The sequence below is a fragment of the Armigeres subalbatus genome, chromosome 2 (genome assembly GCF_024139115.2).
Source record: "Armigeres subalbatus isolate Guangzhou_Male chromosome 2, GZ_Asu_2, whole genome shotgun sequence".
Lineage (NCBI taxonomy): Eukaryota > Metazoa > Arthropoda > Insecta > Diptera > Culicidae > Armigeres > Armigeres subalbatus.
In genome coordinates this window covers 266,510,048-266,732,055 of record NC_085140.1, presented here as the reverse complement: position 1 = coordinate 266,732,055, position 222,008 = coordinate 266,510,048, and the positions used below count along the sequence as shown (strand labels likewise).

Sequence of the window (222,008 nt, the reverse complement as noted above, 5' to 3'; positions counted from 1 at the left end):
GCGGAAACGAAATCTGTAAACAAGCATTAGACTGGAACCCAGCGGGACATCGCAGCAGAGGCAGACCCACAGGCTCATGGCGGCGAAGGCTCAAAAAAGAAATAAAAGAAGTCTACCGAAATCTAACCTGGCAACAGGTTAAAGCGATAGCCGGGCAACGCTCAGGATGGAGATCTTTCAAGTCGGCCCTTTGCACCACCGGAGTTGTACAGGATCCATAAGTAAGTAAGTAAGTTGCCATTGTGTGCATAGGTAAGTATCTGATGTGTCAAAAACAATGGTAGCATTTTTCATCGGACAAGATCCTACACTGGGTCGAAAATCGAATTCGTAATCAATTCCACTGATAATGATTGTTGTGACAAATTAACCACAATGTAGAGATCGGCCATAAGAAATCACCGCATCTGCCAAATGTGTAGCTGTGCCAGTTTTAAGTATAAGAGGTCTGAGGGCCGCGGGTTTGTTTTTAACGCTGCGTGGACGAGGCGTGTAAAATACGCAGATGTGCGTAAAAAAGCGTTACGCAGTGTAAACGCCTCGATGCGCTGCGTTGAAAAGTCGCTACGTGTTAACGTGTCGGGCTTAATTGTCACCCACTTCTATAAGGATTTGTCCCGTCTGATAAAATTTCGCTTCTTTATTTCAACAAATAAGTTACTTTCAATGCATCCTCGTTATGCCCTCATAACTAGAAAGTAAATACTTGAATAAAAGTGACCTTCACGGATGTGTATTTTACAGAAACTCGTATTAAATGGACCGCAATTCCGTGACTGTCCGGTAACGGAATATTTAATGACCACCAGTCTCAATCAAAGGTATTTTACGCATCGTCCAGAACTTGGCAGTTATTTACATCCAGATCCAATGGAACCAGTTTACCAAGATAACCGTCATTTGGTCCGACCAGCATCTTAGCAGCCGGCGATGTCCACAAACGTTCCAAAATATATTCGATGACCTTAGCGGTCAATCGGACGGGTTTTTTTTTCGGACACGGCCGGAGATGAAAATTTTCCCATCGAATCAACTCTTCAGCGCTCATTACTTCTACTTATGCCGCACATATTGCACCGGAATCTCCCCATCCTCTCGAAAAAGCCATCAAACATCCGAAAATAAGAAGTCGCCAAACTGGATTCTGTGCCTGCATGCATCATCACCATCACACATCATCCCGCTCGCGCTGGTAATGCTTTCGTTGCTGCTGGGCCCACCGCTCGCTCGTACACGCATCTTCCCAGTCCGAGAAGCGACAGGAGACTTTCCCAAGGAGCACCGCGCGGATGATGTCCAGTTGTCGTGTGATAGAGTTACAATAGTGCCGAAAATTGTCTGCTTTGTGCGTTCTCACCCCTAAAATGTGGACGAATGTGCTTTCCGCTCACGAAGAGGACGACATAGCGAGCGTCTTCCGATAGGGGATAACAATGTTTGTATGATGCGAGTGACCGACCGGTAGAACGGTGCGGGTAATGGTAGTTGCTAATGATATTTACCCTTTCCCTAGAATAGTGAATATGCGATTGATGACCATCGGTGGAAAACGGATGCAGTGTGATTTTGGCTCATTTTGATTCAAAAACATATTTTTGAACTTTTCTGTCATTGATAAAGGTAAACAGTCTATTACTATTTTGATCAGCAATTCAAAATCACGTTACATCTTCTCAAAAGTAAGTGACTGTGCATATTCTTTCTCTATTAAAGGATATTTTTCTCTAGGACAAATGATTAAATATTGTGTGTGGTAATGGATAGAAGAGCGGGTACACGGCTAAAAGTATGATCATGAAATAGTAGTTTGTGCAGCTAGTTGCAAAAAGATGATTTTTCCGGCACGAGTTGTACGTAAACATTTCCCGTCTCAGTAATCGAAGATATAATAAATCAAATAGAGGAATAAGTACGTATAAACACACTGGGGTCGCTTTTTCCACATTTCGTTTTTGCTCGTTGCTGCCCTTTGGATTTAATGGAACATTGAGTTGACCAATTCGAAAAAATCCGAGAAAACTCAGGTTTTATTTTTAAAAAATTGTGGAAATTGAGGTGACACGATAATTTGATTAAATCCCTCCTTCCTAGTATATTGTGTGTTGTTAAGGCTTTGAGCACAAATTACGTAAGGCAAAAAATCGGCATTAAGAAACCCATCCCCCTCATGTAATAACAAGTAACGCGTGACCAGACTCCCCCTTTAATTACGTAACGCTCACTGAGACAACGTCCCTCCCTATTGCCCAATTATTATAAAAACATCACAAAGAACCGTTATTGTTGTTGTTGCGTGCAGCAGGCAGATCGTGATTTTATAAACGTTTATTTTACCGAAGTTGAAGTGATAAAGGTTATAAATTTCTGAATAACATAATATTGTTTACATGACGGATGCTTTTGGATTTTGGGTTACGCTCACTTTGAATGATCTTTACTATTCCTTCTTGACCCGAAAATGTATCCTAAGCAATCGGGTAGGGGTATTCGAGGGAGCGAGCAACCTTGACCATGTAGAAATATATTAAATAATAATGCAGAACAAATTACAAATGTTAGGTGTTCATCTCACCCTATTATTAGAACGTGGCATGGAATATACTGTGCGAGTTCACTTTTTATTTTTTTTTATTTTTTTTTTATTTATTTATTTTTTTTTTAACTAATTTTATTTGCTAATTATCTAATACATGCATTCATCTCTTAAACTAGGTGTTCCGTGTTTTCTTAACACTATCATCCTTATTTGCTATGTTACTTTTTAGTTATTATTAATACATTTCAATCGCCTCTGGCAGTTAGGATTTTTCCTCTGGTTTGATTGAACCATGTAGGAATTACAATGTTTTTAACTTAAACTAATCCTAACCTAATTTATTCTAAGGGTACAAGGAGCTAATCGTAGCAATAGAAGATTGCAACGATTTTTGTCTAAAATTGGAAATTATTTTGTTAGACATTTGTTGCAATGTCTCAATATTAGAAATTCTATGAAGTTCATTGGTACTATACCACGGAGGCAACTTCAGAATCATTTTCAAAATTTTATTTTGAATCCTCTGAAGTTCCTTCTTTCTGGTATTGCAGCAACTAGTCCATATTGGCACAGCATACAACATGGCAGGTCTAAAAATTTGTTTGTAAATCAAAAGTTTGTTCTTAAGACAAAGTTTTGATTTTCTGTTTATAAGTGGATATAGACACTTAATATATTTGTTACATTTGGCTTGAAGGCCTTCAATGTGATTTTTAAAAGTTAATTTTTGATCTAGCAGAAGTCCTAAATATTTAGCTTCGCTAGACCAATTAATTGGAACCCCATTCATAGTGACAATATGTCTGCTAGAAGGTTTCAAATAAGAAGCTCTCGGCTTATGTGGAAAAATTATAAGCTGAGTTTTGGAAGCATTCGGGGTGCGAATTCACTTTAATTTTCCTGTTAGGCTGGACCTATGTATAGTTAGAACAATTAGCATTTAAGAACAAATTCATTGAAGCATTAGCTACCTTCTAGAAATAATCAAATAATTCACTTGTTTAGTTTAAATCTATGCGGCTGTTAAGGTTTTAGAAATTTCATACGTTTTCTTATAGTGAAAGCGATATTTACGTTTCAGTTCCACGTCAAATACATCTAACGAAGACTCCGCAATCCCCCTATCGTGCGACAGGTGTGGCTGACCATGGTTTGATTGTTGAAGTTGTCGATTTTGGAGTGTGAATCTAGCTGATCGACGTTGCGCTATTAACAGTTGTTTTTGTTGTAGGGGAAATGACGGCTTCGGTAGGTTTTGCTCTATTATTGTCAGGGGGTTTTCTATGACTAATTATGTTAAAATTTGGCCTCAACATTCTTTGCATATCAAAGAATATTGTGGCCAAATTTCATTAAATTTTGTCAAGAAAAAACCCCCTGACAATAATAGATCAAAACCTGCCGAAGTCGTCATTTCCCCTATGTGTTATCCTCATTTTTTGTAAAGCAGGACATTGTATGAATGGAAATTGAGATCAGATTTGAAGGAAACTTAGAGTTCAAATCACTGTATCTTTCAAAATTCTTTCATTTACGTGGTCTACTATATCGAAAAAAAATCGAGATCACTGTTTTTTACTATATTTCAGCTATTTTTCAAATGATCTTGAACTGGTTTTATTCATAAATGTGTTCATATAACCATTATACAAATATCCATGAAGAGATAGATTGCTTAATACAAACAATATTCCTACAGATGTTCCAGGTTCTTTAAATCGTTCTGGAGTTGAGATCATATGGTCTACCAGGTCAACTACGCTCTGTACTATATCAACGCCAACCCATCAAGCCCACACATGTCCACATAGCATTTGGGTATATCTTCCAAATCATTCATTTTTAAACCAGGTGTTCTAAGTTTTCCACAGGGGTCCTCCTTACCCGTGCGGTAAGACGTGGAAGTGCTTGAAGAACACTAAGCTGCGAGGCGGCTCTGTCCCAGTGTGGGGATGTGATGCCAATAAGAAGAAGAAGTTTTCCACACTATTCTGGAGTTCAGATCAATTGGTCTACCAGGTCCACAACGTTCTGTACCTCACTGACGTCAACCTTCAAGCTCACACATGTCAATAGAGCCTGTGGGAATAACTTGCAATTCAATATTTCCTAAAACCTAAGTTCTCCAAATTGTTCTGAATCAATTGGTCTACCAGGTCAACTATGCTTTGTACCACAACGACATCAAACCATCAACCCCACACATGTCCATAGAGCCTTTGGGTATAACTTGTAACTCATGCAGTCCTAAACCAGATGTTCTAAATTCTTCAAACTGTTCCTGAGGTCAGACCAATTGAGCTAACAGGTCAACTACGCTCTGTACTTTTGTGTAGAGCTTCTTCTTCTTGCTTGAGTGAGCCATCAATTGACAGCTCGGTTATAGGACCAGTGACTTTAGACTATATGAGTCTTATGATGGTACAACCACGCTGAAAAATATGTGCCGTCACTGCAAACGCGTCAGCATCTTGAGGCAGTGTTGCTGGAAGAGGGCGAGCTCAATGGGATCGTTGAGGACGAAACGATTGATTCCACGAAGAGTGCAGATAGATTCCGGCGGAGTAGAACGCAGCGTTTTAGGGCAGCAGGGACTATGTCCAAGGGCTTGACGATCCCTCCCCAGGCCATCTGCGAGTTGTGGGGCTTGCCTAGGATGTGGTGGGTTTGACAGTGGACCCTGTTAAACCTCTATAAAAAGCTGCATGTATCCGCAAGTAGGCCCCACCAAAGCGACTGTGTGCCGCTCAAAGCGCACAAGCTCAAGTCCTGGTATTAAGTGGGATGCTAAACAGCCCTGACACGACGGCCCTCCGACGAGACAGGAGGTTTGCGCAGGCCCAATAAGCCGCCTGGAAAACCAATCATTACGAACAATATAAGAGATAATGCGACTCGATATAATCGGCAAAGACCTAGGCGACGAATATAGGATCACGATTGGAAGCTTGGAACATAGAACTGCAAGTCGCTAGGTTTCGCAGGTTGCGACAGGATGAGCTACGATGAATTACATCCTCGCAACTTCTACGTCGTGGCGCTGCAGGAGATTTGCTGGACAGGACAGAAAGTGTGGAAAAGCGGGCATCGGGCAGCTACCTTCTACCAAAGCTGTGGCATCACCAACGAGCTGGGAACCGGCTTCATAGTGCTGGGTAAGATGCGCCAACGCGTGATTGGGTAGCAGCCAATCAACGCAAGGATGTGCAAGTTGAGGATTGAAGGCCGTTTCTTCAACTATAGCATCATCAACGTGCACTGCCCACACGAAGGGAGACCCGACGACGAGAAAGAAGCGTTCTACGCACAGCTGGAGCAGACATACGATGGATGCCCACTGCGGGACGTCAAAATCGTCATCATGAACGGTGACATGAACGCACAGGTAGGAAGGGAGGAAATGTATAGACCGGTCATCGGACCGGATAGTCTGCACACCGTATCGAATGACAACGGCCAACGATGCATAAACTTCGCAGCCTCCCGCGGAATGGTAGTCCGAAGCACCTTCTTTCCCCGCAAAAATATTCACAAGGCCACATGGAGATCACCTAACCAAGAAACGGAAAACCAAATCGACCAGGTTCTAATCGACGGTAAATTCTTCTCCGACATCACGATCGTCCGCACTTACCGCAGTGCGAATATTGAATCCGACCACTACCTCGTTGCAGTATGCCTACGCTCAAAACTCTCGACGGTGTTTTTTTTTTTTTTTTTTACAAGGGAGAATGCATTTACACACTAACCCAGTACACGTGCATTGTAGTGGCCAAACTACCACACGGAAGTGTACTGGAGTGTCGGACTCGACCATACCGGTAATACCGACTAAACTCCCTTGGGCTCCACCATCGTTTCCCCCAGGAACTACCTCGCAGTACTTCTTCTGGGGGGATGGCAGTACTAAGCGTACTCGCTCATTATCGCTCACACAGGCACTCGTCCCACGCGAGACTGACTTGGGTGCTCGCACACCATTCACTCCATTTGAGTCTTACTTGGATGCTCTCCCGGGCGCTCCGCTGCCATGCCTCGAGGTGTCAATAGCGATAACTGCCTGGGCCTACAGATATTACGCTACGACACTCCTGCCTCAGCACGAGCAGATCAATCACACCACTGCCGAAGCAGACCACACGCTACCCTGCCGAAGCAGGGACACTCCCCATGCACCACATGTGCACAACTGTAGGTGTGTGGGTACAACCCACTGCTACCCTGCCGCCGAAGCAGCTTCTCCAAAGACCATTCGCTCCAAGTGACCCTTTTTCGGGTGCTCACTCTAACACTCCACTGCCATGCCTCGAGGTGTCGATAGGTACCTCGACTCCTACCTCAGCATGTGCAGTCCATACTCAGACTTCTGCTGCGCTTCGAGGTGTCAATAGCGGTAACTGCCTGGGCCTACAGCTATTACGCTACGACACTCCTGCCTCAGCACGAGCAGATCAATCACACCACTGCCGAAGCAGACCACACGCTACCCTGCCGAAGCAGGGACACTCCCCATGCACCACATGTGCACAACTGTAGGTGTGTGGGTACAACCCACTGCTACCCTGCCGCCGAAGCAGCTTCTCCAAAGACAATTCGCTCCATGTGACCCTTTTTCGGGTGCTCACTCTAACACTCCACTGCAATGCCTCGAGGTGTCGATGGGTACCTCGACTCCTACCTCAGCATGTGCAGTCCATACTCAGACTTCTGCTGCGCTTCGAGGTGACAATAGCGGCGACACGCTATGACACTCCTGCCTCAGCACAACCAGATCACTCACTCCCTGCCGAAGCAGCTCACGCGCTACCCTACCGAAGTAGGGACACTCCCCAACTCACTCTAACACTCCACTGCCATGCCTCGAGGTGTCGATAGCGGTATGTAGGGACCAATCAACGATACTACGCTACGACACTCTTACCTTAGCATGTGCAGTCCATACTCAGACTTCTGCTACGCTTCGAGGTGACAATAGCGGTGACGCGCTATGACACTCCTGCCTCAGCACAAACAGATCACTCACTCCCTGCCGAAGCAGCTCACGCGCTACCCTACCGAAGTAGGGACACTCCACATGCCAATTGGCACTCCCTGGGCTTGTGCTTTTGAAGCGGCACACAGTCGCTTTGATAGAGTCCGCTTACGGGCACTTGTGGTTTTTTGGGAGGGATTTTAGCAGAGCCCACTGCTAAATCCCACCACGCCCTAGGCAGTTCTCCCTGACTCGCAGACAGCTGGGGAGGGGTCGTCAAGCCCTTGGACATGGTCCATGCTGTCCCTGCTGTCCCTGCTGCCCCCACAACTCTCGACGGTGTATAACTACAAGACGGTAGACTAGCCCAAGAATACGCGCAGCAGCTGGAAGTGGCACTCCCAACGGAAGAGCAGCTAGGCGCAGCGTCTCTTGAAGATGGCTGGCGAGATATTCGATCCGCCATTGGTAGCACCGCAACCGCTGGACTTGGCACGGTGCCCCCGGATCAGAGAAACGACTGGTATGACGGCGAATGTGAGCAGTTAGTAGAAGAGAAGAATGCAGCATGGGCGAGATTGCTGCAACACCGCACGAGGGCGAACGAGGCACGATTTAAACGGGCGCGGAACAGACAAAACTTGATTTTCTGGAGGAAAAAGCGTCAGCAGGAAGATCGAGACCGTGAAGAGACGGAGCAACTGTACCGCGCTAATAACACACGAAAGTTCTATGAGAAGTTGAACCGTTCACGTAAGGGCCACGTACCACAGCCTGATATGTGTAAGGACATAAACGGGAACCTTCTTACGAACTAGCGTGAGGTGATCCAAAGGTGGCGGCAGCACTACGAAGAGCACCTGAATGGCGATATGGCAGACGAAGATGGCGGTATGGTGATGGACCTTGGAGAACGCGCGCAGGACATAATTCTACCGGCTCCGGATCTCCAGGAAATCCAGGAGGAGATTGGGCGGCTGAAAAACAACAAAGCCCCTGGGGTTGACCAACTACTAGGAGAGCTATTGAAACACGGTGGTGAGGCACTGGCTAGAGCGTTGCACTGGGTCATTACCAAGATTTGGGAGGGGGAAGTTTTGCCGCAGGAGTGGATGGAAGGTGTCGTGTGTCCCATCTACAAAAAGGGCGATAAGCTGGATTGTAGCAAGTACCGCGCAATCACATTGCTGAATGCCGCCTACAAGGTACTCTCCCTAATTTTATGCCGTCGACTAGCACCAATTGCAAGGGAGTTCGTGGGGCAGTACCAGGCGGGTTTTATGGGCGAACGCCACACCACAGACCAGGTGTTCGCCATTCGCCAAGTACTGCAGAAATGTCGCGAATACAACGTGCCCACACATCATCTATTCATCGACTTCAAAGCCGCATAAGATACAATCGATCGAGACCAGCTATGGCAGCTAATGCACGAACACGGATTTCCGGATAAACTGACACGGTTGATCAAAGCGACGATGGATCGGGTGATGTGCGTAGTTCGAGTTTCAGGGGCATTCTCGAGTCCCTTCGAAACGCGCAGAGGGTTACGGCAAGGTGATAGTCTTTCGTGTCTGCCATTCAACATCGTTTTGGAAGGGGTAATATGGAGAGCAGGGATTAACACGAGTGGTACAATTTACAATAAGTCCGTCCAGCTATTTGGCTTCACTGACGACATAGATATTATGGCACGTAACTTTGAGAAGATGGAGGAAACCTACATCAGACTGAAGAGGGAAGCCAAGCGGATCGGACTAGTCATCAACACGTCGAAGACAAAGTACATGATAGGAAGAGGTTCAAGAGAAGACAATGCGAGCCACCCACCGCGAGTTTGCATCGGTGGTGACGAAATCGAGGTAGTAAAAGAATTTGTGTACTTGGGCTCACTGGTGACTGCCGAAAATGATACCAGCAGAGAAATTCGGAGACGCATAGTGACTGGAAATCGTACGTACTTTGGACTCCGCAAGACGCTCCGATCGAATAAAGTTCGCCGCCGTACCAAACTGACAATCCACAAAACGCTTATTAGACCGGTAGCTCTCTACGGACACGAGACCTGGACGATGCTCGTGGAGGACCAACGCACACTGGGAGTTTTTGAAAGGAAAGTGTTGCGTACCATCTATGGTGGGGTGCAGATGGCGGACGATACGTGGAGGAGGCGAATGAACCACGAGTTGCATCAGCTGTTGGGAGAACCATCGTTCACACCGCGAAAATCGGACGACCGCGATGGGCCGGGCACGTAGCCAGAATGTCAGATAGTAACCCGGTGAAAATGGTTCTCGACAACGATCCGACGGGCACAAGAAGGCGAGGTGCGCAGCTGGCAAGGTGGATCGATCAGGTGGAAGATGACTTGCGGACCCTCCGTAGACTGCGTGGCACAATGGGATCATCCTGAAAATAGACGATCGAAAATGTTTTGACCCCCTAAAAGCCATTTTTTCTCCACGGTGTCTTCCTAAGGTAGTCTCATATTTTTTCCCTGCATCAGCAGGAATATAAATTTCAAGGGTAAATTTAGTTGAATACCCGAGCAAAAAATAAATTTTATGAGAAAATTTTTAGAGGCTTGATGTCTTCATCAAAGTTGTAGAGTATGTTATTTTGAAATTCTTTGCTGAATAAACCTTATACTTTGGACTAACATTTGAAGGAGAAATAGGTTCAATTTGGTAAACTAACCTCAAAATCTTGTTTTTAGGTTTTCCATGTTTTAGTTTCAATTAATCAACTCAGTGTGTTCTGTGAACTTGTATATCTAAGTAAAATATAGCAATTTAAGGAGACTCCAGCAATATACAATGAGAATATGTGATGATATAATGATTATTAGGTCAAATAGGTGCCATTTTATTAAATTTTTATTTTTTCAATTGGCACTTCTTGGCATCTAAATTTTTAATAATTTGTTAGCCCATCATGTCTAGAATGAGGTAGGGGATAAATAATTATCGGGTCTCATAAGGCACATTTCATCCAATTGGTATTTTTAAATGTCTCAAAAATCAAAGAAATCAAACTGTTTCGTGAAGTAGTCAAGCAAAATCGAATAAATTGTAAGATCTCGTATTTTTTCTTCAAAGTAGAATTCTTAAGCTTTCATTTCTTAATAATAGATTGAAAATCGGTTCAGTAGTTCAAACGTTATGGATTCTTTACAAAAGTAAATATTCGAAAATATCGTTTTTATAGAGATGGTATATCGTAATGCAGGTATACGTACAGCAATATCAGGTGCAACCGATTTACGACCTTCCAGAGTTTTGCGAAATTTAGTTGAATTGTTGAATTACTCTTCTTCGAAAATTAATAGATCCGTTGTTTGATTGTTTGGCCATTAGGGTGAATAATTTTGAAAAAGTATTACCATTATCAAACATTTACTTTTGTCAAAAATCCATAACATTTAAACTACTGGACCGATTTTCAATCTATTATTATGAAAAGAAAGCTCAAGAGTGCTTCTTTCAAGAAAAAATATGACATCTTACGATTTCCTTGATCTTGCTTGGATAGTTCACGAAACAGTTTGTTCTCCATAATTTTGGAGACATTCAAAAATACCTATTGGATGAAATGTGCCTTATGAGACCCGATAATTATTTATCCCCTACCTCATTCTAGACATAATGGGCTAACAAACTTTTAAAAATTTAGGTGCCAAGAAGTGCCAATTCAAAAAATAAACATTGAATAAAATAGTACCTATTTGACCTAATAATCATTATATCTTCACATATCCTCATTGTATATTGCTGGAGTCTCCTTAAATTGCTATATTTTACTTATATATACAAGTTCACAGAACATACTGAGTTGATTAATTGAAACTAAAACATGGAAAACCTGAAAACCCGATTTTGAGCTTAGTTTACCAAATTGAAGCGATTTCTCTTACAAATGTTAGTCCAAAGTATAAGGTTTATTCAGCAAAGAAGTTCAAAATAACATACTCTAAAACTTTGCTGAAGACATCAACCCTCTAAAAAATTTTCCCAGAAAATTTATTTTTTGCTCGGGTATTCAAGTAAATTTACCATTGAAATTTATATTCCTGATGATGCAGGGGAAAAGTATAAGACTACTCTAGGAAGACACTGTGGCGAAAACATGCCTTTTGGGGGTCAAAACATTTTCGATCGTCTATTTTCAGGATGATCCCATTGTGCGTGGTTGGCGACGTGTAACCATGGACCGAGCCGAATGGAGAAGACTCTTATATACCGCACAGGCCACTTCAGTCTTAGTCTGAATAAATAAATAATAAAGTTGCGCTGGTGAATGCTTTGAAGGCAATGTACATGCTAGTGGGCGGAGCTGAGCGCAACAAGGCCCGCCTGGGAAACAGCGTTACGAAAGACGAGGACGCCTTTAAGGTGATTGATGAATTCTCTACCTTGAGTTTGCATTAATGTTTCCAGTCCACAAAAGGGAGACAAACGCGATGTTAACAACTATAGAGGGATTACGTCATTGTGTGCCGTCTCGTATCTGTTCGAACTCGTCATTATGGAACCACTGCTTTCACACTGTAGGCAACTTCAATTTACTGTACCAATTTACTATACCTCACGTCCTACGTCACAAACAGTCTAACAGAACATACCAAACGGATGTGAGCGAGTGAGCCATGTGAAGGACCTCGGCGTGATCCTAGACTCCCAACTAGTATTCAAGCAATACATCTCATTCGTCGTCGACATAGCATTCAGAACTATGGGATTCATCTATGGGAACTATGGGAGTTGCAAAGAATTTCACCGACATATACTGCCGTGAATCGCATATCTGTCCCATCTTTGCTGGCTTTCCTATTCATACGGGACAAATATGCGATTCACGGTAGTATACTGTTTAAAAGTTTTCTATTGCTCTCTGGTGCGCTCGACTCTAGAGTACTGTTCTGTCGTATGGAGTCCGTCTTACAACAACGGTGCTGAGAGAATCGAATCTGTTCAACGCCGTTTCCTTCGATTCGCGCTTCGTAGGCTACCTTGGCAGCATCCGTTTCGCCTTACGGAAGCCGATGTCAGCTGATCAACTTGGAGTTGTTTCACTCAAGGATAGATATCGACAAAGCCATTATGATCGCTGGTACCCTGCAGGGACGTATCGACTGTGGTGTTATGTTGGAACAACTAGACTTGAATGTCCAGCCACGCACGCTCCGTAACAGCCATATGTTGAGGCTGCCCTTTGGTCGTACAAATTATGGCATGCATGGAGCTGTTTGTGGCCTACAGCGTGTCTTCAACAGAGTCGCATCCCTCTTCGATTTCCACGTCAAACGGAGCATGATACGCCGAAGATTTTTATCGTTATTCGAAGACATAAACAGACGAAGGTAATGACGGGTTAGGGACAAAAGGTCGAAAGACAAAAAGTCGAATAGACAAAAAGTCGAAAGACAAAACGTCGAAAGACAAAAGGTCGAAGAGACAAATGGTCGAAAAGGACAAAAGGTCGAAAGGGACAAAAGGTCGAAAGACAAAAGGTCGAACGGGACAAAAGGTCGAAAGGGACAAAAGGTCGAAATCAACAAAAGATCAATAAGATCAATTACAGAATTTTCAACAATTAATTAAAATTCAGTCAATGAGTACAACTAATAGATGGATATCTGGGTTTTCTAAATGCCTCATCGATTTGTCAAAACGGAACACGCCACACATCAAATACATCAATGCGCGCGCCTGCGTGGCTGCAGCGTGCACCATTTTGACAGATCGAATTGACATTTAGAAAACCTTTATATCCATCTATTATTTGCACTCATTAAAGCATCAAATTTTGATTCAATTGTTAAAAATAGTGAAAAATAAAAGGGCATTGTTTTGCCAATTCTATCTCGCGCAATACAAGTTTTATTCATTTCCAATATCATCAATCTGTTTTATCTCTAGCAGAGCTATCTAGATATTCATATTATTGTTTCATAGTAATTTCTCCTTCTTTGAAAATGGCTCATTCTTGAACTTTGATTGATGAGATGAGTGTGTTATTATTTCTGCTTGAAGTTAAATGCATAGCACAAATTCCTTTGGAATACACCCAACTTGTTATCAACTTGTTCTTGATCGAAAATTTGTCCCTTTCGACGTTTTGTCCTTTTCGACCTTTTGTCCCTTTTGACCTTTTGTCTTTTTCGACCTTTTGTCTTTTTCGACCTTTTGTCCCTTTCGACCTTCTGTACCTTTCGACCTTTTGTCCTTCGACCTTCTGTCCATTTCGAAGTTTTGTCTTTTCGACCTTTTGTCCTTTCGACCTTTTGTCTTTTCGACATTTTGTCTTTCGACCTTTTGTCCTTTCGACTTTATGTCTTTCGACCTTTTGTCATAGATTCGGTAATGACAATGCTTGTTTAAATGTTTTAAACCTACTTTGTACAGGTGGGTGTCATCCATATCTCGTACAATGGGCTTGTTTTGCAGCCCACATTGCGCGAATGGTCCCCACTGACATTTCTGGATCCCAATGAGAATCAAATCAGATGTTTGTTAACAAAACAGATACTACCATAAGTATTACTTTGAGATGTTGGCTGCATAAACATGGCGTCGTGCCAGGTGGCTGACTTTGTATTATTTCTTGACAACATCTTTTATGTACACCAATAAAGAATAAAGAATAAATAATACGATTGAGCTTCGTTTGTAGAAGTTGTGTCTACAACGGGCTACAGAAAGAAACTGCGGTCAAGTAAAATTCATACCCAGGGGGTCCCGTAGCGTAGTTGGCTACAAGTTCGCCTTATAAGCGAACGGTCATGGGTTCGATTCCCAGCCCCTCCACCAAACCCTTGTCAGTCGCCGGAGGTGCAGCCCAAAACGGTGGCGTTTTGGGATGCGCATCTTACCGACACGGCTGCCCGATGACGACTGACAAATTGTTCTTCTCGGAGGCATTCCTCCAACGCACCCGGATAAACGGCAACCGAACAATGCAACGAGCAAATGGATTCACGATATGGAAAATGGACACAATGGACTAACGATGAAATGGACCCCAGCAATGATAAGAATAATGAATGTCTAAAAATTGATTGAATGTCAAACTGTCTGGGCTTTGAGATGCAAGTTGTCCGTGCTATGCAGCGTACACACCAGTCAAGCAGTTTGACGAACATTGACACCGCCCCCAAGAAAACGTCTTGGTTGCTGCTTTGTTTGAACGTATGTCAAGTTGCTCGAACAACCATTTGACGCGATATTAATTTTCAGAGATCCGCGAAAGTTTTTCTCCGCTTTCCGACGATAATTCTCCGCAAACTGCCAGAGATCTGAACCGATGCATTTTTTTTTTCAAGTTGCGACGAAATTGTTCGATTTCTGAGAAGAATTTCCTCTGCGCTCCGTTTAAAATCTAATTCTCCGCATTTCGAGAAACCTGTGTGCAAAGTAATTGTTCGAGTTTCTATAAGCAATATGTCCGAGTTTTGAAATGTAAATTGTTCGTTTGATTTATGCGTCAGTCTAAGAAGAAAAAATATGTCCTGTCCACTTAGCCAACGCAAAAGCTAAAGGAGCAATCCAATACCGAGCTTTTGAATGCAGGCCCGGAGACTCATAGGTTAAATAACAATAGACTCAGCTCGAAAGAAGTAATGTCTGTAGATTATGAATGAACGTTTAAGAAGAGCTCGATAATATGACTTATCTTTGAGAATATTATTCATAACGCTTGAGAGAATAAGAATCCTTTTCTTGATAGAAGGGAGAAACATTGTGCATTGGTCAAGTTCTCTTGAATATTCTTTCATGGGAAAGGACACTAACCACCAATGTAAAATTATTTCAATTTCAATGATTCATCTCGTTCCTATGCGTGTTAATATTTGAAATGTTTCTGTTCTAAAAACAATCGTACAATCATAAGTCAAATTATCACGGAATTAACAAGGGAAGCGGAAATTCGTTATTAGGACTATTTTGGTACCATTTTGAGAAATGAAGAAAGCAGTGGAAATATATTGTGCAAACTGTTTGAAATAGTTTGAAGGGAGTTTTGTATGAGACTAGAGGTCAGTTGCAACGACATGTCCCATGATGTCCCATGAAATAGTTTGAGTAACAAATTGACTATCTACAAAACGCTTATTAGACCGGTAGTTCTCTACGGACACGAGACCTGGACGATGCTCGTGGAGGACTAACGCGCACTGAGAGTTTTCGAAAGGAAAGTGCTGCGTACCATCTATGGTGGGGTGCAGATGTCGGACGGTACATGGAGGTGGCGAATGAACCACGAGTTACATCAGCTGTTGGGAGAACCATCCATCGTTCACACCGCGAAAATCTGAAGACTGCGGTGGACCGGGCACGTAACCAGAATGTTGGACCGTAATCCGGTGAAAATTGTTCTCGACAACGATCCGACGGGAACAAGAAGGCGAGGTGCACATCGGGCAAGGTGAATCGATCTGATGGAGGACGATTTGCGGACCCTCCGCAGACTGCGTGGTTGGCGATGTGCAGCCATGGACCGAGCTGAATGAAGAAGACTTCTATGTATTGCACAGGCCACTCCGGCCTTAGTCTGATTAAATAAATAATAATTCTGAGCGAACCAGCCTGGGAATTGATAACCTTTAAAAAGTGTTAGAATTGATTCAATAAGAGCCCAAGGTTCGGGTTGCAATTCTGCTGCTTCGATAGTAGTTGTTACCTGGATGGTGCGGATAGAATCTATTGTGTCGGAGCCAAACATTGAAGATAGGAGTTATGTTCGTTTCAGATCTCATATTGAGAAATATTGTTATTCCTTGGAAACAAAATAAAAATAAATCAAATTGGAGCTTTGTTTGTATGTTTTTTATCTATTAATTACGCAACGCAAAAATTGGTCATTTTCAACCCGTCTCCCTATGTCACACTTTTTGTATGATGCGTCTGAAAATTTTGAATGGAATGTCACACTTCAGGCAACCCCTTCTCTGAGTGTTACGTAATTTATGGATGTTCCCGTGCGTTCCCGGATGTGATATGCGTAACGAAGAACGAGTTCTGGTCAAGAATAATTGTAAACTGTTACAGCTGACATCATTTACTTAGCAAAAAAGCATCTTTTAAGTTTGCAAAAAAAGCGTCACAAATAGAGCAGTATTTCTTTGTTTCGTGATGAGATGAATATATATTTAATGAGATGGAAAACGGAACAGTTTTCTTATTTTAAGTCTATTTTCTCTTACTCGGCCTCGATTTAAAATTTAAAAAACCATAGTCGAATTGATTTGGTTGAGAAAAAATGTACTGTTTCTTCTTAAAGCAATCGTTACAAGATGAAATTTTTTAAATAAACTGATGCATTGCATTAAAAATTACAATTTACTTCGTCTTTAATTTTTCGAAAAAAAAATCTACAAATAAGTCACCGCGAAATTTTAGGTTTCTAGAATAGGCCGACTACCCCCCATTATCACGTATATATTGTCAGTATGATAAAAACAACATAAATGAATCACTCGAAAAATATTATTCATCAATCACACAGCGCGAGTAAGTGCAATACACTGAAGTCGACCTTACAAAAACTTAGGTTAATCGATCATTTTCAATTTTATTTTATGCATTCATAAGTATCCAATGTTAGTTCGAACAATTTGACGATTGTACTTTGGTGGTGTGCACCGGACCGGTTATTCCCAGCACCAAGGATATTTAAAATCTCCTGAATGCAAACGAAGTTGCGTCCAAATTCAACCGTGTCAGGATTCAACCGTACATGGTACTACAGCAAGAAGCCAGGACGATGAAAAATTGGATGCTGCTACCGTCAGCACGCTTAGATAACCAGTTGGACCAGTTCCTTGGCTGTTGGTCATCTTTCGGTGAGCAACGGTTCAGATGAGGGATTTTTTTCGGAACCAAATTAGCGTGACTGGTTTTGGCCGCCAAAATTTCCAGACAGGACAGCTGATTTCGTCCCGCGACGGACTTGTTTTAAAGTGTTCAATTATTTGAATAGCATAACTTTATTCGGGTTCTTATTGGAAACTCGAAATGGAGGAGAACTGTTCCTTCAGTTGATGGGACGGCCCATTTTTTGAGCATCGACAAATAAGGAACTTTAAATTTCCTCTCTTCCTCGGCTTACCACCGAGGGTTTAGTTCCTATTCTGGTCGTTATTCTGGCGTCTTAATGCCTATCAAAACATCCCCTTTGTATTTTGAAGGAATTTAGGTAGTAAAGGTGGACTCGATGAATCTGACTTCCTTGTGAGGAATAGAAAATAAAAAAAATGCAAATTAGTTTCCCCTTCTATGAAATCGTATCAGCAGCACTCGCCAACGGAAGGACGAACAAATGTTGTTGTGAGATTTCCACCTTTCGTAAACATTGCCCACGTGCTTGGTTTATTTGTCGGTGAGACGGTATTATGTATGTTACCTATATTGTCCGCTGTTTTGTTCTTTTATGTTTTCAGCGACGTGTATGATTCGCGGGTGTGATATTTGATAGCTGAAAAGCAAATAGTTTTCTAAATAATTATTCCATTCAGATGGAATTCGATTTTTTCTTCATGCTACAATTGATTCGGCTTCTTTGAAACAGTGTTTTCATGCTATGTGACTTCTACAGTGGAGATCTTAATCAGCCACAGCTTTGTCATTGCGACCCTTTCAAGGGGATCGAATATCGTGTTTATGTAATTCATCTTGAAGCAGCATATTCTTTTTAAAATTATGAATAATGTTGATCTGAAGTTTAAATTATGCTATTACCTTCCAGATTATCTAGAGCATGTGTATTTCATAGTTAAGGTGAATTGCTTCATAACCTTAAGTTTGTGCAATGCATTAACATTTGATGTCAAGCGCGTTGATCGACTTTTGACAGGAGTTTGCGTCATGAAAAAACGAGATACTAGCCTTTATCTTTTTCTTATTACGTCACCTTTTACAAATTCTAACATGCTTGAATTTAATAAATAGGTACTGAGTTCTTCGGTTAAATGAGTAAGTAAATTTTTATTATTTATCATGAATTTTAAAGAAGAAGCAATAAACAATTATTGTTTGAATTCGATTTTTACGATGATGTAAAATTCCCAATTTCATGAATCGTTTCATCGTGGTCAATGAATTTGTACAAAAACATTGCAGCCTGTGTGTGCGTGCGCGCGAAGCGTAGGAAAAACTCGAACAACCCTTCGCACCACATAGGTACGACGGCGATGCACGTCCTTTCACTTTTCCTTCCAACACCACGGCAGATATGTTGGAGGGGAAATTCCCATACATAGAAACCGCACAGTTTCGGGAGGTTGCTGAAAAGAATAAATCGAGGGAAGATTTTGAGACTTTTCAAATTTGTGTTCCGGACCAGTTTTTTTTTCGGCATGATTCATTTCTTGATTTGACCAAATCAAGTTTCCGGTTTTCTTATTTGAGTCTCCCGGTGGTGGGTCATTTTCTTATGTTAATGGATCTTCTCTGAACGCTGATGATCTCAGTTTGCGATACGAGTCTTGAGAGGCTAGAACGGTTGATTTAAGTTTTGTTCGTTCGTTGTGTTTTGTAGTTATGTTTTCGGTTTTCAAAAATTTTAATTTTTAATGTTGTGGGAGTTTGATGTTGTGATTGTTTTTATTCGGAACAATGACCGGTCGAATAAGTAGCTTCGATATGTTCGGTAGTCGATTTACATCGGGAGACGAAATACGCGATAATAGAACGGATGCTCACGCTAATTTGAATGTTTTTGGCGCAAATCGTACTGAATCGACGTTGCGAAAAATGCTGTCGTCAGAAACATACACCAATACGGAAAACGCACAAATAAATTCATCGACGTCTACCTCGTCGGCAATGTACGAGGAAAATGTGTTGGAAAATTTTACTTCACAGCCAAACCATCTCCGACGGCACCAAGCTCTCCAGGAGCAGCATAATCGTAATAAACGAAAGCGCAAAGAATCGTCATTTTCCTCCTGCTCATCGTCCTCGTCGTTGTTGTCCTTGGCGTCTAACTCGGAACGAACACCTACGAGCACAGTGGTGGGCGGTGGTGGTGGTGGTGTTGGTGGTATTGCTAGGGAAAATCTTTTCATTGTGGGTGGTCGTGACGCCACACGAAAAGAACAGTGTGCACAACAGAAGAGTGAAAAGTCGTTGAGCTCGTCGTTCCGATCAGCTGATTTGAATGAATGCTCGCCGCATGCCAGCCGAGGGACACGGGACGGCGGCAACAACAGGTCGATGAGACAGCAGGATGTGCTGGATAGCGGAGGCGGTGATGACGAACATGATTCGCCCCGGCGGAAACGACCAAAATACGACTACACACGTGATCAGATGTTCGAAGTAAATAGACTTTTATTATTCAGTTCAAGTGCTTTCGCTGTTTTGCTTTCGCTTGTTTCATTTTATCATTACTGCTAGTTGTAGAAGCTTTTGCAGTTGCGTGTTACGATTGTGTATGGAAAAGCATCGAAACGGTGTTGTGACGAGTTGTACTTGATTGTTTATTTTTATTTTTTTTCTCGTGGTGTATCGTCGCAGATTTTTCAACCGTGGGTGATACGAACGTACGGTGATCGAGCGAAAACAAAAACCATCACCCTCAAAAAGCAAGCCAGAATTATAAAAGCACTCAAGGGCCAGGAAATGAATAACCCGGATAGTTCAAAATTTAGGTTCTGGGTTAAAACAAAAGGTAATTAGTTTTTAAGCTTCTTGAGTTATATTTTAAGGCGTATATTTGCAATTTGCATGAGTAATCTTGTATGGCAAGCAAAAATTTGAGCATTTTTTTTAATGGAAAATAATGTACTGCCAAAAGACCACCTAACTACCAATAGTAGAGATCGTTAATGAGCTTTTTTGTCTGATTTCCTATTTAGGGCAGATATCGACAAAATTCTATGTCAACATATTGATATTGACATTTTCCCGCTTGCAGATTAGAATTTCAATTGTTGAAGAAGCATTGACATTTTTTAATCTTTGCAGTCAGTGAAAGGCAAATGTGGGTTTAGTCGTTGCCAGTAATCGATTTTTTTTTCCAATGACGAACAATAAATTGATTAGACCCATGTCAAGTTATAAAAGCGTTCGATAGAGCTTCGTATTTTTTGTTAACCCGTTTTGGTCTGAGCGAGAATATGGAATTAAAAATAAAGGTTACAGTTAATTTGTTGTCCGATATCCATGAGTTTTTCAAAGAAGAAGTATCAGTTTATCTATTTTCGGTATTTTGGCTAGAGGGCCCTGGGTCAGACGCGGACAATAACGGGTTGCTTTATTATTAATTTTTTTGGAAGCTATCGAGCTAAAGTAAAAAGCCCAAAATGTTGATGTAAATGTGCTCAATCATTTACCTAAAAAAGGCCAAAAAATGTTGCTCAATCCATTAATGACTGTTGTCAGAAATCTGCTTTGGTGTAATTGAATAACCAGAATCTGGAGCCTTGTTCCCTAGAGCAGCGGTTCTCAACCTTTTTCTTGAGAGGTACCCCCTCGAACTTTTGCATTAATTGAGGTACCCCCTATGATTTATTTGCTGTAAATGAAAATAATCGTAACTCTTCAAGTATATGAAAAATGGACCTGAAAACTAACGGAATATATGGCTCTCCATAAACTTTTCTGAAATTTTCATTTTTTTAAACTTCCCAATTAAAATTAAGTTCTTTCATCGAGGGACTGTAGGGACTGTTTTGACTATTGAAGGCTTCCAAGCATGTTGAAAGGAGGCTTCCGAGCCTTTTCTAAGTAGGATTCCGCGCCTCTTCCGAGAGAACCTTCCAAGCCTCTTAAAGATAGGCTTCCGAGTCTCCTGAAAGGCGGCTTTTGAGCCACTTAAAAGGAGGCGTCCGAGCATATTGAAAGGAAGCTTCTGAGCTGCTTGAAAAAAGAATTACGAGCCCCTTGAAGAGAGGGTTCCGAGCCTCTCGAAAAAAGGGTTTTAAACCCCATCAAGGGAGGCTTCCGAGCGTCTTGAAAGTAGGCTTCCGAGTCTTTTGAAATGAGGCTTTCGAGTCTCTTGAAAGGAGGCTTTCGAGATTCTTGAAAGGAGGCTTTCGAGCCTTTTAAAAAGAGGCTTCCGAACCTCTTGAAAGGAGGCTTTCGAGCCTCTTGAAAGGAGGTTTCCGAGCCTCTTGAAAAAAGGCTGTCAAGCCTCTTGAAAGGTGGCTTCCGCGCCTCTTAAAAGGAGGTTTCCGCGCCTCTTGAAAGAAGGCTTCAGAGTCTGATGAATGGAGGCTTCCGAGCCTCTTGAAAGGAGGCTTCCGAGCCACTTGAAAGGAGGCTTCCGAGCCACTTGAAAGGAGGCTTCCTAGCCTCTTGAAAGGAGGCTTCCTAGCCTCTTGAAAGGAGGCTTCCTAGTCTCTTGAAAGGAGGCTTCCTAGCCTCTTGAAAGGAGGCTTCCGAGCCTTTTGAAAAAAGGCTTCCGAGCCTCTTGAAAGGTAGCTTCCGCACCTCTTGACAGGAGGCTTCCGCACCTCTTGAAAAAGGCTTCCGAGCCTCTTAAAAGAAGGCTTCCGAGCCTCTCGAGAGGAGGCTTCCGAGCTTCTTGAAAGACCTTACGAGCCATTTTATGGAAGGCTTCCGAGTCACTCGAAAGAAGGGTTCTGAGTATCTTGGAAGGACGTATCTGAGCCTCTTGAAAATACGCATCCAAGCTTCCTAAAAAAAGAATTCCGAGCATCTTGATGGGACGTTTTCGAGTTCTTGAAAGGAGGCTTCCAAGCCTCTTGGAAAGAGTCTTCCGAGCGTATTGAATGGCGGCTTTTGAGCCCCTTGAAAGGAGGCTTCGGAGTATTTTTAATAAACACTTTTGAGCCTTTCGAGCCTCTTGAATGGTGGCTTTTTAGCCACTTAAAATGAGGCATTGGAGTATCTTGAGTGGAAGCTTCCAAGCTTCTTGAAGGAAAAAATCCGAACCTCCTAGATGGAGGCTTGCGAATCACTCAAAAGGAAGCTTCTGAGCCTTTTGAAAGGAGCCTTCCGAGCCTTTTCAAAAGAGTCGTCCGAGCCTTTTAAAATTAAGGCTTTCAAGGCTGTTGAAAGGAGGCTTTTAAGCCTCTTGAAAGGAGACTTTCGGGCCTTGGCTTCCGGGTCTCTTAAAAGTAAGTTTTCGAACCTCTTAAAATGAGGCTTCCGGGACACTTGAAAGGAGGCTTCCGAGACGCGTAGAAGGATGCTTCCAATTCTCTTGCATCGAAGCAACAATGTCTGTCAAATAGAGGCTTTCAAATCTGTGGACTCTAGATTTCATTCTGTTTTGGTCTGGTAGATTGCATAGAAATTTTTCAAAATTTGTTCATTCGAGGTTTCGCCCTTTTGATGTTTTGTCTCACAGGCCTTCATCCATTGTACTGGTTGTAGAGGTCAGGATTCAATAGGCCATGACTTACTGATCACCATGCATATTATGTACAAGACAAAGTTAAGAAATAAAAAAATACAAAATTGTCAAAACTTCATCAATAAGTTGTAATTCATCCGCCATTGAGCATTTCGTTCGAGGTACCCCCTGGGTTCGGCAAAGGTACCCCCAGGGGTACATGTACCCCAGGTTGAGAACCGCTGCCCTAGAGCAATGGACAGTAAGGGAGTTCATATTCCAAAAATGTTTGAACAGTTCATCTCTCATGTGTCCATCAGCTTCTATTTTATAATTTTGGAGTTCTGGCATGATTTCAGGCAATTTGGTGGTGATTTGGGGGTGGCATAAGGCAATTTATAATCTATATTGATTTTCCTATGGAAAGATTTTTTTGTGGAATGAAATATTTATTTTCTGCAAAGTTTTGTAATAGATTATTGCTAATATTGATTTATTTATTTATATTTTGTAATTTTTCATGCAAAACTTTGGTATTTTTATGGAATATTCTTCTTTTAAAATTACAATTTCTACTTTTAAAAGTGCTAAATAATAACCTTTAGTTTCTTCGTAAATGTTTATTGTTAAATAACGGCTGCGGAACGTGCATAATCGATTTCAATATTGTTGATTCAAACCATCAAAAGTAAGTTACACCTTACTTCAACACCTCAACATTTTGGTAATTTTTTCAACTTTAAATTTTGAAAAAGCTCACAATATTAGGATCTGATATTTCATACAGATAAAAGACTTTTGAATAGCTTTCTTTCGCACTAAATAAAACTGTGAAGGGACCTCTGCAAGCGTCGTTTTGGGAAGTGCCCGGCAATGTTCATAATGATACATTTTTCGCATCTGTTGAACAAATTTTATCTTGCTTACTTCCAGAAGTAAAAGTGCACATTTGTGACTTCAATTCAAATAATTTCAGTCCAGACATGAATAATGGCAACATTTTACTGCCAATTGTAGGAGAAAATGAAGAGTAACAGTGTTTGTTAGATAAAATTTCTAGCTAAGGACTCAATAATTAATCATGTAAAAAATCAAATACCTGTATTTTCTTCTCAAAAATACTTTGGAAGGCTTTTATTTTAGTTAATCAATGGACTCTTTATGGAAAAATGAAGCTGGTTTACACTGCTAATAAATATTCACTGTTTATACATAGTACAAAATCACCTTCGGAATACAAATTTCATGAAATATTTGATTACCCTATAGCAAATAATATCAATGTCAAATCAGAACTAAGCTGGCAAATTTTATTTAGGAATGAAACGAACATAGAAAGCGCCTATGAAATAGGGAGTGAGTGCTAGTAATGGACCCCTTAACGACGGAAACTTACTTCAATCGCTTCGCTAGAGTACGACTCATGACAAATTGCCATTCTGCAGCACTAGATGACAAGCAACAGGTATCAGCATAGCGTTTCGTACATAACACATGGTAAAACATTTATTTTTACTACTAAAATATGTATTTTAAAATTATGTAGCCAGGTTGCCTATTATGGCCACCCCCGGGTCCATAATACGCAACATCGAGTTTGTTTACATACGTATTATGGTCCCCCCATTTGATTTACATGTTCCATTTCCATATGTTCCTGTTGCCTATTATGGACCCTCCCTTCTGTGCTGCTAATGGACCCTTTAGCGCGTTTACATTCATAAATTAGTTAATATCACTAAAGTTCAGTCTCCCAGTGCAAAACAATTGTATGGAACTACTACCCTGATAAGTGAAGTAACTTTATCCTATGGAAGTTTGCAGGAAATTGTAGATTCAAGCGTGAACTCTTGGTTTTTGTTCAGGGGGTCCATTATACGCACGGGGTCCATTAATAGCATTCACTCCCTAATATAAATATAAAAACAATAATAGAAGAAATGTCATTTAAAAATCGTAGATGCCAATATGGTTTGAATAATCCGGTTCGTTTTTGAAAAAAAAAAAAATAGAAAACGAAAAACAGAAAGCCTATAAAGAGACAAGAAACTTAATAATCAAGAAAATATGGACATATATCTAAATAATTGAGATCAAGTTAGTTTATCTATAAAAAGGGCTTTTGATGAATGCAACTCTAAAAATGAGAATGAAATAAAATCTTATCCTAGACACTTTTTCAACTATGTAAACTCCAAATTGAAATCTAGGAATTTCCCATCCTGTATGTATTATAAGGGGAAGCGTCGTTTGGCCGAAACCCATTCGACCGAATGCTACTAGGCCGAAGCCCATCTGGCCGAAAGGGTCATTTGGCCGAAAGGATCATTTGGCCGAAAGGGTCATTTGGCCGAAAGGGACGTCTCATTACTCACTTGTCACTTCTCACTTTTTACGGTGCGCAGTGTGAAATGAGAAGTGAGTGGTGAGACGTCTCACTTCTCACTCCTCATTTCTCACTTTTTAAATGACATGATCGGTCAAATGACCTATTCGACTAAATGTCATATTCGGCCAAATGTTCTATTCGGCCAAATGTCCCTTGAGCCTTGACCCTTTCGGCCAAATTACCCTTTCGACCAAATGGCTTTCAGCCTAATGATCTGTTCGGTCAAATGGTATATTCGGCCAAACAACTTTCGGCCTAGTGTCCTTCGGCCGAACGGTATTCGTCCAAACGGCCCTTCCCTGTATTATAATGATAACACAGGCAATGACTCGCAAAGCATATGCGATCTGTTTACTGATTTTTATTTTAAAGGATGTTTAGATGCGTCCAAAGTGTATTCATCTTGGGCAGGACTTTTCTTCCTACGTTGTGTTCAATTAGATATGAAAGACGAATAAAATACATTGCCATGTTGCTATGGCGAAAGCTGAGTCTGAACTAATTTATTTTCTTAACATTTATAAAAACAAGTACAGTACGAACATCTAGGTGTGACATTTTATATTACTTTTGCACAAACAATATGAATTCAAGAACCTTGATTATAACTTCCATGATCCATATATAATACAAACCTGATTAATCCACCTAGCGGTGATGGTAATTTTCTCGTGCATATAAAAAATAGTATATTGACCATAGCTTCCAAGCCCATAGTCCGATCCGGACAAAATTCTGCGTAGAATGCATTTTATTAGGATCGAATCGGTTAAACTGTTAAAAAAAGTGAAACTTTCATGTGTGATTTTTCTGTAAAAAATAGTGTTTTGGCCATTACTTCCGAGCCCATAATCTGCTCCGGCCAATTTTTGATAGAAGAATATAAGATTGGATTATGCGTTGAATGCAACTTGTTGGGAGCAAATTGGTTAAGGATAAGTTTCAAAAACTGAGTGACATTTTTTCACGTGATTTTTCTTTAAAAATAGTATTTTGATAGAAACTTCCGCGACCATCGTCCGATCTTGCCAAATCTTAATAGGAATGAATAAGACATCGCCCATCGTCCGATCTGGCCAAATCTTAATAGGAACGAATAAGATAGGTTTATGCATCGAATGCAACTTGTTGTGAGCAATACGATAAAGGATAGGTTTCAAAAATATGAATAACACTTTTCTACAGGATTTTATTTTTTTTACAAAATTGCATTTTGATTACAACTTCCGAGCCCATAGTTTGATCTGGCCAATTTTCAATAGGCAGCAATAGGCATTTCATTTTTGGATTTTTCCCAGGGGGGACCCTGGGCAAAAAACAATGTTTTTCAATAACTTTGGAACGCAATGACCGATAGGGCCAATTATCAATAGGAAACAACTTCGTCGAGCTGAGTCGATTGGTATATAACACTATGGGTCTCCGAGCCTTCTATCAAAAGTTCGGTTTTGGAGTGATCCTATAGCCTTTACGTATACTTTGTATACGAGAAAGGCAAAAAAAAATGAATGACACTTTTTCACGCGATTTTCTGTAAAAAATAGGAAACAAAGGGACTGGATTCTTACAAGTAAATCGGTTGAGTGACATTTTATGGGTTTCTTGCTATACTTTATCCACTCCCTTGAGTCTAAGAGCGCCTCACAGATTTTCGTGGTTCAGACGATCTAAAGCTTTTTCGTAGTCAATGAATACCAGAGGGACTTTTGGAATTCATTGACTTGCTTCAGGATGATACGGATCGTGACAATATGGTCCACACATGATCTTCCTTTTTTTTCGATTTAGGAAAACTATGCACAAAATTTTAAGATCAATGCTCAGTAACATGATGCCATGCCAATTGTCGCATACAGTCAGATCCCCTTTCTATGGGATCTTCACTAAGACGCCCTGCGCCCAGTCGGCTGGAAAAGTCGTGGTTTCTCAGATATTGCAAAATACTTTATGCAACATTTGCGCAGACAGCAGGTGGTCAGCTTTGAGCATCTCTGCTGAAAGGCGATCGACGCCAGGAGCCTTGTTGGTTTTTATGCTTCGGAAGGCTGCTTCAATCTCCTACAACGATGGAGCTTCGGAGTTGACGCGGGTAATGCGTCACACTCTTGGCGACTTATGCCGAGATATTGATAGTTGGTCAGGCTTCGAAACTTGAAGAAGTTGTTCGAAGTGCTCGAATCAACGTTTCAGCTGATCAGTTGGATCGACGAGTTACTGACCTGTTTCATTTTTCACCTGTATTCTCGGATTCATCCTTGCTTCGTTCAGGTGCCGTGGGATGTCGTAGAGTTGTTACAGCTTTCTCCCCTTCGTCAGCTAGGGAGTCCACCCATGCTCACTGGTCCCGTCTGTAGCAACGTTTAACTTCCTTCTTTAGAGCCAAATACCATTGAAGGGACTCGTAGTTGGCTGCTCTGGTTCTAGCCCGCTCTATCTCGGTCTTTGCTTCTCTACGTTCCTCAATTTTCCTGCCAGGTTGCGTCTGTAATCCACTTCTTCCGATGAGTGTGCAGCTCACTCAGGTTGTTTTCGCTTGTTTCGATAAGGGTTTTCTTAATGTCGGCCCACTGCTCTCCTACGCCGCCACAATCTGGAGCATCCGCTGCCCGAGTTCCAAGTTATTTAATGAACGTTCTTTTCATAGCTGGATCGGCGTGTGTTGATTCGCCGTCCGAGTCTCTTCTATCGCCGCTGAATCCGAGCAATGCGTAATCGGATCTCGCCAATTAGATGGTGGTGGTCAGACGCGATGTCAGCGCTGCGTTTATTGCGTACATTAAGAAATCTCTATTTCCCGGTGTCTTTGTCCTAAGAGGCTTATTTTCAAAAAATCAATTATCTCTAAAACATCCACTACACGAAAATATAGTGGTGCATTTTGAAAATGTCTTATCGGGTGTCATTTTTTCATACATTTTTGGGGGGTTGAATCGGCTATCATTTGAGATTTCTAGTTTGCACCAAAAATAGTGAAAAATATAAAATTTGTTCTAGATTCCCCGATGGAACATTTTAGTTTACCCACTATATGAAAGAGGAGGGCATATACTTTTGCGTGGTGGGTATTTCAGAGATACTGATTTTTGAAAAATAATATTTCCTCATAGAGACACCGTTTTCGGCTGATGCATACGTGGTAGATTTGGTTTTCAGTTTGTCTATCACGAGTGACTTTGTACACTGGTAGATGGGGAAGAGCGATTCTCCAATCACCATGTTGTTATTGCCACAAAATTCGGTGACATTTCATGACACGCTAATAGTCGGTGATGTCGGATCCGATCTTTGCATTGAAGTCGCCTATGTGGATCTTGATGTCACCTTTCAGAACACTATCCACGGCGGCATTCAGTTCACTGTACACATTTTCCTTGTCCTGTAACTCGGCAACATAGGTCGGCGCATAACATTGTATTAGGTTGAGGTTCCTTATCTGTGTTATGATTCTGGCAATAATTATTCTCTCATTAATTGGTTCCCACTTGATGAACGCCGCCTGTGCCTGAGCGCTTGGCAGGAAACCAACTCCTCGGTGCCAGGGAGCGTTGTTCCCTTGAATACTTACCAGAATATAACAATACTTGTCCCGACGGTAGTTTGTGTTCTCAAAGGTTGGCAAACAGACTTTACTCAGTCCAAGGATTCCGAGTTTTTGTTTTTTTTTAATTACTCTGATTTCTTTATATTTAGATTTTATTGTTCTTACCACTCCAACAGGTTTCACTACGTCTAAGCCAGCAGGATTTCAAGATATTTTTGCATTCCATGATCAAGAAGAGAATGATGGCTGTCTTCTGTTTGCCCCGAGCACTGCGGTATGCGTGTTGACATACAAGTTAAATGTAGATAAATAATCATGATAATCATAATTTTTTTACAGGAGGCCGACTCTCAGCCCTTCAAAAAGGTCGCAGTTGTTGAAAACTTCTTCAATATCATATATGGCGTTCACGTTTCTTTGGGCAGTCGGTCAAGCCGACACGCTGGGCAAAAACGAACCTACAGAACGGTAATTTGTTAACTAGGAAATTTACATTCCAGCTCATTCCCCTCCTATCTCTTTCTTCAGATTACAGAAACGTATGCATTTCTTCCGAGGGAAGCGGTGACAAAGTTTCTTTCACTGTGCAGTCAATGCTCCAAGGCATTGCGACCCCAAACGCCAATCAAAATGGAGCTGGCCGAAAGCCCTCTCACCACGAAGACTGATGAATCTTTCGACAGGGAACCGAAGGAATTTTCGCAACCCCGAAGAGTTTCCACTCCGCAATCTTTGTTGCCGAATAGTTGTAGCGATGCTAGTTCAAGTTTCGATAGATTAAGCAGTGATGAGGTTTATTCAAAGTTGATAGACTACTACAAAGTGCAAAACGGAGAACGGGACGGTACGGTGTACTATCAGTTGCTGAAAACATTTTACGATAATGCATCGAAGAAGAATGTTGTTTCTAAGGAAGCGGAAAACTCGGCTGAAGAGAAGAGCGAGCCGGTGGTGGATCTAACCGGCACACCAGAGTCCGATAAGCAGTCCGAGATAAATTTACCCAATGTGAGTGAAACTGCTTCGAGTGGAAAGTGTGCCTTAGCAGAAAGTGGAAAACAAATCGTTGTAGAGGGTTGTGTGGGCGCGGGTGGTGATAGGGAACATTCGTTCAATGATGGGGACCAATCGTCAAGAGATTTGTTAGTGTGTGAAGCCAGTGATGTAAGTGAAAAAATAGGACTGGGCAATAATGACGAAGATGGTTACGATGACAGTGCCAGTGATAGTGACAACGATCGGAATGATTCGAAGCCAATTACTTCAACTTACTTAGATATGACCAGGAGTATGGGTGTTACGGACGACGACGCATTAAATATGGTGAGTACTGCCCAATGAATAATAATTTTTGCTTCTACTAATTGTGGCGATAATATGAATACGTTGGTATCAGGTTGGGTAAGTATATCTGATGGTACCGCATACGAAGCATAATGGTCTTGGAGATTAGTTTGTACGGTTGCCAATAATCCTATATTTGCTTAAAGTTCTGCAAATATTTGTGTTTCATTATAACAGAATGTTCGCGATCAAATCAAACTAGCTTGCGATTGTACAGGAAGCCATCGCATTTGAGATTTTCATGCAAGAATCGCACCGTTTCGCCCATTTTCAAAAAAAAAAAAAAAAAATATTTCGCTCAAAATAATCGCAACGCAACTCAATGTTTGCACAGTGCACAGCATTTAAGGTCAAAAATAATACATTCAATTTTCTAGGCGGTTTGAAATCGTCTCTGAACAGTTTTTTCATAGATTTATAGAACTGAGACGAGACATGGTAAAGACGATTCTTCATGTTTCAAGGTTTGATATTATTCTTCTTCTCATCTCACTTTCCATTCGTTTTTCAACAGATTAACACATGTCTTCACATTACATTATGATGTGCAGATCCAATTCGATTTTGGGAAATACTCTGGAAACATTAATGTTGTAATTGAAATTTTCCAAAATCGAACTATTCTTACTTTTACATGATGCTTCACATTATTTCACTTTTTTGATAATATCCATAAAGGCGAACAATTTTGTTAAAATCTTTTTCCAGTTCAGATTTTTCAGATTTTTTTCTTTTTGCTACGATCTTCAATCAAGTATCAACTTATAACGATTCGATTGGGGTAATATTTTGGCTATTGGATTTATGTAATTAAAACTTGAATTCATTGAATATTATTTATACTATGGAAACTTATAACAAACTAAGCTTCAGTCCACGTCGGACACAAATGATCTTCGATTGTAACAACGGGAAAAGTATCGGTGCCTTCAACGTGTTCAGCTAACTTTAGATTCATATCTGAATCTTCATCAGTCCATGCCGGGTCGTTGTTTTCTATTACTTGTACCTCCATTCCGCGTTACGTAATCGCTCTCTTGGTTTATCGACGAATGACATGCACTCCGGTATTGTGCAGCTTTAATATTCCTTCAGCATGATTTGTGATACAAAATAAACGGAGCACGTTTTACAAATTTTTGTTTTCAATAATGCCTGTTGCGATGAACAGTAAATATCGTACGAGAGGATGCAAGAACAGTAAATATCTATGAACTATTGAGAAATCGACTGTATATTTTTATTTCGATTTTAAGGACGGCTACGCAGTCTTGAATTATTGAAACAAGATGTTTATTTATCCGACGTTTCGACACGGGGATAGTGTCTTCATCAGGGGAAAAATACGGTATTTGTTCCAGACAGTTAATGTTAGATCTAACATTAACTAGGTCTGGTACCGTATTTTTCCCCTGATGAAGACACCATCCCCGTGTCGAAACGTCGGATAAATAAACATCTTGTTTCAATAATTCAAGACTGCGTAGCCGTCCTTAAAATCGAAGTAAATATCTATGTATGCAAGAATTGATTTGGGAAGAATTTTCGCCAAATCAATTGAAATGCGAACAAACAGTGATGAAAACATAATGTTTGTATCCGTCGGGATTGGTGCTTTCGAACCGTGCTTTCGAGGATTCTTGTCTTGTCCGCCGTCCGCAGACACGCACTCTAAGGAAATCAAGTCCATGGGAGAATGCAGTTGAAGAGCAGTGTTCTCCGGACCGAATTGCAACGTACGTTGGTCCACTGTACCCAACAGCCTTACCACATCCAAGCTTCTCTGGTTTGATCATGCATTCTGCGATAACTGACGGAATCAGTTTATGTTTGGGCGCAACGACGAAATCATGATCAGGAAGGGTTACGCGGTACTCGAGATGCATTACAATTGTCGGTTGCTTATTGGCTGCGGTAAAACCCATGGCGACACGAGCCTGACACGAGCCTTATCATCTTGGCTTAGAAAAGCCACCTCATTTGGTTCCAGTAATGAAGCCAGCTCCTAGAGCATGTTTATGGTAGAAGCTCAAAACTTACCATCTTGGTGCGCCTTATGTCCGTCATTCCTTGCCCTCAAAAGTTTTACAGGTACAGTGTGCACATGCCGTTTTCCTTCGGTACTGCTCGATCGATACGCATACGGCATTGACCGCAGCTACGTCCCAGTCTTGCTAATGTTGAACCGTTTGAGTAGCAGCGCATCAGTTAACTCCGGCAAGGGTTTTGACGCTTGATAATCGCTCATCTCGGCGTTTATCTGCTGCTGATCCGCGGATGGCGATGTCTATGAGGGAGTATCCATAAATTACGTAACGCTTAGAGGGGGGAGGGGTACCCGAATGTGACAATCCATACAAAAACTCAAAGGTGCAGCCCAATCGGGTTGTACGCAAAGGTGACGTAAGACTACGTAGCTATTCCAAATTGATGGCTTATGCCATGATTTTTTGTGTCGTTTTTATTAACATTGAGTAAATGGGTGTAAATATAATGTGAACTCATAACGATTAATGAAGGGGCGGGGCTAATGCAATTACTTAATTAGATATAAGAAAGCTGCATTCCGGCGGGTGCAAGCCATTTTGATTGGGATTCCGCAGACAACGGACCATACGGAGAATGACAAATTCTAAGAATCGTATGAATTTTTCTCGCAAGATTCTGAATTTGGTTATGAGCTGTTGTTTGCGTATTGTTGTGAAGAATAACAACAGAAATTTAACTCAAGTCGAAGTTTCTTCATACAACAAAACATTATTTCTTGGCATCTGTCTGTCCGAGCGACCTTCGCCGATGTGTGGTTGCTGCAGATAGTTTCCACTGAGGTGGCGTCTTCATCAATTTTATACAAAAGTCACCCTTTTATAGAAAAGAAGGTGGATCCGACTATCCGAAATGAACTTTCTTCAAAGTGCAAAACTCATTCGTAACTTGCGAATTTTATACAAAACAAGGTTGATCCGACTATCTGAAATAAACTTTCTTCAAAGTGCAAAACTCAATCGAAAATAGCGAATTTGATAGCGCGTCGGAGGGAGATGATGCAGTTAATTAGAATGGATGGAATCACTAACAGCAACCAAGCTACCACGCCAAACCCGATGCCACTGAAACAGTCCGTTTTCGCAATTAACTCTTTCTTTCCATAAAATGTTGGTCCTGAGAAGAACAAATTTTCTTTTCCCGATGCGCCTTTCTAATAACTAACTGCATCCAAACGTTTGTCGGCACCTTGCGCTTGCGTTGAAACTGTCCGACCACCACTCGATGAGTTTTCGCTAAGCCTCCAAAAATGGGGATTGCCACTGCTACTCACGCCTTCGTGCTGCTGTGTCCGATCCGCTGCATCAAATGTCTAACCGCTCTTTGTGGGATCCCGATCAAAATGGCTCGCGCACCATAAATTAAGCCCGTTAGCCCCGCCCCTTTGTGATCTGATATGGGTGTAAATATAATGTGCACTCATATCTATTAATGAAGGGGCGGGGCTTATGGAAGTACTTTATTAGATATAAGAAAGCTGCTATTTTGATCGGGATTCCGCAGACAATGGACCGTTCGGAGAATGACAAATTCTAAGTATCCTATGAAATTTTCTCGCAAGATTTTGAATTTTGTTATGAGATGTTGGTTATCTAAGATGCTTATTTTTGCGAAGATTAACAGAAATTTAACTCAAGACGAAGTTTCTTCATATTACCAAACATTATTTTTTTGTATCTGTCTGTCCGAGCGACATTCTCCTAAGGGTGGACGCTGTAAATAGTTTCCACTCAAGTGGCATAAGTGAAAAGTGCAAAACTCAATTGTTGCGTCGGAGGGAGATGATGCAGTAAATTTGAATGGATAGAATCACAGAAACAGAACCCAAGACAGAACACCAAGCTTGCACGCCAATGCCACCAAAACAGTCCATTTTCGCAATTAAACCTTCTTTTTCAGAAAATGCTGGTCCTGGGAAGAACCCATTTTCTTTCCCCAATGCGCCTTTCCAACGAACTGACACCACAATTTGCAATAAATTTTCAGCATCGCCACTGGCGGTGCGGGATCGCCACAGTACTATTTTTATAGTCAACCCTTTCTTCATATGAAATGCTGGTTCGTTGATGTTGAATGATCTGCAGCAACACACCGAGCACCAAATCCAATGCGATAGATTTCCGTTGAAAATGATACCAGCGCCTCCGTGATGCTGTCTCCGCTCCGCTACGATCGCTACGATCGCTTCGATGCGTCCGCTCTGCGTGAAATCTAGTTCAAACTGAGGATTTGATCCAAACCCGCAAGTGATTGATTTTTTATGTCTGTGCTAGTGATGCATGTACGTGATTGAATGGTTTACCTGTTTCTAAACTGTTTATCAATTATCGATAATAAATAGTTAAAAATCAGTATTTTCATATGAATACAAAGAAGCGATGACTCATCCTTGATCGAATGATCCAAAAAAATTGAAAATCCATCGAGTAACGGCTGACATATTAAAGTTTAAAGTCTATCATATTTTCGTGACGGTCCCCGATTTTTGCAATCGTAAAGTGTACCCCAATATAGAAAAGACGGACGTAGTCCTACGTCAAAATTGTTGATGCTTCATACAAAAAGTGTGACATAGGGGGGAGGGGGGTTTAAAATTGCCATTTTTTTTGCGTTACGTGGTTAATGGATCTTCTCTGATTGCTTTAAGCAAATCTGGCTGGCGTTTTTCCAGTGGGGGCCGTCCTGCTGAGCTGTGTGGTCGTAAATGTTGTTTAGCCTAAGGAATTTTTTTTTTACTCATTTCATTTATTTTACAGGCTCAGATGTTTACAATAAAACTCTACGGAGCCAAAAGCTCATAAACAATTCAATTTTATTGCCTCAGGAATTTGCATGTTCAAGTTTTCCATTGTCTTCTTCTTCTCATCCCGAAATCGCTGCCTTTTTGCCTTTCTCGTTCAACAAAGTTGTACCGAAAAGCTATCATTTCACTCCAAAATCGAACTTTTTATAGAAGTCTTGGATACCCATGATGTTATATACCAATCGACTCAGCTCGTCGAGCTGAACGAATGTCTGTCTGTCCGTGTGTATGCGTGTGTGTGTGCACACGAAAACCGAAAAACATAAGTTACTTTTTCATATAGTAATTCTTATCCGATTTTCTCGCAACAAGTTGCATTCGACAGGGGACAAAACCTTGTTGATCACTATTGAATTTTATAACGATCTACCAAAGCAATGCTTTTAAAAGTTATTAAGAAAATGGAATCCAACTATATCCAACTAGGCAGTATCACCACTCGGTGAATTGAGTTATTTTTTTGCCTTTCTCGTACAAAAAAGTTTTACCGAAAGGCTATCATTTCACTCCAAGAACGAACTTTTTATAGAAGACTCGGATACCCATAGTGTTATACACCAATCGACTAAGCTAAACGAACTGAGTACATGTCTGTCTGTCCGTGAGTATGTGTGTGTGTTTTTTTTTCTTCCTAAGCAATGGAGGGGAAATCTGCTCAACAGACATCCTGGGTTGTCCAGGAAGTGCGGGGTTAGGGACCACCTCCAACAGCAAACGAGGGAGGCAGGACTACATCCCCGACCCGCTAAACCGTTTCCATTGCCGCCAAGCCCATAGTCCCTTCGGTACAACCAGAAAGTAATGCTTCAAAGGGGGGCCAGTGCAAAACGCACCCTCGAGGTTAGATGCATGTCCTTGCAGCATCGAACATCGTGACTCGCTTCTTTAGAAGAACACCATGGTATCGTGCCAGCGCATTGCCGACTTTTCAGGTGGCCTTACCACGCCCTTTGTCCTCGGAAGGTGGGAAGGGCCGACTTCGCGCCTGCTTCCCTCTGCACGACTGGTGTCAAGAATTATGATGCCGCATGCACCCCAAATTGATCAGAGGGACTTGCCGACGCGGTGCCTACGCCTGCCCCAGCCTTGACGAGGACCCCTTTCCGTCCTCGGGCTCGGAACCCGCCCGGTTGATCGACGCCGCGAAAGCGACAATACCATGTTGTTCTTCGCGCGGCAACTTGTTAGATAAAAGAATCGAGTTCGACCACAGAGCACCAGTATGACTCATAAAGCCGACTCCGAACCCTTCGACCACCTCTTATTTGCGCCTGAACCCTGTGTGAGTATGTGTATTGTGTATGTGTGTGTACAAAAGCTAAGAAAAAAATTAGACAACTTTTCATTTAGTAACCTTTAACTGTTTTTCTCGCAACAAGTTTTATTCGACAGAGGGTAAAACCTAGTTGATCACTATTGATAACGATCGACCTTTGCGTTCTGGAAGTTATAAAGAAAATGGTACATCGAACCGAGTCATATAAGCCCCACATAAGGTTGGTGTCTTGACTTAATGCGAGAAAGGCAGCATCACTACTCTGTAAATTAAGTTGGGTTTTTTTTTAATTGGAAAGGGTTAAAAAAAATTTTTTTTTCTAAAAATTGTGTCTTTGGGGTGGGGGTCTTATGATGACCTGACCGTCAACTTTGAGAACATGGTTTCGAGATAATTGCGGTAGTAATTGGAACCAGTACTGAAACTGTAAATTTCATTGAGAGAAGTCACGCGACATTTACCTTTATTTAACTCTCTCCCGCTCTCATAGAAAACATAAACTATGAAAGGAAATTTTATTTCATGAAAGCGTATTGTAAACAAGCTGTTTCTGCTTCAATGTTATTACTTCCAACTCCAAAATCAGGAAAAATGTAATCTTTTTATTGACTAGTCATCGTTATTTGCACAGATCTATTAAAATTATTTAAAAAATTAGATTTCCAAGCAAAGCAACTTTCCCATCATTAGTGCTTGTAATGTGAAAGCTGACCGGGAGCTCGCTTCGTTTCATTTGGTCGCTTGAAAATAAAAATGTCATTGCTTTCTCTTTCACATTGTGATCACGAAAACTACAAGTAGGTAGGGTAACGGTACCAATAGTGGAGGTATTAGTAGATCCACAAAAGAAAATATTTTTTAAAAATGGGTAATTACTGATTATGGGAAATTTGCTACTTTAATATCTTAGTAAATAGATAAACTAATAAATTTGCTAACAACAATGAGATAGATGTCATTTAACATCAACAATTACCGAATATTGCTTGCACCACTATGGGTACACTGTTCCTTTAGTGGCGGTAAAAAATAATGTTGGTTCCTATAGTGGTGCTATCCATTGGTTTCTTATGAGACTCGTTACTATTGGTACAGTTGCACCACTATAGATGCAAGGGAGTCAATTTTGTTAAGGAAAATCATTGTTTTCGATAGTTTTGCAAGCGAAATCTTAAGATAAGTTGCATTTAACAGGACATTTAAAGCACGACGCATCAACTAAAACCATCTTAAACTGTTTAAATATGATAAATCTCATTAAAACCCCACTACCTCCACTATTGGTGCTACCTCCACTAAGGGTACGGTTACCCTACAGACTGGAACTAAACAGATCGTTCGTTCTGTCGATAATGCAACGTACACACCAGTCAAGCAGTTCGACGAACATTGACTCCACCCCCAAGAAAACGCTTCGGTTGCTGCTTTGTTTGAACGTGTGTGAAGTTGTTCGAAGAACAATTTGACAGTTGGCGGCTCGGTTGGAAAAAATTAAAAGGTTTGATTTTGGTTTGAGTTGTCGGGGTGGAGTCAAGGTTCGCCGAACATGTTTGAGCGTTTGTAGTGAAGCCGCACAATCCCCCATATATTTGGCGCTACGGTCGTTCGTGTGTGATATTGTTGGTCAAATAAATTGATTGTTCGTGTCGCTGTTGATAAAACTTGATGGATGTTTGAATAAACGAGAGGTGGAGTCAATGTTGGTCAAACTGCTTGACCGTGTGTATGTTCCATAACGGTCGAGCTTTCCGGGCGGGTACCATAGCGGTGCGACACTGCTTAGCTTTTTTTCGCTAACTTTGGAGCGAAGTGTCTTATATACATTGGGTAAATACCTATAATCATGAAATAGACACTCCAAAGATTTTTTATAAGAAAGGAAAAAATCATGTTTTCAAATGGGGAGTGTACTAACTCCACGGGACTGACACTTGTATACCTCCACCCCAGTTTGTTTCGTAGTCAACATTGAAAATTCCGCACTGACAGCCATAAGGATAATCACGGGAAAAAAAGAGATAGGTGCGATCCACACTGACAGTTCCATAAACGAAAAGCAGAAGAAAAGAGACTGCATCTGTACTACGAAAACACAACCAAAACATCAGACCCCCGACTAACTCATGTTCAATATATACAGTTCATGTTTGTTTGCCGATATGCCGATTGCCGTACTATGGAGATAACAGCTGTTTGCATGGGGATACAGTTTGGATTGCAGGACTAATCATGCCTGTCAGGTGCGCATCTTTAAATATCCTGGAAAGTATGTCCTTCATTGCCGTTAAAGATTACACCATGTTCATTTTGATAAAATATCAAACATTAAATCAATCTTAAGTCACGGTCAGAAACAGATACGAATAGTACGTAAAAAAAGTCTAGGTTGCAATTTGAAAGCCCTTGCCAACAGTCAGATGCCAAAAGACAAAAATGATGGCTACCTATAGGCTACTATAGGCTACTATAGGCTACTATAGTATGTATTAGAAAGGCGGGCGCAGGCAGGCGGTAGTACGAGTAGTTTGATTTAAATTGGGCCTAATAGAGTAAGGACTCTCGCACTATCTGATATGTGCGTTCCAGTTTATTTAATCTGACTCAGCAAGTATCTTTGTACTGATATTTTGTGCGTTGTGTTTAATTATTAACAAATTTAGCTCATTTAGCATTGAAACAGTGGATTTTGATTTTTTGTCTTTATTTGGGTGAAAATGCGCCACCAACAAAATTATATATTTCTCCTTTCTCTATAGAATCATCTCATTAGCTCAGCTGTCTGGTTACAATAACAAAGGTTCTAATGAAATCAGGTTTTGATCGATTCTGCAATTCGCGCATTATGCACACCAGAATCCTTTATTGGGGTAGAACATGTGTGTGGCTTCCGCTAAACACACATTAATTCAACGTAGGACGAAACAAGCAGTGCAGTTTGGCTCAGAAGCTCAGATAAGTGAACTGGATGGCATCGCCAACGAGCTAATAATGGTGAAAATGATTTAATGACAAAGAGTGGTTCGACGTCAAGCCTATCAGCACGATTATGGTTGTCCTTACGGCCACGGGCGGCGATGTGCGAGAAGAAGGTTCGCCGACAAGGAGTGTGCGAGTGAACTTCAAAGTCTAAGGTGCGCTAAGGCTAAAAGTATCGTCCTAAAGCGGGACTAATGGAATTAGTTTGTTCCCGCTCTGGCAGTGGTAGAGGGTTGGGAGCGAACCCCTTGTCGCCGGTATGGTGGTGGCTTGTCAGAATAAAGGATGGGGTTGGACTACGGTACCGCGCGCAAGGGATGGGACAAATTGACGAAGTTGAAATGTGCGGTCGGTGGCAGCGCAAAAACGGAATGGCAGGTAGGATGGCTCACCATTAGTCCAAAGGGTGCGCCGTTTTGACACGTGCCCATGTACCTCTGTCGAGGCGTGAGTGTGCTCTGTTCCGGTGTCTTCGTGAACGATGGGAAGTAATTATCATTGACGTGGAAGGGGAAAACTTCAAGCGTTTTTTAATTCGATCGAAATGTGGCTTGCTCTGAATTGCGCTTGAACTAGCAAAACAAACATTCTAAGCACCACTACGATTTGCTTTTAGCTTCAAGCCCATTCAACTTTACAACACTAATGTCCACTCTACTCTAATGCTTAGGGTATAAGCTTTGGTATTTAAGAGCATGGAAACAAGAAATTATAAAAATATACAGAAAATACGAATAAGAACCAAATAATATCCTGTTTTTATTATTTATTGTTTGACGAATCTTTAAGAATTTCTCGAAAAATTAGGAGAATGGGTAATTATGGTAAATCAATGTCAGTTAAATCTAATATCATCCAAACAGTCAACGACAAATCATCAACAGTATCTAAATATATAACACAACCAGCAGAACAGTATTTTGTCTAAGTCTGTTAATGTAAAATAGCATTATTATTATTATGTGCTGCAGCTATAAAACAATACACTCAGCTAAAAGCAACATGAAGCAATTCTAATGCATTCTCATAGATTTTCTTGTACCTACTGCAAGGATCTAATACCTTATGGTTTGTTCAATTTGATTCCAATTTTGGGTGAAGATAGCACTCATGCCTAGGATGGGAAGGCTGATGTTATTCTTCGTTATATAGCTGCCACCCCTTTTCGAGACTCCCTGCGTTGTGCTCGTTCGGGGTGCAGTAGCCATTCAATTTTCCCACTCCACGACCGATGTTGCCAAGGCTTGGGCGGCTTGTCAAAAGTGGGTGGTGATGGTGGTGGCTCTTCTTATGATGTTCGCCGCAGAGTCAAGCGTAAGCACAAGAAACCTTGCCTCCCAAGAAGGAATACCCCTATATATACATCGGGCATAGGCAACGGTGTATCTTCATGGAATGAGAAGACTGCTCTCGGAGTCGAGATACAGAACGTCTACTGTAGAATGTGCGCTCCTCTCGACCAGAATACTTCATCTGAAAGGAGCGAGTCAGGAAATGAACCGAACCCTGTTTGGGTGCCGGTAGAGTGGGCAGCTCATTTGGAGTGGAGCCCCCTCTAGCTCAAGAAACCACCCGGCATTAGGTTCCTATATTTAATAAGTATATACAGCGACAGCTTCAGTAGCAACCCATCTTGGGTTTCTTCCCAATCTCGATTCCTTTAATACATAGCAGGGCAAAACTCTTCATGCCGGTTTAGGTCTGGCTGGATGCTTGGTTTGCCTGGCGGACTACCATCCGGCAGAAGCATCTCCTTCTTATACACTTCTTAACAGTATGTGCGCTCTAAGACGTTACCCAACCCATCAGCACCAAAGACGCTCGTCGGCAATGTCGTCCCCCTTTCGGTTGGCGTTCCTTTGGGTCGTCGGTAGGGACAGCACTGACGATGGTTAGTCTTTCCGCCTCCGCTCTTGAGCGGTGCCTCAATCAACTTTTGGTATCCAACAGCCATCAGCAAACCGAGCGGCATCGTCGCCTGCCCCTGTTCCGCCTTCGGTCGTCGCACGGCACGAGGGATGGTATTCCTTGGAGAAATTTATACCGAAAAAATACGAAATTGTAATTTCAAGGAAAGGCATTTTTCTGCCTTTTTTCTTTTGACACCGACTGAGCCGAATTTTCGTACGGATGGAGTAAACAGTTTTTAGAGACTTCGTGTTAATATATGTGATGTTTTAGAAAACTCAACACAAAGGATTTTTAGCGCTCGAGTTTCAATAAAATCTGCTCTTATTCTATCTGATTGTTAATCATTGAATCGATTTAAAAACCTATATCATGTCATATCATTGGAGTAAATTGACCAAGTAGTGTTTAGGTAACAAGGTTAGGCTGAAGCACAGCATCGAATATTGCATGTTTGAGTTTTACCAAATATCATTTGCATGATTTATAGTGTAAGGTGTACCATTTTATTAAAAGATAACTTGGGAGCATGTTACTTGCATCTCTAATTAAGATAGACCCAGCAAAGTCACATTCGACGTTGCATTCGACGCAGAATCCTGTTCCATTGTTTCCTATTTGAAATTGGTCAGATCGGACTATGGGATCAGAAGTTAGGGCCAAAATACAAATTCATACGAAAAAATCGCGTAAAAAATGTCACTCATTTTCTGGGCACTTATCCTCAATCGATTTCCTCACAACAAGTTACATTCGACGTAGAATCCTGTCCCATTGTTTCGTATTTGAAATTGGCCAGATCGGACTATGGGATCAAAAGTTATGGCCAAAATACAAATTCATACGAAAAAATCTCGTAAAAAATGTTACTCATTTTTCGGGCACTTAACCTCAACCGATTTGCTCGCAACAAGTTGCATTCGACGCAGAATCCTGTCCCATTATTTCCTATTTGAAATTGGTCAGATCGGACTATGGGATCAGAAGTTATGGCCAAAATACAAATTCATACGAAAAAATCGCGTAAAAAATGTCACTCATTTTTCGGGCACTTATCCTCAACCGATTTGCTTGCAACAAGTTGCATTCGACGCAGAATCCTGTTCCATTATTTTCTATTTGAAATTGGTCAGATCGGACTATGGGATCAGAAGTTATGGCCAAAATACAAATTCATACGAAAAAATCGCGTAAAAAATGTCACTCATTTTTCGGGCACTAATCCTCAACCGATTTGCTTGCAACAAATTGCATTCGACGAAGAATCCTGTCCCATTATTTCCTCTTTGAAATTGGCCAGATCGGACTATGGGATCGAAAGTTATGGCCAAAATAAAAAATCATACAAAAAAATCGTGTAAAATATGTCACTCATTTTTCGGGCACTTATCCTCAACCGATTTGCTCGCAACAAGTTGCATTCGACGCAGAATCCTGTCCAATTGTTTCCTATTTGAAATTGGCCAGATCAGACTATGGGATCGAAAATTATACCATTTTTTTAATGGAAAAATCGCTGAAAAACTCACTCATTTTTCAGGCACTTTTCCACAACCGATTTGCTCGCATTAAATTGCATTCGACGCAGAATGTCTCATATTTTCTTATTGAAAATTGGCCAGATCGGACTATGGGTTTAGATGTTATGGTCAAATTACTATTTATTGTGAAAAAGAGTTCAAAAAAGTCTAGCTCACTTTTTAGCACTTAGACTTCATCTATTCCCCAAGCAACACAAGTTCAACAAATCTGGTTGCAGTAACCATATTGTGAATGAATCCGGTCATATATAAGTTACTGTATACATTCGACGCAGAATCTTGTCCCATTGTTTCCTATAGAAACTTGGCCGGATCGTAAAATTGGGTCAAAAGTTATGGCGAAAATACTAATTTTAAAACTACAAAATAAAATGCCATTTTTTGCTCTTATGCTCATCCGATTTGTTTGCAACAAATTGCGTTTGGAGAGAATTTTTTAATGCATATAAACAAATATGAAAAATAAGACCAATCCACATATTGGTGTTATTTGAGATTTTTCCAAACCTTTTGAACGAACGAGAAAGGCACCATCACCGATACACAATGGTCGGATTCGTCAAATTTCACGACATAAATCGATAACTCGAAAACCATATGTGCTAGAGCTTTGACATCTTCGGAAGAAATGATTTACAAGAAGAGATCTATTTTTGGTGTAGGTTGTCATTAGGGTGGCCCTTCGGTGATTTTTTTTGGAAATGTATTTTTTGCCCTTTTGAGTTAGGAGTTAATATAGCTCTTCAAAGTTGTAGAAAATTTAATTCTGAGCATTTTTGCTTAATAAACATTTATTTTATCTCATATAGGTGATGTTTTATGACAAAATTACTAAATTTAGATAGGGTGGTCCCGAAAAAAATAGTTTTTAGCTTCCACTTTCATCAATTCAGAATATTTTCAAAAACTGTCTTAGCATCGCTTCACGGTCTTTGGATGGCGCATCTTTTGGTTACATAAGATGGTTGATAGCTTCATTTTCAAGCATATTATAAGCGTTTTTTCATGAAAAAGTGATATTTTTCTGAGCATTCTACTGCAGCTAGTAGCAAATATTAGCAAAATTTCAATCGTAATCTGAAAGTATACATGTAGGCCCATCAAATCCATGGTATTTCATTTGTCCATCTTTGTCCACTTTTGTTTGATAATCATATTAGTTTTTGTATGAAAAATCAGCTATTCGATGGGAAACACATATACCATATCTCTGATTTTCGCAATATTTGGTAGAATCATTCTTTTTCGAAAATAAATAAACTCACTTTTTAATTTTGTCCAGGGTGGTCGAAAAAATCAACATTTTTGAAAAAATATTTTTTTCAAAACATAATTTTTGAACTACTGGACCAAATATCAATGTTCATGGAATCTCATGTAGTCATTTGCGACCCTCACTAAGAAACTGTGAAAATGAAATTATTCTGCGAATTAGCCATGAAAAACCAACTTGAATTTTATGTTTTTGTATTTCGCTCCAAAAGTAGCACTCTTGAGCATTTATTTCATGAGAACACCTTGAAAATCGTTCCAGTAGTTAAAATGTCGAAATGATTTTTTCGACTTCTTTTTTACACGAGTTGATTTAAATGTTTTAGATAAAGAACGATTCTTTGTGGGCTTTGTGGCCGTGCAGTTACCGCCGTCAATAGTCTAGAGGCATGGACTATGGAGCGTGGGCTCGATTTCCGCCTCGGTAAGAAGGAAACTTTTCGTGATCGAAAAATTCTCCACCGGTCCACTGGGTATTATGTGTCCTGTCAGTTGTCTAGGTGTTAAGTGTTCAGTCTGTACGACCCCTGGTCGAAGACGATGTTCTTGTCTTTTATTCTACTTATTCTCTGTCTTTTATTCACCCTAATTTTTCGTACAAAAATAATACTACCTTCAAACAAAACTGGACAAAGATGGACAAATGAAATACCATGGATTTGATGGGCCTGCATGTATACTTTTAGATTACGATTGAAATTTTTGCTAATATTTGCTACTAGCTGCAGTAGAATACACAGAAAAATATCACTTTTTCATGAAAAAACGCTTATAATATGCTTGACAATGAAGCTATCAACCATCTTATGTAACCAAAAGATGCGCCATCCAAAAACCGTGAAGCGATACTAAGACAGTTTTTGAAAATATTCTGAATTGATGAAAGTGGAAGCTAAAAACTATTTTTTTTCGGGACCACCCCATCTAAATTTAGTAATTTTGTCATAAAACATCACCTATATGAGATAAAATAAATGTTTATTAAGCAAAAATGCTCAGAATTAAATTTTCTACAACTTTGTAGAATTATATGAACTCCTAACTCCAAAGGGTAAAAAACTACAGATTCCATAAAATTTCACCGAAGGGCCCGTCTAATGATAACGTACACCATGATCAGATCTCTTCTCGTAGATCATTTCTTCTGAAGACGTCAAAACTCTAGCACTGATGGTTTTCGAGTTATCGATTTATGTCGTGAAATTTGACGAATCCGACCATTGTGCGATAGGTGGATTAAACTGGGTTTTTTTTAGTGATAATCAAGTAGTGAACAAGTTTCCTGTCCCATTATTTGCTATTGAAAATTGACCAGATCAGACTATGGGATCAGAAGTTATGGCTAAAATACTATTTTTATGCCCAAAACACGCTAAATATATTTATTTATTTTTTTGGTATTTTTTGCACGGGAAAAGAACCAACTCCTCTAGGTGGAATACTCAGGTTTCTGGAAATTTTCAAAAATCTTTTAAATTTTATTGGAAAAATGCAATGAACTTTCCCAAGAATTTCTTTCAATTTTTCCCAAAATTAAAAAAAAAATCGGAATTTTCAAAGAAAAATGTTTGCTGCTTCCAAAGATTTTTTTTTAGAATTTGCAAGTGAAAGCAATTGGAATTTAGAAGGAGAACCATTTTGGCCAAATTACCTATTCGGTCAAACGACTTTTTCGGCCAAACAACATTTTCGATCGCATCTTCTTCTTCTATGCTTCTACATCCCAACTGGCAATAGGACTGCTTTTTAATTTAGTATTCTATTAGCATTTCTTCAGTTATTATTTGAAAGCTTTTTTATGCCCGCCATTACATGAGTATGTATTTCAATCCTATCCTAGGCAATCCTACGTTTTTTCTCGCAAGGCTTACTGGAGACTCAGGAGATTTTCGGTCGTATGGAGTACGCAATAAAGCGAGTTTTGTATTGGATGCAGAATTTACGCGAAATTCGGGTGATAAGATTTGTTACATGTGATGGGAAAGTAAACCAATAAGTCCGCGATCTAACGAGTTTCGTATCGTACGCAGAACTTTCGTGTGATCCGGTTGATTATTATTATTTTGTGCAATCGGATAGTAAATCAATCAGTGCGTGATCAAACGTTTTTCGGATGGACGCAGAACTTTCGCGGAATCCGGTTGATTAGTTCTGTTTTGTGCAATCGGATCAATCAGTGATTGCGCAAAATTATCGCACGAACGCAGAATGATCGCACGATTATGAGTAAGTCATTAAAGTAGAAAGTAGAAAGTATAAGCTTCAGTGCGCATTTGCTCGTGTTTTCTATTGGATGTAGAACGATCGCGCCATCATCGAAACAATTGGTTCTCCTTTATGCGGATCAATAAATTATTTTGAGAAAACTTCGAATAAAATTATTATTTAGTCGTTTACCAAGGCGACTTCCTATCGAATACCTTCTCATCTAATCAACTATCCCTTTCTCGTGGTGCTCACGGAGATGCAGAGGATTCCTCGATCTCTTGTTACAAACGGCCCTTCCCGCCGAAAGTCAGTCGGTGAAAAGTTATTTGTTCGAGAGTCACTTTGCTAAATAACACGATTAGCCATCTAGCTAAATTGACGACGGTATTTTTCGGCTCTTTCAGTCTTTATGATAAGCTAAAACAGGTTTTGCGTCAACTATCCGACGTTTCGGTGTTTATTACACCTTTTTCAGGGATTTAGAGGCTGTGTTTTGTTGTACAGTCATGTCCAATATGTCTAAGGGCCAATTTCTTCACCTTCGCTTAACTCTTAAGCGGTGCTTACCCATACGTTTAAACCTGGTTTAAGGCCTAAGCGGAGGTGAAGAAATCGGCCCTAAGAGTTTTAGTAGACTTAGACAGCAATATGTCGGACGTGACACACATTCATTTATTTATTTATTATCAGACTAAGGCCGGAGTGGCCTGTGCTGCACATAAAAGTCTTCTCCATTCAGCTCGGTCCGGCGGAGGGTCCGCAAATCGTCCTCCGCCTGATCGATCCATCTTGCACACTGTGCACCTCGCCTTTTTGTTCCCGTCGGATCGTTGTCGAGACATTTTCACCGGATTACTGTCCGACATTTTGGCTACGTGCCCGGCCCACCGCAGTCTTCCGATTTTTGCGGTGTGAACGATGGATGGTTCTCCCAACACCTGATGCAACTCGTGGTTCATTCGCCTCCTCCACGTACCGTCCGTCATCTGCACCCCACCATAGATGGTATGCAACACTTTCCTTTCAAAAACTCCCAGTGCGCGTTGGTCCTCCACGAGCATCGTCCAGGTCTCGTGTCAGTAGAGAACTACCGGTCTTATAAGCCTTTTGTAGATAGTCAGTTTGGTACGGCGGCGAACTGTATTCGATCGGAGCGTCTTACGGAGTCCAAAGTACGTACGATTTCCAGCCACTATACGGCTCCGAATTTCTCTGCTGGTATCGTTATCGGCGGTCACCAGTGAGCCCAAGTACACAAATTCTTCAACCACCTCGATTTCGTCACCACCGATAGAAACTCGTGGTGGGTGGCTTACATTGACCTCTCTTGAGCCTCTTCCTATCATGTACATCGTCTTCGACGTGTTGATGACTAGTCCAATCCGTTTAGCTTCGCTTTTCAGTGTGATGTAGGCTTCCTCCATCCTCTCAAAGTTACGTGCCATGATATCAATGTCGTCGGCGAAACCAAATAACTGGACGGACTTCGTGAAAATCGTACCACTCGTGTCAATCCCTGCCCTTCGTATTACTCCCTCCAAAGCGATGTTGAATAGCAGACACGAAAGATCATCACCTTGCCGTAACCCTCTACGCGTTTCGAAGGGACTCGAGAATGCCCCCGAAACTCGAACTACGCACATCACCCGATCCATCGTCGCCTTGATCAACCGTGTCAGTTTATCCGGAAATCCGTTTTCGTGCATTAGCTGCCATAGCTGGTCCCGATCGATTGTATCATATGCGGCTTTGAAGTCGATAAATAGATGATGTGTGGGCACGTTGTATTCGCGGCATTTCTGCAATACCTGACGTATGGCGAACACCTGGTCCGTGGTAGAGCGTTCACCCATAAACCCCGCCTGGTACTGCCCCACGAACTCTCTTGCAATTGGTGTTAGTCGGCGGCATAAAATTTGGGAGAGTACCTTGTAGGCGGCGTTCAGCAATGTGATTGCGCGGTAGTGAGCTGAGCTGTGAGCTGCTACAATCCAGCTTATCGCCCTTTCTGTAGATGGGACACACGACACCTTCCATCTTCTGCGGCAGAACCTCATCCTCCCAAACCTTGGTAATCACCCAGTGGAGCCCTCTAGCCAGGGCCTCACCTCCGTGTTTAAACAGCTCTCCTGGTAGTTGGTTAACTCCAGGGGCTTTGTTGTTTTTCAGCGGGCCGATCTCCTCCTGGATTTCCTGGAGATTCGGAGCCGGAAGTCGCATGTCCTGCGCGCGTGCTCCTAGGTTCATTACCAAACCGCCACCGTTGTCTGCCATATCGCCATTCAGGTGCTCTTCGTAGCGCTGCCGCCACCTTTGGATCACCTCACGCTCGTTTGTAAGAAGATTCCCGTTTATGTCCCTACACATATCGGGCTGTGGCACGTGGCCCTTACGTGAACGGTTTAACTTCTCATTGAACTTTCGTGCGTTATTAGCGCGGTACAGTTCCTCCGTCTCTTCACGGTCTCGATCTTCCTCCAGGCTCTTTTTCCTCCGGAAAATCGAGTTTTGTCTGTTCCGCGCCCGTTTGTATCGTGCCTCGTTCGCCCTCGTGCGGTGTTGCAGCAATCTCGCCGATGCTGCATTCTTCTCCTCAACTAACTGCTCACATTCGCCGTCATACCAGTCGTTTCTCTGATCCGGAGCCACCGTGCCTAGTGCAGCGGTTGCGGTGCTTCCAATGGCGGATCGAATATCTCTCCAGCCATCTTCAAGAGATGCTGCGCCTAGCTGCTCTTCCGTTGGGAGTGCCACTTCCAGCTGCTGCGCGTAGTCTTGGGCTAGTCTACCGTCTTGTAGCCGCCGTTTATCCGCGGCGGACGACTCGAGGCGTGTTGATCACCGTCGAGAGTTTTGAGCGCAGACATTTTGCAACGAGGTAGTGGTCGGATTCAATATTCGCACTGCGGTAAGTGCGTACGTCCGTGATGTCGGAGAAGAATGTGCCGTCGATTAGAAGGTGGTCGATTTGGTTTTCCGTTACTTGATTAGGTGATTTCCATGTGGCCTTGTGGATATTCTTGCGGGGGAAGAAAGTGCTTCGGACTACCATTCCGCGGGAGGCTGCAAAATTGATGCATCGTTGGCCGTTGTCGTTCGATACGGTATGCAGACTATCCGGTCCGATGACCGGTCTATACATTTCCTCCCTTCGTACCTGAGCGTTCATTTCACCGATGACGATTTTGACGTCCCGCAGTGGGCATCCATCGTATGTCTGCTCCAGCTGCGCATAGAACACTTCTTTCTCGTCGTCGGATCTCCCTTCGTGTGGGCAGTGCATGTTGATGATGCTATAGTTGAAGAAACGGCCTTTTATCCTCAGCTTGCACATCCTTGCGTTGATTGGCTGCCACCCAATCACGCGTTGGCGCATCTTTCCCAGCACTATGAAGCCGGTTCTCAGCTCGTTGGTGGTGCCACAGCTTTGGTAGAAGATAGCCGCTCGATGCCCGCTTTACCACACTTTCTGTCCTGTCCAGCAGATTTCCTGCAGCGCTACGACATCGAAGTTGCGGGAATGTAATTCATCCTATGAAAACTCATATGTGGATATGTACGTTATGTGGAAGATATTGATTTGGAAAATGTATTGGAGGTAACCTCTTTCCCTTCGATGGGACTCGAACCAATGACCCTACAGTACGCTAGACTGGTGCTTTAACCAACTAAGCTACGAAGGACCTCCGTCGGCCTGCACAACCTAGCGGCTACTGAACGAGCTCGAGATTCCCAAATTGGACGCATAGTCAAATCACTCGCAATCCATTTCTCAAGCCATCACTTCCACATGTTCATAACATTGTAAATTAACGTCCAAGTCGGGTGGTCGGGCGACTTGCAGTTCCATGTTCCAAGCTTCCAATCGTGATCCTTTATTCGTCGCCTAGGTCGTTGCCGATTGTACCGAGTCGTATTATCTTCTATGTCGTTCGTAATAGTTGTTTTTAAAGGCGGCTTATTGGGCCTGCGCAAATCTCCTGTCTCGTCGGAGGGCCGTCGTGTCAGGGCTGTTTAGCGTCCCACCTAACACCAGGATTTAGGCTTGTGCGCTTTGAGCGGCACACGGTCACTTTGGCGGAGTCTACTTGCGGATTCATGCAGCTTTTTATAGAAGTTTAACAGGGCCCACTGTTAAACCCCACCACATCCTAGACAGGCGCCACAACTCGCAGATGGCCTGGGGAGGGATCGTCAAGCCCTTGGACATAGTCCCTGCCAAGATTTTTTTATGTACAGGTTATCCGACTTGTCAATATCCCCAACTCAGCCATCTTGGATTTTGGTATGGAATTTATGCTCGTTTGTTTACGTTTTGCACTGAAAATGTATGTCCCCCCCCCCTCCCGCGCTGGTTATTCCCATCTACTGACGAAGTCGGATAACCTGTACATAAAAAAAACTTGGTCCCTGCTGCCCCCAACGTGACACACATAAGTACAACAAAACGCAGCCTCTTAATCCCTGGAGAAGGTGTAATAAACACCGAAACTACGGATAGTTGACGCAAATCCCGTTTAAGCTTATCATAAAGACTGAAAGAGCGAAAAATACCGTCGTCAATAATCAATCACAGTCGAAAGCAACAATCAACATCTAGCTAAATTCCATTTGGCCGGAATGATAATTAGGTCAAACATGGTTTGGCCGAAAATATCGTTTGGATCAAAAATGTCAGTGGCAACGTGATGCTAAAAAACTATCGGCGATTGAGTCTGTAAGTTTGTAATGGCGAGCCAATGAAAAGTTTATGCAGAATCAATTTTTAAAACTCACTGAATAAATATTTCATCACTTACGTTTTTTTTTTACTGAAAAATCAATTTGTTCAGTGTTTTCTGATTGAATAACGAATAAATCTATAAACTTCCCAGGGGAGACTATACGAATTTTCATGTTACATGCAGGATGATATGGATTCAATCCCAGTATCGTTGCTTTCATATTTTGTAACTAAATTTTCTAACAATTCTGTATAATAACCTACCAAAACCTGTATAAGAACTGAGCATATGCGTATATGATTGGATTCTTATACAAATATTGTATGAGACCTTACAATTTTGCAAGCTTTTCTAACAATAATTGTTTGTGATCTTACATTTTTTGTATAAGAATCTAACAATTTTGCATATGCCCAGTACTTATACAGAATTGTTGCAAAATCTAACAGACGCTAGTTTGGTGTAAAAATGGACTTGAACAAAAAAAAAAAGAAAATAAAAAATTGAGTAGAAGCAATATTCAAAAATAAAATTTCCCTGAAAAATGCAAAATTTTCATAAGCCAAACTAAGCCGAAAACCAAGAAGATTTTAGCAATGAGTTAACTGGGTAAGGGTACGAGCCCTCCTTAGCTTAGCGGTAAGATGCGCGGCTATAATACAAGATCATGCTGAGGGTGGTTGGGTTCGATTCAATGGCTCTACATTTCAACTGGAACTTGCTTTTCAACTTAGTATTGTATAAGCATTTCCTCAGTTATTATTTGAAAGCTTTTCTATGCCAGCCATTGCATGAGTATGTATCTTGTGTGGCAAGTACAATGGATACATTATGCCCAGGGTGTCGAGAAAGCTTCCAACCCGAAAACATCCTAGGACCGAGAATCGAACTCGCCATCTCCGGATTGGCAATCCTGCGCCTTTACTCGCAAGGCTACTGAAAACGTTTATTGTTCATAAAAAAAATTGCTAAATGTTATTGATATCTCCTTTTTTTTTCAAAATTTCTTTATTTTATTTCTTTTTATTGATCTTTTGTGGATCATTTTGTAATTGTATTTAATGAAAAATTCTTTTTGTTTTGACTCTCTCGCACATTAAGTGTACCGATGTGACGGGCTCAAAAGCTATGACCAAAATACTATTTTCTTGATTGTATGGTAAAAGCACCGTTGCCTCTAGGAGGATTTAAAATTTTTAAGTTTAAAATTGCTTACATATTTTTTTTCTTTTTGGAAAGCTCTCTTGTGTTTATGAAAATTATGCATTATTTGGCAAATTTTATTTTTTTAATATCTTTATTGGAAATTCCCTACTCTTTTATAAAAAAAAATTTCATCGTGAAAGTTTTATTGTTTTGTTTACATATAATAATGTAAGCTTGCATTACTTTTGAAATTATGCGAATCGCTCAATGCCAAAATCTAAAAATTGTCAAAGTTGCTTGTTTGTTTTACTTTACTTTGATTTAATTTATTTACTATTTTAATTTACTTTGATTAAAATCTTGATTTTTTTCCGCGTTCACCATTCCGTACTACAGTAGCTTATGGATAACTAGCTTCTAATTTATTTACAAACTTTTATCGTAATGATTAAATTTGATCAATCTTTTATTTGCCAGTACCTTCTCGGATTCGATGGTCTTGGAAAAACATTATCCATGATTAGTGTTCTTGGCATCTTTGGTGTCAAGCAAAAAAAAACTTAGAAGGTAGTTGCGATCAGGTAAAGTTTTTATCCCATCAGAAGGAAGCTCCAAAGTGTTTTCAAAAGCCTCTCGAATGATGAGGGTTCTTCCGGAATGACCAAGGCTCACCCGGTGCGGTGTAAAAAAAAAGGGAAAATCGTCGCAATCTTCCGTCATTTTCTTGCTAACGTCGAACCGGGTGGGACTTTGGGCTGCGTTACGATGCTCCTGTCCGTATTGATTGGGGGCCGGCTGCCAGCTCTGTTGGCATCGGGTTGGAGGATGAAAGTATAAAAAATATATTAACATCAATTCCAATAACGGTTCCCTTATTCGGTGCTAGGGAGGAGGCGGAATTGAACGCAGGAGAAGAAAAAAAAACTCCATTTCTAATGGCTGTGGGTGGCAATGGGTGGTCCACAGGAATTATTTTTTCCGGAGCTGCTTTAATCCTTGCGACTCGACTCGTTCGGTGCTTGGTCCTTGACAGAATATGAACATAATGTGTATATACTTCAAATTCATTCAGTGTTTAAGTCGAGACATGGGTGGCAGCTCTTGTAGACGGGGAACATTGCAAAAGTTATCCCAACGGTGGAATATCTTTTGCGATGATTTTGGCCGATAGGAATAACTTGTAGTTTGTTTGGAGCTATTTCAATTATTTCTAACTGTTTTGGCCCCTAAGGGCGTACAGCGAGTATACTTTGCGTCCATCGTTTCTTGCTGACTGTAGGGGATGAGAGAAGACTCAACTACCGCATTCCGTTCGACTGCTGTATCAAACTACAAGTATTCTTCAGTTTCTTAGTTTTTCAGGTTTTGGTTTATTGTGCTTACACCTAATACGTAGATCTTCCTACTCTTTACAACGAGAAGCAGCGATTCTCAATCTATTTATTGTGGTACATAATAGTCAGTCGTTCATGTTAAATAAATTCCGATAATTAAGCGATGTTGAATGTAGATCATTGAGTACACACTTAATGCAGGCCATCATATCGACATTCTCTTAGTTTTTTCTGAGCTACTGCTGATTTTGACTGGCGCCGTGAAAGGATCTTCTCCTCTATTTCAGCTAGCGAAGCAATGATAGCTGCGTTTGCGGAGGCGGTGACTGCAGTAGGGACTTCAGGATCTGTCGATTGAAGGAAATGAAGTGAACGAACACTGGACACAGTGGAGTTTTTGAACAAACTAAGAACCGAACGTGTTCTTTTCTTTTGGTCGTTTTTCTGATCCACCGTTTCGTCGACGTGCGACTGCTTTGGCACGGACTACGCGTATCTTTTTAATTCCAATTTGGAGTAGTAGCAACAATCATCGAGGCCCAATGCGCGAGTTAACTCGCTTCCGATTCTGCAGGAACAGCATCGTGCTTAAGTTTTTCACGCAGAATCGCATTGTTTCGCTTATTCGTCGAAAAAGGATTTCTCTCCAAAATGCGTCAAATGTTTACATATGGATTTATTAAAAATTGTTTTTAGCGATGAAATCTAATTCTATGCAATTAGCATTAGCATTATCGTAGGCTATTGCATGAGAGTAGCATCATTTCCATCCGTTAGCAAAGCTATTGATTTAGGACTAATCCCTATCTCTTAGATGGAAGAAATGCACTTTCCAGTAGAACGAATGCAGAGAACTCTACAATCTCTCATAGGTGCCACGGGAGCTTTTGAAATTGTTAGTGTGGAAAGTTATAACAGTTATAATCGTTTCGGTAGAAGGGGAAACACAGAAAGAACTGAGGTAGAAATACAAAGTAGGAAATGGACGTGCCTGGAACTGAACCCATGACTTGCTGTTTATAAGGCAGATGCGGTAGCCACTAGACCACCGAGCACCGAGCTATGCAATAAGCAAAAAAGAACACGCGAAAATCATGCAATGGTGCTAACTGCGAGTCGAAGCATGAACGATTCTCTTGGTCATGAGTCTGATGAAATTTGAGAATTTGAGTTTTTCCCAATACTGTTCACAACTACATATTCAATGCCAGATCATATTTTTTTCAGGGGAATATCGTGTCCAGTTTCCTAAAGGTCACCGATGTCATCGTATTGGGGGGGGTATTATACTTCTTTGGACGGTTATTCGGTCTCCTCGGCCTGCTTTTGAGTTCCACCACTACTGAAGGCCGTACTCTGGAGAACTTTCGGGAGCATTCTTATAAACCAGGAACAAATATCAACCAGTCTTTCCCAGCAACAGAGCGGACATAATGAGATGGAGTATCCGAGGATGAAGTACCCACCACTTTCATCTAAAGCCACATTATAAATTGACCTAGAATGATGGGCCCAAACATTATTTCCAGAGGGTCGACGAAAAAGTGTAGTTATTCTGAGTCCAAACCGCGAAGTCCCAGTATTGAAGGTTCTGAACCGTCCTGTCTTCGGATCATTTCGTTAATATCCTGTTCCTCAATGGTCGTGGTCGTGGTGAACCGTCAGCTACGCGAGTAGCTAGAGAAGCATGGAAAACTGTGGTATCGACAACATGCCCTTCGACCGAGCTATGAAACCAGCTTATACTTCGCTAGCTTTTGAGAAAGGGAAGCACACAAACCTTGTCTATATGGACATCTTGATGGCGTTCAACCGTACATCCTAGTGCTGAACCAGCTGGCCGAATGATGGTTCACTTGAAATGTTTTTGCCTTTTTCCGGAATTCCCCTTTCGGCATCCGGCTGCTCCATCCGATTATTAATAGGGAACTTTTCTTCCGGATCCTTCCGCGAGGAATCTGTGGTACCCCAAGGGTCTTCTCTGTCAATCTCTTTTGATTGCCATGCATGGGTTCTTGCGGGACCTCCACCAAAAAATCTATAATTCACCTATGCCGATGATCTTCACACTGTCATTGTTGGAGATACCGCTATCAACTCCCTTCTCAGTTAGGTAACTTCGGGTGGATTCACCATGTCTGAGGTGGTACGCACCAATTGTCACGCCTCAGATTTAAGCTAGAATTACAACTCAGTCCATCCATCATTATAAAAGTTCAGAGAGTATACTCAGCTCTACGTATCCAGGTATAGGGCAAACTAGCATTGACAGTACGTTACTCTGTGGACTGGAGCGTACCTGCTTAGCTCATTCTATTCAGCTTTTCTACGTCTACAGCGTCGATCTACCCTCAGTGGCTAGAGTCCACTGGCATGTAACGAGGAGCTGGCACTCCTCCACAAATAACTCCATAGCTCAACGTTTTTGCAGGGGTTACAACTCAGAATCGCTCAGAAGGTCGGTAGTAGAATTTTTACATGACGAGTATACTGCCGCGATTCGCATAAGAGTCCCATGTTTTGATTTTCATTCAGAAATAAGCTTAAAATGAACTCATCTTTAAGAACATAAAATATAGATAAAATAGTTGGCTTTGTTCCAAAAAGTTGGAAATCGAAACCCACTTGTGTTGTCCCATCTTGCTATTTATTCGCATAACAGTCACATTCCAGGTTTTGATACACTTTTGCACAAAAATAAATATAATTATGGTCCATTAGTTCCATAGCAATGTATTATACAGTTAAAGAATATCATGCCGAATTTTCAGAAAAATTGCAGATTTTATCGATTTATTAGATTTTTTTGTATTTCTCCATATAAAACGAGTTTAAAAAATTCAATATTTCTCAAGATGAAGAAAACTGACATGGGACACTTATGCGAAGAGGGGCAATATAGCAATCACGAGCATAGGTTTACGGATGGATCAATCCATAAAGTAGGGAACGGGGGCTATCGACTATAACTTAATGATCTCGGACAGTTAGCTGAATCAGTGCAATGCCTTTTCTTTCTAAAGCTGGCGAAATTGTTATTGCCACTACAAACCCGTCGAAGAAGCTGATTCTGGTTCTCACTGACTCAGGCATCTCCCTGCTGTAGTGCGAGAGGCTTATCACCCTTTAATCCAGAGCATTCTTGCTAATAACCACCAGAATACGATGACACGACTATCAAGGCTGGCGTTTTGCAATGTCAGTTCCCTTTTCGAAAATTAAGGCTTGGATTTGGAAATCTGTCTTGGTCACTGGGACCACAACTGGTGACCATTTATCACCGCTGAACTACTAGTAGATAATTTCCCTTATGCGAACTGGACACACCCAGCTCTAACTAAACTTTGATAGGAGCGAATGTTTTTCTTGCAAAAACCCCAAATGCTTAATCCATATGGAAGCATACGGAATCCCTACTAGCGTCAGAGAAGCTCTCGCGGACGATTCTGTCACCTTTGCAGCTCACTTTTACTTTTTTTTAAGATTGGGGCCTGTACCACCTAATTTAATAATCAACTGTCTTGTGCGGTTTCTTGAATTGCATCCCCCGAGCTATAAGTCACAAATTTGGATGCACACGGATCTTCCCTGGTTTATCTAGGGTTGTAAGATCCTTTTCAAAATGGTCGGTCAACCCGGAATATAAGTCCCGTTTTCAGATCCTCAATCGGTGAATTTTTGACAAAGTCAAGTTTCGAGGGGAGGTTTCGCCCTCAATTCTTTAAATCCTCTCCTTTCTTTCACGTTTTACTGGTCACTTTCCTGTAGTCTAAACAGGAATGCACGAAAGCTGTTTTCAGAACACTTTACACGTTCTGTTTGACAACCAACATTACATCTCCACACTGGGACAGAGCCGCCTCGCAGCTTAGTGTTCCTTAAGCACTTCCACAGTTATTAACTGCGAGGTTTCTAAGCCAAGTTACCATTTTTGCATTCATATTATTATTATTTATTCAGACTAAGGCTGAAGTGGCCTGTGCGGTATATAAGAGTCTTCTCCATTCGGCTCGGTCCATGGCTACACGTCGCCAACCACGCAGTCTACGGAGGGTCCGCAAGTCATCTACCTGATCGATCCACCTTGCCCGCTGCGCAACTCGCCTTCTTGTGCCCGTCGGATCGTTGTCGAGAACCATTTTCACCGGGTTATTGTCCGACATTCTGGCTACGTGCCCGGCCCACCGCAGTCGTCCGATTTTCGCGGTGTGAACGATGGATGGTTTTCCCAACAGCTGATGCAACTCATGGTTCATTCGCCTCCTCCACGTACCGTCCGCCATCTGCACCCCACCATAGATGGTACGCAGCACTTTCCTTTCGAAAACTCCAAGTGCGCGTTGGTCCTCCACGAGCATCGTCCAGGTCTCGTGTCCGTAGAGGACTACCGGTCTAATGAGCGTTTTGTAGATTGTCAGTTTGGTACGGCGGCGTACTCTATTCGATCGGAGCGTCCTGCGGAGTCCAAAGTACGTACGAATTCCAGCCACTATGCGTCTCCGAATTTCTCTGCTGGTGTCATTTTCGGCAGTCACCAGTGAGCCCAAGTACACAAATTCTTCTACCACCTCGATTTCGTCACCACCGATGCAAACTCGCGGTGGGTGGCTCACATTGTCGTCTCTTGAACCTCTTCCTATCATGTATTTTGTCTTCGACGTGTTGATGACTAGTCCGATCCGCTTAGCTTCCCTCTTCAGTCTGATGTAGGCTTCCTCCATCTTCTCAAAGTTACGTGCCATGATATCTATGTCGTCGGCGAAGCCAAATAGCTGGACGGACTTATTGAAAATTGTATCACTCGTGTTAATCCCTGCTCTTCGTATTACCCCTTCCAAAGCGATGTTGAATAGCAGACACGAAAGACCATCACCTTGCCATAACCCTCTCGAGAATGCCCCTGAAACTCGAACTACGCACATCACCCGATCCATCGTCACTTTGATCAACCGTGTCAGTTTATCCAGAAAACCATGTTGGTGCATTAGCTGCCATAGCTGGTCCCGATCGATTGCATCATATGCGGCTTTGAAGTCGATGAATAGATGATGTGTGGGCCGTTGTATTCGCGGCATTTCTGCAGTACTTGGCGAATGGCGAACACCTGGTCCGTGGTGGAGCGTTCACCCATAAAACCCGCCTGGTACTGCCCCACCAACTCCCTTGGAGTTGGTGCTAGTCGACGGCATACAATTTGGGAGAGTACCTTGTAGGCGGCGTTCAGCAATGTGATTGCGCGGTAGTTGCTACAATCTAGCTTATTGCCCTTTTTGTAGATGGGACACACGACACCTTCTATCCACTCCTGCGGCAAAACTTCCTCCTCCCAAATCTTGGTAATGACCCAGTGCAGTGCTCTAGCCAGTGCCTCACTACCGTGTTTAAATAGCTCTCCTGGTAGTTGGTCAACCCCAGGGGCTTTGTTGTTCTTCAGCCGGCCAATCTCCTCCTGGATTTCCTGGAGATCCGGAGCCGGTAAAATTATGTCCTGCGCGCGTTCTCCCAGGTCCATCACCATACCGCCATCTTCGTCTGCCACATCGCCATTCAGGTGTTCTTCGTAGTGCTGCTGCCACCTTTGGATCACCTCACGCTCGTTCGTAAGAAGGTTCCCGTTTATGTCTGATCCGGGGGCACCGTGCCAAGTGCAGCGGTTGCGGTGCTACCAATGGCGGATCGAATATCTCTCCAGCCATCTTCAAGAGACGCTGCGCCTAGCTGCTCTTCCGTTGGGAGTGCCACTTCCAGCTGCTGCACGTATTCTTGGGCTAGTCTACCGTCTTGTAGCCGCCCAATGTTGAGCCGCGGCGTCCGACTTCGACGCGTGTTGTACACCGTCGAGAGTTTTGAGCGCAGGCATACTGCAACGAGGTAGTGGTCGGATTTAATATTCGCACTGCGGTAAGTGCGGACGTTCGTGATGTCGGAGAAGAATTTACCGTCGGTTAGAACGTGGTCGATTTGGTTTTCCGTTTCTTGGTTAGGTGATCTCCATGTGGCCTTGTGGATATTTTTGCGGGGAAAGAAGGTGCTTCGGACTACCATTCCGCGGGAGGCTGCAAAGTTTATGCATCGTTGGCCGTTGTCGTTCGATACAGTATGCAGACTATCCGGTCCGATGACTGGTCTATACATTTCCTCCCTTCCTACCTGAGCGTTCATGTCACCGATGATGATTTTGCATTCATATATCATGAGGCTAACACCTTACTTTTATGCCCAGGGAAGTCGAGATAATTTCCAATACGAAAATTGTCTAGACCGACACCGGGAATCGAACACAGCCACCCTCAGCAAGGTCTTGCTTTGTAGCCGCGCGTCTTACCGCATTATCTTATCACCAAATCAGCTTACGGATCAGTACAAAGCTTATCCGCTCTGAATCCTTCATTCGGCTAGTTAAAAGTTTGTGTCATTTCTGGAGTATCAAAACCGTTGAACGATTTCGGACGGAAATCTCGTCATCGACGACGAACTCAGCAAGGGCCTCGGAGAGATCCCATCCAGCAAAACGGTCGCACTGGACGACCAGAGGGGTCTCCAGCGGAGGCAGCAACCTTGTGAGTGGCGCAGCGAGCTTTTGGCAGAATGCGTGGGTGGTGCGGCGATAGTCGTCCGTCCGCGACAAGGATCGGTACGGTAGGGGGACGCCCCATGTAGCCGCTTCCGAATGCGAACAAGGGCACCGTGAGTACGGAGAAGAAACCGTGAGTAAGAAAACTGATGTGTTTTGTAAAGTAGGAAGACAGAGAAAGAGGAGTGAAAAGGAAAGAGGATAAGATGACTAGGAGGTAGGAAGTAACAGAGGAAAATGGGTGCATTACCCTAAATACATGTATTAAATTGAGATTTGTGGTTATTTGATTTGTGTTGGTGCTTTGGCCCTCCAGTATAATTGCTTCTTTTGTCCGCTTTGGTAGTTCTGCTCTACCCGCTACCGGAAACAAGCAATACTGGCTAATAGACGGGTTAAGGGTGTGTATTTTGCCTTGGACATTATCAACAATATTTCAAGAGAACAGTGTATTTTCACCATAATCCCGAAGCATCCATTATGGTATCTGTTGTCTATCTTGACGGTCACCCCAATTACAACCCTTGTTCATCGTCCTTTAGTTTGTATCGTGTAAATATCAAATTTTGCCTATGGAAAGTCCACAGGTTGGACCTGTTTTAATACCCCACCCATATGTGAAGAAATGATAAAAATCAGTATGGGCAGAAATAAAGATTTAAAATTCAGAAATGATTTGAAGTGCATAATATTCTTACTTCTTACTATTACTTCTTACTTACTACTTATTACTATAGAATGAGCTGATGAAATTTGCATAAATAATAGTAATATAGTTAAAGTCCTATAAAAAATCGGTTTCAGCACAGCGTATGAAGAGGCATATACTTGAGAATAAATTGGGCCTAAGGATCCTCATTTTATATAAGACAGGGAAATACTACTTACTTGATACTTGATTGGCTACAGCTCTTCGATGAACCTACGCCGAATGGAGTATCTTTCTCCACTGGACTCGATCCTGGGCCAATTCTATCAACCTCCTTTAACGGCCATGCTTCATGGCCGTATAAAGCTACCGAAAGAATCAGAGTAGTATACAGCGCGAAATTTGTTTTCGTTCGCAGACTACGGGACTTAAGCTGGTTACGAAGTCCGTAATAAGCCCTATTTGCAGCTGCAATACGCCTTTTCGCCTCGCGGGTAAATCATTAGAGACAAATGAGACAAATCAGGGTAAACATTTGATCCGTCGTTGATCGGCCGTAACGAAAACCTGCTTGCTATTCGCTGACGAAGGACTCTTCAAGTGGTCTCAATATGTCAGCCCTCCCTAGAAAAATTAGCCTCCCCCTAGGGTTCGAAAACATAGAATTAACTTTAAACTCAATTAACTTTTCGAACCCTAGGGGGGCTGATTTTTTTAGGAAGGGGTTGCCCCCCTTATTTACGCCAATGATTTTTAGAATAATATTTCCCGATTTCTAAATTTTCAATTTTGGATGGATTTTAGGATTCTTTCTTTAATTTTAAGATGTTTGGATTAAACAAACTTTAAAGCTTTTAGTTATTTAAACTTTAGAATGTTTAGACTTAAAAAGTTTGAATGTAGATTTTCAGTATTGCAGATTTTTATATTTATACCTAATTTTACCTAATTGTTTAGAAATTTATGTATAAATATTTTTAAGTTTTGATATTTTTAGATTTTAGGATTTTTAAATTTGTGTAATAGTTTGTTAGATTTTATAAATCTTAAATATAAAAACTTTCAAATTTTGATAATTTTAAAGAGTTTATTCGAGAAGGAATTTACCAAGGTATTCAATGAGTACTATTTCATGAGCGGGACACATATATCACGGGTTTCATATTTTTAACTTTATTGTATTATACTGAAATTGTAGGTTCTTATGCAGAATTGTTAGAAAATCTAACAGTCGCTGCTGGTTGGGCGTAAATTTCATAATTTTTAGGAGTGATACGCATACGGCTATCTAGTCCTACGTCACCTTTGCGTACAACGTTACTATAGGTTTCCACGTTTGATTTTTTTTTAAATCGTTGATTTAAATGATTTTTTCGCTTACAAATGCATAAAGTTAAAAATGTTAGATAAAACCAACAATACATAATAAATAAATGCCTCAACCGCACGACTACGTAGTTGTCACATCCATAACAGTTTGAGAACCATTGTACCAGCTCCACATCGAATAATAATCATATTTCTTCTTGCCAACGTCGAAATTCTTTTATTGGTCTCCGTTTTGGGACAAAGCGGGAAATAAAAGAAGCTGAAAAAAGTTCAACTATTTCTTCTGAGTCATGGTGTTTCTTCTTCGGCTAAGACGTCCATCTCCCCCCTACCTGCGGTGGGTTTGGGTGAACATGAAAGGATCGGATCTCCTCCCCCAAGGGACGAAAATGGACCAGGTCTTCGTCTTGCATTGACCCTCGTTCCGTACGTTCGCTCGGGCCACAACCTAGCGTCACTCCTTCCGTCGCTGGGAGCTATTCATTCTACACGGCTAAGATGCCTTTCCTTCTCCATTTCCGGACACCGCACATTTTCCGGTATCAAGCCCACCTACAGTATGCTGCTGCCAGCCCGGCCGGACGGCGGTGTTCCTTGGCTTGGTATTCGCCGAAGTTTGGCTTCTAAGAAAACTCATCTATATAATAGGATGTTTGATGATGGAGGAACCGGGATCAGGCTGGAGCAGGGAGCCAGTGTCAGAGTGGTTAGGATTTCAAAGGGAAAAGGGGGCATGAAAGATAGAAGGGCTCCAAGGAGATGACGAAGGAAAATTGGTCCTGGGCCCAAATCGACTTTGGTTAGCCATAGAGTGTGTCTCGAGCCGGGAGCTACCGGCACCACACTACAGTTCTGCCTAAGACACGGGATACATTCGACCACCCTCTCTAGAGCAGAGGGACGTACACACATAATTCCGTACACAGTATAGCGAGAGACAGAAGCAGCATACACCAAACATTTGATAAGAAAAGACTGTGGGTGGTGCGAGGCCAAAGCGCCCAGCTCCACAGCCCACGAGAGGGTACACTCTGCTATTCCAATCCAGTGAGTGACGGTGGGATGAGTTTTCTGCAAACGGATCACATACATGTGTGTTTCAAAAGGGGCATCTTGGTCGAGGGCGCTCTAAGTAGGGTGGTGCAAGATTAAGGACTGCGAACGGCAATCACCACCCGTTCTAATGTGATCCTCAGGCTGCCAAAGGTAAGAAGCTTTGCCGATTCCTATCGCTGGCTATCGTCGCCTTGTGCCATCTCTATAATGCTGTTTCATGTTCAAATTCCGTGTCTCTTGTCCAAACGCCGGAGCTGGGTCTTGGGTGTTGGAAGGAAAATCGATTCTAGTGTATGAGGTAGGAACCATACAACATCTTCTAGTGTGGGCTTAAGATTAAGACAGATTGTGGATTTGGTTCAATACAAACTGTTGGAATCAAACATGATGATTTCAATTGAATACGAAGGAAACCCAACCACAATTATAAAGTTTTATACGGATACCTGGGCATCAACCTTGGCATCATCACTCGAATAGCAAACAATGACTGATTCTTATCTTCGGCATATTTTTTTTTGGTTTTATAAGAAAGCTTGGTAATAATTAATGATTGCTCATATTTTTAAAAGAAGAAACTATATAACAAAGTTATGGCATTCAACTGATCTACAATCACATTTCTTGATAAAAATTACCCAATAAAAATTTAACCATAAAAAAACAATAACCTAGAAACTACTATTTGAACCTTCCCGATCTCGCTCGGGTTGTTTTTTGACCCTTCCTTCGGAAGTGTCTATAATTTCACTTTGTATGCGTTATGCAGGCGTGTTACGTATTATTCTAACAATAAATCTCTATAATTATGAAATAAAATGCATTGTATTTGAAACAAATTCACTTCAGTATTGAAAATATATTTATAACAAATGGTTTGATATGAAAATATGCTTATTATTTTGAATTGTTTCAAAGAAACAATCGATTTTAATTGAGGAACAGATAAAGCATGTACCAAAGAATCTTCTCAGAAAAGCAAAAACGTAAAAATTTAAAGGAATTTCAAAAATTTCTTTAGTGGAAGCTAGATAGCAAATGTGAGCATGTTTTGAGACACTAATAGACCACTTTTATGCATGTATGTGCGCGTATGTGTGAAAATTATGAAATTTACTACTATATAAATCTCATTCATTTTTAAGGTATTAAACAAGATTAGTTTTACAGAATTAGGCATCCATAAGGCAGAATACATGTTTTTCTTGAACGCTATTGAGTTCCGTTCCGATCAATGACTGATTTAATTAGTTCTGGATTAATTAATATCGAGGTCTCTGGAAATTACGAGTAGAATATATGCTACCAGCGTTACGACAGTTACTAATCATGTCACAATAGCTATTCAATCCGACGAGCGCCTGATAGATATGCAGCAGGACGTACTGCGCGTTATTAATTCGTTTTGTAGTCACTCAACCCATAGCATCCGCCTTTGGGTAGGCAATTATTTTGTCACTTAACACGATCAATCGCAGTGGGAATCTGAGCAGTTTTATCTCGTTTTAAATACTGGATTCTGGAAATATTTCCTAATATCTAAGGAAGGGTCAAAATCTCACTGTAGGTGGATTAATCTGAGTTTTTCATCTAAATTTTTAATCCTGAATTCGATTGCAACTTTCCCGATGTTTTTTTTCTTTTATTGATGATTAGAAATTTTTTTCCAAATCGGTCCATCCGATTCTGAAGTTGACTCCCGAGTGTAGTACCAATGAACTTCATAGTAAATCTAATATTGAGACACTGCTAGAAATGTCCAATAAAATAATTCACAAGTTTAGACAAAAATCGTTGCAATCTTCTATTGCTACGATTAGCTACTTGTACCTTTTGCATTAATTAGGTTACACCCAACCAGCGGATGACAAATTTTAATACAGTTCTGCATAAGAACCTTACAGAAACTGTATAATAATTGGGCATATACAATTTTTGGAAGATTTTAATACAATCGTTGTATTGTTATTATACAGATTTGTATTATTTTAATACAATTTCTGTATAAAAACCTTACAGATTTGTATATGCCACGTTTTTATACAATAATTGTAAGATCTGTTTTTTGGGTGTAGGTTTAGTTTAATTTAAAAACATTGTAATCGCCACAAGATTCAATTCAACCAGTGGAAAAATGTTAACTGTCAGAGGCAATTCAAATGCAATAATATATAAGAAATAAGGACTGTTCAGTTTATAAAGAGGACACATTGTATTGTCGATGTTTTTAAAACCATCAATCTTTTTAAAAATCTGTTTTGTTTCGTTGAATATATTATCTGACCTTCAAGACATGAAATCCAATTATCAACGAAACAATTCTAACTCAGAAATTTGGGATATTTATAACAATCTCACTTTATTGGATTTTCAATAGTTAAAACCAGAGCCTAAAATATTCATCTTCATGAAGCTACTTCGGTCCGAATTTTGACAAACATCGCATGAATATTCAAAACATCGAATGACATAGTCAGACGACTACACCACCAACTCATTCATTCGACTCCCGGATAAAAAATATCATTGAAATATCATAAATTTTATTGTTACAACACCATTTAAAACATAATTTTTACCATTGAATATAATGGAATTTTGACAATAAAATCACATGAGAAATAATGGTTTTCCACGATAAAATGAATGGTAAATGGGACTTTTACAATTAAAAAGGGGGTTGTTATGTATCTTTACAATAAAAAAATCGAAAATTTTCCATACAAAATTCGGAGCAAAACAATTGATTTTACGGTACTTCAATGGGATGATTTCGAGCGACAAAACAATAGAAAACATTGTGTTTTAAATGTTTTCAATTACTTTTTCTATTGTTTTACAATAGAAATACAACAGGATTTAGAATACATTATATTCCAATATTACAACAAAAATACAATACAATTAATTGTTTTACAAATTATTTTATTTTCCTTCGGTTGTTTAGCATATCTTTAGAAGAATCCAGCGCACTACTTCCAAAGTTAAGTGGGTTGCCTGTATCTGGAGAAAAATCCAACATCGGTTAAAAAAGCGTACTAACTTTGTTCCGAATAGACAATACATATAGATATAAACCTGTGAAAAATGTAAATTATAAAAGAATGTCAGTTTTATTAGAAAAAACACGTTGAGAAGAAAAGAAAAAAATACCTGCATCAGTTCTTATTATATCCCGTTGATGAGATTGGCCAATGGTAGCCACTGAACGATCTTGAATCAGTGACCAGCAAGCAGCAGTATTTTATTTATCATAAGCTTCATTTCTGTAAAGGAACAAGGATACATGTTACCAGGCATGTCATCAGGTATTATGATGATAAAATTTTCATTTATTTTTTGTTCGGGATGAACCACTGCGTTCATTATGTATTTACATTGAACTTTTGTAGTACATATAAGATTACGATTACCGGTGGTGAGTATAAACCGTTTGTCAGCGCAGTATCATTACTTGACACTTTACCGGTCGCTACTAAACGCGCTGCTAAAACAGTAGCGCAGCTGACAGGTGACCAAATTGACCAAATAACAGCGCTACTATTTGATGAACTATCAAACGTCGAACGACACCGATACGGAATGCAGCCACCAAAATGATAACCGAAAATAGTGACCGATGCGAAAAAGAGTGATTAATCTAAAATGACAGTACAGTGAGGGTGATCAAAATACTCGCGCCGAGTAATAATGCTCTAAAGACTCCGTCAGACGTTGCAAGCAAATCACTCGTGCGAGCGAATGATTTCTGAGAGCACTCGCAATTGCAGTCACACGTAGCAGTTTTTTACTTTAAGCAAATCCCGCATAATAAAAAACAACATGTTATATGGTCAGAATCATTATTACGATGTAAGATATAGCTTCACAGTTCACGTTGCGGTTATCGAATACTTTTCGATCGATTCAACCATAACTGCTCGACATCATCACTAAATGTCAACATATAACATGCTGTCTCTAAAATGTTCTTTATTTTCTGCGTTATATGTCAACATTTTATTATACTGTTGAGCGAAAATTTTGCACGCGAAAACAGACGATTTTTTATGGTGACATAACTTAACAACCCATTCAACATATTGTGTGCTGTCAATACGATACACCGCGCGGCTGTTGTAATGTTTCCAAAAGCGCATTTGCACAAGATTCCACGCGGCGTTTCACATTCGAAAGGAACAACCGCACTCTAGGAAACGCCGCAATGTTATCTCCCCATAAGAGTCGAGTATACGAGCAGCAAAAAGCGCGGTGCGTCGTTTCCTGTGGGGAGCACCGCGTGTACTTTTGGGCAAATGCGTTAATATTGTTATTTGTCAAATAACCGTACCACAAACTGTTAAAACTTTATATGAGATTGTTCATTTACAGTTGTCAACAGTAAAGTATACTGTTGTCGACCGCACGGGAAAATATCCATGTACAGTTTGTAATTATGCGGGATGACAGGTTTACTCTCATGCAAATATAAACAAAAACGAAAAACTTGTTTTTCGGCCACAAAATCTAATTTCATTCCTATTTTTGCAGTGCAACATTGCTACCTGAAAACGTTTTCACTTTTGCGAGCGAAAAATTTGCAAGTGCTGCACTAGCAAGCGCAATTTCATTTCTGCGAGTTGAAAAATTTTAACGCTAAGCAGTCACACATTGCAAGCGAGCGTTTGCTTACGAGTTATCATTTCTCGGGTACTTTTTCAAAACGGCGTATGTCGCAAATTGTAAACAAACCCGTTTTCAACAGCATATGGTATAAAATTCATCTAAAATGTGTATATCTCCAAAGCTACATGAAAATGTGTTATTAAAAATGTAAATCAATTTTTTGAAAAACGGTGTAACATCATTGTTGAAAATATTGCACATACACCGCTAAGCAGAAAATGTACTTTAAAAAGTTTTTTCAAACAACTAAATAGTTTAAAACGTGCGTCTGCTTGTACTTTTCAATCACTGATTTCAAAATTAAGCATGTTGCTTAAATATTCTGATTTTCGTTAAGAAAAACATTTTACGCTGTTTTTCTGCAGCAAATGTTGTTACGTCGTGTTGTAAGTGTTGCAATTTTTTTGTCGCATGTGCGTGAAACGTTTCGACTTGACGCAACATTTCGACGTATCAACAATGCAGCGTACGGAGCAGCGTAACATTTCGACGAAAGTAGCATGACCTCGGTCATGCTGACGTATCAAAACGACGTATGTGATTTATCTGCTGCAGAACGTTGTAACATATATTTTTATCAAAATAACAGGAATGTTCACACGCATTGCTGATTTCAGAGTCAGTGACGATGAACCTTTTCATAATGTATTGTTGAGGTGTATTCAATTGCAATAAAAATGATTAGTTTCTAAATAGGAATAAAAATGAAATCTGAAAACTTCCAAGCTCATTTTCTCAGCTTGATCAAAATGTTACATACGCCGATTTGAAAAAGTTCCCGAGATTTGTTTGCATGCAAACACTTTCAGTGTAGTCAGACAGGCAAATTTTTGACAGTTGTCATTATTTTCATCTCTTCACTAATTATAAAAGATATTTTAGTTATACACTGAAAATATTATACACGCTCATACTACTGGTTCCACACGTGAATCTTCACTAGTTGAGTTTCATACTAAATTAACGTGTAATTCCAGTTGCAAATGTCAAAATTCAAAACGATTGATTCATTTGAACTACTAGAAGAATACACATGAAAAACACGTTAAATCATTATGGACTGCTTTTGGGGGGGGAGACGTCAAAAATGGGTACCGTGCCTTATTTCATCCACTTATAAATGCAAACAATCTGCAAACATTAATTAAACGCATTTTAGAATTTACTTTTTAAAATAATTTATTATTGCATCGATAACTAAACATCCGAGTAGTGTGCATGGCACAAAATAATCCAATGGTGCCACTTATATGGCCTGCTGCCAAAAATCTGTTCCATGCAGCTGGAATATACGAACAGCTGTCGGTCGCTTGTAACTGTAAATTCAATTATTTAGTATTAAGTATTAAGAAAAGACTAGGCCTTGAACTTACCTTTTGTAAAATTTATCTCCGTTGCCGTTCTTACCGTTTGAACCACGCTGAACTGTGTTGTAAATATGAAATCACAAAGTTTTTCTCACCATGCTTAACAAGGGGTTCAGTATAATGAACCTAAAGAAATCGATGTTTAAAACACGTTAAAATGAACAGGATTGGCAAGTGGTATCGATTCTATACTATTTCCGATGAATTTAACGTGGATTGTTAGTCAAAATGAAAAATAATGAAACACGTTAGATGCACATGGGAAGAAGCATTCAAACTAACGTGGTTCACTAGTGAAACTAGTGTGTAATAAAACACGTTAGATCTACGTGTAAAAGAACATTGGATGAGCGTGTTGATTATTTTCAGTGTAGATAAAGATTGTCGCTGTCGTCGCTGTCCGGAACATCTTTTGCTGGCGAGGATAGGGGAGCTAAATGTCAAAGAAGGAAAATCCATACGAGTTGACAGGTATGTACCACACATGTTTCGGACAGCAGAACAAAGGGAACCGAAGCGACAATCTTTATCTAGTAACTAAAATATCTTTTCTAATTATAAACAAAACTGTACACGCTCAAATGAATCCAGCCATTCTCCGAGTAAAATGATAAGCAAAAGTTTTCGTTCCCTTTCATTTTTTTTTAAATCAAATTTGTATTGCATAACATTTCTAGACCTGCAATATGAAAATATATACTTGAGAATCGGTATAACATTTTTAGTTATTTAACAAACAAAGCTATTGTAATTTTATTGTTTTCAAATGCAAGCGTTTCGAGCCTTTCGAGCAAGGGAGAATTAAATATACTCAATCCAGAAACTATAGATAGTGAAATATATAGATGAGCGAAGATAAATCCTCTGTCTCCAAACGAGCTGTCAAACGTGTCTCAAAACGAGCATGACGTCACGATTTCAATGGAAACGTTAAGGGCTGTGACGTCATATGCGCGTGTGCACGGGCAAAAAAATCGACTAAGCCATCCCAAGTAACCACCAAGCATTAATTAATGCATGTAATCAATCGCAGATCAGCATATAAAATGCTAATTGCATTAGATCAGTTTTACCGATGTAAAGATGCATTTATTCATCGCCTGTCAAGCAACGATACACTAGTTCAGCGTTACGAATGCAGCGATGCATTACATATGTTTTATTTCAACATGTCAAAGTAATAAGGCATTATTTCGGTTGTAAAAGGGCCTTTTTCCACTTTAAGTCAACTTTAATGGCTGTATTATTTGCAAGCATATATAGCTTCATGGTTACTTGGGATACTTTCGCTCATCTATAGATTCTACTATCTATAGTTGAAACCATTAAAAAAATAAATTCAATAACATTAGACGGATTTCCAGATCATTCAAACCGAATACTTTTAAAATTTGTTTAGTTTTTGGATGAGCAATACTAAACATAAGCGAACAATAAAAATATAATAGAATATCGGAAACATTTAAATATATTGTTATTTCAATGTACGTACAATAAAGATCTTTTACAACCGTGAACATTTTACAATAAGCATACAATAGTTTGTATTGTTTGCCACACAATCTATTGTATTTCAATGGGTTATGTCATACAAGTTACTGTAAATTTTTATCCGGGCTGTCACTGAGTGTGCCTACTATGTGCAGAAAAAAAAACATAATTAGCATTGTTTATGTTGATGTTTACCGGTGAAAGTGCCTCGAGAATCGGATTCAGTTCTATCTGACAAATTACTTTACTCATTCGAAACGTGTTCAGATTTCAGATAATTTATCAATTTGTAAAATGTGCATAAATATTCAATGACTAATATTCAACCGAATATTGACAGTCCAGAGCCGACTATGAATGTGTCTGGAAGTGAGCTGACAAGTGAAGAAAGGTGGTATTCACCAAAAATTTTCGATTATTTTACACTCTGGTTAAAACCGTTTCCGTTTTCGGGCTGCCACAGGCTCTAATGTTTCTGGATATCGACAAATCAATGACAGTGTGTTTCTTTCGGAACTTCTTTATGATTTTGTTGACATCCCAATTTACATTTTTTAATAAAACTGTCAATTTTGCTTATAAAAAAATGTGTTGGTAAACTTATGTTTACGCGAAATTCAATATACTTTGACAATAGGCGCCATTTCGTTGGATTTAAACAGTTTTATCTCTTTTCAAAAAGTACAGTTGATTGACAGTGTATAATATACGATAAAGCAAACTCTATCAAAATTGACCAATCTTTCTGTTTTATATCGTCATGAGAAAGTGCCCTCTCAATAAACTGAACAGCCCTTATATAGATATTTGCACATAAGGATAATATTGTTGATCAAACATGGAACATCCACATATGTAAGCGAGCGGAGGACAATATTTTATAGAGGTTAAATAGCACTTTAGGAAGCTATCTTTCCCTCTATTTCGTAAAATTCTTATTTATTTGCTTTCATTGCAACCATCTCGTCAAATTCAAATATAATATTTGCTTTCGATTTCGATTTTTTTCCATAAATGTTTTCGAATAACTCTTAACTTTAGTAACTAATTGCAAGTAAAACCGCACAAAATCGATATAAACTCCGAACTCGAACTTTTGATAGAAGCTTCGGAGACCCATAGTGTTATATACCATTCGACTCAGCTCGACGAGCTGAACAAATGTCTGTCTGTCCGTTTGTATGTGTGTGTGTATATGTGTGCACAAAAGCTAAGAAAAACATTAGACATCTTTGCATATAGTAATCCTTAACCGATTTCCTTGCAACAAGTTTTATTCGACAAGGGACAAAGGTTAGTTGATCACTATTGAATTTTAGAAAATGGATAAGGTATATAAGGTTGGTGTCTTGGCTAAATACGAGAAAGGCAATATCACTACTCGGTGAGTTAAGTTGGGTTTTTTCAACTATTTAGTCGATATTTTTCCAAAACAAACTTCAAGCTCGTTGAGTAATGGGAATTTATTGGACTTGTTTAAATCTTTTTGCCTTTCTCGTACAACAAAGTTGTACCGAAAGGCTATCATTTCACTCCGAATACGAACTTTTTATATATGTCTCGGAGACCCATAGTGTTGAATACCAATCGACTCAGCTCGACGAACTGAGCACATGTCTGTCTGTCCGTGTGTATGTGTGTGCATATGTGTGTGTTTATGTGTGTGTGTGTATGTGTGTGCACAAAATCTAAGAAAAACATTAGACAATTTTTCATATAGTAATCTTTAACCGATTTTCTCGCAACAAGTTGCATTTGACAGAGGGCATATCCTAGTTGATCACTATTGAATATGATAAGAATCGATCGTTGCATTTAGAAGTTATTAAGAAAATGGTGCATCGAACAATATTTGCTCCATATAAGGTTGGTATCTTGGCTAAATGCGAGAAAGGCAGTATCACTACTCGGTGAATTAAGTTGGGTTTTTTTTTATCCTAAAGACGATGATTTTTGTTTTCATTTTTTATTTTATTCAAGTATTTTTTTAAATTTAATTTTAGGTTTTGTTAGTATGCATTGTTGAACAAGGTTTACAATGAATTCAGTAATTAATTTAAACCCAATTAACTTCAATTAAGCAAATCGTGCTGGGTAAAATCTATTTAAGAACAATTTTATGTAGAACTTAGATCCGTACCGTTTAAACATGATAGTCAGAATAAAATAAGACAAATCAATAAAATGTTTAGTTTATGAGCAAAAACTGACAAGCTCACAGTGCTTGTCATTGGCTTGTATACGTCTCTAAAGAAAAGCTTTCTTGCTATGAGGAAAAAGGAGTTCCGTACCAGGACTGGGGAGACACATAATGCACACAACTGCCTACAAAATATATTACTCGAATCAGGAACTATTCGTTAGAGATGGAAAATCTTAAGAAATACAGAAGCTTTCTTAGAACATGTATCAAGAAAATCAGCACTGTCTCGGAAATGAAGTGAAGCATCACCAATATTGATAGCATGTTTTACATAATGTTCATTGAGTTGTCAATTTTATAATCGTTTCTAATCATAAGTTAATTTTTATTGCCATTAAATTTTTGGTTCAGGAAACAAATTCCATCCCTCGTACGAACACAGTGTCTGAACAAAGCCTGAATTCCTCATTCCACTTCTTATGGCGGTCGAATGTTATACATGAATGTGTAATGAGCAAATCGTATGCCACACGGAACTCTATACCGATGGGATGATGGCTTGAACATAAGCGGAAGAAAGGCAACACTTGATTCCTACGACGGCAAGCCAGCTAAGATTGGGGTGCTTGTCTGTAGAAGGGACGACTATGATAGAAGAGGACAATTTAAACAAATATTAAACAGCATCTCGGTTGTGAATCTCCTCCAGACGGGACACACCGTTTGATAACCTCTCTCAGAATTGACAGAGCCCGCAAAATTGTTAATAGATTTTTAAATACATTGCGCTTGCCATTAACATGGATCAACATGGTAGTAAACCTTGACGGTGATGTCACTCGTGGACCACAACCAATCTCGGCCGAATTGCGGTAGGTTGCGATTGATAAATTCAATTCGGACTGGATTCCATACGTTCACGGTCAACTTTAGGGTGGAGGGGTTGGATGTAACAAAGCAATAGCGTATCTATTGACCTGCATGGGATTTGATTATTGTATTTGGATAGTATAGTGCTTTTTTAGTGTGCAATAAACATGATGATTGCATCTAACATTTTTACACTAATCTTGCCTAATGAAGGCTGCGTGTTAGGAAGGTATTTTGAACTATGTTTGTCGCCACTGAAAGTGTTGGATCAATTATTTAAATGAAGGATTTAAATGTGGTGTAGATGGTTGAAACGTGAGCGATAGATATAAAAGACTTGAACATAATGATTGGATGGTATAATACTGCTTTTAAATGTAATTGAAACATACATATATTAGAACAATGAGTTGGCAATTGTTGATTACATACTTCCAACTTTTGTTTAGTATTATGTTCATCCATAGTTTGTTAAATATAATAAATAAATTGTGAAGATCTTACCAGTCAATAAAAGACAGATCACTCTCCAGGAAGTTTACGCGTGCGTGTAAAGCATGTCACGCTCCTCTAATGTGAACGTGTACTATACACATGTGGAAGTGTTGGCTTGACAAATGGATTGCGAGTGATTTGACTATGCGTCCAATTTTGGAATCTTGAGTTCATTCAGTAGCCGCTAGGTTGCGAAGGCTGACGGAGATCCTTCGTAGCTTAGTTGGTTAAAGCACCAGTTCAGCGTACTGAGTGTCGTGGGTTCGAGTGCCATCGGAGGGAAAGTGGTTACCTCCAATACATTTTTCAAATCAATATCTTCCACATAATATACATATTCACATATGAGTTTTCACTATACCATAGAAAGGTTTTTTCGGTCGCGAGTGTTTTGATTGTGTGATGAGTGTTGTTTTGATGAAAAATAATGACACTGCCTAATTGAGTACTTTGATGTAAGGAACAAGTTGTCATTTTCTGTACTGTGCACGTGCGGGTTTGTGTGTTCATGTGTTGTGAGTTTTGCATCTCTAATGTTCAATAGACCCCTTTGGAAAAGCGGGCTTGGTAGTCATATGGCTACTGCTTCTGCCTCATACGCAGGAGGTCGTGGGTTCAATCCCAGGTCCGTTCCATTCTCCTACTTTGTATCTTTCTCTTTATCTCTCATGTTCTAGCAATCGCTAGAACTGGAAATGGACTTCCATACCGTTTCCATTACTATTCCTATACCTTCAACTTGAGTATTCTATCAGTAATCTGCTAGAATTGGAAATGCACTATAGAGCTCGTTTCCTACATCCAATTAGAAATTCCATCAGTTACCTTCTCCTATCTATCACATTGGCAGCTCGTTAACCAAGACGGACCTCTGCCTCTCCAACCTAACCCAAAAATTCCAACAAATTCCGCATGAACTCGTGGCAAGTGCAGAGGTATATTCGGCTTGCAGTGGGCGAGTGATTGCATCATCATTTCCTCCCTCTTCCCTAAATTGACTTGCATTCTGACGCGCCAGTATGACCTAACAAATGAGATCACCAGTACTTGTACATTGAAGATGTGTGCTAGTCCCAAGCAAACATCTGTTGGTTCCCTGTGCAAGAACAGCTGATCTGGTCATAATGGAGTAGCAACTACGAGCAGTCAATCAAGCTCAAGCTCAAGCTCAAGCTGTAATGTTCAATAGACCCCTTTGGTGCCCCCGGGAAACCTGTGAAAGGGGACATTTCCGTTTTTATGACCAAAACGTATAATGCGACTGTTCCTTTATGGTTTTCCACGAAACAAGTTTTAATGAGTCTGTACGTTAGACCTCATTTGCCATTCCCAAAAGCTTAAGGGATACCCTGGGCTGGAGGAACCTATAGGAGTGTAGGAGTATATATTTTCGGTTTTTAGATCAAAGCTTGTCAGGCGGCAACTCCTCACATATATATTTATTATAGGTCTACAGAATGCAATAGACCTTATCAACCATTCCTGGATGCCTCGGGGAAACCTGTAGTAAAGAACATTTTCATTTTCAGCCTAAAACATGTTAAAACAGTGTCGATGGGCCAAATTGGCCCCTTCTAGAAGCTCACCGGGTGATGCAGGCTAACCTGTAAAAGGGGGCATTACCGTTTTCAGGCCAAAGTGCGATATCTCTTTTTTCGTGTTTTCTCACCAATAATCTTCTGTTGGGTCTAAATGATGGTTGATCTCATTGATCCCTCCCGAAACCTCAGAGGATGCCCAAGAACCTGTAGGAGAGAACATTTCCGTTTTCAGATCAAATCATTCGACAGCTCTTTCTTCTTGGGGGCTATCCATATACCACGTGGACAGTTTAGGAGGAGAGGGGGTATGGCAAAATCTGATCAAAATCTGTCCACATGGTATATGGACAGCCCCTTTTGATTCTCATTGACAACTCCTAGAATATCATAGGATGCCCAAAAGAATTCTGTTGGAGAGAACATTCCCGTTGCAGCCCTAAAATGTGTCATGCGACAGTTCTTTCGTGCTAATAATTTATCAGAATTGAGATGTGAGAAAAAAGAGAGATTTTTTTTGCGAAACTTTTTTTTAAAATTGGTCAAATGACAGGACCTAATGCAACGTACACACGGTCAAGCAGTTTGACCAACATTGACTCCACCTCTCGCTTATTCAAACATCTACCAAGTTTTACCAACAGCAGCACAAACAATCACTTTATTCGATCAACAATATCACCATCAAAAATATATGGGGGTTTGTGCAACTTCACTAGAAATGCTTAAACATGTTCGGCGAACCTTGACCGTTTTAATTTTCTCCAATCAAGCCGCCAACTATCAAGTGGTTGTTCAAACAACTTCATACACAGTCAAACAAAGCAGTAACCGACATTTTATTGGGGGCGGAGTCAGTGTTGGTCCAACGTATTTGAGCGTGTGTACGCTACATAACACAATGACCTAACACTAATATTTACTTTCCATTCATCAAACAACGCGCTACTCGAAATTTTTATGTTCTTGACTTTTTGATGGCAAAACACGAAAATACTATAAAGGATCAATATCGAAGAAGTTTCCGTTTTGTTCGTGTTACAATTTCCGTTTTGTTTTTAATTTTTTGTTCCCTGTTTTACTTTTTACCGTCGTACAACACTGATTTAACGTTTCTGGATAGTCAGAGCGTAGTGCACAAGTTTCCATTTACACACCATTTTCATTTATTTAGTCTACATCTAAACAGATAACACTGAATCAACAATTTGACGCCACAATACACGGTTCGAGGCCGAATCTCTCCATCCTCGGATACGCCTCACGCTCGCCAAGTCGTTTTGCACCTGGTCTGCCCATCTCGCTCGCTGCGCTCCACGCCGTCTCGTACCTGCCGGATCGGAAGTGAACACCATCTTTGCAGGGTTGCGTTCCGGCATTCTTGCAACATGCCCTGCCCATCATATCTTTCCGGCTTTAGCTACCTTTTGGATACCGGGTTCGCCATAGAGTTGGGCGAGCTAGTGATTCATTCTTCGCCGCCACACACCGTCTTCTTGCACACCGCCAAAGATGGTCCTAATCCTCGAATACTTCGAGTGCTTGCAAGTCCTCCTCGAGCATTGTCCATGTTTTATGTCCGTAGAGGACAATCGGTCTTATTAGCGTCTTGTACATGACACATTTGGAGCGTTGGTGAATCTTTTTTGACCGCAGTTTTTTTCTGGAGCCCGTAGTAGGCCCGACTTCCACAGATGATGCGCCTTCGTATTTCACGACTAACATTGTTATCAGCCATTAGCAAGGATACAAGGTAGAAGAATTCCTCGATCACCTCGAAGGTATCCCCGTCTATCGTAACACTGCTTCCCAGGTGGGCCCTGTCGCGCTCGGTTCCGCCCACAAGCATGTACTTTGTTTTTGATGCATTCACCAGCAGTCCAACTTTTGTTGCTTCACATTTGTTGCTTCCGCGAAACAAATAAATTGACTAGATCTGTTGAAAATCGTACCCCGGCTGTAACACCCGGCTCTCTGCATGACACCTTCTAGCGCAATGTAGAACAACATGCACGAAAGTCCATCACCTTGCCTTAGTCCCCAGCGCGATTCGAACGAACTGTAGTGTTCGCCCGAAATCTTCTCACAGTTTTGCACACCATCCAGCTGTTCTCGTCCATAATTTTCCATAGCTTTACGCGGTCTATACTGTCGTATGCCGCCTTGAAATCAACGAACAGATGGTGCGTTGGGACTTGGTGTTCACGAACGCAAAAAAAAGCGTTCATGAATTCGTGAACTAACCAGTCCACGGTTTTTTTTTTTCGTGAACAACAGTCACGGATTCAGAAATACAGTCACGTTTTCTGGAACGTTCTTGATAACGTGACTGGTGTTCCCGAATCCAAGAATTAAATCACGGTGTATTTTTGCTGGTTCACGAATTCGGGAACGCTTTTTTTTTGCGTGCGGCATTTTTGAAAGATTTGCCGTAAAGTAAAGATCTGGTCCGTTGTCAAGCGTCCGTCAACGAAGCTGGCTTGATAACTTCCCACGAACTCATTCACTAATGGCGACAGACGTCGGAAGATGATCTGGGATATCACTTTGTAGGCGGCATTAAGGATGGTGATCGCTCGAAAGTTCTCACACTTTAGCTTGTTCCCTTTTTTGTAGATGGGGCATATAACCCTTTCCTTTCAGTCCTCCGGTAGCTGTTAAGTTTCTCATATTCTGACTATCAGTTTGTGCAGGCAAGTGGCCAGCTTTTCCGGGCCCATCTTGATGAGCTCAGTTCCGATAACATCTTTACCAGCTGCTTTATTGGCCTTTAGCTGTTAGATGGCATGCTCAACTTCCCTCAAGGGGGAGGGGGCTGGTTGGCTTCCATCGGCCGCTGAACTGACGTAGTCATCTCCTCCGCTGTCTTGACTACTACTGACTGTACTCTCAGTGCCATTCAAATGTTCCTCGTAGTGCAGCTTCCACCTTTCAATCACCACACGTTCGTCCGTCAAGATGCTCCCATCCTTATCCCTGCACATTTCGGCTCGCGGCACAAAGCCTTTGCGGAATGCGTTGAGCTTCTGATAGTATTTGCGTGTTTCTTAAGAACGGCACAGCTGTTTCATCTCCTCGCACTCCGCTTCTTCAAGGCGTCGTTTCTTCTCCTGAAAAAAGCGGGTCGGCTGTCTCCGCTTCCGTCTATAACGTTCCACGTTCTGCTGGGTACCTTGATGCAGCGTGACCGCCCGCGATGCGTCTTTCTCCTCCAGAATCTGTCTGCACTCTTCGTCGAACCAACCGTTCCGTCGACTTCTTGTGATTCTGTCTACAGTGGTGATCTCCAGGTGTACCGATACGGAAGGCAGTGTTGGAAGTAGGTGCTGCGAATGGCCATATTCTTGGAGGCGGTGAAATCAACTAGACGTAGGCCGTTTTCGTTCGTCAGCCAGTGAGCGATGAACATCCCAATAATCGGTCTAAACTCCTCCTCTTGGCCAACCTGAGCGTTTAAATCTCCTATGATGATTTTGACGTCGTGGCTTGGGCAGCTGTCGTACTCACGTTCCAGTTGCGCGTAGAATGCGTCCTTATCATCATCAGTGCTTCCGGAGTGTGGGCTATGGACGTTGATTATGCTGAAGTTGAAGAACCGGCCTTTGACCCTCAACCTGCACATTCTCTCATTGATCGATCACCACCCGATCACGCGCCTTTGCATATCGCCCATCACTATGAAAGCTGTTCCCAGCTCGTGTGTGTTGCCGCAGCTCTGGTAGATGGTATGATTAACTCTAAACGTTCGCACCATTGATCCCTTCCAACAAACCTCCTGCAGCGCTACGATGCACGGTCCTTGAGCACACCGGCGAGTATGCGTGTGCTCCCGATGAAGTTGAGAGATTTGCAGTTCCACGAACCGAGTTTCCAATCGCTAGTCTTTTTTCGTCGCAGTGGCCTTCGCCGATGGTTCCGGTCCGTACTCTCTTGTTGATTGTTCGTGGCTTATGTTTTTTAAAGGCTGGCTTGCAGGGTCTGACACCAAACCCCCTAAATTTCCGGAGGACTATTCCTCCTTATTGCCGGTGGACCATAGTGCACAGTTTCACTTAGAGTTCCTCGCTGGTACTCGGACGATGATCAAATCTTCCACAGGATCTCCGGAATCGGCTCCTGGTGTCCCTAGATGTTTCCTATTAATCCAAAGTGTTAAAATAGACAGTATGTGTCCCAAATGGCCACCTGACAGACCCCACTGGGATTCCGTATATATCCGGAACGGTTGAACAGACATGTCTAATCGTTCGACCCTTTATGATAATTTATAATTTTAAATTATTATTAATTTGTAATTCAATATTTTTTTTTTATTAATATTTATTACTAGCAGAACGATCGTATTGGGTTTCCTTACTACTCGCCACTACTCTTTGGGATCTCAAAGTTTTATTTTTCACATTATGGAAATGTTAGAAAAATTGATACAATTTTTCAATAATTAAAATGTATACGCACAGGCAAACTGAGGCAATGGGTTGTCTTGAATTCAATTGTTTGCGAATGTCATATCCAGAGATGCCATCGTGTACCATTTGTGATTGACATTTTACACTAGCGCTTTCTGTTGACATTGTCGTGTAATGCTTTAATTCGTAACTAAGCCATGGATCTTGACTCGAGTCGAGTCAAGTACGAGACACTGAAGGCGACCACACAGTTGTGGTCGAAATACGTATCTGCAAAGATACCAAAATAATTAGTTGGAATTAAATGGAGAGTACTAAACTCGTCTTAGACGGTTGATAGAAATTTGGTTTATTTACTCTAGAAAGCTCTATGTCGACTTTTCAATTCAAGAATAACATTTGAATTTCATAGAATAGGCCTTCCAGAATGCATGTGGATTGTTGGATTTTGTTTATCACGTTCATTGATTATGAAAAACGGAATTAATTTCACAAAAGTACGTATTTTCATAGAAACTTGGTTTCTCTGTTCGTCAATGCTGAATTTCGGCTTTTCACTTTGGGATTAAAGATTATATTTCATAAAAATGGCCTTGCAGAAGGAATGTGGGTTATTATATTTTATTTTGCAAAAGTTTTGTGATATTCAAACTTTGTTCATACAGTCGGATGCTGACATTCAGCTTTGCAGAGCAGAGAAACCAAATATATATGAAAATACGCACTTTTGTGAATTTAATTCTGTTTTTCACTACAAATTTAAGTTTCAAATAAAATCCAACAACCCATATGCCTTTTAAAAGGCCCATTCTATGAAAAGCAAACTTCATTTTCAAAGTGAGAAGACCAAATTCAGTTTTGCAGAGGCGAGAAATCGAATTTCTATGAAAATACGTACTTTTGTTAATCAAATTCCGTTTTTCACAACAAATGAACGTGTCAAATAAAATCATTCAATCCACAAGTTTTACAATCATTCAAGTTTTATTCTCTAAGTGAGGAGCCGAAACTCAGCTTTGCAGAGAAGAAAACCCAAATTTCCGTTTATCTCGTGTTACAGAAAATCTGAATATGTATCTGAATTCAGCGTAGAAAAAATCTATGGTTGAAGGGAGCGAAAAAAGGCTCAATTTTGTTGGATAGTGTTATTTTTTTCATCGTCAATCAAGGTGCTATTTTCCTGCTGAAACTTAGTCTATTTTCAAACTTAGCATTTCCACAGTTATTAATTTGTAGCAAGCAAAATGGATGCACTAGGAAAGCCGAGATTTTTTTTGTCTTTATTAGCTATACTTTCAGCCCTAGGCTGGCTCGTCTTGTAAAGCCGAGAATCATTCCCATCCGAGTTTTTTTCATCCACCTTTGGTAGCAAAGTTAACTGGAGTTCCCCACACTCAGTATCATTTAATGCAAAGAGAGGTTTTATTCTGATTTGAATTGGAATGCAGCGCTAAATTGCATTTTTGTGCCCTTTCGCAAACGTCCAACCACGGCTAGGACGACTTCGAGTGCACCAGACAGTGGCACTGATCAACCGAATCCAAATAGAGTGTGGGGAGAGAAGTTAGCAAATGTTGCGCATTTGGGAATAAAAAACTGCAAACGCTTTATCCTCCTCTTTGGGAATCAGGGGGATGCTTTCCCGCACGATTGCATTCGCTTCGCGTGCATTACCCGAGCGAGACACACGGAAGAAGAATTTACGATTATTGAGGGAGATGCTGTTCTGCGACCACGTGTGTTGGGGGTAGTTCTGATGAAGGGAGTTCGTAATACAGACAGCACCCATGCTTATACGTCCACCCTTCCGGAGGATGGGACCGCACTGTATTCTGTTATGGGGCGATGACGTTGGCAAATGCACCCCAGAATGCAACGGATTCGCTGGAATGGGTTAACATAAAATTTCATTTACCACACGTTTTGTTTATAGTGCCTACAGTGCTGGCCGCACGCAGAAGGGTTGATATTTAGTGAGTGTGCAAGCACCGAGCTTGTCGAGACCGGGTTTGGTCGTGTTTAGTGAATGGGTGGCAGGGAGTTTCCAGGGGGTGGTTGCTTGGTTGGGCGCATTGATGCTGAGGGTGGTAATGTTCCTCTCGGGTGGCATATGAGATGCTCCTCCATAGGCAGGAGACTGAGATATAAAGTCTTATTAAACAACTTCCCCCTCAAGAAATATGTACCTATATGTAGGCACATAATCGAGAGAAACTGTGAGAGCCCAGGCGGAGGAGATTGGTTTTCTTGAAGAAACATTTTCTTAATAATAAATCATAGGCACATAAGGTTGTTAAACAATCTTCGGGAAGTTATGTTTGAATTTTGTCTTACCGTTAGGAGAAGTGCTCCCCAGTGGGTCTGGGAGTCAGTCATGGAGCGGTTTAGAACAAGGGTTTCGATCTTTTTACGAGACGTTCTTGCATTGCATCATTTCAATTAAAAATTATGGTCCAGTCCTATTCATGCTTGCCAGCCACCTTCGTTCCTAACTCCCATCTGAAACCGAACAACTTTTATTCCGTTAAAAGGAATAGACCGTGAAATATAAAGGTAGCTGGAGCCCGTTGGAGAACCCTTTTAGACAATTATTTAAATTAAAATAAAAGGATGCACAGAATCCTTCCATTGCGTCGCCCTTCCACCCGCTTGGGAAGAAACCTCAGTGAGCCACAAAAAAGTGAAATTCTAGCGAGTTTTTTTTTATGTCTACTGCTTGTGTGTGAAGTGCGATGCTTCTCAGGAGGGTAGATAGGAATGGGTAGTTTGACCAATACCAATTGCTGCACAAAGAGCAAACAAAAAAATCTATTTCACTATTTTTTTTGTCTGAGATCTTGACACAAATTGGTAATAGCATTTCACCTTCATTTATATATTTTTCAAATTCTATTCAAGTGAATTTAACTTACTTGCGCTACAGTCAATGACTTACCGCCTGACTGCTGTTGGAAAATTTCCTTCTTGGTCATTGCACTGTACGTATATTGCGGGCACTGACTGGCGCAGTTCTGTGTCGCACGCCATTGACAGTTGCGGAGTACCTTCACATATCGTTTTGATCGATGATCTACCATGATTCATCTATCACCTCCTTCTCGTGGAGTGCTAGTTTTTGTCGCTTCTATCTATCAGGAAAGCTCCCGGAGTACGCAATGTACATTTGTTAAAGGCTTCTTTGATTGCTCTATTGATTATGAGATTTAGTATTCCATCTGGAACCGGTACCGTGTCCACCTTCAGCTTTTGTGTTACTTCGAGATCGAAATCTTCACATCTGTTACCCTTGCTGTTCCATTGTAGTGCTTTGATGTTTTGAATATCCTTTTTTACGAGTGAGCCCATTTATTCCACTACTTACTACGGCCGTGCCATTGAAGGGCCACCCGTAGTGCCCAATTCATTCGCTGATTTCCGGGTCTTCATTCGACTAGCCTTGAGCCGCAAAACTCGTGTAGCTACACGGTTTAATTTATATTTTATTATACACAGACATATTTCCACATTTTTAGGAGACAACAGCGTTTAAACCGCATCGTTGCAACTCGTCATCCTTTTCGGAGTCCCTTCTACCACCCATCTGTCCCGTTTGGAAAAAGGTTTCCACCACTGTTTTTTCTACGTCTCATCCTAGCGGGGCAAATCCAAGCATACTTCACCACTCCACCTACTCGTTATCACGGCCCTTCAAGGGCGGTAGACAGAAAAAAGCAGTTTCCTTCCATTCTGGCCGTATACATTTTCGCTAAATTATTTTATTAATAATTATATCTACTAGCACAGCTACACCACTCCGCTGGTGGTGATCAGTGTCGGAAAATTGGGATTCAGTGAGGAGTCTGTGTTTCTACGGTTAAAAGCCGGCATTCCTGCACTGTTGGCTCCCTCGTGATTTCGAAATTGGACGATGAAAAAATCACTTGCAACGTAGGTAGTGCTTGCGCTGAGCTGTATGCAGATGTCTTGTAGTACTGCCCAGTGAAACTACGACCGAAACAATGGTAGGAGACGGTGGTGGTTTAACCGCATCACCATCGTACACTGCGCTACTGGTTGTAGAATGTAGCAGTCGTGAGATGGGGAAACAATTCCCGAAAAATTAGGACGAAAAAAAAAACGCTTTCTGCTGTACCTACCTCCATTGTGGACAGGTTCCCTAAAGCTGCGTTCGGTGAAGTTCGAGTTGGCTAGGCAACGAGCTTCAAAAAATGTTTGCCGCCTATAGTAAGGCTACATTCAGTTCAGGGACTAGCATCTGGAAGCCCATTTGTGGGGGGTGCAAATGGCACTGTGGGTGTGCATCACGATTGCTTCGTTATTTTTTTATTTTGCATGATACTATTAAATTGGTCTGCTAAATAACGGTCAGTGCTGATATTTTAAGTCATGTGTCAGGGTTTCAGACAATTTTTGATAGAAATAATTTGAAACAGTGGATCTCAACTTTTGTGTTGAGTGGTACCCCTTAAGGCATTGGCATTGGTGCCCTTCGGTATTTTTATTGGGAGTTCATTTATTTGTTGAAATACGCCATATATTGACATACCATCAAACCTGTACTAGTGTGTGCGTAATATGAAGAAAACAAGCCTCGAAAGAGTACTAGCCACTGGCACTAATTTGTTAGTTCTAATCTCTAAAATTAGCAAGGAGTAATGGTATGAATATTTGCCACCAAAAATGTTGCTGTAAAATTATCGTACGAAAACAATTATTGTGGAGCTAGCATGTGGTGGAGTTCAACAATGGGTTCAGTTTAAACTTCTATAAATAACTGCAAGTACCTATTCGCAACCGCGTACTGCTAAAAGCTCACCAGTCCTGGTGTTTGGTGTTACACCGGATTCACAGTACTGGGCAAGATGCGTTAACGCATGAACGGGTGATAGCCAATTAGCGCAAGGATGTGCATTAGGGTGGTTCAAAAAATCGATTTTGCTCCACAACGCTACTTTGATTCTGTATCATGTTCTGTGTATCCTCCGATTAAAACAGATTTACCACAAGCCATTTCAAGTTTGCATGCAAATTAGTATGGGTAATTTTTTTTTTCATTATACTGATTATGACGCTTCCCCATTAAGCGCAGGTTAAAAGAAAACCTACATATTTAAAAGGAATACTCAAGAGCTTTTACCCAACGAAAACCGCCCCCCCCCCCTAGTAATTAATAATCGAATGCGAATCTTTAGTCATGATCGTTAAACTTCTTTGAAGGCATCACTGAAACGTGCAGTGCAACATAGTAGCCTGAATTCGAAAAAAAGAGAATAACTTCATCGGTTCCGGTTGCATCTTGGTCAACACGAGGTTCAACAACATCGACTCTATGAATATAATTTTAGGAATCCATTTAATATTATTAGCAAGACATAATAAAGCTTATCGATGGTCATAAATAAGTTATATGTTTCGTCACTTATACATTTTCTATAAGGTGCACATATAAAATGCATTAGAATGAAGCAATTGCAAAAACCTATATCGCTCACACCTAAATTTGATATGGATTTTTTGCTCAGTGTACAGCATCATCAACGAACACTTCCGACACGACCTCGTTCTAATCGACGGTAAATTCTTCTCCGACATCACGAACGTCCGCACTTACTGCAGTTCTGATCGCTCTGATTGATGGACGTTCTCCGACATTATCGACGTCGGGACATGTCGTGGCGTGGACATCGACTCTACAGATGGTGGTTCCGACCTGGAGTGACTGAAGCAACACGATGTCGCCACTGCATACGTGCAGCATCTTGAGGTAGCGTTACCGGAAGAGAGTGAACTCGATGGGGGCCCTCTTGAGGACTGCTGGAATACAGTTAAAGCAGCCATTAACGACGCAGCGTAGAGCAACCTTGGATTTGTGGGACGAAGTCGACGGAACGATTGGTTCGACGAAGAGTGCAGCAGATTCTGGAGAAGCATGACGGAGTGCGGTGCGCTGCAACAAGAGACCTGGCAGAATGGCAACGAATGCAGCAGTCCCGCCTATTTCAGGCGAAGAAGTGCCGCCGGTGCCGTTCTAAAAAAACGCAAGTTCTACCAGAATCTCAAGGCATCCCGCAAAGGCTTCATGCCGCGAGCTGAAATGTGCAGAGAAAAGGAGCATCTTGACGAACGATTGTGAGGTAATCGAAAGGTGGAAGAAGCTCCACGAAAGATGGAAAGAGCACTTAAATGGCGTTGAGAGTACAGGCAGTGGTAGTCAAGGCAGCGGAGGAGACAGGGATTGAACTTATCATTTCATTATCATTTAGTATTCAGCCAATAACTCATTCCAGAGGCGGAATTCCGGAAAGTGTTGTATGGCGGACTTCTAGCGCTGATTCCCCTCTACAACTTTGTCGAAGGGTACATTGCTCTATGTCTAATCCCAAGTAACAATCGCAATTCTTCGAAGATTTATGCTAGTTTTATAGGGGTTTTATTACGGCATGTAGAAATGCTTAAAGTTTTATTTTGGTTTTATACAGTTGTCATTTAATCAGATCCGCAAGAGTACTTGAGAACTACGTTTTGAAACCTACGGCTCTTTAGGTTTTATAATGCTCCTGTGTTCCTCCTCAGAGCTAAAAAATGGAACTGACATAAAGCCAGCAGTTAAGTTTTATGTTGGTTTTGATCAAGACTTATAAAAACTGTCAAGCTTCGTAAAGTCCTGTATAAAACCCATATATAACCTTTAATCCTGAAGAAGACCTGCATAGGAGCACGAAGCTTGAAATTACTACAATGGATAGAAACCAAATTTCACCAGAAACCAAATTGTTTGACCCACGGAAGTCTTTTCATTTCGAAACCCCAAATGCAGTATTTTCTACGTCATTAATTATGTAAAGGAACTGTTCCGATCTCCATCTCACAGAACATGTTCATCTCATCGGAAGGCAAAGAAATGCGCCACCAATTTCGTCGCTTCTTTTTGTCAACATGCGTGCACAAATCACAAATCAAATACCTTTCCATTGCTCTGCTTTTGATGGGATGAACATCGGAGCCATGAGATGAAATCCAGGAGCAGTTCCCTTATATATTTAAGTCGTCGAAAAAACTTTTTAAAACAGCATTTGCCGATGAGAGAAATGAAAATATGTATTTCATCCATACATGCTTTACCACTTTAACACGATTAAAACACTTTCATGGTTCAAAATGTACCATTTAACAATTGTCACTATAATATGCTATTCAATTGTAATACTTATTTTTAGAATTACTTGGATGTGATGCCGAGGGCAAACAAAGTTTGTTTATGTTTTTATATCTATCTACGTTGTCATGTTGTCATTAAAAATAAAACTACCAAGCTTTTAGTTTGACCAAGATAAAACTTGCTAGTCGTAACATGGTCTTGAGAAAGGCCAAGTTAAAACCTCTAGTTGTTTGAAATGCCAAGATATGGCCAGTTCAGGAGTAGTGGTTATATACAGGCATATTTTATGCAATCAAAGTTTTATTCGAAAAAATGTCGCCGATATGAAAAAATAATGAATTTCTTAATCGAAATATTATGCACATTTATGTTTCACCTTATAAGCGGTAAAATTAGTCATTTTTATAAGTTTTAAGAATAATGCTTCGATTATTTGATCCAACAAAGTGAATTTTTATTGAAATTATTCCGAAAGTAATTAAATAAGGCAATTAATTAAACGTGAAAAATTCGAAATAATAACAAATTAACGAAGCGCATTGTAAAAATACTGATTATTTATCATGGTTTCACCATGAAAAATCCCTGGCATGCCTTCAAACATGCATAGACCACTAAAAGCCAGATATGAACTTTTATTTAACATGGCTGATAATAATTCTTATATTTTTGTTGCTGACATGTAATCCATGTATTGCAAGAAGAAAAACATTTTCCTATTCGAGTACAAACCATAAACAAATAATCATCCTGAGAGTTGACAACTGTCTGTGGCTCATTTGTTATATCATAGTCATGAAGTGGTTATATCATTGTCATGTAGTGGTTCTCAAAACCACCAAGTCTGGAGGAGGTTTTGTGTTGCATGTTTTATGTGAGACTTGAAGTATATTATAAAACTGTTGGTTCTGAACTGGAATGCATATCAGGTTTTAATGATTGCAATAAAACTGGGCCAACTGGCTGTAACATGCCCAGCCAACAATTCTGTTCATATAACTCATTTGCAATCCAGTTAAGTGGATACTTATTCGGTAAAAAAGATCATATAAAATGCATAGATTCCACCTATACGTACAAATTTGGAGGCCATATACGTACATGCGTAATAAATTTTCTTGTTTATATGATTTCAGGTGAAGTAAAATGATCCTTTATACAACTTCGTTTATAACTATATTTATCGTCTTTTATGACTTCGTATGCATCAATTTATAACTCAACATTGTAACATTAACAACTTAAAAGTACCTATACCTAAAAAATCTTTTTGCAATATGCTTTTTTCAGCAATATAAGGTAAATTAAACGACTGTGGCAAAAAAACCACTGATCCATTATGAATTTATAATGTTTTTTAAAGTACTCTTCTATTATTCTGCATTTACAAATTTCGAAATAACGGACATGTCCAGATTCGATTCAAAGATCTTCGAGATGCCAGTCTTGCAACAATCCTCAAAGCCACATGAACAGATACATTGAGAACAAAAAAATGACATGACAATTTCTTTTCAACGGAAAACATATCGATCGTAGAATACACCATTCTACTTGATATGTTTGAAGTTAATTATATGATTTAAAATGATTCGGAATAACCTCATTTATAACTTAATTTATGAAAGAAGTTAAATAACTTCATCTTGACTTCCAATAAACTCATATATAATTTCGTCATGAAGATCATAATAAAATCACAAATTTGTATCTTATACAATTTTAATTAACTTTATATTGAATTCTATATGATTCTAACTCCATCTGGATATTTATATAATTTCAATTTGACATCCTTATACGACTGCTGGTTTGCTGGGTGGTTATATAGAAATCTACAGGAGGTTGTGGAAACTGCGAGGACTGCATGAGAGGTTTTGAGATTAGGGTTTGAAGAACGCTATAAAACTCTGATACAACCTCAATTGTTACTTGGGATATTAACAGCGTGAAACGCTAGGAACACTCAATATACTAAATGATAATAAGTGTTATTATCATTTAGTATATAAAATGATACTAGCGTTTCCCGCGGTGAATATTAGACATAGAGCAATGTACCCTTAGACAAAGTTGTAAAGGGGAATCAGCGCTAGAAGTCCGCCATACAACACTTTTCGGAATTCCGCCTCTGGAATGAGTTATTGGCTGAATACTGAATGATAATAAAATGATAAGTTCAATCCCTGGGAGGAGATGACTGACGTCAGCGGACGATGGCAGACAGACAGCTCCCACCTTGAGGGAAGTTACGTATGCCATCCAACAGCTCAAAACCAATCAAGCAGCTGGTAAGGATGGTATATGAACTGAGCCAAGAAAGCTGGCCACTTGTCTACACAAACCGATAGTCAGAATCTGGCAAACAATACAACTACCGGAGGAGTGGAAGGAATGGGTCATATACCACATCCTCATGAAAGACGACAACCTGGAGTGTGAGAACTTTTCCAGCGATCTTTAATCCTCAAGAAAAACGACAAGCTGGTGCGTATCCTGGGGTCGTCCAGGAGCACATGCTGTGTCAGAAGTGCGGGAATCGTTGGATACAACGAAAGATATAATTGAAATCGCCAAGTGGTGATGAAGTAGAACCTGACCAACGTAGAGAAAACATAAAGAAACTAGAGGAGGTTGCCAGATCGATTCAGGAGGCAATGACAAGCCCACGTGCCAATCAGTGGCGAGCTCAATTTGTGGATTTTCGGTCTAGTTCAGAATCTGCTTCAGGTTCACGCCCGAAAATGAAGTATGCCCGTAGAACAAATTATTATTAGTAAAATTGAATTGTTAAAATTTTAATTTATCTGATTATCAGCTGCGTAGAGTTTTTAATTGAACAAATGAGCCTTATGAATAAACACATGAAAAAACAGACTGGTTGTCTTCTATGAACATGAAACTTAGACCATGCTCGAGGAGCGCCTGCAGGCACTTTAAGTGTTTGAGAGACGGGTGCTGAGTACCATCTTTGGCAGTGTGCAAGAAGACGAAGTGTGGCGGCGAAGGGTGAACCACGAGCTCGTCCAGCTCGTTTTTGGCAAGAACCGAGGGGGGAGAGATGTGGCCTCGAACTGTGTAGCAGTATGCCTGCGCTTAAAACTCTCGTCGATGTGTCCAACACGCGTTGAAATCAAACGTCGCCGCTACATGACTAGTCCCAAAACTACTTGCAGGAGTTGTAAGCGGCACTTCCAACGGAAAAGCAGCTAGGCGTAGCTTCTCTTGAAGAAACGACGGGTTTGGCGGCGAATGTGAGCAGTTAGTGAAAAATAAGGGCGCAAGGAGCACGAGGGCGAACGAGGCACGATACAAATGGGCGCGAAACATCCTGAGAAAAAAGCGCCAGCAGGAAGATCAAATGTGCTCAAGGACCGTGGATTCGGCATCGTAGCGCTGCAGGAGGTTTGTTGGAAGGGATCAATGGTGCGAACGTTTAGAGGTAATCATACCACATCTACCAGAGCTGCGGCAACACACACGAGCTGGGAACAGCTTTCATAGTGATGGGGGATATGCAAAGGCGCGTGATCGGGTGGTGGCCGATCAATGAAAGAATGTGCAGGTCGAGGATCAAAGGCCGGTTTTTCAACGTCAGCATAATCAACGTCCATAGCCCACACTCCGGAAGCACTGATGATGATAAGGACGCATTCTACGTGCAGCTGGAACGTGAGTACGACAGCTGCCCAAGCCACGACGTCAAAATCATCATAGGAGATTTGAACGCTCAAGTTGGCCAAGAGGAGGAGTTTAGACCGACTATTGGAAAGTTCAGCGCTCACCGGCTGACGAACGAAAACGGCCTACGACTAATTGATTTCGCCGCCTCCAAGAATATGGCCATTCGCAGCACCTACTTCCAACACAGCCTCCCGTATCGGTACACCTGGAGATCACCACTGCAGACAGAATCACAAAACGACCACGTTCTGATTGATGGACGGCACTTCTCCGACATTATCGACGTCAGGACATATCGTGGCGCTAACATCGACTCTGACCACTATCTGGTGATGGTTAAACTGCGCCCAAAACTATCCGTCATCAACAATGTTCGGTACCGACGACCGTCGCGGTACGACCTAGAGCGACTGAAGCAACCTGATGTCGCCACTGCATACGCGCAGTATCTCGAGGCAGCGTTGCCGGAAGAGGGTGAGCTTGATGGGGCCCCTCTTGAGGACTGCTGGAATACAGTCAAATCAGCCATTAACAACGCAGCGGAGAATAACGTCGGGTATATGGGTCGAAGTCGACGGAACGATTGGTTCGACGAAGAGTGCAGACAGATTCTGGAGGAGAAGGACGCAGCGCGGGCGGTCGCGCTGCAGCAAGGTACCCGGCAGAACGTGGAACGTTATAGACGGAAGCGGAGACAGCAGACCCGCCTTTTGACGTAGGACTTACGTCTCTCTTTACTATACCGGGTGTCATTTCAAAATATTCAAATCGACCGCGTTACGCTGTGTTGAAAGATTTTAAACGTTAATAGCGTTCGTCTCAGTGGACGAATTTCTGCGGTAAGCCCCTCAATCGACAGATTTCAAGTATGCCTTCCTTGTCCATGCTTGATAAGACCCGAAAAACTTGTTTCAATAGGCATGAAACTGTTTTCAATAAAAAACATTGAGATCAAGAGAACCTATAAATATGGGTACCGCATAATTCTTGCATTATTCCATTACCACGTTCTGATTGGTGCAGACACCAACGAATGAGCAGCCGCTGGGTCTGCCGAGAAGCCATAAAATAGCGCAACGCGATTTTTTCCTTTCATTCTGACCGGGACAAGCGAAGCCACCGCATCATTGCATTCTGAACCACCTTTGAGTTCGGACGCGCTTTTTTAGCGCTCGTGTATATAATTTTATTATTTTGACTTTTTTTTATAAATATTATTAACTGACCGCGCGCGACCCCCGCGTTCGTTTTTTTTTCTCTCGTAAGTAAGTACCCGCGTGTGACAATGAAGTGTGGAATGGTGAACTGTGCACAAAACGATAATCGTTTTCTTTGGCGATGTCACGGCAGTTGCAGACGTACATTTCACGCAGCATGCGTAGGAGTACAGCGCAATCACGAGGAAGTATTGCGGACTTTCATGCTCCCACTATGTCAAGACTGTCAGGAAAAGTTCACCTTTGAACAAAACCTGCAACATTTAGCAGAATCCTTCTTTAATATCAAAGAAGACATTGAGCGCACTTTGTCTGCAAACCTTAAACTGCTTTCTAACTACGAAAGCTTAGCTGCCACTCATGACGAAACGCTTGAACGCGTAGAAAAAATGTTTGGTACTATTAACCAAAACATTTCAAACGTCGCCAACAGCAGCAAAAATAGTGCTACGGAAATAAAAAATAAATTATCAGCCCTACTTGACACACCTTCAGCATTCACCTGTACGACTGTGGAAAAGACCGCCAATTCGGCAGCAGCTGCAACAACAACAGCAACAACAACAACAACGGAAGCAGAACACTCAACAGACTTGCTGCCGGACCTCATGAATGCAGTCAAGAGCGACTTGGTAACTTTAACCAAGTCAGCTGTGACTGCGGCAATAACTGAAATTACATCAGTAGTAGCAAAACGAAGCACAACTGGAGACTTCCCTCACTTAATTTCTTTGAGTGAGCAACTTTTAGAGGAGGTCAGGTCAGTTTCTGCTGCTATTTCCAATATTGACTGCAGTACTGACAAAATCTCAACGCTCGCAAACAAGACTTTGGCGGATGAACTAGCAGAGGAATCCCAAGACAAAACTCCACTGAAAATAATTTAGTTGCTGGGGCTCACAATCCACAATCTCCACTCAACATCAAATTAAAACAGCCCCAACCAAACCCATCGCCTGCCCGGCAGAAAATTTCGCGTGATGCCATTGCAGAGCTTTTCGCTGAGCGACGCGCAAAAGGCGCAAGTAAAGGGAAGTTGTGTTAGACACCTCAATAAAGCTGGTTGGAAATGCTTTCTGCCAGGAAAAAATGCAGCTGGAGCCCAGACTGGAAAAAACTGGAAGAATACCGGCAGCATGAAATCTCCAGAAACACCCTCACCAATAATCCATTGACTGAAAAGGCGACTAACAGTAAAAGACATCATAAACAAAAAGCTCCACCAATAAGAAGCAAAAACAACGTTACAACTTCCTACACCAGCAAAAACAACAACAATAACAACAAATCTACAGACAAACAGCTGCTCGTAATGGCAAAGCATCAATTTTCCGGACCCCCAGCATCTACAGACCACCCAATTGCAGCTCTCTCTGCTCCTGCTGCAAAATCGTTCATCAATTTCAAAAAAGGTGAAACGATAAACCCGGCCAAAAAACAAAACCCACACCTCCACCAATCCTCAACCAACAGAGTGAACCAAATATCGGAAATCTGCAAAGCCTTCAGCAACAGCACCAGCAACAACAACAACAGCATCTACGACAACAACAAGAACAAAATCATCAACAACACCAAATATATCAGCAACAACAACAACAACAACAGGAAACACAACTACCGAATCCTGACAGCCAATTTGAGTTAGATCCGATGAGACCACCCATCGTCCGTCTGACTCAGCAATCCACCGAAGGAGACGGCCGTTTCCTTAAAGCCAGACTACGTGACCCGAGGATTATGAAGGTTGTCCGGTTGTTTTTGGCATACATGAAGGACCAGTCTGCTAATGTATGCGTCGAGGGAATGACTCCAACGAGCATCAGGATGCTCCTTGCATCTGAAGGACTGCCGACTGCACCAGAACATCTACATCAAATATTCATCCAAGTACATCAGGAATACGGAATTGGGCCAGCAGAAGCTGCAGCTGATCTACAGTCATACCGACAATACCTGTCCAGCGAGCGGACACATCGCCTGCAGCAACTACGGGAGAGCACAACGAGGTACCACTCTCCTTCCCCCGGAAATTTTCGCAAGTAAGGACGCCTTCTTCGGCTGAAGAAAATAGCACTATCTTATCGACCAACGGGGTAAATATTTTAACAACCAACGTGCTTCCAACAAGTTCTTCATCAAAACAGAATGCCACTGAAGTTTTGATCTACTGTCAAAATTTCAATCGCATGAAAAGCCCAGCTAAAATGAAGGAAATTCATAATAACATCTTAAGCTCGTCCTTCTCGGTTATTTTGGCAACTGAAACCAGCTGGGATGAAAGCGTGAATAGTGAAGAACTTTTTGGAAGCAGCTTTAACGTATTCAGGGACGATCGCGATTTCTTAGAATCAAAAAAAAAAAAAACTGGCGGTGGAGTTCTAATCGCAATCTCCAGCAATTTTGATTCAGAAATAATAACTACAAAAAAATATAAGAACTTTGAGCATGTTTGGGTGAAATCTAACATTGCAGGAGAAACCCATGTTTTCTCCTCTGAGTATTTCCCACCGGAACATGCGCAAACAACATCTTATGAAAGTTTTCTAAAAACTGCAGAAGACATTTTATCGGGACTTCCACCTGAAGTCAAAGTACATATTTACGGAGACTTTAACCAACGCACCGTTGACTTTATTCCGGATTCAGAGAACGAACAAATTCTACTTCCAGTCGCTGGGGAAAATGAAACACTTCTGTTTATATTTGACAGAACTGCTAGCCTAGGACTTAACCAAATCAATCACATTAAAAATCAACAGAACTGTTACCTGGATCTCCTACTAACCACTATTCAAGAAGATTTCTGTGTGACTAAATCATTGAATCCCTTATGGAAAAACGAAACATTCCACACGGCAATCGAATACTCTGTGTTCGTTCATGAATATAAAAACCCAGCGACTGTGACTTTGAAGAAGTCCTTGAATACAACAAAGCAAACTATGACAACATAAGACATAAGCTAAGTAGATTTAACTGGAAGCAAATTTTAGAGAATGAAGGTAATATTGAATCTTCCGTTGATGTCTTTTATAACATTATTTTTGATATTATTATTGACGAGGTCCCAAAAAGAAGAAAACGACGGAGCGGAAATTCAAAATATCCAATTTGGTACAATAGGCAAATAAAAAATTTAAAGAATCGCAAACAAAAATTACATAAAACTTACAAGCTAGACAAGACAAATGAAAATTTGGAAAAATATTTGAACATCTGCGATCAATTAAAATTAATAATTGATGTAGCATTTGAAGAACACAACACGAAAACAGAAAACGAAATAAAGTCATGTCCAAAGAACTTCTTCAATTACGTAAAATCAAAATTAAAATCAGACAATTTTCCGTCAACCATGTATTTAGACGAACGCGTCGGTAATTGCTCGGAAGATATCTGTAATCTTTTTGGAGATTTCTTCCAAGAAATATACACCACCTTTTCGGAACAAGATCGCGACCTAGATTTTTTGCGCCTTTCCCACAATTCGCTAGGGATATCGGTGTTAATCAGATCATGGTGAACGATATTCTAAACGCTTTAAAAACTTAGATGCATCTAAAGGCCCTGGTCCTGATGGTATTCCACCGATATTTATGAAGAGTCTGGCTAAAGAGCTGACTGCACCTTTGTTTTGGCTCTTCAGATTGTCATTGGAATCCGGAAATTTTCCCAGGGTATGGAAAAGCTCCTATCTTGTGCCTATCTTCAAATCAGGCAAAAAATCTGACATTCGTAATTACCGTGGAATAGCCATTATCTCTTGCATTCCCAAACTTTTTGAATCCATTATCAATGAAAAATTATTTTCACAACTTAAAAACAGAATTACGAATAAGCAGCATGGATTTTTCAAAGGTCGCTCTACCGCTACAAATTTAATAGAATTCATTGACTATTCTCTTAATGCAATGGATAATGGTAACTACGTGGAAGCTCTATACACTGACTTTAGCAAGGCGTTTGATCGTATTGACATTCCAATGTTACTCTTCAAATTGCAAAAAATTGGAATTGAGCCAGGACTCCTTAGATGGCTTGAATCTTATCTCACAGACCGGCAACAAATAATAAAATTTAACGGAAAGAAATCCAATCCCATTCAAGTCACTTCAGGAGTTCCACAAGGCTCTCATCTTGGCCCTCTTTTATTTATATTATATGTAAATGACATTACCTCCATTCTCAAAAATATAAAGATTTTAATTTATGCCGATGACATAAAGCTATTTATGGAAATAAAAAATGAAGACGACATAATCATATTCCAGAATGAAATACACATGTTCTATACATGGTGCAGAAAAAGCCTATTGCAACTGAATGTTAAGAAATGCAACATAATATCATTCAGCAGAAAAAGAATAACACCAAATACACAAATTGTATTAGAGAACAATACTGTAGAAAGACACGAAATAGTTAGGGATTTAGGAGTGATTTTAGATTCGAAACTAACTCTTGTTGATCACTATAACACAATCATCCACAAAGCTAATAATATGCTAGGCTTTATCAAGCGTTTTTGCTTCAACTTTCAGGATCCCTACACAATCAAAACACTATATATTTCATATGTACGATCTATACTGGAATATTGTAGCATTGTATGGTCGCCTTATACAACCACACATGAAGAAAGAATAGAGTCAGTACAAAACAATTTCTATTATACGCTCTTCGTAAATTAGGTTGGACGTCATTTCCTCTTCCATCTTATGAAGCACGTTGCATGCTTATAAATATACAAACTTTGAAAGAGCGTCGAGAATGTGCAACGGTTTCATTTGTTAACGATATAGTTTCTCAACGTGTTGATTCAACTGAAATTTTATCGAAATTTAACTTTTACATACCTTCTCGGCTACTTCGACATAGAACATTATTTTTAACCAACCACTGCCGAACAAATTACGCCAAATTTGGGCCTCTCAACCGAATGATGGCCGTTTACAATCAACACTGCGAAACTATTGACTTAACAATGTCTCGGCATAACATTAGACAGTATTTCCAAAGAACAAACATTACAAATTCAGCAATATAAATTCAAAATCAAAATTATACATCACTTTTCTAAAAAAAACCTATTATTTAATTATACTATAGCATTACAAAAACAAACATGTATATGTATATGTACTAGTCTACGTTGGTTGACGAAATAAAATAAATAAATAAATAAATAAATAAATAAATAAAGTTCATCGATTGAACAGCACTCACACATTTTAGCAGGGAATGAAGTCTGCACCGACCGCTTTTTCGGCTCGACACCATCGAAGCCACCTTCATCAGCCGAAACCTAGCCAGTACAGCAGCAGTCTACCCTACAGACCCGACAAAGCAGCAATGCTGTGCGGATACCGGCAGCAGCAGCAGAGTCGAGCCGAGACCGGCCGGCATCGGTGCTGAGCCGAGACAGGCTGAAGATAAGCCACATGATGCAGCATGTATGTCCAAAAAACAAACGGTTCTTCAGAGAGCCAATAATAGAGATCAATATCAATGCTTTTAATACCCTTCGGGATAGAAATTGTACTTGGGTGCCAAATCCAATATTCTAGAGATAAAATTTTATGCGTGATTTCCATAAATAGCGTCAAAACTAACAGTGGATAATTCTGATTTAACCGCAAAGTGGACGAAGGACTTCGACTTGACCATGCCTTTAAAGATTCATAAGATGTCCAAATCTCTCACATAATCTTATTTGGATAAAAAAAACACCAATAACAGCTCAAACATAAATAAACTATCAATCGATTTTTCATCAAATTTTGGATTTTTTGGCATTGATAAAAAATATGTAGATAAACATTGTTTGATACTGACCGCACACAAAGCGAACGTGACTGAATGATCGTCCCATGTTACCAATTCTAAATCTTATCACCCGAAATCCCATGTCCGGGTGTTTCCTTCCTTCTACTACTAACAATGTTGTCTCAGAAAAGAACACGTACTTCCCACCTGAACTGCAATTCTAAGCTCGCTTGCCCGGCTTATTGGCCTGTATCTAGCGAAAAGTCCCGTTAGGAAATAGACGCCAGCAGCGAGCAAAAAGCGTAAAAAAGAAGAAGCCCTTCTCGAACGCGTTGATGATGATGACGCTTTGGCTGACAAAGAAGCGGGATACAAGACACTAGCTGATTGGCCCACCAATCGGGAAGCAGAGAAGATTCAAAATATGGTATAAAAGAAAAGTGCATTCGCTCGCAGAGCATTCAGTCTTTTTTATACCATCACTAGAAATTCGCGGTTATTTGAAAAGATCGTTTTCTTACTTTTTGCACTTAGCCGAAGCAAACAGCCTTTTTCAAGGCTCTAAGAGTTAAAAATAATGTTCTCCTTCAGTAGCTATCGTACGGATGATTTCTGTGTCGGTTTGATGAAAAGATTTTGCCAAGGAATGGTATGCAACGCCGATTATTTATCCAAAATAGTTGATGTAAGAAATTTGGACATATTATGTATCTTAAAGGCATGGTCAAGTCAAGTCCTACGTCCACTTAGCGGTTATGTCACAGACATTACCCACTGTTCGTTTTTCAGGAGAAGAAACGCCGCCTGGAAGAAGCGGAGTACGAGGAGATGGAACAGCTGTGCCGTTCTCAAGATACACGCAAGTTCTATCAGAAGCTCAACGCATCCCGCAAAGGCTTCGTGCCGCGAGCCGAAATGTGCCGGGATAAGGATGGGAGCATCTTGACCGACGAACGTGTGGTGATCGAAAGGTGGAAGCTGCACTACGAGGAACATCTGAATGGCGCTGAGAGTACAGGCAGTGAAAGTCAAGGCAGCGGAGGAGATGACTACGTCAGTTCAGCGGACGACGGAAGCCAACCAGCCCCACCTTGAGGGAAGTTAAGGATGCCATTCAACAGCTAAAGGCCAATAAAGCAGCTGGTAAGGATGGTATCGGAGCTGAGCTCATCAAGATGGGCCCGGAAAAGCTGGCCACTTGCCTGCACAAACTGATAGTCAGAATCTGGGAAACCGAACAGCTACCTGAGGAGTGGAAGGAAGGTGTTATATGCCCCATCTACAAGAAAGGCGACAAACTGGAGTGAGAGAACTTTCGAGCGATCACCATCCTTAATGCCGCCTACAAAGTGATATCCCAGATCATCCTCCGTTGTCTGTCACCATTAGTGAACGAGTTCGTGGGAAGTTATCAAGCCGGCTTCGTTGACGGCCGCTCGACAACGGACCAGATCTTTACTGTACGGCAAATCCTTCAAAAATGCCGTGAATACCAGGTCCCAACGCACCATCTGTTCGTTGATTTCAAGGCGGCATACGACAGTATAGACCGCGTAGAGCTATGGAAAATTATGGACGAGAACAGCTTCCCTGGGAAGCTTACCAGACTGATCAAAGCAACGGTGGATGGTGTGCAAAACTGTGTGAAGATTTCGGGCGAACACTCCAGTTCGTTCGAATCGCGCCGGGGACTAAGACAAGGTGATGGACTTTCGTGCCTGTTGTACAACATTGCGCTAGAAGGTGTCATGCGGAGAGCCGGGTGTAACAGCCGGGGTACGATTTTCAACAGATCCAGTCAATTTATTTGCTTCGCGGATGACATGGACATTGTCGGCCGAACATATGCAAAGGTGGCAGAAGTGTACACCCGCCTGAAACGTGAAGCAACAAAAGTTGGACTGGTGGTGAATGCGTCAAAGACAAAGTACATGCTTGTGGGCGGAACCGAGCGCGACAGGGCCCGCCTGGGAAGCAGTGTTACGATAGACGGGGATACCTTCGAGGTGCTCGAGGAATTCGTCTACCTCGGATCCTTGCGTTAGTCGTGAAATACGAAGTCGCATCATCTGTGGAAGTCGGGCTCCTACTACGGGCTCCAGAAGAAACTGCGGTCGAAAAAGATTAGCCACCGCACCAAATGTGTCATGTACAAGACGTTAATAAGACCGGTTGTCCTCTACGGACATGAAACATGGACAATGCTCGAGGAGGACTTGCAAGCACTCGGAGTATTCGAGAGACGAGTGCTTAGGACCATCTTTGGCGGTATGCAAGAAGACGGTGTGTGGCGGCGAAGAATGAACCATGAGCTCGCCCAACTCTACACCGAACCCAGTATCCAGAAGGTAGCTAAAGCCGGAAGGGTACGATGGGCAGGACATGTTGCAAGAATGCCGGACAGCAACCCTGCAAAGATGGTGTTCGCTTCCGATCCGGCAGGTACGAGACGGCGTGGAGCGCAGCGAGCGAGATGGGCAGACCAGGTGCAAAACGACTTGGCGAGCGTGGGGCGTATCCGAGGATGGAGAGATGCGGCCTCGAACCGTGCATTGTGGCGTCAAATTGTTGATTCAGTGTTATTTGTTTAGATGTTAACTAAATAAATGAAATGAGGAAGATCGAAACCGTAAAGAGACGAGGCATCTGTACCGCGCTAATAACACACGAAAGTTTTATGAGAAGCTGTATCGTTCCTGTAAGGACCACATGCCTCAGCCTAACATGTGTAAGGTTGGAAATGGGAACCATCTTACGAACGAGCGTGAAGTGATCCAGAGGTGGCAACAACATTACGAAGAGGGTCTGAACGGCGATGAGACAGACGCAGGATATTTGTTATCCAGCTCAGAATCTTCAGGAAATTCAGGAGGAGATTGACCGACTAAAAAAAGCGAAGCTCCTGGGTTTGACTTCCAGGAGGGGTATTTAAATATGGTGGTGAGGCACTAGCTGAAGTGCTGCAAAGTGTAATTATCACGATTCCCTAGTAGCACAGTTCAGATCGATTTGGTTGCAGTAACTTCAATCAGCGACTGATAAGTGGCAAGTGTGCTACTCGGGTTTGGAAGAAGGAGGTTCTGCCGCAGATGTGGATGGAAGGTTTTGTGTATGACATCTACAAAACGGGTGATAAGCAAGTTTGTAGCAACTACAGCGCCATAACAATGCTGAACGCCGCCTAAAAGCTATTCCCCCAAGGTACAAGGTATTGCCCTCGACTAGCACCAATTGCAAGAGCGGTCGTGTGGCAGTACCAGGTATTACTGAATACGACATGCCCAATGCCCATCTATTCATCGACTTCAAAGCCTCATATGATACAATCGATTGAGATAATGTCAGACAGAAGACCTGTGAAACTGGTTCTCGACGACGATCCGATGGGTACAAGAAGACGAGGAGTGCAGCGATCGTATCCGCATAACGACTGGATGAATTTTCTTCATTCCTTCAGCAGATATGTTCATAGTTTCCGACGTATTTATATGATATTTTCTCGTGCGGAAATCACGAATCAAGTTGAGTGAACCATGAAAAACTAAAAGTAAGATTCGTTTGGAAATTTCGCATGGGCAGTTCATATTTCAATTTTCAATGGATCGTTTTTGCATATTCAATGGTACAATGTAAGGGGTGCCATCTGAAAACCAGAATGGTCTAATTTGAAAATATCTAAATTTTTTAATACCATCCCAACCGGCACTTGAAGGTCAATTTCGAGCTGTAAATGGACAAGTTTTCCGTACAAATGAGTTTTTGTAATTAAACTAATGCTTTTTAATGGTCACCAGCTGTTGTAAAAGCTCATGCTTTTCGATAAATTTGCGAAAAATACGTAATTTCTTTACATCTTCGGCAATGCCATCGACTGCTGTCAGTCAATTATACAGACCCATTCGATTTTGGCAACACGTTCGGAATATTTATGTTGCTAAAATCGAATGTTGTCAACATCAAATGGTTTTTGTTTTCTCGTGATATTTCTTCTTTTTCAACATTACGTTTTTTACGCAAAACGGTCTTGTTTTACTAATTTTGCCAATATTTTGCTTATTACGGTCCAAAAAGCGTTCAAAATCAATCGTAGGTAATGTAAAAGGCCCAATCGCTCGAAATTGCACTCAAATTCAAAGGATGGAATAATCAATACAGTTATAATATCCAAAGGCGCATTTTCATTCAAAAATTCTGGAATAAAAGTACACCCACTGTGCCTTCATCATTTCTCTTAAGATCACACTTCCTTTCACTGAACGATCCTATCCGGAGCCTACAGAACCTATATCCGCCCTTCCATTCTCCCGCCACCGCTGCTGCGTCTTTCAACTAAAACAGCGTAGTTCGGTGAAAATGTTCCTCCTGTCTTGCTAAGTGTGGCTTCCATCAAGCCATCCGCCCTCGGGTTTTCGGCGGATGTTTCGGCAGAAGTTCCCCCCGCTGTTTTCTGCTCTGTGCGGGACACCGAAAGGGCGGCCTTGTGTTCCCGCAGTATAAGGCGCCGTACACCCACCGACAACGGCGACGGCAATGGGCAGAAAGTCGTGGGGTCTGAGGACCGAAAAAGAAACCGGGCATATCCCTATGCTGCTGCTGCTGCTACCATTGCGATAAAGCACCCCGGGGGAAGGGTAAATGAAAACCATTTTTAGCCCAAGCCAGTCGACGTAACAGTCAGTCAGTGGAAGCCCAGGACGTCCCGAATAGAGAAGAATAGCGTTAACGTATCAAAACTTGAATGAAACATTGATTGATTTGTATCGCACGGGAGAAGTTCGTACGCATAAATCAATTTTAAACTAAAGAGGTGAGCCAGCCCAGTGCTGCAAGCCTCTCTTATAAAGAAAAAAAAAGACTAATATTTAAATAATATTCGACAGAAGTATTCCTTCTTGCCTTCTTTAGCATAGCGGTAAATAGCTGTCCATTTTGGTACATTTTTCAGTTAGAAATTTTATTAATATTGTGCTTGCCACATAATATACGAATGCAAAAATGGACAACTTAATATCACCCTAAATTTCCGTATTTGTAACCTTATTGAATTCATTGCTGTCTACAACGCAAGAGCATGCTGAATGTGGCGGGGTTTGATTACCTGACATGTCTAAGGAAATACCGGGTTAAAAATTCCCTATTGAAAGCAGTGTAGCCCACTGCCTTGATTTAATACCACACAATAACTCTGACTTTATTTCGTTTCATTACAAATTTCTCAAACATGAATAGAACACTGCCGAGGAAACTGAAACACTACTGATTTTGCTCTAAAGCTCTGTCTCACTCTCCGACTTAAAACTAATTAAACTTTAAAGCGACAGTTCGAAAATTTAACAGATCTCTGGTAATGATTATGGCTGGTGCTACCCGACAATACCACTAAGACATCTTTCAAAAATTATTTGATATCCATCAAAAGTAATCTTGCGAGCAGGGTTGTTTGATAATTTTTCGAATTGTTACTTTCAAGTTTAATTTGAGTTTAAGTTGGGAAATTAAACAGATATTAAAAGTCTGATAAATTATTATTGAGTAACTTAGGGGAATTGTTACGAAGTTAAAAGACTTCCCTATCCATTTACTTCCACTATAATCACTTTGTATCAACAGATACGCATTTTATTTTCCACTTGAAAACTTTTTCAGTGTTTTGTTATTGATAACAAAATACTGAAGAAGTTTTCAAGTAGAAAACGAAATACGTATCTTTTGATACAAAGTGATTATAGTGAAACAAAATGGAATAGCGAAGTCTTTTAACTTTGCCATTAAAAGTCTATCAGTAGATATGTCAGAAGAAATCACCTCCGGAAAAGAAACGAGTGCTGAAAACTCAGCGAAAATCAAATGTACATATTTCTTTCATCATCAATCTGACACAACAAGAGGGTCAGTGTCTGATCATGAAAAGAGAGACATAATTGAAAGATATTATATATTGAGTACTATCATGATGCCTAGCTTGTAAATTTAGTGGATCGCATAGATTCGATGAATCTTTTGGTGTAAAACTAAAATTGTAGTTGTTTTATAGTTTCCCTCTACTCGGACAGATGAGGAATTGCGCGAGGGCGATGCGAACGATCTTTCCTGGGATGAGAAGGGTATACGACGTCGAACGGAACCATGAGCCGATTTTTTTTTGTTGGCACCGTATTCTGTATCCTTTCGAAAGCGGTCGCAAAGATGCAACGGTGGACGGGGATGCTTTTAAATTTTTTAGCGTTCCTTTTTTCGGCTGCCCGAGCTGAGCTGTTGCCGAGGAAGAGGAAAAAAAGTGTAATCAAATGAAACTATGAGTGCCGACGACGAAATCCACCTTCCCGAGAAAAGGCACTGTCGTCGTTTCGTTGGTGCGCTATCGTCGTCGTTTCCATCACCGTCGTTGCAACCCTCATTGGATTGGATTGTCCTCTAGCCAACAACGTTGGAGCTGCATCCCTTAGATGCTGTGTCATGATGAGGATTTTTTTTCTGGATTTGTACTGTTGACAGGAGTTGTCTGACACTTACGGAAAGCAAACTGTTTGATATTGTTGTTAAATGATAGTATAAAATAAACAGTTTTAGTGACAATTAGGTTGATGTCTTAGCACGTCTATAGTTGACTATACTTGGGTATGTGACAATAGTCATAATGTACTTTAGGCATAATCCAGTATTATTTATGGCATGGGCAGTGCCTTAATGTATTGTCTGGCTAACGTACTTATACCTATTCAGTATTCCCCTCTACTCGGTTTAAAATAAAATTTGTACTATCCCTAATATAAGTAAATAAGGTTCAGAAATTCAAATTATCATCATGGTATTCGAAGGATTCCTGTAGATTTTGAATCTTAATGTTGTATTTACTTCCCTGATAACCAGTAGATCCAAGAATAGTAATTTATGTCGTCGACGGACCTCCAGCATTTCCCGGGTAGCACTCCTTATTTCTATAGGTTGTTGTCCATGAATATTTCGCACAAAAATGGTGAATGCGGATTCCCCATCGGTGCTCCTTTCGTTTGCTTGTAGTAGTTTCCGTGGAGCATGAAGCAGTTCTCCGTTATGCTTACCCTTGCCAGATTTAGGTACATCTTCACCAGCAGCCATTCCTCCAGAAGATTCAGAGCGGCCCACCGATGAAACTGTTTCTCGAATCTCCTTCCCGGGTTTATGGACCTTATGGGAACCTTTCGTTTGTACCAGACAGGAACTGGCGGACAGGTAAAACAAATATAGAAGGGGGCGCTTTCTTTGGGGATCATGGCTCCAGACCAACACTAAACCAAGTCGTTTCAATAACCATTAACATATTAGAGTCTATTAAGGGCCCCACAAATTGCTGGCCCCAGGACCCCTCCCGGCTAAGTCCAGCCCTTATCGAGTGTCAATGTCGTTCTTCCCTAAATTTGGATCCTAGCCATCTCGGACAAGCTGCTTATACTTTTTAAATCAGAAAAAAAGTCGAATGAATAATCTGGTATTTATTACTATTTTTTTTTAAAATAAAAACAACATATTTCTTACTTTTCATCTACACTCTTTCTCTGCTATCTTACTCTACGTACATTAAAATCACATTTTATTTACTTGACTGCTGCGATAACATGATACAGATAAGTTTTATTTTCATCTCATCTACAGAATTTCTCATTATTCTCTCTCATTATGATATGTTGTTAGTCATTCAATATAATGTTATTTTTTCTTTACTTCACAGGTAAACTTCGTGGCTTCACAGGTAAACTACTTGGCAAGAACTTCGTTCTTACATGAAACGCAGCTTCACATTCTATTATCCATATCTACAATTAAAACCCGCATACGTTTTTCATAAATTTGAATAAAGTGCTTGACAAATCCGTTTTGAATAAAATTCCAAACATGACTCGTTTTTGTTTCCCAAGTTTGTTTATTCAGTAGGCTCAGACGTGTGTAATACTTTACTATGATACGAGCCATTTACTTACTTTCAATGAGGAAATATGAATGTGGGAAATTAAAATTGAATATTTTGGAATTGCTTATTCAAATTTTCTGGAGAGCCACACTACAGCCATTATTTACCACTAAAATTTATTATGCATTGATGTTCTATCAGGCTACCAATTTAGAACCACCACAGCAAAATAAACTCATGTAGGTAAATTCGGCCAATGAAAGTTCAAACGATAATTCCTTCGAAAACTTCCCATAGCAAAAATAGAGTCCGTCGCATAATTTTTAGTTGTGCCGCAAGAGAAGTTATCAAATTTTCTTGTAGGTTTTAAATGAAATGTTTTTTAGCGATTGCTGAAACATGAGAAATATATGAAAAGATGCAAAGTAGGAGGAATGGAATGGGCCTGGGTTTGACCCGAAGACCTGCGTATGAGGCAGAAGGGATAGCCAAATGATCACCAAGCCCGTTGATCACAGACATTTAATACAGTATCCCCCCGCTTATCCGGACCACGCTAGTCCGACGACTCGTTAGTCCGGATCTCGCTAATTCGGAATTTTCCGGATTAAAAAGTATCAACACTTATTTAAACACATTATGCAGTCAGTGGCAGTGAGCAGCTTTATGAAGTTCTGCACCATATTATGTCGAAAATATGGGAAGACGAGGAAATGCCTGCTAGCTGGCCTCATTTGCCCTCTATTTAAGAAAAGGCACATACTGGAGTGCGTCAATTACCGAGGAATAACCCTCCTTAATTCGGCGTACAAAATTATGTCCCGTATTCTGTTCAACAGGTTGAGACCGCTTGAAGAGTCCTTCGTCGGCGAATACCAAGCAGGTTTTCGTGAGGGCCGATCAACGACGGATCAAATGTTTACCGTGAGACAAATCCTTGATAAATTCCGGGAGTACAACTTGCAGACACATCATCTGTTTATTGATTTCAAGGCGGCGTACGATTCAGTGAAACGGAATGAATTATGGCAAATTATGCTTGAAAATGGTTTTCCGGCGAAACTGATACGGCTGATTCGTATAACTTTGGACGGATCGAAATCAAGTGTAAGGGTAGCGGATGAAATATCGACGTCATTTGTTACTCAGATGGATTAAAGAAGGGTGATGCACTCTCGAATCTACTGTTCAATAGCGCTCGAGGGAGCGATTAGGAGAGCTGGTGTGCAAAGAAGCGGTACCATTATCACAAGATCGCATATGCTCCTGGGATTTGCGGACGATATCGATATTATCGGAATTGATCGCCGTGCCGTGGAAGAGGCTTTTGTGCCTTTTAAGAGGGAGACAGCGAGGATTGGACTCACGATCAATACCAGCAAAACGAAGTACATGGTCGCTGGCAATCAACGTGGGTTCATTAGTGGTGGTGGTAGCGAAATGGTGCTGGATGGTGAAAAATTTGAAGTGGTAGAAGAATTTGTGTATCTTGGAACATTAGTGACGTGCGATAATGATGTTTCCCGTGAGGTGAAAAGGCGTATTGCAGCTGCAAATAGGGCTTATTACGGACTTCGTAACCAGCTTAAGTCCCGTAGTCTGCAAACGAAAACAAAACTCGCGCTGTATACTACTCTGATTCTTCCGGTGGCTTTATACGGCCATGAGACATGGACGTTAAAGGAGGCTGATCGGAGAGCTTTCGGAGTGTTTGAGCGTAAGGTGCTGCGGACAATACTCGGCGGTGCACATGAGAACGGTATCTGGCGGCGTCGCATGAATCACGAATTGTACCAGGTGTATAAAGGGCTGGATATTATAAAACTTATACAACACGGCAGACTACGGTGGGCTGGTCACGTTGTTCGTATGCTGGAAGAACGTCAAGCGAAGATAATATTTAGTAGAGAATCCGGAAAAGGACGCAGGCTTCGTGGAAGGCCGCGTACACGATGGCTTTTTGCAGTTGAAGAGGACCTGAGGGCGCTCAATGTTCAGGGCGACTGGAAGCGATTGGCCCAGGATCGAGTCCAGTGGAGAAGAATACTCCATTCGGCGTAGGTTCATCGAAGAGCTGTAGCCCATCAAGTATCAAGTAAGTATGCAGTCAGTTTTCAAATTTGTGCTGCGATTTTGTTTTGGTTAATTTGTATGGATTTGACAGTCAGATTAACGAGAGAAATCCCGATAGTCCGGCCATACATTTGTCGGATCAGCGGGGGTATACTGTACTTTGATAAGAACTTCGAAGAAATTCACGCAGGATCAGGTTACTTTCTCTAGATCAGCGATTCTCAACCTTTTCTTTGAGAAGTACCCCTTCGAGCTTTTACATTCATTGAGGCCCCCTATTTTTTCGCTGTGGAAGAAAAATCTCATAACTTATGAGAAGTTTAAAAAACGGAACTGAAAACGAACGAGATATTATGTGCTGCCTATTATAATCGCATATTGGCTGGATTTCCTACTCATATGGGACAAATATGCGATTTTGGGTAGTATGGCTCTTTAGAAAAAAAAAATGTCTGAAATTCTTGTTGTTCCGTGAAACTTTCCAATTCGAATTTAGTTTTATCAAGCTTTGTGTAAGACTTTGAGGAAATTTGAAGGCTTTCGAGCTACTTGAAAGTAAACTTCGGAGCCTTCGAGCATCTTGAAAGAATGCTTCCGAGCCTCTTGCAAAAAAATGAGCCTTTTAAAAGCATTTTGAAAGGACGTTTTTAAGCCTCTTGAAAAGAGGCTTTCAAGCTCCTTGAAGGAAGAATTCCAAGCTTCTTGAAAGCAGGCTTCTGAGCCTCTTAAAGGGAGGCCTCCGAATCACGTAAAAGAAGGCTTTTCATCATCCTGGTAGGACGCTTCCGACCCTCTTGAAAAGAGGTTTTCAAGCTCCTTGAAAGGGGAATTCCAAACCTTTTGAAGGGAAGCTTCCGAGCCTATTGACAGGAAGGTTTCGAGTCTCATGAAAGAAGGTTTCCGAGCCTCTTAAAGGAGGCTTCCGAGCCTCTTGAAAGGAGGCTTCCGAGTCTCTTGAAAGGAAGCTTCCGAACCTCTTGAAAGAATGCTTCCGAGCCTCTTGAAAGGAGGCTTCCGAGCCTCTTGAAAGCCTTCCGAGCCTCTTGAAAGTACGCTTGTAAGCCTCTTGAAAGGAGGCTTCCGAGCCTCTTGAAAGGAGGCTTCCGAGCCTCTTGAAAGGAGGCTTCCGAGCCTCTTGGAAGGAGGCTTCCGAGCCTCTTGAAAGGAGGCTTCCGAGCCTCTTGAAAGGAGGCTTCCGAGCCTCTTGAAAGGAGGCTTCCGAGCCTCTTGAAAGGAGGCTTCCGAGCCTCTTGAAAGAAGGCTTCCGAGCCTCCTGAAATAAGGCTTTCTTCCGAGCCTTGAAAGGAGGCTTCCGAGCTTATTGATAGGAGGCTTTTGAGCCTCTTGAAAGAAGGATTCCGAGCTTATTGAAAGATGCTTCCAAGCCTCTTGAAAGGAGGCTTTTAAACTCCTTGAAAGAAGAATTCCAAACATTCTGAACAAAGGCTTCCGACCATCTTGAAAGAAGGCTTTAAAGCCTCTTGGAAGAAGGTTTCTGAGTTTCTTGATAGGAAGCTTTTGAGCCTCTAGAAAGGAGGCTTCCGAGCCTTTTGAAAGGAGGCTTCCGAGTCTATTCAAATTCACTTGGTATCAGAAAACATTTTAACAATTTCATTGATATATAAACCCTTAGAATGTTATCACTTTTTAATAACTTATAATGCTCTACGATTTTGGTTTTCTACACATTTTCCAGAGTTATTTTCAGGATGATTTCAAAAACCCACGAATACTTGTATTAATTATAACGAAATTTAATGAAATTTATTTCACATTTAAAGTGTTCTAAAAACTTCAAAGCTGATTTTGAAAACCTACATAAATCATGGAAATGCGTAAGAAACTTCAGAAATATAATGAAATGCACTTAATCCAAATTCGACTTATAAACAATGTGATTAAGAAACCACAATCTAGATCACACTTTTATCTGTAATTATTTTATCGAAATGTGATAGACACAACGTATTGATGCAATCACTGTATTATTGCAAAACCTTTTTTTCACTAATTCTGTAATGCAAATTACAAGAGTGACAAAGACTTAGAAAAACAATTTCCGTTGCAACCCAAGTATCGATTGCCTTTGCCTTTTTTCTTCATAATTGAATCACGAAAATTTACGCATTGAGAATGAGTGACGACTGACGATACAATTTCATCAATTTTGATCAACGATAGATAAGCAATATGTTTGTGCTACAACTTGCCCCCATTTGACGGTATCACACATGACTGCTTCAAAAACTCCAACGGGTGTCGGCTTTTTGGGACCATCTCATCATCTTTTTCCCGATGCGTTGGAAACTTCGAGGATGTGTGTTGGACATGTGGGTACTAACAGCAACCGGGCGACCGCGCCTTGATGCATACGCATCTAGGGCCTATCCTCGACGGTAGATTTCACGTTCTACCATGGATCCTGGGTTTCATCTCCACCTTTACTGCCGGGATTGTAGCAACCGAGGACGCGAAAGAGACACGCATGGCTGCCTATATTGAGAGTGCACGCATGATGGGACGGAATTGAGTTTTCTTTTTGTGCCAACCACGACGCTCTGTGCCAGCGATTCCAGGACGAAATCTACTCACTCATCCCACCGTGTTTACATCTTTGGTCCTTTCCACCCGTCGTGTGGAGCGGTGTGTGCATTCACTCAGGATTATGGATTTGTGTTGTGGACGACGAGTAACCAGCGAAAGGTGGAGCAGATTGGAAGAAGTTTTGCCGGCTTATGATATAAGAGCATCACAGAGGGTTGCGATAAGGTGGGGAGGTTTGAGCGGGGATGAAAAAGGACGTGGGACTAGCTTTCCATTACGGGTCCCCGTGCATACACAACCAACCAGCAGTACCTTTGGGATGTTTTAGGGGTAGCATGTGTTTGCATAATGCTCAAGTGCGTTTTTGCATACACATCCAATCTAGCGAAGCATGCTGGTGAAATGAAATTTTTCGGTCCAGGTATGAAGGCTGATTTTTTGTCGCTTCCATGTAATACACAGAAAATATCTGAAGCATTGATTAGATATGTACTTGGTGTAATTACAGCTATAATTATGATTTTAATATAACTTAAGGTTACTCCTGACAGAATCCGATTTTCAAATGGGTCGCGTTTTCGGGGGCACACCACTCGATACGGAGGCGGCGGACAACTGTCATTTTCGTTGATTCAGTCGCAGCATGCGTGAAAAAATAAAAATGACAGTTGTGCGTTGCTTCCGTATCGAGTGGTGTGCCCCCGAAAACGCGAGCACTTTGAAACTTGGATTCTGTCAGGAGTGACCTTAATAGAGTTACGTGCAGGGTTTGCAGAAATCGCTCTCAATAGATAACGAACAACGATAAAAGAGAGGCAGAAACTGTTCCGAATCATAACAAGCCATGGTAACAAATTTATCAAACTTGTATACAAGTGCGAAAAAACAGAATCGGATAGGAAAAATGGTGATTCTCGCTTTGTTTTCGCTCCTTTCGTGTTGGTTTCTGCAAGGCTGTGTAGAACAAGTTATAATGCATAATCAGAGCCAGAGCTCCCCGCATTTGGAGCTTTCTAAAAGAAATTTATCATGGGGTATACTCTCCCGAATCAGTTCTCTATCATGACAGCTTGCGAAAAAAGTCTCTCGCGGTATGCTACATATCGTATATGTATACAGAGATGATAAGTGAGAGACTTGTGCTTTCTCTTTAGGATTCAATACTTGGTTACGTGCTAAATATGGTATCTTACGTACACCCAAAACACATATCTGACAGTTATGTATTTAGTGTAAAATCTTGGCATATACAATTCTGCAAGGTTTTAATACAAGAAATATAAGTTTTTTAGGTTTTTTTATCTAGGCTAAGTGCGAAAAGTATACTAAGTATACGTAAAGACTATAGGATCACTCTAAAACCGAGCTTTCGGTAGAAGGCTCGGAGATCCATAGTTTTATATACCAAACGACTCAGCTCGACGAATTGTGGTGATGTTTTTTTTCAAAATCGATTTCTTTTAAATTTTTTAAATGAATGTAAATTGATGAAAACAACTGAATCTATCTCCCTACAGTGCAATTTTGACCTATCTTATATGCTTTTCTTGTTATATTTTATAAAATACGAGAAAGGCACCATCACCGCTAGGTGGATTATTCTGAGTTTTTATGAGCCATACTGTAGATGATTTTTTAATATTTTGTATAAAATAAACACGAGGGTGTCCATTATAGAAATATTTTGAGAAGTCTACAATTAGGAAGACGAACATCTCAAAATGCAGCATGAAAATTAAATTGAGGGTCGACTAGATAGAAAAGCAGATTATTAAAGATCCCAGGGGGGACTATAAATTCAGTCGGGCATGCAAATGTTGATTTCAACGAATAACATCGTGTATTTCAGTGTTTTGTGTGTGTCACACAGGGGTGCAGAACTTGTCATTAGATGCTACTCGAATCTAATATGTTGGAAATTTCCTTGCCTTATACACGGTAGACCTGTGCGCCGCCGCCGCTGACGATTTTGGGTCGGCGCGCCGCCGATCATAATTTTGCCAAGCCGATGACTAATCGCAATAAAAAAAATCAATTAATTTAAGTCGAGTCGAGTCAAGCACGAGACACTGAAAACGGCCTAATACTTGATGTAGAAATACGTATCTGTGAAAAAATACAGCGTGGTGGAGTTAATTGGAGCAATTCTAAACTAGTCTTAAGGCAGTTCATAAATGTTGTTAAGGTGGATCTCGTCATAATTCAATTTCAAATCTACCTCAAGCGTCGGAGAAGAGACATACATTGTCTTGGTTAATTAATAGGTTGGTTGATTTGTTTGAGAGTTTGAACTTTATCTAGTATAATACAGTATACCCCCGCTGATTCGACAAATGTATGGCCGGACTATCGAGGTTTCTCTTGTTAATCCGACTGTCAAATCCATACAAATGAAACAAAATCACAGACAACACAAATTTGAAAACTGACATCATAATGTGCCAAGGTGACTCGCAAAATGGGTTTGTTGTTCATAAGCTTTTGTGGGACCTGGATGCATGCCCAAAGCGTCCCCATTCTTAAAGGATCTGGCATTGGTGCAGGAAAATTATTAACGTTTAGAAATTTCAAGTTAATTGCACATTAGTTATTTTGACAATATTAATATTTTTATTTATATGAATCAACTTATTTAATCAGTTTTCTTTGTTTGAAGATTTGTGCTATTAAGACAGTTGGCTAATAAGGCAAACTGATTTAGCAAAATAATTAAATTCCAACTATGAATGCTTTACCGATTTTTTTGTTCCGAATCCCGAGTAAGTAATTCATATTTTGAAATCAATTTCTGATTATAACTGGCAAAACCACTTGCTGAGCATCAGCAAAGCAAATATTGCTGGGTAAATATTACGAGCATCAGTTAAAAACGCTTATATTCACAGCCATTGTAACCCAGAACTGGGGCGTTGTCGCCTCGCTGCATAGTATTTAGTCAAATTATTTAGTTAAAACGTCAGGTATTTTCAAACATTACGAAAATTTAATGTTATTTTATTGTCTTGAAATGATTTCATACTGTATTATAAAAGCCTTATTGTAAAATTCATGGAATTTCTGAGAATATTTGAAAAAGTATCGTTTAAACATTTATTTATGAATACCTTTGAAAAATACTCCAGAAATTAGTTCGGAAATAAATCAAGAAATGTATTTGATAATTTCTCCAGATATTCTTCCGGAAAGTTTCTTTTAAAAAACCTTAGAAGATTATTTTAGGAATTCTTCCTAATATTTGTTTGGGTATTCCTTTGGATATTTCTTACAAAATTTCTCCGAATATGCCTTAAAAATTATCATTACGGATTTCATCAGAAAATCCTTTACGATTTGGCCCCTAGGAAATTGCCGCAAAAAGTTCTACAAAAACTCCTCCGGAAACGATTTCCAGAAAGTTCTTCTGAAATTCTTTCGGATATTCCTTAAAATATACCTCAGGAATTACGTCAGAATTTCCTCCACGTATTCCTTTGTTTAAAAAAACCTTAGGAAATTCGTTAAGTTTCGTTCTTTTAGAAATTCCTTTGAAAATTTCGTACGAAAATCTTTCGGATATACCTTCCGAAAATCATTCGCAAATTCCTTTTGAAATGTCGACAGAAAATATTTTAGAATTCCTCTAAAAATTCCTTCAAAATTTCATTCACAGATTTCTTCGGAAATAAGTTTAGTCTTTGCTTTGGAATTTCTTTGGAATTTCTTCGGAAATTAATACGGAAGATTATTTTGGGAATTCCTTCGGATTTTTATTAGAAAAAAAAACGTTGGAATTTTCTTTAGAAATTCCTCTAGGGGCTCTTAAGCAAGTTCTTTGACAACTTTTCCCTAAATTCCCATTGGAATTGTTGAAGAACTACCTTAAACAATTCCTTGGGAATTTCTACGGGTAATCCTTTGAAAATTCTTTGGTAACTTTAGGAAGAAGTTCTTGGGCATGGGTTCTCAAGGGTTCTTTCTAAAATTACGTAACGCTAAATTTGGTAATTTTGGACCCTCACCCTTTTGTATGGAAGGTTTATTTTTTTGTATGAATCGTAACGCTCGGCTTGACCCCCTCTCTCCCCATTCAACGTTACGTAATTTGTGAAAGGCCCCCAATAATTCCGTCACAACGTTCTCCATTTCTTTTGATTTTTTCGGGAATCTCTTCAGAAATTAATTCAAAGAAATTTCTTCGGAAATTGCTTTTGGGAACCATTCGGAAATTCTTGTAGGAATTCCCAGAATTTTTTTTTCGAAATTTACTGAAAATATTCTTCCTGATTTATCTGTAGGAATTCCTTCGGTTCCCTAATGTTAACTATTTTTGAAGTCGATGCTACCGGGTAAAATTATAAAATACCTATACATATAATAAGCAAGGCCTGCGTGCCCAAACCTTTGTTCCTTCTTCTTTTTCTTAGTGGCATTACATCCCCACACTGGGACAGAGTCGCCTCGCAGCTTAGTATTCACTAAACACTTCCACAGTTATTAACTGCGAGGTTTCGAAGCCAAGTTACTATTTTTGCATTTGTATATAATGAGGCTAACACTATGCTATTTTTATGCCCAGGGAAGTCGAGACAATTTCCAATCCGAAAATTACCTAGACCGGCACCGGGAAACGAACCCAGCCACCCTCATCATGGTCTTGCTTTGTAGTCGCGCGTCTTACCGCACGGCTAAGGAGGGCCCCTACCTTTGTTCCTTATGACGAATAAACGAGTCTACATTTAGCAAGCAAACAAGCTAGTTCGGTTTTGTATTTCCTCGGTGTGATTTGTGGGAAGCCAGTCTTGGGATCAATAGTGAAGTTGGCCAAGTTCGGACGAAGTATTTTTACACTAAGTTTTTTCGAAAATTTCTTCTAAAGTATTGTCTGAAATGTCTTTATAAACTCTTTTCGCTATTCCCTCGGAGAGTCCTTTCTGAACCCCTTCGAAGATTTTTTCAGCAATTTCTTCGGAAATTATTTTAGGAATTCTTTCGGAAACTTTTTCATTCCCTAATAAATTTTTGAATGAAATCCTGGAAGAATATTCTATGGTTTCACCTGTGGTTCTACTAAAGGAATTTCCCAACGAGAACCTTAATGGTTTTTGAAAAAATGCCTATATGAGTTTAAAAATAGTTGTTTCCCCCGGAAATTCCATCCGAAACTCCACTAAGAACTTTTTTGGCATATTTTACCAGCTTATGAGGAAAATATTTAATCGTGCCCCAGAGGAAAATATTTACTCAGCCAGAGCTCATTTAAGTTATGTTGATCATCTATTGCGATTTGTCCATACAAGAACGCGATGTGGGGAGTAAACTGTCCATTGTGGTTGTCATTGGTGGATTCCATCGTGAATGTCCTTCCAGCATTCAAGGGTCACAGCAGGTGAACGAAGTAGCACTGCAAATTCTCTAAATATACTAGATGTGCAGCCGCTCAAACCTTGCCCAATTGTATATGTAACTCAAAGAATAATAGTTAGATTTTTTTTTTCTGAAATTTAGATATATTGAGAAGTAAATCGACTGGACTTTATCAAAATTCTGAATTGGGACAACTTTTGGAAAAAATATTAAGAAATTAGTACTATGACACAGAAGTCTGATTCTCAATACTGCTCAAGGGTTACGAAAAGTGAAGCAGGATTCGTCGTTAAATTTTGATTCATAAAAATCACAGAATAATATAATAGTTTTAATTTGGTCACTGGTAATTTACTATGGAATGTGCTGTTTGATGATCGACAAACATAGAATATTACAATTTTAATCATCGATTTTCATAGGACGATTCGTACCGTGTGAATCAAAGCCGTGTGAATTAAAAAATCCGCGTTAAAATTGATTTTTTAGCAATTTTTTTTTCATCCCCGCCGGTTCACGCCGCCGGCGCCGCCGAAAAAAGCCGTGACGCCGCCGCCGGGGCAAAAGTGACCACTACGCCGCCGCCGCCAATTGTATGACCGGCGCACAAGTCTAATACACGGGTAAAAGTCCGTTCCCCGAAATGAGGAAATGATTCAAATTTGATGATTGCATGACTTATTTTCTTCTAACGCATCCAATACGTTACGATTTAATTCCTGAGAATGAAATATTTAAAAAAAAGTCCAATACAGGGTTCGAACACGAGCTCGTCTTTTTTTTTTTTCTTTTCTTCCTAAACAATGGAGGGGGAATCTGCTCAACAGACATCCTGGGTTGACCAGGAAGTGCTGGGTTAGGGGCCACCTCCAATGAGGGAGGCAGGGCTGCATCCCCGACCAGCTAAACCGTTTCCATTTCCGCCAAGCCCATCGTCCCTTCGGTACAACCAGAAAGTAATGCTTCAAAGGGGGGCCAGTGCATGACGCACCCTCGAGGTTAGCTGCGTGTCCTTGCAGCATCGAACATCGTGACTCGCTTTTTTAGAAGAACACCATGGTATCGTGCCAGCGCATTGCCGGCTTTCCAGGTGGCCTTACCACGCCCTATGTCCTCGGAAGGTGGGCAGGGTCGACTTCGCGCCTGCTTCCCTCTGCACGACTGGTATCAAGAATGATGATGCCGCGTGCACCCTAAATTGACCTTTCTGCGATAGGGCCTATTCGCCAGCACACAGAGGGACTTGCCGACGCGAGGCCTACGCCTGCCCCAGCCTTGACGAGGACCCCTTTCCGTCCTCGGGCTCGGAACCCGCCCGGTTGACCGACGCCGCGAAAGCGACGATACCATGTTGTTCTTCGCGCGGCCACTTGTTCGATAAAAGGATCGAGGTATGACCCATGAAGCCGACTCCGATCCCTTGGACCACCTCTTATTTGCGCCTGAACTAGCCATCCTTGAGTCCACGCGCCACCTTCTGTGTAGCTCCGAGACGATTTGGGCGATAGCCGATAAAACGGCGTTCCAGCCAACTTCGTCTTTACACATCCTCCGAACTAGGTTGTCCGGGGTAGTGTCCAGACCACATGTGGCAAGCATGTGGTCACGCATTGCGCGAAAACGTGAGCACACGAACAACACGTGTTCCGCCGTTTCCTCTAAACCTGCGCACACCAAACACTCGGGCAAAGCCGAGCAAGCCAGCTGCTTTACCTGCACTTTGATTTTGCAGCACGCTTAAACGCCGGGCACATCGAGCCCTCCATGGGGTGCTTGCTGTTCACAGCTTTGCTGGAACAAATCAAACAATTGGGAGGGTTCGTGCAGCATTGTGCCTTATGTCCCTCCAATCCGCAGCGTCGGCAGAGATTGCTTCTGTCAGGGCCTTTGCAGTCCCATTGCTTGTGCCCCGGTTCCAGGCACTTGAAGCAAACTTCGGGTTGCTCGTATATGCGCACAGGGCATACCGACCATCCCACCTTGACGCTCCCTAACTTGACTACCTTGGAGGCGTCCGCTGCAGATAGCCGAACCAATGCTACCTGCGTCCCTGCCGGACCTTTCCGTAGCCGAACGGCTGCGGTGGGCGTCTCCACTTCACACTGTCGCCGCAGTGCCGTGACGAGCTCTTCGACTTCAGTGATCTCGTCCAGGTCTTTAACCCTTAGATTCACCTCCGTCGTGAGTGCCCTCACCTTGACCGTCTCGCCCAGGACTTCCTCCGCCAACTTCTTGTATGCGGCGCCCTTTTGCGAGACGCCCCGCTTCAGCTCGAGGATCATCTCGCCCATCCGGGTACGTCTTATTCGACGTACGTCGGCGCCGAGTTCACCGAGCTTGACGTCACTCCTCATCGCCTTCAAAACATCCAAGTACTTAGCCTCGTCCGCCGTGATGACTAGGGCATCGCCCCTGGAGCGATTGGCGCCTACCCTAGACTTTTTGCTACCCTCATTCGCCTGGGCCTTCTTTTCGGCCCTTGACGTCTTCGGTTTCCTCTTGTTCTTGACCAGGGTCCAGGAGGCGTCATCCCCTCTATTTCCCTGGTCTGGTGCGGCTGAGAACTTTCAGCCTGCCGTAACCCCTTACCACCGTCTTGCCTGAGTGGACGGACCTTTCCAGGTCCTTCCTCCCCCGGTTTTGGAGGTACCTGACCGGGGTTCAGCTTCCCAGCCCCACTACCCTTGTTCGGGGTAGTAACCCTCCGCGTTTTGGAGCGGCCCCCAGGGAGCTCATTCCGCCGTTTTTGTGTCTGCTCCGTTGGAGTAGTCACCCCCGACGTACCCGCAAATACTTGAGCCTCAGTCTGGGTAGACTTTGGCACCACCGTCTTAGCTGGCACGCCTTCGGTCGACTCGACCTTGCCCGAGTCCGCGAATCCTTGGGCCTCAGTCTGGGTAGACCTCGACTCCACCGATTTCACGGGTTTACACTTGGCCGTCCCGACCGCCCTCTCCAGCTTGGCGTCCAGCATCGACTTTCGAAGTTTCTGCAAGCTCCTCTTGAGATCCTTGCTGATATTATGCTTCGATGACGCAAAGTCGATGATGGCGTCCAGCTGTTCCGTCGCCACCTCGAAGGCCGAAAGCCCATCGCGTTTGCGGTTCATCGCCTTCACAAGCCATGGGCCGTCAATAACCCCTTCCGGCGTTTTTATAGCCGAGAGGAAGGTTGAGTGACCCACGCTGGCGCTGCGCACTGAGCTGCCGACTATTGCCTCTGGCCTCCTAGGCGGAGACCTGAACAACCCACCTCTTGCGAAGGGGTTGTCGCCTACACTACTACCACTAATTGAAGAATTGACTTGGTTTTCCATTTTGGTCCCACGAGTTGCTCGGGAAAAGAGGTCCACCACGCCAGAGCCCAGCATAACGCGGTAAGGGACAATTACTGTGGAGGGTGCCCAGGTACCCCACAGGCTCCGTTAAAGGCCTAGCTTATTATTTCACCCCCCTGGCCATGCATCCTCTCGGCACGGGTCGCTTGACGCCTTGGGATTAGGGGTTAGGGACGATGGTCCCGGTCTAACTCGCAGTGGCCATGGGGAGGGGTCGTCAAGCCCTTGGACAAAGTCCCTGCTGCCCCCAAAAGTCTGAGTCTGTCAAAAGTCAAAAGTGAGTGAGTCAAAAGTGAGAGTCTGGCGTAACACTTCTCAGTCGTCCTTACATTTCTTGCAAAAAGAAACAATTCGTTGACGTATTTTTCAAAATATTCTCTCACAGTGCCGCCAGTTTTGAAACTTATAACTTGTCATTATGTTATATTTTTCCAACCTAGTAAAACAATTAGTTCACACTCAAGTGAACTTTTGGCATATTTTTTAACAATTGGGAATACAAAGTCTGTACGCATAGTTTCCACATGAATGCAAAACCATGCATTGAGTGAAACCTATTTATCGCTATGTAAAGTGAGTTGAAATCAAAATATTATTAGCTGTTCAGACTCAGCGAAATAATAACCCTTTGACGTTTCCATATTTTCGCATTTTTACGATAATCTTTTTCTTCTTCTACCAATCGACTAAGCTCGTCGAACTGAGCAAATGTCTGACTGTCCGTGTGATATATGTGTGCTTATGTGTGTTCACGTTAAGGTACACCGGAGCAAATTGAAATGCGGGGTAAGTTGAAACGGAAGCTGTAATATAGATAGGAAATGACCAAATGGTCTGATTATTTTTTTCAACAAACTACTCTTTTAAACGCACCTTCTGACTGCCATTCCCAGAAGATTGTAGCTTTCATAACCTGTCATTGTTTATTTTTCGCCCTTTGCAAAATTCAAACCAACTATTTGGCGTGCCAATGAAACAGGTCTCAAAACGATCAGAAAAAATATTTTAAGCTCTTTTTAGTTAAGTAACGAGTTAAGTAACTCCATTTAATTCCACCAATTATTTCGATAACTTTGCAGATACGTATTTCAACCACAACTGTGTGGTCGTCTTCAGTGTCTCGTACTTGACTCGACTTTTCGAGTTAGAATTAAATGGAGTTACTTAACTCGTCTTTGACGCTCAAAACGATGTTTGGAAAAGTTTTTTCATCAAATTGTCACGGTAGGTAATCATTCAATGTTGAATAAGCATAATGATTATAAAAAATCGATGAAAGACCCGTTTTAATTTTTGTATTGGTTGTTTGATATTGTTTCGTATGTCCAACTCATCGGGGCAAATAGAAATGCGGTGTTGAAACCTGGGTGGTGCGGATAGAGCCGCTTTTCTGCTCTCAAGCAAGTAGAGGGATATTTTGAAATCTATCCCATAAGCAAAATTATTTTGCAGTTACTTGCCTGTCAAACATTTCCCGCTCTTTGAATTTCTCTTTCCATGCTGCATGAGGTCGCAAAAATGCGCAAGACTCTACATGACTTTACGATGGTTTGCATACATTTCTGGCCCAATCAGCTGTTCAATCTCGTGAAATATCGTAACGAATGCTTTTTAATTGCATTCCTACTAATTTTCCACTCGAAATATAATGTAAAAATATTTGTTACAAATAATACAAAACTCAAACTAAGTTTATTTTTATTTTTTTCTCAAATAATAACAATACTTCTCAATATAGGATCTGAATCGAACATAACCACAATCTTCAATGTTTGGCTCCGGCACAATAGAAAAGTTTGGCTTCAGTTTGACAACCAAATCGATTCTATTCGCATCACCCAGGTTGAAACAACGAATCAAAACGTCACCCTTGCAATTAAAAGTAATATTTTTTCAGAATTCAACATGGTCCGTAAATACATACATTCGGAAAACATAAATTTATAAAAAACATGCAAACTTCTGAAAATAAATGTAATAAATTTCCGCCCATTCCGTCATGAATGCAACCCTCCTACAATCTCCACTAGAATGAAAATGGGTCATGTTTAAACTGCAGTTTTGAGATTCTTAATCTGCTGAGCACTGACTCTCAGAAAAATAAAACATAGAGTATGTAAACATTTCGTTAACTAATGTGCACTTATGAAGAAGCCACAAACGAATTAATCAAGTGCACAATATACAAGTGAACCAAATAATGAACCATCCTGAATAGTAATCCAAGTGGTCACCAGTAGGAGGAAATCAATTTGATAAATTTTCAGCGTAATGCGTACTTCAGAATTTGGTTTCTGAAAATACGCTTGTGACTTTGTTGTACACTGCCCTTATTCACATAAGAATCCCATGTCATTTTCTCCGACTTGAGTAATTTGCCGTTGAATTTTTCAAACTTGTTTTACATGGAGAAATACAAAAAAAATATAAATTGATAATAAATTTAAAAAAAAATTGTTATCTTTCCAAAAAATTTGTGAGAAAATTCCATTACAAATTATCATAATTTACTTTAAAACTATATAATTATATATAAAATATCCATCAGGGCACCCAATTGAAGCGATCCAAGAAGAGTGAAATTGCCAACTTCCTATTGTTAACATTTCGTGGATACAACAAACCTACTATTTTATCCGTTTTTCTTAAACAAGAGACAATCTTATGCTAATTTCCGAAAGAAAATCAAAATCGTCAAAAACTTACATGGGACTCTTATGTGAATCCTGGCAGTATTATAGTATTTAAGCACCTTTACAACCTCGTGCTTCTTGAGTCTCACTGAGTACATACATTTGGATATTTATACGGCAAAATTAGCTTATGTGTGTATATAACGCAGTGTTTCAACTTGCAAACGGATTCAAAATATATCAAAGGTTGATTTTTTTACAACACTTCGAATTTCAACTTTGAAAAAACCGTTTCAACTTGCCCCGGTGTACCTTAGCTATAAAACATATTGGCCAAATTTCCGCATAGTTGTTCTCAACCAATTTTCTCGCAACAGTCGATGCGAAATCAAGCGTAGCTGATCACTATTGAATTTCAAGCGATTGCGTATTTAAAAAATGTGAATATTCAAATAGTTCTGAGACATTAGCATTGAATCATAAAATGTTATAAAATGTCTTACAGGGTGCTAATCTTCGGTATTTGTTGATAAGTTCTAAATCACAGATGCCGCCAGCTGTATATTTTTGCGCCACCTATCCTGCTTTTTATTGTAGCTATGGATCTACTATGGAATTCATTCTTCAGCGAAAGTGGCACATGTTACATTGAGTAAATTTTACAGGAGACGCATTTTTCCAAAAAGTTCAAAAATAAAATTCGCATTTGTAAGTACTGAGGGTCATGGGTTTGAGCCTTTCGAAGGGAAAGTGGTTTCCTCTCCAATCCACTACATTTTTCAAATCAAAATCTTTCACATAATGTACATATTCACATCTGAGTTTTCAGAATATTATAAACTTTTTCTTTTGATTATAAATAAATAAATAAGTAAATAATAAGTACATAATATTATAAAAACATTAAAACGAAATGTGATATTTTTGCGCTTTTCAATAATTTCATAAATAAAAGTGCATTTAGAATTGGTAAATATACTGCTTCTACTATACTTAAAACTCATGCAAATAATAAAGATTTATATCCTAGTTGTTTTTATTAGAGTTATTTTCAGGTTTATCTCTATTTTTTTTTATTGTAGCTGAAACCTTGATAGACTCTTCTGGGCATAGTATATCCATTTACTTACCACACAAGATACACTCAACCCTCTTTTTACGTCACTTATTGGGGGGACGTAAATCGAATGTGACGTAAAAAGAATTTTTGCTAAAATTTCTAGTATTTCACTTAATTTATTGATAGTGAGGATACTTTCAAATACAGGGGTTAGACAAAAAGGTTGAGTTAGGCAAAAATTTGACGAAGTTCAAATCAGCATAACTTTGCGTAGAATGCTCCGATTTGGATCAAACTGGGACCATCCGACGCGGAAACTCTTCTAGTATACTGGCCCTATGCGAAACCTCTGATTGGCCCTTGGCCACCGGTGGTGTTCCGGGTTTTCCGAGGGTATGTTAAAAATGCATTTTTTCTGCTGCTTGTCATTTTATATGACGTTTACTGACATCATGTTTTATGTTTTCCCCAGAAACTAGAACTAATATGCTGACCAATGCTGGCTGCAGATCGAAAATCCGTTAGGTATACGCAGAGATATGGCCATTTTCGTGAAAACGATACGGGATTGGCCATACACCCTGAACAAATGTCACTTTCGCAGAACTTCCGGAACCTGTTACAAATTGGCCAAAGAGTCTCACAGTCCTCAAAATATATCTCTAATAAAGATCCTATATTCATTGTCTTGGGAAAACAAGAATTTTGACACCCATATATGCATGGTTCCAGATGGTGCCAAAACCTGGAAGGTCCATGGAACCTGATATAAGGGTGGTAGTGGACACTATCATTCTGGAAATGTTTCTGTAATCATTGTTTCGCAAAGCCACGAAGTCAGATACTCATATTTGCATTATTCCGATCTGTTATCATTTCGTCATGTTCCCGGGACCGTTTTTACGGAAATGACCATATCTCTGCGTAGTTTTGATGGATTCTCGATCTACAGCCACCATTGGCCGGCATATTAGTTCTAGTTTTCGGAAAAAGCATAAAACATGATGAAAGTTAACGTCACATAAAATGACAAGCAGTGGAAAAAATGCATCTTGAACATACCCTTGGAAAACCCGGAACATTTCCGGTGGCCAAGGACCAATCTCAGGTTTTGCAGGGGGAGAGTATACTAGAAGAGTGTCCGCTTCTAATGGTCCTGGTTTTATCAAAATCGGATTATTATACGCAAAGTTATGCTGATTTGAATTTCGACTTATTTTTACCTATCTCAATCTTTTTGTCTAACCCCTGTACATTCACTTGCGTCTTACATGAGGTATTGTAAGATCTCTCCGAATCCAGCAGATGTTATAAGATCTCCAAATTGTCCTGGAGTTTGAATGAAATGGTCTACCGAATCAACGAAAGCCTTCATGATATCCCAAGTCGTGGTATCAACTCAATTATGTCCTCCGAGGATTTGTCTTTCACTTGCGTCTCGAAACAAGACATATGAGGTGTTATAAGATCTCCAAATTGTCCTGAAGTTTGAATGAAATGGTCCACCAAATCAACCAAGGCTTCCATGATGTCTCCAGTCTCGGTGTCAACCCAATTTTGCCCTCCGATTATTTATCTTTCATATCCGTCTTCAATTCTTGCATGTATGAAGTTGTAAGATCTCCAAATTGTCCTGGAGTTTGAATCAAATGGTCTACCGAATCAACCAAAGCCTTCATGATGTCCCAAGTCGTGGTATCAACTCAATTATGTCCTCTGAGGATTTGTCTTTCACTTGCGTCTCAAAACAAGACATATGAGGTGTTGTAAGATCTTCAAATTGTCCTGAAGTTTGAATCAAATGGTCTACCGAATCTACGGAGGCTTGCATGATGTCCTCAGCCGCGGTATCATCCCAATCATGCCTTCCGAGTATTTGTCTTTCACTTGCGTCTCAAGTCCAGGTATATGAGTTGTTTTAAGATCTGCAAATTGTCCTGGAGTTTGAATCAAATGGTCTACAGAATCAAACAAAGCTTCTACGATGTCCCCAGCCTCGGTGTCAACCCAATTTTGTCTTCTGAGTATTGGTCTTTTACTAACGTCTCAAATACAGGCATATTCGATAGTCCTGGAGTTTAAATCAAATGGTGAAATGAATCAACCAAGGCTTCCATGGTGCCTTCAGCCACGGTATCATCCCAATCATGCCCTCCGAGTATTAGACTTTTACTTGCGTTTCAAGTCCAGGTATATGAGATGTTTTAAGATCTCCAAATTGTTCTGGAGTTAGAATCGAATGGTCTACCAAATCTACTGAGGCTTGCACGATGTCCTCAGCTGCGGTATCATCCCACTCATGCCCTCCGAGTATTTGTCTTTCACTTGCGTCTCAAGTCCATGTATATGAGATGTTTTAAGATCTGCAAATTGTCCTGGAGTTTGAATCAGATGGTCTACAGAATCAAACAAGGCTTCCACGATGTCCCCAGCCTCGATGTCAACCCAATTGTGTCTTCTGAGTGTTGGTCTTTTACTAACGTCTCAAATACAGGCATATTCGATATTGTAAGATCTCCAAATTGTCCTGGAATTTAAATCAAATGGTCTATCGAATCAACCAAAGCCTTTTAGATGTCCTAAGCCGTGGTATTAACTCAATTATGTTCTCTGAGTATTTGTCTTTCACTTGCGTCTCAAAACAAGACATATGAGGTGTTGTAAGATCTCCTAATTGTCCAGGAGTTTGAATCAAATTTTGTAATGAATCAACCAAGGATTCCATGGTGCCCCCAGCCGCGGTATCATCCCAATCATGCCCTCCGAGTATTTGTCATTCACTTGCGTCTCAAGTCCAGGTATATGAGATGTTGTAAGATCTCCAAGTTGTCCTGGAGTTTGAATCAAATGGTCTACATAATCAACCAAGGCTGCCACGATGTCAACCCAATTTTGTCTTCTGAGTATTAAATTTTTACTAACGTCTCAAGTCCAGATATATGAGGTGTTGTAAGATCTCCAATGTGTCCTGGAGTTTGAATCAAAAAATCTAATTAATCAACCAAGGCTTCCATGGTGCTCCCAGCCGCGGTATCAACCCAATTATGTCCTCCGATTATTTGTCTTTCACTTGCGTCTCAAATCCAGGTATATGAGTTGTTTTAAGATCTGCAAATTGTCCTGGAGTTTGAATCAAATGGTCTACAGAATCAAACAAAGCTTCCACGATATCCCCAGCCTCGGTATCAACCCAATTTTGTCTTCTGAGTATTGGTCTTTTACTAACGTCTCAAATACAGGCATATTCGATATTGTAAGATCTCCAAATTGTCCTGGAGTTTAAATCAAATGGTGAAATGAATCAACCAAGGCTTCCATGGTGCCTTCAGCCACGGTATCATCCCAATCATGCCCTCCGAGTATTAGACTTTTACTTGCGTTTCAAGTCCAGGTATATGAGATGTTTTAAAATCTCCAAATTGTTTTGGAGATAGAATCAAATGGTCTACCGAATCTACTGAGGTTTGCACGATGTCCTCAGCTGCGGTATCATCCCACTCATGTCCTCCGAGTATTTGTCTTTCAATTACGTCTCAAGTCCATGTATATGAGATGTTTTAAGATTTGCAAATTGTCCTGGAGTTTGAATGAAATGGTCTACAGAATCAACCAAGGCTTCCACGATGTCTCCAGCCGCGATGTCAACCCAACTTTGTCTTCTGAGTATTGGTCTTTTACTGACGTCTCAAATACAGGCATATTCGATACTGTAAGATCTACAAATTGTCCTGGAGTTTGAATCAAATGGTCTATCGAATCAACCAAAGCCTTCAGGATGTCCTGAGACGTGGTATCAACTCAATTATGTTCTCTGAGTATTTGTCTTTCACTTGCGTCTCAAAACAATACATATAAGGTGTTGTAAGATCTTCAAATTGTCCTGGAGTTTGAATGAAATGGTGTAATGAATCAACCAAGGCTTTCATGGTGCCCCCAGCCACGATATCAAACCAATTATGTCCTCCTATTATTTGTCGTTCACATACGTCTCAAATACCTGCATATGATACGTTTTAAGATTTCCAAATTTTTCTGGAGTTTGAATCAAATGTTCTGCCGAATCAAACAAGGCTTTCACGATGCCCCCAGCCGCGGTGTCAACCCAATTTTGTCTTCTGAGCATTGGTCTTTTACTAACGTCTCAAATACAGGTATATGAGATGTTCTAAGTTCTCCAAATTGTCCTGGAGCTTAAATCAAATGATCTATCGAATCAACCAAAGATTGCATGATGTCCTAAGCCGTGGTATCAACTCAAATATGTTCCTTAAATATTTTTCTTTCACTTGCATCTCAAAACAAGACATATGAGGTGTTGTAAGATCTCCAAATTGTCCTGGAGTTTGAATCGAATGGTCTAATGTCTAACCAAGGCTACCATGGTTCCCCCAACCGCGGTGTCAACCCAATTTTGTCTTCTGAGTATTAGTCTTTCACTTGAGTCACAAATTTTAGCATGTTAAGATCTTCAAATTGTCCTGGAGTTTTAATCAAATGGTCTACCAAATCAACCAAGGCTTTCATGATTTCTTCACTCCCGGTATCAACTCAATTATATTTCCCGAGTGTTTTTCTTTCACTTGTCTTAAATCAAGGCATATGAGGTGTTGTAAGATCTCAAAGTTTTCCTAGAATTTGGATAGTTTGCGAATTGCGCCTCAAATTCTGACATGTAACATGTTGTAAGATCTCCCAAATGTTCTAGAGATTGAATCAAATGGTCTACCGAATCAATCAAGGCTTCCATTATGTCCCCTGCCACGAAGTCTTCAGATATTTCTCCGATGACCTGGAGTGGAATAATTGTTAAATGCGTATTTAATATGGATCTATGGATCAAAATGGGATGAACCATAATAATCCAATAAACCAATAATAATCCTGTAGACCTAAAGACCAGTACTCCATGACTTTCTTGAATTACCTGGAATGGAACAATAGTTGAAGAGGTATCCAATTTAGTCCTATGGATCAAAACGGGTATGAGCAAGTTTTTTTAAAAGAGATAACAGCCTTTTGGTTATGCGTGTTGACCGTAAACCTTATATTTCAGAGATGGATGATATTCATGGATGATCTGCAATGGAACAATAGTTGAAGCCGTATTCACTTTAGTTCTATGGATCAAAAAGGGCATGGCCCATATGAATAGCCGAATTTAGTCACAATCAAATTGCTAGAACCATCCCTACAAACATTTTAGTTTTATGCTGATTTCACCGAAGTCATGTAGAGCAAATAATGGTTTTCATGACCGTTATAGAACTAAAAATGTTCCTTGGGATGATTGTCTGACTTGTGCTGCGCAGGTTGTTACTGGGGTTGCTGGAGACATCATAAAGGTCTTGGTTGATTCGGCAAACCACTTTATTCAAGCTCTAGAACAATTTGGAGATCTTACAACAACTCATATGCCTGGAATTGAAACGCAAGTGAAATACAAATACCCTGGAAACATAATTGTGCTGATACCACGGCTTGGGCATCATGGAAGCCTTGGTTGATCTGGCAGACCATTTCATTCAAACTCCTGGACAATTTGGAAATCTTACTACATCTCATATGTCTGGATTTGAGACGCAAGTGAAAGAAAAATACTCGGAGGACATAATTGGGTTGACACCGCAGCTATGGACATCATGGAAGCCTTTGTTGATTCGGCAGACCATTTGATTCAAACTCCAGAACAATTTGGAGATCTTACTACATCTCATATGTCTGGATTTGAGACGCAAGTGAAAGAAAATTACTCGGAGGACATAATTGGGTTGATACCGTAGCTATCGACATCATGGAAGCCTCGGTGGATTCGGCAGACCATTTGATTCAAACTACAGAACGATTTGGAGATCTTACTACATCTCATATGTCTTAATTTGAGACCCAAGTGAAAGACAAATACTCGGAGGATATAATTGGGTTGATACTGCGGCATGGAAGCCTCGGTTGATTCAGCAGGCCATTTGATTCAAACTCCTGGACGATTTGGAAATTTTACCACACCTCATATGTCTAGATTTGAGACGCAAGTGATAGAAAATTACTCGGAGGACATAATTGGGTTGATACCGCGGCTGGGGACATCATGGAAGCCTCGGTTGATTCAGCAGGCCATTTGATTCAAACTCCTGGACGATTTGGAAATTTTACCACACCTCATATGTCTGGATTTGAGACGCAAGTGAAAGAAAATTACTCGGAGGACATAATTGGGTTGATACCGCGGCTGGGGACATCATGGAAGCCTCGGTTGATTCGGCACACCATTTGATTCAAACTCCAGGACGATTTGGAGATCTTGCTACATCTCATATGTCTGGATTTGATACCCAAGTGAAAGACAAATACTCGGAGGACATAATTGGGTTGATACCGCGGCTGGGGACATCATGGAAGCCTCGGTTGATTCAGCAGACCATTTGATTCAAACTCCAGGACGATTTGGAGATCTTGCTACATCTCATATGTCTGGATTTGATACCCAAGTGAAAGACAAATACTCGGAGGACATAATTGGGTTGATACCGCGGCTGGGGACATCATGGAAGCCTCGGTTGATTCGGCACACCATTTGATTCAAACTCCAGGACGATTTGGAGATCTTACTACATCTCATATGTCTGGGTTTGAGACGCAAGTGAAAGAAAAATACTCGGAGGACATAATTGGGTTATTACCGCAGCTATGGACATCATGGAAGCCTTGGTTGATTCTTCAGAACATTTGATTCAAACTCCAGGAAGATTTGGAGATCTTAGAACAACTCATATGCCTGGATTTGAGACCCATGCGAAAGACAAATATTCGGAGGACATAATTGGGTTGATACCGCGGCTGGGGACATCATGGAAGCCCCGGTTGATTCGGCAGAACATTTGATTCAAACTCAAGGGCAATTCGGAGATCTTAGAACAACTCATATGCCTAAGTTTGAGACGCAAGTGAAAGACAAATACTCGGAGGACATATTTGGGATAAATCCGCGGCTGAGGAGTCAAGGGAATTCTTGGATGACCAGGAAAGGAACGGCTGCATAAGGCATATTGAGTTTGGTTTAATAGATCATATAGAGCATGAACCATTTACTAAAAGAGATAACAGCCCTTCGGTATCGCGGGTAGACCTCAAGACCTATACTCCAGAGAATTCTTGTATGAACTGGAACGGAATTTAGTTCAATATATCAAATTTGGCATAAACCATTTTTTACAATAGATAACAGCTCTTTCGCCACGCTTGAAGACCTTAGGTCCTCGGTTACGCGTGTAGACTCCAGGAAATTCTTGGATGACCTGGAACGGAACAATTGTTGAAGCAAATGATGTGTATACAAAGCATCTACTTTATTATTTGGGTTTCTAAGAGTGCCTTTTTATAGGCTTACTTTTGGATGTCAATAATGTTTCAAATTCTTTTTACGTCACGTGCCGTAAAAAGGAGGCCGTAAAACGAAGTGACGTAAAAAAAACTGCCGTAAAAAGAGGGTTGAGTGTACATATTCATGACTGCAGACACAGTAAAGTATTAAAATGTTCGTGATGTCCTTGACGTATCTTAACCTGCTAATGTTAATGCTATTCAGATTTTCACAATTTATGTATTGCAAGTGGTACTGAACTATTCAACTGTCTTTTCAATATTCTTTCTTTAAATAGGGCATAATTCTATGCAAGATTTGTAGCATGTTTAGTACGGCTCACAATTTCAAACACTTTGTGCCTTTATCTTCGGCAGTATTATTAGGAACCCCACTCAGTAGTCATGAGTTTGTGTAATCCATATTTACCCAGATTCATGGAAATATATTTCCTAACAAATACCGCATGGTTTGTCGGACTGTAATTATTCTGCATAGCTGTTCTATTCCTAGGATTTTAATATGGCTTAGCTGGAAGTTTTTTTTTCAAGTTCGGATCTTTTTTTCATCAACGCCGCATCAGAATCTCTTGTGCTTAGATGTAACTTATCAGCAACGTTCTCCGCCCTGGGATGTGATCCAGCGGGAGGAAAATCATTCAGGGATTCCGGTAACATTGAGGGCTCACCCGTTGGTTGGTTGGATCTCTGCAAGATATGTATAGATGGTCAAACCGACGTCGTCGTCGCCACACTGCGCTGTGTCTTGTCATCCTAGTGGAGGGTTTATGTACAGAAATGTTTTCCATGGGCGCTTTTTTTCAGACTCCCGCTAACGTCGTTGGTTGGGTGCTCTGTTGGGTTGATACGGTTGGGCTTGGATGGGCTTGGCCGCTTCTTTTGCGATGCTTACGCGGTGTTTGCCCCAATTCACCCACCCCACCTAACGAACAACCAACGTCAGCAGGACACAGCAGTGTCCTACGCGATATCCGCTCTATGTTGCCATATCGGCTACCCTCTTTCGGTCGTCCCTCGCTGTGTCGGTGCCGTCCTTCGGTTTCGGTAGATCCATTTTTTTGCGCAGAAAATGCTCGCCCTACCCAGTCCTCAATCTCGAGTCTAGCAAAATTTGTTCCTTCGTCCTTTACGGAAAAGTTTCCAAAATCCTCATCCTTTTTTTTCCTCAACCAGCGGTAGGGCCAGCGACAGCAACAGTCATTTCTGCCATGCCAAGCTAACGAACGTTCTGCGGTGGCACGAGCGGGACAGGCACGACGCGTACTTCATTTTGGAACCCTGGGTGGCGAACCCTGGAGAAGCTTTGGTGCCTGCTATATTTATATATCAATCTATTTCTTCCCATTAAGTTGTGATCCGATGGGAGTACAGGGTGCAAAGAACCAAAAAAAAATACAGTGAGGTTTAATTTTTCCACGAGACAACATATCATGGCACGTTTTTAAAAAACCTAAAACACATGACTGGCTCCACAACAATGTGTGAAACAGAAATAGATTGGCTCAAATTAAGCACGCCTAATAATGGTTTCAGATCGGTGATAAAGAAAATCTCAAACTACAATTGTCCGAACATTGTTTTTCTGGTTAATTTATCATTTAGGCTTCCAATTTTGATCACCTGTGAATCACCTGAGATTTCCTATGACGCACAATTCACAATGATTCTATTTGATGCCCTGAAGCTCTGGACAAAATTCCAGCCAAGTCGATCAATTAATTGCATATTATTCGGCAACTCGGCCGTACGAAAACCATTTTTTTAAGAAAATTATTTTGAGCTTTTTAGTGGAATGTCTTCACTTGTCATAAGACGAGTTTGTACAATCCCATTTAATTCCACCACTTAATTGTACCTTGACAGATACGTATTTCGACCCCAACAGTAAGGTCGTCTTCAGTGTCTCGTACTTGACTCGACCAATTTTTTTTGTTAAAAATCTGTGCTGTGCATATGCACAGCACATGTTTCGAAATGGACAAATTGATATGAAATTTGCGAAAAAGAATTTACGTGTCTTGGAGGGACTCGAATCCTCAACCTCCTACTCACTAGTTAGGCATGATAACCCCTACACAACAAGACCACTTTAGGTCACGTTTGCGGAAAAACAGTGGAGCACTTGTGAAGATTGGACAAATCAAGCATCCGAAAGATATTTGAAAAAGAGGTAACCGCGGTGGAGGTTGGTACTTGGATTCTGATGGCTTTTCTGCAAACTATGCACTATAATACTCATTCAGACCATGAAGAATAAAGTACAGAGTGTTGTGCCGAAAACCGCTAAAAGATTAGTGTTTGCCATGCAAAGTTATTAACTGAAGGGGGATTCGAGCAAATTTCGTTTCTATTATCTTTGAAAAGAAATAAATTCACCCATACAACATTTCACTAAAATGCTAATATATTTGCCTTATAAATTCTAATCTTTTCGCAGTTTTCGGCATAACATTCTGTTTCCAATGTTGCAAGAACTGAATGAGTATAATAGTTCTTCGTAGTAAATTATGCCGTACAACTGCAAATCACTGTTTTTCTGCATACATTTTTGCCTTTCTCGTATACAAAGTATACGTAAAGGCTATATGTTCGCTCCAAAATCAAACTTTTTATAGAAGGCCCGAAGACCCATAGTGTTATATAACAATCGACTCAGCTCGACGAATTGAGGTGATGTCTGAGTGTGTGTGTGCGCACCAAAAGAGCAAAAAGACTAGCTAACTTTTTTTGTACTTACCTTTGACCGATTTTTTCGCATTCAGGTTGCATTCGACGCAGTATTCTCCCCCATTGTATCCTATTCAAAATTGGCCGGAATTGGCCGGATCGGACAATGGGCTTGGAAGGTATGGCCAAAATGCTTTTTCTAATAAAACCCAAATTTATCCCCAAGTGGTGATTATGCCTTTCTCGATTCGATATGTTGGATTCGCATTAATGTTGTAAATGCTGTGCTAATTGCCTACATCTTGGCGGTTAAAATATTTGATGCAACTCTATCACGCTGCTTATAAATTACTCAATAATTGAGTAATTTTTAAGCAATTATTATGAGAGTAATGGATTGCGTCATGGCTAAATTGATTAATGACTTAAAGTGTGCATGTAAACAGCGTATTTGTTAAAAGAAAAATAGAAATATTATTCAAATCGAATGAGTTATTAGCAAACAAAAACAATAGTGTCCAACTAGGAAAGTTTCTCCGTCGAATGAAACTAGTTGCACTCGAATCGGTCAAGTCCTTCTATATGAAACGTGTTTAACAATAAAAAATTCCCGGGGCTACACACACACACACACAGTCAGACATGTGCTCAGTTTTTCGAGCTGAGTCGATTGGTATATAACATTATGGGTCTCCGAGCCTTCTATCAAAATTTGGCTTTTGGAGTGAAATTATAGCCTTCTGGTACAACTTTGTTGTACGAGAAAGGCAAAAAGGGAGTAAAAAAGTCTCGCTCACTTTTTTGTACTTACCCTTGACCGATTTTTTCACAACAGGTTGCATTCGACGCTGTATACTGCTTCAACGTTTCCTATTAAAAATTGGCCGGATCGGACTATGGGCTTGGAAGTTATGGCCAAAATACTTTTTCCCATAAAAAAGCGCGTTAAAAAGTGTAGCTCACCTATTCCCTCACAATAGGCTGCATTCGACGCAGTATCCTGCCCTATTAGTTCCTATTGAAAATTGGACGGATCGGACAATGGACTTGGTAGTTATGGCCAAAATACTTTTTCTCATAAAAAAGCGCGTTAAAAAGTGTAGCTCACCATTTCCTCGCAACAGGTTGCATTATTTCCTATTGAAAATTGGCCGGATCGGCAGATGGGCTCAGAAGTAATGCCCAAAATCTCGCCCAAAATATTATTTTTTACCGCACGAGAACGGCATCATCACCGCTAGGTGGATTGTTCTGGGTTTTCATATCAACTTCCAACGAGTTTAACACTGCCCAAGCTTTGACCGATTTGGTTGAAATTTTGTTTATTGCATCAGGGCAACAAATAGAAATGAATAAGAGGGCGACCCATCAAAAAATTTGAAAAAGTGTTTTTGGAGTTACCCGTTTTTCTACTTTCTTGAGCTCAGCTCGAGCTCAAGCTCGGTTGACTGCTCGTAGTTGCTACTCCATTATGACCAGATCAGCTGTTCTTGCGCAGGGAACCAACAGATGTTTGCTTGGGACTAGCACACATCTTCAATGTACAAGTACTGGTAATCTCATTTGTTAGAATGCAAGTCTATGTAGGGAAGGAGGAGGAAATGATGATGCAATCACTCGCCCACTGCAAGCCGAATATATCTCTACACTTGCCACGAGTTCATGCGGAATTTGTTGGAATTTTTGGGTTAGGTTCGAGAGGCAGAGGTCCGTCTTGGTTAACGAGCTGCCAATGTGATAGATAGAGAAGGCAACTGATGGAATTTCTAATTGGATGTAGGAAACGAGCTCTATAGTTCATTTCCAATTCTAGCAGATTACTGTTAGAATACTCAAGTAGAAGAAGGTATAGGAATAGTAATGGAAACGGTATGGAAGTCCATTTCCAGTTCTAGCGATTGCTAAAATGCAATCATAACGCTCATGGAGTTACCCGTTTTTCTACCGTTTTTCTACTATGATAACCAGGTATCCATCGATCTAGTTATGTAATAGATTTATGGGGCATTACTGACACTATTTTAATACGGGTTCATTCGATCAATAGTTTTACATTCAAATTCCAAGCATTATGGTACGAGCACAATTAGTTCTTGGAATTTGTTTTGTGATTTCCTAGACGTGAATTTTAATATAATTTCAAACCGTATGAAGTTTTCTTAAAAATTCGTAACAGATTTTAAAATATTAGAAGTTGAAACATTTTTTGTTATTGGCCCAATCTTATCCCCTAGGCCCATTGTCACCCCGAACGACGGTATTTGTATTATTATTGTTTCATCAAGTTGAATCGGAGGGATTCATGCTTCTGCACAGTTTCATTCTAAGTGACGAAATATGTTCTTGTGAAACACATAATGATTTTCAAAGATCACTCATGGGTTTGATTAACTCATGAGTGATTCGTGAGTTTTTCGCGAGTGATCCGTTTGATGTGAATAAGTGACAAGCAATTGAATAACTGATGAGTAACTCGAGAGCAATTGATTGTGTGTGAATGAATCTGATTCACTTGAGAAGGACTTTGAGATACTTGTGTGAGTGAGCGATTCATTATTCACACGTTAGTGATTTATGATAAGCTCATAAGTGGCTAGTCAGCTGCTCGTGAATGAATAACATTTTATAACGTTCTTGAAGACCATAATTCACTCTACAAGAGTGTTATCAGCAAAAAACCAAAATGTTACTGGGGGTATTAATTTGTTGACATCTTCAACATTTAGCATTTCAACTTTTTCCTAAATCGGACTCCCACCCCTATGCGTAACGCGTAACAAACAGATTTTTGAAAAATAAAAGATTTTTGATAGGATTTAAAACACGTTACAATAAATTATTATATGCATTATATATTTTATTCTACTTTAATAAAGAAAATAGACATTTTTTGACATTTTTATTTTTTTCCTTTATGCAATTAATTTGTTACGTAACAATATTTCGAAGGACACCCACCCCTCATATTTTGTGTAACAAATCGTAACAAAAATCAAACCACCCCCCACCCCCTATTGCGTTACGTAATATTTGAACAGACCGTACTGTGGATAATCATATTTCGGGCTTATTATTTAAATTTCGGGCACTTCAATAGACCTGTGCAGGAGTTCATGAAATTCACTCACCCGATGGATTTTGACATTTGAGCGGGTCGTCTTCTTGAACAAAAGTTCATTTTGCGTTCATTATGCGACCCGCTCAAACGTTATAATTTCTTGGGGGAGTTCATTTTGCGTTAGTCTATATGTATCGAAAATTTTCTGAAATATTTTTGAAATATTTCGTCAAGTTGAATCGAAGGGATTCTTGCTTCTGCACAGTGATGTGACGAAATATGTAAAACACGGTCTGAGCTATTTAGTTAGATTTTTTTTGCAATTATTCTCCTCGGTACTGTGAAATTGTTGTAACAGATATATGAATATTATAACTGCCAGCTGCTGTCCAAAGTTTGAAACTAACATTCTACTCCATAATTCGCACATATTAAACCAGTAGGAATTCTTATCCTATTCCCGGTCTAACATGCGTACGACTGCATTATTTAATTGATATTTACCACAGGAAGTAACTTTTCCTAAATTTCGTGGACCATGCAATACTGCAATGAGGTTCACTTCTGCTTAAACACGGGTAGACGAAAATAGCTCATTAGCTAATAGCTAAATTAAAACGTGATATTGATAACAAGACATGATATGAACTTGTTTGAAATAAGAGTAAAAATAACTAGCGAAAAAAAATTTACACCGAAATATCATGAAAATATCAGGTTTTGCCATTAACAAGAACTTATCATTATCTTGAGCTATTAGTTTGTTCTTGTTAATAGCAAAACCTGATATTTTTATGATATTTTGGTGCACTTTTTTTGTTATTTTCGCTTGTTATTTTTACTCTTATTTCATACAAGTTAATATCATGTTTTGTTATCAATATCACAGCTTCAACCCGGAAAAAATGTCTAATCTTGCTAAGCATCGTTTGAAAAAGCTTTTTATTGATTTAAATTAACGAGGTGCAGCACTCATTTCAGTCACATCGATGGCATTTCCGGCATACCTTAATTCATCTCGGCATAATAAACATTTCACTCATTCTCCCAACATCTAAATTCCTCGGAACGGTAGAAAATGCAACGTCAAAGAACTTTTTTTTTTAGTTGTCAGTTAGTTGTCTCTTTCACCGCTGATCTTTTGCAACGCATTTAGTATCGTCACTATTTACGTTGCATGAGATCAGCGGGAGAGTAAAAGAGAAAACTAGTGGCACGTAGCGTTGACATGTGCTTTACTTATGGGTCCTGTACACTTCCTCTGGTGACAACGACGATGGAGCTCGTTGTTTGAGATCCAGTTGTGAGGCCACCAGGTCAGAATTATAACCGCAGGCATCTCCACTGATACACACCATGTTTCGCTAGCGTATAACAGCACAGATTTCACGTTAGAGTTGAAGATTCGTATTTTGGTGCTTATCACTTATCTGCCTGTTTTCCAGATATTTCTTAAACTCGCAAAGACAGCCCTTTCTTTCATAATCCGTGCGCCTATGTCGATCTTGGTACCACCGTCTGACGCCATTTGGCTACCAAGATATTGGAAGCTTTCAACATTCTCCGCTTATTGCCCGACTACTGTGACACTGGAAAAGGGCCCACTGTATTTACATCCAACGATTTGGTTTTGTTGACGTTGAGGACTAAACCTGCCGAAGAAAGGCGCTCAGCAAGGTCGTTAAGCTTACTCTGCATATGATTATTGGTTACCTATAGGCTGCCATAGCAGCCTGCGGTTTAGTTCACGGTCAATCGCACCTACCAGAATCTCGTCTCGTTACGATGAGGAACAGTAATGGTGATAGAATACATCCTTGCCACACCACAGCTACGACCCGGATAGAGTCGGACAAGACCCCATTGTGCATTATTGTTGTGTGCACACGATTTTCACACAGAAGAGCCCAATACATATCGATTCGTGAGAAAATCTTGCAAATCGATTAGCCCGTTCGTGAGTTATATTGCTTCATAGGAAATGCAAACTCATTTTTATATTTAGAGAAAGAAGAAGATATTCACGAATCCAAATTTCTTCCAAACAGTTGAATCATTTGTTTGAGAAACTGCATATATCCATTTTACACAATTTCGAGAAAACAACAAAAAACTGGTTTTGAACAAATTGGTACCGCATCTTTCGATTTCTTCGATACAGATCAATAGTTTTTGGCAAAACTCAACACCCTGTGGCACTTTAAGTGCAAAAACTGTAAGCAGTACTTCATAATTGCTCTTCAAAGGGCGTGAATATATGTAGTTTCTCAAACAAATGAAAAAAATTTCATACATTCCTGAACAAATTTTTTTTTTCGTGTTTATTGCCAGAATACGTATTTTTGGACAAGGATTCAGAAAATATAAAAATCTCATTTTGGCCAAAAATGTTACATATGCAGTTTCTCTAACGAACGGTTAATTTAAAAACAATATTTTTTCAGAGAATTGTAAATAACATGATTGCGTCAATGTATAAAACTGTTTTTTTTATTAACGATGAAGGATAATTTTCATACTAAAAAAGAGTCCAGCCTTTTGGCAGCATGGTGCGGCTAGAAGTTCTTGGACCGAGGTGATATTTTGTTCGGTTTGAGATACATTTTTAAATGTATTCTATTATGTTTATATAAGTTCTAGTGAAACGAAGAAATAAGAAGGATTGAAGTGCGTGAATATATAATTTTTGTGTGGTGATTAACAGCAATAACTTTGACGATTTTCAGGTAGGTGTTTATTAAATCCAATTTTGATGATACCGTTTTGTAAAAGTGGAAATATTCACTCTGGCTCAGTGGTGTTGCAACGAAGAGCGAAATTTTGATATCCATAGTTTTATTTTCTAAAATTGGATCAACTAGGAGTAAAATGAATGGTTGAAACATATTGAGTATAGTGCGAGATAGATGGGAGATTTTTTTAAATTATCAATCATAAACCTACGGCTTCCAAACAATATAAATCATTAGTTTTCTGTACAGAATCGGGAATCGGATCAATAAGCCCAAGTAGTGATTTATCCTAGTATGAACGAGCGATCGTGTTTCATATTGGACGCAAAACTCCAGCGAAACTCGAGTGATCGGTCCTGTTTTATGCGGTCGAAAAGTAAATCAGTGCGCGATTAATCGTGTTTCGTATCGGACGCAGAACTTTTGCGAGTTCCGGGTGATAAGTCCTGTTTTGTGCGGAAGAAGAAGTTCACCAATCAAACTATTCTTATTTTTCAATCAATAGGGTAAATCACTACTTGGGCCTATGGACCCGGTTTCCGGCTCACTGCACAGAAACCTAATGATTTAAACTGTTTGGAAGTCGTAGGTTTATGGATGATAATTTTTTAAAAGTCTCCCATTTATTTTTCACAATACTCAATATTTTTCTATCACTTGTTTTACTCCTAATTGATTCAATTGTAGAAAATAAAAATGTGGAATTCAAAATTTCACTCTCCGATGCCACACCACTGAGCCGGAGTGATTCTTTCCACTTTTACAAAACGGTATTATCGAATAAACACCTACCTGAAAATCGTCACAGTGCTCGATACAACCATTGCATGAAGCTGTTAATCACCACACCATAATTCTAAACACCCGCACTTCAATTATTCTTATTTGTTCGTTTCACTAGAACTTATTTAAACATACTAGAATACATTTTAAAATGTATTCACAAACCGAACAAAAATTCACCTCGGCCCAAGAACTTCTAGCCGCACCGTGCTGCCAAAAGGCCAGGATTATAAAAATGATACTTCATCGTTAATAGGAAAATTGTCTAATATGTTGACGTTATCATGTTATTTATAGTTCTCTCGATTTTAAAAGGTGAAATAAATATTGTTTCAAAGTATTTGGAAGAAATTTGGATGAGTTTATATATCTTCGCAACCAAATAAAAATGATTATGAATAATACCATCTGGCATCTTGTTGTCGTGGAACGTGCATATTTTTGGTTATATCGCATTTTCTACCGTCCCGAGAGAGAATGAGAGTAAAATGTTGAGAGATTGAGTGAAATTTTGCTTAGGCCGGGAACTGTTTTTTTGTATGCCGGATTGGGAATCGCTATGACTGAAATGAGTGCTGCACCTCGTTAATTTAAATCAAATAAAAGCTTCTTTGAACGATATTTAGCACGAATAGCTATTTTTTAAGCAGAAGTGAACCCCAATGCAGTATTATACAGCCTACAAATTTCAGAAAAAGTTGCTTCCTGTCATAAATATCAATTAAATAATGCAGTCGTACGCATGTTAGGCCGGGAATGGGGTAAGAAACCCTATTCAGGCAGTCATAATCTTCTCACACTCGGGAAGAATTGTAGAAACTATATCAAACACAAAAAAACAGTTGACTTTATAGGCCTTCGACCTCGCTTGGAATATCCGAACCAGATGCGATTTTAATATCGGATGCTGTGATTATTTCAGCGCTGCACTAAAGATCAATTTCCGTGCGATAGTATTGGGCAACGAAATGGTTGATTTGATGAGGGAGTGATGGGCGAGAAAAATGCTTCTAGGATTTTTAAAATTCTTCATCATAATGATTTTTTCAGTGTGAGAAGTTCATCACCTTATGCTGCTAGGACTCGAATGCTATTGGCTTGTACCCGTTGCAATAGAGACGGTATATGTAGTGTAATAGGGGCAAGAAAACGAATGCACCGTAGAAAGAAAAGGCAGCAGGAAGGAAGAGGGTGTGATTGCTGAAGCGCAGGAGAACATGGATAGAAACAATATGGGGAGGTTTTACGCGACTGTCAATGGCGCATGGGATAAGTCTGCGCCAGTCCCCTCCATTTGCAATGATCAAGAGGGGAATTTGCTGACAGACAAGATTGAGGTGCCAGCCAGGTGGAGGGAGCACTTCGAAGATTTGTTGAACGGTGAAATCTGAGGAGGAAGAGGATAAACATAGTCGGCGACGGTCAAGTTTTGAAACCACCAACGCTGGATGAGGTTAAGAAGGCTCTAAATGAGCTGTAAAACAGTCAAGCTGCTGGGAAGGACGAGATCCCGGTCGAACTTCGCAAAGTTGTAAGTGAGCAGCTGCATCAATCGATCTACCACATTATTAAAAAAAAATGTGGGAGGATGCGGAACTGCCTACCGGATTGCCTCATATGCCGAATCGATAAGAAAAATCTTAGATTAGAGTGTCCTAATTACAGAGTGATCTCCCTTCTGAACTCGGCGTTCAAAATTCTGTCGCGTATTCTATTTAGCAGACTGAGAAAATAAATGAGCTGTGGCAGATAATGTATGATCGTGGTTTTCCGGCGAAACTGACTAGGCTCATACGTGCATGATAGTATTCGGGTTGCATACGTTTGTGAACTTTAGGTGAATTCAAGCAGGGTAATTCGCTTTAGAATTCAATGTTAATCATTGCCCTCGAGGGCACTACCATTATACGGTCGCATATGCTGCTGGGCTTTTCGTACTATATCGACTTCTTTGGGATCGATCACAGGGCAGAAGGAGAGGCTTTTGTCCCACTGAAGAGGGAGACGGCGAGGATAGGCTTAACCATGATTGCGGATAGAGATAGAGGCAGACCTAGCGGTGTTGTTGCTAAAGTAGTGCTTGGTTTTATTAATTCAAGACCAATAACGATGACTGCCACGTCCTCACAATCAATTTAAGATTAGGAGAGGAAAATTAGCTCGACACTCATTGCTACAAGAGACCGAGGAATAATCTGCAACTCCGTGAGGGCCGCCGGAAAGGGATAGTTGGTTAGTTGCGAAGGTAATTCATGGGAAGTCACCTTGGTAAGCGACTAAATATTTATTGTGAAAAATATTTATTGTGAGGGCTGAATGGAGTATCCTCCTGTACTGGACATCCAATCGCTTCCAGTCACCCTAAACGTTTAACGCCCTCAGGTTCCCTTCTACTGCAAAAAAAAAAACATCGTGTACCCGGCCTTCCTAGCTACAACATGGCCGATCCCGCACTAATAAAATGTCTGCACTGCGATGCATATTTCGCATATTTGTATTCTTTTGCCATCGAAACAAAAAGAGAAACTTCCAAAAAAATATGATCTGTTGCGATACATTCTGGAAACGACTACCATCATGGCGATCCGAAGGGACTTTGACAGTTCGAGGCGAAGTCACTTACACATATCATGCGTATGTGAGACAATGCTGTGTATCTCTCACACAAAATTTTCACTCAGTGTGAGAATCGGCCAAGGTGAACATAATCATCGCATTTTGTTTTGTTGATCAAAACAGTTGGAAAAGCCTTTGTAGAAGTATGAAAAATTGGTTTCCTTACCATCAACTTGAAAACATATAATTGAGGTTATGTGCAATTTTCGACTGCTCTCTCACTGTGTAAAATGAACTCATTCAAACTCAAAATCAAATCTTCAGCCGTCGGTTACATTAAAATAAGTAAAATGGCAGTTACTTATAATATCTGTTGTTCCTGAGTGCCCCGATTTGTGTGAACGGAACACAAAATTGTGTTGATCCATTTAAGCGTGTAAGAAAAAACAAGAACACGGTATGTTGACGATCTCGGCGGGAGTACGAGCGCAGAATATAAGTTTTCCAGCCAGAGATCTATAGGAAATCCGTAAGTCAAGACAAAATTTTCAAAACGACTTATCTGCTTTTGTAAACAAAGATTCAAACGACGATTTGACGAATCTGATAGCTCTCCCACGCAAACCAACACCACCAATAGGTAGGTGAAGGCATCCGCTACCTGTTGATGGTGTTGGTTTGCGTGGGAGAGCTATCAGATTCGTCAAATCGTCGCTTGAATCTTTGTTTACAAAAGCAGATAAGTTGTTTTGAAAATTTTGTCTTGAAGTATTTTTTTCTGTCTGAAAACAACAAATCCCCTGGGTAAAATTGTATATGATTCAACATAAGATACTAAAGTGGAGGCGATATACGTACATATTGTATGGGGAAGTACCTATATGACCTCCACTTTAGCATCTTATGTGACATCATATACGATCTTGTGTTGACTGGGACTTGGTTAGAGCACCGCACTGGGTAATTACCATGATTTGGATGAAGATGGCTCTGCCAAAGGAGTGCAAAAGGTATCGCATGTGCCATCTACAAAACTGGTAATAAGTTACCACGCGTTCACACTACCGAGCGCCACCTACAAAGTATTTTCTAAAATTGTATACTGTCAACTAACTCCAATTGCCTTGGCCAGTAGCAGACTGGATTTATGAAGAACACTCTATTACGGATCAGGTGTTTGTTGCACACCAGATACTACAGAAATGTATGGAGTACATATTGATAATATCATCTATTTATCGACTTCAAATCCGCATACGACACAAGCAATCGAAATCAGTTATTGAAGTTAATGCACGAATACGGGTTTTCGGCTGACAATATTAATCATGGCGAATTTGCACTTTTTTATGGAGTTGTTTTTTTTCACACAGTAACCGATTTTTGTATATCTGATGGTAACAATAGAAAATCCAATCAGTTTGTGGAATACAATTTTGAAATGTTATTTCCAAAAGTATTCGAGATTTTGCTGACACTGTGTTTGCCCAATGCTCACCGACTTGCATGTTCCATTTTGAAACATTCCCCCCATTGCAAATGAACGAATGTGGGTGTTCTGAAAAAAAAAGGCGGATATGCCAAGCGGATATACTTTCCCAACATAGCACCATTCTATCCTGCTCCTCCAATTCGAGGTCCCTCAGTTCCCTTTGTAAAATACCTTCCTCGTACCTCTTCCAAATATGCCCTACCGGTAGCGGTCGGTCTGAAGAAAAGTTTGAACCCATCCCGTCGCCCTTCGCTCCACAGATATGGATGCTTTTGATGCTATAAACACCACCAAGCGACCGATGGCGGTGCTGCTTTTCAACTTTCATCTGCAGAATTTTTATCCCGCTATCCCTCTGATCCACATGATTCGGGAGTTGGAGCAAAGCGGCGGAGGGGAAGCACCCATCTCTAGTCGTCTAGCGTTCGGAGGATATCCTTGGTTCTAATGCGAAACCCGGTGCAGAGTCCTTCAATTCCGAACTTCCGCCCATCCATACACGTGCAGCTATTTTCCCGTGCGCCTCCGAGAAACGACCATCAGCGTCGGAGTGTGGGTTGCAGGAAAGAAATAAAATGCGGTGACCGACCAAAGGCGAAAAAACGCAGAGCCGAGAGGACGTAAAAAAAAATGAAAAACCTTCGAAACTGAGTGTATACACACCCTCCATCAACCCAGAGCAGTCAGCGTCAACGGAGAGGAATGGGGTAGAGATAGAGCGTGCACACAGGACCAAGACCATAATCCGCTACTCCTCTGCTTGGGTGAGTCCTTTTTTCGGGGATATCCTGTTTCGCAACGGCACAAAAAAGTGTATTTAAGGAACGTCACGAGCCCGTGGAACGGGAATCGCACAGCAGTGGACAAACTACCAAGCCCAAAACCGCTGCCGGACGAAATGAGATTTTGCCTGCCGCTAGCAACCATGGAAGGAGGTCGATGCCAGAGCGAACTGAAACGAAGTTGAATGAATTGAAAACGTGTATTCATCAACTGTAGAGGCTACTGGGATACATTGGGGTATTCTTAATTTTTACTGATACAGCACTGACATATTTTCAAACATCATTTTTCATTGTTAGAAAATTTGATTCGATTAAGTGACAAAATTAATTCGTTATATGTAGAAATTTCTGTATATGTAGACAATTCTTCAATAATTTTTAAGGAAAACTGAACGCAATCATTTTCATCGGTAATTGACAATCAACATGTTACTCATATTACTTACTAATGTTCACCTACTTCCACATTATTAAAAATCTGTGGAGGAATAATTTAACGGTTGAAAATCAATACATAGGGATCTCAATTTGGTTATTTTAATTCACAAAACTTTGATAAAACTAATGCAATACCGATAAAATACGAACCCGTCTCTTTCGACCTGATAAATGGGAATGGTATGCAGAACAGTACAGAGAAAAACTCAAAATTTCAAAATAATTCAAATCAAGCATGAGTCCATAGATCAAAAAGTCATGTACGATTCGGCTCATTTTATTTAACCATTGTATGATTATAAATTTTATACAGGTACTCTCTTAAAGTACCAGGCGGGATTTATGGGTAAACGCTCTACCACAGATCAGGTGTTAGCCGTAAGTCAGGTATTGCAGATATGCCGCGAATACAACGTGCCCACACATCATCTATTTATCGACTTCATAGCCGCATATAATATCATCGATCGGGACCAGCTATGCACGGAAACGGATTTCCGGTTAAACTGATACGGATGATCAAGGCGACGATGGATCGGGTGATAAAAGACAGGAGCACCGTCTTCGACCAAGGGTTGTACAGACTGAACACTTAACACCTAGCATGAGACAACAGACAAGGACACATAACACCCAGTGGACCAGTGAAGAATTCTTCTATCACGAAAAGCTTCCTCCTTACCGGGGCGAGATTCGAACCCACACTCCGTAGCACATGCGTCAACGATTGGCGCTGCTAACCGCACGACCACGAAGCCCACAATGCAATATTGATAAAAGACAGGAGCACCGTGATGTGCGTAGTTCGAGTTTCAGGGGCATTCTCGAGTTTCTTCGAAACGCGTAAAGGGTTACGGCAAGGTGATAGTCTTTCGTGTCTGCTATTCAACATCGCTTTGGAGGGAGTAATACTAAGGGCAGGGATTGACACGAGTGGTACGTCCAGTGATTTGGTTTCGCCGACGACATAGATATTATGGCACGCAACTTTGAGAAGATGGAGGAAGCCTAGGTACATCATACTGAAAAGCGAAGCTAAACGGATTGGACTATTCATCAACACGTCGAAGACGAAGTACATGATAAGAAGAGGCTCAAAAGAGGACAACGTAAGCCACCCACCATGAATTTGTTTTGGTGATGACGAAATCGAGGTGGTTGAAGAATTCGCGTGCTTGGGCTCACTGGTGACCTCCGATAACGATACCAGCAGAGAAATTCAGAGACGCGTCATGGCAGGAAATCGTACGTACTTTGGACTCCGCAAAACGCTCCGATCGAATAGAGTTCGCAACCGTATCAAACTGACTATCTACAAAACGCTTATTAGACCGGTAGTTCTTTATAGACACGAGACCTGGACGATGCTCTGGAAGGACCAACGCACACTTTTAGTTTTCGAAAGGAAAGTGCTGCGCACCATCTATGATGGGGTGCAGATGGCGGACAGTACACAAAATAGCAGGGGTTGACACTTCCTTTGCGTTGAAGTCACTATATACTAGTTAAAATACTGAGCTATTTCGACAGTCTGATATGTTTATGTCCCCATTAGTACTTTTTAAGAAGACATTGGTTCCTCCATAATCATATAAGCATACGAGCATACGATGACGCATGATACATTTGTGAATTAGCGCATCTACTACTTATAACTAAACTTGTTGAGGGAATTCCAACAAATCTCCATTTTAAAGTTAGCACAAGGCAATTATAATAGTTGAAAGATTATCCATCTGTGCAGTTTAAGCTTAAGATAGTGTAAATTAAACCTGCCCAACCTTTTAAAGCCATGGGCCAATTTTCAGAATAAACACCTGAGGCGTCCCAGAAAATATTCGGTACATATTTTTTAATATATTTTCAAAACAAAGCATTTTTTTTAAATTTTTCTAGAATGGCTAAAACTTCTGTATAGAACTAAGGTTCATTATTCACATTAGTAAACTGTATTGGGGGTCGTTCAAAAATGACGTCCACAGTTTGAGGGGATCAAGATTTTGTAACAGTGCGTACACTCGGTATAAAAAAACTTGACAGAGAGGGGAGGGGGGTCTAAAAATCTCAAAAAGTAGTGGTCGTTTGAATCACCCCTTGAGAAAATGGGAATTTCGTTACTGTGTTCTCGAATACCAGCGAATAGGTTTAAAAATTACTGTTAAAGGGTTTCCCTAATCTTGTAGAAAAAAGGTCATGCAAATCTGTTAAATATGCTGATAAAATCTATGTTTTTCCCACCAGTCTTTTCATCGATTGAAAAAGAGTAGAATCGTGATCTTACAAATCTTCCCAGGTAACCAGTAAGCATTATATAAAGCATTTAAGTGGCATTATATGTGCCTTTACTGCAAAACATTAAATGCCAATAAGCCCTATAGTCGCCTTTAATGCTATTTTAATGCAGGTTTTGGCCCAATATATGGCTGCTTAAATGCTCAATCCTACTTTATCGATAAAGAAGAAATTCTGCTGAGTAGCATTTATTCAGCATCCGAAATGCTGAATAAGTGCTTAATTTTAAAAACAAGAAAAAAAGTTTTTTTATTGGCATTTTTTTTCTAATTCTTTTTTTACATAGTTTTTTTTTCAAATTGTATCGTTATTGTATTTTCATTTTGAAATGGAACATATTTTTTAATTTTTTTATTAAACTATGTAATTAGTGATAGGGTTAGGTTAACGACAAGTACTCCTGTCAATGGTCGGAATGGAAAAAAACATTCTGCACGTATCGATTTCTATTCTCAAATGTAAGTTCATTGGACAAATAGTCCCCGCTATATGGTTCCATATTGGAAAACATTTGACGTATGAACACTACAGGCCTTAAAGTGGCACTAATGTAGCTGTTCCACTGCACTTAACGAAAAACAACATTGAGCATTCAAAATGCTATTATAAGACTATGCCTCTCATGATTGCTTTGAGAATGCTTATTTAGAACAGCCAGGTTTTCAAAATGCTTATTTACAGCATGGAGCATATGCAATGCCAGTATAATGCTACTATAGTGCTTACTTTAATGCTTTTTGGTTACCTGGGTTCTTCGAAAACTTTTACTCTTCACCGTGTTACGCGAGAAACTAATGATTCTAAAAAAGACTTTTTTCTTGGAGCACAACAACCGATATGCATTCCTCAACATATTCTGTGTCATGAAATGGTTGCATCTGTTATGTCAAAATCTCACTAACAGCAGTACGAGCCACTGCATTTTCCGACTTCGTGTTTGTCCGAGTTAAGAGAGTTTATTGTTTCGAAAATCCACTGTTCAATAAAAATTTGACGCAATAATGGAAATTTCAATTAAATAAGAGCCTTTTTAATCTTTTTTCAACTTTTGTTTCCTTCCTAGTCCAGGGTGAATATCAAGAAGAAAATGTGGTTCTGTTTCATGGGGAAATTCGTGAGAAGATTTCAGTAGTAGGTACTTCAAAAACACACTTTTCTTTCTATATTGTGTTTGTTTTTGAGAAGCTGTTAAGACAAGCTTATAGGTAGTTATTCAACATAAACTTAACAAAAAAGTGTAAAATCACTCTACAATTGTTTCATTGTTGAACTATTTAAAATACGATTATGTACCACAGTAAAGTTTCGCATATGTACAACAGTCTGGACAGGAAGACGCTCGGTTGTCGGAAAATCCATTTTCAGTTTCCCACCAATTCCCATTCTATCCTCCACTATATAGCTCAACTCCATTCATCTTTTCATTCATTCCGAAATACGACGGTGAACAGAGTTGGTACATATATTCAGATTTTCTTAATGCACGACTACGACGACGACGACGACTAGAGTACACTTTTCGCATTTATCGTTCTTATTGTCTGCATACTACGGCATACCAGCGTATTGTGTAGTAGGTATATTAAAGTCCTTCTTGCCTTTCCATCAAGCCACAAGGCAGAGAGCGCAACAGGTGGAGCTGTATCAAATTTTATTTCCTTTTTATTATGCTACCGCTTCACCATATCTTTCTATTCACAAAGAGCACAACGAACCAACACAACACAGTGCAAAGAGTCCTACGTGTTCGTTGTGGCGGCATGGCAGTCAGCGACAGCATGGTCATGAAATTGCAATAAATCTGGTGGAGAAAAGGCTTCGCGCCAAAGAGCGAGCATAGTACTACCGGCGATGTTTATTACTTATCTATGGTGTGTTAACATTGAACGGACAAGGAAAAGCATGTGGAATTGTGCACAGCAGAGCAATTTGTACTTAGGCGCCGATTACGAAGAGATTTTATCAAATGCTGGTCGTAAAATTTAAGGACTTCTGTATCAAGCACGAAAAATGTTTGTAATCTAGGATTGTAGTGTTAAGCAGTGTACGATTAGCTGGGGAAGATCATTTTCATGCGTCATGTGAGGTGACTCATACGTAGCGATGGTAATGAGAATGAAACGAACATTGTGCATAGTCCAGGAGAAGATTGCCCAGCTGACAACCAACTTTAGTAGCAACCCAACTTCTTTTAAAATGTTTTGCCCTTCAACATCACATTAATGAGTTTAATTTAAGATTAAATATTTACTTGAATAAGGACATAAAAATGTTCTATCCATTTAACGTTAAAACACTAACAAATTCACACAAGATACATACCATTTACATTTTTTCAGTATTTTCATTGCAAATTCTACATCAATTTTGAATGGTAATCATGTTGATGGAGGGGTCAAATGTATGGGAAAAAAGCACTCCTAGTGAATTTTGTAAATGGACTTCCGTGAAAGAGGAAAACCTATTTCGTGTAGTGGGTGTTTCAAAGATACTGATTTTTCCTTTAGCCGAAGATACCGTGAATGCTTTATCCTTTTTTTTGATGAGATAGAAAATACAACAGAACGTAATAAATTTAAACGAATATCGATGAAAGCCAACCTATTTTTAAAGAACCCTGGATTTATCATAATTTGGCTCCTACCACAGAATTGCGATGCCAATAGAAAAGTTAGATATATGGTAACCGGTTTGCAGGAACTTCTAACGAAACTTTTAATCACTCATTGAATAACTTTAAAAAATGAAATAAAAGAGGATCCTTGTTTCGTGAATCGTGTAAATAAAAATGAGTTTGCATTTTCTGAAACTACTGAATGAATCCCCAGTTTATGGTCTCCAGTGAGCTTGCGAGCAAAGGCGCAGGGTCGTCACCCCGGAGGTGGCGTGTTCGACTCTCGGTCTTGTCTAGGATGTCTTCGGGTGGGACACATTCTTGACACACTGGACATTGTGCTTGCCACATACGATACATACTCATACCAGGGTTCTTATATCAGGGTTCACTCACTTCGACGGTAGAATGGAGAGACTAGCGCGGGGGTGAAAAATTCATTTTCAGTGCAAAACATAAACAAACTCGGTGGCTGCCCCATATATAAATCCAAGATGGCTGAATCATGAAATTGGCATACTGCCACACCTGTTTGTATTCACCTTGACTCATACGATGGCTGGCATAGAACAGCTTTCAAATGAGGATATTATAATATAATACTAGTTGAAAAGTATGCCAAGTTCCAGTTGAAATATAGAGTTTGCATTACTCGTCAAGCTTTCCACAAGATGGTTTTATTGAAGAAGGGCGCGTCAACTGGCTTAAAACTGAAGATAAAAGTAATAGGCGTGAACTACTAGTACTTTCCGTCCATGACTCCTATTGGCTACCACTTCATTGCCCAGCTGCAACTTTGTCGATGCTCTGATGCACCCTCCCAACCCAATCTCATATATTTATAATCAAATCAGCAATTTAATGATATGGAACGTAGAAGTAACACACACAAAATCATTAATTAGAGCAATTTAATGTTATGCATGTATAGTGGACCTCTTCATGTTTTCAAAAATTATCAAAAATTCAACCGGTTAGCCCAGAATCGAAGTTTTTATGCTAAAAAAAGCCCTCCTTAGCCGTGCGGAAAGACGCGCGGCTACAAAGCAAGACCATGCTGAGGGTGGCTGGGTTCAATTCCCGGTGCCGGTCTAGGCAATTTTCGGATTGGAAATTGCCTCGACTTCCCTGGGCATTAGGTATCATCGTGTTAGCCTCATGATATACGAATGCAAAATGGTAACTTGGCTAAGAAACCTCGCAGTTAATAACTGTGGAAGTGCTTAATGAACACTAAGCTGCGAGGCGGCTCTGTCCCAGTTTAGGGATGTAATGCCAATAAGAAGAAGAAGAAGAAGATGCTAAAAAAAGCCTTCTGCCAAATTTTCATAAAGTTTCGAGATGGCTCTAGCCGATTTAGTGTTCTTTCACCTACTTTCAATTTTGAAAAAAGTCGAACAATATATATAAACGCCGGGAATTATCGCAACAACCTCTAAAGATTTTGGTGTGCTGTACAACCCGGGTAGAAGATAAAGGCTCATTAATAGTAAAACGTGTATTGATAACAAAGCATGATATGAACTTGTTTGAAATAAGAGTAAAAATAGCAAGCGAAGATAACAAAATTTTGCAATGAAATATCATAAAAATATCAGGTTTGCTATTATCAAGAACTTATCAATATCATGAGCTATTAATTTGTTCTTGTTTAGCAAAATCTGATATTTTTATGTCATTTCGGTGTCGGTCGTTTTTTTATAATTTTTCTTGTTATTTTTACCTTTATTTCAAACAAGTTCATATCATGTTTTGTTATCAATATCACGGCTTCTTCCCGGAAAGTCTTGTAAACATTGCGATTCGTTCCGTTCACGCTTTGACCATGTTAAAGTGATTTTTAGGCTGAACTCTTAACTTAAATTCATATGTCACCATAGCACATTTTTTTATTCTCCTCCAAAACAATCAAAACATAATTGTAAAAAAGAAATCTGCTTAATTTTTTTTCGTCCTTTGTACCAATCACCAATTGTCGCATTAGTGGTCCCATTATGGACATTTCCAAGATCAAGAATAAAGCCACAACTGGTACATGCTTTCCTATTGTTCATGGATTTGGCAATTTTAAGGACTATCCGAATTTTAATGCGGTTTCCACAGTTGTTTCCACTCACTAGTTTTGATATCTTTGTGGATAGAAACTAGATGAAAATCTTTTATCTTCGTTAGAGTGAATTGTGATTTTTTTTTTCTAGTTCATCTTTTATGAAAATCCATTAGCTATACTACCTTGTGAGCTACTGGGTACATTTTAACTTATCTAAAGGCTTAAAATAGAAACATATTTTAACTATAGAATATCAATTATCTGCAAAAAATCCTAAGGTATACACATTCAGATTTTATTTCGTTGTTCGTTTTTTTTACCGAATTCATTCGGTAACAACGTATTTTTTACAAAATTATGGTGAAAATTAAGATTTTACAGTTTTTTTTTTTTTTATTCGTGTATTTATTTGGCAGGCACTCTGTGTTCTTAACCGCTACTGTGCCGTGATCTACTGTGGTACTCTGCTGTACAGAGTCCACACAGAATCTATTTTTAGATGTCCATAAATCGTTATTGTTGTCGTTGCCAGTCCATATCATCGTGAGTCCATTGTGTTCATTTGTCCATGTGGTGAATCCAGTGATCGTTGCTTTGTTCGGTTGCCATTAATCGAAGAACGTTGGAGGAATGCCTCCGAGAAGAACAGGTCTGTCAGTCGTCATCAGGCAGCCGTGTCGGTGAGGCGCGTTCCCCAAAACGCCACCGTACGGACTGCGCTTCTGGCGACTGACAAGGGTTTAGTGGAGGGGCTGGGAATCGAACCCATGACAATTCGCTTATGAGGCGAACGTGTAGCCAACTACGCTACGGGACCCCCCCTAGATTTTACAGTTGTTTTCTAAATCTTTCGCTGAACCCACAGTAATTTGTATTTTTTTTCAAGGAGGAGGTCAAAAAAATACAGAACATACTGTAAATGAATCCAACTACCGAAATCGGTCAAAATCTAATACCGAAAAAAAATAGATTACCGAAATACTGTAAAATAATTTGGACAATTACGACATCCATTCCGTTCCAAATAATGAAGAAAAAGGTTTAGGGTTCAACACGGTTTTCCAAGAAAGGCAAGTCATATTATTTCATAATAAACATTATTTAGCTTATTTTTATTCTTACTCTATACTGTTCCAGTAACACAATGTTTCAGAAATGTTCCATTTGTAATGTAATGTAAATCATGATTAGCATCGATAAAGTTTTCATCAAAAAGATTTCAAAGTACTATAATATATAATAATAATAATATAATAATAATATATCTATATAATAAAAATGAAATGGTCTGTGTTCGTATCTGCATAACTCGAAAACGGCTGGATGGATTTTTTTCGTTCTTTTAGCAGATACGTTTGTTATAGTCTGTTATAGGTTTATATGATATTTTCTCATGTAAAAATTACGAATAAGGTTGAGAAAATCGTGAAAAATTGAAATTAAGATTCGTATGAAAATTTCGCATGGGCAGACCACAACGCGCATTTTCGCCTACTTTGCTGGACAACGTCTGCTGGGTCAACTAGTAGAAAATAATATTTGTTTTCATGTAAAGGCTGCAGTTCTAACACTTTTATTTATAATAATTTCAGCAGCTGGATTCCACTCAAAATCCTGACATAATTGAACCGGAAAGCTGGTAACAGAGCAACAGCTCGTTTGAACTACGAATATTTATATACATCACGATACGTTGTACTTGACAACAGCCGCTTTTCTTTGTCCTCATAAGAAAATACTTATGTTGATAAGTAACTTTGAAATATAATAATAAAACCCAACTTAATTCACCGAGTAGTGATATGTACTGCCTTTTTCGTATTTAGCCAAGACACCTACCTTATATGGTACTAATATGGTTCGACGTATCATTTTCATTATAAATTTTAAACTCAACGGTCGATCGTTATCAAATTCAATAGTGATCAACTAGGCTTTGCCTCCTGTCCAATGAATCTTGTTGCGAGGAAATCTGTTGAGGATTACTATAAGAAAAGTTGTCTAATGTTTTTCTAAGCTTTTGTGCACACACACATATACAGTAGGGTGGCTCAAATTAGTATGGGAAAAACTTTTTCCAATTTTTTTGATGGGCCGCCCTCTTATTCGGTTCTATTTGATGCCCTGATGCTCTGGACAAAATTTCAGCCAAATCGGTAAATGTTTGGGTGGTGCTAAACTCGTTGGAAGTTTATATGCAAAAATGTATGCAGAAACATCCAAAAACTGTAAATTGCAGTTGGACGGCACAACTTCCGAAGAAGAACTACGATACTCATTCAGATTATGAAGAATTTAATACAGAATGTTATGCAGAAAACCGCGAGAAGATTAGAGTTTGCCCGGCTTATGTAGTTATTAGCATTTCTCTGAAGTGCGGTTTGAGCAAATTTCGTTTCTTTTACCTTTGAATAGAAATAAATTCACCCCTACAACACTCCAGTAAAATGCTAATATCTTTGCCTAATAAACTCGAATCTTCTCGCGGTTTTCAGCATAACATTCTGTATTTAATTCTACAAGAACTGAATGAATATCATTGTTCTTGATCGTAAATTGTGCCGTCCAACTGCAAATCACTGTTTTTGGATGTTTCTGCATACATTTTTCCATATAAACTTTCAACGAGTTTAGCACTGCCCAAACGTTGACCGATTTGGCTGAAATTTTGTCCAGAGCATCAGGGCAACAAATAGAACCGAATAAGAGGGCGGCCCATCAAAAAATTTGAAAAAGTGTTTTTTGAGCCACCTTAATATACACACATACACACATACATACACACGGACAGACAGACATTTGCTTAGCTCGTCGAGCTGAGTCGATTGGTTTATAACACTATGGGTCTCCGAAGCTTTCCGAAGTTCGTTTTCGTAGTGATATGATAGTCTTTCGGTACAAATTTGTTGTACAAGAAAGACAAAAACATCATTCTGTACTTATTTATTTATTTATTGTGTCGTCAATCATTTTTGTAGACTTAGTTATTACATTAGGGAAGACCCATTAATTACGTAACGTAAAAATTTACCATTGTCATTGAAAATTTGTGTATGAATTGTCACACTACGGGCAACCGCCATACCCCTCTGAGGGTTACGTAATTCATGGATGCTCCCTTAGTTGCCTTAACTAATAATAGTTAACAATAGGGATATGTAAAATAATATTCTTGGTTAGCATTATTGTAACAGAGTGCCATTACCTTATGATATCGTTAGGTCAATATTATCACAATATTTATTAAAAGTCAGCATCATTAGCGTAGTTTGTTCGATGATAGTTGACGGAGAATATTTGTCAATGTCGCAGTTGTCGTGAGGGAAGATTTATTAATTACGTATGTATGTAAGTTATGTATGTATGTAGTTATCCACCATCCTGGCTTGAGTCTTGTTCTGCATACGGTTCCACCCAATTACGTAAGCGTTACGTAATTTATGGATGTTTCCTGACGCTCAGTTTTGATAATAGCTTTGGGGAGTCAATTCTATGGGAGACATTATATATTAATTATAAAAGATACCATGGAAAAGTCACGACGCAGTTTCAGTATTTGAATAAGGTACACTGGGGGAAGTGGAAAAAGGGGGTAAGTGTAAAAATCGACTAGAAAAATTGGAATTGTACATACTTTACAGTTTTTACCACATCATAACATTATGCAAGAATAAACTTTGATGCTCACACTAATACTATGTTGAAATTTGTATAATACATACACTAACGCGGTTAACGCTTGAACTGTAATTTTAGGTTTCGCGAAAAGTTGATTTTTGCTAATCTAATCTAATCTAATCTAATCGAACACAAACGCAGCCAGTACAAAGAAAGCATCCTGGAAAATAATTGAGTTAGATGACGCCCAATAATTTTTCTTGTCAATATTGAGGCTCACAGCATACCAGTGATATGACATAAACTTCAAAGCGGCCAGGCCCACTGCGTTGTGTTTGCCGCAGAGATGATTCTTCGAGATGTATCGTGTTCAAGTATTCACTTCAACATGATACATATCACGAATCTACAGGGGTTGAAGGATGCGTGGACATACCGTACCATACGCATCGCGTTCTTTTTAAGTTCTTATTTTGGTAGTTGTATATAAATATGTAGTGAAATGAATAACATTATGATAAGAAATTATATCAAATATTATATATATTTGTAGAATATAACATCAACTAGGAGCCGAAGTTAACTCGGGCTGTACATCTCTCGTAGAAGAAGCTGGAAATTGTAAAGAATTTAATTATTATTTAGAATGTCATGAATATCAGATAGCAGGTTATGTGCCAGGACGTCGTCTGCATAAAGGTTATATGGCAGGTTGTGAAGCTTTCATTCCTGGGATGTTTTGTAGTGGGCTATGAAAATGTTAAATCATGAAAATATGAAGGTACATAATACAACAATATAAGTATATAGAAGCATGAAAATATGAAAATTTTATAATATGAAAAAAGGAAACATAAAAATATAATGTAATAAAATAATAAAAATTTGCTGTATAAAAAAATATGGAAACATGAAATAAAAAAAATTAAAATAAAAAATATGAATACACAAAAACATAAAAGCGAGAGAATATGAAAATATTGAATGTCTTAAAATATAAAAATTGATGTTAAAGTATAAAATTTTGAAAATATGACAATATGAAGATCTGAAAATAAGATAATATAAAAATATTAAAACACAAAAATATATAACATGGAAAAAGTAAAAAGTATAAAAAATTAAATAATAAAAAAATATTTTACCAAAAATATTAAAACGGAAACATGAAAATATAGAAATGTGTAAATATGCAAATTAAATTATAACAACATCACGAGATGAATCGGCCTAGGACCAAAAATCTCGTAAATAAAGATAATTCAATTCAATTATAACTACATGAAAGTATAAAGATCTAAGATAGACAAAAAAATAATATGAAAATAAAATATTTGAAATTATAACAATATGAAAATATGATAGCATGAAAAAAGAAAATACCAATATATGAAAATACAAATGATTTAAATATGGAATTTGAAATTTAAAAATACAAAGGTATAAAAATATGAACATATAGAGGTATAAAAAATGTGGAAGCATGAAAACATAAAAATATAAAAGCATCATAAAGTGGTATTTGTATAAAATAGGTAAAATATAAGAATATGGAAAATATGATATTATAAAAATATTATAATATGAAAGTGTAATAACATAAAATTATATAAATATGAAAATACAAAAATATGAAATATTACAAAATAAAATATCAAATATGAAAGTGTAATGTTACATTTCTTTAAATATGACAATATGATAATATAAAAACATAATAATATGAAAATTTTAAGACACAAAAATAATAGAACACGAAAGTGTAAAATTAGGACAGTATAAAATACGTAATTGAAAAGATATTAAAATGTAAAATTATGAAATTATGAAAATATGGAAATTAAAAAAAAATGTAAGAATATGGAAATTTTAAAAAAATAAATGTAAAAATATGAAAAATAAATATAATGAAATATGAAAAATAAGTATAATGAAATATGAAAAATAAATATATTACGAATATATGAAAACACAAAAGCATGGCATTGCTGCGGTATATTTCGTGGACTGGAAACTAGTGATACTCATGTTTCCTTTGAAATCTCTGTCCAGATTGCTATCAGAAATCAAGGTGGGTGTAGTCCTTAATTTCAATCTATGACAAAAATGACAAAAGCATTAGAATTACTATTCCTGTCCACGCTTATCTGTACCGTTACTAGGAAGATAAGAAATAAGTACCATGGAGTTGGATATTGGGAAGGTATTTATTGGGTCAGGATGTGCCTGTAGCTGGCAATGTGACCATGGTAGAACTTACCCCGTAACACACCACGAAGAGGTATCTACCCAGCATTACGGGTATTTCGCGAAAAGTTGATTTTTGCATTCATAAAATCAATTCCTATTTGTACCAATTGTCCCTTTTTCCAGTGAATTTATATCACAGGTGACCCTTATAATACAATTAAACTAACCCCATTCAATTGGTAGTGGTTTGTACAAAGAATGCAAATAATTAAAAGATTTTACACTTACCCCAGGTATCAAACACTGCGGGGGAAGTGGATAATGTTCTAATTACGGATTTTTTTTCTTCCCTCCAGGGTTTATTTCGATAGCTGTGAATCATAATATGTTCCTTCTTTGTTATCATTGTGAATCCAGTGGTCATTGGACTAATATAAATGAGAAAAAGCCTGATAAATCCACCTATCGGTATTGATACCTTTCAAATGTTTTACATATGAAAAAAAATGTATAAGAAAGGTAAAAATAGCACTGATAGGTAAATATATTCTATAATTCACATTAATTTTTATTCATAACAAGTTTCGCCGTTGAATGCATTGTTTTTGGGAACATATTGGTTAAGAACAAGTGCCTAAGAATAACTGATAATTTTCTACGTGCTTTGCGCACACATATACAAACAAATACGCACATACAGACATCATCTCAATTCGTTAAACCAAGTTGATTAGTCTATAACCCTGTAAGTCCCATTTTTCCTTTAAAAAGTTCATCTTTGGGGCGAACATATAGATTTTACGTACACTTAGTGTTCGAAAAGGCAAAACCAGCCCTCCCCTAGCTATTACGAGAATTCCTTGAGGATCTATTCCGTTAAAATAATGAAATTATTCCAGAAAAGATACTCAGAGCAATTATCGTATTCATTTTAGTTATATGTAACTACTCATCACTAGTGAAGGTCAAGGTAACATGGGTTTTCCACTTACCCCATCCCACTAGGGAAAATGGAAAAACAACTCCCATTTTAAAAATCTTTTTCCTAAATCTTCAAGCGACCAAAATGGTATGAATTACCGCACAGTTGATGCAAAATTGACTGTTTTTGATAGCCCATTTTGATTGAACGCATTTAGATAATTTAAACTGGTTTTACACTAATTCAAACATGCACTATCGATTTTTCCTTTTCCACTTCCCCCAGTGTACCTTAATAATAAGCTTACAACGAGCTATATATGGTGGCAATGGAAATACGACCCAATCTAACTTACGAAGTGCATATATAAAAAAAATTCTGTACTTTTTCTATTCTATCTGCATGTGTAATTGAGAAGGGGGTCCAAACTATGCTGCAATATTCTGAACTTGGCTTTACGTAAGCAGTAGGGGAAGGTGGTCGGTTGTCGGCACCCTTTTGTTTTTGGTCCGTAACTTTCGTCCAATTGTACAATGTGGTGATATTTGCATACCAATGGAAGCATATGGGCATAAGCTAATAACTTGGTTAAACGCGATCAAATGCTTTACAGAAATCTATGTACAAGGCTTCTACATAATGACCACCATCCATTGCTTCCCAAAAATAATTAACGTATTCTATTAGATTTACGGCTGTTGACCGAGCTCTGTAGAAGCCGTGTTGCATAGAAGTGATTGAATGGATTGTTTTTTTTATTAACAATTGCTTCGAACAATTACTTCGAACAATTATAGTATGCAAGATATAAGGTGCAATACCGCGGTAGCTACGGACGTTCGATTTGGCACCCGATTTAAATATTGGAACTAAATATGAATTTCTCCATGTTTTAGGGAAACATTCAGATTCCAGCGACTTGAAAATATATAAATAAATGAATACACCGTTCTGATATTAAAATATAATAATTATTATAAACATTACAATCGTTAAAAGGAATATTGAATTTACAAATCCTATGGTAAATATTTTGGTGAAATAATCGAACAGTCCGGCAATTTTTGATAGTTCGTCAATCGTAAAAACAATTACCGTAAGTTTGGTAATTAATTCGTTTACCGAACTGATTTTTAAACGTTCAGCAGTACAGTATACTGTTAGATAATCTAAGTGTGATACCTTAACCCCCTACAACCCAAATTTTTGTTTTCGCTCAATATTACTATTTTGTTTTCTAAAATCAATCTAAACACGGTTTGGGCATTAAAATTTTTAACTCGCGATTTTATTAATTTCAGTCTTTGATTTTTATATATTTAAATATTTTTTTGAATCTGTTAATCTTTTTTTTTATATTGATTTTTCAACATATTTAGTTTTTGAAAATTCCTATTCAATGCCGACTTAGCGCAATCTTTAAATTTTCAGAGCTAATTTTTTTTTTCGACATCAAAAGCATTTTAAAATCTTATCAATTGAAAATTACGTTTGAAAGCGGTGTTGGGCATTAGAGGGTTAAGCAATGCCAAGGTCCAAGGGAGTACCACACATCAAAAAGGTTGAAAACCGCTGCGTTATAGTAAAGAAGTAGTTCATATTTATTGTTAGCATAGCATTAAATTTCAACCTAGGGTTTAGGGTCAATTCGATAAAGTTATTCTGTTGAAAATATCTATCTATAAAGTTCTTCGTTTATCAGTTCTAATTGCACAATCTACAATGGCATTTCCGTGATATTATGATGTAACTTATCAGCAAGGATGTTATCGATCATTTAGTAATCTGCCTTCGATCATTTAGTAGTTTGATCGAAGGCAGATTACTAAATGATCGATAACATCCTTGCTTATCAGTCATTCGTCTGATTGTCGTTAAATTGTATTGCTGGACAGGTAACGATTAATGATCAATCTTATCAATATGGGAGGGTGCTACATATATGTCTAACGATTTTAACCCACCCACATAACGATTAACCCACATTCCTTTCGAGGAACTACTTAAGCTCGGCCTTTAGTTGACGAATCTGCGTTTTATGGAAAATTGCAAAAGATACCCGATCAGTCAGTCATAAAAAATATATCACAATTATATCAATATGTGTTACAACCGGAGACAACAAGCTCAAAAATGAGTCCTTAAATGGCACAGAAGCTATAAGCGTTTTTGTACCAGTATCTAGATCAACATTTGAGAAAAGCGTAACAGCTAAATTGTATTATTTCCAGTTCTTTGACTATGTATGTATTATATATAGAACCTGTACCTGTTGCTCCGTGTTGTATTCTCCGACTATTCTCCCTGTTTTAGAGTACGGCTCCTTCTGCTTCCTCTCAGCTGCTGACTGCCACTGCCAGTCGTTTGTGATTTTCAATGGTATTTCTTCTTGAGAAAATGAACTTCCCCATTTTACTAAAGCTAGTCTGCATTATATTTTTACGATATTGTATAATCGAAGAGTAATGCAGGATGAGATCTGTTAAACGGTGATTGTACACGCCCGGAAATAATTATAACGTGTTCGGCGATTATTTATTTATTTATTTATTTATTTATCATCAGACTAAGGCCGGAGTGGCCTGTGCTGCACATAAAAGACTTCTCCATTCAGCTCGGTTCAAGGCTGCACTTCGCCAACCACGCAGTCTGCGGAGGGTCCGCAAGTCGTCCTCCACCTGATCGATCCACCTTGCCCGCTGTGCACCTCGCCTTCTTGTTCCCGTCGGATCGTTGTCGAGAACCATTTTCACCGGATTACTGTCCGACATTCTGGCTACGTGCCCGGCCCACCGCAGTCTTCCGATTTTCGCGGTGTGAACGATGGATGGTTCTCCCAACAGCTGATGCAATTTGTGGTTCATTCGCCTCCTCCACGTACCGTCCGCCATCTGCACCCCACCATAGATGGTACGCAACACTTTCCTTTCGAAAACTCCCAGTGCGCGTTGGTCCTCCACGAGCATCGTCCAGGTCTCGTGTCCGGTGATATTCATACCAAATGGTCATGTTTGGTGATCAAAATCTCGATTTCTAGCGATTAGATTGAAAACATTTTTGGCAACCCTCCCTAAATTGATTTTGTATGCATGTTTATTGATAATGTATGTTATGTTAATTGAAAATGCCTTTTAGTTGGAAATAATTATAAAGTCACACCTTTTTTATAGCTACATAACATAGCTCCACTCCAAGTGGAGTGGCTTGGAGATGGAATTTTCAATAAACATGCATACAAAACTGAAAATTCAAGTCATTTTAGGCTGGGATGAAAAAATGTCCTCGCTCTTATCGCTACCCGACTTCAAGAGCATAACAGAAACTGAACACAATTTTAACATATTCTGATATTTATAACTTATTTTGATACAATTTCGTTCTTAGTATCCATTGTATTTCAAATGTTGTAACAGGATTCTATCATAATATGATCTAAAAAATGCTTAAAACTGAATTGGCCAACAGTAGGCAATTAAAATATATGTAACAGTCTCCCAATCATAGATAACATAACACTAATGTAATTTGAAAAGGTTGCCTAATTTGTTATGTTGTTAGTTTTATGTTCTTGAAAAATATTCTTGTTCAGACAAAAACAATTGATCACATCTGGAGACCTATCACGACCTGTAAAAAATTCCAACTGCACAGGAACAATATATTTTGTAACTGATACTGTTATAAATTTCTAACAAAATATGTTATTTTTATGATGAAATTCTAACAAAAATTGGATAGCTTTTTGTTTCCAGTAGTGTAATTTTTGATAGAAATTTAGATATTTTAACAGCATCCTGCACCATGTCTCTAACAAATTTTGTTATAAAAATTGTGTATAACATAATAACATATGTTGATATAATTTTGATATGACCTTCTAGTCTGGTAGAAATAGAGATTAGATCTTCAAACATGCCCATTTTGTATGAAAATCAACGAATGCGTTATAATCATTTGCGGGCGTGTATGTACATAGCAACTTGCGGTTATTTTTTGTTGAATCATTGTGGTGAATTACGAAAATTACTTTTAGGGTAAGACGGTATAATATGCCCCCCTAAGGAAACTCCTTGATAACTAAAAATAAATTTCAACGCAATTTATGCAAACTTTGTGTTATTTGGTAGTCCATGAAGTCGCAAATGCATTGCCCTTGAGTAGTCATATAAAAATGTAACAGATAACACGTAATAATTTTTTTAAAGTCGTGAAAAAAATGGATTTCAAAAAGTGCTTTGGCAATACGCCCCACCTTAACCAAAGACGTTTCATAGCCCTTCATAAGTATTCTATCAATCCTATAACAAAAAGGTTTTTCTTTTTTTTTTTTTCCTCGTTTGTCGGGTGAAGATCACTGCGTCCAGATTTTAGGACTATTGTGATATACCCTTTTACTGTGAAATACGCAAGTTATCTCAGTAACATGTTTGTCACTGAGATACCTTGGTATCGACTGAACTCAAGACCATCTATTATTGATGAATAGAGATCCTGAGTTACAGTATGTGACTCCCCCATTCTGGCGAGACTAGCTTTATGAAGCCAACCACGTCCTTGGGGGATAAGATCCATATGTCCCATAAGGCCCTAAAAAGGGCTTGCTGAGAACTTTGAACCTACGTTGGGTGAGTGCACTGCAATAGCAGAGGATGTGTTCTGATGTTTCTCTCTCCTCGTCACAGAAGCGGCAATTTGAGGTTTGGATTGCTCCGATCTTTTGTAGATGGTATCTGCAGGGGCAGTGTCCAGTTATTAGACCGGTGTAGATGTTGAGATCCCTTTTGTTGAGACCTAATAGTTGTTGGGTTTTCTTGGGGTTAATCGTTACGAGCCTTTTGGATTGGCTCGTATGGGGAAGTGCATTCCAGTTTGATGTGATTTGACTGACCATATATTTGTTCAGTTCCATTTTTACAGAGCAGTCTGAGATCCCGCAGAAGGGCTCAGGGCCAATGAACCTTTCATTAGATCCATTCCTGGCTAGCTCATCAGCAATCTCGTTTCCCTCTAGACCCGTATGTCCTGGGATCCAATATAGGTAGACTCGATTGCGTATGGATAAGTTTTTCAAAGCCAGAATGCATTCCCACACTAGCTTTGAGTTACAAGTGTAGTTATTAAGCGACTTATGTTGCTTGGCTGTCAGAGAAAATACATATTTTTGCAAATCTATACTTTCTCCTCAGGCATAATAACACGCATTCTAATATTGCATATATTTCCGCCTGAAATACTGTGGGCCACTGTCCTAAGTGGACAGAAATTTTTGTTGTAGGGCCATAGATTCCGGATCCTGTCAGATTATTCATTTTCGAACCATCTGTGAAGAAATTTATAGAGCCTGTTGGAACGCTTGGTCCACCTCCTTCCCACTCCTGGCGGGAAGGAATGAACACATCGTAAGGTAAGTCATAATTGACTACCGTTTCCATCCAGTCACTACAAATTCCTATTGCGGGATTTATGGCAAATTCATTTAATATGCTGAGGTGACCCGTAAGGTCTCCCGACAGCAGTGTTTTTGTTCTCTTTAACCTTAGAGCACTTTTTTCCGCTTCCAGCTTTATGAATTGATCTAACCGGGGCAGGTGAAGCATTGCGTCTAGGGCCAAAGTGGGTGTACTACGAACTGCACCAGTGATGGCTATGCAAGCGGTGCGTTGGATTTTGTTGAGCTTAGCCCTTGCAGCAGCCTCATTAGTTTTAGGCCACCAGACAAGGGAAGCGTAAGTTGTCCTGGGACGGACAATGGTTTTATATATCCACATGATCATACTTGGTTTTAGGCCCCATCTTTTACCAAGGGTTTTTGAACAAACCCAAAGTGTATTGAGACCTTTCTGCACAACTGATTGGAGATGAGAGTTCCAATTAAGCTTTGCGTCGAGTATGACACCTAGATATTTTACTTCACTTGAATAAACTAATTGTGTTTGATTCAAGAAAAGGGGTTTCAGTTGTACCTTTCTCCGTTACAAAAAGGTTACAAATCCTTATGCACTTGACATTGAAAAACCAACATAAGTCCATTTAAGCAGGTTTAAATTACATTTCAATAGATTCCATATAATTTGGAAGCAAACGCTGCAAGCTCGCCGCGCTTGTGTCCAGTTGGCAAGGGCATATCGTCTTGCCTACACTGGGGCGTTTTGACCAGTGAAACATAGTTTTGAATAACGTTACATTTTTGAAGATGGAAGCAATTTTATATTATATTAACCACTGAGAAAAGTTATTTTGTTGCCCAACTGAGTGTTCCAGTGCAAGTTTTGCGGACAATATGCTGGCGTCGCTCCAGAGTGTTGACCAAACAAACATTGAAAGCTACATCAAAATTGTAACTTTTTGTATTTTGCAAATATTTTCATTATGTAATACAAAAATACTTAATAATATACTAAAAATAAAATTCACATAGTATAATGGTTTTACTAATATTTATAGGTACCAACTGATTTTGACCCTTAGTTAGTTATAGTTTTCTAGAAATCAAAGGGGGGCGTTTTGGCCAGGGGGGTGCATTATACCGTCTTGCCCTACTTATACACAGTGCCTATTTTAAAGCTCTGTTTTTCTACAAACGTAAAATGTCTCCATTTTTTTTGTCAACTGAACCACAAAATATTTTGGTACACACACAGAGCTTTACTTTGTTTGGAAGCCTTAAATGAAAATATTACTGAACCAGAAAGGATTCTTGTTTACTTGCATCGTTCGATGCAGCGGGCCACCAGACTAGTTGAACGACCACAAACCTTTTGGACGACAAGACAGCAACGCAAGTGGACGCGAGGAAAAAAATCAGTTTTTCCTGCATTTTCCGTGTTTGCCGGCTACACTATGATTCCCCGGAATATCCACCGTTATAAGGATGCGCTACATCTGGTGGATGGGGGCACCGTCACGATCTGAGTTTTTTTTCGGATTGGATGGTTGGTTGTCAGGACGAAAATTTAGCGTGGGCTAGCCCTAGATAGGAGGAAATATACGCAGCTAGAGTCAGCGTCAGGCAAAGACGATAGATGAGCGCCAAACGGAAGCCAACAAGGACGATTTTGCTTCCATCATCCCCGAATGGGTGGCTGTTGTTGGCTGTGGTGTATTGCTGTAGGAGAACGACACTGTCGGAGACGATGACGTCCTGCTATACAGTGGCTGCTTTCTCGATGCTTCGCTAATTCGAGAAAGGTGAATGGTTGGGTTTTGGTGCCAGAATAATATCTGTAAAGTTTGAAAACTATGTTCAAAAATGTCTATGTTTTGTTATGTTGGCAAATTATTCTGATGGAATTGAAGATCCCATAATTTCCGGTGAGAAACTGGAAAAATAGATGATATTTAAAGTGGAATAGATGATCCAACCTAAAGTGGAATAGAAGACAACATTGAATATGATGATTACGAAATCCGCGTATTAATTGTTAGTTTTGTTTTATGTTACGTCATTCAAAACAAAATTCACGATGCTTTTACTTATTCGAATTACAAGCGTAGTACTGATATCACTGGCACCATTGCCATCCGACGTCGACCCTCTCTATACCGTCGCCGTTGTCTCGTGGGAAGGGTGAGTTTGGCTGTGCTTCGATAAAAACCCCAGAAGATAGAATAAGGTACACCATCCGCCCGCCGCGACAGTATCGGAAAGCGAGGTAGAGAGTCAGAAGCTGATTTGGGCAAAAACGCGCACAGCGAGTTCTCGAGAATGAGTTTTTGGAAGGAACACCGAAAGGAAAAATGATTGCCAGTGCCAACGGAGTTGGAAGCTTTCACGGATGGATGTGGAATGGTTTTTCCTCCATCCCTCCGCGCCTAATGCTCTGACGAGCAGCCGACTAGGCTGATGGAGTGGGAAATGAAGGGTTCTGCCGAAACGTCGCTGACTGTCGTTAGCTGTACAAGACTCAACTTGCATCTCTGAACCCATGGCCCAGAACGGAATCGTTGGATGTTGGTGGCCTCATGCTTCGATTTTGTATGGTGCTGTGTGCGCGGGTTTTTGCGTTCGAGCCGAGGAGGCCTACCCCGGCCCTTTCTTCACTTTTGCCAATATAGCGGGAGCATACTCCGATGCTAGAGGCTTTGTGCCGGTCCTGTACGACGACGACGATGACGACAACGACTACAACGCCGTTTTTCAACTAAAATCCTCATCCCAATGCTTTTGTTCGTCATGTTCCTCAGGCACAATCCGGAAAGACTCTGGATTTGGTGGTTGGGGTTGGAAAAGATTCACGTTGGTGCTACTGCTTCAGCCGTCAAAATTATTTCGGACGTGGAATAGTTGACATATTCCTCGCTGGGAGTCTTCCACTGAAGGGAAATTGTCGGTAGGAAAGTTATGATGAACGTGATCTTTGATATATGTATGCTTTACCCATATGATTTTTCTTTTCTGATGTTTGTTTCATATTTGGTCCAAAAATGAACAATTACTAACAATGTGAATTGAATTACGTACTGCTAGTTGAAACTGAAATTCATTTAAGCGCTATAAGTTCGTCATACAACATGAATTGATAGCTACCTTCTGAAAAAAGTTCTGCGAAAATTATACAAACGAATGCAAATGACATTTTACAACACTGGACTGGATCTAAGTATTCTTTCAATTTGCATAGGTTTATGGAATATTTTAGAAACTCGATAGAATTTCAAGGCATTTCTAGGAATTTCATGACTTTTTAGTAATCTTTACTTCCTGTCTTTGTATTGAAACATATGTAGGAACTCATAAACTAAAAATTCATTAGGTTCACCATGCAAAAAAATGATGATTTTGAAACTCCTGCTCTTATCACAGTGTTTGCTTTTTTTAATCTCTCCAAATAAGTTGTTTGCCAAATACATCTGCAAGAAAGTAAGGGGCGCCCAAAAAAAAAATTTCAAAGATTGCAGCAATGCATTCAAATGACTGCAAATGCATATGAATTGATGGAAAAAAGTAAAATCTATCCCCCTAAAGTGCTATTTCGACCTCTCTTATGTGTTTTTCTTATTTTTTTTTAATGCGCAAGAAAGGCACCACCAACGCTAGGTGGATTGATCTGGGTTTTTCCTATTGTGCGCCCGAAGAAATTCAATTTTTAATATTTTCGGAGAACCGTTTCAATCTATGTTGTCAGTGTTGCAATTCGTTATAAATTGGTTGTGCGGATGGCAGTCTGCTGTCATAGGTAAATATCAGTTAGATCAAAGGCTACATTTGAATTATATTTTTAGTACGCTACATAGAATTCTTCGAGCGATTCTCTAGGGTAAGGTGAGGAGACTTGATTCAACCTGTTTTTAATAGGAAACAATGGAACAGGACAGGACCCCAAGTAACAATTTCAAGACTTCATGGATTTAATTACAATTTTATCACAGCTTTGTTCAATGCTGCAAGATTAACTTTGATTACGCGTTCATAGCTATCTACAAAACCGTTATAAATTGAGCAAAAAAACACAAATGTCAAATACTTTGAAGGCTTATTAGTGGCTTGATGATTATCTTGAGGAGTCTCATAAAACCAATTTTGAAAACTGTCATGAGGACAAATATTTTGATCTTAATCTTATCTTACGGATAACATCCATAAATCTTCGTGGTTTTCAATTGTTTTGTAATGGCAAAAAATGATTAGTTCTGTTTATTTACTTATTCGTTTTAGTAGGTTACAAGAGAATGAGCATTAATTTTCAATATAACATTTAAACGTAAACAAGAATATATAAACAACAGAACGATGCGTTTCAATATCCAACGCTTGTCAGTTGAAGGAGTTGCTGAACAGTACCACCAGAAGCTGGACGAGCGGATAGGAGATGCCACCGGATCTGGCGACGTCAACATATTGTGGGAAAATATCCACGAAGCTGGGACTACAACAGCGCAGGAAGTGCCAACGAAATAATTGGTTTGATGAGGAGTGCCGCAGAGTGACGAACGAGATAAATGTTGCTAGGAGTCGAATATTAGTGGCTCGTTCCCGTTCCAACAGAGAGCGGTACAGTGTAGCAAGGGCAGAAGAGAAACGAGTCAACCGCAGAAGAAAAAGGCAACATGAAGAGAGTGTGATAGCTGAAGCGCAGGAGAACATGGATAGAAATGATATGCGGAGGTTTTACGCAACTGTCAATGGCGCGCGGCATATTGCCCGCCATGTGCAATGACCGAGAGGGAAACTTGCTGACAGACAAGACTATGGTCGCAGTCAGGTGGAAGGAGCACTTCGAAGAATTGTTGAACGGTGAGAATGAAGGTGTATAAGGAAGCAGAATGGACATAGTTGACGACGGTGGAAAAACTAACGCTGAACGAGGATAAGAAGGCTCTAAACGAGCTGAAAAACATTAAAGCTTTTGGGAAGGACGAGATTCCGGTCGAGTTCCCCAAACAGCTGCATCAATCAATCCATATTATCCAGAAAATATGGGAGGATGCAGAACTGCCTGCTGGCTGGTTGGATGGCATCATATGCCCAATCTATAAGAAAGGGCACAGACTAGAGTGTGCCTATTACAGAGGGATCACGCTTCTGAACTCGGCGTACAAAATCCTGTCGCGTATCCTGTTTAACAGACTGAGACCGCTTGACGAGTCCTTCGTCGGCGAATACCAGTCAGGTTTTTGTGAGGGCCGATCAACGACGGATCAGATGTTCAGCCTACGGATGACCCTTGATAAATTCCGAAAGTACAACTTGCAGACTCACCATCTGTTCATTGATTTCAAAGCAGCGTACGATTCAGTGAATATAAATGCTGTGGTGAATAATGTCCGAACATGGTTTTCCGGCGAAACTCTGCAACTCAACTCGTGCAACGCTAGATGGCTCGAAATCAAGTATTGGGATTTCAGACAAAGTGTCAACCTCGTTTGTGACCTTAGACGGATTGAAGCAGGGTGATGCACTTTCGAATTTATTGATCAACATTGCATCTGGTGTGCAGAAAAACGGCACTATCATCACACGGTCGCATATGCTCCTGGACTTCGCGAACGACATCGACCTTATTGGAATCGATCGCAGAGCAGTAGTGGAGGTATTTGTTCCACTGAAGAGAGAGAGACGGCGGGGATAGGATTAACCATTAACTCTGCCAATACAAAGTACATGGTGGCAGGTAGAGATAGGGGAAGATCTAGTGGTGTTGGTGCAGAGGTAGTGCTTGATAGGGATGTGTTTGAAGTTGTTGAAAAATTTGTTTGCCTTGGAACGTTTGTTACATGTGACAATGAGGTTTCCCGTGAAGTGAAAAGACGTATAACTGCTGCTAGTAGGACCTTTTACGGATTACGTAACCAGCTTAGGTGCCGTAACATGCAGACGGAAACGAAATTTGCTCTATACAAAACTCTGATTATACCAGTGGCCCTTTATGGACATGAAGCATGGACGTTAAAAGAGGCGGACCGGATAGCTCTCGGAGTTTTTGAGCGAAAAGTGCTGCGTACAATACTAGGAGGGAAACTAGAAAATGGTGTGTGGCGCAGACGTATGAATCATGAGCTGTATCAAGTATACAAAGAAGAAAATATTGTGAATCGTATAAAATACGACAGACTTCAGTGGGTTCGTCACTTAGTGCGAATGTCGGAAGAAAAAATAGCGAAAACAATATTCAACAGAGAACCGGATATGGGCCGGCGACTTCGTGGAAGGTCACGAACACGCTGGCTGCACGCGGTAGAATCGGACCAGAGGACCCTGAACGTTTGGGAAAAACTGGAGGAACATTGCTCAAGACCGACGATTATACGCCAGACATAGCTGCAACGTAAATTGCCCAAATTTTGGCGGTGATTCGATTATATCACGATGCTTAAGAATAACTCACCTATGAGAGTAATGGATTGCGTCACGGCTAAATTGATTAATGATTTAAAGTGTGCATGTAAACAGCGTATTTGTTAAAAGAAAAACCGAAATATTATTCAAACCGCATGAGCATCGAATGAAACTAGTTGCACTCGAATCGAATCAAGTCCTTCTATATGAAACGTGTTCAACAAAAAAAATCCCTGGTCTACACACTTACACACACACACACACACACACGCACAGACGGACATTTGCTCAGTTTTTCGAGCTGAGTCGATTGGTGTATAATACTATGGGTCTCCGAGCCTCCTATCAAAATTTGGCTTTTGGAGTGAAATTATAGCCCTCTGGCACAACTTTGTTGTACGAGAAAGGCAAAAATGATATGATATGGAAAAATGCTTATTTTTCTCATTTATTTCAAGAAACAATTGATTTTAATTGAGGAACATATAGAAGCAAATAATCTTCTCAGAAAATCAAAAACGTAAAAATTTAAAGGGATTTCAAAAATTTCTTTAGTGGAAGCTGGATAGCAAATGTGAGCATGTTTTTGTCCATAAGTTTTTACAAAAATCGCGCATAGCGTAAAAACAGCCATGTTAATAATATAAAATAACTCTAGCATGATTTTTTAAAACGTCATATGTCCAAATGAGAGACTCTCTTTCATTACGCTCAGTTTTACTAATATCGAAGCTAGTTTTGCATTTATTTAGATATTTCCACATCAGAACGCTAGACAAAGCTATTTTCTTCAGATCTCTGTGAAAAAATCCTATGTTATTGTCAGTATGACTTCGTAATAATCGAAAGAGAAAGTAAACAAATAGAGCCTCTCTTTTGTGTGCATTGGATGGGATAAGAGTACGCACTTTTCCAATCATGGGTTTTAAGTATTTATTAACACAAAAAGGATCTAATAACATTTAATTGATGTTAACATTTAATTGATGTTTATGTTTAAATTATATTGTGGAATATTTATAGAAAGAAAGTACACCAATTACGTAACGCAAAATTTGACCATTTCATCACCATTTCATGACCCCCTATCTTACAATTTTTGTAAGAATCTTCTAAAAAATTGCATATAAATCGTCATACATCTCGCAACACCCCATACAATTTCATGATTTCGCTTCAGCTCTTTGTTCGCTATGTCGCTTCTAACACCAAATGACTGTAGCTTATCCTAAGAAGGAGAACTTAATTAATAATTTTTCTATCCCTTTTTCATTGTTGTGGATCTTTACGGGTTTGACATCAGAACTTGAAGATTAATATGCGTACTCTTGCCCCACACGTTTCTGCGTACTTTTACCCCATATCCCCAAAATTTATACAGTTAATGATTTTGACCTCTTGGAAAACCAACCCAACCATAAAATACTCTATACAATAGGTTATCGAAATGATATATATGGTAATGGAATACTAGTTGCGGAAACACAATTTTTTTTAGCAAAATGACCAAAAAATTATCCTACTTCATATCTCCCTTGTTGTTTATCCAAATCGTTTACAATTACACATGACAATAGTTGGTCAGAATACCTGTCAAACTGATGCAGTGATCTGTTTGTTTATTATGAGTTTATCTTTTTTTATAACTTCAAAAAAAATCGAAAACGTACTCTTACCCCACGCGCATTCTTGCCCCACTTTACTCTACATGCGACCAAAAATAGCATTTTTGTCATGCTCTCAAATAATCTCTTGAATATCACTGTCCGAATTGATGAAATCACTATCAGCAACCAAGTCCATTTTTGCAAATCAATCCTTTCTATTCAGAAAACGCTGGTCGTGAAAACAAACTTTCTTTACCCAATACGTTTTTCCAATATCTAACTGCAACCAAACCCTTGACGGAAATTTTCTTTGAAATTTCACGTTGTGCTGTTATTGTTCGACGGCCACTCGATAACTTTTCGCTACGACGTCGCAATTTGGGATACATTTTCAGCATCGCCACGAGGTGCTACGAGATTTCGTTAGAAGTAACAAGCGAATTGAATAGTGAGAAGTAAAAAGCGATGTATTCGAAAGGAGAAGTGAAAAGTGAAAAGTTAGAAGTGAGAAGCAAGAAATGAGAAGTGTTGAGTGAGAAGCAAAAACTGAAAAGAATGAAATGAGATGTGAAAAGTGAAGGGAGAAATGAAAAGTTAAAAGCGAGATGTAAGATATAATGTGAGAATTGAAAATTGAGGCATTAATCCTTATTGCTTTCCTTTTCCTTCCTCCGTCTACCTTTTCGTTTTTTCTTCCTTCTTCTTTCCTTCTTTCTTCTTCGTTTCTCCTCCTTTCGTCTTCTTTCTTCCTTTTTTCTTTTTCCTCCTTCCTTTTTTTACTACTCCTTTTCTGTTCTCCTTCGTATTTCTTTCTTTTTTATCTTTTTCTTCTTCCTTCTTCTCTCCTACTAATTTGTTCTTCCAGCTCAATTTTTCTTCTTGTTTCTTCCTTATATGTTTTTTGTTTTCTTCCTTTTTTCTTCTCTCTTTTTTCTTCTTTTTCTTCTGTCTCCTTTTTTCCTTCTTCTTTTTTCCTACTTCTTTCTGCCTCGTAGTTCACAACTCACTTCTCGTTCCTCACTGAAAAATTATCATCTCTAAATTTTCAACTCTTGCTTCTGTTTTCCTACCTACTCACTCTTCACACTTCTCAGTTCGAACATCTCACTTCTTACTTCACACACTTAATAAAGATACAAATTTAAACTAGTCGGCCAAACGGCATTTCGCCAAGTAACCATAATGCTTAAAACTGTTGACGCCGTTTGACGGGCTTTTATGGTATTCACGTAAATACACCTATTATTTTCATTTTCTAACTGGTTATCCCATTAAATGGCGCAAAGATATGAAGAACATGTATAACAATTCAACTAATTAACACTCCGTTAAACGCTTGTTGAATTATTATTCAGCTTTTCAGTAGGAACCTCTGTATTCATGGTCTGTTTATAAAATTATACTTTATCACCTTCTTTTCTTTTAATTAAAAAACAGTGGATAAAGCACCCCTTCCCCACAGCCCCGCCATAGTCTAGGCGCACACTGTTAAAAAGTAATAAGCATATTGCGAGCACACGGTCTCATCAACCACCATGGCGCGCATTTCGACAGTGCGACCCCCTTACAGTGGGTGCCTGCAAATATACACATTGCTGGAATGAGAAGAGCACATACCATTCTTCATCAGAATCGTCCTCCGCTGTAGTCAGTCGTAGGCTCAGCGATGACGACGTTCCTTACACCCACCAAGGGGCGCTTCCTACCACCCCATCGCCCATGGTGTTTGTTCTGTGGTGTGAGGCGCGGTGTCGGCTACGACTCGTTTCCTCATCGGTGTATGCTGCGATGATGTGCCATCCTCATCCCAATCCTCATCAGTCAGAGTCAGCGGAAGAACGGCATCAGCGCGCGTCTCCCCAGTTAGATCTTTTGGCATCACAGTATTGGAGAGATACGGACAGAGAGAGATAGAGAAGGAGAGTGCACAGCACCCGGCTTTGGGATGGAAACCGAGTGGAGACGACTCCACGACTGTCAGCCACCCTTGCTTGGAGAGTAGTGCTTGCTCTGTTGCCACCCCCAATATAGGAGCACATGGTCCTCTCCGCAGACTAAAACTATGCTGTTATTGCTGCCGTTGCCTGTGAGCTTCTTGTCTTGTGCTATGCGATGAAGTCCTCGGTAGGGAATAGTGGGCTAGAACGATTTATTTCGCTGGTCAATGTTAATACAATTTGAATTTTTAAACTACATTAGATACAAGACTACAGGAAATTGATCAACTTGTTTTGCACATCCAACTAGCGGAAGGTAGATTTTCTAACAATTTAACAAATCTTTTATTAAATTTTGGCATACTCAATATATAGGATTAAATGAAAATCTTGCAAAATTGCAACGTCTTATACAATATTTGTATACAAATCGAGCAATTTCGTAAAAAAAAAACTCACGAACAAAAGTATTTTTCATTGTTCTATTTGTTTTGAGCCTCGCAGTGTTTATAAACACGGAAAAGTTGATAAATCTATTAAATACCGAGTTGTATTGAGTTGTGAAGAAATTTAACCCTTATGCGGCCAACAAAAAAAACATACGTGGATGGCCGACAGGGTACCCGTGTTCCCATAAATTGATATTCTCATAACTTCAACAATTTTCAACCGATTTGGATAATTTTGACAGTTTTGGAAACAGAAACTCATATACTTTTTGCCCATTGTCAAGGTTTACAGACTATACCCATGGTTATACAAGAAATCTTTGAAGTAAGGCTTAAGAGTCTACACGCGTAACCAAAGGCCATTCAACCAGTTTCAAATATGCTACAAGCTCTTTGCGCTTCTTAGAATTGAAGGTGTTCACAGTATATGCTTCGGGTAATGCAAAAATCCCTGAAATGAGGTCTTAGTCATCCGAGAAATCTCTGGAGTAACGTCTAAAGATCTACTCGCGTAACCAAAGGCCTATGATGCAAATTCAAATACGGTACATGCTCTTTGTGGTACTTAGCATAGAATGCGTTCACAGTATATGTTCCGAGTCATCCAAGAAATCTCGGGAGTAAGGCCTTAAGGTCTACACTCGTAACCATGGGTCTATGGACTTGTCTCAAAAGTGGTACATGCTCTTTGCGCATCTTGAAATCAAATGTGATCACTACATATGTTCTGCGCTATCGAAGAAATCTGTCGGATAAGTCCTCTGGCGCCTTCATTGCATATGTTCATGGTCATCCAAGAAAACCCTGGAAAAAAGCCTTCAGGTCTACACGCGTAATCAGAGATCTTTCAGATTGTTTCAAAAGTGGTGCATGTCCTTTGTGGTACATGGAAAAGAGCGCTTTCAATGCATATGTTGATGGTCATCCAAGAAAATCCTGGAAAAGGCCTTAAGATCTACACGCGTAACCAGAGATCTTTCAGATTGTTTCAAAAGTGTTACAAGCCCTTTGTGCTACACAGAATAGATTGCGTCCATTGCATAGGTTCATGGTCATCCAAGAAAACCCTGGAATAGGCCTTTAAATCTGCATGGGTACCCAGAGATCTTTTGGCTTGTTTCAAAAGTGGTACATGCCCTTTGTGGTACATAGTATTGAATACGTCCATTGTTTATGGTCTTCCAAGAAAATGCTAAAATAGGCCTCAGGATCTTCACACATAACCAGATACCTTTCGGATTTTTTCAAAAGTGGCATATGCCCTTTGTGGTACATAGAATATACCGCTTTAATTGCATATGTTCATGGGTATCCAAGAGAACACTTGAGCAATCCTCAAGAACTTCACGCGTAACCAGAGTTCTTTCGGCCTATTTGAATAGTTATACATGCCTTTTATGGTACGTAGAATAGAATGCACCCATTTCAAATGTTCATGGTCATCCAAGAAAACCCTGAAGTAAGGCATTAGGATCTAAACCAGAGCCTAAATCAGCCTGTTTTTAATTTGGTACATGCCTTTGGGGTCCATGAATAAAATGCGTTCATGGCATATGCTAATGGTCATCCTAGAAATTTATGGACTTAGACTTCTAGGCTTACACGAATATCTAAAGAGTTTTAAAGGTCACTCCTTACGGAATCCAAGTTTCAAAGTGCTCGCGTTCTCTGGGGCACACCACTCGATACGGAAGCAAAGCACAACTGTCATTTTTGCCTTTCTCGTACAACTAAGTTGTACCGAAAGGCTATCATTTCACTCCCAAAACGAACTTTTTAAAGAAGCCTCTGAGACCCATAGTATTATATACCAATCGACTCAGCTCGACGAGCTGAGCACATGTCGTCTGTCCGTGTGTATGTATGTGTGTATGTGTGTGTATGTGTGTGCACAAAAGCTATATAAAACATTAGACAACTTTTCGTATAGTAATCCTTAACCGATTTTCTCGCAACAAGTTGCATTCGACAGGGGACAAAGCCTTGTTGATCACTATTGAATTTTATAACGATCGGTCATTGCGTTAAAAAGTTATGAAGAAAATGGTACATCAGACCATAACAACCCCATATAAGGTTGGTGTCTTAACTAAATGCGAGAAAGGCACCACCAACGCTAGGTGGATTAATCTGGGTTTTATTATTTCACGCATGCTGCGACGATCAACAAAAATGACAGTTGTGCGCCGCCTCCGTATCGATTGGTGTGCCCCCGAAAAAGCGAGCACTTTGAAACTTGGATTCTGTGAGGAGTGTGCTTAATCTAATTTTAATATGGTATATGATCTTTGCGATATTAGCCCGTTTTTTCCCTCACGTTCTCGGCGTGAAGTTGTATCGTTCCAATTTATTTACATTTTGCATTTCCAAAGAATAGACAACTTCATATTAGTGTTATGAATGAAGTTTGTATACTACCTGGAACCAACAACAACAAGACAACAATAACTACTTGGAATGCTAATATATCAAGATGAGGTTTCACATCTTGTTTATTCTTCAATAACTGCCCAGAGCTAATGACAACAACTTGAACCACTTGAAATGCAAACATATACCAATAGCCTTCCGTTCGTGGGTTGATTTGCAGATCATTCCTATATGGAGTTCATAGACTACCTAGTACCATGGCAAAAACAAAAACTATAGCAGACGTTCGATAACTGCAAGTCATTGAACTGCAATGCTTTTTAACTGCCATTCGATAGTTGCAACAGTTTTACAGTTATCGGACCGCTAAACTTCAAACTGATGACAGACTCAATGACAGCTGCATTGCGCTGCACATTTAGATGCACTTTTATTACATCTGACGTCGATTGACAACCGTTTGACGTCTAGAGTGCGTTGCAGTTATCGAACGGCATTCGATAACTGAAAAGTAAACATTTTGCAGTTATCGAACGGTTACTGTACTAGGAATGCGTACATTCACTCAGATGAGGTTGACCCGATTTTGTCACTCCCAGATTTTGTCTACCCCTGATTTTGCCTAACCCGATTTTATCACGTTTTCGACCCAATTTTACGCAAACAATAAAGATTTTCATGAAATAATTTTCACTGTCTGTAGCTTATTATGAATCATATATGAATACCTGTTAATAAGTTTGTAAGTCTCTTCGACAAAAAAATACGGATTCCATTCACGTATTTTGCCTTGCCTTCATTGGCTCCGTAATGAACAATATGAACAATATGAACAATATGACAATGAAAATAACTACTTAAAATACAATCATATACCAAGAAGGGGTCTCACAACTTGTTTTCTCAAATAACTGCCTCCATTAAGGAGGTTGATCCATCGACCTGGACTCTATTTCAAGACAACAACAAGAACTACTTGGAATACAAACATATACCAAGATGGGGTCACAAAACTTATTTATTCTTCGATTACTGCCTCCATTACGAAGATTTATCTACAGAACTTCGGTGGGGTTTGATCCCACGAAACCAGTACGCTAGACAGGTGTTCTCCCTACTAAGCTACGAAGGACCTCCGTCGTCCTCCGCAGCTTAGCGGGTACTGATGAAACCAAATTCACAGCACCGGGCATGTAGCCGAACTCTCGCAATACATTCTCAGAACTAACTCTCTCATGTTTGTTTTTGTACAATGCCAACCAAGTAGGATGAGTATTTAGTATTTTCTGGCTCCTACACACTTGCTTCACCACCAACGGCGCTCGATGAAGTAGGGTTGTGTGAGATTGTGCCAGTTGGTCGTCAGATCCCAAACCGACCACATAAGCGAAGAGAGATCGCCTTTCGAGTTCAGTACATTCAAAGTTAATTGTCTATGTTCCGGGTATTGAGCCACCCGGAGTGGAAATTAATTACTATGTCTGAAACTCGATTATGCATATGCACAACATGTGATAGATTAAGTTCCGGAAAGGTATTAAAGGAAAACCGCAACCTTCCGTCCTCAAAGTTCTGTGCAAAATTATCCTAGCCCGGATTCAGGAGAAGATCGATGCGACTCTCCGGCGGCAGCAATCCGGATTCCGTGCCGGAAGATCCTGTGTGGACCATATTGTCACGCTCCGCATCATTTTGGAGCAGGTCAACGAATTCCAAGAGTCCCTTTACTTGGTATTCATTGACTATGAAAAAGCTTTCGACCGTCTCAATCACGAGAATATGTGGGGCGCCCTAAGACGCAAGGGGGTTCCTGAGAAAATCATCGGCCTCATCGAAGCACAGTACGAGGCCTTTTCGTGTAGAGTTCTGCACAATGGGGTCCTGTCCGACCCTATCCGGGTCGTAGCTGGTGTGAGGCAAGGATGTATTCTATCACCGTTACTGTTCCTCATCGTAATCGATGAGATTCTGGTAGATGCGATTGACCGTGAACCAAACCGCGGGCTGTTATGGCAGCCTATAACCATGGAGCACCTAAACGACTTCGAATTGGCGGATGACGTTGCACTACTCGCGCAACGGCGCTCTAATATGCAGAGTAAGCTCAACGACCTTGCCGATCGCTCCTCCTCGGCAGGTTTAGTCATCAACGTCAGCAAAACCAAATCGTTGGATGTAAACACGGTGACTCCTTCCAGTTTCACAGTAGCCGGGCAACCAGTGGAGAATGTTGAAAGCTTCCAATATCTTGGTAGCCAAATGGCGTCAGACGGCGGTACCAAGATCGACATAGGCGCAAGGATCAAGAAAGCAAGGGCTGCCTTTGCGAGTTTAAGAAATATCTGGAAAAACAGGCAGATAAGTGAACGCACCAAAATACGAATTTTCAACTCTAACGTGAAATCTGTGCTGTTATACGCTAGCGAAACATGGTGTGTATCAGTAGAGAACACTCAACGGCTGCAGGTGTTCATTAACAGATGCCTGCGGTATATAATTCGGGCCTGGTGGCCTCACAACTGGATCTCAAACAACGAGCTCCATCGTCGTTATCACCAGAGGCCGATAGAAACAGAAATTCGGGATCGGAAGTGGGGCTGGGTCGGCCACACTCTACGTAGGGGCGGAAACGAAATCTGTAAACAAGCATTAGACTGGAACCCAGCGGGACATCGCAGCAGAGGCAGACCCAGAGGCTCATGGCGGCGAAGCCTCAATAAAGAAATAAAAGAAGTCGACCGAAATCTAACCTGGCAACAGGTTAAAGCGATAGCCGGGCATCGCTCAGGATGGAGATCTTTCAAGTCGGCCCTTTGCACCACCGGAGGTGTACAGGATCCATAAGTAAGTAAGTAGCAACCTTCCGTCCCTCCCAGTTGTTCTTCAATAACTGCATCCGTTACGGAGGTTGATCCATCGACCTTGACTCTATGGAGTTCGTAGACTACCTGGAGCCCACGACAACAACAAGAACTACTTGGAATACAAACATGACTGTATGGAAATCGTAGACTACCTGGAACTCACGACAACAACAAGAACTACATGGAATACAAACATATACCAAGAAGGGGTCACACAACTTGTTTATTATCCAATAACTGCCTCCATTACGAAGATTGATCCACAGACCTTGACTCTATGGAGTTCGTGGGATACCTGGAACCAATGACAACAAGAAGAACTTAGATTACAAACAAATACCATGAAGGCGTCACACAACTTGTTTATTCTCCAATAACTGCCTCCGTTACCAAGGTCGAACCCCATACCTTGACTCTATGGAGTTCGTAGACTACCTGGAGTCCTCGACAACAACAAGAACTACTTGGAATACACACATATACCAATAAGGGGTCACGCAACATGTTTATTCTTCGATAACTGCCTCCATTACGGAGATAGATCAGAAGATCTTGACTGTATGGAGTTCGTAGACTACCTGGAACTCACGACAACAACAATAACTACATGAAATACAAACATATTCCAAGAAGGGGTCACACAACTTGTTTATTCTTCAATAACTGCATCCATTACGGAGGTTGGTCCACCGACCTTGAATCTAAGGAGTTCGTAGACTACCTGGAGCCAACGACAACAACAAGAACTACTTGGAATACAAACATATATCAAGAAGGGGTCACAAAACTTGTTTATTCTTCAAACGCTGCCTCCGTTAGCGAGGCCGATCCCCAGACCTTGACTCTATGGAGTTCGTAGACTACCTGGAGTCCTCGACAACAACAAGAACTACTTGGAATACACACATATACCAAGAAGGGGTCACGCAACTTGTTTATTCTTCGATAACTGCCTCCATTACGGAGATTGATCCGAAGACCTTGACTGTATGGAGTTCGTAGACTACCTGGAACTCACGACAACAACAATAACTACATGAAACACAAACATATTCCAAGAAGGGGTCACACAACTTGTTTATTCTTCAATAACTGCCTCCATTACGGAGGTTGATCCACCGACCTTGAATCTATGAAGTTCGTAGACTGCCTAGGGCCCACGACAACAACCAGAACTACTTGGAATACAAACATATGCCAAGAAGGGGTCACACAACTTGTTTATTCTACGATAACTGCCTCCATTACGGAGATTGATTCGAAGACCTTGACTGTGTGGAGTTTGTAGACTACCTGATACTCACGACAACAACAGGAACTACTTGGAATACAAACATATACCAAGAAGGGGTTATGCAACTTGTTTATTCTCCGATAACTGCCTCCATCACGGAGATTGATCCGAAGACCTTAACTCTATGGAGTTCGTAGACTACCTGGAGCCCACGACAACAACAAGAACTACTTAGAATATAAACATATACCAAGAAGGGGTCACGCAACTTGTTTATTCTTCGTTAACTGCCTCCATTACGAGATTGATCCGAAGACCTTGACTGTATGGAGTTCGTAGACTGCCTGGAATCAATGACAGCAACAAGAACTAATTGGAATGCAAACATGTTTTAAGAATAGGTCATTGGATAACCCGAAACATATACTTTGAAAGCATTATATGCTAAGCACCATAAAGAGCATGTACCGTTTTTGAATTTACACGATAGACCTTTGGTTACGTTAGCAGACCATAAGATCTTATTCCTGGGATTTTTTTGGATGTCTTTGGCCTTACTCCAGGGGTTTTTGGAGACCCAGAATATATACTCTGAACACCGACTATTCTAAGAAGCGCAATGAGCATGTAATATATTTGAAACTGGTTGATAGTCCTTCGGTTACGTGTGTAGACACTTATGCCTTATTTCAAAGATTTCTTGTATAACCATGGACAAAAGTTGTGAACCTTGACAATGGGCAAAAAGTATATGAGTTTCTGTTTCCAAAACTGTCAAAATTATCTAAATCGGTTGAAAATTGTTAAAGTTAGGAAAATATCAATTTATGGGAACACGGGTACCCTGTCGGCCATCCACGTGGTAAAAAAAATCAGATGCCCCTCCCCACGTCCCTCCTCACTGTATCAACGTGATTTTCTCACAGATGCTACATTTTATGGAGTTCTTAGATGTCACCGAGTTTCAGCTTTCAGCTATAAAAATTCATTGAAATATCACCACTTGAATTTGAAAAAGGAACACGGGTACCCCGTCGGCCGCATAAGGGTTAATAGAATTCCAACGCAACGCAAGCAAAGCAGGATCATCTACTGATCATTAAGCACGTAGAATCAGTTAAATCCATGGTATCCATGGTACCCCAATTTGCGAACGCTTAACGAGCCATGCAAGACCCATGCGTTACTAAATCAATCTATATCAGCTCGTTCATTAAATTTTTACACACATTTATTATGACCATCCAATTGCCCATTGTACTTCGTTCACTCACGGTATCAAAACAGAAGCAGCCACCGTACTGGCGATGATTGAAACGAGCCGCACCGCTATGTGAAGGGCCTCCGAGATGCAAGACCGAGTCCGCACGGTGAGGGTTGCATACCCGGAGCAGCATAATCCCACCATTTCTGCTACGAAGAGTTTTCCTCGCGCGCGCGAAGTAAGAAGGGCCGTTGCCAAACCATCGCATCGTTGTCTTCATCCCCGTTGTCGGTCGTCGTCGTCGTTGGCGTCCTCATCATTGCCGCCGCTGCCGTTGGCGTTGGGTGAGTGATTGGATGAGGGGGTGTCATTCGCATCCCATTCCACGTGCCCCGACGACGGCCGGCGGTCGGTGTTCCAGTGTGGGATGGGAAAGGCAGAAAAGGGATTTTTGTGAGGTAGCTGATGGTTCGTACGAACGGCCTTAGCAATACATAATGCAAGAGCTCGCTCCGTACAGTCCTGCTGCTATCTCGGGAAGGAAGCAGCGTACGGCGGAAAAAACTTTTTTTGGTACATAAGAGAAAGCGTACCCTTCTCCACCCCCGCGGCAAATTCAGGCGATGTGCGGTGGCTTAGACGAGGGAAGTGGTCCTGCTTTGGCTGTCCCTATGTATAGAGGGTGCAGCAACGATGTTTTGGTCAGTCAAAACTTAGTATTCGGCGAGTAGTGACATCGGAAAACGGCGCTCCGGAAGGATTTAGGAGGATCTGAGCTGCTACATAGAGGAACCGTTCTCTTCATTTGATGATTTGCTTGGATGGATTTCTAAGAAGCTTTTAAGGAATACCACCACACTCCGTTACCCCATTCGGAACTCGAGCGAAGATTCTGAGGCCAAGGAGTCGCTTAGTAATCTTGCTACCACCCTCTAATCAACAGAAAAGGGGTTTCTCCGCAGCAAGAAGCCGAACAACCACCCCGAGAAGAAGTCGGGACTTGGATCGCTGGTGTGCTTGGTCTGGTGGTGGTGCTTCCTGCTTGACTAGCAGTGAGAGAGACCGAGAGCCACCCGAAAGGAAGGCAATCCGGAGAAGATCTTTAGCAGTAGCAACAGCACAGAAGCCTCCCCCCGAACTCAAGAAGGCGAGGGCGCATTCCATCTTACATTTTTCCTTCAAGGATAATAATAGTCGTTGGTTGGTCCTGGTAGAGCGTTTGTGCTGTTTTGCTCGTCGTCGAGTGCGGTTCGGTTTGCTATTCCAAACTTTTTGGTTCAGCCCAGTCTCACAGTGTAGGAAGCCCAGTCCAAAGTGTGTACAATACCAATGAGTGAGTTTTAACTGGAATCAGAGAGAAGACTGTTTCACAATCAACAATGAACAGTGTGTTTTATCTAATTCATAAAAAGTGATCCAACCAACTATCAACTATTTCGTTTTTCTTTTTTCTCCCTGGAATAAAAAAATAACATCGTAAATACAACAACGTTCAACGGTGCTTCCTCAATTGACGCGATTGGCATTGGTGTTCTGTGCTCCGGTGGCGGGAATTCATGAATGATTTTCGTGCATTTTTCTGTGCTGTGCCGTCGCGGGAAAACCATCAACAACGGCAATAACGTGCACGTGTCATCCACTTTCCGTGTTTTGTTTTCCACTTGGTCTCGTGTGAAATCGTAAATCGTCTGAAATTGCACGCGGAATATCTGTACGGCGACACGGTTGTTTCGGGATGGCAGCGAAAAGAAAGGCAACCGCAATGCTGCACAACAGCAAGGTGAGTGCAATTGTGGGAAATGTTTTTGCCTGGGGTGGTTAGGTGTGAAGAATTATTGATAACTAAAGGACTTTGAAGTGTGTAAGCTTATCGAAACGTTCTAAGTTGTTAACAGTTTTGGGTGGTAATTGCTGCAGAATGGATATGGTTCTATTTACCAGAGACTGGGGTAATGCGTAACCTTCATGTCGGTCACAAATGTGTAATTTATTGCACATAATAGCAAGGGGAAAAACAATTAAATTTCTCAGATATTTAAAAAACCGGTTCATTGATATTTACACCCAAATGATTTTTAACATAAACTGCTAAGACTCCATTGTCTATACAACGATTGATCATTTCTATCATCACTTCTCACCTTTGAATGAAGTATTCAAAAACGAATGATTGCAGAGCATTCCTAGTTGAATAGCGTGAAAGTTAAAGTTAAATGGTGCCAAGTTGATTATTATTGAGATTTTCTCTGATCTGTATACATAAAAATGATTTTGCATTGCCGTTGAAGCCATATAACTCACGAAAGTTTATCCGATTCCCATTACGCTTCCGTTGAATGATTCGTCTTTGCATCAGCAGTGTTTATATATAGAGGAAGGTGAAGAGACTTGATTCCCCTCTGTTTTATCGAGAACCAAAGTCGTTTTGTTCTAGCGTATTTTTTAGTATAGATCCTGTATTCCAGCGGTTCTCAACCTTTTTCTTGAGAGGTACCCCTTCAATCCTTTGCATTTATTGAGGTACCCCCTATTTTTTTCGCTGTAAATGAAAATAAGCGTAACTCAGAAGATAAAGGAAAAACGGACCTGAAAAATAAAGGAATATAGGGCTCTCCAAAAAGTTGTCTGAAGTTTTAGTTATTCCGTGAATTTTTTCAATTCAAATTAAGTTTATATACATGCTTCCTACAAGACTTTGAGGACTTTTGAGGCTTCCGAGCCTCTTGAAAGTAGGCTTCCATGCCTCTTGAAAAGAGGCTTCCAAGCTTCTTGAAAGGAGGCTTCCCAGCCTCTTGAAAACATGCTTCCAAGCCACTTGAAAGGCGACTTCCAAGCTTCTTGGAAGCAGGCTTTCGAGTCCCTTGGAAGGAGGCTTCCGAGCCCCTTGAAAGAAGGTTTCTAAGCCTCTTGGAAGGAATCTTCTAAGTCTCTTGAAATGAGGCTTCTAAGCCTCTTGAAATAAGGCTTTTAAACCTCTTGAAAGGAGGCTTCTAACCCTAACCCTAAAGGAGTTTTCCGTGACTCTTAAAAGGAGGAAACGAGGCTTGAGATGAGACTTGCGAGCCCCTTAGAGTGGGATTCCGAACCTCTTGAAGGAGGCTTTCGAGTCCCTTAGAGTAGGATACCAAACCTCTTGAAAGGAGGCTTCCGAGCCTCTTGAAAAGAGGTTTTGGAGTTTCTTGAAATGAGGCTTCGAAACTACTTAAAAGAAGCTTTCCGAGCTTTTTGAAAAGAGGCTTTCGAGCATCTTAAAAGGAGGCTTTGATGCATCTTGGAAGGAGGCTTCAGAGCCTCTTGAAAGGTGGCTTCTGAGCCTCTTGAAAGGCAGCTTTGGACCCACTCAAAATAAGGCTTCTCGGCCTCTTTAAAGGAAGTTTCAGAGCCTTTTGAAAGGAAGTTTCAGAGCCTTTTGAGAGGAGGCTCCGGAGTATTTTGAAAGGAGGCTTCGTAACCTAGTGGAACTTTCGAGCTGCATGGAAGTAGGCTTCCGACACACTTAGAAGGAGGATTTCAAGCCGCTTGCAAGGAAGCTACTGTACTTTTCGGCTTTTATGCATATTCCTAACATCTTATTCAACATTTTGTCTCCTTTTGTCCGACCTTTTGTCCCACAGACTTCATACACTTTGCTAGTTGGGCAGGATTCAAAAGTCTTTGATTTACTAATTGCCATACATATTATGTACAATACAAAGTTTGAGAATAAAAAAATATACAATTATCAAAACTTTATCATTGAATTTTCTTTTTTATTGGAATTGTAATACATCCGCCATTACGCATTCTTGTCCGAGGTACCCCTCTCGGCAAGCGAAGGTACCCCTAGGGGTACATGTACCCCAGGTTGAGAACCGCTGCTGTATACAAATTATCGTTGTGGATTGACACCCGTATGCATTCTGCAGGACGATTTCTAAATCCTAAAGATTTTTTTTAGAGACCATGCAAAATTTGAACAACTGCTCCTAACAAAGATTTTCAAGAGACCAAATGAAAATGTGGCGGGTTCCCGGTCACCTGTCACATTACAAGCAGTCATGATGGGAATGTTGTTTTGTTTGTTTTGTTTTGTTGAGATTCTAATGTGTATTTGCATTTTTCAACACGCCGTGGATAAACAAGCATGTCTGTAATTTGTATAGCCCACGTAGCGGTAGGATATTGTGTGGCAAATCAGTATAAAGTTGAACAGTAGGGTAAAGTCGTGGTAGCTGGTAAATAATTTTCAGACATCTATTTTGCAAAACTTGTATTTTTTTGTAAATTTGATTTACTAGCATGACCCCAAGCTATGATTAGATATTGCATGAGTGAGTGTATACAGCCATAGTAATACTTCAGAAGAGCGCTTCTTGGTACGTAGTTTTTGACTCGATACATCAAACCGCATAATGAAGCAACTTTACTCCGAGTTTGCTCTAAATGATCTTTCCATGACAGTATAGCTTTTCACTTTCTCTAACTATGTAGACCCAACTGACGGATTACTGTGCAGAGGATTTTTTTTCTCGGTGAATGGAACAGCATGTATTTAGTTTTAGATAGATTAATTAAATTTGTAATAATAAGTAAATTTGTATTAAAATAACTCATAAGCAAGTTCATGTCGTAACTTATACAAGAAACAATGTATGACAAATTGGGATTTGGATAAAATAGTGCTGTATCGTCTGCAAATAGTTTTGGAATACCTTTCAATGGTAAATTACCAATATCATTAACATATAGCAAAAATAGGAGGGATCCGATATTGCTTCCTTGCGGAACTCCAACTCACTGACAGATATTCGATCGGAATTTGACAGAGTTCAGCCGAATATGAATATATTACGAAGGATGCCGATGAGCTTCACCAAAAACATTAGAATATTTAAAGCTCTAGTCAAAATATAATATTAGGGCGAGCTGTGAGGAAACCCAATGCGATGGCTCAAAAATTGATCTAGAGTACGGTTTCGCAATCAACTCATTAACTAACATATCGACTAGAACGGAAAGTTTAACGAAAAACTCGACCAACGCTGGATACGTTCTGCTATTTCTCTATAAGAACTTTATACGAAATTGTGGTATTTACAAAATAGCTAGATTCATATTCAAATGTTACATAAAAAGTGTACAGAACCGTTGAGTTTTAATTCAAAATTTGTATAATAAATTAATTAGTATAACAATCTGGTAATTTTATATATATCAAGATTTTAAATATGTTTTGTTTCGCTCTTATACATACTTGTCAGGAAATTAGACACTCCTGTAATGGAATATTCGGTAATTGAGTTCATCATTTGATAGAGAAACTTTGTAGCATTTTAAATAAAAATTGAGCATTTATAGGAATCGTTAGACGAATTTTCCGTACTCTGGGGAAAGACACAAAAACATTAAATCAGTGATTTTTGTAAAAAATTAATAAAAAATACTGTTTTAATTGAACAATGAAATATTTTGGATCAATGTACAATTAGTGAGCATGCGTATACAGAAGCAAGAATTCGTAAATCAATAAAACAATTAATAGACCAATAGCTGAACATTTCACTTGGTGACTTCTTCTTCGATATTCTTTAGGAACAATGGAAAATCATTCCTCTTCACTGCAAGATTAGTGATGATTCCTAAACAAAATAATCATTTTTAAGAGTTTTGGCTCTGCTGCATCTATCGGTTTTGCCTCTACATGCTTTATAACACATCCAGTAAACATGCCGTCTCTCATGTCATTTTTCAGAACATTTTCATACAAATATTACACACGGGTGCACGGAACTTTTTAACTTGGTAAAACACAGATTGTATGGAAAATTTCCGAGGAATCTCCTACATACACAGTGATGAGAGCATTTTCATCAAAACAAAAACTGTTTTTTGTTCATCTCATTTTAACAACACGATGGTGCTGGGATACTCTTGCATGCGAAACGACATTAGCGTAAAGGTTCTCCCAAACACACGCGACGCGACACGATTCTATCGCTTGGCGACAGCGATTCTGTCGTCGTTGGTATCAGAGACGTTGTTTATAGATAGAGACCCGCGCAGAGTGAAGCCGAAAGTACCAAAACGAACCGTCAAACGCGGAACCAAACGAGCAAAGTAAACAAACATTATCTATCGGTGCTAAATGCGAGATAAGCATTGTAATCAACATTTTACAAAATATGAAAAAGTTTGAAAAGTTAATTAAATTAAGCTGTTTTTGGAATTCTTATACCAAGATTATTACTGCATTTCATCATATTCGTCGTTGCAGTATATACTGGTACATATATATGGCAATGGTGCTGAACGTGGCAGGATATATGGTTGGAGCAAACGAAATAACTGCTCATACTGAGAGTCACTTCAAGTTTTTACAAATTTTTATCACAACAGGATATTTTTGTCTGCTGGCCGTGAAGCCAGAATTGCTTTTATTCTCTCCGCGTGTCTCTATATAATAACATCGTCTATGGTTGGTATGGAAGCGTATATAGAACATTGTCTGCAGCGACCCAACGATGGAATCGTGGCGACTTGTTGTCGCCGTCGCGGTGATGAAATCGCTTAGGTTTGGGGGAGCCTTAAAGTAGCATTTTTTGATGACGCTGATTCTGCACAGGAGGGTAACGGCGACATTCCAAGTTATTTCAAAATGAACAGTAAATATTGTGCATTTAGCCCAAAACTGTTTATATGACGCTGATGAACTGGCAGCAAGGCCCACTTCCGACGAGATTCACACGGAAAAATAAATATGCAGCACTGCACGGTGTTATCTGCCACAAAATCGAGTTTGTTTTGTCGCTGACAACGTCGCTGGCACCAAGTTGAAGTTCGGAAGTCAATTTTAACACATCCGAACGCTCTTTTGTTGGTAGCAATTTTTTAATTTTGTTCTGACGTTCATGATGTCGGAAGTAAGTTCGGAAGTAAAACGTCGGAAGTCGGAATACAATTGAGTGCTAGCGACACAATAAATTATCACATCACAAGTAGACGCGTCTACACGACGTCGCGCGAAAACTGCACGCAAAGGACTAATAATCAATATTTAATAAGGAGCTGTCAAATCGTATGGACGCTTCGCATCGCACTTCGCGTCTACTCTGGCCGCACCCTAATACTACGTTTTGACAGGGCAAGTGAATTGAACAACTCAATTGAATTCAATTGACTTGCCAAAAGTTGACGCGCATATGACGTCACAGCCCTTAACATTTTCATTTAAATTGTGACGTCATGCTCGTTTGGAGACACGTTTGACATTTCGTTTGGAGACAGAGGATTTATCTTCGCTCATCTATATATTCCACTATCTATAGTCTAAACGTAGCATAAGGCTAACCTTTAAGGTGGTTATATAACCAAGCCATAAATCGGCCATCTTGGAAACCACGTGCTTTTTCAGTCAATTTTCAAAAGCACGGATTGAGAGAACCATAACGCACATAGTGGTGATACAATCGAAGAATCATTTGCTTACTTATGCTATACAATCGACTTCAGATTCAGCACTGGTGAAAAGTATTATGTTGTATTTTACGTATTGAAGATGGGAGTGGGAAAACATGTGCACGGAAAGGATAGGATTCGTTTTCATAGGGAAACGCTTCAGGAGCGTTTCCGTGGGAAAACAAATCCTATCCCGTTTGTGCGCATGCAAGAGAAAGATGATTAACGTCAGATAGCCTTATGTACTTCCGCAATCAGTTGAGTAGATGATGGTAGTGAGTATATCAGTTCTAAAGGTTACACTAAAGGTCAATAAAATTTGTTCTTGCTTCAATATCTGTTATCTGTGCTAAAAGATCAATCGTCTAGCTCAAACCTTTGTAGAGGTATGTGGCGGATCATCACCGACTGTTTAATTCATCTTAACTTCATGTATTTTCATATTTGTTTTGGGTTGATGGTTAGGGCTGGATAGCTTGCGATCGATTGAGGAGTTTATTATGCCCATATGGGTGACAGTGACATGCTTACTTGGGAAGAGTGATCTCCGAAACATAGTTTTCCTTTAGTACTTGCCACGGTGCCGTTCTGGCTGATCCTACAGACGAGTCGTATAAGGCAGACGACGATCGACTTTGGCGTTGAAACGGCCACCGTATTAGTCAGGATTCGGCCATGTAGCGAACTTCCCCGAGCGCTCGATTCGAGATCGCAGTGGTCGATAAACGGATAAACGGGATAATGCCAGTGATGATGGGAAGCAATCGCGGTCGTTGCAGAGGACGTTTGACGGGATCTAGTCCTGCTGCGGAGAGCTTCAACTGGTGTTGGCCCGGGCCAGTCCAGAGGGGACGCCCGCAATGCAATGGCGGCAGGCGTGCAAGTTCGTCGCAGATCGTTGGACGGGTTACGGACTAGACTTGATGCCGGTAATGGCCCTATACCAACGGGGTGCCAGCAATGGCGGAATTATTGAAAGAGTCGTCGGACGGGAAGCAGTCTGCAACCGATGGCTTGACTTATCGGCGATGTGCCAGCCCAGAGAGTACACCAGCAATGATCGTCGAACGAATAGCTGGCCACTATCAAGCGCTAGGTTGGATGAAGTGTCCTTCGCAGTTCAACGGAGGGAGGGCGATAGGGCATGAGCTTCGGCAAAACCGGGCAATAAAAATGGCGATTTTTTCTGCACTTTGCTTTACTACGGTTTCTTGAAATCACTTCTATCCACCTTAATAGTCTATCCCCTCTATGCTCGATCCTTTTTTTCCATTTTTTTCCAATTTTACCCTCGGAGTCGGAGTTTTATAACTTACGGGGAAACTTCTGAGTGAATTCTTGGAAGAATTTTAGAAGGAAATCCTAGAGGAAATCCTGTTTAGGCATTTCTTGGGAAAGTACATTAGACATTCCATCGTAAATTCCTTTGAAAGTTCTTTCGAAATCCCTTTGAGAGTTCCTCCGAAAGTTCATCAAGGAATTGTTTCAGAAATCTGTTCGGATTTTTTGTTGGCATTTCCTTCAGAAACCTTTCGATAAATCTTTCGGAAATGTCTTTGTAGATTTCTCCAGAAATTTCTTCGAAAGTTTTTTCCGGGAAATCCCCTCAAGACAATACCTCTAGTAAAACCATATGAAATTTCTTAAGGAATTATTTCCCAAATTATTGCAGTAGTACTTCTGGAAATTTTATTGGAAGAATTCTATCTAAAATTCATTAAAGAATAAAATAGTTTCAGATGAAAATCCTAATTTAATTTTTGAGGAATGAAATGCTCAAAGAATTTCCAAACGAAATTTCTGAAGGCATTCTTACAAGTTGTTTTGTGGATTCCTAAAAGAATTTTTGGATGAAGATGCGAGGACCTGACCAGTAGATAGTAACAGATTTATATCAGAACTTGTTATTCTGTTACAACAGTTATTTTTATAACAGCGGTTATTATAAAACATGTACCATTAGTAGATAAAATAACACAATTTGTTTTTTTTTGGTAAAAATAAACATAACACATGTTATGACGATCATGAAATATTCTTTCCTCCATTTTTGACAGAGAATTTATAACAAAATTATTACAGGTATTGTTATTTGTAACACATCTTATATATAAAAATGAAATGGTCTGTGTTCGTATCCACATAACTCGAAAACGGCTGGATGGATTTTTTTTCATTTCTTCAGCAGAAACATTCGTTATAGATTCCGACGGGTTTATATGATATTTCCTAATGGGAAAATTACGAGTAAGGTTGAGCAAACCGTGAATAACTAAAATTGTGATTCCTATCCGAACTTTGCATGGGCAGTTCGGAATGCACACTACTATGCAGGACAACGTCTGCCGGGTCAACTAGTATTAATATAATTCTGATAAAATTTTGTTACAGGGGGGTCCCGTAGCGTAGTTGGCTACACGTTCGCCTTATACGCGAATGGTCATGGGTTCGATTCCCAGCCCCTCCACCATACCCTCGTCAGTCGCCGGGTCCGCAGCCAGATCCGTTTTGGGGCACGCGCCTTACCGTCACGGCTGCCTGATGACGACTGACAACTTGTTCTTCTCGGAGGCATTTCTCCAACGTAACCTGGATTAATGGCAACCTTACAAAGCAACGATCATTGGATACATAACATGGACACACGGACACAATAATGGACTCACGACAAGATGGACTGGCAACGACAACAATAACAAATAATGGATGTCTAAAAATAGATTCTGTGTGGATTCTGTACAGCAGAATACCACAGTAGATCACGGCACAGTAACGGTTAAGAACACAGAGTGCCTACCAAATAAATATATGAATAAAAAACAATTGTTATGACTAACTGGTCGGTAAGATTCTCCAAAGAATTACACACGAAATTTCCGAATATCCATAGAAATATCTGGAAATGATCTAAAGGAATTCCCCGAAGTATGTCCGAAAGAACTTCCAATAGAATTTCTGTAGGGACTCCTAAAGGAGATTTTGATGAAAATCCTAAAGGAATTTTCGTTGAAATTCCAAGAATTTCTTCCTAGAGTTTCCGAAAAAAAATACCGCAGGAATATCCTAAGAAATAGGAGGAAGAATTTATTTTGGAAAATCCTGAAATAATTGCCGAAAGAACTTCTGAAAGAATTCTCTAACAAAAATTCTGAGGAATTATTCAAGCAATTTATGAAGGAATTCCTAATGGATATTCTGAACAAATTCCTGGGTGAAATGCTGGAACAATTTTTTTTATGAATTTTTGAAGGAATATTTGAAGGAATTTTTCAAGAAACTGCTATTTTCGGAGTAATTTCCCAAAGGAATCTCTTAAATAAATTCCGAAGAAATTCTTGGATAAATGTTAAAAGTAATTATTGGAGAAGTCTAAGAATGTGATTCGCGCGATCGATCATGTTATCGCTGTCACGCCAGCTTGTGAGTCAATATGATTATTTTTACTCAACACGCACTCGTCAGCTCCTAGAATATGTCACCACAGATACAAGCTCGTATTGGATCGTCAATTTTGTTTTTCGGTCTGAGTCAATCTTCTTCTGAATTGACTAGGGGCCCTCATTAGCCTAGCGGTAAGATGCGCGGCTATAAAGCAAGACCTACTGAGGGTGACTGAGTTCGATACCCGGTGCCAACTTAGACAATTTTCGGTTTGGAAATTGTCTCGACTTCCCTGGGCATCGTGTATTATGGTGGTAGCCTCAAGATATACGAATGCATAAATGGTAATTTTACTTACTACATGTGCACTAAGGTGGATATAATATAATAAAATAAATATAGTAAATGTCATTAATGAGCGAGATGGTCATTCAATCTCAGTGCCACCTAGAGTAAAAAAGTGGAAAGTATGCATTTTCCCATATATTTAGTCGATTTATCCCATATAAACTTCACGCTCGTTGAGCATCCACTTAGACTTGACGGATCTGGCTGAAATTTGTACAGTAGCTTCTGGAAGCAAAAAACTTAATTTTCAGGGGAAATACGTCTTGAAAAAATGATTTTGAATTTTTTATATAAGTGTGGTCCACCCTAATGTGCACGCACTTTGAAGAGCAATTATGGAGAACTGACTACAGTTTTTTGCACTGGAAGTGCCCCAGGCTGTTGAGTTTTGCCAAAAACTATTGATCTATATCGAAGAAATTGAAAGATTCGATGCCAATTTGTTCAAAAATAGTTTTTTGTTGTTTTGTCGAAATTGTGTAAAATGGATATATGCAGTTTCTCAAACAAATGATTCATTTGTATTGTGTCTCGTTTGCTCTCGGTATCGATACGGTAAGCAAACTATATGGCCCGATCACCGGTCAGTAGGCCAACAAGATGTAAGATGATAGTCTAGGATGTAACGTTGGCTCGTCATGCAAATTAATCAAAAATTCAGCGATAATACATCGTTTTGTAGAGAGATATTTATCACTGCTTCTTTAAAATAGTGTATAACGATCAAGCATATCTTAGTTGCATTACCCTAGATTCATGCACTCTTCAACTGATAAACGCAATAGACTTGTATGAAAAATAACTTTAGTTCGGTTTTAGCAACCACTTAGACAGGCAGGCAGAGTTTTTTTTCTTTTGCCCAATAAAGTAGCTTTCTCAATGGACTTCCCTATTTTCACACATTAGATGAACAGATAACAATCACACTATTTTAGCATTCATATATTTATTAGTATAGCGACACGAATAACTAAAACGGATAACTCGTTGCCAAAATACAGCAAATACACAAATTCCAGCTCGTTGGTTGTACCAGATTTTTCACACCTTCCGGGACGGGACCATTAAACTTCCTGCAGCCCCACGACTTTAAAGTTGTGGGGACATAGTTCTTCGTAGATTTTTCTATCGCAAGCAGAGAGACTTGCTGTGCCATGTTCCAAACTAACATTCGTGATCCTAAAAAAAAAAAAAGTCTTGGCTACGCTAAGCATAAGAGTGTCATCATAAATACAGTAATATTCCGATCTTATCACCCCCCCTGGTGAACTTTGGGGTGATAAAACAGGGTATGTGACAAAATTGAAAAAAAAATATTTCCAATTTTTTAATTCATTCGACAAATATGAATCATTTTATGACTTGGAAAGGCCAAATGCGTGAACGGTACCCGTTATTCCTTGTCGAAATTGCTTACAGAATATTTCCCAGGTACTCAGAAGTCGTTCATAATAAACTGCAGGCGGTGAAAGAAAAGATATTTTAGTTACTAGATAAAGATTGTCGCTGTCGTCGCTGTCCGGAACATCTTTTGCTGGCGAGGATAGGGGAGATAAATGTCAAAGAAGGAAAATCCATACGATTTGACAGCTTGGTACCACACATGTTTCGGACAGCAGAACAAAGGGAGCCGAAGCGACAATCTTTATCTAGTAACTAAAATATCTTTTGGTGAAAGTTATTTCATGAAAATTAATGTTGTTTGTGGTATTATTTACAAAAATAAAAAGAATGACAAAATTTTTTGGGGTGACAAAATCGGGTCGAAAACGTGATAAAATCGGGACGTTATAAAATCGGGACGTTATAAAATCGGGTCGAAAACGTGATAAAATCGGGGAGTGACAAAATCGGGTCAACACTGTATTAGCATTATGTTATTTATACGAATGCATACATTGTAATATGGCTTGTGACCTCACAGTTAATAACTACCTACTATATGCTAACAAACAAGAAAGAAGAACACTATCATAAACAACATCTGCTAGACATACACTGCTGTCCAGAGTTTTACAATAAACTTTTCATTGAAATTGTTTCAAATTCAAATCTTGGACTCGCCCAAGAATATGAAAATTAAATAAAAAAGTTTGGACTTGTCTGTTAGTAGTATTCAAGCAGTAAACACTCGTGTGAAAATATCCAAAGAATCTGCACGAGTTGTTTTGAAACCTTTGACCAATACAACAGTTTGTTTTATAAACTAACAGTTATGTTTTCTTGTGTACTTATATTGAGGGGTTTAATGTTGCTCTCGTGACATTCAACTTGAGACAATCTATGATGTTTATGAATGCTGAGTTTTGTAGATTTAGTTGAATATTTTTAGCAAAACAAATGTAATAATTTGTAAGAAATAAAAATGGTACTTCTTTATTTATAAGGTTTTTTTTACTCATATCTCCTTGCTCCTAACCCTCGTTATTTGACTTCGATGGCATTATCGTTGAACCTTCAAAAATCAAAAGTATTCGAAACTTCGAAAACCACCAGCAGCACAAAATCTCACGGAAAAAAATCACTGAAAATCAATACCATTCTCGAACCATTAGACCAAATATACGGTTCCTCCTACCGATGAACTCAAGAAAAGGTTCGCTTGTTTCCCGAGAAGCAAAAAAAAAACACACCCACAGCCAGAAGTCTAACTTCCAATCTCCTCGCAGCCTCATTTCAACCTACCCCGAAAAAAGCTATTTGGTCGTTTCCATCGTCTCCTTACGCCCCTCTGGCTGGACCTGGCCCTGGAAAGGACACCTCCGGTCCTCTGCCATGTCATCTATCTTTTTTAATTCTTGACAGTTTGAGCGCCAACAAGAAATGAGGAAGGAACCCTCCCACCGCAGAAACGCCACAGCAGCAAGCATCCACGCCGCTTCTACCGTTTGTGTGTGTCGCTCCTCCCGGCTCTACGGGGACCGAACGGTGCCAGTGTGCAGTCAAGCAGGAAGGCAGAAAAAAATACACACCGAGGAACGTTCCGTCCCTTCTACGGCTTGGCTGCTGGCGGTGATGCTGATGTACACACTGTTTCCCGTTTGGGCTCATTCCCTTCGGTTCCTCCAAGACTTTCTAGTGCTGGCGTTGGTCGTTCCTTGGTTGGGCAGAAGGGGATGAAAATTGGTCGACAACAGCATCGGCATCGGCAGCAGTGAACTAAGGAACCTTTACAGGAGAAACAGGAAAGAGGGTTTTCTTCTTGATCCCAACCATCCACATTCGAAGAAATATAAAAGTTGGATCCCGATGGTCTGGGGGACAAACTGCTGGATGGATAACGAACCCAAGGAGGGTTGCCATTACAGCGATTGTCATGCCATGTGGCGTCACGGGTCATCGGTGGATTATAAAAAAACAAAAATTTAACTCTTCAATTGGTGTGATTATTGCAGTGTCAATTATTCTATTTAACTTGTAGTTGAAACATCATTATTCTCATTGGCGTAACTAATGAAAAATTCTAGGGGGGGCTAACTTTTTTTAAACTTTTCTATTTCAACACTCATAACACAGAAAGTTTACCATTTTCGCTCGATTCAACTGATGTATATTGTTCGCAAGTTGGTCTAACAAATATCAATGGACGACTTAAGTATTTCAAACGATGTTCATCGACACTCAGCCCTGTTACAAAAATCAAAAAAATTCGTAGGATTCCCAAAATCCTTGATAGGTTCAGAAAACCATAGGTGTTGCGCTCGCCGTAAATAGAATGTGAAGCACGATCCTGATTTTTTTGATTTGCTTCGAACCTAGAATACATTATAAATTAAATATTGGATAAATTAGTTAGTTAAACTCTTTTCGCCAGCTTTCAATTATTGGCCTGGCAATCCCTACGAGCTTTCAAACGGCGATCTGACCACAACAAACTAACCTTTCTTTTCTGTTAGAATAACTTCTAGGATGATTTAAAAAAAATCAGTTTTACATCCCATTATAACTTATTGGTCGTTAATTTTCAATTTAGTTAAAAAAAATTGCAACAAATTAACTTATAAGAGCATTTGTTAACACATAGGAACATTTAACACATCTTTTCTCCCGAGCAGCACATATCAGGCAAAAATAGTTGCACAACTCCAGTGTGACTAAATCTGGTCACATATGAGTTAATCAGTGGACTAGATATGAGCAATACTTATACAAAGTAACAAATTTTCTAGGGGGGGCTAGCCAGATCCTAGGTGGGGCTATAGCCCCCCCTAGCCCCCCTGTAGTTACGCCAATGATTATTCTATCAATTGTTTATATTTGTATACCAAGTCATTTATTCGGACTGATTTACATACAGATAACTAATAGTTGCCATTCGTAAGAAATGAACATTTTCTCAAAACTACTCACATTTTACATGTTTGCTTATTGTAATAAACAAAAAGGTTTTGAAAACATTACCTCACATTTTCACCATCCGTACTGAAGTTGCGAACCTCTGGAATAAACGGTAAAAGCAGCCGGCAGCCAACGTCAAAAAAAAGTCCGAATCGAATTTTCCTCCAGCTTCCTCATCTAAGTTTTTCCTCCTCCTCAGGCCCACCCCGCACCGTTTTTCTCATTTTCTTATCTCGCTTCTCGGTTGGAGCCCCAATGAGAGAGCCGTTCGGCACTTCCGTAGCACCCGCATTTGCCGGCTCCGTCCTGGCAAGTCCCATTACAGATACCCTTTTCGAGCGATCCTTTTTCCTGCTGTCTGATGGCTGAAAATATAAAAATTAATTAATCTTAAGCCGAAGAAAGAAGACCTGGGGATATGACAAGGGAGCAGACCTGCAGAAGCAAAGGACCAAGCAGAAGGCGACCGACAGCGTCAACGAAGAAAAAAAAAACAACGAGGGGACCAAGGTTTTCTTCTTGATACTGCTGATGATATCCCTGTAAGACGAAAAGTTGGAAGGACCGAAGAATAGTTGCTACGGGGATGGCGGCACGCCGGAGCGGGGTGATGGGTGGGTCCGTCGCCGTGGGAGTGAGGCTCAAGGAAAGGAGTTTTGGGTAACACTCGAGGGGTTGGGAAATTCTTATAAAGGCTAAAGTTTCAGAAGACGAGAGTGATTATATTTTGCGAGGGTTGCTTTTGGGTACAGTGACAAGGGGGTGACAGCGGAATTGAGGACATGTCCGAATAGTGGGTGGTTGATGGAGATTATATGTATTGAACTCATCCCATCTCACGCACCCGTTTCCCCATGGTCCCATGTCGGCCTTCCTGTGCTGTAGTTCAATCGTAGGCAATGAGCGTAGAATAATATATTATCTGTATCGAGCTTGGTATTTCTTTTTACGTTTGGCACTCCCGAATGTAGACATGGCATGTATGAATCGATTCACCCTCGGCGGTATCCACCCTGGGTTGATTGGGAGGGAGAACAACCATGCTGCCTTCCAATTTCTCATTCCACTGGCCACGTCAACGTAAGCTGCGTTGTAGGCACAAACATCGATTTCCACTCACGAGTGGATGTGGTGTAGCATCCAGCGAAGGGTGCACCACCCACAGGCTCTTCCAGATGCATCCGTTGCAGTACGTTCTGGAAAGCCGTTTTGCCACATGCAACCCTTCTATTTCCCGTACAGCGCACTTAATCACAAATGGGGATGCAGATGCAGTTTCTCCTCATCTCGTTTCGAATAGCCCAAGGGGGCGCAGAGTTGTGCTCATTCCACCAATGCAATTCTCACTTGCGTATGGTACAAGCACTAATTTGAAAATCTCGCTCATCTTCTACACCCATTCGAAGTGTAGCATCATACTCACTATTCACGCACTTTAGCTGGACCGTCATCAGTCGCCGGAAATATATGCGAAGTCAATGAAATCATACCCTCCGACCCTTTCGGATGTTTTATTTCCTTTTTCCAGTATCGCAGAGTATCCAAGTTGTGTTATATTGCCAAAAGGCAAATGCAGAACTTCATATTATTCAAGAAATATACAAATGACTATTTTATTTAGCGCGAATTGTACGTTTGTCCAATCAATGACATACTACGGTAAAAGGTAAAAGAAATCGTGTTTTGCAACAAGTTGTGTTAGATTGCATTGATGAAAATTTATTGGGCAAAGTGGACACATTATCTTTTCGGCATTCCTTCATATTCATCATGTTGGAGGTACATGAAGCAAAGCAAAATTGCGACACTTTTGAATGAAACATTTAACGCAAAACGCCCTAGCGATGCCAACTAGTGATGAACCACGCGTCTCCACTCACTTCTACGCACATCCAACTAGAGAGAAATAAGCGCGTGGTAGGAGAAGAGGAGCCAAAACGCCTTTTCGGTATTTACTCATATTTATCGTGTTTGAGATGATCGTAACAAAACTAGACCCAAAATTATGTAGGTTGTGCGAAGAAAAGTGTAAAAATATTATATAGAAAGGTAGGAAAAACCGAAATTTTCTTCATTTTAATAAAACATCTAATATTTTGGCGAAGCAAAACGCCTTAGTGGGACTAACCTACAATGTCCTGCTACGCGTCTGCACGCCATGCTCATGCCAGAATGTTGATTCGCCGACACGTGGTGCGTTGTTTCCTCAAAACTGCTAGCTAAAATGCGATTTTCCTCATAAGTTTTCCGGCACCGAAATATCACCGCTTTTTTGAAATGTGAATATTATTAATATTATTAATATGACTGACTGCTATAGAAAACTATATCATCAGCCAGCTATATTGTTCAACTGTAGCATGAGGTAAAAATACCCATAAAAATCGTTACAGCTAAGAGATTAAAGCAGTATTTTCTTAGCTAGGGCATATTGCCCACGGGTAAATGAAAGGCCTAATAACCAGATGTATATCAAGCCAACTAATAAACTCTGCAGCATTTAATAAAATATGTTTTTTATGCTCTTTTTTTCTAGGACTCATTATCCATGCCTTTTAACAGCGAAACGCCCGATAATAATGGAACACCTGGAGCAACAGCCGGCGAAGATGCTTACGCAGGTACGATCTGTTTCATTTGCTCTACATGCCGTTAAGGACAGTTACAAAACTCTGATAATTCCACCTAGCTGTGTTGGCACCCATCTCGTGCGTTAGAAATAACTCTAATGAGCAATAGACAACTTGAAATCCTATGCCCTGTATACGGTAGACATATTTGCACCAATGGAGTACGTTTTGTTATGTTTTGTGTTTAAGGACAAGCCTCCCGGAATCCTAATTCAAATCTACTCTCGTTTTCAAGGGAACACTACTCAATACGGAAAGCAACGCACAACTATCATTTTTATTATTTCAGCTTTGCTGTGTTGCAGCATGCGTGAAATAATAAAAATGACAGATGTGCGTTGATTCCATATTAAGTGGTGTGCCCTTGAAAACACGAGTGAGTTTAGGTTTTCATTTCGGGAGGCTTATCCTTAAGCTTAAGCGGTTAAGAAACTTTTGCTTCAACCGTTGTTCAAAATTAATTTGACAGCTGGTCAATTATGAGAGAAATATTACTTTTTCATACAGAAAAGTGGCAGCTCCTTTTATTTAACATGCAGGCGTTATTAGCGTTACTAAATTTGCTCTATTCACCAGCTCCGTACTGCTCAAGGAATGTCAGTAGCGGAACCCGGGCAGAAGCCATGAATAGAATAACAAAACATGATATGGATTTGATTGATATAAGAGATAAAAGAACAGGCAACAATATCAAGAATTTGCACCGGAACATCATTTAAATATCAAGATATGCTATGTATAAGAACAAACTAATGGCACATGATATTGATCACTTCTTACAAATAACATAACTTGATCTCCGCTTGATATTTTAGTGCCAAATATTGATATTGTCGTCTGATATTTTATCTCTTATATCAATCATGTCCATATTTCATTTTGCTATCTTATCAACATTTGATATTATTGAGCAATTTTCGTCTACTCGGGAATCTATTCTTGTCCATTTCTTGGTCTATATTTTTGCACACTACTTTTAAAGTCCGTACTACCCTTTATTTGCTACCTTAATATTACGCTGCTCATACGGAAAGGGTTTAAGAAAAATTTGATCAAATTACCAAAGTAAATTTGACAATTGATCAAGTACGGGAGAACTGTCACTTTTCTTATGGAATAAGGGAAGCCCCATTAATTACGTAACGCAAAAATTGATCATTTTCAAACCCCCCTCCCCCCTATGTCACACTTTTTGTATGAAACATCTGGACTTATCGTATGGATCGTCACACTTCGCTCAATCCCCCTCCCCCATTTAAGCGTTACGTAATTTGTGGACGTTCTCTAATGGGATGGAATATTTTTCCGCGTTTAAAAGTGAAAGCTCCATTTACTTAACCCAGCAGGCGTTATTACGCAGGTAACCGATAAGCATTAAAGTAAGCACTACAGCAGCATTATACTTGCATTGCATATGGTCCATGCTGTATGCATTCTCAAAGTAATCAAGAGAAGCATTGTCTTGTAATAGCATTTTGAATGCAAAGTGTCGTTTTTCGTGAAGAGCAATGAAACAGCTACATTAGTGCCAATTTGAAGCATTTAGTTTTTATTTCATACGTCGAACGTTTTCCAATACGGAATCATATTCAATTGGACAATCTTTAGAATAATAAGCGATTCTTTTTCAACGGATCATTATAAGGGGAACCAGCAGGAGCGTTTTCACAGCATTCACGACTTAGAAAATAATTTCTCAAGAGTTTACGAAGCAGTTCGTTGAAAACTAAGTAATTATGCGATAATGTTGCTTGAGTGTAGTTGATGCGGGGACTATTTATCCAATGAGCTTGAGAACTGAAATCATTGCTTGCACAATACTTTTTCCATTCCGACCACTGACAAGTGTACTTGTCGTTACCCTAATATCACTAATTACATAGTTTGTCTACTTTTTATTCCATTGCACTACGGTCGATTGCTGCTTTAAAGTGGTACTACTGACAACTACAGAGTCCACTCCTGTTCGAAGAGTATAAAAAAATGTGTTCCATTTGAATATAAAAATATAATAACGATATAATATTTAAAAAACAGATTATTCCACTTAGCGGTGATGATGCCTTTCTCGTGCATAATAAAATGTATTGAAAAAAGCAAAAACAACGTATAAAAAAATTTAAAAAATTTCCATTAAAAAAAACTTTTTTTTCTTGTTTACAAAATTAATCATTTATTCAGCATTTCGGATGCTGAATAAATGCTACTAAGTAAAGGTTCTACTTTATCGATAAAGTAAAATAAAGCACATAAGCAGCCGTATATTGGGCCAAAACCTGCATTAAAATCATATTTAATGCAACTATAGGGCTTATAGGCATTTAATGGGTTGCCGCAAAGGAGCATATAATGCTGCTTAAATGCTTTATATAATGCTTACTGGCTATCTGGGTAGCATTACGAAATTTTCTCTGCTTGTAAGCTCCGTACTGCTCAAGGAATTTCAGTAGCGGAATTATTCCTTGACCATCCTGTGACCTATTTATTTGCACAATACTTATCAGCAGCGTACTAGCCTATAGTCAGAACATATTGACGTCTGGTAGGTCAATCAGGGAATCAATATTCGAGCAACGCCTAACAATATACCCTTTGTCATCAACAGAGTTTGTTACTGACAAACGCACCTAGCGACAAACCTTTATCAGAACCCGAACACAATATGACAAGAATCATTTGCCTTGCATGCTCTGATATTTCCGAGAATACGATGCTATTTTTGTAATCGGAGTTAGATTCTCGAATATTTCCATAAAAGCAGAAACTACGATAGCACAAAACCGAAATTTTCTGTAGAGATAATGCAAAATAACGGGATCAAAAGTTAGCAACAAAATTGTCTTCTTTTTTGTTGCTGACAAAATTTTTCGGATCTTTGTCATTATTATCTCCGACAAAAACAAAGCTTTGTCGTTGGTCCTCTTTTGTCGCTTGTTTCGCATGCGCATCCCAGAAAAATTGATTCCCTGAGGTCAATATTAACTCAACGTTAGAAAGCAAAACGCTAGGAGAAAAATGAACGCTGTTATCAAACGAAAAAAAATCCGTAACAATGTATGAGATGGAATTATCTACATAATTTTAGATGTTAGATTTTTGATTATCTACATTATACAAATGTTTATTTTATTTCTTGAATTATCTTGGAATAGGTTCTAATTTTTATGTTTATTGAATTTCTAATCCCATGTAATAAATTATTTCCAAAATACTCTCTGCTCTCTGCCATACCTTACCGAGTTAGATTTTTGTGATTATATTTTCCCTCTGATGACAGTTTTAATTCGGTTCTCCTAGCGTTATACGATAGCATATGATTCAAATGAATGATTAAACTTATTAATTAAAGGTGCTGAGTTGGGTGCGTTTCAACTCACGCTTGATTTGAATCACCCATGAGTTTTGAGATTTTGAGTTTTTACCAACACTGACTAGAACTAGATCATTCTTCTTCTTCTTCTTATTGGCATTACATCCCCACACTGGGACAGAGCCGCCTCGCAGCTTAGTGTTCATTAAGCACTTCCACAGTTATTATCTGCGAGGTTTCTAAGCAAGGTTACCATTTTTGCATTCGTATATCATGAGGCTAGCACGATGATACTTTTATGCCCAGGGAAGTCGAGACAATTTCCAATCCGAAAATTGCCTAGACCAGCACCGGGAATCGAACCCAGCCACCGTCAGCATGGTCTTGCTTTGTAGCCGCGCGTCTTACCGCACGGCTAAGGAGAGCCCCTTGAGAACTAGATCATACCCCATATAAATATATGAAGAAATATAAATATATAAATACATTTATAATAAATACAGAAAATATAAATACATTTTTCAAAGTGATCTTATTTTTAAAACAATACAAGTTCGATACATTTCCATGTTTGACTCAAAAGTAATTAGCGATCAAAGGTGAGCATAAGTTTTGTAAAATTTGAAAATCGGAACCGATATTTACACTCGCCTATCATATCTACTGCGTAAATTTAAAACAGGTTCTGCATTTAGAGACATTTTTTTTCATGTTTCAGAAGAAGTTTTTCTCGGGATGCGTAAATTCCCAATTTAGCGAAGGAAGATCCTTCTTTTTTAACATCACTTTTATCCAACAATACAATACACTGAAAAAAATAATAAAGTAGATTCTACAGTGAACGTTCGCTATTTCGGTTTTCTTCAATTGGGTCACTTTTTAGTAGGGAATTGGAACGATACCCAATTAAAAGGCAACCTAAGCAACGTGATTTCATAATGGAACTTATTTGTCACATTAATTTCATCTAAGCAGTTGGATACCGTATTATGAGTTTTCAATTTTAATGTTAATTGGGCACCTTAATGACAAGATTTATCGACATTATGCGCACTGCTCGCGATAATACCACTGCCCAAACAAATTATTTTCTTTGCATTCCAGTGCCTAAAATGTATTACTAGATATTTTTGTATACAGTCGACTCTCTACATCTCGATGTTCTATATCTTGATTCCCTCCCTATGCCGATGGTTTGGTTGGTCCCTACAATCTACATACATTTTTGCTTTCCACTCCACGATAACCTCCCTATCTCGATATCTCTCTATCTCGATGTTCTGGTCATATTTTGGTCAGGATTTTCTTTCCTAGACTACTACTAGACCACCTCGAGACAACTACAAACACATCAAAAACAAGAAATGACATTTGTTTTGTTGTCGTTTTTCTTAGCAACGAACTTTTTTCGATCTAGTACTCAATTCAGTATTCCTCCCATTCCTCGATCTCTCCTTATCTCGATGGCCCCTTCAATTTCGAGATGTGGAGAGGCAACTGTATTATAGATATCTCGCTTAACTTTTCAAAAGGACCTAAGTAACATTTTTTTCATGAATTAATTTGAATACTGCAATCAGTAGCTTTCATGTTGTTTTGTTGATTGCTCTATTCAAATTATTTCATGAAAAAAATGTTACTTAGGTCCTTTTGAAAAGTTAAGCGAGATATGTTCAAATGTACATGATGCAATAGTGTCCGGTACTTGGGGACACTTTTCTGAATGGCGCTCTTTTTCACCAAAATTCATCATCAAAATACAAAGTCGAAAAATGTGTTTAAATTATCAAACATAGTTTGTATTAGAGTCCTACAAGAAGAGTAACGTCATGTGCCACGTTTGACAGGTCTCCTGCTCGTTTGGAACGCGCATTTGTATGGAACTAACAGACGATTCTGTTCCAATTCTGACACTTGACGACACTGTTATTATAGTCACTGTAGTTTGTATGACTCATCAATGATTATACTTTGTGTATTTTGTAAACAAGTAAACATAATCAGGATAATGGAAGTTTTCAACATTCTGATTGTACGGCTACTCGTCGTTTTCACATCCAACTGTGTTGATGACCAAAGCTGCTTATGAGAGAAGAGTAAATATAAGTTGAATACAAGTCCACTTCAAATACTTTCTAATTCAAATCTGGAACAAATTTAATCTGTGTTTCGCCATAATTCAGTTGAAATTTGATCCAATTGAGTAAAATCGACATTCTACAATGTCTTCATTTTATATAGTGTTGAAACACTTGCAGGGCCTTCCAAATAGCTAGCTAGCCAATAACTAATTATTGTTAACAAATGAAAAATCTATATAAAGCTAACCCAAAAATATTCTAGAGCATGCGAGCTTAGGCCAGAATTCAGGCCCTTGATCGCATGCCTATAACAATTGTGATTCTAATTCAATTGTGCTAAAATGTGTATTTCTGTATTTCCTTCGTTTACATTTTTAGGTTTAATCAAAGATGCAGACAAATTCAAACTGATGCTTTTGGCGTGGAACTACCAGAATTCGGCGGCAGGTAAATGTTAGTGTATCGACACTCGCATCTTCAGAACACATAGAACTAATTTCCCTATTATCCCAACAGCTCAAAACGGTACCGAAGGACCCGATCTGGCCACCATGACCAATCTTTGGCAGCAGTATCAGAACGCCCTGGCAATGAACGCCAAGACATCCTTTAATCAGCTACCGATCCCCGAACGTCAGCAGCCATCTCCGATTGAACAACAGGACGAAACGAATTCGTCGGAGCAGAAAGACGATGACGACATATCGGAGGACGACTCGGAAGATCGAATCGAAGCCACAGTTACCGATCCGGAGCGATTGAAGGCGTTCAACATGTTTGTGCGGTTATTCGTCGACGAAAACTTGGACCGCATAATCCCAATTTCCAAACAACCCAAAGAGAAAATTCAAGCTATAATCGATTCCTGCACGCGTCAGTTTCCGGAGTTTGCTGAGCGGGCTCGCAAGCGCATACGGACTTATCTGAAGTCGTGCCGAAGGAATAAGAAGACCCGCGAGGGTTGGGAAAACACTGTAAGTGAGGTTGATCGTGAAGCACATAGTTTAGGTTTAAAGATCGATTCAGCTGAAATCTTTGTTTTGATTTTAGTCGCGTCCTACACCGGCTCACTTAACGTCGGTGCAAGCTGAGCAAATTCTGGCGCTGGCCTGCGAAAATGAAAGCCTGAACGCCAAACGGATGCGGATAGGCCTGGAACCCATCAGCCAATCAGTGAATCAAACAACGGCGGTAAGTTTTATGGTAATATGTCCCCTTCCAATTCTGCTTTGCCGGAAGGAAAATGCATTTCAGTTTGAAAAGCGTAGAATGAAATGCCGTGACACGTTTATTCTCAATTTTAGACATCTGAGCCACCGAATGTTCCGAGTCTGTATCAGACACTAAAATGCGAAACGGAATCCGTACCTGCAGTCAAAACTGAACCGATGACCAGCGTTCCTAAGATGTCTCCAATTCAGAACACTACACCGGATATGAATCAAATGAAACTGTAAGTTGCTAGTGAATGGTTTTAGTAACTGATTGTTTAGTAAACATCCCAAAGTAACCAAAAGATCCTTTAAAAGTGGGGAAGGTGGTCGGTTGTCGGCACCCTTTTGTTTTTGGTCAGTAACTTTCGTCCAATTGCACAATGCGGTGATATTTGCATACCAATGGAAGCATATGGACATAAACTAATAGCTAGAGGAGAGATTTGTCTTGTTTCATCTATTGGAAAAATTTTATTAACAATTTTGTTAAGCGTTGATTTTTTGCCGTTTTGAAAAAGATGGCCGGTTGTCGGCACCCTAAAAAACCTATTCAAAATGAAAAACTATGAAGTGGGGGCGTTATGGCTAGAAAGATCAAGATTTATTGTGTCAATAGCAATGAAATTTATTACATTTAAGTACATTATACACATTTTATAACAATTTTATAACTAACAACTTGGCGTTTAGCCTGAAATTAGGTAATAAACTGATGATTCCCCATGATATTCACCTGGGTGCCGACAACCGAAATAAGTAACCCTTTTGAAAATGGAAATATTAGTTGAATTGTGACCGCTACGATGGCATTCAATATTGAATCACAAAATAGAGTTGTAGTAAAATTTGTAAATACGTAATGCGCTCACCATTTCGATCATTTTACTATGGTTTATAGCACTAAGCAAATGACTAATAAAAAACTTTGGATTAGGTTTTCACTTGCCAAAAAAGTGTTTTCTCTGTAAAATGAAACAAAAGCTTTTATATGCTTCGGAATTGGGCACAACAAGATCGTGCTTACAAAGCACGTATGGCAAATGTCAAAATGACCACATCTGTTTTCTGTCAGAAGTTACGACGGGGTGCCGACAACCGACCGGTGCCGGCAACCGACCACATTCCCCTACGTTTTTCGCTAAATCAGCTTGACTGAAGTAGCTGTATAACATTCAAAGCAGCCTAATTTTTAACTCGTTAAACGAACCTGAAAATTCCTTCACGAAGTTATAGAGCGTCTAAGCAGCTTCTAAAAGAACTAAAAGTAATGTCACTTACTGATTGAGTGCAAATAACCTTCAATATGATGATAAAACATGATAAAATCGACAATCTAGTAGTTATCACTTGCTCTTATGCAAAGTCTGCGGGTTTAAGTCCCCCTCTATCATTTTTTATGAATGCGATAATGCGATGAGAATTTTAGTTGAAATTTCGGAAGAATAGAAGTCGCTTGAAAGGTTCGTAGTGAAATTGTTTGGACCTTTTATGTTCAAAGGTCCCAAGCAGCACAAATTGTTTCTCTACTGAACATTTCACTGTGTTGCAACTATTCGGGAAGAAACAATCTTTGCGTATGTGCCATCAAATATAGCTCTCTTGCAATCTAAAAAGCGCAAGAGATGGAGCCTACGGAAACATCCTTCGATTGCAGTAAAATTGCAATAATGTTGCAAAATACTACAGCGGAAAAAAAAATAAAACTGGATGCGATTTATGGATCTTGGGATTGATAGTCCTTCACTCTACCACAGCACCATTCAACACCATAGGCGTAACTAGAGTCTCGGTCTAGGGGGGCCATGGCACCAGCTGGTGGGATGTAATTTTCAAAGGCGATTTAAAGCACTGTGCGCATGGATTGCAATAGAAATTGTTTGACTAAGTTTATCGCTCATTCGTCCTAGAACTAACATAAAAAAAATCGCGAATAATACAATTGATTTCCAATGATGCTGTGATTGCTTCAAAACGCTGTGTCTATGTCAACTTGTCTTCTCCATGTTACTAAATGTGGATAAGTGTGTAATCTGAGATTCAAGAATCTTCTTCGAATTATCTATATATGAAATTCGATATGAGTATATTTCTGAAAGTTTTCAAGCATTTCCATAATTACTTAATCCATAAAGATCTCGACTTGAAATTTTTGAAACTCTTTAGATGTGGAATAAATTCCACGAAATTTTGTCATAATCAATTCATGCAATTCCAAAATGTATGCTGTGTGCCGAAATAGTTAAGTACCGATGAACACAAATTTGGAATCCTAAAGTGTTTTTTATGAGTCATAAATTCCATGAGTCATAAATCAAATTGCAGAATAACGTAGGGTTTTTGTAGTTACGGACGTTAGGATGGATGGTCGTTCGAAATTTCTTTGACCGGATTTGTGTACATGTGCTCATTTTGATGTAGTTGCTTCAGTCTTTTTTGAAGCGGATGGTAGTTTAATAGAACAGAAATATTTATTAATACAATTTTTATGTTTCTGCGACCAGGATACCAGTCAAACAAATGCAGAACAAATTTATTATTTAAAGCTAGCAACTGAATTAGAAGCGGCATTGATTTTAGCTTAAAAATCGAGAAAATGTTCCCGGGGGTCCAACTTAAATATTTCGATGCTTTGCTGAACAAATGGTCATAGATGTGATAACGCAACAAAAAATATGTTTATAGAATTCATAATCAAAATTAAGAAATATGTAGGAAATATGTAAATGAAATAAAAACTGACTAAGTTGGAATTACTTTCCAAAGTTTTCTGGGGGGGGGGCACAAGTATGTCTGGAGGGGGCCAGGCCCCCCCGGCCCCCCCTTATTTACGCCAATGTTCAACACTTCGAAGGGACTGCATGTTGACTCATCATAAAAACCAAACGATAATGAAGTTTTGTACTCGGGTTGCACCATCACAAGAAAAAAATGTGAGTTGTCAAAACGTTGAACGATGCTAAATTAAACATGAAGACATATTCAACTTATCTGCAACTTAATTTAAACAAACAATTAAATTTTGGTGCTTTTATTTGTTTATTGTGGTCTTATTGAACTACTAATATACATACATCAAATTATAACTATACATACAAACATAATTAAGCATTGTACAATACAATCTATGATCAATATCAATACATAATTAAACCTCTCAAAACATATGATTATATCAATGTTTTGAGAGCAAAGGAAACGATATTACAATACTGCATGATTGCAAACAAAACACAAACATAATTTATCATTCTTCCTAAACATTTCCTATTTACACATGAATTGTTGTTCTCAATAACAAGGTTTCCAGGTTTCACTTGAACGATTAACGAATTTTCGAAATCTTATCCCTTTAGGCCAAGTTGTTTTTGTCAGTGCTAACGCCTTTCGATCAATATTCAACTCAACTTTGAATGAAACGTAGTCTAATGAATTAACATCTCTCCATATCGGTACAAGCCTAACTACATCTTTGCATGTCGACAATGGAGCGCTTAGACAGCTCGATATTAAGAGGCTATCATCGCTCACAGGAAGATCGCTTTTAGGAAGATGTTGCGTGTGCTACTTGAGTACTTGGGTTCCTAACACGCTATTAAAAAGCTTTTATTCTACAAAAGTTGCTAAAGAGTACTTTTGGAACTTTTAGGAGCCAGAAGTAGCTATAAGACTTATTTAGCCTCTTAATCAGCTAGAAGGTACTGTCAAAACTTTATATGAATTCTTAAAAAAATTCAAAGAGGACTTCGTAATGCAATGACGAAATTTTGGTTGCTTGAGTCGATGCGCTAAGATTGACACATATTTTATTTAACAATTTTTTTTATTAGAGATTTTTAAAAAACACATTAGCGAAATCTTCTGAAAAAGCTGCACTTTTATAGATGAATAGATTTTTGGTTCAGTAGCGTAATTCAAACTTTGACTTTTCCGCTCCCCTTTGCGTAACCCTTTCTTTCCCAGGGTAGCTGTAGTAGAGATCCTTCAAATTTTGCTCCTTCCAACATCCATCGAATTGTTCCAACCACAAAGGGCAATAATCGGCACATCTTTTTGGTTTCATCAGATTGCTTATTCAATTAATTTTGTGTAAAAATAGTTACACAATTGAAAACAATCAAGTAACTATTGATTCGCAATCAAACTTTTTTTTCCACCAATAACGGCTAAGCCAAATAACTTCTGCCATCAGGGTCTGACAAGTAAGATCGCATTTCATCAAGCTTTGAAACAGTTTCCTGAACCTTTCATGACTCATGAGACAAGTTTACTACTATTTCATTTAATTCCACCACGTTGTAATATTTGCAGTTACGTATTTCGACCTCAACTGTAAGCCTAAAGTCGAGTCAAGTACGATACATGAATACGGCCGTAGTGGAATAAATAGTTTAGTACTAACTCGTCTTATGACAGGTGAATACCTACCTACCTGGATACCTGGTTGGCCACAGCCGTCGATACACCTATGCCTGGCGTATTGTAGAGCTCCATAAGGCAAAACATACTTTTGCATATAAACAATAAAGACGGATCCTTAAAAAAACGAAAACCGATCCATAAATAACTTCTGAATGTTCCATAAAACGCTACCATAAATCCATAAAATAGTTCAGGAGATCCCATAAAGAATATTTTTGCGATCTATAACTAAACTAAAATTTAGCAATTAATGGGAAAATATGTTCCATTAACATAGTCAAGAAAAACAATACAATTCCTGCTATTTTACCATGAACGTATGACAAATGATCCATAAACCTTTGGAAAATGATCAATAAAAAACTATATTTTGATCCATAAAACTTCAAATTTGCGCATTTTTTTTATCGTAATGATGATCCATAATTTCAGTAATATGATCCATAAAGTCATATGATCCATAACTCTGGCCATTTGATCCATAGCTTTGTTCAAATGATCCATAGTTTTGGTGATATGATCCATAAATTTTGACAAATGTTCCATAGATTTTATAAAATGTGTGGATCAATTAATAAAGTTTAATTGGCCTTCTTTCCAAGCATTATGGATCATATAAACAAAATTATGGATCATATGACCAAAATTATGGATCATATTACTGAAATTATGGATCATCATCAGGATTTGAAATTTTATGGATCAAAATATAGTTTTTATGGATCATTTAATCATCAAAGATTTAAGGATCATAAAATTATTTTCTATGGAATCTCCCGAACTATTTTATGGATTTATGGAACATTCAGATGTTAGTTACGGATCGTTTTTCATTCTTTTATGGATCGTTTTTGCACATTGAACGGTGCAAAGTAAGGGCTGCCGCTCCATAATCGTCGGTCTTGGGCGATGTTCCTCCAGTTTCCCCGAACGTTCAGGGTCCCCAGGTCCGATTCCACCGCGTGCAGCCAGCGTGTTCGTGGTCTTCCACGAAGTCGCCGGCCCCTATCTGGTTCTCTGTTGAATATTGTTTTCGCTATTTTTTCTTCCGACATTCACACTAAGTGACCAGCCCACTGAAGTCTGTCGTATTTTTTACGATTCACAATATTTTCTTCTTTGTATACTTGATACAGCTCATGATTCACGCGTCTGCGCCACACACCATTTTCTAGTTTTTCTCCGAGTATTGTACGCTGCACTTTTCGCTCGAAAATCCCGAAAGCTCTCCGGTCCGCCTATTTTAATGTCCATGCTTCATGTCCATAAAGGGCCACTGGTAGAATCAGAGTTTTGTATAGAGCAAGTTTCGTTTCCGTCTGCATGTTGCGAAACCTAAGCTGGTTACGTAATCCGTAAAAGGTCCTATTCGCAGCAGCAATACGTCTATTCACTTCACGGGAAACGTCATTGTCACATGACACAAGCGTTCCTAGGTAAACAAATTCTTCAACAACTTCAAACACATCCCCATCAAGCACTACCTCTGCACCATCACCACTAGGTCTTCCCCTATCTCTACCTACCACCATGTACTTTGTCTTGGTAGAGTTAATGGTTAGGCCTATCCTCGCCGTCTCCCTCTTCAGTGGGACAAAAGCCTCCACTACTGCTCTGCGATCGATTCCAATAAGGTCTATGTCGTCCACAAAACCCAGGACCATATGCGACCCTGTAATGATAGTGCCGTTCCTTTGCACGCTAGCTCTCCTAATAGCGCCTTCGAGTGCAACGTTGAACAATAAATTCGAAAGTGCGTCACCCTGCTTCAATCCGTCTAAGGTCACACACGAGTTTGACACTTCGTCTGCAATCCGAATACTTGATTTCGAGCATGCACGTTGCACGTATCAGTCTAATCAGTTTCGACGGAAAACCATGTTCGGACATTTTCTGCTACAGCTCATTTCTCTTCACTGAATCGTACACTGCTTTGAAATCAATGAACAGATGGTGAGTCTGCAAGTTGTACTCCCGGAATTTATCAAGGATCATCCGTAGGCTAAACATCTGATCCATCGTTGATCGGTCTCACGAAAACCTGCCTGGTATTCGCTGAAGAAGGACTCCTCAAGCAGTCTCAGTCTGTTAAGCGTTGTCCAGCGTTGGTGGTTCCACAGCTTGACTATGTCCATCCTGCTCCTTAATACACCTTCATTTTCACTGTTCAACAAATCTTCGAAGTGCTCCTTCCACCTGACTGCCACCATAGTCTTGTCTGTCAGCAAATTCCCCTTTCGGTCATTGCACATGGCGGGCACTGGCGCAGTCTTATGCCGCACGCCATTGACAGTTGCGTAAAACCTCCGCATATCGTTTGTATCCTATCATGTTACCTTTTTTCTGCGGTGGATTCGTTTCTCTTCTGCCCTTGCTACAGTGTACTGTTCTCTGTTGGAACGGGTACGAGCCACTAGCATTCGACTCTTAGCAACATTTTTCTCGTCCGTCACTCGCTGTCATTCCTCATCAAACCAACCATTTCGTTGGCGTCGCTGTGCAGTGCCCAACACTTCCTGCGCTGTTGTAGTCACAGCTTCGTGGATATGTTTCCACAATCTGTTGACGTCGCTAGATCCGGTGGCATCTCCTATCCGCTCGCCCAACTTCTGGTGGTACTGTTCAGCAACTACTTCAACTGACAAGCGTTGGATATTGAAACTCATCGTTCTGTTGTTTCGTGAACTTGTAACGCTGGAGAGTCGCGTCCGAATTTTTGCAACTACAAGGTAGTGATCCGAGTCGATGTTCGGACCTCTGAAGGACCTTACATCTATAACATCCGCGAAATGGTCTATCTGTGAGCAAGTGTCTCCACTCGGATGTTGCCAGGTGTGTTTGCGGATATTTTTACGTGCGAAGTAGGTACTGCTTATTGACATCCCTCTAGAAGCAGCAAAGGTTACAAGTCGCAGACCATTATCGTTGGTAGCGGAATGAAGGCTTTCCGTACCAATGACAGGGCGAAAGAAACTTTCTCTTCCGATCTGCGCATTTGCATCCCCGATGACAATCTTTACATCGTTTACATCGTAGGCCTTATCAAACCTTTCATCCTTCACGCTTATCGTTCGTTGGGGCATGTATGCTGATCAGGCTATAGTTGAAGTATTTGCCATTCATTCTCAACACGCAAATGCGGTCGCTTATCGGCTTCCATTGGATAACTCCCCGATCACCATGAAACTCCTCGTTCTGCTCTGTCATCGCCGCTATAGTAGATGTGGTACTTGAATGAAGTGTTCGCGATAGGATCTACTGCCCGGAATTCATGTTCTCCAGTTCTGGGCCACCGTATTTCCTGAATTGCTGCCACACTCACGCCGACTTTCTGCAGCTCACGAGCCAGGAGCCCAACACGTGCGAGTTCATTCAAAGTTCTCAAAATCCGACTTTCCAATCGTTGTCCTTTATTCGTTGCCGGATCTGTTGCCGATGAATCAATCCGTTTGCTCTACTTTTGCCTTTCTTGGTAATTGTAGAATCTTCGGTAAGCTACCTTACCAGGGTTGCGCTACCTACATCGCGTTGAAGGGGCTGCCTTCTCGATGCTGACACGATGCAACATGGTGCGCACAATTTAGTTTAGAGTGCCTCGCTGGCACTCGGACGATGATCATCCGGACCTAACATGGAGAACAGACGCTATTGTGAGCCAATCCTGACATGGAGAACAGACGCTCAGTAATATTTGCACCTTCGGAAAGGAGCAAACACCCCCCCCCCCTTCCCTGTCAACATACGACCATAATTCCCACCGGGGTTGGTTACCCGATCTTCCCTAAGGTTACTCGTACCCCGGCCAGCACCACGAGGAGGAAGGGATAGGAGTTGCTGGGTAAGAAGCTAAGGACCGCGAGAAGAGGTCTATTTTATTCCTTCAGGTACGCGAAGTACCAATGGTACCCTTTACCCAGAATTTGCCGTGACAGGTTGCTAAGATAAATCCATAAACAAATTCTATTGGACACGGCATGTGTCAGAACAAGACAAGTTAATCAAAGCATTATGCATTATGGCACCGTCGCGTAAAAACTGGATAAAATAGACCCCATTGAGTGTTCTTTATAGCTTCTTGCCCAGCAACTCCTATTCCCATCTCTCGTGGTGCAAGCCGGGGTACGAGTAACCTTAGGGAAGATTGAGTAATCTGGGGACTTTTTGCGTATACTGACAGGGAAAGAGATTCGCTCATCTCCGGAGGTGCAAATCCGATCAAGCGTATGTTGACCAAAGAAGTGCTGAGCGAGCGACGGACTCTCAGCGAAATTATGCAAGATTCCTGGTTTTATGAAGAACTAGCTGACCCGACGAACTTTGTCTCGCTAAAAATTGATCATTTTCTGATACAATTTGTTGCATACATAATTTATCCAGAAAACAAACTAGTTCTTCAGAATGATTTTCATTTTTTTACAGTTTTGTAATAACATGTTTCCTATCAGTGTACTTACAAACAAAAATAAGCACATATAAACAGAGCCGTAGCGTGGTCTTTCAGCGCCCTTGGCGAAGCCTCATTGTGCTCCCCATTCTTACTAAGAAAATTTATATTTGCAATATTTTACATAAAGAGCAATTTGAATCTCACAAGATGCAAAATTGAAGGGCTTAGTGTTTTTAAGAAGTTTCACATAAAAGTCATGAGTCAATATTCAGCGGTGTACATGAACTTGATATCTGAAAGTCTATGTGGATCAAGACTGCAAAAAGTCGTAATCGTCATAAGACATAGAGCTAAGCGGGGAGTTCTTCGGAATTTCCGCTCAACATTTTCCGTAAAGTCTTTGAGAAATTCTTCTTTGGAATAACCGCGAGTACATTCTTTGTACATTGACGAGTTTCCAATAGAAAAAAGTCTCCACGATTTTCACAGGAAAGCTTTTGTAGTTTTCATGGAAATTTATCCAAAATTTCCACAAGATATTCACCGAAATTTTCAATGGGAAATTCTTTAGATTATCCACAGAAAATTTCTCAAAATTTGTAAGGGAAATTAAAAAAAAACATGAGGAGCTATTATAAAATTCAACGGGAAATAATTTCTGAATGTCCGCTAAAATTCTAAAATTCGAAGAAACTTTTGGAAATTATGCCGAAATTCTTTAGATTTCAAAGAATGATTCAGAATTTCAGAATCAGTGGCCCGCCGATGCAAAAATAACGATAGTGGTGATGCACGCTTCTATGAGGAATCGAATCCACCGGAAGTTCCATTAGATTAAACTTGGTCGAGTCTTGAATTGATTTTTATTTTGTTGGGTTTTATTGTGTTCGAAATTTGACTTTTGTTGTAATGTTTTTATACTAAAATGGTTTTTAATAATTGAATTACTTAACATGTGATTGATCTTTATATTATTTCGGAATGCACAACATACCTATATGATATTTTGTTAAATTTGAAAAAGTCTAGACTTCAAGAGCGTGGAAGGTGTTTCGGAAAGTCTGCGAAATTCTACTAGGGGGCAGGGGGGGGTTCGAAAATGTGAAAATTTGGTCTACGTGGTTTGTAGACAGTTCATTCAAAACCTAGTCGGATTAAGAAAACCCCAACTCTGGAGTGGGTTGGTTAGTGCCCGAAACTGTTGTCGAATATTATACTCAATCCAGTTGAAACCCGAAATTGGGTGCTGACGAAGTTGGATTTTTCTCACAATCCGTACGTTAAACCTAACTTCGGAAGTGGTGCGCTGAATAGCGCTTCTCGATATGAAAACAGCGCACCACTTCCGAAGTTAGGTTTAACGTACGGATTGTGAGAAAAATCCAGCTTCGCTATCCCCCAATTCCGGTTTTCAACTGGATTGAGAATATATAAGGTTCGATAAAAATGCAACTATGGTTGTTCGTTTGGATCACTTCTTGACAATGAAATCCAACTCTGAAGTGGGTTGATCGATGGTCTGAATCACCATCAGAAGCAAGAGGGTAAAAAAGTCAAACTCTGAACTAGACAGATAGTAACTAATGTTATATTTCTCAAAATAATGAATGCCCTACTAACAATTTTAAAGGAGCAAACATTTATAGAATTTTTTTTCAAAATAGGCGTAACTGTAGGGTTTCTCACCCCATTCCCGGCCTAACATGCGCACGACTGCATTATTTAATTGATATTTATGACTAGGGGCAACTTTTCTGAATTTTGTGGGCCGTGTAATATTGCGATGGGGTTCACCTCTGCTTCAAAAATAGTTATTCTTGCTAAACACCGCTTGAAAAAGCTTTTATTTGATTTAAATTAACATGGTGCAGCACTCATTTCAGTCATAGGCGATTGCTTATCCGGCATACCCCAAATCTCCTCGGCATACGCAATATTTTACTCAATCTCTCAACATCTTACTCTCATTCTCTCTCTCAGGACGGTAGAAAATGCGACGTAAACAAAAATATGCACGTTCCACGACAACAAGATGCCAGATGGTATTATTCATAATCATTTTTATTTGGTTGAGAAGATATATTTACTCATCCAAATTTCTTCCAAACACTTAAAAACAATATATTTTCCAACTTTTGAAATCGAGAGAATTATAAATAACATGATAGCGTCAACGTATTAGACAGTTTTCCTATTAACTATGAAGGATTATCTTCATACTAAAATAGACTTATGGCCTTTTGGTAGCACTGTACAGCTAGAAGTTCTTGGGCCGAGGTGATTTTTTGTTCGGTTTGAGGATACATTTTTAAATGTATTTCAATATGTTTATATAAAATCTAGTGATACGAACAATTACAAAAGATTGAAGTGCGTGAGTTTAGCATTATTGTGTGGTGATAAACAGCCTGAAGCAATGGTTTCATCGAGCACTGTGACGATTTTCAGGTAGGTGTTTATTTGATCGGCTCAGTGGTGTTGCAACGAAGAGCAAAAGTTTGAAATCTACATTTTTATTTTCTATAATTGGATCGATTAGGAGTGAAATAAATGGTTGAAAAATATTGAGTATTGTGCGAGATAAATAGGAGACTTTTTTAAAATGATCAATCATAAACCTACGGCTACTAAACAGTATAAATCATTAGCTTTCTGTGCAGTGAGCCGGGAATGGGGTCCATAGGCCCAAGTAGTGATTTACCCTATTTGAACTTGAAATTTAAAACGACTCCTATTCTCTCTATTCAGCATGTTTCGTTTCTACCTGATAGATTACATTCTATTTTATCTGTTGGGTACATTAGTTGACCAAAATAACTTGAATTAAGAGTGCAATCGCCGTTCCAAAAATCAAGGTCAGGGTCAATTACGCCCATTTGAAAAAAAGTTCCTAGATTTAGTTGCTGTCCTTAGATTAATTACTATTCAACCAAAACGTCAACGTTCAACGTTTTTAGGCCTTGTATGCCTTTAGTGAAAAACAGTCAAAGTCGAACTTCTCTGAATAAAACAGGAAAATGTATCACAAAACTACACAACATCCATATGATTCTTTGAAGCAAGAGGACTCTAAAGAACTTAGACACCCGGTTGAAACTTACCAAACTTATTAATTTGAGAGTAATTTGTCCTTACTGATGATAAACTTTAAGGCTCTTGAAGCTTCTCAATGACCATAACAGTTGCAAAAATGGAACTTATCCAATTCGCATATCAAACTTTATTATTTCCAAAAAAAACTAGCGATCAAACCCAAAAACAAAACTTGCCATGCTGAAGTGGAAATGAAAAAATATTCCATTTTTGCTCTAGAATTCTAGATCACTAAAAACTTTTCTTCCATAAGCATTTGGTGTAGAAGCTTTGCTATTAATTGTACTTTTAACTAATAACAGTGTTCTACTTCGCATAGCGTATTTCTGGATTTCGGCGCCCCCTACATACCAACTTTGTGTTATATAAATACAAATGATAAAGATTTGATATTTCCATACAAAATTGGATTGGATTTTGATTTTGAAATTTTTCCAGTTTCATCCTAAATAAAAGAAGGATATGAACATGAATTAGAAAAAGTTGGAAATACGAGACAAGCCAGCCTAGGGCTAATAAAGACAAAAAACGTTGGACAGTCTAGTCTTGAGTGATGCGCGGTCATACAATTGTCAACTTTGTTTTATATCTAGACCAACATTTGAAAATGGCGTAACAGCCAAAATTTATTCTCTCGGATTCTTCGTCTTTATATGGGGACGAAGAATCAGAAGGAATAAATTTTGGCTGTTATGCCTATTTCAAATGTTGGTCTTGATATATACAGGGGTTAGACAAAAAGTTTGAGATAGGCAAAATTTTGTCGAACTTCGAATCAGCATAACTTTACGCAGAATGGTCCGTTTTTGTTGAAACCGGTACCATCGGACGCGGAAACTCTACTAATATAATAATCCCCATGCAAAACCTTAGATTGCCGTTGGCCACCGGAGATGTTCCGGGGTTTCCAAGGGTATGTTAAAAATGCATTTTTTCATCTGCTTGTAATTTTATATGACGTATACTGCCATCATGTTTTATTCTTTCCCCAGAAACTAGAACTAATATGCTGACCAAAGCTGGTTGAAGATCGAAAATCCGTTAGGTATACGCAAATATATGCCCATTTTTGTGAAAACGGTACGGGATTGGCCATACACTCTGAGCAAATGTCACTTTCGCAGAACACCCGGAACCTGTTACAAATTGGCCAGAGTCTTACAGTCCTCGAAATGTATCTTTAATAAATACCCTATATTCATCGTCTTGGGAAAACATGAATTTTGACACCCATATATCCATGGTTATAGATGGTGTCAAAACAGGCCCCTCCTGGAAGGCCCTTGGAACCTGCTATAAAGGTGGCAGTGGGCACTATTATTCTGGAAATGTTTCTGCAATCATCGTCTCGCAAAGCCATGAAGTTAGATACTCATATTTGCATTATTTCGATCTGTTATCATTTCATCATGTTCCCAGAACCGTTTTTACGGAAATGGCCATATCTCTGCGAAGTTTTGATGGATTCTCGATCTGCAGCCACCGGTGGGCAGTATATTAGTTCTAGTTTTTGGAGACAACATAAAACATGACATCTCCAGTGGCCAAGGACCAATATATGTTTTCAGGAGAAAAGTATACTAGAAGAGTGTCCGCTTCTGATGGTCCTGGTTTTATCAAAATCGGATTATTCTACGCAAAGTTATGCTGATTTGAATTTTGACATAATTTTACCTATCTCAACCTTCTTGTCTAACCCCTGTATATATATATAAAAGAAGATGTATGGCTGTTAAAAGTTTTGAGAACTGAGCTTCAATTAAATTTTTGCCAATTTTTGTGAGAAGCACGTTTTGTGTGAATGAAACACTAAATTGTGCTAATCATTTTAATGTTATTTAAGAAGCTAAACGCATCCAGCAAGGATAAGAATGTGAGCATCTTGACCAATAGATTGTAGTGATCGAAAGGGGGAAGCAGCCCTTCGAGAAACACTTAAATGGCGCTAAGACTACAGCCAAAGCAATCTTAATATAAAAAACAATTCATTAATTGGTCATTAATTGGGATAGTTTCAGCAAAAAAACAGATTTTGTTGGGTTTCGGTCACCGTAAAACTGTATATTTTCTGGTTTGTTTTTATCTGTGATGAAAAATACACAATTTCCGTTTTTAATAACGTTTCGGCTTACTCCATTCAGCCATCATCAGATCTGTGATCAAATTTAATTGATTAGTTCAAAATATTCTCAATTAATAACAATTTTCTTTTCTCCCACTTACATCGAAAAACGTACACTTGCCACCAGTGTGGTTTAATAACTAACCCCACACGTCTTATACTATCAAATTCCTTCTATGTTCGTCATCGTGTCTACCGAATTGCTGTTCGTTTGTTTAAAACAGAGATCTTTTTCATTAAGTTCTTTCATAGCTCAGTTACAGACGCGTAGTGATCTGTTAATAATAGTCTACAAATGTAATGCAGAGATAATAAATTCCAATTTCTTTGCTTTTTCTTCCATTAGGAACATCCCAAGTGCCAGTGCAAGCTCCACACCCACCATACCAACAACCGTGCCAACAATTTCCAACTTCCACGATTACAACACCGGGTTTACCAACCGTTCGCAACACTATCAAAACTTCATGAACTCGGCCACCAACTCCACCAGCACGAGTACAACCATGTCCGCCACTGGTACTGGTAAGCGCTTCACTCTGTTGCCCATCGACCAAAAGTATTCCAAGTTCTAACCTTTTATCTCGCTGCAGCACCCACCGATCTGTCGATGAAACGACCCATCCTGGCCCACAAGTTGAACAGTGCTGAAATCACCGCCGTCAAACAACTGGTGACCGGTTATCGAGAGAGTGCAGCATTCCTGATGCGAAGTGCGGACGAATTGGAAAACCTCCTCCTGCAGCAGCAGTAAATCTGCGGCTGTTCACTTTGTAGCGGTTGAAGTTATCTAATTTATTTTACGAATAGTGAGGAAACCCAAGACTAAACGGGATGTTACGTTTCATATTACAAAACTGAGAAAGATACCTGTGCGGTAGAAGTTTAGAAATGATAAAAACTACACCAGCGGGAATCGCAATTATATTTAAGTTCTGTAAAAAGTGTTGAATAAAACGTTAGAAATTAAAATTTTCGAAAACTTGCGAAAACATACAAAACACAGGGTGATATAGAACTACAAAGAAATTATATTTATTTTTGAATCGAACTACAGAGAATACGAGTACTATTAGCAGTGGGAAAGGGGAAAGAATGACATTGGCTGAAAGGCAACTGTATATGAAACGTACTATGTAAACTATGTAATGTACCGCTAATTGCAATTTGCCAATTCACCATGACTTACCAATTGTAACAGCTAGAAATGCAACCAGATTAATCTTTAAATATTGAGTAAATAATTTTCAGAAGCTATTCAATAAAGCTACCACATTGGTTACCTTAAAAAAGAATTAACTGTTTTGTGAAAGAATAGAATTCCTGGAGTTGTCGCATTTGATATTATAAAATGGATACCGTGGTCTTTCGTTCAACATTTTGCATTCCTACTACAAGGTCAGATCAACCTTAAACACTTAATGTATGTAGGTATTTACTAAACAATAGCCTTTTTGATTTGATTCAATGTTTTCATCATTTCTTTTTTAAACGATTGCAATATAATTCAATGGCAAGACGAGACAGGGCGTATATTACATTTTGATCGGTATTGTTGAAATTGAGGTAATCGATCTACCGTGGACGCTCGATTTTTTGAACGGTACTTGGTTCAACAAAATACTGA

General features: G+C 40.0%; 2 protein-coding genes across 9 annotated transcripts; both read left to right on the top strand.

Annotated features, from left to right (window-relative positions):
- Nucleotides 1-19,105: 19,105 nt before the first annotated feature.
- Nucleotides 19,106-160,553, top strand: LOC134209713 (nucleolar protein 4-like). The gene is made up of 7 exons (XM_062685725.1): nt 19,106-19,825; nt 20,024-20,177; nt 28,915-29,012; nt 29,078-29,206; nt 29,267-30,061; nt 105,440-105,460; nt 160,497-160,553. Exons 1-7 carry the CDS (start codon nt 19,121-19,123, stop codon nt 160,551-160,553), a joined length of 1,959 nt encoding a protein of 652 aa, XP_062541709.1. The 5' UTR covers nt 19,106-19,120.
- Nucleotides 160,554-182,334: 21,781 nt separating this feature from the next.
- LOC134212187 (nucleolar protein 4-like) lies at nt 182,335-221,676 on the top strand. Of its 8 annotated transcripts, none has more exons than XM_062689828.1 (9): nt 182,335-182,938; nt 183,367-183,404; nt 199,662-199,746; nt 205,525-205,599; nt 205,663-206,129; nt 206,197-206,349; nt 206,451-206,599; nt 220,728-220,906; nt 220,975-221,676. In XM_062689828.1, exons 2-9 carry the CDS (start codon nt 183,387-183,389, stop codon nt 221,133-221,135), a joined length of 1,287 nt encoding a protein of 428 aa, XP_062545812.1. In that variant the 5' UTR covers nt 182,335-182,938; nt 183,367-183,386; the 3' UTR covers nt 221,136-221,676. The 8 variants fall into 8 exon arrangements, with proteins under 8 accessions (XP_062545812.1, XP_062545807.1, XP_062545806.1 ...); XM_062689823.1 differs by having other exon boundaries at nt 182,335-182,957; XM_062689822.1 differs by having other exon boundaries at nt 182,335-183,010.
- Nucleotides 221,677-222,008: the final 332 nt, after the last annotated feature.

What these genes read in the sequence shown, in the direction of transcription:
- LOC134212187 (XM_062689822.1), top strand. An exon ending in CGGCGAAGATGCTTACGCAG is followed by an intron (nt 199,747 to 205,524) that starts GTACGATCTGTT and finishes TTACATTTTTAG; the next exon opens with GTTTAATCAAAGATGCAGAC. An exon ending in CATGTCCGCCACTGGTACTG is followed by an intron (nt 220,907 to 220,974) that starts GTAAGCGCTTCA and finishes ATCTCGCTGCAG; the next exon opens with CACCCACCGATCTGTCGATG.
- LOC134209713 (XM_062685725.1), top strand. Translation starts at nt 19,121, where the DNA reads ATGACCGGTCGAATAAGTAGCTTCGATATGTTCGGTAGTCGATTTACA. An exon ending in TGTTTGCCCCGAGCACTGCG is followed by an intron (nt 29,013 to 29,077) that starts GTATGCGTGTTG and finishes ATTTTTTTACAG; the next exon opens with GAGGCCGACTCTCAGCCCTT. An exon ending in ACGACGACGCATTAAATATG is followed by an intron (nt 30,062 to 105,439) that starts GTGAGTACTGCC and finishes TTTACTTCACAG; the next exon opens with GTAAACTTCGTGGCTTCACA.